At 43.5% G+C, this 280,261-nt stretch overlaps 3 protein-coding genes and 1 pseudogene across 7 annotated transcripts; 3 read left to right on the plus strand and 1 right to left on the minus strand.

Annotated features, from left to right (window-relative positions):
- The first annotated feature begins 62,062 nt into the window (after positions 1-62,062).
- LOC121539461 (sprouty-related, EVH1 domain-containing protein 1) lies at positions 62,063-142,056 on the plus strand. 2 transcript variants are annotated; one of them, XM_041847973.1, is made up of 6 exons: positions 62,063-62,732; positions 105,343-105,556; positions 124,679-124,847; positions 128,804-128,850; positions 137,272-137,436; positions 137,685-142,056. In XM_041847973.1, the coding sequence occupies exons 1-6, from the start codon at positions 62,701-62,703 to the stop codon at positions 138,384-138,386; spliced, it is 1,329 nt and encodes a 442-aa protein (XP_041703907.1). In that variant the 5' UTR covers positions 62,063-62,700; the 3' UTR covers positions 138,387-142,056. The 2 variants fall into 2 exon arrangements, with proteins under 2 accessions (XP_041703907.1, XP_041703908.1); XM_041847974.1 differs by having other exon boundaries at positions 137,688-142,056.
- A 7,324-nt stretch (positions 142,057-149,380) lies between these two features.
- On the plus strand, positions 149,381-157,976 carry LOC121538851 (protein FAM98B-like). The gene is made up of 8 exons (XM_041847023.1): positions 149,381-149,600; positions 149,858-150,006; positions 153,810-153,938; positions 154,108-154,274; positions 154,462-154,542; positions 154,663-154,779; positions 157,070-157,237; positions 157,396-157,976. The coding sequence occupies exons 1-8, from the start codon at positions 149,563-149,565 to the stop codon at positions 157,630-157,632; spliced, it is 1,086 nt and encodes a 361-aa protein (XP_041702957.1). The 5' UTR covers positions 149,381-149,562; the 3' UTR covers positions 157,633-157,976.
- Positions 157,977-177,195: 19,219 nt separating this feature from the next.
- On the plus strand, positions 177,196-195,083 carry LOC121538913 (annotated as a pseudogene).
- A 13,811-nt stretch (positions 195,084-208,894) lies between these two features.
- Positions 208,895-259,324, minus strand: LOC121539462 (tyrosine-protein phosphatase non-receptor type 21-like). 4 transcript variants are annotated; one of them, XM_041847976.2, is made up of 25 exons: positions 258,691-259,324; positions 257,788-257,859; positions 257,552-257,641; positions 257,406-257,461; positions 257,170-257,303; positions 256,599-256,976; positions 249,803-250,106; positions 240,571-240,740; positions 239,999-240,096; positions 238,598-238,665; positions 238,409-238,479; positions 232,688-232,775; positions 232,291-232,379; positions 231,672-231,759; positions 231,279-231,358; positions 231,099-231,194; positions 230,673-230,733; positions 228,747-228,828; positions 226,993-228,494; positions 226,162-226,296; positions 221,200-221,418; positions 218,521-218,649; positions 218,089-218,323; positions 213,944-214,104; positions 208,895-209,505 (listed from the first exon to the last, which is right to left on the minus strand). In XM_041847976.2, exons 7-25 carry the CDS (start codon positions 249,980-249,982, stop codon positions 209,377-209,379), a joined length of 3,681 nt encoding a protein of 1,226 aa, XP_041703910.1. In that variant the 5' UTR covers positions 249,983-250,106; positions 256,599-256,976; positions 257,170-257,303; positions 257,406-257,461; positions 257,552-257,641; positions 257,788-257,859; positions 258,691-259,324; the 3' UTR covers positions 208,895-209,376. The 4 variants fall into 4 exon arrangements, with proteins under 4 accessions (XP_041703910.1, XP_041703911.1, XP_041703909.1 ...); XM_041847977.2 differs by lacking the exons at positions 256,599-256,976; positions 257,170-257,303; positions 257,406-257,461; ... (1 more) ...; positions 257,788-257,859; positions 258,691-259,324 and adding an exon at positions 251,637-251,727; XM_041847975.2 differs by lacking the exons at positions 256,599-256,976; positions 257,170-257,303; positions 257,406-257,461; ... (1 more) ...; positions 257,788-257,859; positions 258,691-259,324 and adding an exon at positions 251,348-251,521.
- Positions 259,325-280,261: the final 20,937 nt, after the last annotated feature.

A 280,261-nucleotide genomic window follows, 5' to 3' on the forward strand; every position in this document is an offset into this window, starting at 1 on the left:
TATTTTTGATCAGTATATATTTCCCTTGACGGAGTGATGCCGAATGTAAAAAACGTTGATTTACCCAGCTCTCCCCTATTTAAAACAGGGCATCCTCTGTAGGTGTCAAATGCTGTATCTTCATTATTATACGACTGCCTGTTTGATATTTCTGGAACTGATGACAAATTGATGCTGTTTTGCTCCTCTAATCCTGTCTAATCTTGTAAAACTATATTTTTTAGCAGTGGATGAGCCTGGAGTGAGCCGGGAATGTTTCCCAGTGTAGAGGAAACAGTAGTCTTAATGAGAAGCCATGGCCTACTCTCACAGAAGCCCTCGTCTGTAGCACAGTACAGCACAGCACGCTCCTCACATGTGGTCTGTCTATATGGGATTGCAGGGGCTTCTTTGAAGTATGTAGTCGCGGCTGCTTCCTTTGTGTGTAACAACCCCGAAAAATCTAAACCCCAACCAAAACACCCATAAGAATACCTGAAAGGGAACAATATCAAGTGCCATATGTATATGCTGCTTTACACATTTCTCTCTCTTTTACATCCCCCCTTTTCTTCGATATTATGCATGTCTTCAGTGAAGCGTGGTGGCTTTGCATCTGGAGAGCTCTTTTAATGAAAACTGTGAGGGTACAGAAACAGTCAAAAGAGGCGTGCTGAAATCCTCTAATGCTCTCAAACGAACAACCTAGGGACAAAACACGAATTCCACTCGGTGTCTCTCCTTGTAGTGCCGTGCAGACAAGTACGCGTTTAGCGGGGCTGCTGCTCTCAGACTAAGGGTCCGGTGGGATGTGTAGATATGTGTTTATCAGAAGAGGAAGCTCCTCTTTTCATGTGGCACTCTTTCTTTTCCCTTCTCCTTCCTGCTGTTGAAGGTGAGATACTGAGTTCATAGAGCAGCATGAGCAGGCGGTATCTCAGAGTCACAGAGAAATAGCTTTTTCTGTTCTTTGTGGAAACTGGGGTTCATGTCCCTGTGTAGTTGCGGCACAGTTATTGAGGGAGGCTTAGGATGTCAGTTATACATGTATCTGCTCTCTTGTTGATAACTGTCCCATATAGGCCTACATGTATACTCATCTCTACTGTGTCACTCACAGGAATATGCAGCCCACTGATTTCACCTGGGTTATATTTTATTCGCTTTACCAGTGACAGAGAGCAGAACTGAGGTTTCATATAAAATCTTCCCTGAAGGTTAAAAGTTGTAAATTAGATACCGTTTGATACTGACAACCGATTTTACTGAATTTGTCTAGATCTTATGGATTCTGATACTTTTTCATCCCCATAGATTAGTGTTCATATACATCAGTTGAGAGAAGGGCTGTCCGAAAACATTCTCCATAAAACTTAATAGTGATGAATAGTATCAGCTTTATGGTGCAATTGGTACAACCCAAATAATCATTGTAATCCCCTGGCCTGTCCAATGGCAACCTCTAGTGGAGATTTGGCATTACCGCTTTAACCTAAAAGTTGGTTGTTCTGGAGGCACTGTATCAAATGAGACAAAGATACATTTTTGGATTTATATAAATAATTACACATTAGCTAGTAAGACATAATTGTACTGCATTATACTTTATGATACAATATCTGCTAGTAAGAAAATATAAATACTGTCATTAGAACACTAGAGAAGGGGATGAATGAAGAGGTGAGAAGAGATAAGTGAAGAAAAATAGTGAGAGATACAACAAATGCAAAATTAAAAGAGATAATGGAGAGAGAGACCTTATCCTTTTCACAGATGCAATGAGGGGAAAGCCCAGACGGTATGATACACCACCAGTAAAAGACAGGAGTTGTGGCATCCAAGAGAGCAACAACCTCAGTGTTTATCTGCTCTCTGCAGCAAACAAAGATAACTTTGATAGAGGACTGGGGCGTGGAAACAGAAGGACATTAGAACACTATGAGTCACACATCAAAGTCAAATCAGAGAAACACAGCCAGTACTTAACACTTCCAGCTGCACCTTCTCTATAAATAGGCCTTCTGCTTCGGTTCCTTCCTTTTTTTGTCTTCCTGCTGAATGGCAACGATTGTCTGCACCCTGCCTGCAAGTTGCTACAGGTCCTCCCAAATACAGAGAGAGAATATCAAGTTCACAGTATATATCAACCAGGTTCAGATCTGTTGAGCATTAATCAATCACCAAGGTTAACATGTTAACATACAGATATGTTATGCAGATGTTCAGTGTCATTATGGGTGACACCTACAGGTGTGTGTGAGTGTGTGCGTGTGTGTGTTTTATAACATGTCTTAGAACAGCGAGCTCAGCTCTCATTAGCACCAACATTATCAGGGGTGGTGTGTTAAATGACGATGACACACGTTCCTTATATCTATCCTAACAGGATGAAAAGAACAGAACGATCAAAGGAGAGATGGTGACAGGGAAACCTTGAGGAGACACATGAGTGAAGCAATAGCTTATGACTACTGTGAAGTTCATCACTGTACTACCAACAGCATGTTAGTGCAAGATAACAATCAATGGTATCCTCCTCACGCATTAGGTTATATCTGGCTCTGGCTCAAATCAGAAAGCAGTGCCAATCACGTGTCGACTGTCAAAATGTATCTAGGCCTACATGATGGAAGAGACATGGTTTTTGGAGCAGATTGACTTAACGTTGAGGTTAATGTTGGAATTAAAAAATCTGTCTCATTCCATTGCACCATGTTTAGCCTACCTGGTTGAACCAGAGTTTAAAGACGGGAGCTCCGTGCTCTAATAGAATAAGTCCCAACCTTATTATGGTCTGAATATTCTCAACTAAATTTTTCCAAACCTTGTGCCGACCATCTCATAATAGACATTCTGAAAAAGCATCATCAAAGCACCACCAGAGTTCAAAACAGCACATGACAACTATCCTACACAAAGAGAAGGCTTCAGTCATGCTTATGAAACAAATTGGCTTTAGCCTAGCTTCTGAGGCAGATTCTGCCACTTAGGGATGCTGAGGCGTAGCATTAGCCTACATATAGAACATTATCAGAGATTTGAGTGGCAGGCACAACATAACACAAATAAGGTAGAATGGCTGAATATACAGTTGAAGTCAGAAGTTTACATACACTTAGGTTGGAGTCATTAAAACTCGTTTTTCAACCACTCCACAAATTTCTTATTAACAAACTATAGTTTGGCAAGTTGGTTAGGACATCTACTTTGTGCATGACACAAGTCATTTTTCCAACAATTGTTTACAGACAAATTATTTCACTAATAATTCACTGTATCACAATTCCAGTGGTTCAGAAGTTTACATTCACTGACTGTTCCTTTAAACAGCTTGGACAATTCCAGAAAATGATGTCATGGCTTTAGAAGCTTCTGATAGGCTAATTGACATCATGTGAGTCAATTGGAGGTGTACCTGTGGATGTATTTCATGGCCTACCTTCAAACTCAGTGCCTCTTTGCTTGACATCATGGGAAAATCAAAAGAAATCAGCCAAGACCTCAGAAATAAAATTGTAGACCTCCGCAAGTCTGGTTCATCCTTGGGAGCAATTTCCAAATGCCTAAAGGTACCACATCCATCTGTACAAACAATAGTACACAAGTATAAACACCATGGGACCACGCAGCCGTCATACCACTCAGGAAGGAGACGCGTTCTGTCTCCTAGAGATGAACGTACTTTGGTGCGAAAAGTGCAAATCAATCCCAGAACAACAGCAAAGGACCTTGTGAAGATGCTGGAGGAAACAGGTACAAAAGTATCTATATCCACAGTAAAACAAGTCCTATATAAACATAACCTGAAAAGCCACTGCTCCAAAACCGCCATAAAAAAGCCTGACTACAGTTTGCAACTGCACATGGGTACAAAGATTGTACTTTTTGGAGAAATGTCCTCTGGTCTGATGAAACAAAAATAGAACTGTTTGACCATAATGACCATCGTTATGTTTGGAGGAAAAAGGGGGTCGCTTGCAAGCCGAAGAACACCATCCCAACCATGAAGCACGGGGGTGGCAGCATCATGCTGTGCTGCAGGATGGACTGGTGCACTTCACAAAATAGATGGCATCATGAGGGAGGAAAATTATGTGGATATATTGAAGCAACATCTCAAGACATCAGTCAGGAAGTTAAAGCTTGGTAATAATAATAATAATAATAATAATAAGCCATTTAGCAGACGCTTTTATCCAAAGCGACTTACAGTCATGCGTGCATACATTTTTTTGTGTATGGGTGGTCCCCATACACAACTTCTGACCCACTGGGAATGTGATGAAAGAAATAAAAGCTGAAATAAATAATTCCCTCTACTATTATTCTGACATTTCACAAATAAAGTGGTGATCCTAACTGACCTAAGACAGGGAATTTTTACTACGATTAAATGTCAGGAATTGTGAAAAACTGAGTTTAAATGTATTTGGCTAAGCTGTATGTAAACCTCCGACTTCAACTGTACATATGTAAGACATTCAGTAACATTCCTGGTTTTCTAAGGTCAACAAATGAGTAGGCCAATTCCTGCTCAATAATTTAGCTACAGTCCATGCTTTTAGCATCTGTGAGTGATTCTTCATGAAACTAGAACAAAACGAGACCAGTAATCCATAGAAGGGTCCTTTGGAAGAAGGATTGTTGAAATATGACATTTGTATCTTAAAGCATAATTGAAAAATAATTAACGTTGGAATATTTGTGACATTTTGTTGTTGACAAAAGTTAGCGTTACCACTTGCTCTGTAATATGAGTACAATTTTTTATTTCAATACCACATTTCTTACAAACATTTATGAATATTGAAAACTATAAAGATTAATATTGGAAATATTTATGGGGGAATTGGCACATTTTTCAATATATTGTTGAACATAATATACTCTAGGGGTATATCAAAGTTCCAGTGGGATCTCTGCTACTTTTAGAGTTATGATCCAATTTGTAAGCATTACCAACAGAGTGAATGTGGAAATGGATTCAAAATGGTCACCCTCTGCTGGTGATTTGCAGGATGTGCAAAGTAAAACGATGGCTGTGATTGGTTAAATTGCCTACTAGGGCAATTTCTCTGTATAAAATGGGCCATCATTTTAAACCTAGAAGAGCTCCCACTCTGGGACTTTGATATGCACTGCTGCTCATTCCGTTCACCAGTTCCGGAGGTCTACGTCAACGGCTTTCTGGACGTCACTGACATGGATCATTACCACCAACCCCGGACTGTCTTCTCATTATGCACACCTGGTTCCAATTCCCCCTGATTAGTATATATATATATATATTGTGATGTCACGAGAGGCTGTGTCCTGGAGGGACGTTACATCCCCCTGAGGTGGCTGCAAACCCAGACAGCTATGGCTCCATCTGCTGGTATGGTCGGGAACTCCACCCCTCTATGGCCAATCTTCCCACGCAGCTGAAACAAATGAGGAGCTGATGAGCTGAAGGTTTGGGAAGGGAAGAGACACAGTCTCCAACCTGGGCTCTCTGGAGGACAAGAGTGCTGCACGTCCACTTCCATGAGGAATATAAGGATTTGGAGATACTTACCTTTGGGAAATACTCACCTTTGGATATATGCACCTGTGGAAATACGTGAGAGACATTTGGAAGGACTTTTTGCTGGGTTGGCCACTAGCTGCAACGTGGACTACAGTAAGGCTGGGGAAAAGTTATCTGAGCGAGTGAGAATTATGATTTTGGATGTGGAAGAGACATCCCTGAACTGTTAACCCTTAAAGAGCCACAAGAGAACAGAATTTTGTTATATTTTCGTTAATTTCCCAAGACCTATAATAAAATCCTTGTTTTGTTTGAACCTTGTCTCCTTGCACTACTTGAGCAATCCCGCTGAAAGCTGTGTAGCCTCTCGTGACGTCACAGATGGTGGAGAATACGGGCACGCTCAAGCGTTAATAGTGCATGTCAGAGGAGGATACCGAAGGTTTGATCACCCAGTTTTCCAAGTTGGCCGTAGGCTCCCCGCCGACTGAAATGGAGGACATATTGAAAGCCCTTGTTGCTGGCCAGCAAGCCCAGATGCAAGCAAACGTGGCTCTCTTGGAGGAGCAAAAGAAAGCCAACCTTCTGAAGGCAGAGGAATTGCAGTTGCAGAGACAGAGGGTGGTCCAAAATACCCGCCCAATAAAGGCAAGTGACTTTATATCTAAGATGGGAGCTACCGATGACATTGAGGCATACCTGCATGCATTTGAGGCCACGGCCACTAGGGAAGCCTGGCCCAAGCAACAGTGGGTTGGTCTGTTAGCCCCCTTTCTAACCGGGGAATCGCTGAATGCTGTCCGGGACCTGGGCCCTGACCAGGTTACTGACTATGATGCCCTGAAGTCTGAGATCCTCAGCAGATATGGACTCAAAGTTTGGTATGGCCCAGCGCTTTCACAGCTGGACCTTCCAACCAGACCAACCTCCTCGGGCGCAGATGCATGAACTTGTCCGAATCGCAAGGAAATGGCTGGATCCGCAGAGGAATACAGCAGCGGCGGTGGTGGAGGCCGTTGTGGTGGATCGTTACCTACGCGCCCTGCCTTATGAGGCAAAACGGTTCATCAGTCAACAGGCCTTGACCACGGCTGATCTGACCGTGGAAGCTGTGGAAAAGTACCAGGCCACAGCGGAGATGCTGAATGCTTCCCGAAAAAGACCCCAGGAGTGCGGCCCCACCACAAATGGGAAGAACCCGTCCAAAGGACCCCAAGGTCTCGAACCCAGCCACGTCAGGACTTATCCCGGCTCCAGGGGGAGCCAGAAACCAGGCGGGTCCAAGAAGAGTACACCAGGAGGGGGAAACTTGACAGTGTTACCGGTGTGGGGAGATGGGACATATCTCCTGGCAGTGTGGGAAACCAGCCGATGAACCTATGCCCACTGCGGAGTCCTCCAGCTCAGCACCCACACACCATTTTGCCTCGCTCTTGGGAGTCGTAGATGGCGGCCCAGATCGACCCCCCCACCTGCCCGGTAACTGTGAATCACCATGATGTGGAGGCCTTACTGGATTCTGGTAGCCGGGCCACCCTGGTGCGTAAGGATTTGGTGGGCCCAACGTGTCTGACCCCGGGAAAGTCCTCCCAGTTTCCTGTGTCCATGGGGACACCAGAGAATACCCCATTACTGAACTTACAATGACCAGCACACGGGGAACCATACACACGACGGCGGGGGGTGGTTGATTCCCTCCCCGTCCCTGTCCTAATTGGACGAGACTGCCCAGCCTTTTACCCACTCTGGAGAGAGTCTCAGGAGAGGATAACCCGAGTACCTCGGAAACGGAGAGGCAAGACTCATCCTGGGAAGGCTCCGGTGCAATCCTCCGAGTTACTCACTCCCGCCCGGGCTCTGATAGGGATGGCAGGTGCCCAGACCGACACAGAGACGGAGCTACAGAATCTGGACAAAGAACTGTCTGGTCTGAAGGGGACCGCTGAGAGGTATCGTTTGTTAAAGCAACAGTTAGACATGAAGACAGAAGAGTTAGATATCCTCCAGGCTAAACTCCAACAGAGCTCCTTCCCTAAGCAACAGGAGGAGCTGGAGAGGCTGCGCAGGACCAGAGGAGTGTGAGGAGACCCTGCGCAGTAGTAAGGAGGTCCAGAAGAAGGCAGAGGAGAAGTACAAGGTGTTGGAGAACAAGATGAAGAATGCGGAGGCAGAGAGAGAGAAGGAACTGAAAGCTGCTCAACAGAAGCTAAACTCTGCTAAAACCAAGGCTGATGCGTTCAGTAAGAAACTCAAGGAGAGACAACAGGAGGCTGAGTCCCTGGTCCTAGAGTTGGAGGAGTTGAAGAGAGAGCAGTCTGGCAAGCACCACGGCAATGCGGACGCCCTCTCCCGGCGTGATGCCTTCTTCGCTGCCTTTACCCCGACGAGGACGTCGGTCCCGAGGAGGGGGATGTGTGATGTCACGAGAGGCTGTGTCCTGGAGGGACGTTACATCCCCCTGAGGTGGCTGCAAACCCAGACAGCTATGGCTCCATCTGCTGGTATGGTCGGGAACTCCACCCCTCTATGGCCAATCTTCCCACGCAGCTGAAACAAATGAGGAGCTGATGAGCTGAAGGTTTGGGAAGGGAAGAGACACAGTCTCCAACCTGGGCTCTCTGGAGGACAAGAGTGCTGCACGTCCACTTCCATGAGGAATATAAGGATTTGGAGATACTTACCTTTGGGAAATACTCACCTTTGGATATATGCACCTGTGGAAATACGTGAGAGACATTTGGAAGGACTTTTTGCTGGGTTGGCCACTAGCTGCAACGTGGACTACAGTAAGGCTGGGGAAAAGTTATCTGAGCGAGTGAGAATTATGATTTTGGATGTGGAAGAGACATCCCTGAACTGTTAACCCTTAAAGAGCCACAAGAGAACAGAATTTTGTTATATTTTCGTTAATTTCCCAAGACCTATAATAAAATCCTTGTTTTGTTTGAACCTTGTCTCCTTGCACTACTTGAGCAATCCCGCTGAAAGCTGTGTAGCCTCTCGTGACGTCACAATATATATATATATATATATACACACATACATACATACACACCCCCTCTGCTCCCCATTGTCCTTGTGGATTATTGTCCCATGTCCGTGAGTACCTTGTATTGTGCTCGTTGTTGTCCTGTGTATTGTGTAGAGGTTACACCTCACCCTTGTTTGGGTTACAGCCCTTTGGTATACATATACGTGTTTGTTTTGGGCTTCGTCCCCGTCGTTTTCCATGACGTACCTTCTGTTGGGTGGAGTAAATAAAAGCCCTAATATGTATTCCTGCGCCTGTATTCTAATCATTATACAACGTGACAGAATAATCAACCCATAAAAATGGAGACAGTGGGAAAGGCCGAGCTGACGACCATCGTAGACAGCATCACGAGAACTGTCTCTCCAGACTCGGCAGCGCCATGGACAGCGTGCTGGCCACCATACTGCGGTTGGAGGGGAAAGTGCAGTCCCTCCAGTACCGGTTCCGGCACCAGCCCCAACACGACAACTAATTGGAATAACCCTGTCCCTCCCGGAGTGCTTTGTTGGCGAGATACAAGGGATTCCTTCTGAAATGCGACCTGTACCTCACTCGCTACGCCGAGGCGGTCTCGTGGAGAGACAAGGTTGCCACAGTCAGACAATCTCAACACTGTTACAGGGAAGACATCCTCCTCCCTCATGTGGTACCCTTCCTGCAGGCTCATCCTGATATGACCCTCCAGCATGACAATGCCACCAGCCATACTGCTCGTTCTGTGCGTGATTTCCTGCAAGACAGGAATGTCAGTGTTCTGCCATGGCCAGCGAGGAGCCCGGATCTCAATCCCATTGAGCATGTCTGGGACCTGTTGGATCTGAGGGTGAGGGCTAGGGCCATTCCCCCCAGAAATGTCCGGGAACCTGCAGGTGCCTTGGTGGAAGAGTGGGGTAACATCTCACAGCAAGAACTGCCAAATCTAGTGCAGTCCATGAGGAGGAGATGCACTGCAGTACTTAATGCAGCTGGTGGCCACACCAGATACTGACTGTTACTTTTGATTTTGACCCCCCCTTTGTTCAGGGACACATTTTTCAATTTCTGTTAGTCACATGTCTGTGGAACTTGTTCAGTTTATGTCTCAGTTGTTGAATCTTATGTTCAAACAAATATGGCTCGCAGTCGGCGTTCCAAATTATCCTAAAGGTGTTCGATGGGGTTGAGGTCAGAGCTCTGTGCAGGCCAGTCAAGTTCTTCCACATGATCTCGACAAACCATTTATGTATGGAGCTCGCTTTGTGCACAGGGGCATTGTCCTGCTGAAACAGGAATGGCCCTTCCCCAAACTCTTGCCACATAGTTGGAAGCACAGAATCGTCTAGAATGTCATTGTATGCTGTAGCGTTACCCTTCACTGGAACTAAGGGGCCTAGACCAAACCATGAAAAACATCCCCAGACCATTATTCCTCCTTCACCAAACTTGAATCCGCCAAAACATCCGCCAAACCCAGATTCCGACGCTTGGCATTGCGTATGGTGATCTTAGGTTTGTGAGTGGCTGCTCGGCCATGGAACCCCATTTCATGACGCTCCCGACGAACAGTTATTTTGCTGATGTTGCTTCCAGAGGCAGTTTGGAACTCAGTAGTGAGTGTTGCAACCGAGGACAGATTATTTTTACGCACTACGTGCTTCACCACTCGCTGTTCCCATTCTGTGAGCTTGTGTCGCCTACCACTTCGTGGCTGAGCCGTTGTTGCTCCTAGACGTTTCCACTTCACAATAACAGCACTTACAGTTGACCGGGCAGCTCTAGCAGGGCATACATTTGACGAACTGACTTGTTGTAAAGTTTGCATCATGTGACGGTGCCATGTTGAAAGTCACTGAGCTCTTCAGTAAGGCCATTCTACTGCCAATGTTTGAGATTGCGTGGCTGTGTGCTCGATATTATACACCTGTCAGCAACGGGTGTGGCTGAAATAGCCAAATCCACTAATTTGAAGGGGTGTCCACATACTGTAGTATATATAGTGTAACTATAATTTCCTTAACAGAGGGAGATTCTCATTTGGGAAAAAGTCCATCCTCTCCTTGACTCCTCCGACCTCCGTGACCCAGAAATGGATAAGTGGTCGAGGAGCGTGTCAATTCATTAGTAGGCGAACGAAGGAGTCTGCTCCCCTCCTCCATTACCTACTTCGGCAGAGGAAGCACAAGAGTATCCTCGCAGTGGCAAGCGCAAAGTATTTTACTACCTGCCACCACTTTTGAATCAGCTGTTGTTTTCTCAAAGGAGAAAAGCATGCAAACATTTAAAATATATATGCTACTTATCCTTTTTGTTATATATTAAGGTTGTACCTTTTGTACCTCCTACTTACCGTAGTAGTAGGGGAGAAGCGTGAACGGAAGTTACACAGCCAGTTTCTCAGAACACACATGCCTAATGCAGAAGACTACCTCCCAACAAAAAATCATCATGCTGCGACAACATTTCAATGAGTTAATATAAAAGTTATTTTGAGAGAGGGAAAGTAAAAAAACAGATCCGGAAGTGTTTTTCGGTTGTAGAGTTTTTTTTTTTTAAGGTTCCAAACATGTTATTTTCTTAACGTGACTAAATGACAGCATAGGTTTGAAATATCTTGCTAGGTAGTCTTGGATTGACTGGCTACCCAAACTCCTTGCTTCGACCAAACGCTATGCCACGCCCTCCGCAATGAGTCTGGATCTGAGTACCTCTGACGATTTCTAGAACGTAAACGCATTCTATTTGTTCTGATTGGCCCAAGAAACCAATGGGTTGGGCCAGAACCAGAACACACGTGGGTAAAGCGACGTTTCGAAAATGTGTCATTTGCTTTTATACTCTGATTCGTTAGAGATGATCAAATCACTGAGGACTTTGTTTTGTACAACACTCCTCGTTTTTACATCACCACAAACGACTTCAATGATGGCAGTCTCAGACTGAAGTATGTAGCAAACATAAAGCAGCAGAATAATTTAGTTTAAGTCATCAGGCAAAGTCTTTGATGGTAACCAGGGGGAAGTAACAGGAGAGAGGGGTGGGGCAGAAGTAACATTGGTAGGGCTAAGCATGAATAGTCATTGAAAATTGTGAAAATAAATCTCTTATGAAAGTGAGATGAGGAAATTATGGTTAATATAGCTATTATGTGATCCATTTTAGTCTGATTAATATTGTAAGGCAAAATATTGTGGTTGCAACATTGTGATGTTGACGCATGGTTCATTTTCATAAATATCGAACCTATAGCCTTATTTATTGAATCGACACAAACATTAAATTATGGCTGATAGTACATTTGTTGAAAGTAACAAGCATTACAAACCAGAAACATGGAAATAAGACATATTGTGCACTTCTCGCCAGTTGTTACTTCTGTCCCAAGCCTGTGTTTTCGGCGCCACCTGCAGGTACAAAGGTAAAGTTGCAGTAGTTCCATTCTGTCTTTTTAATTTAAACTAATTTAACCTAATGGTAGGGCACATACATGTACAGTATATACTGTAAGTTGTTTGTCATAAAATATGGTAGCTCTGAATAAATAGGAAAAAAACAAAGGGCATAATCGGTAATGTGTATAAGATGCGCATGTTCTAGATAAATGATTGAACTGATTCCCGTCATCATTATTTAATTGTTACAAAGACGTGGTTATGAAACCCACGGGACATAAAAGATTGGCGACGAGTAAGTCTGAACCTACAGGAACTATTCTGTCCGGATGAAGTCAGTTTTTACAAGTTTAAAACTGTTATTTTCCATGGTACAGGCTAATGTTAGCACAGTGTATTGCTAGCAGAGGCAAGTGCATAGTCGAGCTAACCAGGAGAGAGTTAGCATCGTCATGGACAGCAGAAAAGGATTCGAGACGGACGTCAGAGCGGGAAAACAACGTGATTAAAAAGGGAGGAATAGGAGTAAAGGAAAGGACATTTATTCAACTGTGAACACGAACTTTGGAATTAAAATCTGATATATGAGCGAATTTGAGGATGAAACGTCAGTGAGTGAAGTGAATGAAGATCATGTGACTAAGGAAAATATTGCTGTCGCCAGGTCTACCCAAAATGTGTAGCCCAATTACCAAAAGTCTGAAAACTAGTTGCCACATTTATACAATAAACCCTTTTCCCATTACATTATCGAGCGAATTAAGAAGGAATATCTACGTAACTTGTAACGACGTACTGATAGAAATGTGGTTTTCCATCAAAATAATTATTATTGCGAGCTAACGTGAAGTAAAGGAATTTGAATATGTCGCCCTTATTAAACTCGCCAGTAATTTTCCATCAATAGATGTCGACTTAACTCTGACTGCTATGATTGTAAATAAATAATATGGATATGAACTGAATATGCTTGTCAACAACAGCCAGTGTTCTTTTTAAACCTGTAGCCTAGTCTGACTGAATGTTACTGTCAATCTAATGCTTTCTAACAGCTGGCAACTACGATAGAGCTGTGATCACTTCCAATTTAATTACCAAAAAAATTTCATTCATAATTGCATAATAACACAAGGCTACAACAACAAACTGAAGTTATAGGCTATTTATTACATCTGTTTACCAGCTCCATGTAGGCTACACAACTGGCACAAATTGATTTGCAATGACTCCAGTGATATCATCATTTCAACATATTTATTGTATCAAATGGTAGGCTAAGGCTACAGTAGCTTACAATGGCATATAAATTAATAGGCTAATTGATTGCCAACAGATGCAAATGTATTGTAGTGTCCGAGACAACGATGCTGATTATGCTGTGAGAACAAGGAATCCGCGGACACTGTGCTTTGATTATAAAGGTTTATTGTATCAAAAGAGTTCAGCGTCAATTTACAGACATCTGCAGATATCTGGAGAACAACAGCCCAATCTCTTAATATGTTGTTTCCCCCGTCCTTTGTTCAAACATGGTATTTATCCTATGTAACATAAGATGGGTGGTTTTAGATAGACCAATCCCTGGCCTCCACATATCTCCAAATGTCCTCTATTCCAAGAAGCCTATGTAGCAATGCTTTCCAGATGCTTCAGCAAAGCAGAGTAAAGTTAATCTATTACACCATTTGCAAATGTCAGCAAAATCATAGACCTTCAGACACTACAGTATCATTCACATTTAATGTCAGTTTCATTGTGGACTTTTCCCCATAATAGAAGCTTCCACCTGCGCAGCACTCGAGACCCAAGAACAGAGCATGCGTAAAGTCCACGTAAAACCCATCGCTTGATACGATTTTTCATAAGCTAAGTCGACATTAGAATGCAGTTTAAACCACCTCCGAGCAAATGTATCTAATGTGCTCTAGTGCTCCTAAAGTCATTTTCCAGTGCTTTGTCAAGTTAATATGTTTTATGGAAAAGGGGTTGGAAATAGGCTGGGCTGGTGCTGGCCATTCTTCTGCCCTAGGTGAGACAAAAAAAACTAGAATAGTCCCAGTAAGCAAAATGACTTGAAAAGATGTCTAAAATAGATACAGTGGGGAAAAAAAGTATTTAGTCAGCCACCAATTGTGCAAGTTCTCCCACTTAAAAAGATGAGAGGCCTGTAATTTTCATCATAGGTACACGTCAGCTATGACAGACAAATTGAGATTTTTTTTCTCCAGAAAATCACATTGTAGGATTTTTAATGAATTTATTTGCAAATTATGGTGGAAAATAAGTATTTGGTCACCTACAAACAAGCAAGATTTCTGGCTCTCACAGACCTGTAACTTGTTCTTTAAGAGGCTCCTCTGTCCTCCACTCGTTACCTGTATTAATGGCACCTGTTTGAACTTGTTATCAGTATAAAAGACACCTGTCCACAACCTCAAACAGTCACACTCCAAACTCCACTATGGCCAAGACCAAAGAGCTGTCAAAGGACACCAGAAACAAAATTGTATACCTGCATCAGGCTGGGAAGACTGAATCTGCAATAGGTAAGCAGCTTGGTTTGAAGAAATCAACTGTGGGAGCAATTATTAGGAAATGGAAGACATACAAGACCACTGATAATCTCCCTCGATCTGGGGCTCCACGCAAGATCTCACCCCGTGGGGTCAAAATGATCACAAGAACGGTGAGCAAAAATCCCAGAACCACACGGGGGGACCTAGTGAATGACCTGCAGAGAGCTGGGACCAAAGTAACAAAGCCTACCATCAGTTACTCACTACGCCGCCAGGGACTCAAATCCTGCAGTGCCAGACGTGTCCCCCTGCTTAAGCCAGTACATGTCCAGGCCCGTCTGAAGTTTGCTAGAGTGCATTTGGATGATCCAGAAGAGGATTGGGAGAATGTCATATGGTCAGATGAAACCAAAATATAACTTTTTGGTAAAAACTCAACTCGTCGTGTTTGGAGGACAAAGAATGCTGAGTTGCATCCAAAGAACACCATACCTACTGTGAAGCATGGGGGTGGAAACATCATGCTTTGGGGCTGTTTTTCTGCAAAGGGACCAGGACGACTGATCTGTGTAAAGGAAAGAATGAATGGGGCCATGTATTGTGAGATTTTGAGTGAAAACCTCCTTCCATCAGCAAGGGCATTGAAGATGAAACGTGGCTGGGTCTTTCAGCATGACAATGATCCCAAACACACCGCCCGGGCAACGAAGGAGTGGCTTCGTAAGAAGCATTAAGGTCCTGGAGTGGCCTAGCCAGTCTCCAGATCTCAACCCCATAGAAAATCTTTGGAGGGAGTTGAAAGTCTGTGTTGCCCAGCGACAGCCCCAAAACATCACTGCTCTAGAGGAGATCTGCATCGAGGAATGGGCCAAAATACCAGCAACAGTGTGTGAAAACCTTGTGAAGACTTACAGAAAATGTTTGACCTGTGTCATTGCCAACAAAGGGTATATAACAAAGTATTGAGAAACTTTTGTTATTGACCAAATACTTATTTTCCACCATAATTTGCAAATAAATTCATTAAAAATCCTACAATGTGATTTTCAGGATTTTCTTTTCTCATTTTGTCTGTCATAGTTGACGTGTACCTATGATGAAAATTACAGGCCTCTCATCTTTTTAAGTGGGAGAACTTGCACAATTGGTGGCTGACTAAATACTTTTTTCCCCCACTGTATTTCCAGACGTTGAAGTTAGGTTCTGAATGAATGTTGAAAATTAGACTTATTTTCCGGACGTTGAAATTAGGTTTATTTTTGGTTCTGAATGAAAGTTGAAAATACGTAATTTATAGACGTCTATGTTTGGGCCAAATAAAAGCTGGTAAAGACCGGACCAAATCTGAATAGAACATAGACATCTATGTTTGGTTCAGATTTGGTCCGGAAGGCACCAAAAACCAATGTCCATAGACGTGGAAATCCCCCCCAAAAAAGACGTCCAAAGGCGTTGGCCTGTGCTTACTGCGGTATAGCCTACAGCGTCGCCTGAAATTGAATTTGAGGAATGCCTATCCTCTGGTATGCCCACCGTTTATAAAACAAGCTGTTGCACTGGCTTTATTAGTCCTGATTCCTGTGATTTGGCTATTTAAGCTCTGAATATCAGCTACCCAACTTTATCAGGCGTAATCCTGAGCCTATTTGCAATGTGTTTACACAGCAGGAAATACAGAAATATTTAATTTTTTCGCTATGATCAGCTCGTCAAAAATGTACGGATAAAAACTTGAAACCACTGATCATGACAATTTTGCCCATGGGATTAATCTCCTGGACAGCAGTTGTGAGTAGCCTGATTGTCCATTCCATATTGTCCATTTTACTTTGACCTGTCCTGTTTTTAGGATATGTTGTTTGTTAATAATGTCAGCACATTTTTTATTTGATTGGGCACCATTTAGGTTAGGCTATTTGATCTGAGAAACCTCCATGATGTAAAATGTTTGTCTCATTACATTGTCATACATTTTATCTCCAGCCTGTAGGCTACAGAAAAGGCCACGTATTTTTTCTACCATGCTATATCTGCTACATGATTTATGTTAGATCATTTTTGGGAGGCAATGTTAGTGGAGCACCACAGCGATGAGTCTCTCCAACAGCCCCCTGGAGAGGCGTGCTGGGAATGGACAAGATAAATATTTTGCGTCCCTGCCTTTGACAAAGTGGGCACTGCTTATCAGTGCTCACCTAAAAAGCCCATATGCCACTGGTTGAGAGAAATTGTCATTGTTTTGGGGCAGAATTGTGTGAGGTTTTACGTGTTGTTGGAGGTGCGTCTTCGTCAGTTTAGCTCAGAAAATGCTGCCCTCGTCAATTTGTTGTCACAGGCAGCCGCCTAATCCTGCCAAATGAACGGGCCGGCCCTGGAAATAGGTTTTTCCATAATGACAATTTAAATAGCCTACCTACAACTGTTAAAAAGTTGTCATGACGTGCAGGCATGCTTCTCTGTCTCCTCTCACACACACGTGACTCAGCTGCCTGCTGCAGCGCTCTCTCAACACCACACCCCTCTGGACCTCTCCGGTCATGGCTAGAAGGCTTCGGCCCTCCCCACCACTCACTCACTCAGAAACAGCCTGCCTCACTGCCTCACTGCCTGAGCACTGCCTGAGCAGCAGCAGATCACATTGAAATAGATTTAAAAGTAGCCCAAAAACCTGCGACCAATACATTTTAACCCGCATCATAATTTACAAAGTAGCCCAAATTGGCAGGAAAACCACAGACATAGCAACCCTGCGTGGTACAGAAGAACATTGCTGTGGTTGAGGACAATATTGAAGTGAGTGACAATTAGGAGCCTATTGAGAAATTGAAAATGGCTGGAATTGTTGGAAACACTGGACAGTTTGATGAAAGTGCTGAGCAGTGGAGCTCATATACAGAAGGGGTTAAATATTTTGTTTTTGCAAATGACATTGATGAGGGCAAATTGTGCCTACATTTTTTTGGTGTAATAGTGCCAAAGACATTTAATTTACTAAGCAGCTTGCTACAGCCAGACAGGCCAGGTAATAAGAGGGATATTGTCGAAATACTGAAAGGAGACTTTTCGTAAAAACCACTAGTTATTGCTTAAAGGTTTAGGTTCCACAGAAGAAATCAGGAAGACGGAGAATTGGTTACAATGTTTGCTGCTGCATTAAAGAGATTAATTTTGTATACTTTTTAGCCAGTAGTTCTGAAAGTAGTGCTCACAAGCCAAAAGTGGTCCCCGAAAATTACGTACTACGTCACATATGTGCACTACTTCATTGCTCCCCCTCTGCTGTGTGTCCATCTTGCTAGCTGTCACTCAAATGACGAGGGGCTAAAGCACATTGGCTGGAACACGAATTGCTAGTGAGCTGGCCCACGTGGGGAAAATGGTGCCCACAGCTTCCAGTAAAGTCACTTTCAAACTAGGGATTTCGTGGCTAATTGAGGGAAGACAGTAATTCTGCTCATAGATTATGCATGTATGAACTACACATTGATACATCCAACCCAAAGCTGCAGGTTTAAAAAATACTTACTAGTCGCCAAAGTTCTGGAGCATGTCTTTAAAGAAACTATCAGAGCACTGTGTTTAATGATGTTCTAAATTACACCATTAGAGACAGACTAGTATGTGGGCTATGGAGTGAAGCTACACAAAAGAGACTGTTGATTTAAAGTAATCTGACCTTGGCAAAGGCTATTGAAGTCAGTGAGTCCATGGAACTAGCTGATAAAGAAGCTCAGCAGTTGAGTTCATCAGGAAGTGTGGCAACTGAAAATCCAAGTCAGAGAAATCAAGGCACATGCTTCAGCATCTAAATGCTAGTGTAAGGACATGGATTGCAGAGCCTGTGGTTAAAAGCGCCACATCGAACAAGCCTGCAGAAACAAAAAGAGCTCAGAGAAGATGTCAGACTGAAAACAAGAACGAGACATTCCAACGAAAGAAAAATAGATATGTTCAGGGTGTTGAGCAAGAGAACACAGATGTGAGTGACTCACCAGACGAGGAAGTCACACTGAAAAGACTGAATGTTGCTGTGGGGGCGCATGGCTACTATGTCTCTCCCTTGCTGTAGGGGCAGCCGGTGCATGTGGAGATTGACACGGGGTGACTTGGCTGGCTGGCCAACAAGTGACAAGACAGTGAAGTGACACAAGTGTCGACCAAAATGGACCTTTCTCCAGGGAAATTACCCATTCATTTTATTTAGGGAAAGAAACAACAAAATGCGCCACAGTGCTGGGTAACAATAAAACCAAACCAAAACTTAGCTCGCCTTTGAGCCTTTCTACACGGGTCTTCCAGACAGCGAAGCTACCAGACAGCGAAGCTGTTTACTGACATATCCAACAAAATAAAACAGAAATCCAACAGGCTTGTCCTTACTGGGGTCAGGTCTATGTCCAAGTAACGTCCGGTAGCTTCCTGTCCTAGTTGCGTTCGATATCCCTCCCAGCGTTGGAGGGCTCTGCATGTCAGCTCTTGCTGCTCCAGACCGAAAAAAAGATCTGGCCAAAGCCAGGCTAAAACAGCCACCACCCAACCTCCAAGCTAATTATATTCAGGTGTGTGTAATTAGGCTCTTACCCTTCCGGGCCACCCTCTCTCCTGGCCAGCAGATGTAGCCAACGAGCAGGAATATACCAGCCTTCACACACCCACCCTCTCAATCCATCACACACCCTCCTCCTCAGCTCCACAGAGCGTTGCGGCGGGACAAGGCGTCTGCATTTCCGTGTTTCGACCCGGACCTGTGGTCAACAGAGAAATTATACTGTTGGAGTGAGAGAAACCACCTGGTCACTCAATCGTTTTTTTTTTTGTTTGTTTGGGGGGGTAGTTCAGCTTTAGTATTGCAGATAGATTGTAACTTCCATCAATGTAATTGTCTGCATCACTTCCAATCCCCCATATGTTTTTTTTCCTCGCATATATATATGTATATATATATATATATATATATATATATACATACACTACCATTCAAAAGTTTGGGGTCACTTAGAAATGTCCTTGTTTTCGAAAGAAAAGCAATTTTTTTGTCCATTAAACTAACATCAAATTGATCAGAAATACAGTGTAGACATTGTTAATAATGTAAATGGCTATTGTTGCTGGAAACTGCTGATTTTTTATGGAATATCTACATAGGCGTACAGAGACCCATTATCAGCAAACATCAGTCCTGTGTTCCAATGGCACGTTGTGTTTGCTTATCCAAGTTTATCATTTTAAATGGCTAACTGGCAGCTTTATTGAATTCAATTACATTTCTGAAAATTGAAAATGAACATTTTTTGCTAAAAGTATTATTATATTATTGATCGATTGACTATGACTTTTCAGATTACCCAGTAGTGCTATCTGCAGGGTTAGCTCCAGGTAAATATTGCAATCCTTCAGCCATTCCTGGACCTGTGACCAAAAACAAGCTACAAATGGACAGTACCAAAACAAATGATCTAATGATTCTGTCTCTTCACAGCAAAATCTGCAGAGCTGGGAAGATTGTAAGATATAAATAACATTATATTGGTAGCAATACTTTTTTATAATAATTTAAATTGAAAAATTCTAAGTTTTGAATCCAGCGTCGTTTTGCGTATCAGTTCATAAACACTATGCCATGGAATCGGTACGTCAAAAATCTCTTCCCAACTATTTTGCAATCTATATGGGACGGCTGTCAATCCTTTGGTCCTTAAATGAAACTGGTATACTTTTTTATTTATCACAATTTTCTTTAACCAATTATGTTCTTTAATGCAGGGCCGACAGACAAGTTCCTTACTTTTTCCCCCTTCCACTTTCCTCTTCCATTTTTGCAGTAATGCTGCAATTATTTGTTTGTAATTTTGGGTAGAGCAGACATTTCCATATGTTTTTGTTAGCTGCATGTGAGACATAACTCCACCAGTCCTACCTATGATCTCATTTACGAAGATTATACCTTTTTTAAACATTTTTTCAAAAAATATTGTTTTTTTTATCAATTAATATATTTGAGTTTAACCACAATATTTGTTGCATTATTTGTTCTGTCATTTCTGGAGGATTAAATTGAAATTGCAACCAACTTTCTATGGCTTGTTTTAGAAATAGTGATATTTGGGAGATGATTTCCTTTTCAAATAACTGAAAGTGAGAGGTTGTAATCTGAATAAAGGGAAAAAGGCCATTCTTGAACATGGGGTGAGACAATCTTACTAATTTGCTAGAGAACCAGTTCGGATTTAAGTATAACTTTTGTATGACTGAAGCTTTTAGTGATAGGTCTAATGCTTTTTTTAGTGATAGGTCTAATGCATTAATATTTAATAATTTCTGTCCTCCGAATTCATATTCATTATATAAATAGGCCTGTTTAATTTTGTCTGGCTCGCCGTTCCAAATAAAATGTAATATTTTTTTCTCATATAATTTCAATAACTGTTCGCTAGGCATAGGCAAGACCATAAGAAAATAGGTAAACTGGGATAATACTAAAGAGTTAATCAGGGTGATTTTCCACAAATAGACAGGTATTTACCTTTCCATGGTAGCAAGATCTTATCTATTTTTGCTAACTTTCTATAAAAATTGATTGGAGTGAGATCATTTATTTCATTTGGGATATGTATTCAGAGTATATCCACATCACCATCAGACAATTTTATTGGTAAACTACATGGTAATGTAAAAATGGTATTTTTTAGTGATCCAATACGTAATATAGTACATGTATCATAATTTGGTTGTAATCCAGAGAGATTAGAAAATGTATCTAGATCCTCTATGTGGCTGTGGAGGGATTCAAGTTGTGTATTTAAAAGAAAACATGAATCATCAGCATAGAATGACACCTTTGTTTTTAAACCCTGGATTGCTAATCCCTTCATATTATTGTTGGATCTGATTTTAATAGCTACAGTGGGAGAAAAAAGTATTTAGTCAGCCACCAATTGTGCAAGTTCTCCCACTTAAAAAGACGAGAGAGGCCTGTAATTTTCATCATAGGTACACGTCAACTATGACAGACAAAATGAGAAAAAAAAATCCAGAAAATCACATTGTAGGATTTTTAATGAATTGATTTGCAAATTATGGTGGAAAATAAGTATTTGGTTAATAACAAAAGTTTTTCAATACTTTGTTATATACCCTTTGTTGGCAATGACACAGGTCAAACGTTTTCTGTAAGTCTTCACAAGGTTTTCACACACTGTTGCTGGTATTTTTGGCCCATTCCTCCATGCAGATCTCCTCTAGAGCAGTGATGTTTTGGGGCTGTCGCTGGGCAACACAGACTTTCAACTCCCTCCAAAGATTTTCTATGGGGTTGAGATCTGGAGACTGGCTAGGCCACTCCAGGACCTTGAAATGCTTCTTACGAAGCCACTCCTTCGTTGCCCGGGCGGTGTGTTTGGGATCATTGTCATGCTGAAAGACCCAGCCACGTTTCATCTTCAATGCCCTTGCTGATGGAAGGAGGTTTTCACTCAAAATCTCATGATATATGGCCCCATTCATTCTTTCCTTTACACGGATCAGTCGTCCTGGTCCCTTTGCAGAAAAACAGCCCCAAAGCATGATGTTTCCACCCCCATGCTTCACAGTAGGTATGGTGTACTTTGGATGCAACTCAGCATTCCTTGTCCTCCAAACACGACGAGTTGAGTTTTTACCAAAAAGTTCTATTTTGGTTTCATCTGACCATATGACATTCTCCCAATCCTCTTCTGGATCATCCAAATGCACTCTAGCAAACTTCAGACGGGCCTGGACATGTACTGGCTTAAGCAGGGGGACCCGTCTGGCAATGCAGGATTTGAGTCCCTGGCGGCGTAGTGTGTTACTGATGGTAGGCTTTGTTACTTTGGTCCCAGCTCTCTGCAGATCATTCACTAGGTCCCCCCGTGTGGTTCTGGGATTTTTGCTCACCGTTCTTGTGATCATTTTGACCCCACGGGGTGAGATCTTGCGTGGAGCCCCAGATCGAGGGAGATTATCAGTGGTCTTGTATGTCTTCCATTTCCTAATAATTGCTCCCACAGTTGATTTCTTCAAACCAAGCTGCTTACCTATTGCAGATTCAGTCTTCCCAGCCTGGTGCAGGTCTACAATTTTGTTTCTGGTGTCCTTTGACAGCTCTTTGGTCTTGGCCATAGTGGAGTTTGGAGTGTGACTGTTTGAGGTTGTGGACAGGTGTCTTTTATACTGATAACAAGTTCAAACAGGTGCCATTAATACAGGTAACGAGTGGAGGACAGAGGAGCCTCTTAAAGAAGAAGTTACAGGTCTGTGAGAGCCAGAAATCTTGCTTGTTTGTAGGTGACCAAATACTTATTTTCCACCATAATTTGCAAATAAATTCATAAAAAATCCTACAATGTGATTTTCTGGATTTTTTTTCAAATTTTGTCTGTCATAGTTAACGTGTACCTATGATGAAAATTACAGGCCTCTCTCATCTTTTTAAGTGGGAGAACTTGCACAATTGGTGGCTGACTAAATACTTTTTTTCCCCACTGTAACATTTCGATGGCCATAATAAATAGATATGCCGATAGTGGACAACCTTGTTTTACTCCTCTTGACAGTTTAAAACTTTCTGAGAAATAGCCATTATTTACTATTTTACACCATGGGTTACTATACATGATTTTAACCCATTTTATAAGAGATTCTCCAAAATTGAAATGATCCAGGCATTTACATATAAACTCCAGTCGTACTTTATCAAATGCCTTTTCGAAATCTGCTATGAATAGCAGGCCTGGTTTCACAGATTTTTCATAGTGTTCTATTGTTTCCAGTACTTGCCTTATATTATCTCCAATGTATTGTCCATGTAAAAAACCTGTCTGATTAGAATGAATAATGTCCGACAATACCTTTTTAATTCTATGCGCTATACATTTTTGCATCACAACACTGAAGTGTAAGGGGCCTCCAATTTTTTTAATGTACTGGATCTTTATATTTCCCACTTGTATCCTGTTTCAGTAATAGTGAAATCAGACCTTCTTCTTGAGTGTCTGATAATCTAGCATTTACATATGAGTGGTTAAAACATGCTAATAACTGTCCTCTGAGTATATCAACAAAGGTTTGGGTTACCTCGAAGTGGTATGCCATCCAACCCTGGAGTTTTCCCAGACTTAAAGTCTTTAGTTGCATCCAGAAGTTCCTCCTCTGTAATTTCACCTTCACATGAGTGTTTCTGTATGGCTGTTAATTTCACATTATCAATATAAATAAAATCCCTACAATTAGCTTCAGTTAGGGGAGATGGAGGTGACTGAAATGAAAACATATGCTTAAAGTACTTTGCTTCCTCCTTCAAAATATAATTTGGTTAATCATGGGTGACTCCGTCATTTGTAACCAGTTTCAGTAAATTATTTTTGGTAGCATTTCTATGTTGAAGATTAAAAAAGAATTTGTTGCATTTTTCCCCATATTCCATCCAGTTTGCTTTATTTTTATAATATATTACACGTGATCTTTCTCGAATAAGTTTCTCCATTTATTTTTGTTTTTCCTCTAATTCATTCTGAGCCTCTATGTTACAGTATTTATTGCTATCTATCTGTTCTGTTAGACTTTCTATTTCCTTTGTTAGTATGGACTCTTTTGACCTAAATTGCTTTTGTTTTCGAGATGAGTACTGAATTGCATGGCCTCTAAAGGCACATTTAAAGGTGTCCCATACAATAAGGGGATTTGCTGTACCTATGTTATGTCAGAATAAATCTGTTATAAATTCCTCTGTCCTAGTTAAAAACAAATTATCATCCAATAGGCTTTGATTACATTTCCAATATCCTCGCCCACGTGGAAATTCAGTAAGAGTAATGTATATGCCAATTATATGATGGTCGGACCGCATTCTGTCCCCTATCAACACTTTTTAAACTCTTGGTGCCAACGAGAATGACATAAGAAAGAAGTCAAGACAACTAGCTTGATTGAGTCTTCGCCGTGTATATCTCACTAGGTCAGGATATATAAGCCTCCATATACAGTGGGGAAAAAAGTATTTAGTCAGCCACCAATTGTGCAAGTTCTCCCACTTAAAAAGATGAGAGAGGCCTGTAATTTTCATCATAGGTACACGTCAACTATGACAGACAAAATGAGATTTTTTTTTCCAGAAAATCTTTTATGAATTTATTTGCAAATTATGGTGGAAAATAAGTATTTGGTCAATAACAAAAGTTTCTCAATACTTTGTTGTATACCCTTTGTTGGCAATGACACAGGTCAAACGTTTTCTGTAAGTCTTCACAAGGTTTTCACACACTGTTGCTGGTATTTTGGCCCATTCCTCCATGCAAATTTCCTCTAGAGCAGTGATGTTTTGGGGCTGTCGCTGGGCAACACGGACTTTCAACTCCCTCCAAAGATTTTCTATGGGGTTGAGATCTGGAGACTGGCTAGGCCACTCCGGGACCTTGAAATGCTTCTTACGAAGCCACTCCTTCGTTGCCCGGGCGGTGGAAGGAGGTTTTCACTCAAAATCTCACGATACATGGCCCCATTCATTCTTTCATTTACACGGATCAGTCGTCCTGGTCCCTTTGCAGAAAAACAGCCTCAAAGCATGATGTTTCCACCCCCATGCTTCACAGTAGGTATGGTGTTCTTTGGATGCAACTCAGCATTCTTTGTCCTCCAAACACGACGAGTTGAGTTTTTACCAAAAAGTTCTATTTTGGTTTCATCTGACCATATGACATTCTCCCAATCCTCTTCTGGATCATCCAAATGCACTCTAGCAAACTTCAGACGGGCCTGGACATGTATTGGCTTAAGCAGGGGGACACGTCTGGCACTGCAGGATTTGAGTCCCTGGCGGGGTAGTGTGTTACTGATGGTAGGCTTTGTTACTTTGGTCCCAGCTCTCTGCAGGTCATTCACTAGGTCCCCCCGTGTGGTTCTGGGATTTTTGCTCACCGTTCTTGTGATCATTTTGACCCCACGGGGTGAGATCTTGCGTGGAGCCCCAGATCAAGGGAGATTATCAGTGGTCTTCCATTTCCTAATAATTGCTCCCACAGTTGATTTCTTCAAACCAAGCTGATTACCTATTGCAGATTCAGTCTTCCCAGCCTGGTGCAGGTCTACAATTTTGTTTCTGGTGTCCTTTGACAGCTCTTTGGTCTTGGCCATAGTGGAGTTTGGAGTGTGACTGTTTGAGGTTGTGGACAGGTGTCTTTTATACTGATAACAAGTTCAAACAGGTGCCATTAATACAGGTAACAAGTGGAGGACAGAGGAGCCTCTTAAAGAAGAAGTTACAGGTCTGTGAGAGCCAGAAATCTTGCTTGTTTGTAGGTGACCAAATACTTATTTTCCACCATAATTTGCAAATAAATTCATTAAAAATCCTACAATGTGATTTTCTGGATTTTTTTTCTCAATTTGTCTGTCATAGTTGACGTGTACCTATGATGAAAATTACAGGCCTCTCTCATCTTTTTAAGTGGTAGAACTTGCACAATTGGTGGCTGACTAAATACTTTTTCCCCCACTGTATCTACTAGTTCTAATGTATCCATGACATTCATGATTTCCTTAAGAGCATGAGGGTGAGAGTTTGTAGTGTGATTTCCTTTACGGTCCATTGAGCTATTTAAAACAGTATTATAATCTCCCACCATAATAATAGAGTCTTGTTTGCAGGGTTGATCATTTATTATATATATTGTCAAAGAAGTGTGGATCATCATTATTTGGTCCGTAAAGGTTAATGAGCCATATCTGTTTATGGTCCAATAACATATTTAAAATCATCCATCTACCTTGCGGATCTGTTTGGACAATTTGCACATTCGGATCAAAATTACTGTTAATTAATGTCATCACCCCTTTTGAGTTTCTTTGCACATGGGAGAAGTATATTTCGCCCCCCCCCCCCAATATTTGCATTGATATTCCAATTGTTCTCCACTATTCCCCCCGCTAAAGCCCCTCCCCATCCCAAGTTGGGCTGTCATCCCAGTGATCGGCAAACACCCCCGTCCCCCCCGATCCCTAGGCCCACCGAGAGGCCAGGACCCATCCTTCGAAAACAGCACATAGTGCCACCCACAAAACAGAAGCAGGTCAACCGCCAAAAGCATTTCCAATGCTCTCAATATATACGCTGCTCAAAAAAATAAAGGGAACACTTAAACAACACAATGTAACTCCAAGTCAATCACACTTCTATGAAATCAAACTGTCCACTTAGGAAGCAACACTGATTGACAATACATTTCACATGCTGTTGTGCAAATGGAATAGACAACAGGTGGAAATTATAGACACCCCCAATAAAGAAGTGGTTCTGCAGGTGGTGACCACAGACCACTTCTCAGTTCCTATGCTTCCTGGCTGATGTTTTGGTCACTTTTGAATGCTGGCGGTGCTTTCACTCTAGTGGTAGCATGAGACAGAGTCTACAACCCACACAAGTGGCTCAGGTAGTGCAGCTCATCCAGGATGGCACATCAATGCGAGCTGTGGCAAGAAGGTTTGCTGTGTCTGTCAGCGTAGTGTCCAGAGCATGGAGGCGCTACCAGGAGACAGGCCAGTACATCAGGAGACGTGGAGGAGGCCGTAGGAGGGCAACAACCCAGCAGCAGGACCGCTACCTCCGCCTTTGTGCAAGGAGGAGCAGGAGGAGCACTGCCAGAGCCCTGCAAAATGACCTCCAGCAGGCCACAAATGTGCATGTGTCTGCTCAAACGGTCAGAAACAGACTCCATGAGGGTGGTATGAGGGCCCGACGTCCACAGGTGGGGGTTGTGCTTACAGCCCAACACCGTGCAGGACGTTTGGCATTTGCCAGAGAACACCAAGATTGGCAAATTTGCCAATGGTGCCCTGTGCTCTTCACAGATGAAAGCAGGTTCACACTGAGCACATGTGACAGACGTGACAGAGTCTGGAGACGCCGTGGAGAACGTTCTGCTGCCTGCAACATCCTCCAGCATGACCGGTTTGGCGGTGGGTCAGTCATGGTGTGGGGTGGCATTTCTTTGGGGGGCCGCACAGCCCTCCATGTGCTCGCCAGAGGTAGCCTGAATGCCATTAGGTACCGAGATGAGATCCTCAGACCCCTTGTGAGACCATATGCTGGTGCGGTTGGCCCTGGGTTCCTCCTAATGCAAGACAATGCTAGATCTCATGTGGCTGGAGTGTGTCAGCAGTTCCTGCAAGAGGAAGGCATTGATGCTATGGACTGGCCCGCCCGTTCCCCAGACCTGAAACCAATTGAGCACATCTGGGACATCATGTCTCGCTCCATCCACCAACGCCACGTTACACCACAGACTGTCCAGGAGTTGGCGGATGCTTTAGTCCAGGTCTGGGAGGAGATCCCTCAGGAGACCATCCGCCACCTCATCAGGAGCATGCCCAGGTGTTGTAGGGAGGTCATACAGGCACGTGGAGACCACACACACTACTGAGCCTCATTTTGACTTGTTTAAAGGACATTGCATCAAAGTTGGATCAGCTTGTAGTGTGGTTTTCCACTTATATTTTGAGGGTGACTCCAAATCCAGACCTCCATGGGTTGATACATTTGATTTCCATTGATAATTTTTGTGTGATTTTGTTTTCAGCACATTCAACTATGTAAAGAATAAAGTATTTAATACGATTATTTCATTCATTCAGATCTCGGATGTGTTGTTTAAGTGTTCCCTTTATTTTTTTGACCAGTGTATATATATATATATATATATATACTGTAGCTATTAAAAATATATATCTATTCAAATATCTTGTATATCTTCATTTCCATCATTATCAATTAATATGCGTAATAATGTTGGCAGTTCATGCAAAGGATTGTTACCTATAACCCGGATTGCCATTGTATTACATTACATTTTTGTCAAGCAATTATTATTTTAGCAAACAATTATTGTGGTTCATCCTATATTCTCCATAACATCCTTACCCCCTTGCAACAGATGTGGGATACACACACACACACACACACACGTACATACTGTCACACCCTGGCTCTGGGACTCTATATGTTGAGCCAGGGTGTGTGCATTCTATGTGTTAATTTTCTATGTTGGGTGTTCTAGGTTGTCTATGTCTATGTTTGCATGTGTGACTCCCAATCAGAGGCAACGAGTGTCAGCTGTCGGCTGGTTGTCTCTGATTGGGAGCCATATTTAAACTGTGTGTTTTCTCTTGGGTGTTGTGGGTTTTTGTTCCGTGTCGGTATGTTAACCGTTGGACTTCACGAGTCGTGTTTTGTTTGTATTTAGAAACTTTAATTAAATAAAGTCATGTTTCTTTCACACGCTGCGCCTTGGTCTACTTCGCCTTCACACGATCGTGACAGAAAAACCCACCGTACCAAGACCAAGCAGCGTGTCCAGGAGCAGGCAGACTGGACATGGGAGGAAGCGCTGGGAAAGGAGATGGAGAGGCTGGCGATGACCCAGGTGGGCAAAGTGTGGTCCTGGGAGGACATGCTCGGGGGCAAGGGACCTTGGGGTAGGATCAAGGCCCTGGCGAGAGAGGAGCAGCGGCGTCAGCAGTGCCATCGTCGGACGGACGAGAGGCACCCCCAATAATTTTTTAGGGGGGGTCACACGGCATGGGCGACTGGGCAGCAGGAGGCTGCCACAGGGCGAAATAGGAGAAGAGGAGAGAAGGCCACCGGGTTACGGGAGCCATTGGCGAGAGGAGGGAAGGAAGTCGTAGAGGCACGGCGAGAGGGACTGAGGTGTATTGCCAGTCCGGTCCGGCCCGTTCCTGATCCCCGTTTAAAGCCAGTGGTGTGTGTTCCCAGTACGGTCCGGCCTGTCCCTGCTCCACGCACCAAACCTACGGTGTGCGTCGCCAGCCCAGCCCGGCCTGTCCCTGCTCCACGCACCAAGCCTACGGTGTGCGTCGCCAGTCCAGCCCGGCCTGTCCCTGCTCCACGCACCAAACCTACGGTGTGCGTCGCCAGCCCAGCCCGGCCTGTCCCTGCTCCACTCACCAAGCCTACGGTGTGCGTCGCCAGCCCAGCCCGGCCTGTCCCTGCTCCACGCACCAAACCTACGGTGTGCGTCGCCAGCCCAGCCCGGCCTGTCCCTGCTCCACGCACCAAACCTACGGTGTGCGTCGACAGCCCAGCCCGGCCTGTCCCTGCTCCACGCACCAAACCTACGGTGTGCGTCGCCAGCCCAGCCCGGCCTGTCCCTGCTCCACGCACCAAACCTACGGTGTGCGTCGCCAGCCCAGCCCGGCCTGTCCCTGCTCCACGCACCAAGCCTACGGTGTGCGTCGACAGCCCTGCCCGGCCTGTTCCTGCTCCACGCACCAAACCTACGGTGTGCGTCGCCAGCCCAGCCCGGCCTGTCCCTGCTCCACGCACCAAACCTACGGTGTGCGTCGCCAGCCCAGCCCGGCCTGTCCCTGCTCCACGCACCAAACCTACGGTGTGCGTCGACAGCCCAGCCCGGCCTGTCCCTGCTCCACGCACCAAGCCTACGGTGTGCGTCGTCAGCCTGGTCCAGCCCGTTCCTGCCACTCGCACCAAGCCAGGGGTGCGAGTCGTCAGCCTGGTCCAGCCCATTCCTGCCACTCGCACCAAGCCAGGGGTGCGAGTCGTCAGCCTGGTTCAGCCCGTTCCTGCTACTCGCACCAAGCCCGGGGTGCGAGTCGTCAGCCTGGTAAGACCGGTCAGCTGCTCCACAACGGAGCGTAAGCAATCCGCTCCGTCAATGTCCAGTCCAGATCCAGCCAGCGGGGTCAGACCGGACCAGGGGCGCTACGGGGGTATTATGGAGGGGTGGTGGTCAAGGCCGGAGCCGGAGCCGCCTCCGAGGAGGAATGCCCACCCAGCCCTCCCCTGTTTGGGGTTTTGTTAAGACGCGGTCGCAGTCCGCGCCTTTAGGGGGGGGTACTGTCACACCCTGGCTCTGGGACTCTATATGTTGAGCCAGGGTGTGTGCATTCTATGTGTTAATTTTCTATGTTGGGTGTTCTAGGTTGTCTATGTCTATGTTTGCATGTGTGACTCCCAATCAGAGGCAACGAGTGTCAGCTGTCGGCTGGTTGTCTCTGATTGGGAGCCATATTTAAACTGTGTGTTTTCTCTTGGGTGTTGTGGGTTTTTGTTCCGTGTCGGTATGTTAACCGTTGGACTTCACGAGTCGTGTTTTGTTTGTATTTAGAAACTTTAATTAAATAAAGTCATGTTTCTTTCACACGCTGCGCCTTGGTCTACTTCGCCTTCCCACGATCGTGACACATACTCTAACACACTCAACCCCTTTCCTCCACAATCAACCATAAGCTCAGATGCTCAACGGTTGTTACATCCCAGAGCCCAACTCAAGAAAGGACCTGATTTACGAATGCATATAGTTACAGCTGTTTGAGAAAGCATGCAAGATTGAGCAAAAATTGACAAACATTTGAGATTTGATTAACCTATGTCAAGTCCTAGGTAATGGAGATCAGATCCACCCTCTTCCCCTGGGACACAAACACTCTGGTCCCCCGTTGTAACCATTTTTCCCAAGCATTTCCGTGCAGTCAGACCTTTGATTATTTTGTGCCACCAGGGCCACAATAATATGCCCCCTCTCTGATTGTCCGAGTGTGAGCCCCTCCCCCATGGGTTACTGCAGCCAGTGTTGCCAGCACTGCCACTACCTGGGTGGGGGTACCCCACCGGAATTCCCACTGGCTAGGTACAAGGTCATCAATGTTCTCATTAGCAGCTTTGAGAATTTCCTTGTATATTATGCTCTCCCATCAGGGGGCTCTGGCTTTGTAGGACCAACCCTGCCAGGCAGGCTCAGAATCTCGAGGGGGTGGTGCTGCTCTAGTAGGTCTCTGACCGCATTTATCTTTCTGTTTTGGCTGCATATACAGCAGGGCCATAAAACAGATGGGGACTTCTCTTTGGTGTATGGGTCGCTCAGGTGGGTGTCTAGGATATAGGGTTGGGGACCGTTCCATCATGATAGGACAATAAAAACATAGATTAGATGTATACTTTATTTTTAAATGTATATCCCTCATCTGCACAAAATTGAAAGCTCTCTCTCACAACCCCTGCTCACAGACACACGTTGGTTCTGGGATATGCAACCATTTCCTTCTCACTCACTTAACTCCACACTTTTCCAAACACAAAAACGCACACCACACCTTCACTCTGGTCACTCTATTGTTGGTCTCCTTGTTCCTGGACATCCAGACTAGAGGAGGATGGTCTGTAAGCAGAGTGAAGTGTCGTCCCAGGAGGTAGTACTTTAACTTCTTCAATGCCCACTGTCTAGGTACTCTTTCTCCACTGTTGAGTATTTGGTTTCTCGGCGCAACAGCTTCCGGCTGATATATAGGATGGGATGCTCCTCCCCTCGTATTTCTGGGGACAAGACCGCTCCCACACATGTGTCAGAGGCATCAGTCTGGACCACCATCTCTCTCTCAAAGTAGGCATCACCAAGACCGGTCCGGAGTACAGGGCCTCCTTCAGGTTCTGGAAGGCTTCTTCCGCTTTGTCAGTCCACCTGACCACATTGGGCTGGGTCTTTTTGGTCAGGTCTGTGAGAGGACAAGCTACAGTTGAATAGTTCGGAATGAACCTCTTTTTACCTGAGACTTGAACTTTCTTCTCTTGCAGTTTGACGTTGCCCCCCCCCCCCCCGATGGTAAAGTACTCTGCTTCCAGTATGCATTTTTTTGCATTCACGGTTAGACCTGCTCTGCAAAGAGCTTCCAAGACAGCGTTGAGTTGCTTCAGGCGAGATTCCCAGTTAGGGCTGTACACAATCACGTCATCCAAATATGCTGCCGTGTACTCACTGTGGGGTCTCAGGACCTTATCCATTAGCCTCTGAAAAGTAGGCAGAGCTCCATGCAGGCCGAAGGGTAGATCCGTGTAATGGTACATCCCTGTAGGCATGGCAAAGGCCATCTTCTCCCCCGCCTCTGGAGCCAGGCATTGCCCAGGCGGTCAATCAGCTCATCTACACGGGGCATAGGATAAGCATCAAATTTCAATATCTCATTCTACACAGGTTTTCGGAAGTCATTGCAAAACCTTATCGACCCGTCCGGCTTCGTCACTAAAACAATTGGGCTGCACCATTCACTCTGGGACAGCTCGATAATCCCAATCTTTAGCTTCTGGTCCTCCTCCTTTTTGATGGCCACCCATCTGACCACTGGGATCCTAGAAGGCCGTAATGTTACCTTCGTTTTGTGTGGATGTGGTAGTGCGTCAAGGTTGTGCGCCCTGGGAGGGGAGAGAAGACGTCCCTGCTCTGGTCCACTAGTTCCCCCATCTCTTGCCGCTGTAGTTTTGTAAGCCAGATATAGATGGCAACCTCCTCTCGAGCCGCTTTTGTGGGGACAGGGGACAGAGCAACACCAAGCAACGCCTCTCGGACGTGCCACTTTTTGAGAAGGTTAATGTGGTATATTTGCACCGGCTTCCAGCGCCCTGGCTGACAAACTTTGTAGTTCACTGGACTCACCTTCTCCAGGATCTTGTATGACCCGTTCCAGGAGCCAGGAACTTGTTGTGGGCACTAGTACCAGAACTCTCTCCCCATTCTGGAATTCTCTGGGTTGAGCTCCCTGATTGTAGACCCTCCTCTGCGCTTCTGGGGCTTGGGCCATATGCTCTCTTACCATTGGCTACAACTTCTGCATCCGATCACCCATTTCAGCGACATGGTCGATGAGACTGTGATGCGGGCTTAGCTCAGTCTCCCAGGTCTCCTTTTCAATGTCCAAGAGGCCCCCGGGGTTGTTGTCTATAGAGGAGCTCGAACGGGGAGAATCCAGTGGATGCCTGGAGTACCTCCCTTATGGAAAATAGCAAATATGGCAACTACCTTACGGAGCATGCTCTTTAAGGTTTTATTAAACCTTTCAACGAGCCTATCTGTCTGAGGGTGGTACACAGAAGTGTGGATTTGTTTTACCTTCAGGAGCTTGCACAAGTCCTGCATGATACGGGACATGAAGGGGGTCCCCTGGTCAGTGAGGATCTCTTTGGCTATTCTCACTCGGCTGAAGAACATCACCCGTTCCTTGGCAATACCTTTCAAGGTCATAGTTCTTAGGGGAATGGCCTCTGGGTAGCGGGTGGCATTGTCTAGAAGGGCCTCCGCATCTCTTCCATCTACTTTGGTTGATATTGTGGGGGCTGGTGTCTCCTTAGGGGCCCAACAAAAGGTCATTAAGTGACAGGGCTTCCCTCCAACTGGGTCCGTGGAGTGTGCAGTGGGCCTGGGTTCATCTCTACTGGGGCAATTCCAGGCCATGTGACCCACCTCGCCACACTCATAACACCTTCTTCAGTCAGGTTCTAGCCCGAACCAACGTCATCGGGGTGGCTCCACCTCTGGGAGTTTGGCAGACCTCTCGGGCGGCAGGAGTCTCTCTGGTTGTTTCCTTAGCTTACCCTCTGTCTTGTCCATCTTACCAGACTTCAGCAGATCCATTGTGGTCTGGTGGCTCTCCTCTAGGAGGACTAATTGGTCCACGGACTGTGGATTGCCCTGGCTGGCCACCTTCTTGGCATCATAGGGAAGTGCCCGTAGGAAGTGGTTCATTACCACTTTATCCACCACAATGGGCACTGCGGGGTCACTCCACAACCAGGCCTTTGCCAGCCGGATAAGGTCGTGCAACAAGTGATGAGAGTGTGAAGTAACACAAGCATAGACATTCTCCAGGGAAACGACCCAGGACTTTTATTCAGGGAAATAAACAACAGAATGCGCCACAGTGCTGGGTAACATTAAAACCAAATGAAAACCTAGCTTGTCTTTGAGCCTTTCTACACGGGTCTTCCGGTACCTCTCTTCTGCGTATCAAACAAAATAAAACAGAAATCCAACAGGCTTGTCCTTTCTGGGGTCAGGTCTATGTCCAAGTAACGTCCGGTAGCTTCCTGTCCTAGTTGCGTTCGATATCCCTCCCAGCGTTGGAGGGCTCTGCATGTCAGCTCTTGCTGCTCCAGACCAAAAAACAGATCTGGCCAAAGCCAGGTTAAAAACAGCCACCACCCAACCTCCAAGCTAATTATATTCAGGTGTGTGTATTTAGGCTCTTACCGTTCTGGGCCACTCTCTCTCCTGGCCAGCAGATGTAGCCAACGAGCAGGAATATACCGGCCTTTACATACCCACCCTCTCACTCGATCACAATAAGTACTGGGACATTTGTGGCTGGAGAAAATCACACTGGACTGGCCATTAGTGTGTACAATGACAGATAGAGACACAGGCCTACCCGCCATCTTAAACAAACACAGAGAAGTCTTTAATGGAGAGCTGGGTAGCATGAAATACATTACAGTGAAGCTTAGCATTAAGCCAGACAGCAAACCAAAGTTTCTGAAAGCACGACTCGTACCTTATGCTATCAGACCAAAGGCTAACTTGGACCCTCTAGTCAAGAACAAAGTACTGGAGCTGGTTAGCATGAGTGAATGGGCAACAGCCATTGTACCAGTCCTTAAGAAGGATGGTGGAATCAGGATATGTGGAGACTTTAAAGGCACAGTTAACCCTGTGTTTTCCGCTGAACAGTGTCCTCTACCACATGTCGACAACCTTTTCCGCAGACTTAGCTGGGGGGTCAAAAGTTCAGCAAGATCGACCTCTGCCAGGCCTACTTGCAGATGCATGTGGATGAAAAGGCAAAGGAGGTGCTGATCGTTGTGACACACAAGGGGCTCTTCAGGTACTGTCGTCTACCATTTGGAATCACAAGTGCGCCAGCGCTGTTCAAGAGGGCGATGGACCAGATCTTGAGTGGATTGCCAGGAGTACATTGCTAACTGGATGACATTCTCGTTACTGGGAAAGATGAAAAGGACCATCTCCAGAACATGGATGCGACCTTACAGTGATTGAAGGACTACGAACTGCGGGTTCATAAGGACAAATGTGCATTCTTCCAATTATTGGTTGAATACCTCGGACACGTCATTGACGCCACAAGGCTCCGTCCAAGGTCAAAGCTATCTTGGATGCTCCAGCTCCTCGTTCCTGGGATTACTGAATTACTGCGGACACTTTATTCTGAGTTTAGCAACGAAGCTAGGCCACTCCAGGACCTTAATGTGCTTTTTCTTGAGCCACTCCTTTGTTGCCTTGGACGTGTGTTTTGGGTCATTGTCATGCTGGAATACCCATCCATGACCCATTTTCAATGCCCTGGCTGAGGGAAGGAGGTTCTCACCCAAGATTTTACGGTACATGGCCTCGTCCATCATCCTTTTAATGCGGTGAAGTTGTCCTGTCCCAGAAAAGCAGAAAAACACCCCCAAAGCATAATGTTACCACCTCCATGTTTGACGGTGGGGATGGTGTTCTTGGGGTCATAGGCAGCATTCCTCCTCCTCCAAACACGGCGAGTTGAGTTGATGCCAAAGAGCTCCATTTTGGTCTCATCTGACCACAACACTTTCACCCAGTTCTCCTCCGAATCATTCAGATGTTCATTGGCAAACTTCAGACAGGCATGTATATGTGCTTTCTTGAGCAGGGGGACCTTGCGGGCGCTGCAGGATTTCAGTCCTTCACAGCGTAGTGTGTTACCAATTGTTTTCTTGGTGACTATGGTCCCAGCTGCCTTGAGATCATTGACAAGATCCTCCCGTGTAGTTCTGGGCTGATTCCTCACCGTTCTCATGATCATCCCTTTAAGAGTGTGCTCCTAATCTCAGCTTGTTACCTGTATAAAAGACACCTGGGAGCCAGAAATCTTTCTGATTGAGAGGGGGTCAAATACTTATTTCCCTAATTAAAATGCAAATCAATTTATAACATTTTTGACATGCGTTTTTCAGGATTTTTGTTGTTGTTATTCTGTCTCTCACTGTTCAAATAAACCTACCATTAAAATGATAGACTAATAATTTCTTTGTCAGAGGGCAAACATACAAAATCAGCAGGGGATCAAATACTTTTTTCCCTCACTGTATACCTGGGTATTTGGAAATAGCCACAGGATGGTTTTTCAATACCGTCAATACCATTGAAACTATTTGTTTGAAGTTTTTTAATACATTTGAATATTTGTAGCTACTTTATAAGTAAATACCTTCAGTCAATACGTTAGGAGATAAATCAAATATTGTTTTTCATTTCACCTGTAGTCCCCAGTCATGTGATGTTTGTTTACAAGCACACAACAAAGAGAGACCAGAGCCTTGTGAGTCACTCACTGTTGTGCAGCACGCGTCAAGTGATATAGTTACAGTATGGAATTTACAACTAAATGTTTGCCAGCTAGATATCTTATAACTACAAAGTAAACTTTCCAAAATGTGCTAAATGCTCTGCAGTTGTGCATTTGGTTTGCAGATTTAGTAGCTAGTTAGCTATCTAGCTAAGCGGTTAGCTTCTTCGAAAATCGAGCTTTGCTTGGTAACAGCAGAGAATCTCCTCCTGCATCAAGAGCCTTGCTGTCAGAAAACTATGAGTAGCATTTTTGAGTTACTTGTATAACATTATGAGCTGGGATTGTTGTTCTGCAAACAGTTAAGGTCGGAGACTACATAAAATGTTTGTAATGCGCTCTGTAGCATTTAGTTAGAATTCTCTATGGGATTTTACATGTACTTGTTAGCATTGCTAACCTTTGGATTAGGCTGTGGGGTTTGAAAATAGCGCCCCTTGTGTTCAGTGCCTGTATTACCGAATATCCCGGAATAGCACATGGTCAGTGTGATAATCTAGATACCGCCCAAGCCTAAAAGCCGCAGGAGATGCTCCGGAACTGAAACCTTACCTTTCGAGGAGAACTGGGCTGTCAGTACAGTCTGATTGTCTGCTGTAGCTGTGGGGGAGAGAGTTATCATTCCACCTTCGCTGAGGGAACCAGTGATGCACCAGTTACACTCAGGTCATTCTGGAATGATTTGCATGAAAGAAGTCGCACAAAGCTACTTCTGGCGGCCTGGATTGGATGGAAGCATTGAAGAGAAAACAAAAACAGTCCTCATGCCAGAAGGTTCACAACGTACCCCAACTTGCACCTCTTCATCCGTGGGATTGGCCGGAGGAGCCGTGGCAACACATACGCAACACATACACGTCAACTTCGCAGGTCGAGAAGTTGCCATCATGAGGTCTACTACTGCAGAGAAGGCCATTGAGAAGCGTGGGGAAGTGTTTAGTCGGATCGCCACTCCAACTCATTAGCCACAACGGACTGCAGCTAGTGTCCCAAGAAATGGCCACGTTCCTACAGGTGAATGGCGTACAGCACATCAGGTCCGCCCCGTATCATCCCTCTACCAAAGGGCTGGTGGAGAGGTTCGTACAGACCATGAAACATGCCTTAAAAGTGTCACAGGGTCAAGGGACACTGCACCAATGCTTGAACAGCTTCCTGCTATCCTACAGGAACACGGCACATGCAACCCCCAAAGCTTTGCCTGCATCGCTACTCATGAATAGAGAGCTATGCACATGCTTCGACCTATCAAACCTCCGACAGGAGAGCCAAGTCTAATGTCATGAACTGAGAGCAAAGGACAGAGTTTTCAATCCTGGAGAAACTGTCTTAGCTAGGAACTACCTCAAAAGGACCAAAGTGGGTTCCTGCTACAGTCATTGCTCAGACTGGTCCTACACTGTCCAGACTGCAGAGGACGTAATCTAGAACAGGCACACAGATCAGTTACTGTTGAGTAAAGCAACGCCGACAGAACCACCAATTGTGTGTTGTCCAGAACTGTTACTGGGTGACACCCTGACCCCACAGTCGTCACCTAGGGGCTCACCTTCTCAGGACACTGACTCAACCGCACCCACTCAAGTGTGTGACGAGACTGTGACGTAGGCAACTCACATTCTTACACCTGTGTCAACACCACAGCCTAGAGACGTTGTTGAGAGTCAGGTTGACCGCCGTTACCCTATGAGCAATAGGTGGACACCGAAACGCTTGGACTTGTGAGTAAACAGACTAACGCTTTCATCTGGGGCAGAATAATCCCCATGGGTTTAGTCCAGGTTTGAGACAGTCTACTCTCCTTCTCAAGGTTGAGTTATGGTTGAATGTAAAAAGAAAGAAAATTAATATTGTAAAGTTAAACATTACAATTTTGTTTATTTCATGTGGGTTATTGAAAATGTACAAGCTCTGAAAAGAACACAAAAAAAGTGTGTCCCCATTATGTCCTCCACTGTTGTTTCATGATGGGGACAATTCATGTAAGAGGGGAGGAGATGTTATATATTAAGGTTGCACCTTTTGTACCTCCTACTTACCGTAGTTGTATGCACAGGGTATCATGGGTAATGTTGTGTATAAGACGCCCACTTTCTAGATAAATGATTGAACTGATTCCTGTCTCCCGTCTTATCATTATTGAATTGTTATAAAGACATGGTAATGAAACCCACGAGACATAACACTTTTATCTATAAAATGTATTGCACAACAAGCTTTATTTTGGGATTCCAACCCTGTAAACGTCAATTGCCTGATGAATGGAGAAGTAGTCTCATTTCATAAAAGCGCATTTTCGTCCCTTTCTTCGCCGCCTCTTCTCGATTACCTTTGAACTTTTTCAAAAGGAGACCAGAGAGGATGGAGGAGAGAGGATGCAGGAGTTGAGCAAAACCAAATGAGATTCTCCCAGAGTTTTATTTTCACAATGGTTTGGGCCGATAGCAAAACAATTTCAGTATTTTAGGTAACGACGCAGCTAGCTAGCTAACTGTTGCTAGCAATGGCCGTCATTTCTGAGCCTTGGATGATTAGGTAGATTGCAAAACTCTGCGTTTCCGTGCTAATCTTGATCTAAAACATTGTCTATCAATAGTTCTAAATAAAAATATTGCATTTTACAGGACAGAAATGTTTAAAGCCAATCTTTCGTGTCTTGGTTGTTATTTCAGAGTTATCCTCGATGCTACTCAAAAGCTACTAATTTGCATATTTTTAGGTGTGGTGTGAGATGAAACCACATGAAACTCCGAATTATATTCTGATTTATAGGATCTCTGTGTGCTGAGGTCTGAGGAGCTATGTGTGAAATGTTGTAGTGTAAGTGTTGTGGTTTGGTGGTTTCAGTGTGAAGAGTCTTTGAGTCAACGCCCTCACACCTCATCCTCTGAGGCTGGAGGGGAAGGAAACCTGACTGACAGATCTACAAGACAGGAGGAAACACATGCCAGGTGTCTTTGTCTGTTGATTGTGGAACGCCTTGTGTATTGTTTGTGATGTAGCCTAACCTACCTAATTTTATAGGCTACATCTTTGAGAAGGATTATAGTGCCTGTATAATGCCAGGTCTCCCTTGTGAAATATGTATTTTGACTTGGTTAAATAAAGGTTCAAATAAAAGTATTGTGTCAAACGCAATTAATCACAAGCACATACAAACAGAAACACAAAGGCACACCTAACATGTGTGTGTGTGTGTGTGTGTGCACTGTGCACTTCAAATTAAAGTATTGTGGGTAACACTTTACTTGACACCAAGTGTCATAACACGTTATAACCATGTCATAATATGTCATAACAGCTGACTTGTAGAAAATATACTTTATGACACAGTCAAGAAACATGACCATCCTGTGTCACTTTAATTGGACTAAGAAAATACACTTTATGACACTATCAAGAAGCATTATGACCATCATAATCATATAAGCCAGATAGGCCCATCACATACATGTCCTTATGTCAGTCATCAGTCAAAAAGAGGGTGTCTTGTCCTGCTCCTTAAATATGCTCCTGCATTCATCCCAGTCATCAGCAACAGAGCATTGGGGTAGTTGCATGTCTGACATCAATGCGCGCGCAATTACAATCATAATTGAATATGGTAATTTGGTAACATTCTGTTGACACGTAGGCTATGGTGTAATGCGATGTTTTGCCTTGTGTGGTAGGTTTTGTGGGTTTTGACACTCTTATGTAGGTGTCATAACCAGCCATAAAATAACTACCGTAGTAGGTTTTGTGGGTTTTTATACTCTTATGTAGGTGTCATAACCAGCCATAAAATAACGTCACAACAGGTCTAAATATATGTCATGACAGTGTTATGACCATATTATAACAGGTTAGGACAATTATGTTAGCTGTTATGACATGGTTATGACCGTGTATGGCATTTGTGTGGAGATGCAGCGATGGTATGCCTGCCTCTCTTATTTCTGGTGAGATTCTTCCTAAATTGTGTGATATGATAAAAGGGTATCTTTAGCGCCGTCTTCATGGTTAGACTGTGTCAGGATCATATCTAGCTGCAGCAGGCTCTCTCTCTCTCTCATGACCTCCCTGTGATGTCTACAGGAATAGGGAAGTCAGGATGTCATGTGTAACCCTAACCTCAACCCCAACAGCACGTTGAGTGTGCCTGGAACGTCTGCTTGTCTGGAACATAAGCATGCCTGCTCCAGCTTGGTACCTCGCACCTAGTCCTTCACACCCAAGGCCCAAAGCAGTGAGCAGTAACCAGAATGTATGCATGCCCCGGACACACATACACACACTCTTGCATGCACGTGCATACATCTACACACTCACTTACTCACACACACAAGTCAAAAGGTCTGGGGCAGACCCACAGTGCCAAGACAGAGGTACCCCCTGTACTCTATGAAGAGGTATTCAGATTGATGATTAGTGTGCACAATGCTATGATAACCATTACATACAGTACATAGGATTCATACACAGAGCATGGTAGATCCCTATACACAGTCATGTGGTCAGGAAATACTCAGGGCCCTAAACATTGATAATAAAATATCAACTGGATACAAGATAAAAGGATGATAACTTAATAATCTGGTCAGTGGCTTCTAATGAAAAACGCTGAATGGTGCATTCCGATCAGGAAGTGTGTTTTAATGATCAGGGGATTAGAGTAAGGTTGCAAGAGCCAATGATGGGTTCTCTTTATCACTGTAACATGTCTGCTTCTGACTGGGTGAATTAACGACCTCTATTGGATAGTATATGCAGTGCAAGCCACTGCACCGTGACTCATCAAGGCCACGACTACTGCATGCATTTGGTACAGCTTACACATTCTACATAAAGCATTCAGTTTGATAATAAGCCTTTAGTATGGTCGTTGATGATATCTCTACCTACTTACACATTCAAACTGTTATGGCGATCCAGAGAACCCTCTTTAGGGACAATGTCCTCAGTATGTCACCCCTCTGCACAATAATTAAAAGCCATCTTCCCAAATTCTGAGGATATTTTAAAAAGCAAATGGACAAAAGGTCATAAGTAGCCTACATCATTTTTATTTTTAGACGTTCTAAAGTCAAGAACTTTGACGATACAAAACGGTATTGCATTTACATTCTCTGTACACTAGGTGACAGGAGAGACCACAAAACAGCCTAATACAACAAAGCAGTTCATATTTAACCTAGCAACAGTGCTGCTGGTTGTTCATCTACACACCTACCTAGTCACCGTATCGGCACACGTGATCCCTTTTCACATTTAAAAGCAATTCATCTAAAGCACATACAAACAAGCACACACAGGCACACCTAGCATGTGTGTAAATATCCCTGCCCACACACTCACACGCTCACTACATTTGACTGAAACATGTATTGAGAGAATGAGTCCCACCAGCCTCCAGCACTGGGAGAGCTGGGAGCTGTGCTGGGTCTGAGCTGGGTCTGTGTGACACCAAGCCTCTGTCAGCCAGCCCAGCGCTACTGTCAGCCCACATAAAGCCACTTTAAATGTGAAAGGAGATGCTTTGAGTTTGCTTTCTAGCCACGGTCAGAGTCAATGCAACAGGCCCAAGAATGGAGTTCCCCTCAGGTTGCCTTCCCCCCTCACCCCTTCCTCCCTCTTTCTCCATCCCAAATAATCAGACAGCCCCTGCTTATTTGTCCCGTTTGAGAAAACAAATCCTGAAATCCTGGTGCTGCGCAAGAGATCAAAAAGCGACGCAAAAATCAATTGGCTCTGGGAGTCTCAAGACTGCCATGCAGAAAATTGCCCCTGAAAGATGGCACTATACGAAGGCTTTCTTATTATAGCTCCTCTCTTCAAAAAATAAAACAAATATTTTAGGAGGGGAGAACAGAGTACAGAAGGTCTTTACTGAAATGCATTTGAATCATGTGGATGGAGGGACTCTTCATTGAAAGCAGAATACTGTCTTGTGCTATGTGTGCTATCTTACTTGCCACATCCAATATCCACATCCTAAAATGGCTAAAAAGGGTACATTTAGGTAGAATTTGCCCAAATACCACAGATCTAGGGTCAGATTACCCAACTCCCAAACATAACCTTAACCATTACAAGTCTGAAGAAGAATCAGATCCTTCATTTCTATATGTGCAACCATACTTATTCCCAGAGATTTGGTCCCTGGAATCCCATGAGTTCTTCCCAGCAGAGCTGAACTTTTTTGAGATAATAAAATTCGTCAGGACCCCGAAACTCACTCTCCGCCCCTCCTCTTGCCCACTCCTCCCCCCTCCGCACTGAAGGAAACAGACTAATTACTCCTAATCAATTAAGAGGCCTATTTTTTTTGTGCACGCTTGTGGGTGACAGGCACATAAACTAGAGAGGGACAACTTCCCCCGACGTTGATCCTGTTGCTGTGTTGTAAACCCGGATTGGAGGGGACTCACAGGGGTGTGTTCACGGTGCCTCCCACCCGCACACCAGAGGAACGAAGGGGAAACAATGACATCCTCAAAAGGTTTTCAAAAAAGATCTTCGGCAAGGGGACTAGCCTCACACCCCGAGTGCAGGGATGGGCAAAAAATACAAATGACAAAATACAGATACAAAATACCATAAATATCAATATATCAAAATAAACTATACTGGACAAAAATGTAAACGCAACATGTAGTGTTGGTCCCATTTTTCATGAGCTGAAATAAAAGATTATGTGTCTCAAATGTTGTGCACAAATTTGTTTTACATCCCTGTTAGTGAGCATTTCTCCTTTGCCAAGATAATCCATCCACCTGACAGGTGTGGCATATCAAGAAGCTGATTAAAAAGCATGATCATTACACAGGTGCACCTTGTGCTGGGGACAATAAAAGGCCACTCTAAAATGTGCAGTTTTGTCACACAACACAATACCACAGATGTCTCAAGTTTTGAGGGAGTGTGCAAATTGCATGCTGATTGCAAGAATGTCCACCAGAGGTGTTGCCAGATAATTGAATGTTCATTTCTCTACCATAAGCTGCCTCAAACATCGTTTTAGAAAATGTTGCAGTACATCCAACCGGCCTCACAACCGCAGACCACGTGTAACCATGCCAGCCAAGGACCTCCACATCCGGCTTCTTCACCTGCGGGATCGTCTGAGATCAGCCATCCGGACGGCTGATGAAACTGTGGGTTTGCATAACCTGAAAAATGTCTGCACAAACTGTCAGAAACCGTCTAAGGGAAGCTTATCTGCGTGCCCGTCTTGACTTGACTGCAGTTCCGCGTCGTGACCGACGTCAGTGGACAAATGATCACCTTCGATGTCCACTGGCACGCTGGTGATGTGTACTCTTCACGGATGAATCCCGGTTTCAACTGTACCAGGCAGATGGCAGACAGCGTGTATGGAGTCATGTGGATGAGCGGTTTGCTGATGTCAACATTGTGAACAGAATGCCCCTTGGTGGCGGTGGGGTTATGGTATGGGCAGGCATAAGCTACAGACAATGAACACAATTGCATTTTATCGTGGCAATTTGAATGCACAGAGATACTGTGATGAGATCCTGAGGCCCATTGTCGTGCCATTCATCTGCCGCCATCACCTCATGTTTCAGCATGATAATGCACGGCCCCATGTCGCAAGGATCTGTACACAATTCCTGGAAGCTGAAAATGTCACCGTTTTTCAATGGCCTGCATACTCACCAGACATGTCGCCTATTGAGCATGTTTGGGATGCTCTGGATCGACATGTACGACAGCATGTTCCAGGTCCCGGCAATATCCAGCAACTTCGCACAGCCATTGAAGAGCAGTGAGACAACATTCCACAGGCCACAATCAACAGCCTGATCAACTCTATGCGAAGGAGATGTGTCACGCTGCATGAGGCAAATGGTGGTCACACCAGATATTGGCTGGTTTTATGATCTACTGTACACCCCTACCTTTTCTTTAAGGTATCAGTGACCAACAGATGCATATCTGTATTCCCAGTCATGTGAAATCCATAGATTAGGGCCTAATGATTTTATTTCAATTGACTGATTTCCTTATATGAACTGTAACTCAGAATGTTTTTTTTAATTGTTCCATGTTGCGTTTGTATTTTTGTTCAGTGTATAAAATACTTGTATTGTCACGCCCTGACCTTGAGAGCCCGGTTTTCTCTAGTTGGTTTGGTCAGGGTGTGAATTCTATGTTATGTATTTCTAGGTTGGCCGGGTGTGGTTCCCAATCAGAGGCAGCTGTCGATCGTTGTCTATGATTGGGGATCATACTTAGGTAGCCATTTTGCCTACCTTTAGTTGTGGGATCTTGTTTCTGTGTGTTTGGCTTGTTTGATGTTTAGCCTTTAGAACTTCACGTTACGTTGCTTTTGTTGTTTTGTCGGTGTTTATATAATAAACGAACATGTACGCATACCACGCTGCACCTTGGTCCAATCCTGTACTCAACGAACGTGACAGAAGATTCCACCACCAACGGACCAAGCAGCGTGCCCAGGAGGAGCAAACACCCTGGACACAGGTGGGGAAGATGTGGTCTTGGGAGGAGATTTTCGCTGGTAAAGGACCCTGGGCGAAGGTAGAAGCCCAGGTAGGAGAGGATCAACGGCGAAGCCAACGGTGTCGACCGCTAATGAAGCCCGAGAGGCAACCCCAATAATATTTTTTGGGGGGGGCACACAGGGTGGTTGGCTAAGCAGCAGGAGGCTCGGAGAGACCTGCAGATTAGCACTCTGACAGAAGAGACAACCACCTTACGGAAGCTGATTGCGAAGATAGAGCAGGAGAGCTCCCTTCAAAAGGAGGCGCTGCAGGAGGCCCTTAGGGACAAGGAGTCAATGGTTGCACGGAGAGAGGAGCTTGCCAGGCAACAAGAGAAGCTGAGAGAGGAATGAACCCTCCAGCAGCAGAGAGCTCAGTCTTTAGAGCAGAGGTTAGCAGAGCCAACTCTCTGCACTCGCTTTGAGGAGCGTGTGACAATGCAGGCACCAGGCTATGCGCCGACTTTACGCACTGTGCGCCTTCACAGACCGGTAAAGCCCGTGCCTGCTCCCCGCACCAAACCAGTGGTGCGTGTCGCCAGCCCGGTACGCCCTGTACAATCCTTCTCTAATTGGGAATCACACCCGGCCAAACATAGACACACAACCTAGAACTGCAACATAGAAATAGACTAACTAGAACGTAAACATAGAATATATAACATAGAAACTCACGCCCTGACCCAACCAACTAAAGACAACAGGCCTCTCACAGCCAGGGCATGACACATACACACAGACACAGACGACACACACACACACACACACACACACACACACACAGACACACACACCGGGACCAGAAAGTAGAGGCTGAGGGTAAGTGGAGTGGGGGACCCCCCAAAGGTGCGTACTCCGGCCGCACCAACCTGACTCATTAGGGAAGGGTCCGGGTGGGCTTTCAGCCTCGGAGGCGGATCCGGCTCAGGGCGTGACGACCTCTTCCTCTCTGCCTCCCCGTTGCACTCCTGGTCTGGTCTGGACCTCGGCGCGATGCTTCCCCTCTCCTTCCTCCCACGATGCACCAAGCCCTGTCTGGACCCTGGTGTGGGAGACCCCGAACCTGGAGAGGGGCGGATGTCTGAGCCTGGATTGGCAATCCTCCCGCGATGCACCAAGCCCTGTCTGGACCCTGGTGTGGGAGACCCCGAACCTGGAGAGGGGCTGACGTCTGGGCCTGGATCGGCAATCCCCCCACGATGCACCAAGCCCTGTCTGGACCCTGTTGTGGGAGGCCCCGACCCTGGAGATGGGCTGACTTCTGGGTCTGGAGTGGAGCCGCTGACCGGAGCTGAACTGGACCCCGGTGGAGCGGACTGCTCTGGCTCCGGAGTGGAGCCGCTGACCGGAGCTGGACTGGACCCCGGTGGAGCGGACTGCTCTGGATCCGGAGTGGAGCCACTGACCGGAGCTGGACTGGGCACCAGTGGAGCGGACTGCTCTGGCTCCGGAGTGGAGCAGCTGACCGTTGCTGGACCAGGCACCGGTGGAACAGGCCGGGCCGGACTGGGGACACGCACCACTGGTCTGGTGCGAGGAGCAGGAACGGGCCAGGCCGGACTGGGGACACGCACCACAGGTCTGGTGCGAGGAGCACGAACGGGGCATACCAGGCTGGCGACACGCACCACTGGTTTGGTGCGAGGAGCAGGCACGGGCCGTACCGACCTGGACTGATCTGGCTCCAGAGTGGAGCAGCTGACCGGAGCTGGATCAGGCACCGGTGGAGCGGATTGCTCTGGCTCCGGAGTGGATCCGCTGACCGGAGCTGGACTGGACCCCGGTGGAGCGGAATGCTCTGACTCCGGAATGGAGCAGCTGACCGGAGCTGGATTGGGCACCGGTGGTGCAGCCTGCTCTGGCTCCGGAGTGGAGCAGCTGACCGGAGCTGGATCAGGCACCGGTGGAGTGGATTCCTCTGGCTCCGGAGTGGAGCAGTTGACGGGAGCTGGTTCTGGCACCGGTGGAGTGGACTGCTCTGGCTCCGGATTGGCGCTGCTGACCGGAGCTAAACTGGACTCCGGTGGAGCGGACTGCTCTGGCTCCGGAGTGGAGCAAACTTCCGGACCCGTATCCATCCCCATCTCTGTAGCAGGACTAAACGGCGTGCCCAACCTGGGCACCGAAGCAAAGGAAAATTCCAGCCCTGTAGTAGGACTGGTTGCCGGCCCCAGACTGGGCACCGATACGTTTAGGAGCTCCTGCTCCAAAACGGGGCTGTACGTCGTGCCCACCTTGGGCACCGACACAGAGGTGGTTTCCAACCCTGTAGTTGGGCTGATTGCCGGCCCCAGACTGGGCACCGACACGCTAAAGTGCTCCCTGCAGGGGACCGTCGTGGGAGGTCGGGTGAGTTGTGTGGTTGGAGGAGGTGTAGAAACGCCACCTCTCTCCCATCGCTCCAATCTACTCACCACGCGCTCCATTGCGCTGCCGAGAGCCTGGATCCTGCTCACCTGCTGTTGGATACGTTCCTCCAAAGATCCGGACGGACCGACTGTACCTGCTGACTCCATTTTAGGTGCATGTTCCTGTCCTGGAACGGGCTGTGCCGGACTGGGAACACGCACCACTGGCTTGGTGCAAGAAGCAGGCACGGGACGTACCGGGTTGGGAACTGGCGTTGGATATGTACGACTGTTCCAGTCCTTCTCTCTCCGCGCCCAATCCTCCAGTGAGGACTCCTCCGGGAGCCCCCACGAGTTAGGGAACAGAAACTCATCGTCGTCGTCATCCTCCGACTCCTCAGTGTAAAACTGTTCCCATTCCTGTTCCCATGGTCGTAGGGACTCCAACTGGAACCCCACTGGGTGCAGTGGTCGGGGTTCTTCTCTCTCGATCCGCAGGTCTTGGAGGACCTCTAAAATAGCGGCCTCCTCCTCTCTAGTCATCCCTTTCCCGGCCTCCTGCTGCCTCGTCGTCCACCCCGTGAGCCCCTCCTCAACATTTTCTTGGGGCTGCTTCTTGGGCTTCCTCTTCGGCTGGCATCGTTGATGTCGCCGTTGATCCTCTCCTACCCGTGCTTCCTCCTCCTTCATCAGTGATTTTCCCCCAACCGAGGAGGACATCTACCAACGTAGTACCAGGCGTTACCAACGTTGAGTACCAAGCGTTTGCTCCTTCTGGGCACGCTGCTTGGTCCTATTGTGGTGGGATCTTCTGTCACGATCGTTGAGAGACGGGTCAGACCAAGGTGCAGCGTGGTATGCGAACATGTTTATTCAACTCAATAAACATAAACAAAACAAGAAACAACGTAACGTGAAGTCCTCAGGCTATCACATACAAGCCTAAACACGGAACAAGATCCCACAACTAAGGTCGGCAAACAAGCTGTCTCTGATTGGGAATCACACCCGGCCAAACATAGACACACAACCTAGAACTGTAACATAGAAATAGACTAACTAGAACGTAAACATAGAATATATAACATAGAAACTCACGCCCTGACCCAACCAACTAAAGACAACAGGCCTCTCACAGCCAGGGCATGACACATACACACAGACACAGACGACACACACACACACACACACACAGACACACACACCGGGACCAGAAAGTAGAGGCTGAGGGTAAGTGGAGTGGGGGTTGAGGTCGAAGGACCAGGGGGAGAGAACTGGCAGTTTCTAAGAGAAACTGTAAGCTCACTTTGTTGGTTGGAATTTGCAGCACCATGGAACAACTTAATAACAATGCGTGAAGCAATAAAAATTACACAGCTTCTGCTCCGAAGGAAAAATTCATTGCTCTCAGGTTGCACTCCAGATACATTTGTTCATCCGATCAAACACACGCACAGGCAGGCACGCAGGCACATTCGATCAGACACACCCAGTTTCTCTCTCTCTCTCTCTCTCTCTCTCTCTCTCTCTCTCACACACACACACACACACACACACACACACACATACACACACACAGACACAAGTGCATGTGGAGCCCTTGGATGCAGGTTGGACTATGAGATTTGATAGAAGTGAGTGCAACTGTGTGTGTGTGTGTGTGGGTGTGGGTGTGTGTGTGGGTGGGTGTACCTGGATATCTGTTCAGTGTAGAGAAAGAGAGAGGGCCTGGGCCACATTCCAGCCTAGCCTCCCTGGGTGAGAGACAGGCCAGCAGCATTCCACCGCCTGCCTGTCAGGCCAGGTGCATTCCGCTCAGTGAGGAGGGGGCCAGAACACACACATGCACACACACAGAACGCCCCCCATACAAACACACATGTTCACATTCATGCTCAATCACACATAAAACATGCACATACAGTTGAAGTCGGAAGTTTACATACACCTTAGCCAAATACATTTAAACTCAGTTTTTCACAATTCCTGACATTTAATCCGAGTAAAAATTCCCTGTCTTAGGTCAGTTAGGATCACCACTTTATTTTAAGAATGTGAAATGTCAAAATAATAGTAGAGAGAATGATTTATTTCAGCTTTTATTTATTTCATCACATTCCCAGTGGGTCAGAAGTTTACATACACTCAATTAGTATTTGGTAGCATTGCCTTTAAATTGTTTAACTTGGGTCAAACGTTTTGGGTAGCCTTCCACAAGCTTCCCACAATAAGTTGGGTGAATTTTGGCCCATTCCTCCTGACAGAGCGGGTGTAACTGAGTCAGGTTTGTAGGCCTCCTTGCTCGCACACGCTTTTTCAGTTCTGCCCACAAATGTTCTATAGGATTGAGGTCAAGGCTTTATGATGGCCACTCCAATACCTTGACTTTGTAATCCTTAAGCCATTTTGCCACAACTTTGGAAGTATGCTTGGGGTCATTGTCCATTTGGAAGACCCATTTGCGACCAAGCTTTAACTTCCTGACTGATGTCTTGAGATGTTGCTTCAATATATCCACATAATTTTCCTTCCTCATGATGCCATCTATTTTGTGAAGTGCACCAGTCCCTCCTGCAGCAAAGCACCCCCACAGCATGATGCTGCCACCCCCGTGTTTCACGGTTGGGATGGTGTTCTTCGGCTTGCAAGCAACCCCCTTTTTCCTCCAAACATAACGATGGTCATTATGGCCAAACAGTTCTATTTTTGTTTCATCAGACCAGAGGAAATTTCTCCAAAAAGTAAGATCTTTGTCCCCATGTGCAGTTGCAAACCGTAGACTGGCTTTTTTATGGCGGTTTTGGAGCAGTGGCTTCTTCCTTGCTGAGCGGCCTTTCAGGTTATGTCGATATAGGACTCGTTTTACTGTGGATATAGATACTTTTGTACCTGTTTCCTTCAGGATCTTCACAAGGTCCTTTGCTGTTGTTCTGGGATTGATTTGCACTTTTCGCACCAACGTACGTTCATCTCTAGGAGACAGAACGCGTCTCCTTCCTGAGCTGTATGACGGCTGCATGGTCCCATGGTGTTTATACTTGTGTACTATTGTTTGTACAGATGGATGTGGTACCTTCAGGCGTTTGGAAATTGCTCCCAAGGATGAACCAGACTTGTGGAGGTCTACAATCTTTTTTCTGAGGTCTTGGCTGATTTCTTTTGCTTTTCCCATGATGTCAAGCAAAGAGGCACTGAGTTTGAAGGTAGGCCTTGAAATACATCCATAGGTACACCTCCAATTGACTCAAATGATGTCAATTAGCCTATCAGAAGCTTCTTAAGCCATGACATAATTTTCTGGAATTTTCCAAGCTGTTTAAAGGCACAGTCAACTTAGTGTATGTAAACTTCTGACCCACTGGAATTGTGATACAGTGAATTATAAGTTAAATAATCTGTCTGTAAACAATTGTTGGAAAAATTACTTGTGTCATGCACAAAGTAGATGTCCTAACCGACTTGCCAAAACTATAGTTTGTTAACAATACATTTGTGGAGTGGTTGGAAAACGAGTTTTAATGAATCCAACCTAAGTGTATGTAAACTTCCGACTTCAACTGTACATACAAGTTTACATACAGTCTGACTCATTCCCATGAATGCGTCATACACATATGGTATGTAGGCAAGGGAGAGACAAACTGCCATTGTCTGCACAGCGCTCCTTTGAGAGCTGCATGAAAAAGTATATTTAATTAATGTATGGTTCAGTCATTTCGAATGCATGGATTTTTCTGTTCAGAGGAGGCAGGGCTATTTAGAGCAGGGCTTGAATACACGGTGAATGTACTGCCAGCCTCACGTTCTCATGGTGCTGCTGCCGATGTGCTGTGAGTCACACGCGGACAGTGCGAATGGGGGTGGAGTGTGTGTGTGTGTATGTGTGTGTGTGTGTGTGTGGCACCATCATCCGGGTCCTTTTCTCATTTGCTCTCTCGTCATCAGGTTTGCTCCCTCCATCTCTGAGCTCAACGGGAATCAAAAGGCAAAGGCCTGATATGTACTTCCTCTCCTCTCCTCCATATTTTCACAAATCCCTCGTCCTTTCCTCACTGGACAAACACTGCCGCACTCTGAAGAGCCCACTGACACTAACCTCTTCTCAAGGGTGAGGGGGACAGGTAGAAAGGGTGAAGGGGAGAGAGGGGGGATGGAGGGAGGGTGTAGGAAGAGAGCATGTTTTAATGCTCCTCTCATGCAAAGACAGTTGTATCTGCAGTCTCGGTTGAATGTAAAAAGCCGCAACGACCCCAGAACAAAAGCGCCATTCAGCGTTAGCGAGCTGCTTCCCCTTTACACTACTCAACCATCACACACACACACAGAGAAAAAAATGCTGCTGGTTACATGCTATTTGACCGGCACGGGACTCCATGCTTGAAAAGCCCTGAATCACACCCATTATTCCCTAGCATGGTGGACTATACCTTCCCCTTCATGGATCCGCCTGCTTCCCCCTATTCCTGCATTTCCCCCACCCCTTCCCTTCTTCTTCCACCCCTCCCCTCCTTCCATCCCTCCATCCCTGTTCACGTCTGCTGGTAGAGCGTGCCAACTCCCACCTCATCCCCACCCCTCACCCCTCACCCCTGCCCACTACTCATCCATTTCCATACGGCTAGTTTTCATCCCTGAAGTGCCGCCCCACCCAGCATCAAGCCTTTCTGAATGGATGTTGAAGGGAACAGCCAGGGAGGCTTCCTTCCTTCGCTCTCCCCATGCCACCCCTTCGGCTGCCTCGGCACTTGGTACGTTCCGAGCGAAGGGACTAGAAGAAGTTGTGTGAGAGCACATTGTGTGTAATCTCTCATCGCAGGGGTCACTTCCTGAGTCGTGTGTCTGCTCCCCTAGCCCGCTGCCGATCCCCCTGTGTCTCTCCATCCACCCCCACCATCCCCCGGGGGCTAAGCAGCCCCGGAGAGGCTTTTCTGGACAGGCCCCTGTTCTTCCTCTTTTGTGTAGGAAAAGCTCTGACATCTGAAAACAATCAAATAATCTGGGCACAATGCGCCTCTTTATGGAGGGGGCACTGGTGGTTCCCAGATGAAGCGGGAAGGATTAAGGGGAGGATGGGGAGGATGGGGAGGAAGGGGGGGTCACACAGCTGAAGTCGGGAGGGAGGGGGGACCATATTGTCACTGGTTGTGTGGATGGGTGTCTGGGTGAGTGTTGGGGGATGCTCAACGCGAGAAAATGTGTTCAAATATTCTTGCAAAGAGTAAGATGGGGAGCTTTCCATCAGTGATTCCTCCTCTGGGTTTGAGGGAGACTGGAAAAGTCTCCGGGCCAGGTTGGGCAATGGGGGACTGAAATTTAAAACAGTTTTCACAGAAACAGAAGGAGGAAAATACCCACTGTTGGGTAATCACACCACATTCATAACTAATTTCAGATTAATCTCTGCATTGTTTGTCAATTAATTTGTCATATTGGCTGTCTGACTGTGTGAAAACCACATACACAGTGAGAGTTGTGAGACGACAATGGGTCAATCCACTGAGTACATTGTAGGAGTATATACACTGAATATACACGAAGATAATCAATAAGGGGGGCTTTATCAATACAATGAAGGTAACCTTTAAACCTCTAAGTGCCTCTCTGTCTCTCTGTCTCTCTTTCTCTCTCTCTCTCTCTCCCCTTCTCTCCTTCTCGCTATCTGTTCTCCGTAACATCCCCATGAGAATAGTAAACAGTCATCTGTAACTTCCTTTCCAACGTGTTCATTAATCCCTTTTATCCTTTGGGGTCGGATGATTACAGGGAAGCCAATTCAACTGACGCTGCCCAAATCCCCCCACAAGCAACAAAGGCCTGTCCACTTCACCCAAAACACAGTTCCCCGCTTTAACAGGTTCAGGTTTCAATAACGCTATCATACAACCACAGAAACTAGTCTGAAACGACTAGGAAAGGCCCATTGTAGGTTAAAACGAAAACAAATAGTCCAAGTATCAATTTTACATAAGCCCACAGTGCAGTATGTTATTGAACTAAACAGGAGCTATTTCAATCTGGTCAAGCACATCCCTCAACTCTCTAAGCATGACACACTTTACCCATCCATCTAACTGGCCAATTTCCTGGATAAGCACACTCCCCTTAGGGGGGTCAACAACAGGTCCAACACATGGACTCATAGTCACATGTCGCTACCTCAAAAGTACCTCAATATTACCATGCAGTGTTGTCTATGTCTACTCTAAACCAGTTTTAGTCACGTTCTGGTAAAAAAGTCCCACAGGCAGTCATAGGTTTACATACATATGCAGTAGTCAAATATGCCTGAAGGCCCTAACACTTCCTCTCCATGGAGCAGCTCCACCTTTTCCGCTCGACACCCAGCAATTAGTGTGCCTGACAGCCACAAGCTTCGGAAGCCGGACCCGCACTAATCATAGGTATGCATTGTTGTGTTCAGCTGGCAGCCATTTCAAAGCCCCACCTCTGTTGAGTTGGGCCCCAGCCCGTAGACTAGGCTAGTACATTGTCTGGTTAGATGACAAACTGAAGTCAACAGGAACATAAAGGGAACCCAACCTGTTGTGGTTTAAACCAAATAAACAAGAGAGAGAGGGACACAATGTACACTACCGGACAAGGGTTTTTCTTTATTTTTACTATTTTCTACATTGTAGAATAATAGTGAAGACATCAAAACTATGAAATAACACATATAGTGAAGACATCAACAAATGAAAATATATTTAAGATTTGAGATTCTTCAAATAGCCACCCTTTGCCTTGATGACAGCTTTGCACACGCTTCGCATTCTCTCAACCAGCTTCACCTGGAATGCTTTTCCAACAGTCTTGAAGGAGTTCTCACATTTGCTGAGCACTTGTTGGCTGCTTTTCCTTCACTCTGCGGTCCGACTCATCCCAAACCATCTCAATTTGGTTGAGGTCGGGGGATTGTGGAGGCCAGGTCATCTGATGCAGCACTCCATCACTCTCCTTCTTGGTCAAATAACCCTTACACAGCCTGGAGGTGTGTTGGGTCATTGTCCTGTTGAAAAACAAATGATAGTCCCACTAAGCCCAAACCAGATGGGATGGTGTATCGCTGCAGAATTCTGTAACACCTCCTCCTCCATGCTTTACGGTGGGAAATACACATGCGGAGATCATCCGTTCACCCACACCGCGTCTCACAAAGACACGCCGGCTGGAACCAAAAGTCTCCAATTTGGACTCCAGACCAAAGGACAAATTTCCACCAGTCTAATGTCCATTGCGCGTGTTTCTTGGCCCAAGCAAGTCTCTTCTTATTATTGGTGTCCTTTAGTAGTGGTTTATTTGCAGCAATTCAACCATGAAGGCCTGATTCACACAGTCTCCTCTGAACAGTTGATGTTGAGATGTGTCTGTTAATTGAACTCTGTGAAGCATTTATTTGGGCTGCAATTTCTGAGGCTGGTAACTCTAATTAACTTATCCTCTGCAGCAGAGGTAACTCTGGGTCTTCCATTCCTGTGGCGGTCCTCATGAGAGCCAGTTTCATCATAGCGCTTGATGGTTTTTGCGACTGCACTTGAATAAACTTTGTATTGACTGACCTTCATGTCTGATGGACTGTCGTATTGACTGACCCCCCCCCGTCACAACACAACTGATTGGCTGAAACGCATTAAGAAGGAAAGAAATTCCACAAATTAACTTTTAAGAAGGCACACCTGTTAATTGAAATGCATTCTAGGTGACTACCTCATGAAGCTGGTTGAGAGAATGCCAAGAGTGTGCAAAGCTGTCATCAAGGCAAAGGGTGGCTATTTGAAGAATCTCAAATCTCAAATATATTTTCATTTGTTGATGTCTTCACTATATGTGTTATTTCATAGTTTTGATGTCTTCACTATTATTCTACAATGTAGAAAATAGTAAAAATAAAGAAAAACCCTTGTCCGGTAGTGTACATTTGTCACGTTTGTCTAATGACGCGTCAGACCAAGGCGCAGCGTGATATACGTACATGTTTATTTACACTGAATAAACACACGACAAAACAACAAACAAACGAAATGTGCCGTGACGTCCTAAGGTTGTACATACAACGAACCTTACCCAGAACAAGATCCCACAACTCAATAGTGCCAATAGGCTGCCTAAGTATGGTCCCCAATCAGAGACAACGAGCGACAGCTGCCTCTGATTGGGAACCACACCGGCCAACATAGAACTAAACATACTAGATCCCACATAGAAAATACTACATAACAAAGAATATACACACCCTGACTCAACATATACGAGTCCCCTGAGTCAGCGCGTGACAACATTGTGTCCCTCTCTCTCTTGTTTATTTGGTTTAAACCACAACAGGTTGGGTTCCCTTTATGTTCCTGTTGACTTCAGTTTGTCATCTAACCAGACAATGTACTAGCCTAGTCTACGGGCTGGGGCCCAACTCAACAGAGGTGGGGCTTTGAACAAGAGGTACTGTTTAAATGGCTGCCAGCTAAACACAACAATGCATACCTACTTAATGATTCCATGATTATTTCATAGTGTTGATGTCTTCACTATTATTCTACAATGTAGAAAATAGTAAAAATAAAGAAAAACCCTTGAATGAGTTGGTGTTCTAAACTTTTGACCGGTAGTGTATATAAAAAAGACACAGGATCCTTAGATGAGTGTCTTTAAGAGTTGTCGTTCATCATCTACTGTCTACGGGCTCCAGGAGGTCTCCACAGACTGAGAGTCTGAGGATGTACACACATCCAGTTTTCTCCATAATGTTCATACAAAGAGGGGCCTTCAATTCCATTCACTTGTGACCAGAGGTTGTCTGTCTACTCTGCTGCTTATTCTAGTGATCACCTGACTTTGAGGTCATCACCTAATTGTGGTCATACGTGAGAGCTAGAAACTGGTGCTGCTACTGCTTTGAATAGAATGCAGCTTTGGACATGTTTCGCCTTGAGCAGGTTCATCTTCCTTCAGTAGCCACGTTGTGTCCCTAGACTGTGTTTTAATAACTCACTTTCCTTGGAATGTTGAATTTTGGTGGGCATTCTTGCAGTATGTGAGTGAGTTATTGCAACTATAAAAAATGTGTTGTTACGTCTATGAAATGCATTGCCATGAGTTGTTACTCCCTTAACCCTATCAGTCCCGAGACCCCAGCAAAAATCGGCTTTTCATTTATCTGACTTTCATTTTCTGCATGTCCAGCCCTTATATTTAGCCTCACAATTAAGTGTTTTACCATTTTCTTTTCAGGACAACCAGGGCTACAAGTAGAACACAAAACAATTTGACATAAACAGTTGCATTCATGAGTTTTATTGACAGATGTCAATAAGAAAAATAAGGTCCGCCAAAGCAAAAACCCGATAAAAATGAATTATATGAATGCTGTACAGAAATTGTTTGCTCACTGGGAATTGAATATCTAACTAGTCAGTGACAACTGTGTGGAGTTTGTGACATCAACTACGTGAGCTTATTACAGTATTAGACACTATGTCCTGGGATTTCCTATGATCTATGTAGAAGAACACCTTACCTTCTAATGACTCGTGTGTAGCTTGTGAGTGTGAGAGTCTCAGCTTTTCATAAATAGCTTTCAATAGTTTGTAGCTCAAACCATTCAGAATCTACAGACGTTTTTTGTAAAAAGACCCGCCCCCCGGGCACCTTCGGGATCCACCTGTCACGCTCTGGCTCCGGGACTTTGTATGTTGAGCCAGGGTGTGTTCGTTTCGTTGTGTTCTGTTTGGTTGGGTTGTCTATGTGGTTGTTTCCTTGTTTGGTCGTGTGACTCCCAATCAGTGGTAACGAGTGTCAGCTGTCGGCTCGTTATCTCTGATTGGGAGCCATATTTAAACTGTGTGTTTTCACCTTGTGGGTGTGGGTTTTTGTTCCTTGTCAGTCATTGTAACTGAGGACTTCACGAATCGTCTATTGTTTTGGTTTTGGCACTTTAATTAAATAAAGTCATGTTCGCTCAACGCGCTGCGCTTTGGTCTACTCCTTTGGAAGACGATCGTGACAGAAAAACCCACCGTAAAAGGACCAAGCAGCGTGTCCAGGAGCAAGGAGGCTGGACATGGGAGGAAGCGCCGGGTAAGGAGATCGAGAGGCTGGCGATGGCCCAGGTGGGCAAATCGTGGTCCTGGGAGGACATGCTCGGGGGCAAGGGACCTTGGGGTAGGATCAAGGCCCTGGCGAGAGAGGAGCAACGGCGTCAGCAGGGCCATCGTCGGACGGACGAGAGGCAACCCCAAAAAATTTTTTTTGGGGGGGCACATGGCTTGGGCGGCTGGGCAGCAGGAGGCTGCCACAGGGCAATTTGGAGAGGAGGCCACCGGGTTTTGGGGGCCAGAAGGCAGGTTGGCGAGGCCGGGATGGAGAGCGGAACCAACTTCCCGTACTCAGGCATGGCAGCATGGGACGGGGCAGGTTCCGCGGTATGCGGAGCAGCGTACGGTGCCACGAGTGGTCCGGCACAGTCCTGTACGTCCTGTGCGAGCACCCCGCACGTGTCGTGCGAAGGGGGGTATGCAGCCAGGACGGAGTGTGCCGGCTCAACGCTCGTGGTCTCCTATGCCTCTCCGCGGTCCCGGATATCCTGCTCCAGTATCACGTGCTGTCATGTCGGTACGGGTACACAGCCCCTGTACGTCCTGTGCGGATGCCTCACACAGAGTGTGTGAAGGTAGGCATTCAGCCGGGACGGGTTGTGGCCGCTCTTCATTCCAGGTCTCCTATCCGTCTCCACAGTCCGGTGAGGCCTGTCCCTGCTCCACGCACTAAGTTAATGGTGCGCGTTGCCAGCCCAGCCCGGCCTGTCCCTGCTCTACGCACAAAGCCTACGGTGTGCGTCGCCAGCCCAGCCCGGCCTGTTCCTGCTCTACGCACAAAGCCTACGGTGTGCGTCGCCAGCCCAGCCCGGCCTGTTCCTGCTCTACGCACAAAGCCTACGGGGTGCGTCGCCAGCCCAGCCCAGCCGGTCCCTGCTCCACGCACCAGGCCCACGGTGTGCGTCGTCAGCCCAGCCCAGCCGGTCCCTGCTCAACGCACCAGGCACACGGTGTGCGTCGTCAGCCCAGCCCAGCCGGTCCCTGCTCAACGCACCAGGCCCACGGTGTGCGTCGTCAGCCCAGCCCAGCCGGTCCCTGCTCAACGCACCAGGCCCACGGTGTGCGTCGTCAGCCCAGCTCGGCCTGTCCCTGCTCCACGCACCAGGCCCACGGTGTGCGTCGTCAGCCCAGCCCAGCCGGTCCCTGCTCCACGCACCAGGTCCACGGTGTGCGTCGCCAGCCCAGCCCGGCCCGTTCCTGCTACTCGCACCAAGCCAAGGGTGCGAGTCGTCAGCCTGGTCCAGCCCGTTCCTGCTACTCGCACCAAGCCAGGGGTACGAGTCGTCGGCCTGGTCCAGCCCGTTCCTGCTACTCGCACCAAGCCAAGGGTGCGAGTCGTCAGCCTGGTTCAGCTCGTCCCTGCTACTCGCACCAAGCCAAGGGTGCGAGCCGCCAGTCTGATCCAGCCCACTCCTGCTACTCGCACCAAGCCAGGGATGCGAGTCGTCAGCCTGGTGAGGCCCGTTCGGCCCACGCATCAAGCCTAGGGTGCGTATCATCAGCCAGGTCCGGTCCGTTCCTGCCTCACGCGCCAAGCCAGGGGTGCGCGTCGTCAGTCCAGATCCTACCAGCTGGGTCAGATCGGACCGGGGGCGCTACGGGGGGATTGAAGAAGGGTGGTGGTCAAGCCCGGAGCCGGAGCCGCCTCCGAGGAGTAATGCCCACCCAGCCCTCCCCTGTTTGGGGTTTTTGAGGCGCGGTCGCAGTCCGCGCCTTTAGGGGGGGGGGTACTGTCACGCTCTGGCTCCGGGACTTTGTATGTTGAGCCAGGGTGTGTTCGTTTCGTTGTGTTCTGTTTGGTTGGGTTGTCTATGTGGTTGTTTCCTTGTTTGGTCGTGTGACTCCCAATCAGTGGTAACGAGTGTCAGCTGTCGGCTCGTTATCTCTGATTGGGAGCCATATTTAAACTGTGTGTTTTCACCTTGTGGGTGTGGGTTTTTGTTCCTTGTCAGTCATTGTAACTGAGGACTTCACGAATCGTCTATTGTTTTGGTTTTGGCACTTTAATTAAATAAAGTCATGTTCGCTCAACGCGCTGCGCTTTGGTCTACTCCTTTGGAAGACGATCGTGACACCACCCTTGTCTCACAAACACCAATCTAGCTCAACCCCTGTTAATCACACAGACTAATGGTATCTATGGATGTAGAAGAAATAGACAAATCCAATGGTACAACCCAGAAGACTTTAGCTCAAACACACAATGTTTAGAAAGGCATTTCACTGTAATTGTGCATGTGACATTAAAACTTGAAACTTATTTAAAAGGGGTTAGAATCCTAAAACGCACCACTGTTACGGTGGGACTCATTGGGTTAAGACTTGAGTAGCTAACCCTGTTCTATATCTAATCTTCACGTAAGTAGGTCACCATTGAACATCTTATTGATTTATTATGTTATATATCTCCTTAAACGGGTGACCCTGATTGCTCATTGTGAGGGAAGTAGTGCAGTGAGGCTTCTCTCTGTGAGCTAAACATAATGTTGCCCTTTTGCTTGGTACACTGTGTTGTGTGAACAACACAGGAAATGCAATATAGGCAATTCATATTTGTGAGGTGAGAAAAGAAACTGACTTCCTGAACTCTGAACACTCCAAATGATAGAAGCATGCTAGTGGGAAAATGTAAAGATAGGTCATTGTTTTTCTTCTCAAATGACACTTTATTTGGGCATGTGGACGTAAGCCTAACCATGAGGATGCTTGTTTCTATTAAAGAACGGAGGGGTGAAAAGTGCACTACCGTAGCCTACTTTAAAAAATGAGTTCATTTTATGAACTCATTGTCACCAACGTCTATTTGATAACAACATGCGTATAAGACTGTAAATAATATGGCCATTAAGACTGCACCATATTGTTGGAAAATTAACCTGAACAAAAAACGAAACCTTTGTTCTAAGAATATCAGCAGCTACCCACCAAATCAGACCATTGTGTCACACTAATAAGCTCCACCCCCCATTGCCATGACAGATAGGAAATATTTTCAAACACCTGAGAGCAGTTCAATATGCGTTAACTATGCATCTCATTAGATATAGCAATGTACTGTATCTAGTCATAGGGGCTGTTTTATACAGCTGCTACATAGGCTGTGGCACAAGCTGTATGGGAGCCAGTGAAATACAAAGAAACTTCTCACACAACATACTATCACTATGACAACCGGGTAGAATCATTTAGCCTGATCTCTTGCCATTCCACACAGCACAGAAATCCAATAGCATTAAAGACTTATATAGCCACCCCATTGATTGCATATGACAAATCTTCCACTAGTCTAGGGAATAAGATTAATGTACATCATAAGGATTTGCATTTAACTTGTCAATTGGTATTGCGTTTGTTTTCTGGCTGTCTTTCTCTCACAAAATACATGAATGAAATCCAACAAGGAGAGCTCAGAGATATTTCCCAATTTCCAATGGTTGTTCGCAGAATGCCAATGTAATAGCACATTATACTACCTTCACATTATCTTTTGGAGAAACATGTAGCTAGAACAATACAATAATTATAATAAAGTTAAAGATCTGTAAACATGCTGAGTGGAGTAGGTTTTTTCAAAGGCATACACTTGCTGGTTAATGTAATTTCATTCAAGAATCTATTATTTTCTAAAGCTGGCTGTGAAGAGCTTAAATACCTGGCTAACATTATTACCTATCTTCAAATATAATTTAGATAAAAACATTATATTGTTGTGGATTATTATCACCTTTTACATCCAAGAAAAAAGGTAGCCGTTTTGAGAAACGGATATTCTGGTCCCAGTAAATATACTCAGGATCATTTTCCTGGCCTGGTCAAGAGGTCACTGCAGATACAATGTTATTTGTGATGTCAACATGATACAATAATTGTTTAGAATTCAAAGTCAAAGAAATTACATGAATCACCATTCACATATCGGGCCTCAGACCTAAACTTGAGATCAAACCTACAGCCAATAAATGAGAAGCCGATTGAAGAATACAACTATAGCCTTCCTTCTCTGCTATTTGAAATCATGAAGGGGAATCTGATGTAATTCCACGTGCTGCACCATGTATCCGGCTCATACTGTATGTCTAGACTATCTCCTCCATTTTATAGCACTAGTCTTCCAGTATGAACGTGGATGTTTCTGTGATACTAAATGCGCGAAATGCAACCCAAATGAACAGAATCTACACTTGATATTGGCGGTGGTATCACACTGTCACACACACACACACAATCCTTCCTACAGATTATTTTCTATTTTGCGTGCTATCACACAGACGCTTCCCTTTTCTGTGTATCAATGCGTGATTGAAAGGAAACTTCGTTGGGAAGTGCAGGGACTACTTTAGGTCAACTTTGGATATAAATAATAAATGTATATGCCAAATGACACAGGCACCTTTTAACATGAAAACTATTCAAATATGGTTCGAGTAGATGTAAGCAATTGTATTGATAGTTGATATTCCTTTGAAATATATGTTTTTTTCGGCCACGCGGAAGGATTTCATTCTAGAGCTGGGGCGACGCTTCCGCCCAGTTTTTCGATGTTCATTGCCCGAGTTGAAAATGGAATTCGATTAAAGCAGATGTACAACAACTTCTTCGAGAACATTTTACTCACCGTTTTTGCCTAATGTATTTCAATTTAATAATGAAAATTCGTTTGTAGGCCTGTCTTCCCCCCCCCCCAGTTGTGGAGGTTATAATTCAACGTACACCGACACATTGACGGAGCAACGCTGCAGCACTTTTCAAGTGTTGTCCTGGACCTGAAGTTGGCGAGGGAATGCTCGATAGCTAACCACGAATAACGTGCCAAATGTCGGGTTTATTTTGTACCATTTTTAGCATCTGAGCGCATTGGATTTCGTGTTGCGGAAGAGGATGACGAAACTGTGTATTTTATTGTGGTTGGATTTTACTTCCAGGGAAGATAAAATGAATCATCGGTTGTCATTCCTCCTGGCAATTTAGTTACAGCTAGCTAGGCTACTTGGTTTTCCGAAATAAAGCTTAGTTATGCATGCACCATTGTAAGACCATTTACTTTTATCCAATATCTGGGTGGTTTATGCGAAAGAAAATGGTGATATTTGTGGTTTATTTCCCCGCCGTCACTGCGTCCTTGATGCTATTGCCAGGATTTGCATCCCCTTGAGGAAAGATGAGCGAAGATTCGACAAATCCAAACAACGAGTGAGTACATTTACCCCACATTCTAGAATTCAATGATGTCCTTCATGTATCTAATCTTCACTGCAATGATTTGCAGGATTCTAAATGACTACTCTGTTCCACTAGGATCCTTGCTTCTACACATTGCATTGGTTCTACACACTTTCATATTTAAATGAGATTACTATTGAAGTAATACAAAATACATACACATCTATTTATTTTGTTTGGTTTATTTTCCATTATCACGACAATGTGTTTTGGGACTGGATTTAATAGAAATAGAGGCCTCTCATTATATTACGGCAACGAGAGATGCTAAATGTAATTATGACAACTGTACAGAAAATGGATTACAGTCCACTGTATAACAATAGCCTCATAATTAATGCAAAATATGATAGTTGTTACATCAATATTGTCTTTGAAAAATACCTTTTATGATTTGACTTCAATTGGATAATATCTATTGATATTTCAGGTTGTAATAAATTACACGATTTAGTCACACATACAATCACTGTGGCTAGATTTGTTTGTTTGTACATGGGATTTAAGAAGACTGCTTATCAGCTCTAAAATGATATTGTCATAAGATTCAATATTATATAGTGTTTTTTTGACATTTGATAACAGGTTACTCTCTTAGTTCATGTAGAGGAGTTATCATAAAATGGTAATGTGGTTTTAAAAAATATTCCCTCAATATCATAATTCTTCAATGGAAATGTGGCTGTAAACTGGTTGCTGCAGTGTCAGACTCCAAAAGCAGAAGACGCCATATTTTTTTCTCAATCACACTCATTTGCATATTACAATCTCATTCATATATTTTTTTTTTATGGACTTATGCGTTCCAAATGCACTGGCCTGAACCCGTAAAGCAGCATTTATGTGATTGTGAACTTGAAATAAGGCCCTTTGTGTACATTTAAATGATTTGTCGTGTAAATCCGTATTGTTTAATGGACTGATCGCTTGCGTGCGCTTGTTGACGGTCAGTGAGAAATATCTGCTCGGGAGGTGCAGCGGTCACGTGACCACTTCCATTCATAAAGTACCTGGGTGCCCATTCACAGTTCGATGTGCAGTACAGTGTCTTGCAACGCACTGGCGATCACACAAATATTTTATCTGCATTTGGGATTAGCTTAATCCAGATGTAGACATGACAGACAGCCATTAATTTAAAAACAAATAGATCATGCAAGGATGCTTCGCTCTTATTACAGTCTTCCAATGCTCTCAAAAGAATGGCGTCCAGGCGGTTGAAATGCGTTCATACGCTGACATTTCCACAGTTTTGTGCCCCAAGACGCCCATGTTCTCCATTCAATCTATATCCCTCGCACACATCGGGTTGATTGATTTAATGTGGGGACCCTTTGTCCTTGAACCTGGCATGTTGTTTCATATTCAATATATTACATAAGCCAGGACCATGATGTATGTGGTTCTGTGTGTTTGTTCTTCCTAGTGACAGCAGCTGCAAAGCACAGCACATAAGATGGCCAACATATGATCAATTAATAATTACCAAATACATTGGAAGGTAAAGGAAGATGATGGGAACGGAACAGTAATTTCGGATGCAATTGCACCGTGTAAAGGAATTGCGCTTCACGACCCTGTGTTTTTGTATCAGGATGGGTGGGTGGATTTTAGGTTATAAGCATGCATACCTTACTGTTTCTCCTCACAATAGCATTATAGTAAACCATGTCAATGAGTAGGACAGGGATCATCAACTAGATTCAGCCTCGGGACGATTATTTTTCTTTTTTTCTTTAACAGATGGTCAGGGGGCCGGAACATAATTATAAATATTTTGAATACTGCAAATTGACCGCAAGAAGCCCAAACAGAGAACATTTGACTAAAACATATACTAATTTCAAACATTGCTTACATTTGTATATGATCACATATCTCTATTATGTGTGGGAATACTTTGAAATAAAGATTTACAAAATGTAAATCACTTGGAGCTGATTTGCTGGTGTATTTAGTCTTTTATGTCCAACAATAAAAGACAAGAAATACATGTTTATTTTTTTGCTCCAAAAACTTGGTGGGCCAAATAAAATCACCCGCGGGCCAAATTTGGCCCACGAGCTGCCAGTTGGGGAACCCTGGAGTAGGACAATCATTAAACCACAGATGTATTGTTGTGAGTCGTATCTGTATGAATAAAATGGGACGCTCAATAGGTTACATTGTCGTCTTGTTGGAAGTTTCTGGACGCTTCTCTGTTAGCATCATGGGTCAAGTGTGATGAATATGCTTTTATTTTCGCATAGCAAATGTATAAAGTTTCACAGCTTTTTTCCTTCATCAAAATAGCACAAAGCTGTGTGATGAATAATGTGGTTGAATATGAATATGTGCGCTGCTCACTGACACCTGCAAAGACTCACTCGTACAGATTATGAATCCCTAAAAGTCTAAGCCGTTGGGGGGAGGGTTTATGATGGTCATACCATGGCTCATTTAGCTATTTTATTTGTATTTTTAGCACCCCTGTAGGTATATATATTTTTAAATATAAAAACAATATTTGATAAAATATTGAATTTGGCCTTTACCCATAGCCCATAGAAACGCATTGAATAACTCATTCAGAAATGGCAGAACAGACAGTCAAAAAATGTATCATAAGTAATAAGGTTTTGAAGTGTCTGTCGTATATTTAGAAGATAGAAGAACACTCAGGAAATATATATATATATATATATATATATATATATATACTAAACAAAAATATAAACGCAACATGCAACAATTTCAAAGATTTTGCTGAGTTACAGTTCATAAAAGGAAATAAGTCAATTGAAATAAATTCATTAGGGTTATCAATGGATTTCATATGACTGGGCAGGGGCGCAGCCACAGGTGGGCTTGGGAGTGCATAATCAGAATGAGTTTTTCCCCACAAAAGGGCTTTATTACAGAGAAATACTCTCAGCACCCCCCCTCCCCCCTCAGACGATCCCTCAGGTGAAGTAGCCGGATGTTGCGGTCCTTGGCTGGCGTGGTTACACGTGATCTGGTTGTGAGGCCAGTTGGACGTACTGCCAAATTCTCTAAAACAACGCTTATGGTAGACAAATTAAAATTGAATTCTCTGGCAACCGCTCTGGTGGACATTCCTGCAGTCGTCATTACAATTGCACGCTCCCTCAAAACTTGAGACTTCTGTGGCATTGTGTTGTGACACAACTGCACATTTTAGAATGGCCTTTTATTGATCCCAGCACAAGGTGCACCTGTGTAATGATCATGCTGTTTAATCAGGTTCTTGATATGTCACATCTGTCAGGTGGATTATCTTGACAAAGGAGAAATGCTCACTAACAGGGAGGTAAACTAATTTGTGCACAAAATTAGAGCGAAATAAGCTTTTTGTGCATATGGAATATTTCTGGGATCTTTTATTTCAGCTCATGAAACATTAAACACTTTACATGTTAAGTTTTATATTTTTGTTCAGTGTATATATGTTTTTGACATATATTTAACCCCTTTTTTATGGTGCAAAACTACTTCCATACTTCTATAAAAAAAAAAAAAAGGTACTGGGCTACCTTTAGTCCCGTGGTGCTTGTGGGGGTTGTAGAGCAAAACGGAGAACACCATCGTGTTCGTGAGAGTCTCATCTTTTAGTTTCTAGGCCAAACCGTTCAGATGCTTTTCGTGAGAAGACCGATTTTATGGGGGATGTCTCCTGGTCTGACAAACAGCGCTATAGCTCTGCCACCTTCCATGTAAATTATATATTTTTTACATTCTGTAGTGTCCCATAGACTCCCTTTCTAAGTTTCTATGGGGTAATAGTTGGTCTCGCAGCCCATACAAAAAAACTGAAATCTCTAGCTTAAACGGAAAGATTTTGATGGGGATTTTTTCAATGTTAATTAGATTGACCCAGGGGTGCATCAATCGACTCTTAAGGATTAATAGCTTTTTTTCTGAGAACGTGAAATACATACCACCATGTTAAATATCCGGTCTGCATGTTACACTGAAAAGAGAAAGGCCTAACGTGTGTGTGTGTGTGTGTGTGTGTGTGTGTGTGTGTGTGTGTGTGTGTGTGTGTGTGTGTGTGTGTGGTCGTCGAAGGTAGCCTAGTCCTCCAGACAAGCTAAATTAATCACACAAAGAGAAGGAACATGAATCAGGGTGTGTCTGTCTTGGACTTGATTATATTTATTTGATTTTATTAGGATCCCATTAGCCGATGCAATGGCGAGACAGCTAGTCTTACTGGGGTCCGACAAAAAAAAAAAAAGACGTTACAGACAAAATACTTTACAATTTACATAAATGTAAAAACATTAACATGCAGTTTGTGTCTATTAGTTGCACATACTTGTCAGTACATACAGTGGCTTGCGAAAGTATTCACCCCCCTTGGCATTTTTCCTATTTGGTTGCCTTACAACCTAGAATAACATTTTTTTTTTTTTTGGGGGGTTGTATTATTGGATTTACACAACATGCCTACCACTTTGAAGATGCAAAATATTTTTTTGTGTGAAACAAACAAGAAATAAGACAAGAAAACAGAACTATTCACCCCCCCCAAAGTCAATAGAGCCACCTTTTGCAGCAATTACAGCTGCAAGTCTCTTGGGGTATGTCTCTATAAGCTTGGCACATCTAGCCACCTGGATTTTTGCCCATTCTTCAAGGCAAAACTGCTCCAGCTCCTTCAAGTTGGATGGGTTCCGCTGGTGTACTGCAATCTTTAAGTCATACCACAGATTCTCAATTGGATTGAGATCTGGGCTTTGATTAGGCCATTTCAAGACATTTAAATGTTTCCCCTTAAACCACTCAAGTGTTGCTTTAGCAGTATGCTTAGGGTCATTATCCTGCTGGAAGGTGAACCTCTGTTCCAGTCTCAAATCTCTGGAAGACTGAAACAGGTTTCCCTGTATTTAGCACCATCCATCATTCTTTCAATTCTGACCAGTTTCCCAGTCCCTTCCGATGGAAAAACATCCCCACAGGATGGTGTTCTCGGGGTGATGAGGTGTTGCGTTTGCGCCAGACATAGTGTTTTCCTTGATTGCCAAAAAGCTCAATTTTATTCTCATCTGACCAGAGTACCTTCTTCCTTATGTTTGGGGAGTCTCCCACATGCCTTTTAGCGAACACCACACGTGTTTGCTTATTTTTTTCTTTAAGCAATGGCTTTTTTCTAGCCACTCTTCCGTAAAGCCCAGCTCTGTGGAGTGTACGGCTTAAAGTGGTCCTATGGACAGATACTCCAATCTCCACTGTGGAGCTTTGCAGCTCCTTCAAGGTTATCTTTGGTCTCTTTGTTGCCTCTCTGATTAATGCCTGGTCCGTGAGTGTTGGTGGGCGGTCCTTTCTTGGCAGGTTTGTTGTGGTGCCATATTCTTCCATTTTTTTATGGATTTAATGGTGCTCCGTGGGATGTTCAAAGTTTCTGATATTTTTTTTATAACCCAACCCTGATCTGTACTTCTCCACAACTTTGTCCCTGACCTGTTTGGAGAGCTCCTTGGTCTTCATGGAGACTCTGTGGCCTTTCAGAACAGGTGTGTATATATACCGATATCATGTGACAGATCATGTGACACTTAGATTGCACACAGGTGGACTTTATTTAACTAATTATGTGACTTCTGAAGGTAATTGGTTGCACCAGATCTTATTTAGGAGCTTCATAGCAAAGGGGGTGAATACATATGCATGCACCACTTTTCCATTATTTATTTTTTAGAATTGTTTGAGACAAGTTATTTTTTTCACTTCACCAATTTGGACTATTTTGTGTATGTCCATTACATGAAATCCAAATAAAAATCAATTTAAATTACAGGTTGTAATGCCAAGGGGGATGAATACTTTTGCAAGGCACTGTACACACAAAAAGTAGGTCACATGAATGCCGTTGTGTGTCCTGTAGAAGTAGACACAACAGCATTCATCCATATTCTTATGAGGGAGCATAGAGGTCTGTGTACTACTGTGCTGAACATTAATTCACTAAGTTCTTTTCCCTTTTTAACAATTGTAACTCAACAAATAGGCCTATAGGCTATAGACCTACAAACTGTAGATTTGACTGTTAGTCAGTTAAAGCTTTTGGCTAAGTTTAGCTATTTGATGCTTGGTAAAGTCATTGAATGATTAGGTTAGCCTAATGGTTTTAGATTGTTGCTCTTTCCTCTGTTTAGCCTAGTTGTTTGCCAGTCAAGTGATTCCTCAGTCTTCTCTTCTTTCTATCTGGGTGATTTATTTGACAGCTCAGCATTTGTCTGTCAATGTGGGTTGTTGTGATCTTATCACCTGGGGGTCTGTTCTGCCCCTCACTCCATTCCTTTTACAGGCTTTCCAAAACACATTCCACCCAAACAACCACTGATTGAATGTGAGCATCCTGCCTTGACGACAGCGCGTTAGCGACTTCAACTGTTTGGCAAATAGTTTATGGTTGTGTTAATTGCTCTGTGAAACTGTGAAATAATGCTAATCTCTTTAGGCTAGTATTTAGGGTGATGCAGTCTAGGGCTGGGAATTGCCAGGGACCTCACAATACGATATTACGAGACTTAGGTGCCAATACAATATGTATTGCAATTCTCACGATTCGATATGTATTGCGATTCGATACTGCGATTGTATTGCTATTTGATGTTGCAAACATATTGCTCACTATATGTCTGCTGCAGAGAGACGAGAGAGCATGAGAAAACGAGTTTTGATCAGTCAGGGAAATAAAAGTGCTGAAATATGTTTTCTCACTATTTAAAAAGAACACGGAGAACAAGCTATAGGATGAAAAATACAGAGGTTTTGGCGCAGGTACAGCCGACTAGTGCCAGCTAACGCTACCTACAGTAGCAAAAATAACAAAAAATAAACCTTTTATTTTCTTATTTTCTATCGATACTTGGAGTCAGATATCGATATAATATCGTCCCAAAATAATATTGCGATATGTAACTATACATTTTTGGGATAGCTTACATAACACCACCTTTAGCTCTACAGCCTTGGTGTAGCTAGGCCTAATACCCATTGGTATGTTGTGGTCAGGCTCAGTAGAGGTTCTCAGAGTTGTCTGTAGTTTTGCTTCTGTAATCTTTTAGGGAAGTAGCCTTTAGAATGCTTTTGGTCACTGCCCTGTATTGACTGAATTGGAACTTGTTATCTGTGCAAACAAAATGTAGAAAGGAAATTTTGGATTCAGTCAGAGCTCATTGTTCTTTTGTAGCTATCAGCTGGCTGGCCTAGTAGGTTGTCAAACGATCACTGATACTATCTAGGGCTGCACAATATGGGCAAAAAAATTGCTTTTTGTACCAAATATTGCGATTGCGATTTATAGATCAGAACACTTGGGTAAACTGTTGGATCATAAAATTAAAATGATCATTATATTTCTATGGTTGGAATACAGTGGGCACTTGAATGCAGTTTTGTTTTGCATGACAACGAATGAAAAGTAAGGGAGGAGATGGTTGTGACAGAGTATGAACCAAAGTGTTGGTCAGTGTTTCCCATGGGACCCTAATTAGATTTAAATAAATTATTTAAATAAATGTAAATAGTGCATTCATATTTTCCTCTCTGATTTAAGAACAAGCTGTTGCACAAACAGTGCTGATGTATTAAAGCAAAGGTTTGCTAGCAAGATTTGCCCTAGCTCAGTGGATTTAGATGGCTTGTTAGCTAGCGATTAGCATTAGGGGCTAACACAAATTTTTTTAGGTACATTTGGAGCTTGTTAAGAGCAACTAACTAGCATTTTGCAGAGAGCAAGTTACACAAATGAATAGTATAATATAGAAAACGTGGATTTGTATTAAGAAGCAAAGTAGAAAGCTGCGTCGTTCTTGTTTGGAAAAATCTGTTGACTGCATGCTGTTTGGTCCATGCATGCAGAGAGAATGTCGAGCACTAGGAACTGCCTGCTTGAGTGACGGGGTGGGGGTTGGTGTGTGTGTGGGACTGGGAAGCGGACAAAAAGAAGAGGGACTAAGAGAGAACTGTCAACTCGAGCAATAAATAAAACAATATTTTAAACGGGCTTTACAGATGGCTAAGTGGCGTTTCAAAATGTCACTGCCTCTTGCGATATGGATATTGCGCATGTCAATATCGCAATTTAGATTACAATTTCATTATCCGTGCAGCCCTAATACTAGCTCACACTTATCTCAAGATCTCTTTTGTCAAATGTTCGAACATTTGGTCAGTCTTTCCTGCCACAATATCATCCTTTCTCCATCGTTCTTTACCAATTCTTAACATACAGTTGAAGTCGGAAGTTTACATACACCTTAGCCAAATACATTTAAACTCAGTTTTTCACAATTCCTGACCTTTAATCCTAGTAAAAATTCCCTGTTTTAGGTCAGTTAGGATCACCACTTTATTTTAAGAATGTGAAATGTCAGAATAATAGTAGAGAGAATTATTTATTTCAGCTTTTATTTCTTTCATCACATTCCAAGTGGGTCAGAAGTTTACATACACTCAATTAGTATTTGGTAGCATTGCCTTTTAAATTGTTTAACTTGGGTCAAACGTTTCGGGTAGCCTTCCACAAGCTTCCCACAATAAGTTGGGTGAATTTTGGCCCATTCCTCCTGACAGAGCTGGTGTAACGGAGTCAGGCTTGTAGGCCTTCTTGCTCGCACACGCTTTTTCTGTTCTGCCCACAAATGTGTTCTATAGGATTGAGGTCAGGGCTTTGTGATGGCCACTCCAATACCTTGACTTTGTTGTCCTTAAGCCATTTTGCCACAACTTTGGAAGTATGCTTGGGGTCATTGTCCATTTGGAATACCCATTTGCGACCAAGCTTTAACTTCCTGACTGACGTCTTGAGATGTTGCTTCAATATATCCACATAATTTTCCTTCCTCATGATGCAATCTATTTTGTGAAGTGCACCAGTCCCTCCTGCAGCAAAGCACCTCCACAGCATGATGCTGCCACCACCGTGCTTCACGGTTGGGATGGTGTTCTTCGTCTTGCAAGCAACCCCCTTTTTCCTCCAAACATAACGATGGTCATTATGGCCAAACAGTTCTATTTTTGTTTCATCAGACCAGAGGACATTTCTCCAAAAAGTAAGATCTTTGTCCCCATGTGCAGTTGCAAACCGTAGTCTGGCTTTTTTATGGCAGTTTTGGAGCAGTGGCTTCTTCCTTGCTGAGCGGCCTTTCAGGTTATGTCGATATAGGACTCGTTTTACTGTGGATATAGATACTTTTGTACCTGTTTCCTCCAGCATCTTCACAAGGTCCTTTGCTGTTGTTCTGGGATTGATTTGCACTTTTCGCACCAAAGTACGTTCATCTCTAGGAGACAGAACGCGTCTCCTTCCTGAGCGGTATGACGGCTGCGTGGTCCCATGGTGTTTATACTTGCGTACTATTGTTTGTATAGATGAACGTGGTACCTTCAGGCATTTGGAAATTGCTCCCAAGGATGAACCAGACTTGTGGAGGTCTACAATATCTTTTCTGAGGTCTTGGCTGATTTCTTTTGATTTTCCCATGATGTCAAGCAAAGAGGCACTGAGTTTGAAGGTAGGCCTTGAAATACATCCACAGGTACACCTCCAATTGACTCAAATTATGTCAATTAGCCTATCAGAAGCTTCTAAAGCAATAACATCATTTTCTGGAATTTTCCAAGCTGTTTAAAGGCACAGTCAACTTAGTGTATGTAAACTTCTGACCCACTGGAATTGTGATACAGTGAATTATAAGTGAAATATTCTGTCTGTAAACAGTTGTTGGAAAAATGACTTGTGTCATGCACAAAGTAGATGTCCTAACCGACTTACCAAAACCATATTTTGTTAACAAGAAATTTGTGGAGTGGTTGAAAAACTAGTTTTAATGACTCCAACCTAAGTGTACAGTGAGGGGAAAAAAGTATTTGATCACCTGCTGATTTTGTACGTTTGCCCACTGACAAAGAAATTAACAGTTTAATGGTAGGTTTATTTGAACAGTGAGAGACAGAATAACAAACAAACCTTGTGGAGTTGCAATGATCATGAGAACGGTGAGGAATCAGCCCAGAACTACACGGGAGGATCTTGTCAATGATGTCAAGGCAGCTGGGACCATAGTCACCAAGAAAACAATTGGTAACACACTACGCCGTGAAGGACTGAAATCCTGCAGCGCCTTATATACGCTCATATACAGGCCCGTCTGAAGTTTGCCAATGAACATCTGAATGATTCAGGGGAGAACTGGGTGAAAGTGTTGTGGTCAGATGAGACCAAAATGGAGCTCTTTGGCATCAACTCAACTCGCCGTGTTTGGAGGAGGAGGAATGCTGCCTATGACCCCAAGAACACCATCCCCACCGTCAAACATGGAGGTTGAAACATTATGCTTTGGGGGTGTTTTTCTGCTAAGGGGACAGGACAACTTCACTGCATCAAAGTGACGATGGACGGGGCCATGTACCGTCAAATCTTGGGTGAGAACCTCCTTCCCTCAGCCAGGGCATTGAAAATGGGTCGTGGATGGGTATTCCAGCATGACAATGACCCAAAACACACGGCCAAGGTAACAAAGTAGTGGCTCAAGACGAAGCACATTAAGGTCCTGGAGTGGCCTAGCCAGTCTCCAGACCTTAATCCCATAGAAAATCTGTGGAGGGAGCTGAAGGTTCGAGTTGCCAAACGTCAGGCTCGAAACCTTAATGACTTGGAGAAGATCTGCAAAGAGGAGTGGGACAAAATCCCTCCTGAGATGTGTGCAAACCTGGTGGCCAACTACAAGAAACGTCTGACCTCTGTGATTGCCAACAAGGGTTTGCCACCAAGTACTAAGTCATGTTTTGCAGAGCGGTCAAATTCTTATTTCCCTCATTAAAATGCAAATCAATAATAACATTTTTGACATGCATTTTTCTGGATTTCTTTGTTGTTATTCTGTCTCTCACTGTTCAAATAAACCTACCATTAAAATTATAGAATGATCATGTCTTTGTCAGTGGGAAAACTTACAAAATCAGCAGGGGATCAAATACTTTTTTCCCTCACTGTATGTAAACTTCCGACTTCAACTGTATGATAATTAGTTATGGAGGATGAGCAGTTGCATAATCTGTGAAATTAACCCATGTACAGGCTATTTATGGTCTAGTCTGTTTGTTCTGTTAGAGGGTGTTGTATTGTTTGCATGATTTATGACAATAATCCTCTAACTCTATCTGGCAAATGGGATGGTTTGTTACTGACCGTGTGTTACTGTGTAACTGAGCCGGCCCTGAACAGTATAAATGTAGTCTGGTCTGGCTGTTCTCTTCCCATGGCCAGAGTTATATTTCGGTATATTTTAAACCCGAGCCACTTCCCTCTTGTAATTCTCATTTCCTCTTAAAAGTATTTTAGTAGCAGACCTAGGCCTAAGCTTGTAAATGTCATCAGTGTATTTGGAGGATTTTTCTTTTCTTAAAAAAGCACAGTAAAAAGGTTATTTATTTATTTATTGGTGCAGTGAAATGTGTTTTAGCCTATTTAGTTGAAGGTCACAACATTGAAGATACAATTATAGATAACACATATGAAATGCCCATTTTGCCTTTGAAAACGCTACTGATTAGGCTATGCTGTGTGGTATTAGTCCTCAATTTGATTTTAGTTGAGCCTAGTTCAGGGCTATTCAACTGGCGGCCTGTGGGCCAGATCTGACCCGTTTATTAATTTAGACTGGCCCTTTGATCAATTCTGAACATTAATGAAAGATCTGGAGAAAAAAATCCGCAAAAATCAGATGTTCAGTGCCAAAATGACAAGCACTATGGTGGTTGTCTATAAAAAATGTTGCGGTTTCTAGCGTCTATGTGGCATGTTGATAAAACAATTTCTTCATATGAATTTGTCTCTAGCCTTTGAACGGTTTAAGCTACAAAATTATTATTACCCTATTCCTAAAAGCTACGACTCTCAGGAAGACATCCGTGCCTTGTGTTTCCCTCTCTGATGCTCACAAGTACTCGTTAGAAGTGAGTGTGACAAAAAACACTTATTGACTGATTGAAATGAATTCAAACATACTTTCCTGGAATTTGGCATTAGATGATTTGACATATCATTGTGTTAATATTGAGACGCTTTATTGGTGTGTGTGCGTTGCAATTTTATACAGTTATTCCAAAGAATAATCACATGTGGAAAATGTCTGTCCCCCCTGCAATTAACCTTTTTATTTTTACACCTGGCCCCGTAAGAATATCCCTGGCCTACGGTGTTATGTCTTTTTTCAAGGAGCTCCTCTCTCTGATGTGCCCTGGCCATATCTCGGTGCTTCTAAGAATTGCTTTGAGCAGTATACCGTCTCTGAATTGTATATATTGTTTTCAGTTGTGCTGCAGCATGCAGGAGCATGAAGGCTAGGCCTTGTTGGGCGCTGCTGCAGCTGGGTTAAGACGGTTCTTTCCTGCGAGGCCACAGACCTAAATCCTTGTCTTTGAGTTTCCAAACTCTTTGAAACAGGAAGGGGTTGGGGCCTGTGTGCTCAACTATGTATGTGTGTATGTATGTGTACACGCTTGGTAAGTGTGTGTTTGTGTCTATAAAAGATAAGTAGGTATAGGCTAGATGAGGGGATTTATGCAAACGCAACTTCATCTTCTAAAAGGAATATTTTATGAACCAAACTCTTGACAGGGTATGTAGCCTGTTAAAGGAAATGTTGACCCAAAATTCAGAAACTCCCAAATTATTCCGTACGTTGAAACTAGTTCAGTGGCGTTTGCCCTCTCACCCTCTCTCCCTGTAGAGCTGTACTGAAACAGCTGCAAAAACTGGTCACGTGACTGATGACGTTGCTGGATGCAGGCCTTGCTCTGCTCCGTTGCCAGTGAATCCATGATTCAGAAATGTGCGAAGTGTGGACATTCGTTTTTATTGAAAGCGTACGGCCGAATTAGCTATTTTGATCAATTTTGAGTCAGCAAATGTGTACTCTTCCACCTAAAACATTTGCAATTATTTTATATCTTTATTTTATGTAGCCAACTGCCACAGCAGCGAAGATGGGTAACAACTGTGCATGTGCACTCTTGGGGGAATCGCTGCTACGTAGAAACTGCACGTTATGCCCTTATTCATAGATGCTAGTTATCTTCGGCGAAGTGAAGACAACTTTACACATTATTTTACAGTAAACAACAACCTACAAATACAGTGGGGAGAACAAGTATTTGATACACTGCCGATTTTGCAGGTTTTCCTACTTACAAAACATGTAGAGGTCTGTAATTTTTATCGTAGGTACACTTCAACTGTGAGAGACGGAATCTAAAACAAAAATCCTTAAAATCACATTTGTATGATTTTTAAGTAATTAATTTGCATTTTATTGCATGACATAAGTATTTGATCACCTACCAACCAGTAAGAATTCCGGCTCTCACAGACCTGTTGGTTTTCTTTAAGAAGCCCTCCTGTTCTCCACTCATTACCTGTATTAACTGCACCTGCTTGAACTCGTTACCTGTATAAAAGACACCTGTCCACACACTCAATCAAACAGACTCCAACCTCTCCACAATGGCCAAGACCAGAGAGCTGTGTAAGGACATCAGGGATAAAATTGTAGACCTGCACAAAGCTGGGATGGGCTACAGGCCAATAGGCAAGCAGCTTGGTGAGAAGGCAACAACTGTTGGCGCAATTATTAGAAAATGGAAGAAGTTCAAGATGACGGTCAATCACCCTCGGTCTGGGGCTCCATGCAAGATCTCACCTCGTGGGGCATCAATGATCATGAGGAAGGTGAGGGATCAGCCCAGAACTACACGGCAGGACCTGGTCAATGACCTGAAGAGAGCTGGGACCACCGTCTCAAAGAAAACCATTAGTAACACACTACGCCGTCATGGATTACAATCCTGCAGTGCACGCAAGGTCCCCCTGCTCAAGCCAGCGCATGTCCAGGCCCGTCTGAAGTTTGCCAATGACCATCTGGATGATCCAGAGGAGGAATGGGAGAAGGTCATGTGGTCTGATGAGACAAAAATAGAGCTTTTTGGTCTAAACTCCACTCGCCGTGTTTGGAGGAAGAAGAAGGATGAGTACAACCCCAAGAACACCATCCCAACCGTGAAGCATGGAGGTGGAAACATCATTCTTTGGGGATGCTTTTCTGCAAAGGGGACAGGACGAATGCACCGTATTGAGGGGAGGATGGATGGGGCCATGTATCGCGAGATCTTGGCCAACAACCTCCTTCCCTCAATAAGAGCATTGAAGATGGGTCGTGGCTGGGTCTTCCAGCATGACAATGACCCGAAACACACAGCCAGGGCAACTAAGGAGTGGCTCCGTAAGAAGCATCTCAAGGTCCTGGAGTGGCCTAGCCAGTCTCCAGACCTGAACCCAATAGAACATCTTTCGTATTGCCCAGCGACAGCCCCGAAACCTGAAGGATTTGGAGAAGGTCTGTATGGAGGAGTGGGCCAAAATCCCTGCTGCAGTGTGTGCAAACCTGGTCAAGACCTACAGGAAACGTATGATCTCTGTAATTGCAAACAAAGGTTTCTGTACCAAATTTTAAGTTCTGCTTTTCTGATGTATCAAATACTTATGTCATGCAATAAAATGCAAATTAATTACTTAAAAATCATACAATGTGGTTTTCTGGATTTTTGTTTTAGATTCCGTCTCTCACAGTTGAAGTGTACCTATGATAAAAATGACAGACCTCTACATGCTTTGTAAGTAGGACAACCTGCAAAATCGGCAGTGTATCAAATACTTGTTCTCCCCACTATATATATATATATTTATTTTACATATATTTATTTATTTATTTATTTATTTATTTATTTTTTATAGAGACCCGTTCTGAACAGATCCGAGGACAACTAGACCCAATCCGAGTGAGGGAAGCAGCAGAAAAGGCCATTTTTAATCTACATTATTAACCGGAGCTGATAAAGGGAGAGGTAGAGAGAAGTCCCGGATTGGGTCTAGGGTATTTTGGTAAAGGTGGATCCGTGAAGACCTTTTAATAGCCGGACCTCAGGTCTAAAGAAACATTTATGATATGAAGAAATGTATTTCCGAAGAACAGAATATGAGTTGGCCTACTGTATGCCATAGGCTGTAGGCTTGTTAGTTTAGCTGACAAGATATGCTTAGAAGTCCCATGACCTTATTTTATATTATATGATTTTATAGTAAGAAGAATATAATTGAATTTAGCTGAATAAAATAGAAAGAGAGTGCGCATATGAAGTGGCTATTTTGAGCATAAAAGTGATAATTTGAAACAGGTCCTATAAGCTACAATGAGGGGAAAAAAGTATTTGATCCCCTGCTGATTTTGTACGTTTGCCCACTGACAAAGAAATGATCAGTCTATAATTTTAATGGTAGGCTTATTAGAACAGTGAGAGACAGAATAACAACAACACAATCCAGAAAGACGCATGTCAAAAATGTTATAAATTGATTTGCATTTTAATGAGGGAAATAAGTATTTGACCCCCTCTCAATCAGAAAGATTTCTGGCTCTCGTGTCTTTTATACAGGTAACGAGCTGAGATTAGGAGCACACTCTTAAAGGGAGTGCTCCTAATCTCAGTTTGTTACCTGTATAAAAGACACCTGTCCACAGAAGGTGCACGATCTCACCTCGTGGAGTTGCAATGATCATGAGAACGGTGAGGAATCAGCCCAGAACTACACAGGAGGATATTGTCAATGATCTCAAGGCAGCTGGGACCATAGTCACCAAGAAAACAATTGGTAACACACTATGCCGTGAAAGACTGAAATCCTGCAGCGCCCACAAGGTCCCCCTGCTCAAGAAAGCACATATACAGGGCCGTCTCAAGTTCCTCTGCATACACATCAATGACAATCTGAAATGGTCCACCTACACAGACAGTGTGGTGAAGAAGGCGCAACAGCGCCTCTTCAACCTCAGGAAGCTGAAAAATTGTGGCTTCGCCCCTGAGACCCTCACAAACTTTTACAGATGCACCTTTGAGAGAATCCTGTCGGGCTGTATCACCGCTTGGTACGGAAACTGCACCACCCACAACCGCAGGGCTCTCCAGAGGGTGGTGCGGTCTGCCCAACGCATCACCGGGGGCACACTGCCTGCCCTCCAGGACACCTACAGCACCCGATGTCACAGGAAGTCCAAAAAGGACATCAACCACCCGTGCCACGGTCTGTTCACCATGTTATCATCCAGAAGGCGTGGTCAGTACAGGTGCATCAATGCTGGGACCGAGAGACTGAAAAACAGCTTATATCTCAAGGCCATCAGACTGTTAAATAGCCATCACTAGCCAGCCTCCACTCAGACCCTTTACTCAGTACTTTGTTGAAGCACCTTTGGCAGCGATTACAGCCTTGAGTCTTCTTGGGTATGACGCTACAAGCTTGGCACATCCTGTATTTGGGGCCTCCCGAGTGGCGCAGTGGTCTGCTGCATTGCAGTGCTAGCTGTGCCACTAGAGATCCTGGTTCGAATCCAGGCTCTGTCGTAGCCGGCCGCGACCGGGAGACCCATGGGGCGGAGCACAATTGGCCCAGCGTCGTCCAGGGTAGGGGAGGGAATGGCCGGCAGGGATGTAGCTCAGTTGGTAGAGCATGGCGTTTGCAATGCCAGGGTTGTGGGTTCGATTCCCAAGGGGCTATGAAAAAAAATAATGTATGCACTCACTAACTGTAAGTCGCTCTGGATAAGAGCGTCTGCTAAATGACTAAAATGTAAATGTAAAATGTATTTGGGGAGTTTCTCCCATTCTTCTCTGCAGATCCTCTCAAGCTCTGTCAGGTTGGATGAAGAGCATCGCTGCACAGCTATTTTCAGGTCTCTCGAGATGTTCATGTCCGTGCTCTGACTGGGCCACTCAAGGACATTCAGAGACTTGTCCCGAAGCCACTCCTGCATTGTCTTGGCTGTGTGCTTATGGTCGTTGTCCTGTTGGAAGGTGAACCTTCGCCCCAGTCTGAGGTCCTGAGCGCTCTGGAGCAGGTTTTCATCAAGGATCTCTCTGTACTTTGCTCCATTCATCTTTCCCTCGATCCTGACTAGTCTCCCAGTTCCTGCCGCTGAAAAACATCCCCACAGCATGATGCTGCCACCACCATGCTTCACCGTAGGGTTGGTGCCAGCTTTCCTCCAGACGTGACGCTTGGCATTTAGGCCAAAGAGTTCAATCTTGGTTTCATCAGACCAGAGACTCTTGTTTCTCATGGTCTGAGAGCTCTTTAGGTGCCTTTTGGCAAACTCCAAGTGGGCTGTCTTGTACCTTTTGCTGAGGAGTGGCTTCCGTCTGGCCACTCTACCATAAAGACCTGATTGGTGGAGTGCTGCAGAGATGGTTGACCTTCTGGAAGTTTCTCCCATCTCCACAGAGGAACTCTAGAGCTCTGTCAGAGTGACCATCGGGTTCTTGGTCACCTCCCTGACCAAGGCCCTTCTCCCCCGATTGCTCAGTTTGGCCGGGCGGCCAGCTCTAGGAAGAGTCTTTGTGGTTCCAAACTTATTCCATTTAAGAATGATAGAGGCCACTGTGTTCTTGGGGACCTTCAATGCTGCAGACATTTTTTGGTACCCCTACGGTGAAGCATGTTGGTGGCAGCATCATGCTGTGGGGATGTTTTTCAGTGGCAGGGACTGGGAGACTAGTCAGGATCGAGGGAAAGATTAACGGAAAAAATAACAGAGATCCTTGATGAAAACCTGCTCCAGAGCACTCAGGACCTCAGACTGAGCTGAAGGTTCACCTTCCAACAGGACAACGACCCTAAGCACACAGCCAAGACAACGCAGGAGTGGCTTCTGGACAAGTCTCAATGTCCTTGAGTGGCACGGACTTGAACCCGATCGAACATTTCTGGAAAGACCTGAAAATAGCTGTGCATAGAGGCTCCTCATCCAACTGGATCAGAGCTTGAGAGGATCTGCAGAGAAGAATGGGAGAAACTCCCCAAATACAGGTGTGCCAAGCTTGTGGCGTCATACCCAAGAATACTTGAGGCTGTAATCGCTGCCAAGGTGTTTCAACAAAGTACTGAGTAAAGGGTCTGAATACTTATGTAAGTGTGATATTTCCGTTTTTGTATTTTTAATAAATTAGAAACAATTTCTAAACACCTGTTTTTGCTTCGTCATTATGGGGTATTGTGTGTAGCTTGAGGAGGGAAAAAAAACAATTTTTTTATCCATTTTAGAATAAGGCTTTAACGTAACAAAATGTGGAAAAAGTAAACGGGTCTGAATATTTTACGAATGAACTGTACTTGCATACATGCATGCATGCATACATACATACATACATACTGTACAGTCGTGGTCAAAAGTGTTGAGAATGACACAAGTATTGGTCTTCACAAAGTTTGCTGTTTCAGTGTTTTTAGATATTTTTGTCAGATGTTACTATGGTATACTGAAGTATAATTACAAGCATTCCATAAGTGTCAAAGGCTTTTATTGACAATTACATTAAGTTTATGCAAAGAGTCAATATTTGCAGTGTTGACCCTTCTTTTTCAAGACCTCTGCAATCCACCCTGGCATGCTGTCATTTAACTTATGGGCCACATCCAGACTGATGGCAGCCATTCTTGCATAATTAATGCTTGGAGTTTGTCAGAATTTGTGGGTTTTTGTTTGTCCACCCGCCTCTTGAGGATCGACCACAAGTTCTCAACGGGATTAAGGTCTGGGAAGTTTCCTGGCCATGGACCCAAAATGTCGATGTTTTGTTCCCCAAGCCACTTAGTTATCACTTTTGCCTTATGGCAAGGTGCTCCATCATGCTGGAAAAGTCGTTGTTCGTCACCAAACTGTTCTTGGATGGTTGGGAGAATTTGCTCTCTGAGGATGTGTTGGTACCATTCTTTATTCATGGCTGTGTTCTTAGGCAAAATTGTGAGTGAGCCCACTCCCTTGGCTGAGAAGCAACCCCACACATGATGGATGCTTTACTGTTGGCATGACACAGGACTGATGGTAGCGCTCACCTTGTCTTCTCCGGACAAGCTCTTTTCCGGATGCCCCAATCAATCGGAAAGGGGATTCATCAGAGAAAATGACTTTACCCCAGTCCTCAGCAGTCCAATCCCTGTACCTTTTGCAGAATATCAGTCTGTCCCTGATGTTTTTCCTGGAGAGAAGTGGCTTCTTTGCTGCCCTTCTTGACACCAGGCCATCCTCCAAAAGACTTCGCCTCACTGTGCGTGCAGATGCACTCACAGCTGCCTGCTGCCATTCCTGAGCAAGCTCTGCACTGGTGGTGCCCCGATTCCGCAGCTGAATCAACTTTAGGAGACGGTCTTGGTGCTTGCTGGACTTTCTTGGGCGCCCTGAAGCCTTCTTCACAACAATTGACCCTCTCTCCTTGAAGTTCTTGATGATCCGATAAATGGTTGATTTAGGTGCAATCTTACTAGCAGCAATATCCTTGCCTGTGAAGCCCTTTTTGTGCAAAGCAATGATGACGGCACGTGTTTCCTTGCAGGTAACCATGGTTAACAGAGGAAGAACAATGATTTCAAGCACACCCTCCTCCTAAAGCTTCCAGTCTGTTATTCTAACTCAATCAGCATGACAGAGTGATCTCTAGCCTTGTCTTCGTCAACACTCTTACCTGTGTTAACGAGAGAATCACTGACATGATGTCAGCTGGTCCTTTTGTGGCAGGGCTGAAATGCAGTGGAAATGTGTTTTTGGGGAATAAGTTCATTTTCATGGCAAAGAGGGACTTTGCAATTAATTGCAATTCATCTGATCACTTTTCATAACATTCTGGAGTATATGCAAATTGCCATCATAAAAACTGAGGCAGCGGACTTTGTGAAAATTAATATTTGTGTCATTCTCAAAACTTTTGACCACGACTGTACATATACTCCAGACATCGACATTGCTCGTCCTAATATTTATATATTTCCAAATTCCATTTTTTTACTTTTAGATTTGTGTGTAATGTTGTGAATTGTTAGATATTATTGCGCTGTTGGAGCTAGGAACACAAGCATTTCGCTACACCAGCAATAATATCTGCTAAATATGTATATGCAACCAATAAAATTGAAAAAAAAAAAACTCATTCGGCCATAAGTTTTCAATAAAACAACGAATTTGTCTCCACTTAGCAGATTTCTGAATCATGAATTTACTGCCAACGGTCTTTACAGCGTGTTAGATTGTAAGAGGCAGTACAGAAGGCTAGTTTATGATGGTTTCTTTATGTCTCGCCACAATGTGATGATGCCTTTACAGTATGCTGAGGTAGTGATGGCTTCAACAACAGTCTGGATTACAGCGATAGTTTTCAACATAGATAGTTTAAATGCTCAATTTCTGTGATTTTACAGCCATGGTGGATGGCTTCTTTACAGCATGGTGGATTCCATGTAATGATGGCTTCTTCTCAACCTTGTCCTGGTACTCTTTCCCAGCAGTCCCCAGTCTTGAGTCAGAGTTTCTGCAGTAACTATGACGATTAGAAGCAGGGTCTCCAGAGACTACTTTCACATCAAAGCCGCCCCGGAGACGCCGCAGCAGTCCAGATTTGCGGTTCCTCTTTTTTTTTGTAATGGTGAGCGCAAGGTTTTAATTTTCCAAATGCTTGCTGTTCGAATTAAGATCATCTCAATATGTGGGGCTTTGATTGATGTTTGACATAGTTGTGGGGCTTTTGATACACATATGGGAGTATTTTTGATTTATTACGGTACCCCGGCGCTGGGGTACCCAGAACATTGTTGTTGGGGTTACTGTCCCAATCCTGCAATGAAAGGTTGGTTAACGTCGGCGCAAGGCAGAAAATCAATGTTACAAAAAACGTTGGCTGAGTAGCTTGGCATGACGCTCTAGTTTCTTTTTTAATTCTTTAGCTGTTTTTCTGTGATTAGGGCTAAACAAAGGTTGTCCCTCAACCAGTCTCTCTTTCCTTGTTACACTTCTAGCCTATTTATAGTCATCTTGATGGGTAGATTTGCTCTTTTGCGGAAGGCATGTTGCATTTTTCTGCATCTGCTAAGCTGAGTGTTGTAGTGATGGAGATGAGTCACCACTAGCACCAGGCTGAGGTAGCTAGCTACCATGTTAAGAGAAGATGTGGATAGAAGGACACATTTCTCTTTCATTACCCTTTTTTAGGATAGCTAGACTAATTGCTAACTAACCTGATACTTGCTGTACATAGATGGGGGTAGGCCTATTTGATATTAATGCTACATAGAACCCTTTAGAAGGTCATGGTGGAGTTCTGTCATAATCTGTCCAGCATCCAAAGGGTTGTGTTGGTGTTTTGTTTTGGGTCTGCATGCCTGTTATGTAGCCTATTTGTAAACAAAATGTCAACATCAGGCTATGTTTGTCTTTTGGAAGCATAAAGATGTGTGTGATTATATATTTGTCCTTAATAACAGTTGCTCAGCTTGCATGGAAGAAGGTATCCAGACATTTCAGTCACTGTTAGTGAAAAGCATTTTATTTTTCAAAAAAAAATATCCTGCTAGCGGTTCTTTTCCCACTCTGCGGAAGGATAATCTATAGAATCCGATTGGGATAAGTAGCTTGTGTTTATTTAGCAAATTATTATTTCATTGTTTTTATTTTAAAAAATTACCCAAAGTGGACTGCTGGGGCTTGACGGCCTTCCTCCGGTTTGGGCACAAGGGAGGTAGAAAAGGGGGAGCTTTGGGGAGGGACGTCTCTCCCCTTTTCTGATGCTAATGAAAAGAGGAACGGTTTTCAGCCTTTAGCTTGCAGAGTGTGTCTCTCCTGCAGCATGCTCCACTGCCTGGACATTGTGAGAGTACAAAACTTCAGGCCCGGGATCCAATAACGTGAAATTTCAGCAGAGAAGCGGCCATTGTGTAGAGAGAGGCAGCCGGGGAGGGTGATGGATAGAGGTGGGAGGGGAGGGTGACTTGGCGAGCACCCAGGGCTCAGGCCACATCGTCCCTCTCCTGCTCCCCCACTCTTCCTCCACTCCCCCTCTCCTTTCTTTCTTTCACCCCCCCCTTCCCCTCCTCTCCCCTCAGGGGCTGGGAAGCCCGAGGGCTGAGGCAGAAGCAAAGCATGATGGCATGCTGGAGCTCTGTGAGCCACGGGCCGGGGCCACAGACAAACGGACACTTTGTCAGGCCAGGAAATTGCTGTTCCAGGATCCCCCTTCTCCACCACACACTGAAGCAGCCAGGCCCTCTGGGCACAGGCCTGGCCAGCACGTGCTTGCTCTCAAGTACAGCCCTAGCCTACAGACCTTCATGTTGCTGGTGCTGCTGTGTGCTGGCTGTGTGTTTGGATGGCTTGTACTGGGATGGTATATGTATAGCCTAGTTTGGGGAAGTTGAGGTGTAGGTATGAAATCACAGGCAAACAGTTGTGGTATAAAACTGTATGTGATTGAAAGTCTTTCTTTCATTCTGTTTATTTCACCAAAGCTTATTAGGTAATTTAGACAGTTCTATAGTTGAGGTATTTAGAAGTATTTTGCTGTTGCTTCTCCAGTAATACTGTATGTTGTCTACTTGCTCAGTTAGACACAGTCCTTAATTCAGTTTTTAGCCAAAGGGTAGTCCCACCACTTTACTATAAAGATGAGAGATCCTTGATGCAAGAAACCACTTTACAAAATGAAATTCATTATTATTCCCATACCATTATTCAGTCCCTCCAGGATTCTGCGATCGCAATTTGTTTAGCAAAATCAACAATTCCCTGCATGTTATGTGAGGGCTTTCAAATTTCACCAATCACTTCACTATTTCCACATAAAACAGGCAAATCAAAGCAACATATCACATAAAATGGACCCATCACCGCAGTACAAAAAGAGGGCTCGCAATTTCTACAAATCACTGAACATTTACCACATATGGTTAAATCAAGCCACATGTTAAAAGAAAAATCCCTCGTCAGCGCATTTTCCCAACAAATTTGACAATCATTGCATATTGCCATGCAAAATGTCAGAATTGCTGGAGCAAAATCAAGCATTTTTGGCCTCAAATATCTCAAAAAATCCCAGCCAAATCCTGGAGGGACTGATTATAACAAAGAATCAGACAAAACTGTATGTTACCCTCTGCCTATTGGCTTTTTACTTTATTCAAGCTCGTCTCAAAATACAACACTGCCTTTAAGACATAAAAAAGCTCTTTACCTGACTCGCTTTTCAAAGATGGCTAGAAATGTACACGTTTTGTGCTCTTGTAGGAGGCAATCACTCCCCCGTTGCTGACCAGAAATGAGCTATAACTGGGCTAATGACTCATTAACTAGCAAAGAATATGAACAAATGTGTGCACACGCGGCTACATGTGGCTTTTGCGCTTCGATCTCACCGCTGCTAAATTGTGGCCGCCACTGATTTTTTTTTAAAAATAAAAAGACTTAAAATGTTTTCAGTGTAAACTTAAATGACTAAAACCAAATATAAAGTATGTAGAAAATATAATGGAACAATGTATATATATTTTTTATAAAAACATCTTTGAGAACTAACTATCACCAAAATAAAAACTAGACAGTCAGGGCGAATCTAAAATTCCCAAAATGTCATGCCATTGATTTTATGTTTGAGTCACAAATCTGCAAATATTCTCTCAGCTCCATGGCAAAATGTGTAGAATTGCAGGAAATTAGCTTTAAAACAAATCTAAAACCGTGCTATTGGCTACCACCCCCCTGCGCTAACTTTGCCACCACTGCAAAAAAAAATCCTAGTGGAAACACTCCCGACCGCTTGTGCCTGTCAATGCAATAAGATAGAGGGAACATTGGCTGAGAGACTCAAATGTAACCACTCAAGTTCATAAATTGACCTATGGATGTAAGGCCTTGCTTACAGTACATGAGATCAACATATTTTGAAGTTATGCATTTTTTGTTGACATGCATAGTTTCCAAACAATGGAGTATTGAGTATTGTATTGAGAGGGGTGTTTGAGGGAACGTTCTCAATGACCTCGCTCCACAAACCTGTTTGGCTAGCCTATATTGAGGAAGATTATATAATCCTGAAATGCACGTGTATGCCCTCACATAAAAGGAGGAGACCCATGTCCTAGTTTGGTGATGAACTTGAGGGGTTTTAAATCCGGAAGAGAGCTATCGACTCTCTCCCTATCCACACCCTCGTTCTACCCCACACTCACTCCCTCTGTTTTGTTCTTCTCCTTTTTGTCGGAAATGAAGTCAGTCATCCAGCAGAAAATTTGGAATGGGGGGCTCCTCTCTCTTTTTCTCTCTCTCACTCTCCTTGCGGGCCTGAGCCAGCTGAGCTGCTTCCGCTCTCATTGTATGTCCAGTGGACTGTGTGCACCCAGCGAGGAGCACGGAGCCCAACCTTTGTCTCCACAGACCGTCCCGCTCTGAGAGAGAGGGAGAGGGAGAGAGGACATTGGAGCAGTTGGTGTCTAGGCTTAGGACACTCTTTTCAGCAGATTGTGGGTTTCTCTTTTAAAGGAGGGGTGGAGGAGTTGTTGCATGAGAGGATAAATATGAATTGAATTGGAATGAAAGGAAGTGAATGTCTTGGATGGGGATATCAGCTGTTTTAAATTATACTATCAATCTTCCATAGGAAACCTATCGAAGTCATATAAATATATATAATAGAATAGACATTCCCCTTTTTAAGTTGACTTTCGACGGTAGGTGGACCGGCGGCCATCTTTGTGGTAGTAATTGGAAGTACATTTCAATGATGTACCAGCTAAATTGCAGTGGTCTGAAGTAGGGTTGGGCGGTATCCAGATTTTCATATCGTAATACCTTCCTTCTCTCAAAACAAAAAAGCCCATTGGCGTCTATTACCAGAATGCTAACAAAATTAGCACAAGTAATAGCACATTTCCATGGAGGCCGCTAGCTAAATATGCTAACGAGCGCAAACGAAAATAAACAAATTGCAAAGACAGGCAAACCAGCGCATAAAGTTATACATATCTAGGTAGGAGCTACGAATGTCATAGTATGGACATTTTACAAGCGATTGTGAATGAGAGACATTGTGCAAATAAACAAAGTTTTGCCCCATGCTCGTCTGAAGGAAGAACAGTACTGGCTCTGAAGCAGCATGTGTACATGCTGTGTCTGTGTGGAGTCTGGAGTCGCTAGGGCAATGGGCCTGCCTGCTCTGCTCGGAGAAGAGGGGGAGGAGCAGACAGGCCGAGAAGGAGGAGGAGAAAAACGCAAGAAAATCAAGCAGTGACAGCTGTACAGATAACTCATCCAAAGGTCTTGGCCTTCTCAAACACGGCAGAAAGCGAACACTACATGATTCCCCATCACCTTATTAACCTTTTAACGCCTGAGTTCCAAATATCTCTAACGGTCGCCCCAGCGTGAGTTTTTTAATGCGCGTGATGTCAGAATGCACTCGCTATTCCAAAATGGGATTGTTACGCAACAGAAAAGTTAACCCGCGCTGCCCTCAAACCAAGACACGCTACCTGCTAATTATCTATAGGCTATGTTTCAACTTGTCAATTTCAAATGATTCTCTAACAAGTTTTATTTTCTAACAACAGTTTGAATTGAGGTGTGTTCCGCCTCATTCATTCACATAGATGTAGCCCATTTCAATGTTGTGGACAATATTATGTTTGAGGCTTTACTGAGCTGGACAAACTTCTCTCTTCATTGAGAGCCCAAGCACTTCCCCAGTGTTTCCCCAGATCAAGTATGCAGACATTTGCGCAGTTTTGCACATTTTCTGGCTGGCACTCTATTGCCTTCATTGTTGTTTTCCTTACAAATAATAACTTTTGACATGTGCATTCCTATCAAAGCTATTTGCCAGCTACAGTGGGGAAAAAAAGTATTTAGTCAGCCACCAATTGTGCAAGTTCTCCCACTTAAAAAGATGAGAGAGGCCTGTAATTTTCATCATAGGTACACGTCAACTATGACAGACAAAATGAGAAAAAAAAATCCTGAAAATCACATTGTAGGATTTTTAATGAATTTATTTGCAAATGATGGTGGAAAATAAGTATTTGGTCACCTACAAACAAGCAAGATTTCTGGCTCTCACAGACCTGTAACTTCTTCTTTAAGAGGCTCCTCTGTCCTAAACTCGTTACCTGTATTAATGACACCTGTTTGAACTTGTTATCAGTATAAAAGACACCAGTCCACAACCTCAAACAGTCACACTCCAAACTCCACTATGGCCAAGACCAAAGAGCTGTCAAAGGACACCAGAAACAAAATTGTAGACCTGCACCAGGCTGGGAAGACTGAATCTGCAATAGGTAAGCAGCTTGGTTTGAAGAAATCAACTGTGGGAGCAATTATTAGGAAATGGAAGACATACAAGACCACTGATAATCTCCCTCGATCTGGGGCTCCACGCAAGATCTCACCCCGTGGGGTCAAAATGATCACAAGAACGGTGAGCAAAAATCCCAGAACCACACGGGGGGACCTAGTGAATGACCTGCAGAGAGCTGGGACCAAAGTAACAAAGCCTACCATCAGTAACACACTACGCCGCCAGGCCTCAAATCCTGCAGTGCCAGACGTGTCCCCCCTGCTTAAGCCAGTACATGTCCAGGCCCGTCTGAAGTTTGCTAGAGTGCATTTGGATGATCCAGAAGAGGATTGCGAGAATGTCATATGGTCAGATGAAACCAAAATATTACTTTTTGGTAAAAACTCAACTCGTCGTGTTTAAAGGAAAAAGAATGCTGAGTTGCATCCAAAGAACACCATACCTACTGTGAAGCATGGGGGTGGAAACATCATGCTTTGGGGCTGTTTTTCTGCAAAGGGACCAGGACGACTGATCCGTGTAAAGGAAAGAATGAATGGGGCCGTGTATCGTGAGATTTTGAGTGAATACCTCCTTCCATCAGCAAGGGCATTGAAGATGAAACGTGGCTGGGTCTTTCAGCATGACAATGATCCCAAACACAACGCCCGGGCAATGAAGGAGTGGCTTCGTAAGAACCATTTCAAGGTCCTGGAGTGGCCTAGCCAGTCTCCAGATCTCAACCCCATAGAAAATCTTTGGAGGGAGTTGAAAGTCTGTGTTGCCCAGCGACACCCCCAAAACATCACTGCTCTAGAGGAGATCAGCATGGAGGAATGGGCCAAAATACCAGCAACAGTGTGTGAAAACCTTGTGAAGACTTACAGAAAACGTTTGACCCGTGTCATTGCCAACAAAGGGTATATAACAAAGTATTGAGAAACTTTTGTTATTGACCAAATACTTATTTTCCACCATAATTTGCAAATAAATTCATTAAAAATCCTACAATGTGATTTTCTGGATTTTTTTTCCTAATTTTGTCTGTCATAGTTGACGTGTACCTATGATGAAAATTACAGGCCTCTCTCATCTTTTTAAGTGGGAGAACTTGCACAATTGGTGGCTGACTAAATACTTTTTTTCCCCACTGTATGTGTGGTGCCATGTTTGTTGACATTATACAATGCATTCTGGGTGTCACGTAAACGTCTGTCAGACCAATGATGTTATAACAAAATGAGGTGAAGGGATTGCTCACTCATCTTTCGAGTAAACTTCTAGAGGTGAATGAAGGGAAGTGAATGATGATAAATGACACACCCCCTTCAACATGCATACTACAAACAGACCAAACTCATGTTGTCTCCTTATCTTTTGTTGACGCGAAAAACAAACATAGCGGCGCGCACAAACTACCCATCGTTGGATTACTTTCGATTTTTTGAAAGTGTTTTACTCAATTATTTCGATCAATGGTGAGCTCACCCGTGATGTGATGAATTGTAAAAAGTAATTGCTATTAGCTAATTCATATTATGGTTTCTGTCAGCCGAGAGTTAGCTAAATATGACCGCTTGTGTTACATCAATATTTCCTCAGTTAGCGCTAGGACTAATGTAGCCTACATTTTCCAGTTTGGATGATTGTGTTATGCTGTCGCTACTTCTGTGAATGTCTGAACATTGCATCCAAAAAGAAACTGGTCACATTCAGGACATAGCGTTGTAAGGACTGTGTTTGTGCAAAATGTTTCTGTGAAAAAACAGGGTGACCAGCTCAAATGCTGACTGTTGCGGCAATCGGAACTGGAAGTTCTAAATAAGCATTCTAATCACACTGGTTTGAGCGTACACTGCAGGAACCACTGTAGAATGACCACAACCATTTGTTGGTACATGTCAAAGGGTTAATTCAGCCACTTGCCTAGATGCAGTGCGTTCGGAAAGTATTCAGACCCCTTGACTTTTTCCACAGTTTGTTACATTACAGCCTTGTTCTAAAATTGATTAAATATATTATTTTCCCTCATCAATCTGCACACAATACATTACATTTTACATTTTTGTCATTTAGCAGACGCTCTTATCCAGAGCGACTTACAGTTAGTGAATACATTTTTTTTTTTATACTGGCCCCCCGTGGGAATCGAACCCACAACCCTGGCGTTGCAAACGCCATGCTCTATCAACTGAGCTACATCCCTGCCGGCCATTCCCTCCCCTACCCTGGACGACGCTGGGCCAATTGTGCGCCGCCCATGAGTCTCCCGGTCGCGGCCGGCGGCGACAGAGCCTGGATTCGAACCAGGATCTCTAGTGGCACAGTTAGCACTGCGATGCAGTGCCTTAGACCACTGTGCCACACTGACAAAGCAAAAACAGGTTTTTATAAATTTTTGCTAATGTGTGTATATATAGAAAAATTCTTAAATATCACATTTACATAAGTATTCAGACCCTTTACGCCGTACTTTGTTGAAGCACCTTTGGCAGTGATTACAGCCTTGAGTCTTATTGGGTGTGATGCTACAAGCTTGGCACACCTGTATTTGGGGAGTTTCTCCCATTCTTCTCTGCAGATCCTCTCAATCTCTGTCAGGTTGGGTGGGGAGTGTTTTTCAGGTCTCTGGCTGGGCCACTCAAGGACATTCAGAGACTTGTCCCAAAGCCACTCCTGTGTTGTCTTGGCTGTGTGCTTAGGGTTGTTGTCCTATTGGAAGGTAAACCGTCGCCCCAGTCCGAGGTCCTGAGCGCTCTGGAGCAGATTTTCATCAAGGATCTCTCTGTACTATGCTCCGTTCATCTTTCCCTCGATCCTGACTAGTTTCCCAGTCCCTTCCGCTGAAAAACATCCCCACAGCATGATGCTGCCACCACCATGCTTCACCGTAGGGATGGTGTCAGGTTTCCTCCAGACGTGACGCTTGGCATTCAGGCCAAAGAGTTCAATCTTGGTTTCATCAGACCAGATAATCTTGTTTCTCATATAGTCAGTGTCCTTTAGGTGCCTTTTTGCAAACTCCAAGAGTGCTGTCATGTGCCTTTTACTGAGGCTTCCGTCTGGCCCCTCCACCATAAAGACCTGATTGGTGGAGTGCTGCAGAGATGGTTGTCCTTCTGGAAGGTTCTCCCATCTCCACAGAGGAACTCTGGAGCTCTGTCAGAGTGACCATCGGGTTCTTGGTCACCTCCCTGAGCAAGGCCCTTGTCTCCCGATTTCTGAGTTTGGCCGGGTGGCCAGCTCTGACATGCACTGTCAACTGTGGGACCTTTATATAGACAGATGTGTGCCTTTCCAAATCATGTCCAATCAATTGAATTTACCCCAGGTGGACTCCAATCAAGTTGTAGAAACATCTCAAGGATGATCAATGGAAACAGGATGCACCTGAGCTCAATTTTGAGTCTCATAGCAAAGTGTCTGAAAACTTATGTAAATAAGGTATTTCTGGTTTTTATTTTTAATGCATTTGCAAAGATTTCAAAAAAACTGTTTTTGCTTTGTCATTATGGGGTATTGTGTGTAGATTGATGAGGAAAAATGTATTTAAACCATTTTAGAATATGGCTGTAACGTAACAACGTGGAAAAATTTAGGGGTCTGAATACTTTCCGAATGCACTGTATGTCCATTGTATTTAAATGATTGAAATGACCCACCCTGCATTCAAGAGTATGTTGTGTCTCAACTGATGGCAGGCACAACACAAACACCTCAGATGTCAAATAGGGTCTAACTTACAACATGTTGAAAACAAGTTTTTAGAGAATTGACGTTAAAGGTTAAAAAACAAAATTTTTTCAAGGAATTGTTAAATAGTTTGACAACCCTGTTTGTAAGCTTTTAAATTATATCATTTTCAACCGTTTATCTTTTCTAGTGATGAAGACATGGATGTCTCATGGTAGGGTGGGGTATGAAGTACGGAGTCAGGTGTTGTACATTATCTTAGGGCTGGGCGGTGTAACGTATTAGACTATATACCGGTATTGATGCACATACCGGTTTGGGTTTTTACTTGAAATTCTGTAACAGTATTTGAATGTTTGGTTTATTAAATGTGATATGCCATGTGTATCGTACATTTTTATAATAATTCCTCTCCGCACTCTCTCTCTCTACATGCTGCTTTCCACACAGACCTAGCCCCGCTCCCTGTCACTCAAGGTGTGCATTTGTTCTTGCTTGACTACGAGACATTTGCGTTCTGTCTGCATGGTCAATGCAGCACATGCAACAATTTTGATGACAATGATGCTGTTTCCACTTTGCTTCTTAATATAATTACACTATTAGTTTGTGTTTCTTACATCTGCAAGCAGCTAGTTTTTGTCTTTTCTTAGCAAGTTTTAGCTAAATCGTGTTAGCCGCTAATGCTAATGGGTAGTTAGTTGGCTAGCTAGCTAATAAATATACTGAGTCAAAACAAACGTAGCTAGCTAATACAGCCTGATACCAGTGATGGTGGTGGCCTAAATAAGCATGTTGTTTGTGCAACAGTATCTTCTAAATCAAATAGGAATAGGCGAAGCATGAATATGTTGGCTACATGAAGAAACATTAAATGTAGCCAAAGATTATAGGGTCCCCTAGGAAACGCTGACCAACACTTTGGTTCCTAACCTGTCACAATAACTCCTCCCTGGCATTTTCATTCGTTGTCATGTCAAAGAACACTATATTCAAAGTGACCACTATTATTTATATTCTAACTATTCATGGGTTGCATGTTTTGTCACAATATTGTTTTGAACGTTCGTTTTGTTCTGATGCCCAACTGAGCATTCTACTCAATGCATTGTCAATGAGCGCTGAAGATTTAATGGAAGTGCATTACAGTGGCTTGGAAATACAATGCCATTCAAAAGGAGGCAAATCATTTGTAGGAAAACCGTTTTGTCATTTTGATGTCGCCAGATTGACTTTAGCTGCAGTATAACGTTAGCTAAGATTGAGGGGTGGTTACCTGATTTTAGCTGGCTAACGTTAGCATTGCTAGCTATTTTTGACTAACTTTGCTAGCTAATGACAACATTGCCATCTGTCTAAAGTAAATTTGACATCATGATAATGCTGGCAAAGTTGTTTACTACTAACATTTGACTACTTTAACAATGTTATCGTATTTCCAGGCACTATAGTGTAATTTACAATAAACAGTCATTAGCCTCCATCCAGAATGACTGGGCTTTTCACGACTTTAGGGCACCGCTATTGCGCCGCCGGTAGAGGGCGGCTTGAGAACGTTCATAACAATGGCATGACGCGGCCGAGTGACGGAGGTGCAACCTATGAATAGAATTAGAATAAACATTCTATTTCCATTATTCCAACAGTTCACCAAACTGTTTTGATCTAATTGGCAAGTCAACATTTGGTTAAAAATAAGGCCTAGATTATTTGCCCATATCATGAAGCCCTACGTGGCAGTGTGTAAATGATCTCAAATGAGTGCAGAAATTGATGAAAATGCAGGAAATTATTTTGGGTTAAAGTTGAATTGAACAGTATAAAACAATCAGACTGGAGAAAGACCCATTGAAATCACTTTGTTGCCACCCTAGGCTCACGCACTACTCATAAAGCACATTTTGAACTTATATTATTCAAAAACATAAAGTATTGTCATACCGTCAAAAATTTGAAAAATATTGTGATATGATATTTTGGAAACTCTATCTCCTAAAATGTTTTGGCATTAAGGTCCAAAAAGTAACTTTCTGACTACTTCTACCATGGGCAAATATGTATGGCAAGTTTCATTCAAATCAAAAGGGGTGCGGTCAAAAAGTGATTGAAATCAAATGGAACGACCCTTTGGTAAGCTGTTGAAGGGCAGAGCGAGTGTAAGTGTAGCACCTGAATGTGATACTTCCACAGAAATATGGAAGTTCTTCTGTTTATGAAACCGTCTGCCTTATTCAATGAAATCGAGTTACCAGATTTCTGGCGTAACTCAAAAGGTATTTCTTTGTGAGCTGCAAAAATGTGACTGACCACCCCGATTCGTCTTATTGTGTTTTTTACATTGGATAAAAGTAGACTCAGAGCTACAAAATGGTATATCATAAACTGCAGTTGAGGAACAATGGGAAAGTAATTCTGCTTTGATAGTTGATTAACTTGTAACCCCACTTTTGAGAAAATGGAACACCTACTAGAGAGCTCTGTCTACACCCATTCAGCATCATTCACACCGTCTTAAGCCTTAGCCCCACCCATCTCTTTAAGGATTCACATGTGAAGTCATGTGCTAAACAGAGTGAAAAGTGTAGTAAACAACCGAAGATTTCAAGACTGAAAGTGGTAAAAGTAGCCTACAAAAAGGAAAAACTCCAGGTAAAAATACACTGTTTCTAGTCCTTGGCCTATATCCTAATACAACTTTGGTGCAGGTCATATTGTTCTTCACATTACCGTCTCTGGTAAACACACACTATATCAAATATAATCAACGTTTATTTGTCACATGCACAGGATACAGAAAGTGTAAACGGTACAGTGGAATGGTTACTTGCATATTTGCATAGTAGCAATATCAAAAACAGAAAGTGTCCAGATACAAATATTTTATAGATATTCGATTACACTTACCCAGACACACTTGAATTGATGGGTCATGTGAAATAAATGCTATAACCCCCAGCCACATCTTGCTAAGTGGATGGGTCTCTACAGAAGGTGTAAACGGTACAGTGAAATGGTTACTAGCAATATCAAAAATAGGAAGTGTCAATATAAATAATACAAGTATCAATGTCAGTAAAGAAAGAACAAAATAATATACAGTATGTACAAGAACAATATCAATAACGATATCAGTGATACTGGTGATGAGGTAGTTACTATATATGCATACAATAAGGGGTAAAGTGGCTGAGCAGCAGGATAAAAAAAAAAATTGTAGCAGCAACGCATGACGTGTGTGTTAGGAGAGAGTCATGTGAATGTGCATAGAGGCACTGCAGATAGTCCGGATGACTGGGAACTCGCCCCCAGTGATGAACCCGTCTGTCTGCACCACACATGAACAAGGGAATCTATATTCGGAGAGCCTCTTTCTGTCCTGCCCTTGACTTTGGTGCAGGGCATGTGATGTCCATTGCCTCTTCGTCGCAAAACTCCCTGATCTTCTCAAAAATATACACTTGTCTAGTTGTGTCTAGTCCAGGTGGTGCTTGTACATACAGACCATCTATGGGAGGAAGGACATCAGCGTTGCGCAGCAGCTGAATCCTGGTCCCCACTGAGTGCAAACGCTCCTTGGCGACAACAACACCAGGCTCCAGAGCGTCGAAGCTGTAAAACAGGAAAATATACAAAAAATATAGAAGACATTACAACCTTGCATAACATCAATTGACCTCCCTAGTTTAGATAATAAGAATAACCTCATACAATGCAATGAAAATGATATTCAGGTGAAGTGCTGGTACTGCTTGTTCTGTGGCAACGGCCTGAAGTACGGAGTCAGGTGTTGTTGCCAGCCATAGCTTTCCACCAGCACCATACCATCCTCCAGTCCAACCAGCTGTGGGATGTTGACCCCTGTCACAGTGCTGTCCGTCACCACACCAGCAATCTCTTCACAGATTCCTGAAGGAAGACAGCGTGACTACACATACCTCTGAAAAATACACAAATAATTTGAGATCAATAAAAGTAGTGCCGATCATGTTGGAGGTAAAATAATAGTCAAAAGATGTGTTTATGCTTTACATACCAAGTGTTGTCATCGATCCCTTGTGGAGACGCCACACCGCTGCTTTTGTCACATGAGATAGTAGCAGCTTTCCACCAAAGTGTATGTGTCCTGGGTGGTGTCCTGGTAATACTATTGCATTATCCTCTGCATAGTTGTTGATGAAGTTCACAACTCTCTGCAAGTCCTCATGCTTCAGGTGTAACCTGTGCTTGCTTGGGCCGGCTCTCTTGATGGGAGGCATTAGACCATTCTCCTTGTATGACTGGTGGAGGAGAGTCAGGCGTGTTCTACTGATGCTGAAAGACAAATTCCAGTTACAAATATATAATAATAATATAAAATGCCATTTAGCAGACGCTTTTATCCAAAGCGACTTACAGTCATGCGTGCATACATTTTTGTGTATGGGTGGTCCCGGGCATCAATATAGCATTATTATACAATCAATGGCCGTAATCACCACCAGACACACCTGGCTAACTTGATGGGTTATGTAATCATCTGGCGAAGTGGAGTCTTTTGTTTAGACATGTAGATATCTAGCTAGCTAAACAATTAACCATAATCCCAACCCATAGAGTACTAGCAATACAAACCGATTGTCATAGCTAGCTAAAACTACCCAACTAGGTTGAATGTTAGTTAGCTAGCTAACATTAGGCTATAACTAGCAATGCAAATGGATTTCTGAGATACGAATAATGTTACTACATTTTACATTTTAGTCATTTAGCAGACGCTCTTATCCAGAGCGACTTACAGTTAGTGAGTGCATACATTTTTCTTACTACACAGATCATACACGTAACATTAGCTAGTAAGCCAGCCAGCTAACATTAGCTAGCTAGCTAACAGTACACTTTAAATTGGAGTCTTTTGTTCAGACAATGAACCATAATCCCAATCCATGGAGAACTAGCAACACACACCGATTGTCAAAATTAGAAATGTATAATATCTGAAAATGTAGCTAGACTCTTACCCGTATACATGGATGAATGCTTCACGGCAGACTGCAACCCCTTTCGTTAAATAAGACGTCCTGTGTCGTTTCCGTTTTGTTTGTACAGCTTGCTTGGCCCATTGTGTCAAGTCAGTCTCGTTCACACTGACCGTGTGCAATGCCAATGTCATCCGATCTTTCTCCCTCTCTGTCACGGATGCCATAGTTGCGTTTAGTTTGAAGATGTAATCCGGAGAAACACTTTTGCAGTTCTGCATGATATCGATCAAAAAGGCTGCTGTAGAAAGGATTATCTACACGTACAGAGCAGATCATGTTATAAACAGAAGGTGCTATGAAAAAAATGTATGCACTCACTAACTGTAAGTCGCTCTGGATAAAAGCGTCTGCTAAATGACTAAAATGTAAAAATGTGCTACATGGCAGACCAATCCGAACTCATCTCTCTGCCCATTCATTATCTCAGCCAATCATGGCTAGCGGGAAGGTTCCTGTCTCTTTCTGTGGCTAAACCAACTAGGATCTTAATTTAACATTTTTATTCATTTTTACAGATGGCATATAAGTTTATTAAGGCACATGAAAGTTCACATGTTCCAGAAGGCATTTCTGCAAAAAATAAATGTTGATTAAAAAGACATTTAAAAAACGTTCAAGTATTGCTCATGTAAAGTAGTTACGTGTGACATACACCTAGTTTCCTGAAACAAGTCACAAATGCATGTTAGCCTAGGTTTGGTTTCATGTCCTCAATAAAACAACTTTTACGATGTGAAACAAAGGAAAACTAATCTGCATTACAATTTAACCATGCTTTTTGGCTGGAAGAATGCGGTATGACTTATTCAGCAATCCTGGTCAGTGGTTTGAACAGGGTTTTGAGTTCAAATAGTGTTGTAAAGGCTACATTACTTGTTTGATCAGACACACACACACATACTTCCTCTCTGTCAGTGAGAGAGAGGGACAGGATGAGACTGGGGACAGGATGAGGGAGAGACTGGGGACAGGATGAGGGAGAGACTGGGGACAGGATGAGGGAGAGACTGGGGACAGGATGAGGGAGAGACTGGGGACAGGATGAGGGAGAGACTGGGGACAGGATGAGGGAGAGGCTGGGGACAGGATGCGAGAGAGAGACTGGGGACAGGATGCAAGAGAGAGAGAGAGAGAGACTGGTGACAGGATGTGAGAGAGAGAGAGACTAGGGACAGGATGCGAGAGAGAGCGAGACTGGGGACAGGATGCGAGAGAGAGCGAGACTGGGGACAGGATGAGAGTGAGACTGGGGACAGGATGCGAGAGAGAGCGAGACTGGGGACAGGATGCGAGAGAGAGCGAGACTGGGGACAGGATGCGAGAGAGAGCGAGACTGGGGACAGGATGCGAGAGAGAGCGAGACTGGGGACAGGATGCGAGAGAGAGAGACGGGACAGGATGACAGAGACTGGGGACAGGATGCGAGAGCGAGAGCTGCCAAATGCAAATCATCGTAAACACCCTGTCTGCCTGCACTGTCAGGAGGTCAACACAGCCCACTGTTATGAGATGGATCTAGCTTCAAATCTCTCTCTCAAGCCACCTCTGTAGGTAGTGTGGGACACTTCTACACTACATACTAGAGCTCGGACGATAAAAAATTTACCGGATCCATATGCATTGCTTGCACAACCCGATTAGGGCAGCCACCCGCGGTGCTCAGAATGCCAGAAATCAAATTTAGTTTATGGTAATTAATCTTAGCAGAACATGCAACGGCGTGCGTCATTATTACCGAATTACGATGAGCAATTTGAAGATGTTAGAATACATAGGCGACGTGTCCATAAGGCTAGGGGAAGCTTTCCCTAAAGTAAATTGAATTAAATTGCCAAAATTATATAGACTAAATAGCTTACTCCCGTCTATACTGAAATAAATTAAAAACAATTAAAAAATAGGCTACTACACCAGAAAGCATGATTTGGCCACAGAGGATCATTAGATGTGGATTGTTTTTTAAATTTCATAGCCTACAGTTGGACGGGCCCGCAATTTGGGCAGAGCGCTCGGCAAATACCAAACAGATTATTGTTGAGTTGCGACTGTCAGTGAAAAGCAGACACCCAGCCAGGCATATCGCAAATTTAAAAAATACAATCACTGATAAACAGTTTGGAGAACGAAATGGCAATTGCTGAAAAAAAAATAATGAAAAGACTCATCTGTCTTTTTGTTATCAAAATTGTCAACTTAATTGAGCGAAAAGTAGCTTATTTGCGGAGAACATCGGCCGTATCCCTGGTGAGTGTGCATATTCACTGTCTTTATCGTTGGGTCAGTCTCACATTTGTTTCTTTTTGGACAATAATTCCCTTCTCCAGGTTAGATGGATGTCATATTGTATTTGTCTCCCCATTTTCGTAGGCCTAAAATATGGATCAGACAATGTCGTTTTTATTGATCTGTTTGTCAGTGTCAGCGGAGTAGGCTACCCTGTAATTTGTCATATAAAAAAATATTCTGCTGATGTCTCCAGTCATATAAAGTGTAGTAGAATTGCATGAAATGTGTTTATGGAAGGCCAACATTTTCCTGTGCAAAGACAAAATGTAGGCTATCTAATATAGGCAATAGGCTACTCTATGCCACTACGCGCTTCATTGAACAGTATTTTTTTGCGAACAGTGATTGAGTTATGTTATTAGCCTAAATTATGACTATTCAATCTAATCATCACATTAGAAATAGTAGGCTATCTTAGATAAGTCTGCAAATGCGAGGATGCATGGAATGCTTCATTATAAAGGTGCATTTTTATGGTGAAAATTAGCATCCCCTAAACTTGAACCCATGGGCCACCTATGTTAGAATAACCGTCCACATTTACTTATCCTCAGCCAACAAGACGAGTAACAAACAGCAAAATCACTAGCCTATTTCAATCTACTGTCCCCCATAGTAGAAAAGTCTACCTATTCTATTGGTCAGCTTGTCGTTCTGTGCGATAAATAAATAAGCTATTCCAAACAGACTCTGGGACAGTTGTGGGACGATAGATCCCAAATTCATACAACCAGTAGGCCTAGGCTAAGTCCCCACATGTTTAAAAAGCAATGACGCTCATGCAACTTAACATTTTAACTTAAAATGTTGATAAACTATTATTTCTTCACATTATAAGCACAGCAATGTGCACAAGGCAGTAAGCTACGTGCGAATGTTCGTTCGATAATGCAATTAGTGGGAAAACACTATTGTGAGCAGTTTCATGTAACCAGAGATGAAAATATCCGTTAGAAATGTTGGAATAGGGGATATCTAGGCAACAACTAGCATGGGTTGCTAATATGACTAGGATTGTGCGTTGGCTACTGGACATTGGGAAGAAAAAGTAGATTTTAAAACCAATAGAATGAGAGAAAAAGGCTACTTGTTTCAATATCTTTAGAAAACAATTGCCTGCACGTTTGGTTAGATTTTGGCTTGGCTACTTTGAAGCAAGGTACATAAAATGTAGTAAAACGTTCAGGTTTCAAACAATTAAGTATATGTTTTCAAAATGCATACTGCCTCCAGCTCATTGCAAAGTGTTGTGTGACACGCTGAAGCCTGCCTAGTTGCCTATGCACTTGAATGGCGAATGGGAAGCGAGCTTCAATTACCAGTTGAAAAATAAAAATAGTACCTCCTTTTAATCGTGGCCATTTTTATTTTATTTTATTTTATTTTTACACAATTGCTTTAGAATAGCTTTGCTCAATGATTGGGCTTATTAAAGCACTTTTTATTCCAGCAGAACAAACAGCTGTTTGAGCTGTATCAGCAGCTCTCGCGCTACATCGACATGTATTTAAATCAATGAATAGGCTAAAGTGCATTATATCGTGTTTTTTCTCCCGGAAAATTGGCTGTGTGCAATTGTATTACCAGCTAATGGAAACACTGGTATGCACATATTACTGTATTATAAAGATGCAAATCTTGATTTATATCTCATGTCACGTACACCACCTCCGTAGGAAGTGTACGACACTACCCCTAGATTTGCCCCCCTCCGAGCAGTAGAATGTAAAGAGAATTATCTCTTCAAGCCAAATGCTCCTACAGGAAAAATCTTAGATCAAATCTCTCCTGTTTGTGTTTCAATCCCTAATGTTTGTATGAATCCATCTTCCTAGGAAGGAAGGCTACTTTTGATTAGCATTACCAGGAGTGTGTTATGACATTATGTGCACAATGGGTGTAATGCCAGTAGGCCTCCCCCCCACCCCTCACCCCTTATCCCTCCTCCCACCCCTCACCCCTCATCCCTCCTTCCACCCCCACGAGACCAGAATTGACTGGCTTTAAGGCTGCTTAAACCAACTTTCCTGTGCTTAAACCAACTTTCCTGTGCTTAAACCAACTTTCCTGTTTTGTTGGAGTTGGAGTTATTACATTTGGTCATCGATCCTGGAAGGAACTTTGGTCAACTATTACCAGGGCTGACTAGCATTTGTATGTAGGCCTGCGTAAGTTTGGATGCGAGAAAAAAATATGTTTAAGCTCGATGGCTGAAATGGATTAGTTGATAACTAATAACCTTGGCATAAAGGTTTGCCAAGAGCGTGGATGCAGAGCAAAGGGCACCTGTTTTGAGTTGTTGCTGCAGTGGAGAGACTTTACACTGGTATGACTGGAGAAAACGGAACTCTGACAGGAACTGTCTTGTGACGGAAACCATCAGCCTATTTGACATCACTTGAATAGGCAATCTCTTTGTAGACATTTGTAAATGTTCAGTCATCAAGCGTCATTTGGCATTTCCTGTCTCATCCCTAGCTCACTGACTACTACAATTGATCCCAATAAACAGGAGGGTGTAAATACACGTTGGCAACTGAACCCAGTGGTGCTGGCCTATGGATGATCAAACCTGCCATAATTTGAAATAAAAGCTTGCTGATGATCCCGGCAAACAGTTTTTGTGCTGAAGTTGCTTCAAGAGGCAGTTTGGAACTCGGTAGTGAGTGTTGCAACTGAGAATAGACCATTTTTACGTGCTTCAACACTTGTTGATCCCGTTCTGTGAGCTTGTGTGGACTACCACTTCGCGGCTGAGCCGTTGTTGCTCCTAGACGTTTCCTCTTCACAATAACAGCACTTACAGTTGACCGGGGAAGCTCTAGCAGGGCAGACATTTTACAAACTGACTTGGTACCGGAGTGCCAAGTCTAGGTCCAAAAGACTTCTCAACAGCTTCTACCCCCAAGCCATAAGACTCCTGAACAGCTAATCATGGCTACCTGGACTATTTGCACTGCCCCCCCACCCCATCTTTTTACGCTGCTGCTACTCTGTTAATTATTTATGCATAGTCACTTTAACTCTACCCACATGTACATATTACTTCAACTACCTCAACTAGCTGGTGCCCCCGCACATTGACTCTGCACCGGTACCCCCCTTTATATATAGCCTCCCTACTGTTATTTTATTTTACTTCTGCTCTTTTTTTGTTTTATTCTACTTTTTTATTAAAAATAAATGCACTGTTGGTTAAGGGCTGTAGTAAGCATTTCACTGTAATGTCTGCACCTGTTGTATTCGGTGCATGTGGCCAATAAAAAGTGATTTGATTTGTTGGAAAGGTGGCATCATATGACGGTGCCACGTTGAAAGTCACTGAGCTCTTCAGTAAGGCCATTCTACTGCCAATGTTTGTCTCTAGAGATCGCATGGCTGTGTGCTTACTTTTATACACCTGTCAGCAACGGGTGTGGCTGAAATAGCCGAATCTACTGATTTGAAGGGGTGTCCACATACTTTTGTATATATATTGTATGTGGGTTTTATCAAACACACCATTGTTGCTCGATTGCATTTGCCTGGGTTGTGTTCAGTACGACAGAACAGGGTTAAATGTTTAATTAAACTGAAACGGTACTCTACTGAACGACCAGTTGAAAAACGGTGTGATTATGGTGGCCCAAAGGCCGATTTGTCTATGGTCATCTGCTCATGCCAGGACTCTCTGTTATCACCTGAAGTCATTGGGCAACTTCCTCCAAATTGTTAAGAACTAACGGGTTCACATCTGTGTCTGTTGTAGCAGCTAGCTGACCCACATTTTCTGGAGAGGCAACGTTTTCAGCAGCGTTAGCCAGCACCGCCAAGTCTCTGGCTACCGCTTGTCTGATTGCAGCCATACTACATGCCAGAAGAACTGGGCTCCTGTAGCTATCTACTGGTTGGTCTCTCAAGTATATGTAGTTTTACTTTTTGGACCATCAGAGCCATGCAAAAGCAGTCGAGCAACAAGCCGTGACAACCAATGGTGTGTTAGATACCACCCACAGACATTTTACACCCCCTCATCATATTGGAGGAGGAAATACAGAAATGAATAAATGAACAAATATATAAATGAAAAGTGTAAATAATTAGATAAATAATTGAATACATACAGATATGTAGAGAGAAATTAATTAATTTTGGTCAGTATTTTTGTATTTCGTTGCTCTATTTATGTGTGCATTTTAATTATTTATTTGTTTATTTCTAATTATGGCAGGTTTGGTCCTCCATACTGGCCGCGTCATCAATCGGTTAATAAACTCAAACCCCTGTGAGGGTGCGACGTGCCACAGAGAAAGACGTCTCGCGGTCAAACTCCCTCCTTTCTCTCTTCCTCCCAGCCTTTAATATGTTACTAGTAGGATCTGTAAAGTGCTACCCTCAGCACACTTTGACCTTTGTCGTTTCCGGTGGCCCAGTGGAATGTTCTTATCTAATCAGAGAGCCATCAGACTGCAGCCAGTGCAGAGCACAGGGAGAGGGCTGGATACATTTACTACACTACAGTAACGTACAGTCCCTAGCTACCTGCCTGGCCTGCTGTAGGGGAAAGGTGAGGCCACAGCCTGAGCCTGAGCCTGAGCCTGGTACTGTAGCCTGGCCACGTGGTCACTCACCCATTGTTTAACCTGAAAGAGGCGGGACACATCATATGTACCGACTGACCCACCCCCACACACACATACATACCACACACAAAAGACTGACTTTCTGCCTCTCATATGTGTTGGCCTTTTTAGTGTGGTGCTAGTTAGTTATAGCCATGGTGCGTTTTAGTTTATGGTAACCTGGGATTGAGTTTTCAGTTGGTATCTTTATAGACTCTCTACCAGCTTTGTATGTAATGCTTCTGTCCAGGCTATTGATTGTGGTTGGGTATCCTTGGCTATTATCATTGTTCAACTCTAACCAGTAGGATAAGTCCTGTCTAAATCATCAGTCAGTGAAGCCCATGGGATACAGAGGTTGTAAATGGTTATTCAAGGGTTTAATATCCTGTTGTTTTTGGGGTGTGTTGTGTTCTCAGGTGCTCCTGCCGTTGTCTTTTATGACCTGTCTACTCTAATGATTTTGTCTATCTCTGACACCTCCAACTCTCTTTCTGTCTTCCTCTCTCTGGTTCTCTCTCTTTCTCTCCCTCTCTCACTTACTGACAGTTGTGAGAGAGTCACATTACGGTCGGTTATAAAGTGTGTGTTCTATCCTTTTCGTGACAAGTTATGCATGTGTTCAAGCAGTGGTCGTGTAATGGGTTGCAGTCATTATGCCTAACCATGTTCTGTCTGTGTGCAATGGTAGCCCTGTACTCGTGAGGCAACATGGTTGTGTTGTTAAATTATCGGTTTTGCAGTCCCACCCTAACTATGTCTCTCTCTCTGCAGTGACAGTTATGCGCGTGTGAGAGCAGTGGTCATGACTCGGGATGACTCCAGCGGTGGGTGGCTGCCTCTGGGGGGCGGGGGCCTCAGCTGCGTTACCGTCTACAAAGTCAGCCAGATGCCGGACAGCAACAGCAGCACCACAGACCCAAACACCACATCCACCAACCCCACAGCAGACTTCCTCATCAAGGGGGAGCGGCTCAAAGACAAATCGGTAAGGGTCTAACTGCCTTTCTACACACACATCAAGCACAATTCTCCCTATTAAGCTATATGACATAGCTTACGAATCTTATAATACTATACAAACCTTCCACTCAAGGAGTCACACACTCTTTATACAAGCCTTACACACCTCACACTCCTCGCCTTGCAACTCTCACTCGCTCTGAGGACCTCACACACTCATCGCTCACAATGGAGTGCAAGTATGTTCGTTATGTACTATGCACCAACTCAGCCTGTGACGCAACAACCACTGAGGGGGTCGGGGGATGAGATCACCATCAGCACACACACACACACAGAGAGAGGAAGCGGTTGTTTGGCTTTCCTCCTGTTGCGCAAGGCAGGTATCTGTAAATAGGAGTGGGGCTGAGTGAGTGTGTGATGCATGCTGACATCATCAGAGAGAAGAGAATGAGGGATGTAGGATGTGAAACTAAAAATGATATCGGAGGGAAAAGGAAGGGAATGAAGGAAAGAAATGAATGGATAGTCGTAGCACTGCTTCTATTCATATATATTCCTATGCTCTTGTCCTAAAACTATGATACCCTTCTTGTCTCTTTTTTCATGTTAAACAAACATATTTCCCTTGACAAGAATTAAGAGATGACTGTATTCATTCAGTGTTGTGGATAAGTGGCTCCCTTTTAGTGTAACTGTCTATTCTGAGCCTGGGCCACTGTGCTACATGGAGCATGATTCTGGTGATGTCACCCATCCCAGTGGCTTGTTAAAGCGGGAGGTCCAAACCGCCGTTTTACTAGAGACAATCCTTCCGCCTCAGACTGACACTCATAGTTCCCACACCGTGTGTTTACGCAGTGGGACAGGGCGTGCTCTCGGAGTGTTGTACAGTCAGACCTACAGCACGTCTTCAGTTCAGATGTGTGGGTGGCTCATGTAGTAAAACATGGCTTCCCCAGCAACCACAACAAACACCCCACCATATGTAGGCTGTTTGGGGGATGCCACCCAGTGCCAGGGTGTCAGCTGGCATTACCCACTTTGCCACCAGCAGATTGAGGACACCAGAGAGAGAGAGGCACCAGAGAGGGGCACAGAGAAACACATAGAGGGAAGGAAGAGTGTGAAAAATGGGAACATGGGAAGAGTTGGAGACAGAGCCAGGGAACAAGAGAAAGAAGGGAGCAGTGAAAGAGATGGAGAGGAGGAAAAAGAGAAGGATGAGAGAGCGAAATGGCCAGTCAAATTACAAGAGATAGAGTGCGACTAAAAATTAGATGGAAAGAGAGAGTGAGTGAGAGAGAGGGAAAGAGGGAGAAGAGGTGGTGACTGCAATGTTGGAGGGGGATCTGGCTATCAGCGCAATGATGCGGCACAGAGTGTACTGATGAGTCAGCTGGCTCCTGATATAGCCACCAATGGGCCTCCTCTCTCTGATCTCTCTCTCTCTCTCTCTCTCTCTCTCTCTCTCTCTGTGTCTGTCTGTCTGTCTGTGTGTCTGGTTAAAGAGCACAGTTTTAATTGGTTGCTGAATTACCAGCTCTCAGATTATAACAGCTCTCTCTCTTTAACTCTTTACATTCGTACCCATATACGGGTTGAAAATGGCAGATTTGGGTGCTAATACGTGCCTAAATTAGAACATATTGGCTGTACAGTAACATGATATGCTTCTCAGTGCTGTATGGGTTTTGACTGACAGCCGTACTGAACATGAGCACCACGCACGACAAGAAGTTGTCACTTTTCCTCCCTGTAATTGGGCAACTTTTGCAATTTTTTTGTCTGAGTAAGGGAAATACTGTAAATTAAGAGGACTCTATGTATTTTGAAAGATGAGACTTATTGTTGAGGATTATAATAAATACCGCTTTGATGTCATATGAGCAAGCCAAACACCCACGAGTCCAAATGTGCACTTCACATTTCCAAGATTTTAAAACTCATGTCATATACAGTGTCAATGATGTACAGTTACAAGATGACGTGTTGTCAAACCCTGGGTTGTTCTGAACAGAATGAGCCTATGTTTGTTTATTGTGAAGAAAATGTTGCGCGGCACACGCACCTGAATGCACTCATGACCCCTTTCTATGCGCACCAAAATTATGATCTGTTTCTCTGAATTGCCTTGTGAAAGCCTAACACTGTCAGATCGTATTTTATAACTTAGCTAGTCATGTTGGCAATAGAACAAGCTTTCAAATCATGCCCACCTGACCCAGATTGCGATTTATACTGGACTCTGTTTGGATTGCGTAAACAACAACAGTAATTGTGTGATGGCGGGGATGCAGGGATGTGTTCCAAATGAAACAATTACAAGTGTGCTTGCTCTAGTTCCTCAACAGCACAGCTAGGAGAGCTCAAAAAAGTACCTTTATAGTTGAAGTCTTCTTTAGAGTCATAAAAGTGCATTGAAATTGCATAGGAACTGTGCACGTTTTGGAGAGATGTGAGCCACTTGGAGACACCAGTTAGTCCTCCCACTCAAACCTTTGTAAATGTTATGTTATGTTGCACCTACCCCATATTTTGCATGAATAGTCTTATCATGTTACTGAATGTATTTCAGATTTTGTTATCAACAAATATGGCAAGAAGTACAATAAATGAAATCTAAAGAAGACTTCAACTATAAAGGTAATGTTTTGATTCAGGTGAACTGTTGTGTACTCACCTTTGGTCTAATAATTTTCCCATTATCTCCAAATTGTTCCCTTTCAATTGCTACAATGGTTATGCATATGCTTTTCATATTTCTTCTGGATGAAACATTTCAATTTAGCCCTATCCATATAGGCCAATTCCCACGAATGTAAAGGGTTAAGCTTTTTGACTCTCTTAATACAGCATTTCTTTCTCCACTGCTAGATTTAACCTAAATTCATATGTCTGTCTACTATTTGTGTAGCCTGCCTAATAGGCTACTTTTGTATTTGAGTGATTTAAGAATGACTTTTTATCTTTCTTCCTGAACCAACATATTTCCTTCAGGGCTGTTCTTCTTAAAGCTAGAATACTTACTTAATACTTAGACTTATGAATTAATTATATATATATATATATACAGTGAGGGGAAAAAAGTATTTGATCTGATCCCCTGCTGATTTTGTACGTTTGCCCACTGACAAAGACATGATAAGTCTATAATTTTAATGGTAGGTTTATTTGAACAGTGAGAGACAGAATAACAACAAAAAAATCCAGAAAAATGCATGTCAAAAATGTTATCAATTTATTTGCATTTTAACGAGGGAAATAAGTATTTGACCCCCTCTCAATCAGAAAGATTTCTGTTTCCCAGGTGTCTTTTTTATACAGGTAACGAGCTGAGATTAGGAGCACACTCTTAAAGGGAGTGCTCCTAATCTCAGCTTGTTATCTGTATAAAAGACACCTGTCCACAGAAGCAATCAATCAATCTGATTCCAAACTCTCCACCATGGCTAAGACCAAAGAGCTCTCCAAGGATGTCAGGGACAAGATTGTAGACCTACACAAGGCTGGAATGGGCTACAAGACCATCGCCAAGCAGCTTGGTGAGAAGGTGACAACAGTTGGTGCGATTATTCACAAATGTAAGAAACACAAAATAACTGTCAATCTCCCTCGGCCTGGGGCTCCATGCAAGATCTCACCTCGTGGAGTTGCAATGATCATGAGAACGGTGAGGAATCAGCCCAGAACTACACGGGAGGATCTTGTCAATGATCTCAAGGCAGCTGGGACCATAGTCACCAAGAAAACAATTGGTAACACACTACGCCGTGAAGGACTGAAATCCTGCAGCGCCCGCAAGGTCCCCCTGCTCAAGAAAGCACATATACTGGCCCGTCTGAAGTTTGCCAATGAACATCTGAATGATTCAGAGGAGAACTGGGTGAAAGTGTTGTGGTCAGATGAGACCAAAATCGAGCTCTTTGGCATCAACTCAACTCGCCGTGTTTGGAGTAGGAGGAATGCTGCCTATGACCCCAAGAACACCATCCCCACTGTCAAACATGGAGGTGGAAACATTATGCTTTGGGGGGGCGGGGGGGGGGGTTTCTGCTAAGGGGACAGGACAACTTCACCGCATCAAAGGGACGATGGACGGGGCCATGTACCGTCAAATCTTGGGTGAGAACCTCCTTCCCTCAGCCAGGGCATTGAAAATGGGTCGTGGATGGGTATTCCAGCATGACAATTATCCTAAATACACGGCCAAGGCAACAAAGGAGTGGCTCAAGAAGAAGCACATTAAGGTCCTGGAGTGGCCTAGCCAGTCTCCAGACCTTAATCCTGTAGAAAATCTGTGGAGGGAGCTGAAGGTTCGAGTTGCCAAACGTCAGGCTCGAAACCTTAATAACTTGGAGAAGATCTGCAAAGAGGAGTGGGACAAAATCCCTCCTGAGATGTGTGCAAACCTGGTGGCCAACTACAAGAAACGTCTGACCTCTGTGATTGCCAACAAGGGTTTTGCCACCAAGTACTAAGTCATGTTTTGCAGAGGGGTCAAATACTTATTTCCCTCATTAAAATGCAAATCAATTTATAACATTTTTGACATGCGTTTTTCTGGATTTTTTTTTTGTTATTCGGTCTCTCACTGTTAAAATAAAACGACCATAAAAATTATAGACTGATCATGTCTTTGTCAGTGGGCAAACGTACAAAATCAGCAGGGGATCAAATACTTTTTTCCCTCACTGTATATACACATACGTACATACATACAGTGGGGAGAACAAGTATTTGATACACTGCCGATTTTGCAGGTTTTCCTACTTACAAAGCATGTAGAGGTCTGTAATTTTTATCATAGGTACACTTCAACTGTGAGAGACGGAATCTAAAACAAAAATCCAGAAAATCACATTGTATGATTTTTAAGTAATTAATTTGCATTTTATTGCATGACATAAGTATTTGATCACCTACCAACCAGTAAGAATTTCGGCTCTAACAGACCTGTTAGTTTTTCTTTAAGAAGCCCTCCAGTTCTCCACTCATTACCTGTATTAACTGCACCTGTTTGAACTCGTTACCTGTATAAAAGACACCTGTCCACACACTCAAACAGACTCCAACCTCTCCACAATGGCCAAGACCAGAGAGCTGTGTAAGGACATCAGGGATAAAATTGTAGACCTGCACAAGGCTGGGATGGGCTACAGGACAATAGGCAAGCAGCTTGGTGAGAAGGCAACAACTGTTGGCGCAATTATTAGAAAATGGAAGAAGTTCAAGATGACGGTCAATCACCCCTCGGTCTGGGGCTCCATGCAAGATCTCACCTTGTGGGGCATCAATGATCATGAGGAAGGTGAGGGATCAGCCCAGAACTACACGGCAGGACCTGGTCAATGACCTGAAGAGAGCTGGGACCACAGTCTCAAAGAAAACCATTAGTAACACACTACGCCGTCATGGATTAAAATCCTGCAGCGCACGCAAGGTCCCCCTGCTCAAGCCTGCGCATGTCCAGGCCCGTCTGAAGTTTGCCAATGACCATCTGGATGATCCAGAGGAGGAATGGGAGAAGGTCATGTGGTCTGATGAGACAAAAATAGAGCTTTTTGGTCTAAACTCCACTCGCCGTGTTTGGAGGAATAATAATATGCCATTTAGCAGACGCTTTTATCCAAAGCGACTTACAGTCCTGTGCGCATACATTTTTACGTATGGGTGGTCCCGGGGATCGAACCCACTACCCTGGCGTTACAAGCGCCATGCTCTACCAATTGAGCTACAGAGGATGAGTACAACCCCAAGAACACCATCCCAACTGTGAAGCATGGAGGTGGAAACATCATTCTTTAGGGATGCTTTTCTGCAAAGGGGACAGGACGACTGCACCGTATTAAGGGGAGGATGGATGGGGCCATGTATCGCGAGATCTTGGCCAACAACCTCCTTCCCTCAGTAAGAGCATTGAAGATGGGTCGTGGCTGGGTCTTCCAGCATGACAACGACCCGAAACACACAGCCAGAGCAACTAAGGAGTGGCTCCGTAAGAAGAATCTCAAGGTCCTGGAGTGGCCTAGCCAGTCTCCAGACCTGAACACAATAGAAAATCTTTGGAGGGAGCTGAAAGTCCGTATTGCCCAGCGAGAGCCCCGAAACCTGAAGGATCTGGAGAAGGTCTGTATAGAGGAGCCATAATCCCTGCTGCAGTGTGTGCAAACCTGGTCAAGACCTACAGGAAACGAATGATCTCTGTAATTGCAAACAAAAGTTTCTGTACCAAATATTAAGTTCTGCTTTTCTGATGTATCAAATACTTATGTCATGCAATAAATTGCAAATTATTACTTAAAAAATCATACAATGTGATTTTCTGGATTTTTTTTTTCTCAATTTGTCTCTCACAGTTGACGTGTACCCATGATAAAAATTACAGGCCTCTCTCATGCTTTTTAAGTGGGAGAACCTGCAAAATCGGCAGCTGTATCAAATACTTTTTCTCCCCACTGTACATACATACATACATACATACATACATACATACATACATACATACATACATACATACATACATACAGCACCAGTCAAAAGTTTGGACACACTTACTCATTCAAGGGTTTTTCTTTATTTGTACTATTTTCTGCATTTTAGAATAATAGTGAAGACATCAAAACTATGAAATAACACATATGGAATCATGTAGTAACCAAAAAAGTGTTAAACAAATATATATATATATTTTTTATTTTTGAGATTCTTCAAAGTAGCCACCCTTTGCCTTGATGACAGCTTTGCACACTCTTTGCATTCTCTCAACCAGCTTCATGAGGTAGCCACCTGGAATGCATTTCAATTAACAGGTATACCTTGTTAAAAGTTAATTTGTGGAATTTATTTCCTTCTTAATGTGTTTGAGCCAATCAGTTGTGTTGTGACAATGTAGCGGTGGTATACAGAAGATAGCCCTATTTGGTCCATATTATGGCAAGAATAGCTCAAATAAGCAAAGAGAAACAACAGTCCATCATTACTTTAAGACATGAAGGTCAGTCAATACGGAACATTTCAAGAACTTTGAAGGTTTTTTCAAGTGCAGTCGCAAAAACCATCAAGCGCTATGATGAAACTGGCTCTCATGAGGACCGCTACAGGAATGGAAGACCCAGAGTTACCTCTGCTGCAGAGGATAAGTTCATTAGAGTTAACTGCACCCCTCATTGCGGCCCAAATAAATGCTTCACAGAGTTCAAGTAACAGACACATCTCAACATCAACTGTTCAGAGGAGACTGTGTGAATAAGGCCTTCATGGTCAAATTGCTGCAAAGAAACCACTACTAAAGGACACCAATAAAAGGAAGAGACTTGCTTGGGCCAAGAAACACGAGCAATGGACATTAGACCAGTGGAAATCTGTCCTTTTGGTCTGATGAGTCCAAATGTGAGATTTTTGGTTTCAACTGCCGTGTCTTTGTGAGACGCAGATTTCTGCATGTATGGTTCCCACCGTGAAGCATGGAGGAGGAGGTGTGATTGTGTGGGGGTGCTTTGCTGGTGACACTGTCAGTGATTTATTTAGAATTCAAGGCACACTTAACCAGCATGGCTACCACAGCATTCTGCAGCGATACGCCATCCCATCTGGTTTGCGCTTAGTAGGACTATCATTTGTTTTTCAACAGGACAATGACCCAAAACACACCTCCAGGCTGTGTAAGGGCTATTTGACCAAGAAGGAGAGTGATGGTGCTCCAGCAGATGACCTGGCCTCCACAATCACCCGACCTCAATCCAATTGAGATGGTTTGGTATGAGTTGGACTGCAGAGTGAAGGAAAAGCAGCCAACGAGTGCTCAGCATATGTGGGAACTCCTTCCAGACTGTTGGAAAAGCATTCCTCATGAAGCTGGTTGAGAGAATGCCAAGAGTGTGCAAAGCTGTCATCAAGGCAAAGGGTGGCTATTTGAAGAATCTAAAATTGAAATAACACTTTTTTGGTTACTACATGATTCCATATGTTTTATTTCATAGTTTTGACGTCTTCGCTATTATTCTACAATGTAGAAAATAGTAAAAATAAAAACCCTTGGATGAGTAGCTGTGTCCAAACTTTTGACTGGTACTGTATATACCCCAACACAACCCAAAATATAAGCTTGTTTTCCTCCAATGTTTTAAACAATGTAAATGTAAACAAACTCTATATAGCCTCAAAACATGGTAGAAACTAGGGCTGAGAATTGCCAGGGACCTCACGATACGATATGTAATTTGATTTTCACGATTCTATATGTAGTCTATTACGATTCGATACTGCAATTTTATTGCGATTTGATGTTCCAAAAATATTGCTCAATTTATGTCCGCTTCAGAGAGACGAGCACATGAGATAATGAGTTTTGTTCAGTCAGTGAAATAAAAGTGCTGAAAACATGTTGGCTCATAGAACAAGCTATAGGATGAAAAATATCAGCGTTTTGGCATAGGAACAGCCGTCTAACGCTAGTTAACGCAAACTACAGCGCTAGCTAATGCTTTTTTTTTTTACAAATCAATACTTGGAGTCAAATATCAATATATTGTCAAAACATTATATTGCGATGTAATTATCGAGGTGTGGTGTGTCTCTACTGTTTGGTGTCTGTTTGTCCTCTGCTCTCACACAGAGAAACAGTCCTGTCCTTTTGATAACATCCCAGAGTGGAATCAGACCCACTCCCCCAATCTGTATAGACTATCTGAATTCCATTAATCTTCTCTCTCTCCTTACCTATCTCACTGTCTTTCCTAATCCCGCTCTCTCTCGCTTTAGCTCTGTCTCCTTTTTTTTTTCTCTCTTTCTCCACCTCTCTTCTTCTCTCTCTACCTCCCTGTGTAGAATGCGTTGTCGTCCTTCCTCCTAACGGAGATACTTCCTCCTCCTCCCGGGCCCACCACTCACCTTACCTGCTCTGGCTCCGCTCAGTCTCGCCTCCCACAATCGGCCCCAGAGGCAGACACCCCTGCCCCCCTCTTCTCTCTCTCCCTCCCTCTTACCCTCAGCAGGCTCTGTGTAAACACAACCCTTACTCCTGTCTTTCTTACTCCTCTCTTTCTCTGGGAGTGAGACACACTCCTGTCTAGTACACACCTGCTAGGCCTATTGTGAATGTGTTCATCCACTAATATCATACTCCCTCACTCGCATAAACTCACCAAATATGTTTCCTAGCCTACTCATGTGACCACAGTCACACACCAGATATATCACATATCCACACATTTTACATTTACATTTTAGTCATTTAGCAGACGCTCTTATCCAGAGCGACTTACAGGAGCAATTAGGGTTAAGTGCCTTGCTCAAGGGCACATTAACGTCATTTAGCAGACGCTCTTAGCCAGAGCGACTCACAAATTGGTGCGTTCACCCTATAGCCAGTGGGATAACCACTTTACAATTGGGGGGGGTAGAAGGATTCCTTTATCCTATCCCAGGTATTCCTTAAAGAGGTGGGGTTTCAAATGTCTCCGGAAGGTGGTGAGTGACTCCGCTGTCCTGGCGTCGTGAGGGAGCTTGTTCCACCATTGGGGTGCCAGAGCAGCGAACAGTTTTGACTGGGCTGAGCGGGAACTATGCTTCCGCAGAGGAAGGGAGCCAGCAGGCCAGAGGTGGATGAGCGCAATGCCCTCGTTTGGGTGTAGGGACTGATCAGAGCCTGAAGGTACAGAGGTGCCGTTCCCCTCACTGCTCCATAGGCAAGCACCATGGTCTTGTAGCGGATGCGGCTTCAACTGGAAGCCAGTGGAGTGTGCGGAGGAGGGGGGTGACGTGAGAGAACTTGGGAAGGTTGAACACCAGACGGGCTGCGGCATTCTGGATGAGTTGTAGGGGTTTAATGGCACAGGCAGGGAGGCCAGCCAACAGCGAGTTGCAGTAGTCCAGACGGGAGATGACAAGTGCCTGGATTAGGACCTGTGCCGCTTCCTGTGTAAGGCAGGGTCGTACTCTCCGAACGTTGTAGAGCATGAACCTGCAGGAGCGGGTCACCGCCTTGATGTTGGCGGAGAACGACAGGGTGTTGTCCAGGGTCACGCCTAGGCTCTTCGCACTCTGGGAGGAGGACACAGCGGAGTTGTCAACCGTGATGGCGAGATCATGGAACGGGCAGTCCCTTCCCGGGAGGAAGAGCAGCTCCGTCTTGCCAGGGTTCAGCTTGAGGTGGTGATCCGTCATCCATACTGATATGTCTGCCAGACATGCAGAGATGCGATTCGCCACCTGGTTATCAGAAGGGGGAAAGGAGAAGATTAGTTGTGTATCGTCAGCGTAGCAATGATAGGAGAGACCATGTGAGGATATGACAGAGCCAAGTGACTTGGTGTATAGGGAGAAAAGGAGAGGGCCTAGAACTGAGCCTTGGGGGACACCAGTGGTGAGAGCACGTGGTGCGGAGACAGCTTCTCGCCACGCCACTTGGTAGGAGCGACCGGTCAGGTAGGACGCAATCCAGGAGTGAGCCGCGCCGGAGATGCCCAGCTCGGAGAGGGTGGAGAGGAGGATCTGATGGTTCACAGTATCAAAGGCAGCAGACAGGTCTAGAAGGACAAGAGCAGAGGAGAGAGAGTTAGCTTTAGCAGATGCGGAGAGTCTCCGTGACACAGAGAAGAGCAGTCTCAGTTGAATGACCAGTCCTGAAACCTGATTGGTTTGGATCAAGAAGGTCATTCTGAGAGAGATAGCAAGAGAGTTGGCTAAAGACGGCACGCTCAATAGTTTTGGAAAGAAAAGAAAGAAGGGATACTGGTCTGTAGTTGTTGACATCAGTGGGGTCGAGTGTTGGTTTTTTTGAGAAGGGGAGCAACTCTCGCTCTCTTGAAGACGGAAGGGACATGGCCAGCGGTCAAGGATGAGTTGATCAGCGAGGTGAGGTAGGGGAGAAGGTCACCGGAGATGGTCTGGAGAAGGGAGGAGGGGATGGGGTCAAGCGGGCAGGTTGTTGGGCGGCCTGCAGTCACAAGTCGCAGGATTTTATCTGGAGAGAGAGGGAGAAAGAAGTCAAAGCATAGGGTAGGGCAGTGTGAGCAGGACCAGCAGTGTCATTAGACTTAACAAACGAGGATCGGATGTCGTCAACCTTCTTTTCAAAGTGGTTGACAAAGTCATCCACAGAGAGAGAGAGGAGGGGGATTCAGGAGGGGAGGAAAATGTGGCAAAGAGCTTCCCTAGGGTTAGAGGCAGATGCTTGGAATTTAGAGTGGTAGAAGGTGGCCTTAGCAGCAGAAACAGATGAAGAAAATGTAGAGAGGAGGGAGTGAAAAGATGCCAGGTCGGCAGGGAGTTTAGTTTTCTTCCATTTCGCTCCGCTGCCCGGAGCTCTGTTCTGTGAGCTCGCAGTGAGTCATCAAGCCACGGAGCTGGAGGGGGAGGACCCGAGCCGGCCGGGAGGATAGGGGGACACAGAGAGTCAAAGGATGCAGAAAGGAGGAGAGGAGGTTGAGGAGGCAGAATCAGGAGATTGGAGGAGAAGGATTGAGCAGAGGGAAGAGATGATAGGATGGAAGAGGAGAGAGTAGTGGGAGAGAGAGAGCGAAGGTTGCGGCGGCGCATTACCATCTGTGTAGGGGCAGAGTGAGTAGTGTGGGAGGAGAGCGAGAGAGAAAAGGAAACAAAGTAGTGGTCGGAGACATGGAGGGGAGTTGCAGTGAGATTAGTAGAGGAGCAGCATCTAGTGAAGATGAGGTCAAGCGTATTGCCTGCCTTGTGAGTAGGGGGGGACGGTGAGAGGGTGAGGTCAAAAGAGGAGAGGAGTGGAAAGAAGGAGGCAGAGAGAAATGAGTCAAACGCCCTCACATACAGCTGCCACGTATGCACTCTTATCAAACATAGACAAAGGTGCACATGTTAAGTGATTTAGAGAGCAACCATCATGTTGCCATTGGGACTTGACTTTCTTTGAATGTTGATTTGTTTTAGGGGTTTCTTGTAATGTTTTTGCATTGGTAAAAACATATAATTTTACTTATTTGTTTTATTGATTTAATCTAATTTATTAATACTGTCAGCACAGATTACCATGTTATAGAAAGCCCCCAAATAAGGGATTCAAACATGCACATCAAACGGAATGCACAAGTTACCACACAAGTGTCATCCCTCCCTGATCCAACCCCAGGTGCACGCGCCCCTCTCATTCACTCAGCCCTCGTCGTCATGCATGCTCACACAAAACCTCAAAGACTAATGGCCGTCTCTCATTTCATTTAATCTGCCTAGAGCAGTGGTCACCAACCTTTTCTGAGTCAAGATCACTTTCCCAGCAAGCCGAGATCTACCGCTCAGATTTTTTTTGGAACAATACATAAATGTAACATTAACCTAATAAAAACAGTTCTGTAGGAAGGAGGTTTTGTGCAGTAGGCCATATACAATATCACAGCATATTGGCTACATGCTTGGCCTGCCAATATTGTTCTTCTCAGACCATATTATATTTCAAAACTCGAGCTTTGATAACAAAATAGATCAGTTGGTGTAGCACTTGCGAGGCACTGCTGAGCATAAATTTGAATAATTAGCTTTCTTATTTTATTGGGCTGATGGTACCTGCATCTGATGCTCATATTGTGTTTCAAGACAACTGGGAACATGGGTGGGGGACTAGGTCAAATCATAACGTCAATGATCTTCAGGTCAGAAAGTTGTATGACTGTTCAAAACGATTTTTCCCGGTCGGATCTTGTTTTTATTTTTACGAGTTCCCAGTTGTCTTAAACGCAGCATAGTCGGAAGTCGGAGTTCCCAGTTGTTTTGAACACTGCATTAGTCTCAACGCAGGGAGGGAGAGCATAGCAGGGTCCGTCTCTCACGGTCCCTGCCCTCTCCTTCCTTTCCACTGGTGAGACTGACCAGAGATAAGGGACACAGTCTTCCACCTGATGGCGAATCTCGAGTTGCACTGCATCTGCCTCATGCACAAATTCATGTTGTTCCTATGACCAGAGAAAGTGAAATATTCCTTGATATTAAAATAGACACAACGAGCTGCTAATAATAATAATAACGCAGGACTATCTACACTTGGCTACTCGTTTTATGTTTTGAAACAGTGCTGAATAAATAACTTAAACTAACTTATAAAAACAGCAGCTCTCTTCTGTATTCTTTGTCAGTCTCTCTCTGATCATGGTTTTAAGTCATTCAATCTTACATAGGCTAGTATCAAACGGTGATTTGAGCTATCCGATTGGCCAGCGCAGTAGGCACTCTCGATTTAGCCACACATATCATTTTGAAATGGTTCAAAATGGGAACACTTTTCTTACCCGGTGGGCAGGGATTCTGAATCAAGTGCACCTACCACCAATAGCGGAGGGGAAAAAAGGAGCGCAAGCCTTTATCGTTCGCGTTTCTACAGAAATGTTTGGTGATCGACTGTCCAGCACTCTCGATTTAATAATGGGCTTTTGGAAGCACCCGACTCTCTGCCACACACTTACAGTGCCTTCAGAAAGTATTCATACCCCTTGACCACATTTTGTTATGTTACAGCCTAAATTCTAAATGGATAAAAAAATATATATCTCACCCATCTACACACAATACCCCATAATGAGAGTGAAAACGCGTTTAGAAATGTTTTATTGAAAATGAAATACAGAAATATCTCATTTACACAAGTATTCACACCGCTGAGTCAATACATGTTAGAATCACCTTTGGCAGCGATTACAGCTGTGAGTTTTTCTGGGTAAGTCTCTAAGAGCTTTGCACGCCTGGATTGTACAATATTGTACACATTATTATTTAAAAAATTCTACAAGCTCTGTCAAGTTGGTTGTTGACCATTGCTAGACAGCCATTTTCAAGTCTTGCCATAGAATTTCAAGCTGATTTAAGTCATAACTGTTACTACTGTAGGCCACTCAGGAACATTCAATGTTGTCTTGGTACGCAACTCCAGTATATATTTGGCCTTGTGTTTTAGGTTATTGTCAGTGTTGTGTTCGAGACCACCTAAAGCGAGACCGATTCAAGACCAAGACCGGAGCAAATCGAGTCAGTCAAGACCAAGACCGGAGGCGGGGCAAGACCGAGTCAAGACCGAGACCGGGAGGGGGACAAGGGGTCCGAGACAGAGTCAAGACCGAGACCAGAAAAATGCGAGTCCAATTCAAGACCATGATTGTAATTTTGTCAAATCTCCACCATAATAAGAGTTCAGAATGTCCAGTATATCTGTGTTCCTATTTCAGAACAACATATGGGTTCTTTAGACATTCAAAATAGTGAAAGAATGCGGGGAAAATAGAGCCACTCTACAAATTATTACTAACCCAAACAGTGGGGAACAATGGGCCTTCTACGCCTTCAGAGAATGGCTAAGGATTTATAAAATAATAATAATAATATAATAATGATAATTGTATTATTTTCAATGATGTTCTGATTTAATCTCTTTAGTTTTTGTTGGAAATGAAATGGTTAACACTGAAGAGAGAAAAATATGCTTTGCTGGTCTCTGGGGAGATAAATCTAGCTAGCAAAGTCAGCCATTGGAAGCTAGATAAAGGTATCTGCCGTTCAACTGTATTAGGGCAACATTTTGGAGTGACAGTTGAATCAACCAATCACATTTTGACTTAATGGCGGGACCGTTTTTACAAAAACGTATGGAAACTTATGCCGTCTTGAAGGCCAACCGGTCACTGCGCAAATATGAGCAGTAGATTTGGATTTCTGAAAATATGTAAAAATTAGCTTATGGCCTTATACAGCTCGTTAAGTGAGGTCTTAGTGCCAGCATCGGTGGCTACGAATAATATAGATGAGAACTCTCTTGGTAGACAGTGTGATCTACAGCTTATCATGAGGTATTCAACCTCAGGCGAGCAATACCTCAAGACTTCTTTAATATTAGACATCGCGCACCAGCAGTTATTGACAAATAGACACCGGTCATATTCCATATTCAGCGGGTGTTGCGTGTTCGTAAATTAATCAGTTGTTCTACGCTGTGGCACACTCAGACGAGAGTGCTCTGCAATCGAAGTAGATAGCCAGAGTGTATTTGTGAACGCAAGAGATATGCTAAATGGATAACAGCCGTTTAAGTTCTTGCTAGCTAACCAAATGACACCTGCATCTCTAGCTGTGTATTGCCACCGAAAAACGATATGAGGGGGAAAAGTAACTCCCCCACTCCAATGGTATGACATCCTCCTAGCAGCTAGCTATCTAGCTAACGTTAGGCTTTGTGTTTTTAGCTTGCTAAATAAATAGATACGCTAGCCTATTAGCCACGTTATGACTGACTTGTGATCATTGCCCTTGCTAGTTTGATTTTATTGACATTCCCAGCCTTAGTTATATTCGTCCGTTTTTGTCCAGAATATTGAGTCACTAAAACAGTGTATCGCATCGCGAATGGAGGCAGCAAACAATGCCAGCTGTGATTTACAACCTGATAGCAATATTTTTTGGACTACCAAGAAATGTATTGGTGAATTATATTAATCATGAATTGAACTGGATCCGTCTATTCTGCCAACAATGCCTTAGTGTACGTCATGGAACGTTGAGTCAAATATAACCTATTTTTAAAACCTCTTTTATAAAGTTGGTTTTGTAGCATAAACTGGGAATTTGATATTTTTTACTGATATTATGATTGTCTGTTTGTTTCATATCTGCAAAGTAGTTAAAACGCTGTCAGTTCCACTATAAACTTTACATCACTGGTTACTTTGTGTGCTATACGTGAAATGTTTTCCGATTAGGAAATGCTTAATGGTTGTGTTTTTGTATTCTTATGATTGGCTTATTATGTCCGAGTTTATGGACTGCTTATCCTTTAACGTCATGCTGTGTGTGACTGCTGTCTTTCCATCAGCCTTATGCAGTGGTGTAGTGGTGCCTGGAAAAGTGGGTATACTCAAATTTTGCCAAACAGCCAGCCCAGTGAAGGAAAGGCACCCTGTGTGAAAAATACAAATGTTCCTATGTTTTTTTTAAATGAGGTTTCCTATAGATGTTTCAGATTTTCACTCTCAAAATCACAATTTTTATAGAAAAAAATACAAAAATGTGATGGTCTTAAGTCCACAACAATGCTTAAACCACATACATCTGATTGGGTGGGCCTCTGTCCACCCAGACCCGTCCATGTCTACGCCCCTGACGCAAACAGCGCATGATGACAATTGCACATCACAAATAGCCTACTAACCAACACTTCGGATAAACTTTTGCATACCTATTATTGCTTTAGTTACCATTTACTGGTAGATAAGTTGAAACGTCTTTCCTACTGTACCGGCTACCGATGTCATTCTTCTGTGAGCTGCTCCATGCCAAAACCAGTTGAGAGCTACACACTTTTGCTACCTGTGAAAATATGCTTTGGGATTGTGTAGGCTACTTTGTGCATGATTTCTCTATTGTACTACATAATTGATAAGTCGTATACCTCCACTACACTACTTTGCTATGCATCAGTAGGGATTAAGAAGTGAGTATACGCAATGCCCACTGAAAAGAAAAGTGGGTATATGGTTTATAGCCTCCACTACACAACTGGCCCTTTTGTGTTTTACAAAAGGTGTATTCTCCTACATGACTGCACTGGTATTACGGTTGCTGTCCTTTCAGAATCACGAACCTGTCACACATTGAAGGTCTATAGGTTCGCCACTGCGCAATCATGTCTATTATAGATATAAAGGCTGTTAAGTCAAATCAAATCAAATCAAATCAAATCAAATTTTATTGGTCACATGCGCCGAATACAACAAGTGCAGACATTACAGTGAAATGCTTACTTACAGCCCTTAACCAACAGTGCGTTTATTTTAAACAAAAAAAGTAAGAATAAAACAACAACAAAAAAAAAAAAAAAAAAAAGTGTTGAGAAAAACAAAGAGCAGAAGTAAAATAAAGTGACAGTAGGGGAGGCTATATATACAGGGGGGTAACGGTGCAGAGTCAATGTGCGGGGCACCGACTAGTTGAGGTAGTTGAGGTAATATGTACATGTGGGTAGAGTTAAAGTGACTATGCATAAATACTTAACAGAGTAGCAGCAGCGTAAAAAGGATGGGGTGGGGGGGCAGTGCAAATAGTCCGGGTAGCCATGATTAGCTGTTCAGGAGTCTTATGGCTTGTGGGTAGAAGCTGTTGAGAAGTCTTTTGGACCTAGACTTGGCACTCCGGTACCGCTTGCCGTGCGGTAACAGAGAGAACAGTCTATGACTAGGGTGGCTGGAGTCTTTGACAATTTTGAGGGCCTTCCTCTGAGAATACTGTATTCATGTCATGGAAGCTGATAATAATTAGTTTTTTACTCCTCTGGTCTCGGGAAGAAATTACGAGTCCTCGCTGTCTGAGACCGAGTACAAATGTATCCGACACCGAGACACTGTGGGGGTTAAGAAGTAATGTACTACAACACTGGTTATTGTCCTGCTGAAAGGTGAATTTGTCTCCCAGTGTCTGTTGGAAAGCAGACTGAACCAGGTTTTCCTCTAGGATTGTGCCTGTGCTTAGCTCTATTCCGTTTATTTTATTATTATTTTTAACTCCCTAGTCCTTGCGGATGACAAGCATACCATACTGCAGCCACCACCATGCTTGAAAATATGAAGAGTGGTACTTAGTGATGTTGTGTTGGATTTGCCCCAAACATAACGCTTTGTATTCAGGACATAAAGTTAATTCCTTGGCCACATTTTTGTACTTTAGTGACTTATTGCAAACAGGATGCATGTTTTAGAATACTTTTTATTCTATACAGGCTTCTTTTCGCTCTGTCATTTAGGTAAGTATTGTGGAGTAATTACAATATTGTTTTCTACTATCACAGCCATTCAACTCTAACTGTTTTAAAGTCACCATTTGCCTCATGGTGAAATCCCTGAGCGGTTTCCTTCCTCTCTGGCAACTGAGTTAGGAAGGATGCCTGTATCTTTGTAGTGACTGGGTGTATTGATACGCCATCCAAAGTGTAATTAGTAACTTCACCATGCTCAAAGGGATATTCAATGTCTGCTTTCTTTTTGAGGCATTGGAAAACCTCCCTGACCTTTGTGGTTGAATCTGTGTTTGAAATTCACTGCTCGACTGAGGGACCTTACAGATAATTGTATGTGTGGGGTACAGAGATGAGGTAGTTATTCAAAAATAAGGTTAAACACTATCATTGCACACAAAGTGAGTCCATGCAACTTATGTGACTTGTTAAGCAAATGTTTACTCCTGAACTTATTTAGGCTTGACATAACAAAGGGGCTGAATACTTATTGACTCAAGACATTTCAACTTTTAATTTTGAATTAATTTGAAAGAAATTCTAAAAACATAACTCCACTGGCTGTAACACAACTACATTTGGAAAAAGTCAAGAGGTGTGAATACTTTCTGAAGGCACTGTAGTTTCTTTAGCTGCCTCCAAAACTTACCCCCCACTCCAGCTTTATCATAATTTGTAATAAAACCGCACTATGTTATGTGTTTTACAAATTTATGAGGAGGGGGGAAGAAATAGCTGAAATTATTGTGTTGGACTTGGATTGTTTCTATTTTTCTGAAGTTTCTTGTCATATCCAGTGTCGGGACATGGTTGGGGCTTTTCTTTTTTCTCCACGCGCTTCGTTTTTCTGTGTTGTATTTGAACGTGACACAATTAAACAGCTTACAGTGAGGAGTAAGATGGAGGTTAGATGTCTGTTCCTCAAAGGCTCCCTCGGACAGGGGTAAATAACATAGTTTCCACTTATTGATTTTACACTCTCATATCAAGATGGATTTCTACTTAAAGGGGTACTGCAAGATTTTGGCAATTCAGGCATTTTTCTACTTACCCAGTGTCAGGTGAACTTGTGGATACTGTTTTTTTTGCCTATGATGGTAGTTAGAGAGTTTTGTGAGCCAATGCTAATTAGCGTTAGCGCAATGACTGGAAGTCTACAGGTACCTGTACAGTAACATAAAACCGTAGAATCTCGCAGTATCCCTTTAACCATAAATGGCTTTGCTTATTGGGTGAATAAATTATTTTTGGGGTTTCTTGCAGCTTCTGGAGGGAGCTAGACTAGATTGTGAGCTGTGTGTTTTTGTATCATATTATTTTGCATTAAAGTAGTTGGACCAACGTTTTACCATCTGGGAACTTCAAGTCACTAACAGATATGTTTGTCTCTCTCTGTGTCTGTGTGGTCAGGTTGTTCTGGAGTGTATTCTAAAGAAGGACCTGGTCTACAACAAGGTCAACCCCATATTCCACCATTGGAGGATCAACGACAAAAAGTTTGGCCTGACCTTCCAGAGTCCTGCCGATGCCAGGGCCTTTGATAGAGGGATCCGCAGGGCCATCGAGGACATCAACCAAGGTGGGTTAGGAAGAACCCCTGAGCTTTAGTCCACCTCAGTTCAGTACAGTCTCACCTCACGGAACTCATGCTTTTGTAGACTCCTTTCCTCTGACATGTGTGTGTTTGTATGAATTAGTGTGTGTGAGAGTCTGTGTGTGCAAGCGTACATATCTGCGTGTGATTGTGTGTTGGTCTATGTCTGTGGCATGTAATGGTTGACCTGTTCTCCTGGTGGTTGATGCGTAGCATTGATTAGCTGTGATGACTTCCCCTGCTCCCTGCTCACTCACCCATGATTGGCCCTCCTATCTTATCTTTGCCAGCTGTGGTGGAGATAAGGGCACCACTTCCTGTACAGACTGGCAGCGTAGACAGTTGAGTTAGCGGATGGGGCACAGGGACGCATTTATGTCAATATAGGGGCAGTCTGTGTCTCATGGAATTTTGAGTTTAGGCTTTAAGGTAGAATAGGCTAGGTGGCGTTTGGGCTAGCGGAGTCCCTACTTCTGGAAGTTAGGTTGAAAATGCTGTATCCCTAAAAACCAGAAACATCCACTTTCTGCCGACTCCACAGAGAGTGAGGCTTGCCTTGTTAGAGATGGGCTGAGGATAAGCTAGGTTAACCTGGTTGTTGATGTGCTGAACCTGGGCTAGGCTAGGTTAACCTGGTTGTTGAGGGGCAGAAGCTGGGCTAGGCTAACCTGGTTGTTGATGGGCAGAAGCTAGGCTAACCTGGTTACAGATGGGCTGAGGCTAGTGTAGGCTGGGCTAAGTGTTTGGAGATGGGCTGAGCTTGATACAGCAGCTTGGGGCTATGATAAGCGTTTCCAGCAGAGGTAATGCCATAGGTAGCAAATGCGTCCAATTAGCAGGAGAGCTGCCAGCTCAGCAATCTGCCATCCAGCCTCCTGGCCTGTGTTACTCAAGACTAAAACCTGGCTTGGGCTCTATGGATATCTCCTTCACTCCCTGGTCCTGTAGACCTGGGGAGGAAACTGATGGTGTCTAACAACAACATGAAGAAGCGCTCTATACCTAAATGACCGTATAACTCTAGCTCTGAATGTCTTAGGTACTGATAAACCAGTAGAGGTAACAGTCAATACTAGCATATTAGCAGAATTATCATTGCTGTAAATTAGCACACATGCCTTTGGTCTTGTCAGGAATGGCTGTATAATAAGAGTGCTGCCTGGCTCCCAGTGCCTGTTCTACTCTGCTCCTCTCCTCTCTGTAGCCTCTGTTCTGTTCTGGCTTCCTCTGTATTCCTCCAGTGTTGTGTAATGCCTCTCCTCCACACAGGCAGGTTCCTCTGTATTCCTGTTGCATAGCTCTGCTCCCGGACTGCAGTGTGTGTGCTTCGAAGTCTGTGTGTGTACGAGTGTGTGCTTCTTAGTGTGTGTGTGTGTGTGTCAACCTTGCAATCCTCTGTTGCCATGGCAACGGTGGGCACATGGTTCAGGCAGCTCCATGGTCCAGCACTGGCAGAGTCGTGCTGCAGAAAGTCTGTCTCAACGTGCTACAGACAGACGTTTGGCCAAGCCATCATTGTAAATAAGAATTTGTTCTTAATTGACTCGCCTGGAAAAATAAAGGTGAAATAAATACAAATATTTTTTTAACGCAGAGACTGACACAGAAATATAGATACACGCACACTGTTGAATGCTCCCACAGTTTTTTATTGTGCAACGTTTCGACCCGACAGTCTTCTTCTCTAAACTAGAGACGGAGAGACACACAGACAGGGACAGACAGAGGCCTGGTTTCTCCTGCTGCTTGCCTGGCTTGTTTTAAATGAGGTCTTGGTGATCCTAATTAAGTGAATTGGGAGTCTTAAAAGAGTCTCTTGATGCCGTAGGTACAAACCGTTTCCTCTTCGTCCGTCCCAGTGGAAAGAAGCTAATCTCTGTTTTCTACACTACTGCCAACATTTAACTATGGACAAATTTTCTTTCCCCCAACATTTCAATAAAAGCTTGTTTTTAGACATGATGTTGTTAAGAGTCAGGTACAAGTTCAACAGTACGATTACTTACACTGAACAAAAATATAAACGCAACATGTAAAGTGTTGGTTTCATGAGCTAAAATAAAAGATCCCAGAAATGTTCCATACACACGAAAAGCTTATTTCCCTCATGCTGTGCACAAATTTGTTTACATCCCTGTTAGTGACCATTTCTCTTTTGCCAAGATAATCGATCCACCTGACAGGTGTGGCATATCAAGAAGCTGATTAAACAGCATGATCATTGCACAGGTGCACGTTGTGCTGGGGACCAAAAAAGGACACTCTAAAATGTGCAGTTTAATCACAACACAAAGCCACAGATATCTCAAGTTTTGAGTGAGCGTGCAATTGGCATGCTGACTGCAGGTATGTCCACCAGAGCTGTTGCCAGATAATTGAATGTTCATTTCTCTACCATAAGCCGCCTCCAACGTCGCTTTAGAGAATTTGGCAGTACGTCTAACCGGCCTCACAACCACAGACCACGTATAACCATGCCAGCCCAGGACCTCCACATCCGGCTTCTTCACCTGCGAGATCGTCTGAGACCAGCCAACCTGACAGCTGATGAAACTGTGGGCTTGCACAACTGAAGAATTTCTGCACAAACTGTCAAAAGGAAGCTCATCTGCGTGCTTGGTGTCCTCACCAGGGTCTTGACCTGACTGCAGTTCGGCGTCGTAACCGACTTCAGTGGGCAAATTCTCACCTTCGATGACCACTGGCACGCTGTAGAAGTGTGCTCTTCACGGTTGAATCCCAGTTTCAACTGTTCCGGGCAGATTGCAGACCACTTGTATGGCATTGTGTGGGCGAGCGGTTTTCTGATGTCAACGTTGTGAACAGAGTGCACCATGGTGGGGTTATGGTATGGGCAGGCATAAGCTACGGACAACAAACACAATTGCATCTTATCGATGGTAATTTGAATGCACAGAGATACTGTGATGAGATCCTGAGGTCCATTGTCGTGCCATTCCGCCGCCGCCATCACCTCATGTTTCAGCATGATAATGCACGGCCCCATGTCGCAAGGATCTGTACACAATTCCTGGAAGCTGAAAATGTCCCAGTTCTTCCATGGCCTGCATACTCACCAGACATGTCACCAATTGAGCATGTTTGGGATGCTCTGAATCTACGTGTACGACAGCGTGTTCCAGTTTCCGCTAATATCCAGCAACTTCGCACAGCCATTGAAGAGTGGGACAACATTCCACAGGCCACAATCAACAGCTTTATCAACTCTATGCGAAGGAGATGTGTTGCGCTGCATGAGGCAAATACTGACTTGTTTTCTGCTCTACGCCCCTACCTTTGTTTGAAAGTATCTGTGACCAACAGATGCATATCTGTATTTCCAGTCATGTGAAATCCATAGATTATGAATGAATTTATTTCAATTGAAATTGTTGCATTTTGTATTTTTGTTTAATGTAGTATTCTTATCATAAGTCTACTTTCTTGAAACTCGGCCTCAGTGAATGTGAAATCTTTGGACCGAGTCATGGCTTTTTATCCTCAACCCGAGTTGCACTTATACAAGCAAAGAGTAGATTTCATTAGGCCATGTGTCTTACTAACACAGAGTAGCTTTCATTTCCCCATTTAGCTGTGATGGCGGATGTAAGTCTGGGCCTACCATACCTCCCTCAATGGCTTCCCTCTTCCCTCTATCACCAGTGGCATGCTTGTGGGGATGTGTGACGTCTGGGGACATTTTAGGGACTTTTGATATAATGGGACTTGGTGATGTGGGGATATACAGTAATGTTATGTGAACTCTCTTTCTTTCTTTCTCTCTCTCTCTCTCTCTCTCTCTCTCTCTCTCTCTCTCTCTCTCTCTCTCTCTCTCTCTCTCTCTCTCTCTCTCTCTCTCTCTCTCGCTCATCTGTATCTGTGTAGCTACATGCTGGAAGTCTTATTGAATTTCAGATTTTATTCAATCTTCTCTTTTCCAGGCTGTCCTGCGTTTGGTGACTCGGACTCCCTTGAAGATGGATTACAGGTGAGTCCAGGAACTAGGGTCCTCGTATATTCTCCATGTACATGTCTTTATTTGGTAGCGCTACGGTTTTCTGTAGGACTAACCTGACTTCTCACCAGTCTAGTAAAATTCAGTTCTATTGCCTGTGCTTGAATCAAGGACGCAGGACCGAGGTAAATCTGAGCAGTGGCTCAACACGACACTCTATCCCAGTACTGCTTCAGGCCCTTTGTCTTTTCCTCTGACAGTTGTCTTTAGGATATGGGTCTGTTTTAACAGCCAGGGCCTTGCCTTACCTTTCATTGCTGGGGAGTTGTCGAGTGTGGCCACAGCTTAGGTGTGCATATCTGTCACCCGGGCAAAACTGATACCTGGGAACCTAGTTGCGTATAAAAAGTCAACATGGTACATTTCTCCAATTTGTCTTTGTGGGTTATCTGAAACCACTCGTATTTCCTCATCTATTGATAGATTGAGCTGTGCTCAGGCGTAGTTTGTTGGTAAGATGGTAAAGGAGTTAGTTCTCTTTGTCCTCCTTAGTATGAGCTTTCACAAGCTACTGGTACTGTTTCGGCAGTGTAGTTAGCAAAGTTTTCTCAATCTCATCAACAGGGAGTACAGGTATAGGCCTACACACCCAAGCTGATTTTGCTTTAGAAATGGAGTGTGTTGTAGAAACACAACACTGCTCCTTGCTCTAGTTTATGCTTATGAAACACCACAAGTAGACAAATCTATCATCAGATTTGTGACACGAATGGCCAATGCATGGTATTTGTGAAAGTATACATGGCAAACTGAACCTGTTTACAAAAGGCATTGTTTCAGATGACCTGCTAAGCTAATGATTTAGTATCCTCTGCTGCTCTTTAATTACCAGTATCTGTGGGTTTTGTGTCCACCAGTGATCTGGTGGCTGGGCTGCAATCACCTTTGACCCAACAGTAGCTGACCTCATTCACAGAGTGGAGTAGAGAAGGTCAGAGGGCGTGAGAGGAAGGAGAGGATATGTTCCTGTTCCTGTGGAGAGCAGCTTCCGCTTTAAGAAATCAGCCATACAGGAAGTCCAATGACCGCTGTTGCTAGGCAGCAAAGGAGCCGGCGGGCGGCCAGTGGGTGGGAGGAGCAGGGGGGTTCAGTAAGTGAGCAACCGAGGGTGTCGCATTGGTAATTTGGCATCAGAGTGTTGTGGTCTGAGACCTGGGAGTGGGCTACACGGGCGAGAAACTGTGAGGCTAGTCACACTCTCGCACCAAGCCACGCAGCCAAAGAGATGGAGCTAACTAACGCTCGACTCAAATGCCACCACACACTAGACAAGTTTCCATTGACCGAGGTTTATTCAACAAAATGCAATGTATTTTGCGATATGTGTAATGGAAACGGCAGATACAGGATACATTTTCTAAAGATAGACAACATTTTTATCCGTTCTTTTGTCAAACTGTCTTTATTGTGACAAATGATGATGGAAATTGTGTTTTTCGAATAAAGTATGATTGCCAAATCATTTTGAAGGTACGCGAGGCAAGTGATGTCACCGCGTAACTATAAAGCTCCACTCCACATTTAAATCTGTCTACTGCTTGCAAAAAAAAAATTATACTATAAATATAATGTTTCTTTGCAGGACAAGGATTGTCCTGACTTTCAAGAATGCCTAAATTGCTTCACCTTGCTTTTCTGGTTGGCTGGCAAGTTTCGCCATCCAGTTATTTCAGATCTACAGGAGTGCAAGTTTCACCATAGCACAGACTGTGGTGATAGGTTGGCACATGAGAATTATTAGAATATGGCAAATATTAGTCAATTATTGCATTCTATCCATGCTGGCTTTCGCGGGCTACCTGAGACATGAAGCTGATAGGTGGGAGGGCATATACTGTGGCTTGCGAAAGTATTCACCCCCCTTGGCATTTTTCCTATTTTGTTGCCTTACAACCTGGAATTAAAAATGGATTTTTGGGGGGTTTGTATCATTTGATTTACACAACATCCCTACCACTTTGAAGATGCAAAATATTTTTTCTTGTGAAACAAACAATAAATAAGACAAAAAAACAGAACTTGAGTGTGCATAACTATTCACCCCCAAACCACCCCCCCCAAAGTCAATACTTTGTAGAGCCACCTTATGCAGCAATTACAGCTGCAATTCTCTTGGGGTATGTCTCCATAAGCTTGGCACATCTAGCCACTGGGATTTTTGCCCATTCTTCAAGGCAAAACTGCTCCAGCTCTCTTTAAGTCATACCACAGATTCTCAATTGGATTGAGGTCTGGACTTTAGAATTCCAAGACATTAAAATGTCTCCCCTTAAACCACTCAAGTGTTGCTTTAGCAGTATGCTTCGGGTCATTGTCCTGCTGGAAGGTGAACCTCCGTCCCAGTCTCAAATCTCTGGAAGACTGAAACAGGTTTCCCTCAAGAATTTCCCTGTATTTAGCGCCATCCATCATTCCTTCAATTCTGACCAGTTTCCCATCCCTGCCGATGAAAAACATCCCCACAGCATGATGCTGCCACCACCATGCTTCGCTGTGGGGATGGTGTTCTCGGGGTGATGAGAGGTGTTGGGTTTGTGCCAGACATAGCGTTTTCCTTGATGGACAAAAAGCTCAATTTTAGACTCATCTGACCAGAGTACCTTCTTCCATATGTTTGGGGAGTCTCCCACATGCCTTTTGGCCACTCTTCCGTAAAGCCCAGCTCTGTGGAGTGTACGGCTTAAAGTGGTCCTATGGACAGATACTCCAATCTCTGCTGTGGAGCTTTGCAGCTCCTTCAGGGTTATCTTTGGTCTCTTTGTTGCCTCTCTGATTAATGCCCTCCTTGCCTTGTCCGTGAGTTTTGGTGGGAGGCCCTCTCTTGGCAGGTTTGTTGTGGTGCCATATTCTTTCAATTTTTTTATAATGGATTTAATGGTGCTCCGTGGGATGTTCAAAGTTTCTGATATTTTTTTATAAACCAACCCTGATCTGTACTTCTCCACAACTTTGTCCCTGACCTGTTTGTAGAGCTCCTTGGTCTTCATGGTGCCGCTTGCTTGGTGGTGCCCCTTGCTTAGTGGTGTTGCAGACTCTGGGACCTTTCAGAACAGATGTGTATATATACTGAGATCATGTGACAGATCATGTGACACTTAGATTGCACACAGGTGGACTTTATATAACTAATTATGTGACTTCTGAAGGTAATTGGTTGCACCAGATCTTATTTAGGGGCTTCATATCAAAGGGGGTGAATACATATGCACGCACCACTTTTCCATTATTTATTTTTTTGAATTTTTTGAAACAAGTTATTTTTTTCACTTCACCAATTTGGACTATTTTGTGTATGTCCATTACATGAAATCCAAATAAAAAGCCATTTAAATTACAGGTTGTAATGCAACAAAATAGGAAAAACGCTAAGGGTGATGAATACTTTTGCAAGGCACTGTAGGTTGTTGCCAATTTTTTCATGCGCAATTTGCCTAAATAGGTAATGGAAGCACTTCAACCACTACATTTTTATTTCACACAAGTTTTTTGCAGATGTTTTTTGTTTCTTTGGTGTGATGTCATTACGTCCAGCTGTTTTCATCGACACAAGATAGTTAAATGAAAATGCACCCTAGCAGGCAACTGTCTCATCTATTTTCTATGCAAACATTTTAAAAGTTTGAAAATAAATCACTGGACAAGTTAATGAAAACATAGCTACTGTGTGATATTAGCCTGCACCTCTTCATGACTGGACACGTTCCGGCCATCGCTATGTGCTGTGCTCCATCCCAGAATTTAACTCGGACGACGAGAACTGTGTGTGCAGACTAAAAAGGCCATAGAAATAAGTTTGGTTTTGTTCACTTTCATTTCTTCATCGAAGGTCTGACATTTAATTGATTTAGCTGAAAGTGACCTTGTGCTGTAGCCCAGCCAAGAGCCATGAGACGAGTCACTATGACATGGGAGGTAGGGTCACTTTGGAGGCTCGTTTGGCCTTTTATTGGATTTAGCCTAGTCATTCTCTGTATGAGCTTGACTGGACTAGTAACATGTCTGCCATGTAGAATGTTTTGGGATGTCTGGTTTTCCCCTTATACTCTGAAGCTCTGAGCACATGCAGACATCAATGGCCAGCCAGGTCTCTTGGTATCTGGAACCTCTTAACCCCCAGTCCAGATGTGTGTGTGTGTGTGTTATGCGTGGCTCTGTATCTTGTGTGAGCCTGTATGTGGTGTAGGGCCCTCTCATCAGCCCACATCCTGCCCTCCCTCACCCTGACACCTCACACCCACCGCCAGTCTCACACACACGCACACGCGCATATACACACAGTCGACACATGCATACACACTCAGTCAAAGGCTGACATACTGCACAAATGGCACCCCCCACACACTCTCATAGCCATTCACACACTTAATTGACAAGATGCTGCTGTCCTTGACTTAGCCTGTGCAGAACCTTGTTTAGATGCAACATTTGACAGGTTTATGAGAATGAAAAACCACATCTACTGCACGACCTCAGCTGAGGGGGATGGATGTGTCTTTCCTTATCTCAAATGGATGTAGAAGATAGGACTTGTGGGAAATGTAGTTTGTGTTTGCAGAGATTTTGATGCAGCCAAGTATTTGAGAGGAGGTGGGGTGGTATAGTTCAGGAGAGATTAAAGAAGCAAACCCAAGTAGTGGGTCAAACAGTGCAAGTTTTAGTCAAGTAAGGTAGTTTGGTTGAGGAGAAAGCGTACTGAAGAGAAGCACTTGTAGAATCAGTGTATAGCGGGGCTGAGCAGCGTTACGAGGATTCATACTAGGAATGAGTCATCGTCTGTAAAACTGAAGAACTCGTCATACACAATCCCACTCTCTCCCCCTCTGCTTCTCTCTCTAACACACATCTGAATGCTTTTTGCTTGAGATGTTTCACAATGAAATACTGAACAGAGGACCCAGATATTTTAGAGGTCATCATGCAGATGCTTGGACCTGTGAGTCCTTATGAGTCGCTGATACAACATATGCACACGCATAACATAGACTACACACACATACAGTACACACACAGAGACACACACCTGTGCCCTATGGGGTTTCCAGAATGCGGAGCAGTCCAGCCCCTGTGTGTGCCTGGGAGGGTGGAAGCGCGTGAAGCTCTGAAGTTGGTCCTGCGCCAGGTTGCTCCCCACCATCTCCCCCTCAACATCTCTGGGGTCAGATCAGATCCAGATTGGCCCCCACGCATGCCTTTGAATGGTGGGGCTCAGCCCAGTGCTTTAAAAGGAAGCCCAAATCTGGTTTCCATTTCATCCCCCTAACTCACTCACACACACACACACACAGCTGTCATCTGGCTTTTTAAGTTCTGAGCCGCATTTCTCCAGCTGGAGCTGGTTTATGACATTCTCTCGGCAGACTCGTTGGCTGTGCTCTCTCACACACACATGCATACACACTCACATATACATATGCTCTCGTATACACACTTATTTGATCCTGTTCTTTCTGTTCTTTCCACTCCTCTTCTTATTCTGTCATTCCTGCTCAGACGGCTAACCTACCGGGTGTGTGTGAGACACAGTATTGTAGCATTCCGAGAAGCAGAGGAGAGAAGACACACACTGTGTTAGCAGAGAGAGAGAGCGAGAGGCATCTCTTAGCAACCACAGGACAGTAATTACTGTAATAGCAGCTGGGCACAAACCAGATTTCCGCTGTGCGTTAAAACACTGGCGTGGGCTACTTTACACACTGCACTGACTAACCAGCAGCCTCCTCCACACGCAGAGAGGACGAGGGAGGGAGCGATGGACAAGCCTGGATGGAGCCAGGGAGTGTATGCTTGTGTGTGAAAGACAGAAAGTACAGTGGGGGAAAAAAGTATTTAGTCAGCCACCAATTGTGCAAGTTCTCCCACTTAAAAAGATGAGAGAGGCCTGTCATTTTCATCATAGGTACACATCAACTATGACAGACAAAATGAGGAAAAAAAATCCAGAAAATCACATTGTAGGATTTTTAATGAATTTATTTGCAAATTATGGTGGAAAATAAGTGTTTGGTCAATAACAAAAGTTTCTCAATACTTTGTTATATACCCTTTGTTGGCAATGACACAGGTCAAACGTTTTCTGTAAGTCTTCACAAGGTTTTCACACATTGTTGCTGGTATTTTGGCCCATTCCTCCATGCAGATCTCCTCTAGAGCAGTGATGTTTTGGGGCTGTCGCTGGGCAACACGGACTTTCAACTCCCCTCCAAAGATTTTCTATGGGGTTGAGATCTGGAGACTGGCTAGGCCACTCCAGGACCTTGAAATGCTTCTTACGAAGCCACTCCTTCGTTGCCCGGCGGTGTGTTTGGGATCATTGTCATGCTGAAAGACCCAGCCACGTTTCATATTCAATGCCCTTGCTGATGGAAGGAGGTTTTCACTCAAAATCTCACGATACATGGCCCCATTCATTCTTTCCTTTACACGGATCAGTCGTCCTGGTCCCTTTGCAGAAAAACAGCCCCAAAGCATGATGTTTCCACCCCCATGCTTCACAGTAGGTATGGTGTTCTTTGGATGCAACTCAGCATTCTTTGTCCTCCAAACACGACGAGTTGAGTTTTTACCAAAAAGTTATATTTTGGTTTCATCTGACCATATGACATTCTCCCAATCCTCTTCTGGATCATCCAAATGCACTCTAGCAAACTTCAGACGGGCCTGGACATGTACTGGCTTAAGCAGGGGGACACGTCTGGCACTGCAGGATTTGAGTCCCTGGCGGCGTAGTGTGTTACTGATGGTAGGCTTTGTTACTTTGGTCCCAGCTCTCTGCAGGTCATTCACTAGGTCCCCCTGTGTGGTTCTGGGATTTTTGCTCACCGTTCTTGTGATAATTTTGACCCCACGGGGTGGGATCTTGCGTGGAGCCCCAGATCGAGGGAGATTATCAGTGGTCTTGTATGTCTTCCATTTCCTAATAGTTGCTCCCACAGTTGATTTCTTCAAACCAAGCTGCTTACCTATTGCAGATTCAGTCTTACCAGCCTGGTGCAGGTCTACAATTTTGTTTCTGGTGTCCTTTGACAGCTCTTTGGTCTTGGCCATAGTGGAGTTTGGAGTGTGACTGTTTGAGGTTGTGGACAGGTGTCTTTTATACTGACAACAAGTTCAAACAGGTGCCATTAATACAGGTAACGAGTGGAGGACAGAGGAGCCTCTTAACGAAGAAGTTACAGGTCTGTGAGCCAGAAATCTTGCTTGTTTGTAGGTGACCAAATACTTATTTTCCACCATAATTTGCAAATAAATTCATTAAAAATCCTACAATGTGATTTTCTGGATTTTTTTTCTCAATTTGTCTGTCATAGTTGACGTGTACCTATGATGAAAATTACAGGCCTCTCTCATCTTTTTAAGTGGGAGAACTTGCACAATTGGTGGCTGACTAAATACTTTTTTCCCCCACTGTATATGCTTATGCGTTTGAGAGTATATATCTTTGTGTGACTGCGTGTACGGTTGCGTACCATATGTGTGAGTATTTGTGTGCCAGTGCAGGTCTGTAAGAATGTTTGTGTGTACTCTGGCATGTGCACAGATGGGAGCACCATGCTTGTGTGAGTGCCGAAATGTGCTGGCCTCTCTCTGTCATGGCTGCCTATCTCCGTCTCCTCTCCTCCATACCTTTCTTCCTCTCCTGCTGGGCTTGGGCTCATAGTCCATTGTCACCTAACGTGTGTGTGTGTCTGAACATGAATGTATTTGGTCTGTCTGTGTGTTACATAGTTCTTAACAGTATTTGTCCTTTGCAGTTGACTAGGAGCTATTTACTCACATTTGTTTTGTGTGTGGATGCTGCTGGAATGTCTTCTGAGCCCCTAAATATAAATACTCTCCTTAGAGGACACATTTAGCCTTCAAGAGGAGGGAATGTTTTACAATTTAGTAATTTAGCAGACGCCCTTATACAGAGTGACTTACAGTAGTGAGTGCATACATTTTCGTACTGGTCCCCCATGAAACCCACAACCCTGGTGTTGCAAGCGCCACGCTCTACCAACTGAGCCACACGGGACTACGAAACCGGCGACTGGGTTAGAAGTGGCTATGTGTTTATCAGGCCCATGTTTGTAGATCTCACACCAATAAACATGCCTGTGGGAACACATGGGAGGCTGATAGGAACTCTGAGTTCTCAACAGAAGGGGCTTGAGTCATCTCACAGGCAGAAGCACAGGGAGAAATGTAGGCTCTGGCCACCACCTGGTGGACAAATGGGAAATTCATATAGTTAGGATATCAGTGCCGTCTGTAGCTACAGGAATCAGTGTTATGCTTCTAATTTGAAAGTATAATAAAGACGCCTTGTATAAGTTGGAATGTATGATGTGTTGAATATAGAAGTTGATAGATGTAGTCAATGTCTGACTGACTGGTTGTGTGTGGTTGTTGCAGCCCCTGTGTGAGGAGCCGCCCTCCATCTGTACGCCCATGAAGGAGCCCTTCTCCCCCCTGAGTGTCCACAGTGTGGTGTCCACTGAGCCCTACCGAGGCTGCTACGTCCGCGCTCAGCCTTTTGACGAGTTCCCCTCCAACAACCGCCGCTACCTGCCTCCTCAGGTCAGTACCAAACATCTCTAGACCCACTCTATATTACCGTATATCATAAGCCCTTTATCGCTATTGGAGATTAAACCTAGTTAAGTATACTAATTCTGAAGAATGTCTTATTACATGTCATGGAAGGACAGTAAAGATCAGTCAAGATGCATGCTAAAATAAGTTAAATATATGCTGACACCCTGCTAAAATGTCTGTTGTGCTCCCTCTGAACTGAATAAACAATAATATAATAACTATGTCTCCAGCAGGTGTCCTTCAAGTCGACGCGCCACGTCAGCTTTCACATGGACGAGGAGGAGATCGTAAGGATCAACCCTCGTAAGGACCTTCTGATCCGCGGTTACGAGGACTACCGCCACCCCGTCATGTGGAAGCAGGATGTCGAGCGAGAGGACCCTGACTTCCCCGCCCCCTTCCACAAACTGGACAAGAAGTGTGAGTACCTCTTCCCAGAGGGGCCGGGAATGGAGTCCCACTCGGGCCCTGGGAGTATGGGTATGAGCACAGGACTGGGGCTAGGGCTGGGTAAAGACTCCTCCATCAAGACCCAGCCTTCGCCGCTGCTCAAGTCCAAAAAAGGACGGCGGCGGCGGGAGGATGGTGAGCGTTCACGCTGTATCTACTGCCGGGAAATGTTCAACCATGAGGACAACCGGCGGGGCCAGTGCCAGGACGCTCCAGACCCCATCAAGCAGTGCATCTATAAAGTCAGCTGCATGCTGTGTGCCGAGAGCATGCTCTACCACTGCATGTCCGACTCTGAGGGAGACTTCTCGGACCCGTGCTCGTGTGACACGGCTGACGAGCAGTTCTGCCTGCGCTGGCTGGCCCTGGTGGCGCTGTCCTTCATCGCTCCCTGTATGTGCTGCTACCTGCCGCTGAGAGCCTGCCACCACTGTGGGGAGGCCTGCCGATGCTGCGGGGGCAAGCACAAGGCCGCCGGGTGACCTGACTGAACTCTGACCCCCTCACCCGGGACGACCTACCCACAACACAGCTAGCTAACACAAGCGGAAGCTTGTTTTTCATTCACCTCTCAGAGGGGGTGACATGTTGTTGTAGACCCCTGGCTCTGGAGGTCTTTTGGAGATGTTTGAGTGTGTGTCCTCTGACGCAGAGAGCAACGAAGACGAACCTCGTGCTTTACGGGCTCTGAGCGTGAAGTTCAGGAGCTTAACGCGAGGAGAAGGCGTTGAGATTAACAGACATGGTGATATTACTAAACACACACTCACACTCGTACATAATACACACAACCAGGCCACCATGTCAGACTCTCTCTGTAAGTAATGTGTAACTTTATGAAGGAATAACAAACAACGAAAACAAAACAATTGTGCGTACAGAAAACATACTTAGTGTTCGAGTATGCTAAAAGGGATATGTTCTTGCTTTTTTGTGAATTTGCGTTTGGGTAACAGTGGCCTTTCCTTTGACTCGAGCATTCGCTGACAGTGTAATTATTAGACAGAGAAAGTGCACTAGAAATGTTTTATTCCCCCCCAAAAGGTAACCTTCAAACAATTCTAATGGTACATTAACCATAAGACCATTCTTATATAGTAATTTAACAGTTCGGAGATGTTGCTGTGGTGGATGTGTACGCGTTTCCTTATTTTTCCTATTCATCGAAGGTTGAACAAAAAAATTACAGAACACCTTTATCTTTTGACAGGTACAGTATGACATAGCTTTTGACATTCACCCTAGATAATGTTAGAATTATTTCCTTGTTTTGGTAAGGCGATTTGGACCACTTAATTGCATTCCAACATAAAGGGATTGATTCCATGAGCAGAAGGGAAAACATGGTAATGTATTTTGCCATCCTTCATCCCCCCAAAACCTTTTTTTCCAAGTCAAGAATGAATGTTAACGCTTCTTGAATAACCTTACACGAATGAGACCAATACTTCACAATTCCATGTACTTGTTCAATTTTGATGGTGAAACTGGTGTTTGTCATTTTTTCTTGCTCATTTTATGTTTTGAATTTATAAAGCTGAAATTTTGCTCAACCAGCAAGTTTTTCGATTTAATTTTGGTGAGTAAGTGGTATTGAGTGCCCCTTTGTGGAACAAGGCACTTACATTAGGCTAGTTTAGGGAAAAATTAAATGTTTTTAGTTAGTTGGCAACAAGAAATCACCAATTAAAACTCAAATTTAGTGTGAGAGAAACCCACCTTGAAAGCACTGGTCTCCAAGCTTTGGTTACAGCACCATCTCCAAATTTCAAAGTACTGTATGTCTGTCCCTTTGTGATTGAAGTATTTGTAAGAATGAGTCAAATGTACTGCTGTTATTAGGTCATTTTGCAGCTTGTCCACTGTAACTCCTAGAATACATAATTTAACATTTGCCCAGTCGTGAACGAATGGGTGCATCGTTTTAAATGTCACAGAAAGTACATTTGGCTATAGGTTATTATAGCATATGAGTATGATTGTTGCACACTGTATACTGTATGTGCATAGGTCTTCATATGCAAAGGCAGTGAGATGTCAAGCACGGTGATCATATAAACTGATATCTGTTTTGAGTAGTTGTAACAAACCTGACTTTGTAGAAGCCTGACTGGTAGATATGACGGTCCTTGTTCAAATCCATATTTCAAACAGAAGAACATAGCCACGATAACAACCAATGAATGACTGTAGACAGACCCCCAGTTGTATTAATTTGATATTGCATCTCAAAAAGACAGTATGTTATTGCTAATTCCACACAACAGCATCAACTGTTGATTTTAGAAACTTGTCTGCCTGTGTACCTAAATAATGTTTGAGAACAAAGAGGCTTCTTTGATAAGTTAGACAAAATCATTATCAAACTGATAGAAAATCGCCCTTCCCAATTTGAAAAGCTTGTCATTACAGCCCTGTACTTTAGCCAATAGATATTAACACCATCCCCCGGCCCGCCACTCCTCGAGAAAGGGAAGTGGCAACTCGGTCTTGTCTCCAGACTGGACGGAGGCAGTCATCTTCTTCCAAATCCCACCCTTATGCCCCATGCAGGGCACTCTTTACTTTCTATGCAAACTCTTGACCATGGGAAACACATAGACCTCTCTCCACACTGAGTCCGTGACAGGACACTTTAATAACGCTATTTACACGTTACCCAGGTACCAAACTCCAAACACCTGTAAATAAGTAACACTATATTTAAATACCTGATAATAATCCCATTTTGTTTTTTGGAAATTAAAAGATAGAGCTGTATTTATAACTGCTGTCAGCATATACTGTAGCTTCAATTGACAGCCTTATGTACATAGGTCACCTTTTAGTATTATTTCACATTGAAAAGTAGAGGGCGTTGATGATGGAAATGACTATTGCGCTTTGAATAGAGTTTCTTTCTAGTTTTGTACAGAGGAAGGAAGCCTAGAGTGCTAACAAGGCAAAGTAGTGGCAGTCCACTTATTTTTAAAAAGTTTGATATATATAAAGCTGCTAGATACAATCACTAATTTTATTGTGTTGGGAGGGAGAGAAAAATCCGCTATGAAAGACTGTTAAAACAATATCTAGTTCTCTGACAGCATATAACCATGACGACGAGTGTGTGTTTGTTAGGTGTATGTATGTGTGTGCCTGTGTTCAGCCGTTTGGTTTGTTTGTCCATTTCCTTTTTTTCTCCTCCCATATTGTAATTTGGATTGCCCTGCACATTGCAAGCTGAACCAAGGTTTGATGAACCTGATTTAAAAACTTGCTGGCTGAGAAGCAAAATGTAGGACATACATTAGCTGAGAGATACTGAAATAGCCGGTTTCATTCTGCATTAACCAGCACAGTGCAACTCGCTGTCATGTACTGTATTATATATGCAACATGTCTGTCTGCTTTAATATATTTTTTTACCTGTCAGTTAACTTTGCATATGTAAGACTTCAGTTTTTAACCACTGCTGCTAGTCTTTTGTTATTCTTTCAATCTTAAAGTGTGCATATCTTTGGAATGCATAAAAATGTACATTCTTGACTTTGTCTAGGTTAAAATGAAATGCCTATATAAACTTGTTTCTTCAGTGTATTGTTTGAAAAGGTTACTTTTCACAGCAGTTGTGGTTACATTTAAATTCTCCAATGCTTTGGTGCACTGATGTATGTAGGCTTTCTTCTTCTTACAGCGCTTGATGACGTAACATTTATGTGATTAGTTCTAAATAGTGGAAAACATTTGTTTTGAAAATTGCAGTAAAAATGGTACTCTAATTCTTCTGTAAACATTGTCTGTTTCCCTTCTTTCTCATGCACCTTTTCTTTCAGTTCCTTAGTGCCGTTGGTTCACACCATGACAACCTCGAAAAAGTGCCTCACGTCCATCATAGTTTCCATCTAAAACTTAACAGCTCTTGTTCTGGTTATATTGGTTTATATACGTCTAGGTATTTCTATCATGGTTTGAAAATTCCAAGTATATGATGTAAAATGTATAGTTCAATAACTCATGTCATAGTTGTATTTTCTTCATACAGATGTAGCTTGTTACTTTTCATAAATATATGTAAATATGCATACATATGTTTGTAACTGTTTTTATGTTACATCATACACTTGTAATTTGACATATCAAATAACATTATCATAATAAAATGGCGAGTTTTAATCTTGTCGTCTTGTGGGATTCTTTTGAAGGCTTCTATCATTGTCTTACCACTGCAGGTTTCCTTGGGGGAGTCCATAGAATTCTAGTTCTATAGTGTAGACACCACTTTGCATATCTACAACCAAATGATACATAACGTTGCAAAAATGTTTTTCACGTATTATCTCTAGCTAGTGGTATCTAGTGCTCATGTTATTTTTCATTGAGCAAATATCAAGACACTCATGAGCAGGATGATTTTATTATTGTACCTTCCTTCCATTTGAGCGTTTCCAGGACCAAGTGAAATGCATCCCAGAATGTTTTCCCCATGTGAATGTCACATATACTATAATAGTATTCTGTTGAATCACCTGACAGATAATTATGGTTCGACTATATAGAAGATAACATTATTTTCCATAGGTCATGGCATAACACAAATTACACAGTCATTTTCATGCACAAACATGAATGGTAAAGAATAACATTTCAGAATGGAATGTCATGAAACTCTGTTCAAAGAGTGCTTTTTGATGATTTTATTATACTTTTTCAGTCCACGGAAGATATGAAGATAACCCGGGAGGCAGTGGAGGCTCCTGAGGGGAGGACGGCTCATAATATGGCTGGAACAGAGCAAATGGAATGGCATCGAACACCTGGAAACCATTTGTTTGATGTATTTAAAACCATTCCACAATTCCACTCCAGCCATTACCACGAGCCCGTCCTCCCCAATTAAGGTGCCACCAACCTCCTGTGCCGGGAGGTTATTAGCGGGAACCATAGACATCTCATCATTATATGTGTTCCATTACGGCGACTAAGAACATGGCCAGCACCATTGAGGCCGTCTCCATTTTGAAGAAGACAATTTTCTTCTTCTACAATTAGTTGAAAGGGTGCATACTGCCTCCTGTAGTGTGCATTGTTAATTTCGTCAACAATAACGATGATAAAATATTCATCAACAACCTGTTTTTCCTGACAAAAACTATGACGATAACGAGACGAGATGCCCTGGGAAAAAACTATAACTATTACAATTTACTTTTCAGTTTAGTCCATGAAAATGTGAGATGAGAATTTCACGAGACTAATGGACATTAAATTTGACATGAAGCTCCTTTTCATGTTTTTTTCCAATCATAAGAATGCATGCATGCAGAACATTTCATGCATTCCTCTCATTGGCAGAATTGACATCTTTCAGTTGCAAGGTCTGATTGAACCATAGAGAATGATAGAGGCCTCTAGTGGCCGAAAGGCGGTTTTAGCATTGGCAGCGCCATTGAGGGTTTCCACCATGTAGTCAACTGGGTGGGGATTCCTATGGGTTGTAGCCTCAATGGCGCTGCCCATGCTGTCACAGATGCTATAATGGCACAGATATAAAGATGAGTCCTCTATCTATCTCTATGGATTGATCTGCCTGGCTCTCCCACACATCTCCCAGATGGTCACTTCAGTCACTTCACAATCGTTTGAACTGATGCTAAGCCAGGCCACTTCACGTGTAGGCCTAAGTAACCTCAACTAGAAATAATACTCTTTCTCTTACTTTCATGTATAGGCTATTTTTGCTTTGATCACATCAGAAGCTCTATTTTCCATATGCGCTGTGTTGCCGCTCTCGCACTGCAGTCTGCAAATGCGTGTTGCAGTTGCTTTTTTCCTATGTGAAAAACAAATGCTATTTGTTGCATATTAGGAGTAAAGTAATACTTCTGGCATTTTTTGGAAAGCTCAAATTCTCCCCTTTTCAAAGAAACCACTTATTTACACCCATTGACGGTTATGATCGGGAGGAAATCAGAGCTGTAAATTGTTTAACCTGTAGCCAAGGCTTTATAGTCTATATGGTTAATTATGGCTTGCATTGGTTACAACCTGCCTCAATATCAATGTTGCCAGCTAAAGTATAGGAGGAGATAGTAGGCCTAGCTGGACAAGGCTATCTGAATGTGCACATGATGGAAGTTAGAGGTAGCCTAAATATTCATTATTTAATAGAAAAGAATGCACTGACTATTATGTCACTAAAATGTCTGGGACTAAAAATTGTCCAGAGTTTTAGTGGACTGATAATTAAAACTAACTATGGATGAAATGACTCAAATGTGACTAAGACTAAATTATATTTTAAGACTAAAACTAGGACTAAAACTAAATCTAAAATAACTGCCAAAATTAACAATGGTAGTGTTATTTGAATAGGTATAAAGCCAAGGTTGGCAATTTACTGCCACCTGCAGTTATGGAATGTTTGCTCACCAGTATAATTAATCTGCTAATCCTTCTTGATAACCCGGATGGAATCATGTGATTCTTCCTTAGGGAGAGATCGAAATGTACACAACTGTAACCCGGAGATCAAATGGGGGAGGGTCATGCTTTTTCAATTTCAGTCATGGGGATGGTTTAGTATTTTTTTAACATTTAGTACATGGGAGGGGCATGTAATTTGTAATAGATTAAATGTCATATTCCTCAGGGTTTAAGAATGAGTTGCTTATTATAGTATCTCATGTGTGACCGATGATGCCCCTCATCCCCGATTCTCTGCTGGGCGAGCAATATCAAGTGCACCTAGTGTGTTCTCAATAAAATGATCCATAGCCTATACTATAGGCTATAGGCCTAGGCTATATGAAGAGCATGCTCGGAGAAGCACAGGGCAAATTTATATTTCTAAGAAAATGTACTTCCTTCCCGAGTTTTTGCGCTGGTGGGATGGTGTATATAAAACTAGGCTAAACTGCATTACACACTGCAATGGATATGCGTTCCCAATCATGAGCCCCGCCCTGCCCCACTCTTGCTGATGTAAATAAACCCTTTTGTAAAATCAAATCAAATCAAATTATATTGGTCACATACACATATTTAGCAGATGTTATTGTGGGTGTAGTGAAATGCTTGTGCTTGTGCTGCCTAACCAATGACTGTGCTGTGTACGGTGGCACTTGTCAAGGCGAGTCGATTTGTCCAAAAAATGCTATATCTGTGCGGGTGGACTAGGCCTACTGATTTCCTGTTCAGTTTGAGAGGGAAAGCGTGAAGATGAGGAGGACCAGAGGTATTTTTGGGGGGTATTTTATTCCGGATCCCCATTAGTTCTTACTGGGGTCCAAAGCTTGCTACTGCTATAATTGATTTTAATAAAAACAATATGTTTCATTGCCCATAATGAAGCTATTTGTCAGAGTTATTGACCTCACAATAAGCCATATTCAAGTAATTTACATAACGTACATTACTATGACACGGCAACCATGGAGATGGACAGCAAATGGGTGCTGAAAGTAGGCTAATTCCAGAAGGCCTAATTCATTTAAACATTCTTCATTTTAATTTGACTTTAGGCTACTAACAACAAGTGTTGGAGCCTATTTCTTCCTATTCAAGAAATAAGAGGTAGGCCTAGTCTACTATTCATTGATTTTGTCAGCCAATTCCTTCAGTCATCATGCACTCATTAAAAATCTCAGTGTCAGTGAAGAGCTTGGTGTTAAGTTAAAACCAGGGCTCGAATTGAGGGGGTATTGTGACTTTTGTTAAAGAAATTGTCTAAAAGCATAGGCCTACCCCTTGTTAACTTAAGATTTTGGAAATAATTAAATGGACCTGATTATATAAAGCGATCTATAACAACGCTTTAGTCCGCAATGCTAGAAACAAGCTGTAAAATGCCGGGAAAAGACTCCGATGCATATGGGATGTATTTGGTTTGTCTCTATGACATTCGGAGGCTGCGCTACAACCTTCTATAGCTGAGGAGCAGTGGTGTAGTGCTATCTTTTTGGTCTTCTCAATCAAAGTGTGTACTGACAGATTGAATATCATTATAGAATAGGTGCATAAAATGCATCCTCCAATTGCAACGTCTGCCTATATGCCAACATATCTTGAAGAAAAATAAATAATACCCTCAAACACCAAGTTAGGCCTACCTAATTTCAAAATAGGCCATTATCACTGTCAATCCTAATTCTTCATGTTTTACTGGTGAAATGTCCAAACTGCATGCCAGTCATTTGATCTCAATCAATTTCATGGGAATATGCATTTAGATCGTCTTCAATAACTATTTTGCTAGCGAATTAAAGGAGATGGTGTTAAACTATTAGCATTTCTTGTAGGCCTATTTTGTTTCAATCAAAGCATAATCTGTGGTTCACGCTCTGTTGAGCAAATAGGCCTACCTGATGATATGTGGCTGCTGTGTTAAACAATGAATTGCTTTTTTTTCAATTCATTGATGATCAGATATTTCAGTTGTAACTGGTTCTGTTGCCAACAATTTTACAGTTGATAGACAACTTTAGCACTGTTCCAAACTTACACTATCCTCTTTTTTAACAATAGCCTGTATAGAAATCAAAAAGTCTCTGGTGCTGCAGCATGCGCTCATTCCTTGTCATGCTCTGTTGTGGTATTAAAAAAAGATGATGCTTGTCTCCAGTCATGTAAAATGATGTTGCATGAAATGCATTTATAAAAGGCCATTTTTTCCTCGGACACCAAATAAGATAGATTCATGCAGATATCCTTTCACCCTTGACCTACGTGGTCTGCGAATCCACAAACCTCTGGCTACTTTTCCATGTAATGCTTAAAAAACTAACAGCAGTTTCTAAAACTGCATACCTAAGGCTCTGGTCTGTCCTAGGAGTGAGGGTAAATGTAGGCATGTTCTCTGCTATCCACGTTATGTTTTAATTATTATTTTGGGTATAGGGGAGGGTCACTTGTTTGTTTTTTTCAAGTGTTCAGGGTCGGGTAAAAATAGATTTTACTGAAAGGAGGGCCATCCATTTTCATTTCAGAGAGATCCGATTTTCTCCAGGTATCCCTCATTATAAATAATGTACAGTCCCTTAAAGACTACTAAGGATTTTTAAACCTCCCGCTTTGGGCTTGATGTGCCAATGTGTAGTTCATACATGCATAATCTATGAGCAGAATTACTGTCTTACCTCAATTAGCCACGAAATCCCAAGTTTGAAAGCAACAGTTTTTCTGAAAGCTGTGGAGCACCATTTTCCCTACCCTAGTTCTAACCAATGAGCTTCAGCCCCTCGGCATTTGAGTGACAGCTAGCAAGATGCACACACAGCAGAGCGAGAGAGAGAGAGCAATGACATGGTGCACATATCTGCACATATGTGACGTAGTATGCAATTTTCAGGGACCACTTTTGGTTCATCAGGCTACTTTCAGAACTACTGGCTAAAAAGTATACAAAAGTATCAGAGAATCTCTTTAACCCATAGGCAGTTCCACCCAGATGAACATGTGTTTTGAACAACATTAACATGAGCAACAATAGTGGAATCGGCGGTTCGCCTTCCAAATAAAAGTCCCCCATTAAAACTGATGCAAACTGATAAAAATAGTGAAAACATGCCACAATTGGATTAGATCATGCTAAACAAGGTTGGAATGTTGCTATATAAATTAAACAAAATACAATTGGGCCTATTAGGGACAGATCGAGGGTAGTGTGCTTTTTCCCTGGTTAACATTTGCTCTTCTGCTCAAATTTCACCTATAAACAATGGCTGGACTTACTTTTGATATTACCCTAATAAAGTTTAGAAACGTTTTAAAGGTTTGGTCTGGTGTGGCTATTATTCAGCTTTAGCTAATGCAGGCCTATGATATGTTGAACTGACAGTTGAACTTGAGGTGAGGAAGTCTGTTTCAGGCCTACCAGAGTTACTCCTATAATCTAACATTGTAATGCTTATCTTTATATAAAATATTTTGATCAAGAATTTACGAATTAGCCTCCTTCTGTATGTCTATATCTGTATAGCATACGCAGTAACCATCTGACATAAATAAATGCATGTCTTATAGTAGCATGCCACAGGCATATCTCTATCTCTGTCTATCTCTATACATTTAGTGCTCAAATCTCTGACAGCTGAACCATGAGGTGGACAATTATTATTTTAGGAAAGTAGCCTAAAAAACAAACAAAAAAAGCCTATAAAGTTTTGCACATGCTACACATCGAAACACAAGGAACAGTGTTTTTGTAATTTGTTATAGCTATTTTGAAGGACATGTAATTGTGCCTCATTTGGCCAACATCCCTCATTTATTGATGGCGCTGGCTGCGCCAGGTCAGATCTGAATGCATATGGATGTCCATAACATTTCTCAAATGTCCAGTAAATTAAAATCTTCCCTGTCATGTTGTCTGGCGATTTTAGAATATTTGCATGAAAATCTGTCGCCAATTGGATGGAAACCTAGCTATAGACACCCTAAAGACTCTGGCAAGTGCGCTAGTCCAGTGTCACTGATTATGCCTGCACATCATGGTTCACCAGCAGCCCCAAACATCTAAAGAATTAGCTACCAGCCAAACAAGCTTGTAAGAATTGTACTTAAACTCCCCCCTCCCCCCCTTTTTTTGTCTCTGTCTATGTAATGTGTCTGTATCTATGTAATGTGTCTGTATCTCTGTAATGTGTCTGTATCTATGTAATTGTATATGTATTTATGTAAAAAATAAGGACCACAATGGAAAAAAGTCCTCGACTTTATTGTGCGATCCCGGTCACTTAAAAACCTTGGTGTATATATGTATTTTTTTTTACTGACAAATAAAATAAATCACTCCAAACTGTGCAGCGGCCAATTGATGAATGTACAAAACACCAAAAAGTTTAATGACATTAGGAGATTGTCATGCCAAGCCTTCGACTTTGGGCACTTCAATATCATGGTTTGCGTTTTCAACACCACAATAAATAGACTATGTCAATCTCAACAAACAGTGTATTGGTACCAATGGTGTACCAATAGACTGACTGGGATGGTGATTTCCCACAGTCAAAGTCCTGCAATAAGATCTATGATGCTAATATTTGTGTAAACTCTACATAGTTGTGTTCTGTGGGTGTCACTGAGTAGGCTGATACCACATTTCATGGGTGCACAATCCATAGGTTACGCTGTACAGTGCATACAAGTAAGCCCCCAATTCTGAAGCCTAATACATCCAGTGCGATTTCAACAGATTTTTCTTTGGTCAGATTAACTAATAATTGTATTTTCTTGAATTTATATAACAACATTCCAATCTTGTTTAGCATTATCTAGTCCAATTAGTCCAATTGTGGCATGTTTCCATTATTTGTATCAGTTTGCGTCAGTTTCAATGGGGGACTTTTATTTTAAAGGCGAACCGCCGATTCCACTATTGTTGCTCACGCTAATGCTGTTCTCAACACACTGGTCCCAGTTGACTACTTCAAAACGCTGCCCATGCTAAAGTAGGCTTTATCTATCTCTATGGCAGGAACAAAAGTAACCAACATGCATGTTTCACTACGGATTTCATTTCCGTTACTCCTGACTCTCGGGATGTTTTTCCCAAAACATTTTAGCTAGCCGATGAATTAACCTAATAATGTATGTTTGTATCTCACAATGTCAACACACTCACGTTTATATCGGTTACATCTATAACGTTGAAGGAATCTGCTGATATTGTTGTCTGCCATAATGGAACGTGATATTTTAGATGCGCTGGAACAAGTTGGGTAAGCGAGCCACTCTCCGGCACCATCAGATGCTGGCATCACGGATTACGCTGTAGTCGTTCTAGGCAGCGGTATTCAAAGTATATGCTCATTCCGTCGCAAATGCATCCATTCAAAATCCAAGTGCTATCATATGATTCGACGCTAGCTAGCTTGCCCATGCATGTTCGGTATGCTAATACTAGCCTTACGACGTAAATTACGTATGTATGCCGCCCTGGGTTCTCGAGCTAAATTTGTTGTCTTTTGATGCGCAGGTATGAAGGACCTCTGCAGGATGTGGAGACGCTTGTCAAAGCATGTGAAGGTGGACTGTCATCACCAGAGTATGTCAACCTATGCATGTGGTTTGCATCCCGTCTGAAACCGTTATGTGACCTGGAAGAGAGCAGTACATCAGGTTCTGGTGAGCCAAAATACCATCAGACATCATCACCTCTCACTGTCCCATTTGGTTGACATTTGTTTTGTTAAATCACATACTACCTAGCTAATGCAGCCAAGGGGCCAGGGTTCCGGTTTAGAAGCATGGTTTCGACTGCACCTACAGTCTTGCTCAGTACTGCAGTTTAACTGAAGTTCGGCCCAGAAAGACAATTTCTGTAGATGAACACATAGAGAAGTCCGATTAGAAAATTCCAAATAAGACACTTTAGTCATTACCTTTGTGCACTAAACATCCGTAGAATTATTCAAGTAATTGTCGCTGAGGCCACATTTTTCTTTCTTTTTCTCATCATTCACAGCCAAAGATATAAAATGTTTATATTCATCCAATGTCTGCCATATTTTTGGATGACATGATGCACTGAGTCCTAGTGCGCTTGTGAAGTTGGGCGGTGTAAACCGGATGCAACCCAGATATAGATGGTCCATGAATCGACTTATGCAAACATGAGTAGATTAGGTTGAAAACAACCCAAGTCTCCAGTTGTTTTATACTTTAGTGATTGCGATGTTAAAGGAACCCTTCCAGAGGAAGTTGCCACCACTATTTAGACGTAATTTCTTGTCCTAGAGAGGAAATGCACGTTTAGGTTCCACCTCCGAAGAATGACGAAGACTACTTATACATTGGTTCACGAATTGGGTGTGGGAATTTCCGGGTGGAGTTGATAAACATCAACAAATAGGGCACTGAGCTGTCAGTGTAGCTAGCTAGTATGCTAACCTTATCTAGCTAGCTAATATTATCTGTTGTTGCTGGGTTTTTTTTAACTACACCATATTCAAAAGATTAGCCAGCTGGCTCTATAGCTGGTTCTGCAGTTGGATTTGTCATAGGCATTGATTTAGGGAAAACATCACTACAGATGGAAACCACTGGCATGTCTTTGACTTCGCCATCTATTGTTATCTCCAAAGTTTTGGCATCTTCCATAAATTGCTGCCGCGAATCCGTTATAGAAATATTTAGAAAGATGAGATGAAGCTCTAGTAATATGGTTAACTATTGAAAGATAGCTGGTATGCATTTTTATACACGGTAATGGACACGGTGGAACCTTTGGTATGTAGGCTGCTGGCAGGCGGGTGCAACTCAATATTAGAAAGGTGTTCCTAATGTTTGGTATACTCTGTGTATACCATTTATAAAATGGTAATATAAATACAGTGCATTCGGAAAGTATTCAGACCCCTTCCCTTTCTCCACATTGTGTTACGTTACAGCCTTATTCTAAAATTGATAAGGATTTTATTTTATTTATCTACACACAATACCCCATAATGACAAAGCAAATTTGGTGTTTATAAATTTTGGTGCAAATTTATTAAAAATAAAACAGAAATATCTTATTTACATAAGTATTCAGACCCTTTTCTATGAGACTTGAAATTGAGCTCAGGTGCATCCTTTTTCCATTGATCATCCTTGAGAAGTTTCTTTAACTTGATTGGAGTCCACCTGGGGTAAATGCAATTGATTGGACATGATTTGGAAAGGCACACACCAGTTGGCAGTGCACGTCAGAGCAAAAACAAGCCATGGGGTCGAAGGAATTGTCCATGGCGCTCCGAGAAAGGATTGTGTCGAGGCATAGATCTGGGGAAGGGTACCAAAAAATGTCTGCAGCATTGAAGGTCCCCAAGAACACAGTGGCCTCCATCATTCTTAAATGGAAGAAGTTTGGAACCACCAAGACTGAGCAATCGGGGGAGAAGGGCCTTGGTCAGGGAGGTGACCAAGAACCCGATGGTCACTCTGACAGAGCTCCAGATGGGAGAACCTTCCAGAAGGACAACCATCTCTGCAGCACTCCACCAATCAGGCCTTTATGGTAGAGTGGCCAGACGGAAGCCACTCCTCAGTTAAAGGCACATGACAGCCCGCTTGGAGTTTGCAAAAAGGCACCTAAAGGACTCTCAGACCACGAAAACAAGATTCTCTGGTCTGATGAAACCAAGATTGAACTCTTTGGCCTGAATGCCAAGCGTCATGTCTGGAGGAAACCTGGCACCATACCTACGGTGAAGCATGGTGGTGACAGCATCTTGCTGTGGGGATATCTTTCAGTGGCAGGGACTGGGAGACTAGTCTGGATCGAGGGAAAGATGAACGGAGCAAAGTACAGAGAGATCCTTGATGAAAACCTGCTCCAGAGTGCTCAGGACCTCAGACTGGGGTGAAGGTTCACCTTCCAACAGGACAACGACCCTAACTACACAGCCAAGACAACGGAGGAGTGGCTTCGGGACAATTCTCTGAATGTCCTTGAGTGTCCCAGCCAGAGCCCGGTTTTGAACCTGATCGAACATCTCTGGAAAGACCTGAAAGTAGCTGTGTAGCGGCGCTCCCCATCCAACCTGACAGAGCTTGAGAGGATCTGCAGAGAAGAATGGGAGAAACTCCCTAAATACAGGTGTGCCAAGTTTGTAGCGTCATACCCAAGAAGACTCAAAGCTGTAATCACTGCCAAAGGTTCTTCAACAAAGTACTGAGTACTTATGTAAATGTGATATTTCAGTTTTTCATAAATGTGATAACATTTCTAAAAACCTGTTTTTGCTTTGTCATTATGGGGTATTGTGTGTAGATTGATGAGTGGGAAGAAAAAAAAACTTTTATCAATTTTAGAATAAGGCTGTAACATAACAAAATGTGGAAAAAGTAAAGGGGTCTGAATATTTTCTGAATGCACTGTACATATACATACACATAGACAGACCTATTTTACAAATACTTTTAGGGTAAAAAAAGGCCTAGGGGTTAGAACGTTGGGCCAGTAACCGAAAGGTCGCTGGTGGTGTTGCACGGGATACCGAAACGTTGGTACTTTTTTGATACTAGAACATGAAAAACGGTTCTGTAAAATAATTTGTTACTTTCGGTACTTATGTCAAATGTGTCTCACTAATCAACTCTTATCAGCACAGCCGATGTCCCCCTTATAGAGAGAGCACTGTGCCTGATCCACGTAGCCTGCACTGGGAGTCTGGGCTGCATCATGTTAGCTCCCCGCTCATGCTGCACAGAAGTTAACACACTTGAATAATGCGACACGTTATGTAGAAAGGTTGAAACTTTGCAAAACAATGTCCATACAGGATAGAACACACTACAATGCAAGAATATACAGTTAGCTTCCAGCTTTGTTGGCTAACTTTTCTTGTTAGCTTACAGCTGACGTGATCATCAATTCACTACCCTGGTACTTTGTGCAAACCATAACGCAAAATATGCTGATTTCAAAGCTGATTGCCACCAAAACTTTATTCATTCACTTAATCGGTCTCTCTCTGACGTCTCTCCCAAAGATGATCTATTGCCTCAGCGAACTGACTATGTAAATGTTGTTGATCAGTTCAATAAAATAAGTCCCAAATGGAAGGGAAACAGATTGTCATCTGCTGTTTGGCTCATGTCAGTCGCGAAGAGGAATAACTTTGCAGCTGTTTCTGATTATTAAATAATGCCATGCTGGTGGGTGGTAACATTAAAATAAAACCCAGCCCTGAAACGAAACGTAGGCTGAAAATAATTAGTGTGTCATATCATAGGAAAAGACACCGCATTCACACAGATCTGAATGAAGTGAGCAGATCGGATTTGTCACTTCAAGCCCAAATATATCATACTTTGACTAAAACTCTGACTTATTGACTTAAATCGTTGTGCACCATCATGGGTAAGCTCTGGCTTTCGTCTTTCAGCTCGAAAAAGTGGATTTCTACTAGTGTGGGCATTTCATTCTGAAACGTTGTGTTTAGGTGACACTGATGGCCTTCGGTTTGAGATGAGTGGCATGCTGAAGGAGTTGCAGTGCCCCTATCAAGGCCTTGTCTCCGGGATTCTACAGGGAGGGCTGCAGAATAATAAGGACTATCTAAAGCTAGCATGTAAGTACTGAAATGACCATTTGTTCAGAAAACTGGTCTGAGTACCATCATGTTATGATACCCTTTTGGTGTGTTGCGGCTCTGTCATGGTTCTGACATATTTATTTGTCTGAGTTTCCATTTTACATTAATGCGATTTTTACCTGTGGCTCATATCTTTATTCTGCAGTGTTTTTAATCTCAGAGGTACAAGCTGCACAGATAGTGAAGAGCCGACATGTTGAGGACAAAGAACCCAAAGACCGAAACGATCTCCAGGCAATCTGTGAAACACTGAAGCTCCCAGAGCCAAGAGAGCAGGAAGTAGCAGAGCTGTTCTCTGGGATAGAACAAAAGGTGTGTCAAAGTTAGTCTTGCGCACCTGACACTTCCTCTCTAAGCTCAGGTCTGGTATACCAAAGGTATACCAAAAATGGCCTTCATTAACCCAATAAAAAGTCTGTGAGAAAGTCCCGAATGCATAGCCATTGATTGTATCTTTGTCTTTGTATTCAACAGATGTATTGTATATATGTATTTCCAGATAAACGCAGTGCTTCAAGAGCTTCCAAAGGATCACATTGGAAAGTCAGTACTGAAGAACTCTCTCGACAGTGAACAGTGGGTAAGCAGACTGCATTCAAACTTTCACCCATTTTTGTGGAGGCAAAGTTCATAATTCCTGCTAAGGCATGAAGGGATGTCAAGTGTGTCTATTGACTCTGGGCCTTGTCTGTATCCACAGGAAAGGCTGGAGCAGATCAACACGGTCCTGTCCTCACAGTATGAGTGTCGACGGAGGCTGCTGATCAAACGTCTAGACGTCACTGTGCAGTCTTTCGGCTGGTCAGACAGAGCCAAGGCAGGTGGAGTCTTTGGGTGCATCTCAATAGTCTAAAGCAGGGATGGGCAACTTTGATAGGGGTGGGGGCCACAAAAAATCTGAAGTCATCATGAGAGGCCGCAGTGGCTCGCGGGTCTGCATACCCACATCCATACCCACACATGCAGTCAGAGAAAAATTAAAGTTTTACACTTAATTTCCTGTAATTTTACACATTTTGCCATGGAGCGTAGAGAAAAGATTTTGCAATTTTATAACTAATTTCCTGCAATTATTCCTGCAGTTTTTAATATATCTGAGTGACAGTGACTAACAAAATCAATGGGGGCCCCCCCGGTCGGTAATACGACCATGATTAGATAGCTGGCAGCTAGACCAACTTATCAATCTACAAAATGTTAGCTGAAATGGGCTAATTAATTAATGGGCTAATTGAGTGACTGACATAACAAGAGAAAAACTGCTGATGCACAACCAAATTTAGAATTGCACCCCGTACAGTGCATTCGGAAAGTATTCAGACCCCTTTACTTTTTCCACATTTTGTTACGTTACAGCCTTATTCTAAAATTGATTAAATACTTTTTTTCCCTCAATCTACACACAACACCCCATAATGACAAAGTGAAAACAGGTTTTTAGAAATGTTTGCAAATGTATTAAAAATAAAAAGTACATAAATATTCAGACCCTTTGCTATGAGACTCTAAATTTTGCTCAGGTGCATCCTGTTTCCATTGATCATCCTTGAGATGTTTCTAGAACTTGATTGGAATCCACCTGGGGTAAATTCAATTGATTGGACATGATTTGGAAAGGCACACACCTGTCTATATAAGGTCCCACAGTTGACAGTGCATTTCAGAGCAAAAACCAAGCCATGATGTTGAAGGAATTGTCCGTAGAGCCTCAGAGATAGGATTGTGTCGAGGCACAGATCTGGGGAAGGGTACCAAAAAATGTCTGCAGCATTGAAGGTCCCCAAGAGCACAGTGGCCTCCATCATTCTTAAATGGAAGAAGTTTGGAACCACCAAGACTCTTCCTAGAGCTGGCCGCCTGGACAAACTGAGCAATCGTCATGAAGGGCCTTGGTCAGGGAGGTGACCAAGAACCCGATGGTCACTCTGATAGAGCTCCAGAGTTCCTCTGTGGAGATGGGAGAACCTTCCAGAAGGACAACCATCTCTGCAGCACTCCACCAATCAGGCCAGACGGAACCCACTCCTCAGCTGAAGGCACATGACAGCCCGCTTGGAGTTTGCCAAAAGGCACCTAAAGACTCTCAGACCATGAGAAACAAGATTCTCTGGTCTGATGAAACCAAGATTGAACTCTTTGGCCTGAATGCCAAGCGTCACGTCTGGAGGAAACCTGGCACCATCCCTACGGTGAAGCATGGTGGTGGCAGCATCTTGCTGTGGGGATATTTTTCAGCGGCAGGGACTGGGAGACTAGTCAGGATCAAGGGAAAGATGAACGGAGCAAAGTACAGAGAGATCTTTGATGAAAATCTGCTACAGAGCGCTCAGGACCTCAGACTGGGGTGAAGGTTCACCTTCCAACAGGACAACGACCCTAACTACACAGCCAAGACAACGGAGGAGTGGCTTTGGGACAATTCTCTGAATGTCCTTGAGTGGCCCAGCCAGAGCCCGGACTTGAACCTGATTGAACATCTCTGGAAAGACCTGAAAATAGCTGTGCAGCGGCGCTCCCCATCCAACCTGACAGAGCTTGAGAGGATCTGCAGAGAAGAATGGGAGAAACACCCCAAATACAGGTGTGCCAAGCTTGTATCGTCATACCCAAGAAGACTCGAGGCTGTAATCGCTGCCAAAGGTGCTTCAACAAAGTACTGACCAAAGGGTCTGAATACTTATGTAAATGTGATATTTCAGTTTTTCATTTTTCAGAAATGTGCTAACATTTCTAAAAACCTGTTTTTGCTTTGTCAATATGCTGTATTGTGTGTAGATTTGATGAGGAAAAACAATAAAATATAATAATCAATTTTAGAATAAGGCTTGTAACGTAACAAAATGTGGAAGAAGTCAAGGGGTCTGAATACTTTCCAAATGCACTGTATATTCTACTATTCTCACTCCGACTGAGTTCCTAAAAAAAAAAGGTTATTTCTTTATTTGGGGGCAAGTTGCACATCCCTGGTCTAAAGTGACACCCTTTCCTCACAGTGCTACTAGTGATACTGTCCTTAATCGGCAGGCTACACCCTTTCTACTCTCTATGAAGAATGTAATTGTGCATGTCCTATGCTCAACAAACTGCCTGTCTGTATTTTCTGTTAGGAGAGAGTTGACAGCATGGCCAGGGCCTACCAGCCTAAGAGAGACTCCCTGGCCCAGAGGTCGTCTGTGGGCATGGCTCACCTGCTGGCAGCCAGGGAGGACATCTGCAACGTGGTGAAGACCAGCAGTGGCTCCAGCAGAGAGAATACTGCCTGTGCCATCAATAAGGTACTGTGGAATGTGACCCAAGGTTCATTGTGTGCAATTGTCTGAGTGTACAGAAGTGTTGAGTCTTTATACCAAAGCAGTATAACTGACCAAATGAGTGTCCATGGTCCCCAGCCATTGTTCTATCATTGACCTACCATTGTATTTCACTTCTATAGATCCTGATGGGGAGGGTACCAGATCGTGGTGGTCGGCCCTCTGAGATAGATGCCCCCCTCCCTGAGATGCCAGCCTGGCACAAGAGACAAGACAGCGGAGGCAGTCGTGGTGGTCGGGGAGGTGGTGGTGGTAGTTGGGGAGTGGGAGGGGTTAAGGGTGGCTGGCAAGGAGGGGGTGGAGTAGGAGGTGGCGGTGGTTGGGGTCATGGAGGAAAAAGAGGACGTTATCAATACTAACGACAATTATTTATTTTTTACTGAAAAGCCAAACAGTATTACAACTGAAACCTGCTCATGGGTATCTGCTTCGCTAAGGGCAACACTAAGGCATTGTTTATTTGGAGTGATGATGTGTACTTGACTGAGATGTACAGAATGCTACTGTAGGAACTCTCCTAAATATTTGTCACCCATTTTTGTGTTCATTTTCAATGCTTTTATGAACTGTGCTGCTGAGGAGAGTTGTAGAAGCAATACTGACCGTTTTTTGGTAGATTCTTAATTATTTTTGGTAACACTTTACTTGACACCCAGTGTCATAACACTATGACATGGTCATAACCATGTCGTATGTCATAACAGCTGACATAACTTGTCATAATATGGTCATAACACTTTCATGACCCATATATTTACACCGGTTATTGCTGGTTATGACACCTACATAAGTGTCAAAACCCACATTTATTCAAATTAGTTTTTTCCCTGCCCAAGAAATGTCCTTTCATTTGAAAGTTTGTCTCTTAAATCTTTTGTTTTTGTTTAGTCGTTTTTTTCCATAAATTTTTTAATAACTTGTAGAAAATACACTTTGGCACTGTCATGAGGCATTATGACCATCCTGTTTCACTTTACTTGGACTAAGAAAATACACTTTATGACACTGTCAAGAAGCATGCAAGCCAGATAGGCCTATCACGTACATGCCCTTATATCAGTCAAAAAGAGGGTGTCTTGACCTGCTCCTGATATTTACATTTTAGTCATTTAGCAGACACTCTTATCCAGAGCGACTAACAGTTAGTGAGTGCATACATTTTTTTCATTCTGGTCCCCCGTGAGAAACCAACCCACAACCCTGACGTTGCAAGTGCCATGCTCTACCAACTGAGCTACACGGGACTACATATATCTGCTCCTGCATTCATCCCAGGCATCAGCAACAGCGCATTGAGGTAGGTGCATGTCTGACATCAATGTGTGTGCAATTACAATGATAATTGAACATGTTAAATAAAAAAATTAAATATAATGTGTGTATATATATATACACACACATCATAAACATACTGTTACGTACACGCACAGTGGCTTGCGAAAGTATTTACCCCCCTGGGCATTTTTCCTATTTTGAGACACCTTTTGCAGCAATTACAGCTGCAAGTCTCTTAGGGTATGTCTCCATAAGCTTGGCACATCTAGCCACTGGGATTTTTGCCCATTCTTCAAGTCAAAACTGCTCCAGCTCCTTCAAGTTGGATGGGTTCCGCTGGTGTGCTGCAATCTTTAAGTCATACCACAGATTCTCAATTTGATTGAGGTCTGGGCTTTGACCAGGCCATTCCAAGACATTTAAATGTTTCCCCTTAAACCACTTGAGTGTTGCTCCCGAGTGGCGCAGCGGTCTAAGGCACTGCATCTCAGTGCTTGAGGTGTCACTACAGACTCCCTGGTTCGATTCCAGGCTGTATCACAACCGGCCATGATTGGGAGTCCCATAGGGCGGCGCACAATTGGCCCAGCATTGTCCGGGTTTGGCTGGTGTAGGCCGTCATTGTAAATAAGAATTTGTTCTTAACTGACTTGCCTAGTTAAATGAAGGTAAAATAAAATTTAGCAGTATGCTTAGGGTCATTGTCCTGATGGAAGGTGAACCTCCGTCCCAGTCTCAAATCTCTGGAAGACTGAAACAGGTTTCCCCTCAAGAATCTCCCTGTATTTAGTGCCAGCCATCATTCCTTCAATTCTGACCAGTTTCCCAGTCCCTGCCGATGAAAAACATCCCCACAGCATAATGCTGCCACCACCATAGTGTTGTCAGGGTGAAGAGAGGTGTTGGGTTTGCGCCAGACATAGCGTTTTCCTTGATGGCCAAAAAGCTCAGTTTTAGTCTCATCTGACCAGAGTACCTTCCATATGTTTGGGGAGTCTCCCACATGCCTTTTGGTGAACACCAAATGTGTCTGCTTATTTTTTTCTTTAAGCAATGGCTTTTTTCTGGCCACTCTTCTGTAAAGCCCAGCTCTGTGGAGTGTACTGCTTAAAGTGTTCCTATGGACAGATACTCCAATCTCCACTGTGACGCTTTGCAGCTTCTTCAGGGTTATCTTTGGTCTCTTTGTTGCATCTCTGATTAATGCCTTCCTTGCCTGGTCTGTGAGTTTTGGTGGGCGGCCCTCTCTTGGCAGGTTTGTTGTGGTGCCATATTCTTTCCATTTTTTATTAATGGTTTTAATGGTGGCATGTTCAAAGTTTCGGATATTTTTTTATAACCCAACCCTGATCTGTATTTCTCCACAACTTTGTCCCTGACCTGTTTGGAGAGCTCCTTGGTCTTCATGGTGCCGCTTGCTTGGTGGTGCCCCTTGCTTAGTGGTGTTGGAGACTCTGGGGCCTTTCAGAACATATGTATATATACTGAGATCATGTGACAGATCATGTGACACTTAGATTGCACACAGGTGGACTTTATTTAACTAATTATGTGACTTCTGAAGGTAATTGGTTGCACCAGATCTTATTTAGGGACTTCATAGCAAAGGGGGTGAATTCATATGCACGTACCACTTTTCCGTTATTTATCTTTTAGAATTTCTTGAAATAAGTTATTTTCTTCATTTCACTTCACCAATTTGGACTATTTTGTGTATGTCCATTACATGAAATCCAAATAAAAATCCATTTAAATTACAGGTTGTAATCCAACAAAATAGGACAAATGCCAAGGGGGGTTAATACTTTCACAAGGCACTGTAGGCTATGGTGTAATGGAATGTTTTGCCTTGTGTGGTTAGTTTTGTGGATTTTGACACTCTTATGTAGGTGTCATAACCAGCCATAAAATAACTACTGTGGTAGGTTTTGTGGGTTTTTACACTCTTATGTAGGTGTCATAACCAGCCATAAGATAATGCAATATATGTCACAACAGGTCTAAATATGTAATGACAGTGTTATGACCATACTATAACAGGTTATGACAAGTTATGTCAGCTGTTATGACATGGTTATGACGCTGGGTGTCATGTAAAGTGTATTGTCTATACCAGGGCTGCCCAACCCTCTTCCTGGAGATCTACCGTCCTGTGGGTTTTCAGTCCAACCCTAATTTAACACACCTGATTCTACTTATTAGTTGCTCAACAAGACCTTAACTAGCTGAATCAGATATGCTAAATGAGGGTTGGACTGAAAACCTACAGGACAGTAGATCTCCAGGAAGAGGGTTGGGCAGCCCTGGTCTGTGCTGATGGTATGTTGGCAGTTTCAGCTAATTTAAATCATTGGAAATTTGAATCATGGTTCGATTCAATCCATATCGCGGAAGTTCAGCGCTATAGTGTCATTGAAATTGAAAGATAATTTCAGATTGAGCCGACATAGGCCTATGCAGCGTTTACCGTGAATGCAGTCTTCACGAACGTGGGAACATTGCCTTTAACTTTTAATCGTGCTATAGCACTGAACTTCTGCAATACGGATTGAATCTAGCCCTTAATCTGATTGACTTGAACATTTAAATGTTTTCATCAGATTGAAATGTCTATGTTCCCTGTGTATATGTTGAAACTTGGGTGAATGTTGCGTCTTGCCATAGAGATCCGGCATTTACAAAATTACACTGATTGGCCCAAGGGCGTGCTATAGTAATCAACTGAAATTCCAAACACTGAACAAGCATATATCCTGTCCTGTTTGAGCTACAGTCATGACATTTTGTACATATTTGCATCTCCTCAGGAGCAATAAGTTTCCCATAAGGACTTATAAGCTGCTCATTAGACTTTCCGTAAATTAGAGTTTTTGTACCCCACGATTGCCCCCAGAATTGCTGCTTGCAGCTATATTTTTTGAAAATGGGATTCAGATTTAGACCAAAAGAGTAAAAAATAACACAATTTCGCAACAGCTCTGATGACATATCTGCCTGTTAAATAAATACATTTCCCCACATGCCACTAAGTTTGTTTTCTTAGCTTTTCTCCTGTAATGCAGCTCCCTATCAACCAGTGGAATCTGTTCTCTGACATCCCGTCCATTGTGAGCTATCAAGTTTTGAATTCCAGTGAGGGAAAAAATACTTAATTGTTTGTTTTTCTCTCTCTCATTAATCCATGCAACATAAATTTGAGTAATTGTCACTCATTGGCCCAAGGGGGGGCACTGCATCCCTTGAGGGATGACATGTTTAAGGTTACCTTGTTTACTTTGAACCAGAGAAAGTACAGTATGAATAATGATATACTGTACTGACTGTTCTCTAGCTCGATAGAGAGGGTTCACCATCAATTGAGCTGAGTTGCCGAAATCCCCAAGACCAAGTGGGCTAAAGGCGCCTGCAGACTAGGTTCTTACTGCTCCTAATAGAACTCGAATAGGCGAAAGCGAACGTCTGTGCTGGCATACTCCCTTAAAATACCTTTGCTTGAAAAGCTAGAAAAAAGCTGTTTGTCCCTCAGAAAGAAACCATAGCAACAATATAGCCAGAACACTACTTCAAAATAGTCAGAATTATTCTAATAAAAAAAATGTAATTTTGACATTTTTGCCAAGGAGGTCTTAGTCGTACAATTTTACATCTAAGATATTTCGTGCAGTATTTCTCAAGTGAAATAATGTGCATGAAAACAAGTCCTCTCTCATTGAATGACAACAATACTATGGACGGGATGCTTAAATGAAGTCACTTCATTGAATAATCCTGTCCACAGTTCCCACTCTTACTAGAAGTAGTACTGTTGACCAATCACCGACGAAGGGACTTAGACTTCTGCTACCGAACTTCGACATGCCCATAAAAAATTTAGTGTGCAAGAACAGCTGAAAATAAACCTGCCAAAGACCGAAACGAGAAAAAACGTAATATAGTCCTATGCACAAACTGTTTCGACTGGGAAGCATACAGTAAGCTTTAGGGAGTTTCGTAGTGAGCCAAGAAAGCCAGAGTGGTATAGTACAAAGCAGGAACAATGAGTTAACCGGCTAACTTTGATAAACAACCAGAAATAACAGTTGCTTTTCTGGTTCCTTAAGAAAGATAAACATAGATATGTGTGTTTGATTGCTAAGTCAATTAGACCATGCCCATTTCAAGCTTATATTTCTAAAAACTAAAAAGTGATTTCAGAATATTCAGGCAAGTTAGCTGGCTAACCTTGATCTTCCCCTCCCTGGGAAACCAAACACATGAAGCCCCCGGGGTTGAACTGTGTGAGAGCGGCAGGACACGATGAGCAAAGGGAAATGTTAGGGACAGATTGAAATTTACTGGGGGGTGGGCTCTAGCCAACAAACTACCAATAGTTTTGTCACAAAAACTGTTGCATTAAATAGCAAATGTGCCTAGTATGGTCTTGGCACGTGCACTCTAGCCAACAGCTCGCGGGTACAATGGGTAGGCTGTGCTGGTGCAACACAATCTCACACTCAATTCGTGCAAATATGTACAAAAAGTATTTCAGCAGATTTAGTGTGCCTTAATTCGTAGGAAAAGACACAAAAAAAACTTCAGAACAATCTTTTGAAAGTTATTGGAGCAATGCATTTTGGGCAATGGTGTTCTACACTGCCTTTTTTTGTGTCCCACATTTATTTATATCAAATAACAAACGTGTTAACATCCCAAAATTGTTAATCAAACAGAAGTTAGCAAAGTTATAACATTTATGCAACTATTTGAGGGATCATCGTTGTAATCATCTGTGAAGTGAATGGCACGCAAATCCCTCAAATTGTCTAATCCATCTCTCCATTGTTACAGCCTGGATCAACTGAGATCACTGATAACTCAGGGTAAAGCCATGATCTGCACTGGTCTGCTGTACTGTATAAACTGGTGTTAATGCAATGTCACAGTTCTTTTCCATCTGGTTTCCATCATGTCATAACGGCACTCCAGCACTGTTGGCGTGAAATAGCCAGACAGTCCTGTCCTTTGGGCATCTGTGTATAGTGGGGGGGTTTTCAGCATTGGACTGACACCCATGACAATTGGATGTATAGTGGAATAAGTATTATAACTGTGTATTGCAACAGTGAGTTGTGAACAAGAAAAACTGCCATATTGAATGAGAAATTAACTTTTTTTATGTCTAAAGGACGTCATGCTGCTTGCTAAGTGAGTACCACTTTCCCCCAATCCGGCATATACCTGGCATATGCCTAGCAAACACACGTGACCTGAAGCATTCCAACCCATCGCACCACCGGAAAATGATTTATGATGAGATGTTTGTCAACACACATATTCCATTATGTAGAGCACTCAAAGCATGTCTGTTGCCCAACTCAGTTTCCTTGTTTCTGTAATGATGCCAGGGTGAGTTTGCACTTTCAGGGTGCATGTAAAACACTTCATTGTAAGGCTAAATATAAGGGCTGGACATGCAGATAAATGATAATAGTCAGATAATAAAAAGTAGATTTTTGCTGGGGTCTCTGGACTGATATGGTTAACCGTTTGGCCCTGGCCAAAAGGCCATGGTAATGTAGTGCTAGGGGTTAAACGGTGAAGGTGAATTATGGTTAATAAATCGTGTTTGGTGATAAGGTGTGGAGTGTCCACTATACATGAATATGTCAAATATTAGAGCTGCACTTACTTGATTATGAATTTCCGCAGTACTCAACTTTCAAGTATTTGACCCATGTCTGGTGTGCATATGGCACAATGAACACTTTTAGGGTTAGTGCTGTGATTGCTGGAGGCTGTAAGATCCAAGTTGATGCAAACAGCCAAGGGTAGACAATGAAGTTAACGTTTGTTTTATGTTTTGTGCCTTGAAGGTGACCACCTGCTCTCTTTCCTCAGGGCTCAGTACCCATCAATAACCACCATGATGCTTCACTCCTCTTTTTAGGTCAACAGAAAGACTTTAGGTCACAGTTTCCATAAAGTTGACTGTGTTTTCACAACAACGACATACAGATGTCATCTCAGAGAATGTCATGGCATTCAACTTCTGTCTTCTGTGACAGGGCCAGAAAGGCCCCTATTAACTTTGTGTACCTTAGTTGTTGGTGGTGGTGGAACCACCTACTAGCATATTTCAAGGTGATTCATGGTCATTCTTTAACTGATCTAGCTGGCGACTGTATATTTGTTTTTAGTTTGAACTGGAGCAGAGGAAATTAGGGGTTGGACTGTAAATACTGGCGTGTGTCACGCCCTGACTCTGGGGACTCTTATTTGTTGAGTCAGGGTGTGTATTTTCTATGTGGTGATTGTCTATGTTGTATATTCTAGGATTTGTACACGGATCTTGTTCCGTGTGAGGTATGTTGTTTGTGTACCGTGGACTTCACGTTTCGTTTAGTTTGTTGTTTTGTCGCTTGTTTATTAGTTCCAAATAAACATGTATGCATATCACGCTGCGCCTTGGTCTGACCCGTCGATAAACAAGCGTGACAGAAGATCCCACCAAACGAGGACCAAGCAGCGTGCCCAGGAAGAGCGAGTAGCGATGTCACAGGCGGGCAAATTGTGGTCATGGGAAGGGGCCATGGGCGAAGGTAAATTCCCAGGCAGGAGAGGAGAAACGGCGCCAACCGTGCTGACGACGGAGACCCGAGAGGCAACCCCAATACATTTTTTGGGGGGGGCTAAAGGGGTGGTCGGGGAGCGAGAGAGAAGAGCCCCGACCACTGCACCTGGTTGGTTTTCAGATTGGGTCCCTACGACCTTGGGAAGAGGAGTGGGAACAGTATTACACGGAGGATGACGACGACGACGAGTTTCTGTTCCCTAACTCGTGGGGGCTTCCGGAGGAGTCCTCACGGGAAGAAGAGTGCCGACGACGGAGACCCGAGAGGCAACCCCAAGAACATTTTGGGGGGGGGGCACACGGTGTGGACGACGAGGCAGCAGGAGGCCACCATGTTACGGGGGCTATTGGTTCAGAGGGAGCAGGAGTTATTCGGTCAGAGGGAGGCGCTACAGGAGGCTAGAAGGGAGAAGGAAAGTGTAGAGGCACGGCGAGAGGAGCTGGTTAGGCAGCAGAAGGAGCGGGGGTTAATAAAGGAACCCAGTCCGCTCCTCGCACCAAGCAAGTGGTGCGTGTCGCCAGTCCGGTCCGGCCCGTTGCTGCTCCCCGCACTAAGCCAGTGGTGCGTGTTCCCAGTACGGCCCGACCCGTTCCTGCTCCCCGCACTAAGCCAGTGGTGCGTGTTCCCAGTACGGCCCGACCCGTTCCTGCTCCCCGCACTAAGCCAGTGGTGCGTGTTCCCAGTACGGCCCGGCCTGTTCCTGCCCCTCGCACCAAGCCAGTGGTGCGCGTCACCAGCCCGGCCCGGTCTGTTCCTGTCCCTCGCACCAAGCCAGTGGTGCGCGTCACCAGCCCGACCCGGCCTGTTCGTGTCCCTCGCACCAAGCCAGTAGTGCGCGTCACCAGCCCGGCCTGGCCTGTTCCTGTCCCTCGCACCAAGCCAGTGGTGCGCGTCGCCAGCCCGGTCCGGCCTGTTCCTGCCCCTCGCACCAAGCTAGTGGTGCGTGTCGCCAGCCCGGTCCGGCCTGTTCCTGCCCCTCGCCCCAAGCCAGTGGTGCGCGTCGCCAGCCCGGCCCGGCCTGTTCCTGTCCCTCGCCCCAAGCCAGTGGTGCGCGTCGCCAGCCCGGCCCGGCCTGTTCCTTCCCCTCGCCCCAAGCCAGTGGTGCGCGTTGCCAGGCCGGCCCGGCCTCTTCCTGCCCCTCGCACCAAGCCAGTGGTGCGCGTCGCCAGCCCGGCCCGGCCTGGCCTGTTCCTGCCCATCGCACCAAGCCAGTGGTGCGCGTCGCCAGCCCGGTCCGGCCTGTTCCTGCCCCTTGCACCAAGCTAGTGGTGAGCGTCGCCAGCCCGGCCCGGCTGTTCCTGCCCCTCGCACCAAGCCAGTGGTGCGCGTCGCCAGCCCGGTCCGGCATGTTCCTGTCCCTCGCACCAAGCCAGTGGTGCGCGTCGCCAGCCCGGTCCGGCCTGTTCCTGCTCTTCGCACCAAGCCAGTGGTGCGTGTGTCCAGTCCGGCACGGCCCGTGCCTGTTCCACCGGTGCCTGGTTCGGCACCGGTCAGCTGCTTTACTCCGGAGCCAGAGCAGTCCACTCCACCGGTGCCCAGTTCAGCTCCGGTCAGCTGCTCCACTCCGGAGCCAGAGCAATTCGCTCCACCGGTGCCTGATCCAGCTCCGGTCAGCGGCTCCACTCCGGAGCCATAGCAGTCCGCTCCACCGGGGTCTAGTCCAGATCCGGTCAGCGGCTCCAGTCCGGAGCCTGAGCAGTCCGCTCCACCGGGGTCGAGTCCAGCTCCGGTCAGCGGATCCACTCCGGAGCCAGAGCAGTCCACTCCACCGGTGCCCAGTTCAGCTCCGGTCAGCTGCTCCACTCCGGAGCCAGAGCAATCCGCTCCACCGGGGTCCAGTCCAGCTCCGGTCAGCGGCTCCACTCCGGAGCCAGAGCAGTCCGCTCCACCGGTGCCTGATCCAGCTCTTGTCAGCGGCTCCGCTCCGGAGCCAGAGCAGTTCGCTCCACCAATACCCGGTCCAGCTCCGGTCAGCGGCTCCAGTCCAGACCCAGACGTCAGCCCCTCTCCAGGTTCGGGGTCTCCCACAGGGGTCCAGACAGGGCTTGGAGTATAGTGGGAGGAAGGAGAGGTGAAGCAACGCGCCAAGGTCTAGACCAGACCAGGGGCGCAACAGGGAGGCGAAGAGTGAGAGGTCGTCACGCCCTGAGCCGGATCCGCCTCCGAGGCAGAATGCCCACCCAGCCCCTACCCTGTTATGTTTATGTTGTGCGGTCGGAGTCCGCACCTTTGGGGGGGGGGTACTGTCACACCCTGACTCTGGGGACTCTTATTTGTTGAGTCAGGGTGTGTATTTTCTATGTGGTGATTGTCTATGTTGTATATTCTAGGATTTGTATTTCTATGTTGGCCGGTGTGGTTCCCAATCAGAGGCAGCTGTCACTCGTTGTCTCTGATTGGGGACCATACTTAGGCAGCCTATTGGCACTAGTGGGTTGTGGGATCTTGTTCCGTGTGAGGTATGTTGTTTGTGTACCGTGGACTTCACGTTTCGTTTAGTTTGTCGTTTTGTCGCTTGTTTATTAGTTCCAAATAAACATGTACAGTGGGGAAAAAAAGTATTTAGTCAGCCACCAATTGTGCAAGTTCTCCCACTTAAAAAGATGAGAGAGGCCTGTAATTTTCATCATAGGTACATGTCAACTATTACAGACAAAATGAGAAAAAGAATCCAGAAAATCACATTGTAGGATTTTTAATGAATTTATTTGCAAATTATGGTGGAAAATAAGTATTTGGTCAATAACAAAAGTTCCTCAATACTTTGTTATATACCCTTTGTTGGCAATGACACAGATCAAATGTTTTCTGTAAGTCTTCACAAGGTTTTCACACACTGTTGCTGGTATTTTGGCCCATTCCTCCATGCAGATCTCCTCTAGAGCAGTGATGTTTTGGGGCTGTCACTGGGCAACACGGACTTTCAACTCTCTCCAAAGATTGTCTATGGGGTTGAGATCTGGAGACTGGCAAGGCCACTCCAGGACCTTGAAATGCTTCTTACGAAGCCACTCCTTCATTGCCCGGGCGGTGTGCTTGGGATCATTGTCATGCTGAAAGACCCAGCCACGTTTCATCTTCAATGCCCTTGCTGATGGAAGGAGGTTTTCACTCAAAATCTCACGATACATGGCCCCATTCATTCTTTCCTTTACAGGATCAGTCGTCCTGGTCCCTTTGCAGAAAAACAGCCCCAAAGCATGATGTTTCCACCCCCATGCTTCACAGTAGGTATGGTGTTCTTTGGATGCAACTCAGCATTCTTTGTCCTCCAAACACGACGAGTTGAGTTTTTACCAAAAGTTATATTTTGGTTTCATCTGACCATATGACATTCTCCCAATCCTCTTCTGGATCATCCAAATGCACTCTAGCAAACTTCAGACGGGCCTGGACATGTACTGGCTTAAGCAGGGGGACACGTCTGGCACTGCAGGATTTGAGTCCCTGGCGGCGTAGTGTGTTACTGATGGTAGGCTTTGTTACTTTGGTCCCAGCTCTCTGCAGGTCATTCACTAGGTCCCCCCCGTGTGGTTCTGGGATTTTGCTCACCGTTCTTGTGATCATTTTGACCCCACGGGGTGAGATCTTGCGTGGAGCCCCAGATCGAGGGAGATTATCAGTGATCTTGTATGTCTTCCATTTCCTAATAATTGCTCCCACAGTTGATTTCTTCAAACCAAGCTGCTTACCTATTGCAGATTCAGTCTTCCCAGCCTGGTGCAGGTCTACAATTTTGTTTCTGGTGTCCTCTGACAGCTCTTTGGTCTTGGCCATAGTGGAGTTTGGAGTGTGACTGTTTGAGGTTGTGGACAGGTGTCTTTTATACTGATAACAAGTTAAAACAGGTGCCATTAATACAGGTAACGAGTGGAGGACAGAGGAGCCTCTTAAAGAAGTTACAGGTCTGTGAGAGCCAGAAATCTTGCTTGTTTGTAGGTGACCAAATACTTATTTTCCACCATCATTTGCAAATATATTCATTAAAAATCCTACAATGTGATTTTCTGGAATTTTTTTCTCAATTTGTCTGTCATAGTTGACATGTACCTATGATGAAAATTACAGGCCTCTTTCATCTTTTTAAGTGGGAGAACTTGCACAATTGGTGGCTGACTAAATACTTTTTTTCCCCACTGTATGCATATCACGCTGCGCCTTGGTCTGACCCGTTGATGAACGAGCGTGACAGCGTGACAGAGGAATATGGAAAAAATAAAGAAGGGCCTTCGAAAAGGTCTCAGACTGAAATATTGATAGTAAATGTGCAGAAGTAAAAGTGCGCGTACGGGAGTTATCTTAAATTTTTCTACAATCTCAATTCCAGTTCTGTAACTCCCTGCAGCACAAGAAAGGAAAGCATGGTAGTGTGTGTGTTAACGCTTCACTTCTGGAGATGAATAGTGGACTTGAAGATGTTCAGTAGTGGCTCACTGCAAATGTGTTGATCTGTATACCTTCCTCATTGACTTTGCTGATGTGTTCAGGGAAAAGGGATGGGTGATACAGAAACACATTCAGGTTGACTGGATTTGTGTGAAACATTGAGGCGCATCGCAATTCAATTTACTCACCTGATTACGTATGTCAAGGCCAGTCTAGACCGGACCAAATCTGAACCAAACACGGACGTTTATGATTGGTTCAGATTTGGTTCGGACCGGACCAAAAATCTATGTCCGTGGACGTTGAAATCAAGGCCGGTCCAGACCGCACCAAATCTGAACCATTTTGATTTAGGACAGCGTTTTCGTGCTATTTTGAGACAAGCGTGGGGGACTCTTCTAGATAAATCAATGTCATATTTTTGTTTTCACTGAATCTCCGTTTGGATATATGGTAACAATTAGGCTGGGGAAATGTTAGCTAAATTGAGGTGAGTGCTAATGATCATCTTTATTCTAGAACATTTTGCTGCATGATATACAAGTGGATTTTGCTCTTCACTCGCGTAGGAGTAGCCTCTCCTACTCCCGACCAAAAGCCTGTGACTTGTCTGATAATCAATGAATGTGATTTTATTTAACTGAATCTCTGTCTGTATATTTGGTTAATTGATCTCTGGCTGGACAAGTGGAAGTGGTAGCTAATTTATTCGTTTGCTCATCTATCACTGATCAGAAACATTTAGCATCCAATAATTTAGCCTAAATCAAGTGCATTATTTATTGACTCACGTTGTTGCCTTATATAGCCTTATATAGACCAAATCAAGTCCAGACCGGACCAAATCTGAACCAAACATAGACGTCTATGTTTGGGCCAAATAATGGCTGGTCCAGACTGGACCAAAAACCAACGTCTGTGGACGTGGAAATCAAGGGTGGTCTGGACTGCAACAAAAAAAGACTGCTAGTCCGGACAGGACCAAAAAAAGTGTCCAAAAGACGTTGGCGTCGGTCCATGTGTAGCCTTCCATGTCAGCCTGCAATGGAATTTTATGAATGCCCATCCATGTGGTAGGCCCACCGTTGGTAAAACAGGCTGTTGCATTGGCTTTATTAGTTAGTCCTGATTCCAGTGACTAATCAATTTGGCTATTTAAGCTCTGAATATCAGCTACCCAACTTTATCAGGAGTTATTCTGAGCCTATTTACAATGTGTTTACACAGCGGGAAATACATCAGTATTTTATTTTTCGCTATGATCAGCTCGTCAAAAATGTATGGATACAAACTTGAAACCACTGATCATGACAATTTAGGCCACGGGGTGAAACTCCTGGACAGCAGTTATGAGTAGCCTGATTATGCATTCCATATTGTCCATTTTACTTTGACCTCTCCTGTTTTTAGGATATGTTTGTTAGGTTAGGCTATTTGATCTGAGAAATCTGCATGATGTACAAAGTGTCTGTCTCATTACATTGTCATTTATTTTATCGCCAGCCTGTAGGCTAGAGAAAAGGCCACATACTCTTTCTACCATATACTACACTACATGCTTGTCGAACATCTCATTCCAAAATCAATGGCATTAATATGGAGTTGGTTCCCCCCTTTGCTTTAGGAAGGCTTTCCACTAGATGTTGCAACATTGCTGCGGGGACTTGCTTCACCGATCTATAGATAGATAGACAGGAAACATGATCACAGATTACAGCAATGGAAAACCAATGGTCTTGCCCTTGTGACAACCAATACATTTCTCTACGGTTTAGTCCCGTGTAGCTCAGTTGGTAGAGCATGGTGCTTGCAACGCCAGGGTTGTGGGTTCGATTCCCACGGGGGACCAGTATGAAAAAAAACAATGTAAGTCGCTCTGGATAAGAGCGTCTGCTAAATGACTAAAATGTAAAATGTTTGACTTGGAAAGAAGGAGGAGAGAGAACAGGTCTATCAGGGTCGGGGGGTGTCTCTGACAAGGTGCCTGTTTAAGTGCATGAGGGGATTTGATTATCTGGCCCGGGTTGCCCCAGTGGAAGGAGTTTGCACTGGGTGAAAAGTGATTGCATTCGTTTTGGAACCGGGCTGCCTCCATGGCGTGAGCCAGGTGCCCCACTCATGGCCGACGGCGAAGTCGGCTCAAAACAAAGTGACTTAGGTTAAGTACATGGAGTAATAAGTAGGATTCTGTTTTCACATGCGAAAAGTGATTGCTTTTGAAAAACGCTTTATCTGCCTTCCCGATGAAAACTAGTTTGGAAATTCGAACATATATGTTATGGAAAAGAGATGTTGCATGTTTCTGAACGATGCATCATGCTGCCTTGTTGACAACATTACAGAGTGCCACAGATTACTGTTTGATTTGAGAAGGGCGCCTGTCCCTCGCCACTTTTGCGTCACGGGCCATAGGTTAATCAAACTTCCTCAATGAGTGAGATTATATACAGTACCAGTCAAAAGTTTGGACATCACCTACTCATTCAAGGGTTAACACATATGGAATCATGAAGTAACCAAAAAAGTGTTAAACAAATCAAAATATATGCAGTGTGATCATGGTTCATGACTTCTAATAACTTTCCTCCTGAATGGAGGGTTCTATTTATTAGTGGCATGTGTGTTAACCATCAGAAGAGTGTTTTGGGAGATTCCCTTCCACGTGTTGCAATCTGAGTGACTACTAACTCCTCTGTCGCTGTTGCCAAGGGCAATTCGACTTGTTAGGTCTCTAACCTTCTTACTGAGTGTGGCTGGACTGACTGTTGCTGGCATTGGTACTGGTACTCAAGGGGACCAGCTATCCTACCGATGTATTCTGAAATGTTTTCCTACCGGAATAAATGACTAGAGCATTTTACTCGTTGCATTGCAGTTGAAACTACACATGGCAAGGAATGATTATTGTTGCTATTTGTTTTGGAGGTGGGAAGTCCATTGGACTACTTTTATGACCAGTGTGGTACACATCAGTGATATCTCAGATGTGTTCTAAGGTTATCCCTGTCGAGGGGCTTGTCCTCTCCTCTCTGTTCTCATGGGGAAGTTTACAACTAGATTTGTTTCCTGCTCTGGTGGTCTCGTACAGTGTTGCACGTAGTCTCGACCCCCCCCCACCGGCCTCGACGAGGCTCATCATCGGTCTGGGCTAGTATTCCCCCCCTTTGTGTCTTGTGACCCCCCCACCAGCGGTGGGTGTTGGTGTCCAAGGCACAAACGAAAAGGTTGGACCCTTTGTACGAGTTGTCAGCAGCCCGTAGTTAGTAGATTGGCTGTAACCGTTCAACCAAATCTCCTGGTGTTTGTGCTTGAAAACGCTCAGTGGCTGTCGTGGCCTGTCAGACACCACAGCGTCCGCATGTGGCGACCGTTCCAGTACCTGTGAAATGAGACGAGGATATCTTTCTGCGATATGGCACAGTGTTTCACCAGTGGGAACCATCGGGTCAGTTGCGAGACTGACGCCGTTAGATTCATTGTAAGGGGTTTCAGTCCCCTTCAAAGCGGAAAATGTAACATCGGAAGCAGAGTACACACGTTGATGCTTTTATTCCTGAGACGGCCGCAGTGCTTGCGTAAGTCTCAGAAGGACAAGATAAGTTAATCTCAGCTACAGTATCGCATGACTCCAAGGAGGAGGGAAGTTTCTTACTCACAGAGACTGCTGGCTCGAAATCATGAAAATAATGGTCAATTGAATGTGACGAGATATCGTAATATCTCCTTGGGTCCCAGGTGTCAACTTCTGTTTACCAAGGGGTTATTTTAGGTACCCCTCGTGGATGACTGTGTTGCAGTTAATGTTCGGAGAAGACAGTGCGGTCAGTGGAGACGGCACGGTTAGCTGTGACCATACTTGGTTGGTTTTCCAATCCATCAGTGGGATCAAACGATCCATCAAGTCTGCTCCGAGTTGCAGGGGTTCACTTTCGAGGCTGGTAACATACACAGGGTGAACAAGCGATACGTCTTGGAAGTGTAGTTTCAGCATGAGTCTGAAATGTGAGAGGCGAGGTAGTCTGAGTGAAACCTCGAAGTTTAGTATCGCATCGTTCCGTTTTTAACCAACGTTTAGCTGGGTTCAAAGCCCTTTTGAGATCATTGAACAACGTTTGAGAGATGAGCGGTATTGTCAAGCCTGAATCTATTTGTGCAGGACAGGATAGCAGTCCCCCAGGTTTCCACAAAGTGGAGTGGTTGTTCGCAATGACGTGATGTGTCATTAGTGTTCATGGTGAAAACAGATCGACTTATCGGGTCTTGAGTGGAATTGGCTATTGCAATGTTTTTGACCTTTTGCTTCGCAACATTTGTATCAGAGTCTATAGACAAAGCCTGTGGGCTTGTTTCTAGATCGAGCGGCCCTGGATAGGGTCTCGAGTGAGAGCGGGAGTAAGTTGATCGTTTACATCCTCGCAAATGGTGTTAATTTTGGCGGACCGGTTGTCCGGCAAATCCACATCTAGTCATAGTGACTTATCTTTTTCCCTTTTCTCACATTTTTCTAGCTTTAGTACTTCTCTTAGTAGAATTTCTAGAGATGTTTTGATAGACATTGAACCCTTTGTTACCCTTGTGCTCTGACACGTTGTGTGGGCTGGGTGCAGGAACGTAACGATCAGGTTGATTGTAGCGGTAGTCATTTCTCTGGCGACGTACTTTACAGTTATTTTGACCGCGGTGGGTATTGGTACCGTGGTAGAAACCGTTGTTGTGCGTCATCACTCAACGCTTCAATACCTGATAACGCTCCCTCTAACAGGAGTGGGTGCTCCTGTTCAATCTTCAAACCCAAGATTACAGGGCTCTTAGCATTGCACACTTTTGATGCCTCAAAAGCTGTGCTCGCAAGCTCTCTGAGTTCTGAGATTGGCAAACCAACGTGGGCTGTAGGGCCCAAGTAGGTAATGAAGTTGGAATGTTCGACAGAAACTTTTTTTGAATGGTAATAGCTCTTCCATTCCTGTTTCAGTGAGTAGGCTGAACGAAGCCTATGATAGTAATCTTGTAGGTGTTCATTCCGAGCTTGTTTGAGAGTGTTAGCCAGCGAGCTGTCGTGTTTACGAGTCGCAGAACCACTGAATTCTATTTTCAAAGCCGTGGCAAGTTTGCGTAGTCGTTTTGCACGTGTTGCTGTTGTAGACGAATGAACCTTGTCACGTGTCTATTCGACGTTCGCTTCAACAGGTAAAGCCTGTCAGAATCCGTAGCATTCGGGTAGCCATCCAAAGCATCCTCTATGTTTGCTAGGAACGTCTCAGTGTCGTTTGGCTTACCTGGAACGGGGTCAAAGGTGCAGACGTTTTTGACTAGTTTTTCAAGGCGATCCGTGCCAAGTGCGCGGAAAGGGTTGGCTTCATCCTGTGGGGAATTGTGGGCCGAAAGGTCAAGAGGAGAAACCAAGCTTTGGCTTTGTTGGCGAGGAGACGCCATTTTACTCTGTGCCGAATGGCCAAGAGGAGAAGACTGAGGGACACCTGAGAGAGGCAACGTCTGAAACCTTCTGTCTTCTTCTCTCCTTTGTGTACCGGTCTCCGGTTGGGAGCTTGGTTGCTTGACTGGGTAGTCACGCTGTAGCGCGTGACTGTTCTGGAATTCCTCTAGATGGTACCTAAGGGTGGTATTCTGCTGCATAGCAGAGTCCACTTGAGCACTTAGAGTACTTATTTTAGACACATGAGTGTCGCACTTGCTCCATTCGGCCTCAAACTTATCTGTCATGGTTTGCAATTTGATGTAGTATTTATTCTATAGTTTGCGTGACACCAGTAATGTATGCGAATAGTTGGTGAATTCTAGAATGATAATGTATTTTCGTTACGTGAACCAGGGGATGCAAGGAGCTTTGGCTATTATGCTGAGGGAATAGCGCCAATTTATAGTGGGTTCTAGATTTGTTGAATAAACAAACTTATATTTTAAACTAAAGTAATGCAATAGGCTACAATTATAACATTATCAGAAAAAGGCACTATACGCTCATCTGTGGTCCTCTGTAGCTCAGTTGGTAGAGCACGGTGCTTGCAACGCCAGGGTTGTGTGTTCGATTCCCAAGGGGGGCTTGTATAAAAATGTATGAGCTCACTAATTGTGGGTCGCTTGGGATAAGAGCATCAGCTAAATGACTAACATATACATATGTTAATGGATATGGAGAGAAGAGTGCGTGGTAGTAATTTTTTAGTCATTGAATAAAGTTTTGCTAGATTAATCAAGTGACAATGGTGGAATATGTCTATAAATAAATTGGATTGTGATAAATGGATGATTTCAATATATGATGGTAAACTACAGCAAGTGTTTGGTGTTACTTGTAGCTTACTTAGAAAGGATATTTCATTCATTCTGATAATGGCGGAGTGATGGTTTAATTGCGTGGCTATGATTTTAGTTGATTACAAGAGAAATAGGATATAGTTTACGACGCAGGGAGAAGTGAATGTCTTATATGGTAATAGATAAACTGAACCTAACATGACGTTACTACGGCAATTTAGGATGGTTAATGTTGTTACGTTCGTTTTTAAACCCTATGATAGAGGTAAATGCAGAACGCTGTTTGAAAGTGTGTTTTATTAGTAAGTCTGCTAGTAAAAATGGAAGAATTTCCATTTTTGTCTGCGGGTGTTAACCATTGGGGCTTGCTGAAACGTGAGAGTGCTATAAGGGACACTCTAAGTCGCTTTGGATAAAAGCGTCTGCTAAATGGCATATTATTATTATTATTATTATATTATTACAAGGATCACGTTTTTGTAGGAAGTCGTAGGAGGTTGAATATTATCGGCAGGAAATTGCTAGCTAGTTAGCGGTGAGAGCTAGTGCGGTTTTCGTTGGGTGACGTCACTTACTCTATGAACTGGAAGTAGTTGCTTTGCAGGGGCCGTGGCTTTTGTGGAGCGACGGGTAACGGTGCTTCGATGGTGAATGTTGTCGATGTGTGCAGAGGGTCGCTGGTTCAAATCCAGTAAGGGACAGAAAGCTAATCTTTTACATTGATGCTATTGACGTGAATTACTGGTTTCATTGATAACATTATAGGAAAGATGTTGTCCTACCAATCCATGTCGGATAGGATAACATAGTAATTAAAATTGCATATCGGTGAATTGGATGTTTTATTGGTTTTTACTATAAAAGTAAAATAATTTGTCATCTGTTGAGGTACCGTTATGAGGAAAATTAGCGGTAGAGTATGATAGATATTGTAGAGGGTTTAAAAAAAAATGAAAGTAAGTTAATTGGGTGATGAGACAGGTTGACTTGATGTTGAATGGGATTGTTTAATAGAAGTCATTATTTCTATTTAGGAGAATGAGAATATGTTATTAGGTAGTATTGCTTTGTGGAGACGATTTACAAATGAAGAACATGTCTCGATAGTTGAATAAGGAACGATATTTGATAATTGATCATTTTATTATGTGGTCCTCTGTAGCTCAGCTGGTAGAGCACGGCGCTTGTAACGCCAAGGTAGTGGGTTCGATCCCCGGGACCACCCATACACAAAAATGTATGCACGCATGACTGTAAGTCGCTTTGGATAAAAGCGTCTGCTAAATGGCATATTATTATTATTATTATGACATTATATAGTTTGGTTAAACAGCGGTGAGTTATGACGATAATTTGTTTATAGTACGTTGAACGATGGGAGTAGTTCTGAGGAGTGAGATTGATACGAATGATTGTTGATGAGATAGGACTGGGTATATATGTATGATGTTTTGTGTGTAATTACTATCGTTGGATTGTTGATTATATGTTAACGACATGTATACTTTCTCTTCCAGGAACATGGGGATTTCTTTATATCTCATTGGGATGTTAAAAAAGTATGTAGGCTAGTGTGGAACTAGTTAGTAAAATTAAGTAGTTTTATTTTTAGGTTGTCATAGGGAGCTACCAAAATAAATAAGGCCTGGCCATTTTTTGTTTGTTTGTTTTACTATATGGTGTTCGAATAACCACAAACAAACTACTTAGTATGAAATGTTATTCTGTATAGGATTTTTATTTCTATTTTGGTTTTTTTGACGGGATGGAAGTGAAATACCTTAAAGGGGCATACACATGTAATTTGGGGTTTTATTTACTGAGGGATAAGTAAATATGTGTGATTTATTTTGAAAAGAGCTGTACTAAGGACTTACTGTACACTCGGGATACAACATTTATTAAATGTCTTGATGGTTGTTAAGAGTAGTATACTATTGGATGAAACAATTCATTGAATGATTTCAATGACCTCTGAAATCTGTCCTGGCTTTATAGTGTGACCTGATCACCCGCACTATAAATTCTAGAGGCATGCTGTATTAGGGGGTTAGATATAATAAGGATAATTGTGAAGAAGTTTATAATTTGGAAAAAATCCTATATATAAATGAGTCCAAACAGGAAAGGATGAAGTGAGAGAGTTAGTCCTGAAGGAGAGGTATTCCTTGAATAGTGTTATGGGATACAGTTAAGTAAAGATATGCTCAAGGGTTGTCATTTTAAGGTTAGTTATTATTTTCGGTTTGATAGGCAATATTGTTGTTGTTTTGTTTTTTGAACACATGAATCACGATGTGATGCATGTGTCCAAGGGGGGAAGTTGGGCTTACAGAGGTTTTTAATGTTTTATAATGGTTTTGTGGGGAAATATGCAAGGTGTATTAAGGATATGAGCAGTAGTAATAATGTGTTATGGGTTAGGTTAAATCTTTTTTGTTTTTGTGATAGGAGGCATGGTGTAGAGGGGGTCTGTCTATGAGATAAGTGGACTACAACAAGCTGGAAGCAGGTGTGCTTCATAATCTCAAGGCTTCTCTTGACAGATGAGAGGACATGAGTAGCATACTGTGTCTCACCTAACCTAACAATGCTCTTAAGATGTTCTTTTCATGGGTGAAGATAACTCTGCCCAACTAAGTAGGAGAGTCTGAGCATTCTCTGCACCCTGGAGACTATGTGATGGCAAAAGACTACAGAAGAAAGAGCTGAAAAGACCCTATGTGGAGGGGCCTGTACCAGGTGTTGTTGGCTATCTTAATGATGGTAAAATTGGTGGAGACAGATACTTAGATCCATGTTTCCCACTATAGGAGTGTTCCAACCTCAGCCATTGGGTAGCATTGTTGTATTTTGTGTGTGTCTGTGCTTGTGTCTTTGCAGCAGTAACTCTGAGCTTCCCTATGGGTAGGCTGATTGAAGGACACTCTTCGCAGACCGATGTCGATAGATTGAGAGGGACTCTGGCTGATCCGGAGACCCTAGTGATGGAAGAAGGTTAACAGCTAAAGTGATCATACATCGTCGTCCAGGTTACACCAACAGCGGTACGGATAGAGGGGAGCGCGAACGGGTATCATCTAAACCAGGGGTGTCAAAGTCAAATGGACGGAGGGCCAAATAAAAAATTTAGCTACAAGCCGAGGGCCGGACTGTTCGAATGTTCATTGAAAAATTTTTAAATGACGCATATAGTCTAGTGAACCTAATTGAACCTACTGAAAACCTAACAAATATATTCCAATATGATCAGATAAATAAAGCAATATTTTCTTATGGCTCTGTCAGTAATCTTTAATTTTCAACAGACACAAAAGACAAATTTCCTTTATATAAAAATCCCCATAACATGAACATTAAATGAAAGAAACCGGTATTCAAGGCACCATCAGTAGCCTATATTTTCTATTTTAGCAAAAGTGGGCTAAATTTACTTCAAAGAAAAAAACAATAATAGCAATTTTCTATCATCCACTCAACTGAAATATTTTTAAAATATAATTGGATTGAAATACAATAAAATAAAGTGCAAAAATCTATTAATCAAAAACAACACTTTGTTTAAGGAGAAGTAACATGCAGTGAAAACAAATATTAAACTTTAACTTTTAAACTTGAACTGAGTAAAAACTCTAAATATGTGATTGCACAGTAATGTTCACTTGTTTGAGGTTGAGGGTGATACTTGGTGGTGTCCCATCTTTTCCACAAGTTCATCAATGTTCGGGGTAAGGCTCTGAGCTGAGGAAATCCTCAGAATTGAGTGGAGGTGTTCAGCAGTAAGTCGACTTCTGTGTGATGTTTTGTTCAGGTTCATCAAAGAAAACAGTTGTTCACACAGGTATGTGCTGCCAAACATAGACAACGTTTGAGCAGCCTGGATGCGCAGCTGGGGCATTGTGTCGGTGAGGAAACGTTTTTGATGAAATCCCCCTCCGTAAATGGCCGGGCTGATTTAGCGATCTCTTCTGCCAAAATAAAACTGGCCTTGACAGCAGCCTGGCCTTGTGATTTGGCTTTTTTGAACAGAGCCTGTCGAGATTTGAGGCCTCGTTTTAATTCCTCTGCCTTTTGTAGCCTTTGTTCCATGTCCATATTCTTGTTTTTGTCCGCGTGTTTCGTTTCATAATGTCGTCTCAGATTATACTCTTTCAGTACCGCCACACTTTCTCCACACAGAAGACACACAGGTTTTCCAGCTACCTCCGTGAACATATACTCCGACTCCCACCTTGTTTGAAACCCCGGTTCTCAGTGTCCACCTTCCGTTTTGCCATTTTTGATGGGTATCTGAAAGTTAATTTTACTGTGATGCTGACGACTGCTGTGCCAATAAATATTGAAATGAAGCAGCCTACTGCTCGGTGCGTCACCGTTGCATTGTGGGAAATGTAGTATTGGTGCGTGTAAAAGATCTGCGGGCTGCCGGCTTGCTGCGGTCTGCGGGCCGGTTCTAATAATAAATCAAGATCATCCCAGGGGCCGTAAAAAACCTTCTCGCGGGCCGGATGTGGCCCGCGGGCCTTGACTCTGACATATGTGATCTAAACCGTTGTACCAGAGTGAGGGAACTGATGACTAACAGACCACCGAGACTTTCAAGACCTCCAAGACGCACCAGAAATCCTCATCATTGATTTCTCTGTACTTGACTAGTTCCCTGAGAATAAGGGGAATGGAGTACTGATAATAGTAGAGAGCAGAAGAACAAGACATAGAAGAGATATAGACAGGATTAGAATGTATATTCTTGCACAGGCAGGAACCATAACTAAAATGCAGGAAGGGATCACTATTAAAATACAAGGGTTACAATATTATTGGTGTGTGAGGAACCAGCACAAAGAGTATGGGGAAGTCACATGGGGTAGTGTGACCTTAAGATAATGAAAGAAATAGACAGGTGAATCATAGACATAAGGAGAACAGTCCAATACTTAGATAAACAATTTGATGTAGTATTTAGTGTTAGATTTCCTGGGGGAAGTGTTATTGGAGTAGTTATTCCTTGGGAAAGTGCACTGAACCCTGTACGTTAGAGCCATACCAAATACAGAAGAAAGGGAATTGAAGGAGCCGTTAAACAATGATTGGTATAGATGAGTACAATATATTGCATTAAAAGTAAATAAAAGAAAATAGTCTAATATGCACCACATCTCCGTTTTAAATAGTTAACAGTAGTTCAACATCTTCACAGTTACTAGGACTGTGTGCTAGGATTCAATCATAACTTTTGTAATATTTAGGAAATTCTAACTATAAACAATTTTATGATCAACCAGGATGAGGAGAGAAGTGTAAGCAATTGTTAATATAGGAACAAGGAAAAGGGAAACACTAGAGTAATGTCAAATAGATTATGAGCAAAAATATGGGAATGTTAAAGTAAAACAATTGGGTTATATAGTTTGGGAGAATTCAAGGGAGAATGTGAAAATAGTGGGTGTTTAAACAGATAGCCTTTGGTATACAGGGACCCCTCAAAGAAAAATCTATCAGGCATTAGATAGAAATGGGTATTAAGAATGAGTGATGAAACATAATGATTTGTCATGTAGACAATGTTAATAGGGATGTTTTGGATTGGAAATTAACTCAACTAAACTGATATGATCTGTCTTTCCTGAGGTTACTACAGATGGTGTCGTAATGCATAGCAGAAATAATTCGGTCCAGAGCGGTGTAAACCTCAATAAAAACCAAAAACCCTCTACCCGGCTGAAGAGGAACAACAAAGGCGTTGAAGAAGTTCCTGTCCGACCACCTCTGCCAGGAGACCTGAATCCAGCATCAAATCAAAGCAATCAATTGCCTTCTCTTTTGTGCCTTTTCTCTCAAGAATGTGACAGGAGTCCACGTGGAGTGAGCAGGAGGAGAGAGGTCTATGCAAATGCAACGTTCTTCGTAGTTTGGGTATGCTGGTTTGCAAATGGACAAAACAGAATGATGGTGGAGGTGGGGCGGTTCAGGTGTGACATTGGAATTGGGACATTGCCATGGGTAATCCAAGATGAACTATGAAGCTATCTGAAGAACATAATGAAGACTCCAGAAGATTGAGTGCCGGTAGAGGAAGGGACTGTTAGTTGAGGTAGTATGTTGATTAAGGAGGTATTATACACTACTAAATTTATAGTAATTTGGACTAGGAATGCATTGAGATACTGATCTGTTGTAATTCTCATTATGAGGAAGTTAATGCTAGAATTATTATAATATAAATATACATTCCGCCAGTGTCAATATGTGCCAAGGTGAGAGTTTTAACTTTGAATGATGGAACAAAGGTGACTAACTACGAATTGTCATTCCAAAGTTGTTTTGGGTAATTAATTTGATTATGATTATAAATTATAAGTGGACTGATTGATCTGAATAACTTATTAATATTAATGCTTAGTGATGTTGACATTGCAATTAATGGATTAGATATTGATTATTTTGATTGTTATAATACTTGTGATATGGGTGAAAAAGGTTATGTAAGCTAAAGATATTGACACCATTCTTAACATGTCCTAGATATTATTGTTAAGACAAAGTTGCATATGTTGATGTGATAGGATACTAACATATATGGGAAATGCTATAACTAAAAAGTGGGGAGCAATGTTTATAAAGAAATACACCCAGTTCAGGGAGCTCCAGGACCGTAGGTAAATGAATATGGGAAATTTTGGGAATTTGGGAATCCTGAATGTTTGTATGAAGTTGTTCCTGGGGGTGGATGGGCCTGCCATGGTTACAAAGCCTAATAGAAAAACTTTGAGGTTAATTTAGAGGAAAACCTTCCAAACTTGTATCCAATACCTGACTGGGCTCTGGGTCCTCATCAGGATGGGTCAAGTAATAAGAAGATATATTGGTTTAAATATATGCGTGTAAAATGAAACCACATATGGCAAGGCTAAGAATAAGTAAATGCGCTTGCTTACATTCATTTTAAAATTAATTTTTGTATTATTTGGGACATTGTTGGAATGTCCCAAAGGGGGGATTATATGGTAATATTTTATGTATCATTAAGGAAAATGTTGGGAAATGTCAAAGATAAAATATAGTAAACATGATTGACATTTTATAAATCCAGATGCATGTCTAAATAAGGAATATAGTCAATACAATGTGTAAACATGCTTTAATGGATAAGAGGAAGAGGCCATATGGAAAAGCGCCCATGGTCTTTTGGAGTAAACAACATGTGACATCTGGACGTTGAAAGATAAGGGTAGAGTGGCACTAAAAGATGTTAATCATTTATCTTAAGGGGAGTAGCTTTGTATGCTATGTAAACATGACTGTGCATTTGTGTGTGTATATAAGAGATCTCTAAGCCAAAGAGAGACAGCCGTTCCATGGAGTGGCTCGGCTTTGTTACGCAATAATAACGTCTAATTTCTGGATTCACAAGCTCCAACCTCTTGAGAGATATTTTTGAGTTGACTATTTTTTTAGTCAAATATTTCTACGACAAAACCAAACTCTGCATTCCACAGTAAGAACATCATACCATAGGTCAAGCATGGTGGTGGTGGTGTGATGGTTTGGGGATGCTTTGCTGCCTCAGGACCTGGACGACTTACCTTCATAGAAGGAACCATGAATTTTGCTCTGTATCAGAGAATTCTACAGGAGAATGTCAGACCATCCGTCTGAGCTGAAGCTGAAGCACAGCTGGGTCATGCAGCAAGACAATGATCCAAAAACATACAATCAAGTCTACATGAACATTTCTAAAAAGCAACAAATTGGAAGTTTTGGAATGGCCTAGTCCAGACCTAATCCCAATTGAGATGTTGTGGCAGGACTTGAAACGAGCAGTTCATGCTTGAAAAACCACATGTCACTGAGTTAAAGCAGTTCTGCATGGAAGAGTGGGCCAAAATTCCTCCACAGCGACGTGAGAGACTGATCAACAACTACAGGAAGCATTTGGTTGGAGTCATTGCAGCTAAAGGTGGCACAACCAGTTATTGAGTGTATTACTTTTTCACACAGGGGAATTAGGCGTTGCATAACTTTGTTTATGAAATAAATATGTAATTGTTGTGTTATTTGTCCACTTATGTTCCATTTATCTAATATTAGGTTTTGGTTGAAGATCTGAAAACATTTAGTATCACAAATATGCAAAAGTAGAGAAAATTAGAAAGGGGGCAAATACTTTTTCATAGCACTGTATATATATATATATATATATATATATATATATATATATATATATATATATATATATATAATTAACAGTCACTTATTAAATCATTACCTCATCAGTCTCATTCTGAATGTTACATAATCCTTGAACCTGTAAGAACCTTAACCGTATTGATTAATCAGCAATACACAAATTGGCTTAATTATTTATTTACTAACTAACTAAATAATAACACAGAATACATACACACACACACACACACACAGTATAGGTTATTGATTACTAATGTAATACAATGAAAACAGGGCCCTAGTGGACTGGCCTAACAATAGCATGACTGCTTGGTTAGGGTAAGGAGGGGTCAGTAGAAAGAGAGTGAAAGGGAGAGACAGAGATTAAAACTATCGTTGTTACATTTGGAAACTACGCTCACAGTAATCATAATACTTAGCACCCTAACCACCGCTCATTCGGATGAGAAATGCAATGTATATATTTACGCGTAGCTGTCCTTGATCGTCATCTATCTGTTGAACCACTTTCTCAAAAAGGTTTTGAGTGTCCTATCCAATTTCTGTGAGACTCGGCTTGTCTTCGAATGGCGTATTCGTTAGAATAGTTACTTCAGATGTACCAACGGTTGTCTGATATGGGATTGTCCTTCCCAACTTCTGTCTTTAGTGAAAGTTCTCGACTCTTTTCATGTACAGCTGCAGACTGATATGATAAGGTCTAGTGCGTGGTCTTCTCGTGTAGAGATTGAGAGTTTCAGAGTTTCACCATCTTAAATGTATGGACTACCGTCTCACGTTTTCTGGTCTGTAGAGTGTCAACCATTTGTAACGTTCAGCTCCCGCTGCACTTCGGCTGGTCTGTAGAGGTTCAACCATTTGTAACGTGAGCTCGTGCATCACGTCGGCTGGTCTTTCTCATTCAAAGTTCTAACCATTCTAAACGTGCAGTCGACACTCTACAGACCAGAAAACGTGAGAGTGGCGACTGCACCTTTAGAATGGTTAGAACTTTGAATGAGAAAGACCCGCTGACGTGAAGCGCAAGCTCACGTTACAAATGGTTGAACCTCTACAGACCAGCCGACGTGCAGCGGGAGTCTCCAGACCTTAATCCCATAGAAAATCTGTGGAGGGAGCTGAAGGTTCGAGTTGCCAAATGTCAGCCTCAAAACCTTAATGACTTGGAGAAGATCTGCAAAGAGGAGTGGAACAAAATCCCTCCTGAGATGTGTGCAAACCTGGTGGCCAACTACAAGAAACGTCTGACCTCTGTGATTGCCAACAAGGGTTTTGCCACCAAGTACTGTTATGTTTTGCAGAGGGGTCAAATACTTATTTCCCTCATTAAAATGCAAATCAATTTATAACATTTTTGACATGCGTTTTCTGGATTTTTTTGTTGTTATTCTGTCTCTCACTGTTCAAATAAACCTACCATTACAATTATAGACTGATCATGTCTTTGTCAGTGGGCAAACGTACAAAATCAGCAGGGGATCAAATACTTTTTTCCCTCACTGTAGTTAGTTAGTAAATGAATTATTAAGACAATTTGTGTATTGCTGATTCATCAATAAGGTTAGGGTTCTTGCAGGTTCAAGGATTATGCAACGTTCAAAATGAGACGGATGAGGTAATGATTTAATAAGTGACTGTTATCAATATATAACATATATATCTTCTAAGAGTTTAATTCGGGAGATGTTAACTCGTTAAACAACTTCTTCCGTGGTGCCCCAAATTCCTAATGAGTTAATTGTTACATGATTAATTTAATCGAGTGACAATTAAACATAGTTAGTTGATTCGTTAAATAACAGTCATCACATTAATGCAAGTCACGTCACGACACAGCATACAGAGTTCGCTCACATGGAAACTATGTAGCGACACTAAATACACTAACTGACTGGCTGGCTGGCTGGCTGTGCTCTAAGACTGTATGTTGCTACCATAGAGATCCTATGAAATTATTCTAATTCCTAATTATGTGGTTGCTACTGTAAAACAAGTAGGGTGCAAAGAGTTATAAGTTACATGTTTGCCAACAGTGTGCCAAAACCAAACTGTTTTAACGTTTTTTTCCTCCCCTGTTTTTAGGGTTTCACTCTCAGTTGGATGGTAAGTACTTTCCTCATTGAATGACATTACCATGCACCTATTCACTAACTAGTGCGCTTTCAATCTCTTCACTTCCTTTGTGTGCTCCATTTCGTAAAGCCTCATCCATCTGTCTCTGTTAGTGTGCGGAACCCCTCCTCTCAACACTAGGATAGTGGGGGGTCAGGATGCTCCTGCTGGGAGTTGGCCATGGCAGGCCAGTCTGCACAGATTTGGCAGCCATTTTTGTGGGGGATCCCTCATCAATAAAGAGTGGGTGCTGACTGCTGCTCACTGCTTCTCCAGGTGAGGAATTGCAGGATTGATAGAATCTTAACATTTAACTCTTACACCAAACCTAATCATAACTCAATTGAGCCTCCTTTTACAGTAATACCGTTATCTTTATATATATATATTTCCTCAGCACCAGTACATCACATTTGGTGGTCTACATTAGTCGTCAGAGCCAGAAGGTCGGTAACCCCAACGAGGTGAACCAGGCGGTCACTCAGATCATGTCCCACCCCAACTACACCAGTAGTACCAGTGACAACGACATGTGTCTTCTCAAGCTCTCCTCCCCTGTGACTTTTACCAACTACATCCGGCCAGTCTGCCTAGCTGCACCAGGCAGCTCCTTTCATACTGGCACTACTAGCTGGGTCACCGGCTGGGGAACCATCCGCAGTGGAGGTGAGATTAAATCTAATGCATGGGCAATAGTCAATATGTTAAATTTATCCGTAATATAATAGTAGTGATCAATTGTGACAAAATACATTTTCCTCAAATAAACCTTCAAAATTAATAGATCAAGTAATACATTTCAAATCATGTAGTACCAACTTTACTTGTCTGAGTGTGTCTCCCACCTCCTCAGTGTCCCTGCCCTCACCAAAGACCCTACAGGAGGTGGATGTGCCAGTAGTGGGAAACAGGCAGTGTAACTAACTATGGAGAAGGTTCAATCACAGACAACATGATCTGTGCTGGTCTAGCAGCAGGAGGAAAGGATTCCTGTCAGGTAAAATCTCTTGGTTATCCTTTTTGTTTATTACAGTGTGGGTCAATTACATATTGGTCAGATTCTCCGGACACAGGTTATACCTAATCCTAGACGAAAAAGCATTTTCAGTAGAGATTCCACATTGAAAATGCTTCTTCATCTGAGACTGTGCTTCATCTGGGAAACCGACCCATTATGTTTCATATTCCTGTGAAAATGCAATCTCAGTGACACTGTAAATCTGTCAATGCATAGGGGGATTCTGGAGGTCCGATGTTAAACAAACAGGGTACTCACTGGATACCAGACCTGGATCAACAGCCAGATCAGCAGTGACCAGCCAGGCTTCGTCACCTTCTCCTCCAGTGGGACTGACTCTGACCTTAGTGTCTTCTGCACTGGTCTTTCAGCCCCTACAACCACAACCGCATGCACGTACCTATAGTCTAACTTGTGCTTATGGCTACACCTTAATGTGAATCTTTACTTCTGTAACAAATCTGACTACTAGATTTCTCCCTTTTATTTGTCTCTCAAATGTTTATCTGTCTCTCCCTCCCTCTGCAGCTGTGGTGTGTGGCAGCGCCAGCACCTCTTTGAACTCCCGTGTTGGTGGTGGAAGCTCGTTGGTGACAGCAGGTTTGTGGCCCTGGATAGCCAGCCTACAGACAAACGGAGCGCACGTCTGCGGGGGCACGTTAGTGGCGGTAGACTCTGTCATGAGTGATGCTAGCTGCTTTTCTAGGTAAGTTAACTCTACCTGTATGTCAAAGGGGAGAGCAAGTAGCTGGTTGAAATGTCACTCCTTACATGATTCTAAGGAAATATAGTCATAGAACCTACATTTTGATTGGATTTAGATTTTTTACAGTGCACAACCGGTGCTGCAGAAAGCATGGTAATGGTGTCATCATCATGTCAACCAGTGTCTGGGTGTGACTCCATGGGACCAATAAGCACTTACTGTAGTAGTTACTATAGAGTACCAGAGGGGGGAGCCACCAGCCAACATCTCTCCCAAACTACTGTACAATTCTTGGTTTTACCATCCTGATCAGCTGGACAGTTTTAAGTTTTGATAACTTCATAAGGACTTCATAACAGGTACATAACCCATGCATATCACATTCATAAGCAGCATATATGAATTTAGCGGCCCATTCAGACTTAGAAAATCTATGCCTTTTTTACTTTTTTATTTATTTAAGAACTTACATTTACATTTTACATTTTAGTCATTTAGCAGACGCTCTTATCCAGAGTGACTTACAGTTAGTGAGTGCATACATTTTCATACTGGCTCCCCGTGGGAATCGAACCCACAAACCTGGTGTTGCAAGCGCCATGCTCTACCAACTGAGCTACACGGGACACCTTCTCAGTAGTTGGTATTCAGACTTACACTAAATGGCCAAAAGTATGTGGATTCAGCTATTTCAGCCACACCCGTTGCTGACAGGTGTATAGAATCGAGCACACAGCCATGCAATCTCCATAGACAAACACTGGCAGTAGAATGTCCCATACTGAAGAGCTCAGTGACTTTCAACGTGGCACCGTCATAGGATGCCACCTTTCCAACAAGTCAGTTCGTCAAATTTCTACCCTGCTAGAGCTGCCCCGGTCAACTGTAAGTGCTGCTATTGTGAAGTGTAAACGTCTTGGAGCAACCACGGCTCAGCCGCGAAGTGGTAGGCCATACAAGCTCACAGAACGGGACCGCCGAATGCTGAAGCACCCGGTCCTCGGTTGCAACACACTACCGAGTTTCAAACTGCCTCTGGAAGCTACGTCAGCCCAAGAACTGTTCGTCAGGAGCTTCATGAAATGGGTTTCCATGGCCGAGCAGCCGCACATAAGCCTAAGATCACCATGCGCAATGCCAATTGTCGGCTGTAGTGGTGTGAAGCTCGCCACCATTGGAATCTGGAGCAGTGGAAACACATTCTCTGCAGTGATGAATCACACTTCAGCATCTGGCAGTCCGACGGACTAATCTGGATTTGGAGGATTGCAGGAGAATGCTACCTGCCCCAATGCATAGTGCCAACTATAAAGTTTGGTGGAGGAGGAATAATGGTCTGGGGCTATTTTTCATGGTTCGGGCTAGGCTCCTTAGTTCCAGTGAAGGGACATCTTAACGCTACAGCATACAATGACATTCTATACAATTCTGTGCTTCCAACTTTGTGCAACAGTTTGGGGAAGGCCCTTTCCTGTTTTAGCATGACAATGCCCCCATGCACAAAGCGAGGTCCATACAAAATGGTTTGTCAAGATTGGTGTGGAAGAACTTGACTGGCCTGACCAGAGCCCTGACCTCAACCCCATTGAACATCTTTGGGATGAATTGGAAATCAGTGACCGACATCACTAATGGTCTTGTGGCTGAATGGAAGAAAGTCCCCGCAGCTATGTTCCAACATCTACTGGAAAGCCTTCCCAGAAGAGTGAAGGCTGTTATAGCAGCAAAGGCGGGACCAACTCCATATTAATGCCCATGATTTTGGAAGATGTTCGACGAGCAGGTTCCACATACTTTTGTAGGTACGTAACGAGCTCTGTGGGTGTGGCTCCCTTGTTCGCACTCAATAATTGAACAAAAGTTTTCGTTCAATTAGTTTTTCTGTTTATGTATTCCTTTAAATATTGTGTACCTTTTACTTTTAATTTGATCAGAACAAGACTATCTCAGGTCTGAATTTCCCCTTAAGGAATACTTATGTCAACAACTTCAAGACAAAGAAAATATCAACCTGCTACAATAATTAATAGTATGCAAAATGATGAAAACATGAATAAAGAGTTGAGTATGAAGGGTGCCTACCTAGGGCATAACACATTCATAACCCATACATATCACATTCATAAGCAGTACATAAACATTTCATAAGACAATAAATCGGAATGAGTTTAGTATACCTCACTAAGTAAAGTAGCCTTACACGAACCTTGGCTTGTGCAAACCAGAACGACTAATTGGAGCAGGAGCCTATCTCCTGTTTCTGTATGGAGAGGCAGCTTGATGTACACCCCTTGGACACGACGCTAGTCTATCACAGGACCTCACTAAACAGAGATGCAACTCATTCCATCTCTCCAGCCAGCCCAATGCCTCTGAGTGGACCGTGATTCTGGGTCGTCTGAAGCAGAGCGGCTCCAATCCAAACGAGGTAACCCTGAACGTCATCAACATCACCATGAGCAACGTGACGGGCAAAAACGTGGCCATCCTGCGACTGGCCAGCCAACCCTTATTGTCTGACTACATCCAGCCTATCTGTGTGGACAAGGGAACCAGAACCTTCAGCACAGGGACTCTGTGCTGGGTAGCTGGCTGGGCAACAGGTCAGGGCAGGGGTGAGTGGAAGGACAACTGTCTTTGTGTGTTTGTGAGAAATGTGCCCTGTTCAGAAACAAACCCTATAGCGCCTAGGCACTTGGGTAGATCTGAAAGAATTGGGTAAGCAATGGTGGTAGGTCCACCTGTCTCCTGATAGGATAGGTGGGATTTTCACCATATTGCTTACAACCTATCCAGAACTCTCAGATCTACACAAATGACTGTCATTTCAACAGTAAAACACTGTAGAATACACAGTCATTATGGTGCATTGTGGGAAAATGTTGTGGGCAGGGAAAGTGTCTTTGGCTCATTAATATATTTGAAGGCTTGCCTTATTAGAGGCTATATTTGTTGTACCTGTGAGTGAGAATGATGTACCCCCACAGAATACAGTAATATACTGCATTTTAGGAAATCTACAAACCTTGTCCTGAAAATCTACAGTAATTTACTGTAATTCAGAATACAGTACCATACCGCATTTTTGGAGCGCCAAAAACCTTTTGAACACTAGTGGGTGCATGGTATTGTTGTTTATGACTAACATATTTTTAGGTGTGTCTTGTAAGAGGCTATATTTGTTGCACCCGTTAGTTAGAATGCTGTATGAATTTAACTGATATTTGGTAGTGGTTCCCTAACAATTTAATTTGTATAGGGGACAAATCAGAGTGGCATCAAGTCTCAAACCTTTAATGGTTGAATGGCTAGGCATGTCCTTTTGATCTGTTTTGCCCTGTAGACACTGTCAGCTTAGAAGCCTTTCTTAAGGCTTAATGTGTAAGTGATATAATACACAAATTATACAATGTGGACAGTTTATTAGGTACACATCTAGTACCGGGTCAGACCAACCTTTGCCTACAGAACAGCCTGAATTCTTTGGGGAAAGGATTCAAACGTGGCATTCAAACGTTGCTCAATTGGCATCAAGGAACCTAACATGTGCCAGGAAAACATTCCCCACACCAGAGCCACCAGCCTGTAATGTTGACACCAGGCAGGATGGGGCCATGGACTCATGGTGCTTATGCCAAATCCTGACTCTCCCATCAGCATGACGCAACAGGAACCGGGATTTGTCGGACTAGCCAATGTTTTTTCACTCCTCAATTGTCCAGTGTTGGTGATTGCGTGTCCACTGGAGCCGCTTCTTCTTGTTTTTAGCTGATAACAGTGGAACCCGGTATGGTCGTCTGCTGCAATAGCCCGTCCGTGACAAGGACAGACGCGTTGCGCGTTCCGAGATGCCGTTCTGCACATTACTGTTGTACTGCGCCATTATTTGCCTGTTTGTGGCCCACATGTTAGCTTACACGATTCTTGCCATTCTCCTTCGACCTCTCTCATCCACGAGCTGATTGCCCACAGTACTGCCGCTGACTAGATGTTTTTTGTTTGTCGCACAATTCTTGATAAACCATAGACACTGTCGTGCATGAAAAGCCCAGGAGGCCGGCCATTTCTGAGATATTGGAACCGGCGCGCCTGGCACCGATGATCATACCACGCTCAAAGTTGCTTAGGTCACTCCTTTTGCCCATTCTAACGTTAAATCGAACAGTAGCAATGCCTTGATGCCTGTCTGCCTGCTTTATATAGCAAGCCACGGCCACGTGACTCACTGTCTGAGCGGGGTACCTAATAAACTGGCCACTGAGTGTATAGTAAGCTGGTATGCTGTAATATATAATTACATATTCACTATTAGCAATTCCTGAATAATTTTTAAATACAATTCAACAATAAAGTACTGTATTGCTGTATATTTAATGCAGCATACTGTAAATTATGGTGCATTGGTAGGAGTGTTGGGCCAGTAATCGAAAGGTTGCTGGATCGAATCCCCGAGCTGACAAGGTCAAAATCTGTCGTTCTGCCCCTGAGCAAGGCAGTTACCCACTGTTCCCCGGGCACCGAAGACGTGGATGTCGATTAAGGCAGCCCCGCACCTCTCTGATTCAGAGGGTTGGGTTAAATGCGGAAGAAACATTTCAGTTGAACGCATTCAGTTGTACAACTGACTAGGTATCCCCCTTTCCTTTCCTTTCCTTTCATCCAGGTCTTGGACCCACCACGTCACCTGCGGTGTCCCACAAGGATCTAATCTTGGACCCATCCTACTCGTCCTGTACATGCTTCCCCTCGGTCGTGTCATGAGCCGGCATGGAATCTCATTCCACTGCTATGCTGATGACACCCAGCTGTATGTAAAAACTACCCCAAGTCCCTCTGATGCATGTGCCCGTCTGAACACCTGCCTTGAGGGGATAAGGGCATGGATGAAGCAAAACTTCTTTCAACTGAACAGCAGCAAACCGAGGCCCTACTTGTTGGCACCCCCCACCAGGTCCAGCATTCACCAATAACACACCTCCCTCTCGCCCCCGCAGTTTCCAATCTGGGTGTAAAGCTTGATTCCTCCCTGACCTTAAGCAGCTACATCAAATAACTGTGTGAAGTGTCATTCTATCACTTCAAGAACATTGACAAACTCCGTCCCACCCTCACTCAGTCTGATGCAGAGAACCTTGTCCATGCCTTTATCTCCTCAAGCCTGGACTACTGCAACACACTCTTCGTCGGGATCCCTGGCAGGAGTCTCCAGAAGTGCCAATACATCCAGAACAGCACTGTCAGGATCCTGATGAGAGTGCAGAAACATCTTCCCCATCCTGGCATCTTTGCACTGGCTCCCTGTCTCATTCCGGATTTAATAAAAAACCCTCCTGCTGACTTTCCAGTGTAGTCATGGAAATGCCCCTCCTTATCTCAAATACCATAACCCCACCCGCACTCTCGGGTCAAGCAATGGCCTGCTCCTCCACGCCCCAAAGACCAAGCTCCGCTCCTTGGGGGGGCTTTCAGCTCGACCACCCCGAGCCTCTAGAATGCCCTCCTGGACCACCTGAAGGCACCACAGACTCTGAGCTCCTTTGAAAGGGGCCTAAAGACTGTTCTCTTTATGAAGGCTTTCTGTTGATAGCTGTACTCCTTCGTGACCTTGTCCCTTGTAGCGTCAGCTGTGTTCTTTGTGTCAGTTGCCCTGTCTATTTGGTTTTAATTGTAAATTTGAGATTATTCTGTATAATGAAAAGCGCTTTACAAATGTAATAAATTATTGTTCATTGTGGGAGGGGAATTAATCGCTGTCTCGTTAACATATTTTAAGGCGTGCCTTGTAAGTGGCTATAATTGTTGCACCCAGTAGTGAGAGTCCTGTACCAATTTAAGTGATATGTGATAGTAGTTCCCTAACAATTTTAATGTATTTAGGGGACGGATCAGAGTGGCAGCAGGTCTTAAACCTTTAATGGTTGAATATTTAACCATGTCCATTTGATCTGTTTTGCCCTGTAATCACAGCCAGTTTGGAAGCCTTTGTTTAGGCCTCTAGGCCTCATTAATATGCTGTAATATACAAATCCCTAGCAGCCAACCTGCTTGCTCTAATCCCTTGTAATTACAGTGAAATACTGTAGAAAAGTACTTTCTTACAGTTTATTTACAGTCCCTTACAGTATTGTACTGTGTTTCATTGCTTTGAAGTTATAGTAATTTACAGGAAGCTGGCAAGTTACCGTGAATATCTCAGTAATGTATTGGCACTATCCAGAGATAGTCAGAGATATATCATCATAAGATATCTTGTTGTAATTACAATTATTTTAAAGACCAGTATTTCCTTAACTACAACAACATTTTCAGTAATGGTTATAGAAACATTTACATGCTATGACTTTTATCAACCTTGGTTGACTGCACCGACTGTAAGTTGATAAGGACAAGAGCGCCACTAAATGACCAAAATGTAAAAATGAAAACTTGCAAAGAACACTGGGTAATATGTCACTGGGTAATTGCAGTAATTGTAATTGGTACTTGTAAATTAGATTAAAGTAAACATTTTGGTACTGTAAAATGGAGTACAGTAGCTGTACTGTAAAATAAATTACAGTAACTTACTGGCCAATTGCTGCCAGTAAGTTGCTGTACATTTTAGAGGAAATATTTTACAGTGTAGGTATTGTTTCCGGACGGGATCGACCTTAGGTGTGTGTGTGTGTGTTGGTATGATAAGTAATAAACCCATCTCTATTTGTCCTCAGCTGAGGAAGTTCTGCAGGAGTTCCAGACCTCTGTGGTGGAATGTGTGAATGTTTCATTTACGGACAACATTTGCACTGGAGCTGTGACACTACTGCAGGTATAGTACAGATCTGTCCATCTTACTATTTAGCTTGCAACATGTTGTTATACGCACATAACAATATAACCATATTAACCCTAGTTTACTTCTTCCCACAGGGTAATGCGGGTGGTCCTTTGATGTGTAAGCAAGGCAACTCATGGTTCCAGACTGCTGTGTTGACTGTTGACAGCAGCAGCAACACCACTAGCAATAACAGCACCAACAAAGCATGTTGGAGCAGGAGTTCCCGCACCTCCCTGATCCAAGTCTTCACCAAAACCTCCCGCTTCCAAAACTTCCTGGCTGCCAATTTGGGAACCTTCCTATCCCCCACCACCACAACCACCTCAGCTGGTGACAGCAGTGGAGAATCCCTGGCCCACTCCTCTCTCCTCCTCTTCTCCCTCTCCTCTGTCCTACTGTTGGGTTGGTGTTGGCACTAGGCAACTCCACGGCTACCATTGACAAGCCCTCTCTGTAACCTCCAACCAATCAAAAGTAGATTTTTCGAGCCATTCATACATTTTTGTCAGTGACTGGCAGTGTGTCAAAGCCAGGATTACAATTTTTAACTCAGGGAGCCTAAATATCCAGTCATTTGAATGATGAATGTTTCCAACTTCCTTTGTCTTAAAGCTGAGAAACAGCCCCTTAAAATTATATGACATACAATAGCATCCCATCAAACAAATTGTATTAAGTCAGGAAATAACCTTATTTATTATAAGGTTTGAACAATAAAAATACCTTTTACTGTGAACAAGTTACAACTGGTTTAGTGACTGCTGGTATTTTTCTAAAATTCTATGGAATGTTCCTTGATCAGACACTTTCTTATCTGGATAGTATATTTAAAATACCTGCATCAAAACAAATTACAAATAGCATTTAGTCTTACATATGATAAGGAAAGAAATAAGCAATAACTTTATTGAAATAATAAGGTTATAGGGAATACATAGTCTCATTCAAACCTGTCAAAACGTGAAAGTTGTCACTATCATAGCCATAACATACATATACAGTGGGGAGAACAAGTATTTGATACACTGCCGATTTTGCAGGTTTTCCTACTTACAAAGCATGTTGAGGTCTGTAATTCTTATCATAGGTACACTTCAACTGTGAGAGACGGAATCTAAAACAAAAATCCAGAAAATCACATTGTATGATTTTTAAGTAATTAATTTGCATTTTATTGCATGACATAAGTATTTGATCACCTACCAACCAGTAAGAATTCCGGCTCTCACAGACCTGTTCGTTTTTCTTTAAGAAGCCCTCCTGTTCTCCACTCATTACCTGTATTAACTGCACCTGTTTGAACTCGTTACCTGTATAAAAGACACCTGTCCACACACTCAATCAAACAGACTCCAACCTCTCCACAATGGCCAAGACCAGAGAGCTGTGTAAGGACATCAGGGATAAAATTGTAGACTGAGTTGATGCCAAAGAGCTCCATTTTGGTCTCATCTGACCACAACACTTTCACCCAGTTCTCCTCTGAATCATTCAGATGTTCATTGACAAACTTCAGACGGGCATGTATATGTGCTTTCTTGAGTAGGGGGACCTTGCGGGCGCTGCAGGATTTCAGTCCTTCACGGCGTAGTGTGTTACCAATTGTTTTCTTGGTGACTATGGTCCCAGCTGCCTTGAGATCATTAACAAGTTCCTCCCGTGTAGTTCTGGGCTATTCCTCACCGTTCTCATGATCCTTGCAACTCCACGAGGTGAGATCTTGCATGGAGCCCCAGGCCGAGGGAGATTGACAGTTCTTTTGTGTTTCTTCCATTTGCGAATAATCGCACCAACTGTTGTCACCTTATTTATTTATTTATTTATTTTTTGTGATTTAGCAGACGCTCTTATCCAGAGCAACTTACAGGAGCAATTAGGGTTAAGTGCCTTGCTCAAGGGCACATCGACAGATTTTTCACCTAGTCGGCTCGGGAATTAGAACCAGCGACCTTTCGGTTACTGGCACAACGCTCTTACCCACTAAGCTACCTGCCGCCCAAGCTGCTTGGCGATGGTCTTGTAGCCCATTCCAGCCTACTACAATCTTGTCCCTGACATCCTTGGAGAGCTCTTTGGTCTTGGCCATAGTGGAGAGTTTGGAATCTGATTGATTGATTGCTTCTGTGGACAGGTGTCTTCTATACAGGTAACAAGCTAAGATTAGGAGCACTCCCTTTAAGAGTGTGCAACCTAATCTTAGCTCGTTACCTGTATAAAAGACACCTGGGAGCCAGAAATCTTTCTGATTGAGTGTGCAAACCTGGTGGCCAACTACAAGAAACGTCTGACCTCTGTGATTGCCAACAAGGGTTTTGCCACCAAGTACTAAGTCATGTTTTGCAGAAGGGTCAAATACTTATTTCCCTCATTAAAATGCAAATCAATTTATAAAATTTTTGACATGCGTTTTTCTGGATTTTGTTGTTGTTATTCTGTCTCTCACTGTTCAAATAAACCTACCATTAAAATTATAGACTGATCATGTCTTTGTCAGTGGGCAAACGTACAAAATCAGCAGGGGATTAAATACTTTTTTCCCCTCACTGTATATAACATTAACCTCAGTGATTTTGTCATCAAAATTGATCTGGAATTACAGTGCCTATTGAAAGTCTACACCCCCTTGAATTTCTTTTCACATTTTGTTGTGTCAGTGCCAGAGTTTTATCTACATACCATACTCCACACTTAAGGGATTTTTTGTGTGTGAAAAAAACCCCAAGTATACATTAAAAATACAAAACTGAAATATCATAACTGGATAACTCTCCATCCCCCTGATTTAATAGTTGGTGGAAGCACCTTTGGCAGAATTTTCAGCTGTGAGTGTTGGGATAGGTCTCTACCAACTTTGCACACCTAGATTTGGCAATATTTGGCCATTCTTCTTTACGAAACTGTTCAAGCTATGTGAAGTTCCTTGGGGAGTGTTGATGGACAGCAATCTTCAAGTAATGCTACACATTTTCAATTGGATTTAGGCCGGGGCTCTGACTGGGCCACTCAAGGACATTTAGCTTTTTATTCCTTAGCCACTCCACTGTAGCTTTGGCTGTGTGCTTCATTGTCATGCTTAAAGGTGAACTTCCGTCCCAGTTTCAGCTTTCTTGCAGAGGGCAGCAGGTTTTCCTCAAGGACATTGCTCCATTCATTTTCTCTTCTATCCTGATAAGTGAGAAACAATGAGAAACATCCCCATAACATGATGCTGCCACCACCATGGTGTTCTTCGGTTGATGTGCCGTGTTGGGTTTGCACCAAACGTGACACTTTGCATTTAGGCCAAAAAGTTCAATTTAGTTTCGGCAGACCACAAAACTTTTTGCCACATGGCTACAGAATCTCCTGAGTGTTTTTTTCTTCATATTTTAAACATAATTCAAGGTGGGCTTTCTTGAGTAATGGCTTCCTTCTTGCCACCCTGCCATACATGCCAGATTTGTGGAGTGCTTGGGATATTGTTGTCACACGCACACTTAGACCAGTCTTGGCCATAAAAGCCTGTAGCTCTTTCAAAGTTGCCATTGGACTCTTGGTAGCCTCTCTGATTAGTCGCCTACTTGATCGGTCATCCAGTTTGCAGGGACGGCCTGATCGAGGCAGGGTCTTGGTGGTGCCATATACCTTTCACTTATTTATAATCGTCTTGACTGTGCTCCAATATTCAAAGCCTTTGAAATATTTTTATACGCATGCCCTGATCTTTGACTTGCCACAATTTTGTCCCAGAGTTCTTTTCAAAGCTCCTTGGTGCCCATGGTTGCTTTACAATTCACTAGAGGGAACCTGCAGGAACTGCTGAATTGATCCTGAAATCATGTGACTCACTACAATTTCACACAGGTGGGGGCCAATTAACTTGGTGTGTGATTTTGAAGGTGATTGGTTACACCTGCACTAATTTAGGATCGCTATTACAAGGGGGGTGGACACTTATCCAACCAAGCTATTTCAGTTTTAATTTTTTATAGATTTTGTTAAAAAAAAAATAGAAATCACTTGGATGTTGTTGGGTAGGATGTAAAAAACTATTTTATTTCCAGGCTATAAGGTAACAAAACGTGAACATTTTGAAAGGGGGTGTAGACTTTCTATAGGCACTGTACATAATATGATAAGAATAAGGCATATGATAACAATAATTGGCTTTTACAACTTCAAATTCTTCTGTACATCCATTCCACTAGGCCTATAGCCTATTACACGAAGAGTCAGAATGGGAACAATTTAAAGACCTGGGGGGGACAGGCATCAGTTGGCATGGCTTCAAGCATACTGTGTTTCTATAACCTCCCTATACCAGTGTTGAAACCAGTGTGAGCACAGTGGCCAATCTGGTTTCACAAGGGTATTATTTATATTCAACATCCATATGGAGTTTAATCTTTAATATTTGCATCATGTGTTTGTACATACTGACCCATCTGTCTGTGGGATGCCTTCCTCAGGATCTCAGTCTGTTTGACAGCAAGACCTCTCACATTACCAAGCACCTCTGTCCGCTCAGTGTAGGCCAATGCCAGGTTTATCCTGCACAGGAGGAACAACAGTTTATCATCTTTCAATGCTAGGTCTGCATTCCAAATTGCACCCTATTCCCTAGACGGGGCGTCAGTGTAGACATCTTTGATAGTTACCTTTAATAGTGCTTATGTCTGCAATGATTCACACTAACTGGAGTGCCAAAACCTTTCATTTTTGGTAATGTTCTAGGAACGTTCTCCAACTGTTTTTTGTTTTTTTTGTCATTTAGCAGGCACTCTTATCCAGAGCGACTTACAGGATGTTCACCTAGTCGGCTCGGGGATTAGAACCAGCGACCTTTCAGTTACTGGCACAACGCTCTTAACCACTAAGCTACCTGCCGGTTTGACATTGGGAATGTTCTCAAATAGTTCAGAGAACGTTAAGAAACAATGTTCTTCTGTGGGAATTTCAGAACTTCAGCGTAATGTTTCCTCATGGTTCTATTTAAAGTCATGTTCTCAAATTGTTCAGAGAACATTAAGAAAACTTTAGTAACATTCAGATAACGTTCTAAGATTGTTATTTAAAAAATATACATTCTGTTCTAAGCATCAAAACTCTCTATCCTTTATCTTGTTAAGTGTGTTCAGGTGTGCTGGCTGTGCCCACTAATTGGCCACACCTGATCTTAATAAGTGATTATTTCCTTTGAAATGGGGTCTGTTTGAATAGACTAAAATGAACAGCTTTGTATGAGTAAAAAAAAATTAAAAAAAATAAAAGACATGCAAGCTCCAGTGGACTAATTGGTGCAGTGGACTAATTCCATGGATAGAGGACAGAAGATCATAGGTTTCAATCTCACTGATGCCGTGCCACAATAAAAAATTAATGTATTTGCATAATTCATTCCAAAGCAAATTAACCTCCATAGGAGGTCCCGTACCGGGAAGAAAATGACTTCTACTTTCACCCCTGCATAAAAATGACTGTATATATGAATTGACAAAGCCATTGATCAAGTGACACCATTGATTCCTACGTGAAGACTCATTAGAGCATTGAAGACAAACTAAGTCGATTAAGATGGAGTCTCGTGGAGACATAACATGCACAGTTTGAGCTATGCTACATGACCAAAAGTATGTGGACACCTGCTCGTCGAACATCTCATTCCAAAATCATAGGCATTAATATGGAGTTGGTCCCCCCTTTGCTGCTATAACAGCCTCCACTGTTCTGGGAAGGCTTTCCACTAGATGTTGGAACATTGCTCCGGGGACTTGCTTTCATTCAGCCACAAGAGCATTAGTGAGGTCGGGCACTGATGTTGGGCGATTAGGACTGGCTCGCAGTCGGCGTTCCAATTCATCCCAAAGGTGTTCGATGGGGTTGAGGTCAGGGATCTGTGCAGGCCAGTCAAGTTCTTCCACACCGATCTCGACAAACCATTTCTGTATGGACCTCGCTTTGTGCATGGGGGCATTGTCATGCTGAAACAGGAAAGGGCCTTCCCCAAACTGTTACCACAAAGTTGGAAGCACAGAATTGTCTAGAATGTCATTGTATGCTGTAGCGTTAAGATTTCCCTTCACTGGAACTAAGGGGCCTAGCCCGAACCATGAAAAACAGCCCCAGACCATTATTCCTCCTCCACCAAACTTTACAGTTGGCACTATGCATTCGGGCAGGTAGCGTTCTCCTGGCATCCGCCAAACCCAGATTTGTCCGTCGGACTGCCAGATGGTGAAGCGGGATTAATCACTCCAGAGAACGCGTTTCCACTGCTCCAGAGTCCAATGGCAGCAAGCTTTACACCACTCCAGCCGACGCTTGGCATTGCGCATGGTAATCTTAGGGTTGTGTGCAGCTGCTCGGCCATGAAAACCCATTTCATGAAGCTCCAGAGGAACAGTTATTGTGCTTATGTTGCTTCCAGAGGCATTCTCGAACTCTGTAGTGAGTGTTGCAACCGAGGACAGATGATTTTTACAGCAGTCGGCGGTTCCATTCTGTGAGCTTGTGTGGCCTATCACTGCGTTGTTGCTCCTAGAAGTTTCCACTTCACAATAACATTACTTACAGTTGATCGGGGCAGCTCTAGCAGGGCAGAAATTTGACAAACTGACTCATTGGAAAGGTGGCATCCTATGACGGTGCCACGTTAAAAGCCAATGAGCTCTTCAGTAAGGCCATTCTACTGCCAATGTTTGTCTATGGAGATTGCATGCTCGATTTTATACACCAGTCAGCAACGGGTATGGCTGAAATAGCCGAATCCACTCATTTGAATGGGTGTCCATATACTTTTGTATATATAGTGTACTCCAGGAAGGGACGTTGCAGCCTAGCTCAGTGCTGCCCTCTCTCATTGAGTAACTCTAATTGAAGGCCGTCTGGAGTACTGAAGGCAGCCATTACCAATTACATTATCCTTATAACTTCTATGTGCAATTACTGGTACCATGATTGTGTTAAGAAAATATATATTTACACGAAGATTCACAACGATTGCCATTTTTCCATTCACTATAATGCCCAGAGCCATATATAGAGAGAGTTCGACAGGTTTTAGAACGGTTGCCAGGTTAGCGCCTTTTTTCTAGAAAATGTTGGTGATGAAACAGTAGGAGAGCGCCTCCACCAATTCCCTATGAAATGACCAGCTGTAAACAAGCAAAACAGAGCAGCGAATTTGAGTATTTCCTTGTCCTGCTGAGTTTATCATAATCGCCACAGTGTGCCTGCCTCTTATTTTTTTATACAACGTATTTTACGCACCCAGCTCTGATAGTATACCTTTACACACGTCCTTTGTATAGCCTTCATTCCCGTGCCTTATTTTTCATGTTGCCTTTATTTCTTATTTTATAATTTTCATGTTGCCTCTACACTGACGTGATGTACATTGATTTTGTATATAGCCTAGTTATTTAGGCCTACCTGTCATGTGACATTTACTTGTCCGGTTGTCCCCACCTCTATTTCTAGAGACATGTCAGCTTCCGTCCACAAAGCTGCCTGAGAAAAAATACTAGTAGTTGAAACGCGTTGCAGTTATGCCTCCTGATCAGTGGCGGTCAGTGCCGTTTAAAATGAGGGAGGACGATTTTTTTTTCATGAGCATGGCCTTATTTCTATTACAGCATATTGGATGACTGTCATGCATATTCCATTCACCCAGTTCAATGTAACAGCGATAGGTTTAGGCTACTACATGATACTAACATTTTCCCAATACCCATCATGAGGTTGCTACAAACTAGCCTATGAATGCCTATGAATGCCTATGAACGTTTACAAGGTAGGTGCACACAGGCCGAGAAACCAATTTGAGTTGACAGACACATGGACTGACGGTGACATTCAATATTGGACAAATTCAGGTATTTTATCCCCGTTTTGTTCCGTTTACTTCCGTTTAAGAAACGTCTTTCAACAGAATCAGAGGAATGAATACACCCCTGATCACGCGTAAACATAGTTCACTTTCATAGCAGCCACGTTGTATTCCTTCTATTGGCTCTCCTCCTCTCACCTCTTCCCTTCGCGAAAAAACCTTTCCAAGCCAAACCGCTACACACAGCCTACATCGTTGTCACCATATTTGCTAAAGTAACGTCATAGTCAGCATAGCTAATAGAACTAACACGTTAGTAAACCCGCAACAATCATGCAGTAACCTTACAGTGTAAAGTCAGTAAGCAGTTACACTGGTGGCCCAGTGGCAATAAATTAGTCAAACTAAAAGCTTACCTTGACTTGGAGGAGTTCCAGTGTTGTGTTGGGATAGTCATAGCCAGCTAGCTAACATAGCATCCCTCTGTTTGAGCAGGGTGTTTCAGTAGGCTGAACTAGCTAGCTGCATTTGCTAGCTAAGTAAGTGAAACTGAAAGTGAACAAAAAGCAGACTAAATCACTCTCTCTCTCTTTCTATTTCTCTCTTGCTTCTCCTTCATTTTGGAAGAAATGAATTTGTTGAAAACTGTTCAACTATTGTCTTTCTCTCTCTTTGAGTCAACTACTTACCACATTTTATGCACTGCAGTGCTAGCTGTAGTTTATGCTTTCAGTTCTACATTAATTCTCTGATCCTTTGATTGGGTGGACAACATGTCAGTTCATGCTGCAAGAGCTCTGATTGGTTGGAGGACATCCTCCAGAAGTTGTCATAATTACTGTGTAAGTCTATGGAAGGGGGTGAGAACCATGAGCCTCCTAGGTTTTGTATTGAAGTCAATGTACACAGAGGAGGACGGAAGCTAGCTGTCCTCCGGCTACACCATGGTGCTACCCGACAGAGTGCTGTGGAGGCTAATGTAGACCTTTGCAAAATAGTGTTTTAATAAATTATTTGGTGACGTGATTATATTTAGTATAGTTTTATCTGAAAAGGTTAACTTTTTGAAATGTTTAAAAATATTTATTTTATTAAATTCATTGAGGATAGTCCTCCCTTTCCTCCTCTGAGGAGCCTCCACTGGTCCTGATGTACTATGCTGACTGCTTCTATATGTATTATTTTGTAAATATATTCTGTTAATAGTTCACTAAAGTTAATTGCAACGTACTGGACGCTTACTCGTCTGAGTGCCAGAGGGTGGCTGCGTGCCAAACTATTGTCAAAAGTCTGATAAGGTGCACTTAATGGTTTCAGATGGCACTCTATCCCCGCTCTTTCAAAGAGAAAGTGAAATTTTTTAAAATTCGGTGCGGCGATAGTGCGGTATTTGAACTAGGGCAAACTCTAGTCAATCTATAAAGCTGAAGTGTTACAGATTCTGCGATAGAAATTGAAGGTCATTTCTGATTGAGCTGACATATGCAGCTTTTACCGTGAATGCAGTCTCCATTCAGTTCACTAGGCCTATCCCTCCCTCTCTCCCTAAATGTTCAATAAATAGGTATTGTTTTAATCTAAGAAAAATTGGATTTATTTACTTAGGCTATTCATAGCATTTGGAATAACAAAGTAGCTACATTTCCATGCATTGTATATGGCATAAAAGTGATATGGTGTGTAGCGTAACTGACGGTACAGTCTTCCATCTGGTGCTGATGTGACCCTGATGATGCGAAATGCACTTTCCTATATGTCCAGCCGGTGGCAGGATGTACATGGTCTGTTTCAGAGAACACAAAAACAAAATATCGTAGGCCTACAGTGAGGGAAAACAAGTATTTGATCCCCTGCTGATTTTGTATGTTTGCCCACTGACAAAGAAATTATCAGTCTATAATTTTAATGGTAGGTTTATTTGAACAGTGAGACAGAATAACAACCAAAAAATCCAGAAAAACGCATGTCAAAAATGTTATAAATTGATTTGCATTTTAATGAGGGAAATAAGTATTTGACCCCCTCTCAATCAGAAAGATTTCTGGCTCCCAGGTGTCTTTTATACAGGTAATGAGCTGAGATTAGGAGCACACTCTTAAAGGGAGTGCTCCTAATCTCAGCTTGTTACCTGTATAAAAGACACCTGTCCACAGAAGCAATCAATCAATCAGATTCCAAACTCTCCACCATGGCCAAGACCAAAGAGCTCTCCAAGGATGTCAGGGACAAGATTGTAGACCTACACAAGGCTGGAATGGGCTACAAGACCATCGCCAAGCAGCTTGGTGAGAAGGTGACAACAGTTGGTGTGATTATTCGCAAATGGAAGAAACACAAAATAACTGTCAATCTCCCTCGGCCTGGGGCTCCATGCAAGATCTCACCTCGTGGAGTTGCAATGATCATGAGAACGGTGAGGAATCAGCCCAGAACTACACGGGAGGATCTTGTCAATGATCTCAAGGCAGCTGGGACCATAGTCACCAAGAAAACAATTGGTGACACACTACGCTGTGAAGGACTGAAATCCTGCAGCGCCCGCAAGGTCCCCCTGCTCAAGAAAGCACATATACATGCCCGTCTGAAGTTTGCCAATGAACATCTGAATGATTCAGAGGAGAACTGGGTGAAAGTGTTGTGGTCAGATGAGACCAAAATGGAGCGCTTTGGCATCAACTCAACTCGCCGTGTTTGGAGGAGGAGGAGGAATGCTGCCTATGACCCCAAGAACACCATCCCCACCGTCAAACATGGAGGTGGAAACATTATGCTTTGGGGGTGTTTTTCTGCTAAGGGGACAGGACAACTTCACAGCATCAAAGGGACGATGGACGGGGCCATGTACCATCAAATCTTGGGTGAGAACGGCCAAGGCAACAAAGGAGTGGCTCAAGAAGAAGCACATTAAGGTCCTGGAGTGGCCTAGCCAGTCTCCAGACCTTAATCCCATAGAAAATCTGTGGAGGGAGCTGAAGGTTCGAGTTGCTAAACGTCAGCCTCGAAACCTTAATGACTTGGAGAAGATCTGCAAAGAGGAGTGGGACAAAATCCCTCCTGAGATGTGTGCAAACCTGGTGGCCAACTACAAGAAACGTCTGACCTCTGTGATTGCCAACAAGGGTTTTGCCACCAAGTACTAAATCATGTTTTGCAGAAGGGTCAAATACTTATTTCCCTCATTAAAATTCAAATCAATTTATAACATATCTGACATGCGTTTTTCTGGATTTTTTGGTTATTCTGTCTCTCACTGTTCAAATAAACCTACCATTAAAATTATAGACTGATAATTTCTTTGTCAGTGGGCAAACGTACAAAATCAGCAGGGGTTCAAATACTTTTTTCCCCTCACTGTACATGTATGTGACAGTGATTCCATTCAGCTTTTGTTTACAAAAAGACTCAATATCATCATACTTTCAAATACTTAATCTTAACAGAAATCAATCCTTTAAATAAAAATGTTTTAAAACAATGGAATAACTCATTTTGTTCATTTATACAGGTAATAGGCCTAAATAGTTTATAAGTAACAACATAGTGCTTTAAAGCTGAGGATTTTACAATGTGTACAGCATAAAAATCCACAATACAACATAACATTCTTAGAGATCAGATATGGGCAAAACTGTAGCCTCAGTCACAAATGAGTTCTATTTTGTAACCACTTCCACACTGTAATAAGACTCAAATCAATAATAATAATCAGCATGATCTTAAAACATTTTTAAAAAACACAAAAACTTGAAGCAGCATGTACAAGGGCCTTCCAAATCCAGTTCTGTTCTAAGCCAACCAATGTCCACTCAGTTTTTTCCAGTTCTAATAAATATGGTCAAAGTTTAAACATTTTCACACCTAAACAAGCAAATTAAATTCTCATTCTAAAGCAAGCCTTATCAAACCCACCTTTCTGGAAGAGAATAGTACTCTTTTGTCAAAATCTTCTGGTTGCGATGTTGGAACCTGCTTTAGGAATCATCATTCCTGATAGACTGCTTTGACCAGATAGTCCTCATAAGGATATAAATGACAGTCAATTTACTTTCTGAAATTCTGAATGCAATTCATTTCAATTGCACCTTCAAAAAACCACCCCCTTACTGTTACTATACAGGTACTGTGGCTACAGGCTAGAAAATAGTTCACAGTCCAAAAATGGCACCCTATGTCCCTATTCCCTAGTGCACTACTTTTGAAAAGAGCCCCTATGCGCCCTTGTCAATAGTAGTAAATGGAATAGTAGGGAATAGGGTGCCATTTGGGAACCAATTTGACCTGGGTAGTGTCTTAACTCTGGTCCAGCATGTATTGGTTGTCACTGTGGTTAGAAGGCCTGTTTTAACTACAGGATGTGTCTCTCTCTGTAGCAGAGGAGGGACAAATGTCTCACTGGGGTGAAAACAAGCCCTGTGCCCAGGATAACTGCTGCCAGTGATGCTCTGAACCAATCAGAGTCCACTAACCCCCTCTGTAATACAGCCCTGACACATACCTCCTCACACTAATGAGCATGGTACTTAGCTCAACACACCAAGCACTACTAGTGAACAAGATGACAAAATCTGATTAGTGCTTTCCAATGAATGTGTAGGTCTGAATTCTCATCAAATAATTGCTTTTCCTTGCCTCTTTTCGATCATGGCCGTCAACATAGGGTTAGATCTTTTTAACGTCACCTATCAAGTTCTTTAAATATCAGCACTCATGAAGGAAAGGAGACAAGGAAAGGAAGCTATTTGTTACTATTGGGACGTTGCCTTAGAGAAGAGGGCCATAGAACACGTCACAGATGTTTCTCCATTAGATTAGTAGAACACAGACTACTTCACGGTACTATGATGTCAAAAGAAAGAAACTGATACGAACAATGCAAGAAAAAAAACATGGCAATTTAAAAAGATTGTCATTCACAACACAAATTCCATCAGTGTTGTTTCCTTCATATATGCAATACATAAAGCCTTCCCAATGCAGATTTATACACTTAAAAAATATGTAGGCATTTTTTTTCCGGATATAAAGAAAGCTCGCTGTAAAGGGGTATTTCCTCAACAATACTTATGGCACTCATTTTAAACATCATTCTGTGTGTTTAAATTAGTTAGTATGGATCAGCAGCGTTCAGTCTTAGAAAATAGCTGAACGGCTAAATATGTAAATCATCATCCACTACAAACCAAACCTTTCCGCCTCATTTCTCAATCCTTTTTCCATCTCATACACATGAATCTGACTGAGCAATCATTGGCCCTGTCTCAATACCTGCCTCCTTACAAACACAACTGCTTTCTGACCTATGTCCTTGCTCAATCGAAACTGTCTTATCCCAGAGTCCCTCAGCCATTTAGGCACACATCAGCTAGAATGGAATGCACTTAAAGGGGCAATATGCAGTTGCTACATCATTTTTAAAAACTTAAATTAATATGTGCCCAATGATTCTTGAAGAATATAAAACTTATAAATGCATCATGAGCTTAGTTCAACTGTCGTATCCCATCAGAACTTAAAATATAAGCTTGTTTTACTCCAATGTTTGTAAACAAAGTAAATGTAAAAGCCAATGTAAACAAACACTGTATAGCCTCAAAACATGGTTCAAACTATAATTTTGATATCATGGATGGTCAGTCCTTGCATCCATAGCTCTGTCTATGAATTTGAGAGTGGTTACATTTCTCCAGCCCCATTCCTCAGCTTTTTAACGCAACAGTGGCAGAGAAAACGCTTTGTTATTATTTCAACTGCGGATTGCACATTGTGTGAGCCACGTCTGGTATAGTACTATATGGGAGAGATAGATGGGGGGGGGGAAGTATTAATAATTTGCAGTTTGTGACAAAAACAATTTCAATATGTTGAAGGGACCGTTCCTTTTAAGGATATATTTTTTTTAAAGCCGAATGTTCAGTATAACATCTTGGATAAGCATTGGTAGGTGGACAATTCCATCAATTCCAGGTATGTCCAAACACCTCAATGGGTGTGTGTGTATTCTTTCACATGATTTATCTTAGTTAGATATTCTAGCCTCACTAATAACTCAAGAAGTTGTATGTATTTAACAGTAAAGATTCTTTGGTAGACACCTGTCTAACACAACATGATGTGTGTAGCTATTGAATGACTTTAGCTCTTTGGATACAAATACCCAGGTTTCCCCAAAGTGGGGTTTGTGGAACAATGTGGGTAAAATAAAATTAACTCCCTTTTAAATCGAAACATGGTCTTAGTGTCAGGCCTATTGCTCGGTCAAATAGAAGAGCAAAGGAGAAATCCTAAACCACCACAGTAGGGACATGGTAACACTTCTACACTCCTTAGATGCAAGTGCAGTGCCACAAAGATGCCCTTCATTAAAAAAAGTGACCATTCTCATCTTCCACGGTCAAGCAGATAAACAGTATTCTCAATCAAAACATTAGTCAAGTCCTTCTTTATAAAGACCATCATCATCTAGCACACACATCGTAAAAACTCAAAAATCTGTGATAAAAATAGATCTGTAATTAATGATATTGATATACAATAATCAGATATAGATTTTAACTGCAGCTTCAACATGGTTTTGCTATATAGAGCAAGGTACTGTACTGTAAAAGTGCTGGGTTTCATGTCAGTAATCATATAGTGTAGAAACCTTACAGTGAAATCTCAATAATACTGTTCAAGAGGGAAACACACACACACACAAAGTCATGCGATCCTTTCATTGTCAGGTTTCATTGCAGTCTCGCCTCCATTAACACTTTGAAAAAGGGCCATCTGCCAGCACTGCCATTTTGGAGCTAAAGGCCACAGTTGCTCCAACGCACTGCAGTTTGCAAGAGCGTTGAGGAAACTGGATAATCTCGGCTCCTCGTGTCCGACACAAACGTTTGGGGGGGTGCTGAGGTTTGCACTTAGATGAGCCTGGAGTTGCGGAGGAACTGGATAAGGACTTTGTAAATGAAGGTGTATTGTGAGATGGTCTGCACCATCATCATACGCTGCTGCCGGAGCATGTTCAGAACGGTCGGGACGTCCAGCATCTGGAGGAAAGAGGGGGAAACAGGACACAGACACGTTAAAAAAGTAGTACGTTATTGGATTGGTTCAGGGGCCTATTGATCTAAACCAGGGATGGGCAACTTTGATGGGGGTGGGAACCACCAAAAATCTGAACTCATCATGAGGGGCCGCAGTTGCCCACCCCCCCATTGCGAGCAAAACATTTTAGTGGCCCGCCTCTTGACAGGGGAGAGAATTTCGAATGAATGTGTAGGTCTAATTTCGTACAATTCTACACATTGTGCCATGGGGTGTAGAAAAATGTAGCAGTTTTAAGGCAAGTTTGCTGCAATTCTATACATTTTGCCATGGGGTGTAGAGAAAATGTAGCAGTTTTAAGGCAAGTTTGCTGCAATTCTATACATTTTGCCATGGGGCGGAGAGGAAAATTTGCTGTTTTACAGCTAATTTCCTGTAATTCTACACATTTTGCCATAGGGTGTAGAGAAATGTTTTTAGTTTTTAATATATCTAAGTGAGACTAACAAAATCAGTGGGGGCCCCCCGGCCGGTAATTCGACCAAGATAACAAGTTTAGATTGCTGGCCGCTAAACTAATTTAGCAATCTAAAAATCGTTAGCCGACATGGGCTAATTGACTGACTATCAGTGACTGCTGACATAAGAGATAAACTGCTGATGCAAAACCACATTTTGAAATTGCACTTTGTGTATTTTACTAGTCTAACTCGCAACAGTAAGTTGAAACCCCGACAGAGTTCCTAAAAAAAGTATTAGTAGTAGTTGTTTGGGGGGGAAATTGATCCGAGGGCCTTCAAAAGGGGGGCCCGCGGACCGCCAGTTGCCCATCCCTGATCTAAACTGCGGTGCGGTGTGATAAATGCCTGCATTACTGATGGAATAGACTAGGATTCAATCATGGCGACATGATTCACGCTGTCCTAACATAAAACAAAGAGATGCATGAACCTTTACAGAATCATGTTTTTAGGCGTTCTACAGTGCATTCGAAAGTATTCAGACCCCTTGACTTTTTCCACATTTTGTTACGTTACAGCATTATTCTAAAATTGATTAAATCGTTTTTTCCCCTCCTCAATACCCAATAACGACAAAGCAAAAATAAGTTTTTAGAAATGTTAGCAAATGTATTTAAAATAAAACGGAAATATTAAATTTACATAACTATTCAGACCCTTTACTCAGTACTTTGTTGAAGCGCCTTTGGCAGCGATTACAGCCTCGAGTCTTCTTGGGTATGATACTACAAGCTTGGCACACCTGTATTTGGGGAGTTTCTCCCATTCTTCTCTGTAGATCTTCTCAAGTTCTGTCTGGTTGGATGTGGAGCGTCGCTGCACAGCTATTTTCAGGTCTCTCAAGAGATGTTCGATCGGGTTAAAGTCTGGGTTCTGGCTGGGCCACTCAAGGACATTCAGATACTTGTTGCGTGTGCTTAGGGTCGTTGTCCTGTTGGAAGGTGAACCTTCGCCCCAGTCTGAGTTCCTGAGCACCCTGGAGCAGGTTTTCATCAAGGATCTCTCTGTACTTTGCTCCGTTCATCTTTCCCTCGATCCTGACTAGTTTCCCAGTCCCTGCCGCTGAAAAACATCCCCCCAGCATGATGCTGCCACCACCATGCTTCACTGTAGGGATGGTGCCAGGTTTCCTCCAGACGTGACGCTTGGCATTCAGGCCAAAGAGTTCAATCTTGGTTTCATCAGACCAGAGAATCTTGTTTTCATGGTCTGAGAGTCCTTAAGGTGCCTTTTGGCAAACTCCAAGCGGGCTGTCATGTGCCTTTAACTGAGGAGTGGCTTCCGTCTGGCCACTCTACCATAAAGGCCTGATTGTTGGAGTGCTGCAGAGATGGTTGTCCTTCTGGAAGGTTCTCCCATCTGGAGCTCTGTCAGAGTGACCATCGGGTTCTTGGTCACCTCCCTTACATTTACATTTTACATTTTAGTCATTTAGCAGACACTCTTATCCAGAGCGACTTACAGTTAGTGAGTGCATACATTATTTTTTTATTTTTCATACTGGTCCCCCGTGGGAATCGAACCCACAACCCTGGCATTGCAAATGCCATGCTCTACCAACTGAGCTACATCCCTGCCGGCCATTCCCTCCCCTACCCTGGACGACGCTGGGCCAATTGTGCGCCGCCCCATGGGTCTCCCGGTCGCGGCCGGCTACGACAGAGCCTGGATTCGAACCAGGATCTCTAGTGGCACAGCTAGCACTGCGATGCAGTGCCTTAGACCACTGCGCCACTCGGGAGTAACCTTGTTTCTCATGGTCTGAATCCTTTAGGTGCCTTTTGGCAAACTCCAAGCGGGCAGTCATGTGCCTTTTACTGAGGAGTGGCTTCCGTCTGGCCACTCTACCATAAAGGCCTGATTGGCGGAGTACTGCAGAGATGGTTGTCCTTCTCCACAGAGGAACTCTGGAGCTCTGTCAGAGTGACCATCGGGTTCTTGGTCACCTCCCTGACCAAGGCCCTTCTCCCCTGATTGCTCAGTTTTGCCGGACAGCAAGCTCTACGAAGAGTCTTGGTGGTTCCAAACTTCTTCCATTTAAGAATGATGGAGGCCACTGTGTTCTTCAATGCTGCACACATTTTTTGGTACCCTTCCCCAGATCTGTGCCTTAACTGTGGGACCTTATATAGACAGGTGTGTGCCTTTCCAAATGATGTCCAATCAATTTAATTCATCACAGTTGGACTCCAATCAAGTAGTAGAAACATTTCAAGGACGATCTATGGAAACAGGATGCACCTGAGCTCAATTTCGAGTCTCATAGCAAAGGGTGTGAATACTTATGTACAGTGGGGGAAAAAAGTATTTAGTCAGCCACCAATTGTGCAAGTTCTCCCACTTAAAAAGATGAGAGAGGCCTGTAATTTTCATCATAGGTACACGTCAACTATGACAGACAAAATGAGACAAAAAAATCCTGAAAATCACATTGTAGGATTTTTAATGAATTTATTTGCAAATTATGGCGGAAAATAAGTATTTGGTCAATAACAAAAGTTTCTCAATACTTTGTTATATACCCTTTGTTGGCAATTTACACAGGTCAAACGTTTTCTGTAAGTCTTCACAAGGTTTTCACACACTGTTGCTGGTATTTTGGCCCATTCCTCCATGCAGATCTCCTCTAGAGCAGTGATGTTTTGGGGCTGTCACTGGGCAACACGGACTTTCAACTCCCTCCAAAGATTTTCTATGGGGTTGAGATCTGGAGACTGGCTAGGCCACTCCAGGACCTTGAAATGCTTCTTACGAAGCCACTCCTTCGTTGCCCGGGCGGTGTGTTTGGGATCATTGTCATGCTGAAAGACCCAGCCATGTTTCATCTTCAATGCCCTTGCTGATGGAAGGAGGTTTTCACTCAAAATCTCACGATACATGGCCCCATTCATTCTTTCCTTTACACGGATCAGTCGTCCTGGTCCCTTTGCAGAAAAACAGCCCCAAAGCATGATGTTTCCACCCCCATGCTTCACAGTAGGTATGGTGTTCTTTGGATGCAACTCAGCATTCTTTGTCCTCCAAACACGACGAGTTGAGTTTTTACCAAAAAGTTCTATTTTGGTTTCATCTGACCATTTGACATTCTCCCAATCCTCTTCTGGATCATCCAAATGCACTCTAGCAAACTTCAGACGGGCCTGGACATGTACTGGCTTAAGCAGGGGGACACGTCTGGCACTGCAGGATTTGAGTCCCTGGCGGCGTAGTGTGTTACTGATGGTAGGCTTTGTTACTTTGGTCCCAGCTCTCTGCAGGTCATTCACTAGGTCCCCCCGTGTGGTTCTGGGATTTTTGCTCACCGTTCCTGTGATCATTTTGACCCCCACGGGGTGAGATCTTGCGTGGAGCCCCAGATCGAGGGAGATTATCAGTGGTCTTGTATGTCTTCCATTTCCTAATAATTGCTCCCACAGTTGATTTCTTCAAACCAAGCTGCTTACCTATTGCAGATTCAGTCTTCCCAGCCTGGTGCAGGTCTACAATTTTGTTTCTGGTGTCCATTGACAGCTCTTTGGTCTTGGCCATAGTGGAGTTTGGAGTGTGACTGTTTGAGGTTGTGGACAGGTGTCTTTTATACTGATAACAAGTTCAAACAGGTGCCATTAATACAGGTAACGAGTGGACAGAGGAGCCTCTTAAAGAAGTTGTTACAGGTCTGTGAGAGCCAGAAATCTTGCTTGTTTGTAGGTGACCAAATACTTATTTTCCACCATAATTTGCAAATGAATTCATAAAAAATCCTACAATGTGATTTTCTGGATTTTCCCCCCGCAATTTGTCTGTCATAGTTGACGTGTACCTATGATGAAAATTACAGGCCTCTCTCATCTTTTTAAGTGGGAGAACTTGCACAATTGGTGGCTGACTAAATACTTTTTTTCCCCACTGTACATGTAGACATTAGTTCGTTTTTTACCTCGTTGTGTTCCAGACAGGCGATCATAATCTCAGTGAGTATGACCACCCCGGTGCGGCCCACTCCAGCGCTACAGTGGACCAGCACAGGTAGGTTGGTATTCTTTGGGTCGCTGGTGCTGTTGGTGTGTCTCCTCACTGACTGGATCTCCTCCAGGTATGCTGGAAAATAATAAATATATATATATAAATAAAATGATGATTTATTATATGAACCAAACTTTTATTTATTTTTAAATTTTAGGGGGTAGATCAGCTTTAATATTGCAGATAGATTGTAATTGTCTGCATCCCTTCCAATCCCCCATATGTTTTTGTTTCTTGCATACATACACATACATATACACACACACACACATATATATATATACAGGTAAAAGTCAGTAAATTAGAATATTTTGAAAAACTTGATTTATTTCAGTAATTGCATTCAAAAGGTGTAACTTGTACATTATATTTATTCATTGCACACAGACTGATGCATTCAAATGTTTATTTCATTTAATTTTGATGATTTGAAGTGGCAACAAATGAAAATCCAAAATTCCGTGTGTCACAAAATTAGAATATTGTGTAAGGGTTACATTTTGAAGACACCTGGTGCCACAAACTAATCAGCTGATTAACTCAAAACACCTGCAAAGGGCTTTAAATGGTCTCTCAGTCCAGTTCTGAAGCCTACACAAACATGGGGAAGACTTCAGATTTGACAGCTGTCCAAAAGGCGACCATCGACACATTGCACAAGGAGGGAAAGACACAAAAGGTTATTGCAGAAGAGGCTGGCTGTTCTCAGAGCTCTGTGTCCAAACACATTAATAGAGAGGCAAAGGGAAGGAAAAACTGTGGTCAGAAAAAGTGTACAAGCGATAGGGATCACCGCGCCCTAGTCAAGATTGTGAAAAAAACCCATTCAAAAATGTGGGGGAGATTCACAAGGAGTGGACAGCTGCTGGAGTCAGGGCTTCAAGATCCACCACCAAGAGACGCTTGAAAGACATGGGTTTCAACTGCCGCATACCTCGTGTCAAGCCACTGTTGACCAAGAAACAGCGCGAAAAGCGTCTCACCTGGGCTAAGGAAAAAAAGAGCTGGACTGCTGCTGAGTGGTCTAAAGTCATGTTTTCTGACGAAAGCAAATTTTGCATTTCCTTTGGAAATCGAGGTCCCAGAGTCTGGAGGAAGACAGGAGAGGCACAGGATCCACGTTGCCTGAAGTCTAGTGTAAAGTTTCCACCATCAGTGATGGTTTGGGGTGCCATGTCATCTGCTGGTGTCGGTCCACTCTGTTTCCTGAGATCCAGGGTCAACGCAGCCGTCTACCAGCAAGTTTTAGAGCACTTCATGCTTCCTGCTGCTGACCTGCTCTATGGAGATGGAGATTTCAGGTTCCAACAGGACTTGGCGCCTGCACACAGCGCAAAATCTACCCGTGCCTGGTTTACGGACCATGGTATTTCTGTTCTAAATTGGCCAGCCAACTCCCCTGACCTTAGCCCCATAGAAAATCTGTGGGGTATTGTGAAAAGGAAGATGCAGAATGCCAGACCCAACAACGCAGAAGAGTTGAAGGCCACTATCAGAGCAACCTGGGCTCTCATAACACCTGAGCAGTGCCAGAAACTCATCGACTCCATGCCACGCCGCATTAATGCAGTAATTGAGGCAAAAGGAGCTCCAACCAAGTATTGAGTATTGTACATGCTCATATTTTTCATTTTCATACTTTTCAGTTGGCCAACATTTCTAAAAAATCCCTTTTTTGTATTAGCCTTAAGTAATATTCTAATTTTGTGACACACGGAATTTTGGATTTTCATTTGTTGCCACTTCAAATCATCAAAATTAAATGAAATAAACATTTGAATGCATCAGTCTGTGTGCAATGAATAAATATAATGTACAAGTTACACCTTTTGAATGCAATTACTGAAATAAATCAAGTTTTTCAAAATATTCTAATTTACTGACTTTTACCTGTATATATATATATATATATATATATATAGCTAGCTCTGGAAAAAATTAAGAGACCACTGCAAAATTATCAGTTTCTCTGGTTTTACTATTTATAGGTATGTGTTTGGGTAAAATCGTTTTTCTTGTTTTATTCTATAAACTATTGACAACATTTCTCCCAAATTCCAGATAAAAATATTGTAAAGAGCATTTATTTGCAGAAAATGACAACTGGTCAAAATAATAAAAAATATGCAGTGTTGTCAGACCCCGAATAATGCAAAGAAAATAAGTTCATGTTCATTTTTAAACAACACTAGAGTTCAGAAATCAATATTTGGTGGAATAACCCTGATCTTCAATCACAGCTTTCATGCGTCTTGGCATGCTCTCCACCAGTCTTTCACATTGATGTTGGGTGACTTTATGCCACTCCTGGCGCAAACATTCAAGCAGCTCGGCTTTGTTTGATGGCTTGTAACCATCCATCTTCCTCTTGATCACATTCCAGAAGTTTTCAATGGACTTCACGTCTGGAGATTGGGCTGGCCATGACAGGGTCTTGATCTGGTGGTCCTCCATCCACACCTTGATTGACCTGGCTGTGTGGCATGGCACATTGTCCTGCTGGAAAAACCAATCCTCAGAGTTGGGAAACAATGTCAGAGCAAAAAGAAGCACGTTTTCTTCCAGGACAACCTTGTACATGGCTTGATTCATGCAAAGACAAATCTGCCAGATTCCAGCCTTGCTGAAGCACCCCCAGATCATCACCGATCCTCCACCAAATTTCACAGTGGATGCGAGACACTGTGGCTTGTAGGCCTCTCCAGGTCTCCGTCTAACCATTAGACGACCAGGTGTTGGGCAAAGCTGAAAATTGGACTCATCAGAGAAGACCTTACTCCAGTTCTCTACGGTCCAATCCTTATGGTCTTTTGCAAACCTCAGCCTGGCTCTTCTTTGCTTCTCATTGATGAAGGGCTTTTTTCTAGCTTTGCACGACTTCAGCCCTGCCCCTAGGAGCCTGTTTCGAACCGTCCTCGCCGTGCACTTCAACCCCGTGCACTTCAACCCAGCTGCCGTTTGCCATTCTTTTTGTAGGTCACTTGATGTCATCCTACGGTTGTTGAGTGACATTCGAATGAGTTGGCGGTCATCCCGGTCAGTAGAGAGTCATTTTCGCCCTCTGCCGGTCTGTAGCTTTGTTGTCCCCAATGTCTGCTGCTTGACCTTGTTCTTATGAACCGCCGTCTTTTAAGTTTTAAGGATGGAAGCAACCTGACGCTCAATGTATCCCTCTGCCAGTAAAGCCAGAATTGAACCCTTCTTTTCCTCACTCAAAACTTTCCTTTTCAACTCTTTTGGCATGGTCAATAGTTATTTTTTGATTAATATTACTTTTGAGGTACTTTTAGCACAGTTTTTGCCATCCAGCTGGTCCTATTGCAAGAGGATAGTGATGACCACAGCACTGGTGTTTATACTTTTCCTCATTAAATAAGATTTGGTTCAGGTGATCACCTAATCAGTTCCTAATTCAGTAGAATGAGGTGTGCCTGTGTTGGAATTCAACAGACACTGGAATGGAATGGCTGTCATACATGTAGAGATGCTGATTTAAGAAAATATATATTTTAAAAAAGGATTTTATATATATACATACACACACACACACACACACACACACACACACACACACACACACACACACACACACATATCCTTTAAAAAATATATATTTCCCTTTATTACTTTCCAACCCCACCACCCCTTCCCTAATTGGAGTATACTAGTGAACAACAATGCTTAGGCCTCTACTTCCAGCTTATACATACTATATACATTTTTTGGACACAGTCAATTTTACAATAATTATATTTTGTTTGTTTTTACTCCTGAACTTTCTCTACCCTCAACCTCTCCGATCATTTTCATGATGTCCATCCGGTTTGCTTCTATATGCCATATCTTTCTAACTGTGCTCTTTCACAAAAGCTCTCAACCTATATTAACCAAACTCTTAATGAAAAGAGGATTTTACAACACAAAATGCCAAGTTATCACCCCTTTAAATTAGACTGGAACTGCCTTCTTGACCTCTCCCTTGGAATAGAGATTTACAATCTTAAAGGGCCTTCCTGGTTTGATTACACGTTACATCTAAATTCCAACCGATCCACTCACAGAGGAAGCCCTTGAAGTCCTCGGGGCAGCCGTGGTCAGGCCAGTCTGTGTACTGCAGGTGCCATACGGTGCGCTCCTGGCCCGTCAGCAGGTGTTTGATCTTCAGGCCTGTGGTGGCATAGCAGCCTGAGTCCGTCCTGAAGCGCGTGGTGATCTTAAAGCGTCCGTATGTCACCGTGTTGTGGCGAGAGCCCAGCCGTGGCCAGTAGCGGAAACTCTTCTCTCTGCCACCCTCCTGCAAAGGGGGTTGGATGACAAAGGTTAAAGGTTAGCCAGAGGGATAGAGCTGAGAAACCTGCTACAGATTGGTAATCAAAGGGTCATGTTAATACTAACAAGTCATTGTGTACGTCTAGATCTGAGGACATTCAATAAAAATGTCAACTTACACTACTGACATAATAAAGATCAGTTTAATAAACACACACACACCTCTTCAGCTGTAACCATGGCAATGATGGCCACACCCTGCTCCCACACCATTTGCCAGAAGTCCAGACAGGTGTTGGAAAGAGGGCCCTGGGAGGCGATGTAGCTCCACTCGTCTCCGCCCACCGTAATCTAGGAAAAGCCAGAGGAGAGATACGGTTATTGACCTCATTAAGTAATAAAGGCACTATCTGTGTTCTCCATCTAAAGCCACAGCAGGTATGTATGCATGGCATGCCGATCATTACCCTACCCAGCCCTGGGGAAGGAATGATTATCAAGGAGACAATGACTGCACAGATGCCAGAGCCATCAACAGTCATCTGGAATGAAGAGCATTTCTAGGAAGCTGAAAATAACACAATAGTTGTTTTTTTAGGACATGACAGTCAACAGTTGGAGGTAGTGAATTAATATCCAGCAATTATTACTGTGCTGAGGAGTATTTCTGTCTGTAATAAAGCCCTTTTGTGTGGAAAAATTAATTCTGATTGGCTGGGCCTGGCTCCCCAGTGGGTGGGTCTGGCTGCCAAGTGGGTGGGCATATGCCCTCCCAGGCCCACCCATGGCTGCACCCCTGCCCAGTCATGTAAAATCCATAGATTAGGGCCTCATGAATTTATTTAAATTGACTGATTTCCTTATATGAACTGTAACTCAGTAAACTCTTTGAAATTGTTGCATGTTCAGTATATTTTTGGCCCCTGATGCGTCAACCCTACACCACATAACCTCCTTTCTGTTCCCATGCACCGTCAGTAAGTTAACATACAAGACCCTGAAAAGACCTTACATTCTCACTAAGTATACTTGATAATAGCTGAAAATATGGACTTAAATTACTGGGTGCAGTAATGCTATTCAATGTAATGCTCTTCTACATGGTGTTTTGTGTTGCTGTAACAGAGTAGAAAAACTAGGGCAAAGGGATAAAATATACTTTTCTTTAAATATCAATGTTTTGGTTACAAGGTCCTTTTCAAATGAAGTTCCAATGGTATAATGCATTGTTGAAAACACTTGATTAAGGGGCTATATCCTTTGGTTGGACTCATAAGTCAGCATGAAATAAAGTAATGAATAGAAGTGATATTCCGTTTTTGTTGTCCAACTGTTTCTAAAACTGCAGGGTGAGAGATGCAACATGGCCTTGAGAACAGCACGGAAGTATGTTGGTGATCTTTCTCATCTCTTGCAGGTAGCCTGTTGTCTCATTCTTAGCTTTGCAGTAGCCCTTATTGAATAACAACAAGTAACTTGTTGTTATTCAACCTATTCTACAGACATTAATAAAACTGTATAAAATAAAGATAAGATTACTCCGAAGCTTCTTCTGGTCTGGTGTATTCAGTGACATCGTCTGTTAAACTTCTTGGTCATTTTAGTAGTCATCTTTCACACCTCACTGAGTGACGCTTATCTTTGGTTGTCATTCACACTCAGCAACTACTAAAATGTGTGGACAAAAAATCCTACTGTCAGTATGAGCCAATAGGTCTTACAATACTACATTCAATGTTGTTATAATCTGTGTGTGTTGCAGTGATATACAAGGTCAGAGCGACTGGAGTGTGACACCCATGCATATGTGCCTTGAAGGACTCAACAGTGGACCGGTCTTGCACTTACACATGTCCCAGTGGTCTTAAGGTCACCAGAGTATTCTGGTTTAATGGATTGGAGCGTTTGAGCAATCCTGTAGATCTGAGCAAGGACCCAGCATATGCAGGTCGCGTGGAGAACTGTAGGGATAACAAGAGTGACTGCATCCTGATAATCACAGAGCTGAGAGAAAGCGACGCTCATGAGTTCAGACTAATAACAGATCAACCAAGAGAGAAATATTCAGGTGCCCCTGGAATCAGTGTGTCCGTCACAGACCTGCAGGTGAAGGTGACTCCTGCCACAGAGGGAGGGAAGGTGACACTGACATGTAGCAGCACCTGCACTCTGACTGACATTACCAACGCCACCTACACCTGGTACAAGAACAGACAACCTCTAGATCAGGCCCCACTCCACAGACAGTTACTCCTCTGCTATAAAATGCCACAGAGATCTCCACTCTCCTGAAGTGGCTGCAATATGTTTTCTGTGTCAGAGCGGTTTTCATTCAGTTCTGCTGGGGAACGGAGCTCCTGCCAAAGTGAACAAGGATCAGATAGTGACACTGACCTGTAGCACCACCTGCACTCTGACTGACATTACCAACGCCACCTACACCTGGTACAAGAACGGATGATAAGAAGATAATTACCCCAGAGCCTGAAGGGCTACGGCACCAAACCAAACGTAGGCCTTACACCTCTACTTCCATATTGACCTATGTGGGATGTTTTCCACACATTCTACTTTAGCCTAAGTTCATTAATATGACTGGGTAATGTACTCTATATGGAAAATATTGACAACATTAAAAAGCTATTTTTGCTTTTCAACCAAGTTGCTCTTGATTTAAATGGCTTATGTTTGTGCGTTCAGTCATACATTTGCATGCACATTAATATGAATGTCTTGTTCAGTCTCATGACATTCACACTTGTTTTTATGAGACACATTAAATGTAGTTTGGTTCAGTTTATATTACATTATGTTGTGATTAAGGTCAAAATTCTGTTTGAAATAAACATTGTAGAGAATATATTTAAGCGTATGGTGTATTTAGTCTGTGTCTAACATTACCCTGATGTGCGAGGCGTTGATGTAGCCTGTGTTGTTCTCCTTGGTGGGCACCAGCTCCACACGCGTGTCGTCGTAGGGCAGCACATCCTGGAAGCGGTTCCTCTCGCCGCTCTCCGGCAGCTGGGCGATGCTGCAGTCGCCTGCCGGACGCCGCTTGGCCACCTGCTCGTACTCCGTGAACACCATGCCCTGCTCCATAAGCTGCTCAAGTACCTTACACTGAAAGACAGAATAAGACACACTGGATTGATCAGCTTCTAGATATGAAACGGGTATGGAGTTGAAAAGCTACAGTTTTGTAAGTATGCAAGAAGTACATTTTCCTGATGTTAGAAACATGTAGTAGCAGTATCTGTTGTGCATGAGAAACACATATCAGCCATTGGTCAAATATGATTGAGACTTAAAAAGCCCTACAGTACATCTTCTTTTAGATAGCCACTGATACACTAACACATGCAAGAGTTTCTACTAAAACAGATAAAGTAGGACAAGATCAAGATTTACCTGGTAGACCTGCTCTCCTACGCATTTACAGTATTTGGTACACTGCCGATTTTGCAGGTTTTCCTACTTACAAAGCATGTAGATGTATGTAATTTTTATCATAGGTACACTTCAACTGTGAGAGACGGAATCTAAAACAAAAATCCAGAAAATCACATTGTATGATTTTTAAGTAATTAATTTGCATTTTATTGCATGACATAAGTATTTGATCACCTACCAACCAGTAAGAATTCCAGCTCTCACAGACCTGTTAGTTCTTCTTTAAGAAGCCCTCCTGTTCTCCACTCATTACCTGTATTAACTGCACCTGTTTGAACTCGTTACCTGTATAAAAGACACCTGTCCACACACTCAATCAAACAGACGCCAACCTCTCCACAATGGCCAAGACCAGAGAGCTGTGTAAGGACATCAGGGATAAAATTGTAGACCTGCACAAGGCTGGGATGGGCTACAGGACAATCGGCAAACAGCTTGGTGAGAAGGCAACAACTGTTGGCGCAATAATTAGAAAATGGAAGAAGTTCAAGATGACGGTCAATCACCCCCGGTCTGGGGCTCCATGCAAGATCTCACCTCGTGGGGCATCAATGATCATTAGGAAGGTGAGGGATCAGCCCAGAACTACACGGCAGGACCTGGTCAATGACCTGAAGAGAGCTGGGACCACAGTCTCAAAGAAAACCATTAGTAACACACTACGCCGTCATGGATTAAAATCCTGCAGCGCACGCAAGGTCCCCCTGCTCAAGCCAGCGCATGTCCAGGCCCGTCTGAAGTTTGCCAATGACCATCTGGATGATCCAGAGGAGGAATGGGAGAAGGTCATGTGGTCTGATGAGACAAAAATAGAGCTTTTTGGTCTAAACTCCACTCGCCGTGTTTGGCGGAAGAAGAAGGATGAGTACAACCCCAAGAACACCATCCCAACCGTGAAGCATGGAGCTGGAAACATCATTCTTTGGGGATGCTTTTCTGCAAAGGAGACAGGACGACTGCACTGTATTGAGGGGAGGATGGATGGGGCCATGTATCGCGAGATCTTGGCCAACAACCTCCTTCCCTCAGTAAGAGCATTGAAGATGGGTCGTGGCTGGGTCTTCCAGCATGACAACGACCCGAAACACACAGCCAGGGCAACTAAGGAGTGGCTCCGTAAGAAGCATCTCATGGTCCTATAGTGGCCTAGCCAGTCTCCAGACCTGAACCCAATAGAAAATCTTTGGAGGGAGCTGAAAGTCCGTTTTGCCCAGCGACAGCCCCGAAACCTGAAGGATCTGGAGAAGGTCTGTATGGAGTGGGCCAAAATCCCTGCTGCAGTGTGTGCAAACCTGGTCAAGACCTACAGGAAACGTATGATCTCTGTAATTGCAAACAAAGGTTTCTGTACCAAATATTAAGTTCTGCTTTTCTGATGTATCAAATACTTATGTCATGCAATAAAATGCAAATTAATAACTTACAAATCATACAATGTGATTTTCTGGATTTTTGTTTTAGATTCCGTCTCTCACAGTTGAAGTGTACCTATGATAAAAATTACAGACCTCTACATGCTTTGTAAGTAGGAAAACCTGCAAAATCGGCAGTGTATCAAATACTTGTTCTCCCCACTGTACGTCACCAGTATCATTCAACACCTTTGTTCTGTTTAAACTACTGTACTCTTTGGATCTCCATAAACAAAGTCTTATATAATGCATGATGTAAAACACACCCCTTTGAATACAGGTGACCTGGATGTACAATAGATGTTAGAAAACACCCAACAGAAATTATTTTAGACAACATTTACTCTGCCTGCTTGATAATCTGGTAATCAAAACCCCTTACACATCCTAACTAAACTATGCAAATGTGGAGCAGTGAGGAGCCATGTCTGTTTCTTTTCAGGGCTGGGTTTTATTTGAACGTTACCACCCATAAGCATGGCATTGTTTATTAATCAGAAACACCTACAAAGTTCAGAGTCGCGACTGAGCCAAACAGCTTTTCACCTTAGCCTACACTTGGCCGCCTGAGCCATGGAGCAAAATAGGGGGTGAAAATGTGTCATTTTCACTTATTTCTGAGCTAGTCTGTATTAACAATATATATAGACACAGTGTACAAAACATTAGGAACACCAGCTTTTTCATGACAGACTGACCAGGTGAAAGCTATGATCCCTTATTGATGTCACCTGTTAAATGCACTTCAAATCAGTGTAGATGAAGGGGAGGAGTATGGTTAAAGAAGGATTTTAAAGCCTTGAAACAATTAAGATATGGATTGTGTATGTGTGCTATTCAGCGTGTTAATGGGCAAGACAAAATATTTAAGTGCCTTTGAACGGGGTATGGTAGTAGGTGTCAAGAACTGCAATGCTTTTGACACCTTGTTGATTCCATGCCCAGACAAATTAAGGCTGTTCTGAGGGCAAAAGGGGGTGCAACGCAATATGAGGAAGGTGTTCCTAATGTTTTGTACACATTACTATTTTATAAATGGTATGATAATTGCTTGATATGATTGCATTTTGCAACCCTGTTCCCCCCGTCGCCCCAAGCTGAATGGCTTTGACCACTAAAGTCTTGCTTCACTACACGCTTCACTGCTTTAAATTGGTGCAGCTAAACCACAAGTGTCTATCCTTTAATGAAAAGGCACCCGCAAAAGAAAATTCAAGGAACTTATCTATTTTGTTGTACTGATGTTATATTTGTCTGATGCGCTCAGGGTGTTACATATCATTTGCAATGTGCATCATGAGCAAAGTCATTGTAGCCCAGTGGTCACCAACCTTTTCTGAGTCAAGATCACTTTGTGTGTCAAAATGTAAGCCGAGATCTACCGCTCAGAAGATTTCTTTTTAACATGACTTAAAAAACGTAAGCCTATGCAACATTAACCTATTAAAACAGTACTGTAGCAATGTGGTTTGTGCAGTAGGCTATAGGCCCAATACATTATCACTGCATATTGGCTATGCTTGAATTGCCCTGCCAATGCACTGTTGTTCAGACCATTTAAAACAATTATATTTCAAAAAATTGGAGGTAGGCTATATGATCACACTGGTAATATATCAGTTTTTGTATTACTTGAGGCACAGCTGAGTGAGCAAAAATTTAAATAATTAGCTTTTTATTGTACTGGTCTGATGGTGCCTGCATCTGATGGTCAGTCTCAGTGGAGGGAGAGAGCAGCAGACTGGGGGTCCGCCTCTCAACATCCCTCTGCTCTCCCTTTCCTCCACTGACACTGACCAAAAAGGGACACCGTCTTCCAGCTGATAGTGAAACGAGTCGCACCGCATTATTTCTGCCTCATGCACAAATTCATGTTTTACTCCTATGAACAGAGAACGTTAAATATTTCTAGATATAAAAAAATACATAAGCCGCTTATAATAATGGAAGTCTATCGATCCACTTTACTACTCATTCATTACAGCTGCAGTGCTGGTTGTAGCGCCAGTGGTAGAAGGAGGAACACACATTTTATGGCTTATAAAACTGTTGAATAAAAAGTGTTGACAGTGCTGAGAAGAACTTAAATGTGAACTCACTCATAAAAACAGCAGCTCTTTGCTGTATTCGTTGTCAGTTTCTCTCTAGTCAACTATGCTTTAGCTTTCTTTTACACCTGCTATGCTACTGCAGACACTGTAATCTGAGCCATCTGATTGGCCAGCGGTAGACGTATAGTACACTTGATTTGCTCTCCAGGCCCGCCGGGAAGGCAGAGTTTGTACCTTCAGACACATGAAATGGGAAGACTTCGCCTACACGGCGCGCAGGGCAGCTGAATCGGGTGCACCTACCGCCAACAGCGCAAGACAAATAAATAAAAACAAGAACGCAAAGCTAATGGTTCAGTTTTTTACAGAGATGTTTGCCGATTGACTAGGAATGCCTTGGAGATCGACCGGTTGGTGACCACTGTTGTAGCCTATCATTCCACTTCTGTGAGCACCATGAGCACGGGCTGACTTGGCTTTGCAGTACCGCAGCCGAAGCCTGCCAGCAGCCTACCTACCAAAGGTTGCACCGTGTCCATTACAATGTAGAAAAATGCATGGCTCTTATTGTAGATAACAATAGATGGCAAAGTCAAAAATATTGGTTTCCATCTGTAGCTAAGTTTTCCCTAAATGCTTATGACAAATCCAGCTCCAGAACCAGCCTAGCCAGCTGGCTAATCTTTTGAATATGGTATAGCAAAAAATAAATGGCAACAACAAATAACATTAGCTAGCTAAATAAGGTTAGCAAGATAGCTAGTCAAGGTTAGCATACTAGCTAGCTACACTGACAGCTGTCAGCTCCCTATCTGTTGATGTTTCTCCACTCAACGTGGAAATCACCACAATGTTTCCGCCCCCCACGGAATTACGCCGAAATTGTCCTCTGGTGGGCGCCTTTAAAGGGACAACACCAGTCTACAACATTGCCCACTGCAAGTTCCTACCCTCTCGTCGTTGGAGGCCTTCTCAGGTTCGTCCTTGCCCCCCTCGTGCAGGGGCAGCCTAGACAGGGTCAGGCCATTGAGGGCCGCCACCTTCAAAGGACCCATCTTCTTCAGCTCAGCCCGCTTCTTCATGCCCTGTTGTGACGGAGGACAGAGAGAGAGGTAGAAGGGAGAGAAAAAGTGTGAGTGTGGCTGAAGTTGATGGAATGTCTGAGGAAGTTCGGGGAGGGACAGTTACGGCACAGCCTGGTTGGGTGACGTGTTTTCCTATGGAATGCCGCCGAACTAGCTACTGAGGTCGCCTTGCAACATTCCTTTCAGCTACAGGTGGACAAGGTGTCATTGTGAATTGGTCTCCCAACTACCATGAAACTACCCAGAATACCCCTGCATTGGTGGGTCAGTGAGTTTAGGAGTGATTGTGATGTCACAGGTTTAGTCACCTGACCAACATATAGAGTTTGTTATTGGTTGAAATGAACATTGGCCACTTCTGGCCTTCGGGATATTCCACTATTGTGTTGTGTGACACTTCGTGATGTGAATGATATATTCATTCAAATGTCAGACATCTTAGCTAAGAGGAAAAGCTTATCTTAACTGACAGAGAAATTAAAAATAATCTCCAAGACATTAAGATTGGGCAACAGCTGTTCCTTGAACAATGAAAGAGACACTGACACCTCTAGTCAAACTTAGTAGTCAAATGTACTTTTTTTAAAATGATGCTAAAAACACAGACATGTTTGGGCAGCGAGTAAGGCAGTGGAGACTGGGGCTACTATGGTGGGACATAGGCTACTATGGCGGAGGAGAGGTTGTAAGACTCACGGCAGGAGGCAGGCCATCAATGGGTTTCTTCCCAGCAGGAACGTCTGACACAGGCCTCTTCTTGATGAAATCCTTCTTGGCCTTCTGTTTGTTCTGCCCACTGATGTCACTGTCCGACATCGAGGGCACAATCCTGCCAGTCTGCCCACCCTCAAACAGGTACAGCGACTCCGCCTCCTGGATCAGTGGGTGCACCTGATAGGCTTGAAGGTCAGACAAGGCAGGGTCAAGGGAGGAGCCAATGGGATATGCGGGCGGGGGCTCCAGGGGAATCTGGCCCAGATTGGTTAGAAGCTGCTGCGAGTCAGGCCCGGACAATAGTGCATCGTCGGATTGGGGGGTGTGGCGTCCGCTCTCGTCCTCAAACTCCTCTTCCTCGCTGCTGTGCACCAGCATGGTGGCGTCTGACAGGGACTTCTTGTGGCCGTAGCGAACGTCCTCCTTCCCCTCCCCCCCGTCCTCTGACTTGGTCCGCTCCAGGAACACGTTGAGCTGGGAGCCTGAGGGGGGACCATGCGGGGCGTCTGTGGCTGAGGCAGATACAGTCCTTTCCTTGACCCTCATACCCTCCAGGCTGTAGGCCAGGCCTGCAATCTCGATGGAGTTGCGTTTGTGTGCGTTGTGCTGGTGAGGGTGGTGTTGTGGGGGTCCAGCCAGGAACAGGGGCTCGGATACCTCCTGCAGGGAGTGGGCTACAGGCAAACTGTCCTCCTGGAAGGTCTGGACTGAGTGGTGCACGCGCCGTGTGATGATCAGGTCCGGGTTGCTGCTGCTCACGTACAGGTGGCGAGAAAGGTCTGGCGTGCTGTTGGCGGGACGTGGGTGGGCCCCGTATGGGTAGGGGGGTGGAGGGCGGTACACTTGGGTCCTCATGATATTGGCCGCAGGGTACTCCTGCGCCTGCTGCAGCTGGACGTTTGTCAGCTCGGGCACACTGACCGCCCCCACCACCGGCCTCCTCTCCGTGGGGTAGGGGTACGGGGAGGGGCTGTGGAAGCTAGAGTTGAGATGGAAGGGGTAGTGGTGGTGCGCTCCTCCTCCACCATGCTCTCCTCTGATCTCTGGCTGGCTGTAGACCAGGGGGTCCGGCCTGCTGTAGGCGTACGAGTTCCCAATGTTCAGGTTCCTCATGGAGTGGCTCTGGCGGTGCTCGTAGGCATGCACCATCCCCCCTCCACCTCCCCGGTTCTTCTGCCTCATGACCGTCTCGTAGTCCGGGGTGGCGCGGTAGGAGGGGGGGATGAGGGCACTGTGGCGGTGCGAGGGCACATAGTCGGGCCGGGTGATGTCACTTCCTGTGATGGAGGGGTTGGAGGACATGGGCGAGGGCTGCATGTAGTGCTGGGGGTTGGTGAGGGAGCTGGTGCTGTGGGCACTGTACACGCTGCCGTTACGCAGCCGCCCGTTCCCACCGCCGCTGTTGCCGTACTCGAGTGGTGAGCGGTCCAGGCTGGTCTGGGAGTGGTAGTAGTAGCCATTCTGACTGTTCATGTACAGGTTGTCTGAGAGATAGAACAAAGATAAGACAAAGGTCTTGTTAGAACTACAGTCATAGGAAGGACATACCCATTAAAATAACCCTTTAATCTAAGCATTGTTGCATGACTAAGCATGATTAAACAGTGAGCGGACATTCACCTTCATCTCTTTGTTCATTAACAGGGCTCAGATAGATACATGGTGCATGATGGTGGTTAAAAATAGAGATGAAACACCAGTGATCATGGTAAGGTCAGGCCTAACTTTATAAGTACCTTGTGAAGATGTGTAAGGCTCAGTGAAGTGGCCATTGTAGTGCATCTGTGGCGGGGGCAACATGTAGGGCGGGGACTTTGGCTGCACAGAGAGAGATCAACCAACAACACGATTTAGTTAAGGCACACATGATCTTCACGCAGCCCAACAGCATGGAATTACAGTGGCTTGCGAAAGTATTCACCCCCTTGGCATTTTTCCTATTTTGTTGCCTTACACCCTGGAATTAAAATTGATTTTTGGGGGTTTGTATAATTTGATTCACACAACATGCATACCAATTTGAAGATGCAAATGATTTGTTATTGTGAAACAAACAAGAAATAAGACAAAAAAACTGAACTTGAGCTTGCATAACTATTCACCCCCCCAAAGTCAATACTTTGGAGAGCCACATTTTTGCAGCAATTACAGCTGCAAGTCTCTTGGGGTATGTCTCTATAAGCTTGGCACATCTAGCCACTGGGATTTTTGCCCATTCTTCAACGCAAAACTGCTCCAGCTCCTTCAAGTTGGATTGGTTCCGCTGGTGTACAGCAATCTTTAAGTCATACCACAGATTCTCAATTGGAATGAGGTCTGGGCTTTGACTAGGCCATTCCAAGACATTTAAATGTCTCCCCTTAAACCACTCGAGTGTTGCTTTAGGAGAATGCTTAGGGTCATTGTCCTGCTGGAAGGTGAACCTCCGTCCCAGTCTCAAATCTCTGGAAGACTGAAACAGGTTTCCCTCAAGAATTTCCCTGTATTTAGCGCCATCCATCATTCCTTCAATTCTGACCAGTTTCCCAGTCCCTGCCGATGAAAAACATCCCACAGCATGATGCTGCCACCACCTGCTTCACTGTGGGGATGGTGTTCTCGGGTGATGAGAGGTGTTGGGTTTTCTTGATGGCCAAAAAGCTCAATTTTAGTCTCATCTGACCAGAGTACCTTCTTCCATATGTTTGGGGAGTCTCCCACATGCCTTTTGGCGAACACCAAACGTGTTTCCTTATTTTTTTCTTTAAGCAATGGCTTTTTTCTGGCCACTCTTTCATAAAGCCCAGCTCTGTGGAGTGTATGGCTTAAAGTGGTCCTATGGACAGATACTCCAATCTCCGCTGTGGAGCTTTGCAGCTCCTTCAGGGTTATCTTTGGTCTCTTTGTTGCCTCTCTGATTAATGCCCTCCTTGCCTGGTCCTTGAGTTTTGGTGGGCGGCCCACTCTTGGCAGGTTTGTTGTGGTGCCATATTCTTTCCATTTTTTAATAATGGATTTAATGGTGCTCCGTGGGATGTTCAAAGTTTCGGATATTTTTTTATAACCCAACCCTGATCTGTACTTCTCCACAACTTTGTCCCTGACCTGTTTGGAGAGCTCCTTGGTCTTCATGGTGCCGCTTGCTTGGTGGTGCCCCTTGCTTAGTGGTGTTGCAGACTCTGGGGCCTTTCAGAACAGGTGTATAAATACTGAGATCATGTGACAGATCATGTGACACTTAGATTGCACACAGGTGGACTTTATTTAACTAATTATGTGACTTCTGAAGGTAATTGGTTGAACCAGATCTTATTTAGGGGCTTCATAGTGAATACATATGCACGCACCACTTTTCCGTTATTTATTTTTTTGAAACAAGTCATTTTTTTCCTTTCACTTCACCAATTTGGACTATTTTGTGTATGTCCAGTACATGAAATCCAAATAAAATCCATTTAAATTACAGGTTGTAACGCAACAAAATAGGAAAAAACGCCAAGGGGGATGAATACTTTTGCAAGGCACTGTCCACACAAATGTAATAGTGTGCTGAAGCACTGGCCAGGGTCTGTGACGTTTGTCATGTGCTGCATTCCACAGGCCATAGCTTAGAGGGAAACTGTGTGTGTTTGAGACAGAAATCGTGTTTTTTTTGTGTGTGTGTGTGTTCACTGGCAGCGTACCAGAGACATCCTGGTGGAGGATCGCCGTCTCACTGGGTTCACAGCGGTAGGCTGGGTTTGGCTGAGAACAGGAACATAAAAACGAAACAAACAGGTAGTAAAAACAAAAAGGCTTTCTTTCAAGTTGAAAGGGACTCAGGGAAGTGGTTTTAGGGAGGCTCTTCTCTGTTAAATTAAATATCCCTTTATCGCAGTGAAAGATGAGAGCAATATCCAGGAGAGAACTCCTTTTAGTAAGATTTTTTTTGTATACATCATCTTTCTTCGCCCAAACACCCAAAACATAAAAAGGTGGTGACGAGGGGATTGGTGTCATTTAAATGTAGCTAGGGTGTTTTGTAGGGCTCTGGTTGGTTTTAGGGGAGGGTGTTGGCTCTCTGAGGAGACCTGTACTGTAGGCGGGTGGCTGCGGACAGCGTTGCTCACCCCTTGTTAGAAGGCAGAAAAGGAAAGCGAGGAAAGGAAAGAGTGAGAATGGACTTCTGGGAGCCCTCAGAAGGCGAAGGGGGGTCAGACTCCTCTCTGGAGAGAGGAGAAGAGGGGACAGCAGTGAGGAGAGCAGACGCACACAGGAACAGGGCTAGAATCGTTAAGAGAGACACTTACAGGCTGCTCTTGTTAATCTTATAAAACTTGTGCCTGGCCAGACACATCCGGCACACATATTTGGAGGTTTCCAAGTCTTCCTGTAGAAGGCAAAGAAAACATTCACAGCGTTAGACATTCAATACACTGGACTGGTGGTGGTGGTGTTCTACTCATTCACCAACCCAAATACAACTGCATGGGGCTTTAGCCAGCGGTTGTTGACCCTATACGCATGTGGCTTAGTTACCGCCATACAGCACACATACACAAGAACACGTTTATCTAGAAAGGTCAATACACATTCACACAGCATGCACTGTGTGAGCATAGTACTCCAGTGTATGTGTGGGACAATGTGTATAATGGGAAGAGGATAATTGCGGTGTGTGGTGATGGTGGTTTGAGACTCACGGTCTGGAACTGCACGCTCTCCTCTTTGTTGGTCAGCTCCAGGGCAAAGAAGGACTTATTGTGAGTCATGTTGTTAATTTCATTCCACCTACACAGAACATTAAAACATAGGGGGGCGAGAGCATGAGGCAGAGGCAGTGTCAGTGGTCACAAAACCTCAATTTCTGCAGCCTGCTGTGGGAGGCGAGTGACGTTAACAGAAACCATATCTGAGTCAATAGTTAGAGAAGTGTCTACATTCAACACTCTTAGTAGCATTTAGACAGTGATATTCTACACAATTTAGTAAATTGAAGGAGACCTGATATGAGGCCTAGAGTTTCTCCTTGCCAGGTCACATGGTCAGGAAAAACTACTGTCCGCAACTATATAAACATCCCATCAGATCCAAAATAGACAGACGACCATGCCATCTTAGAATAGTAGCTAGCTGTGGACTGAACCAGACTCAATATGCTGAGTCATTGGATATAACACAATTACTGTTTCAGGTACACAAATAGCAGACAGGCTTTTATTCAGACAGCTCATATTTAGAAGCAGAACATATTGCAGGCCTGGGTTATTACTGTAAAAAATTTATATTCAAAAAATAAAAATACATTATTTCCAGTCTTACTTGAATACGAGGGGTGGCCTGCCGTTTTTGTGCTTGACAAAGATGCCGTCCAGACAGGCCCCAAGGAGGATATCAGTGCCTTGGCTGTCCTGTGGGGATGGGAAGAGAGAACAGGATTAAAAGGAAGAACTATAGCTAATTTGTTTTTTTGTTCTGTGTGTGATGGGCAGCCTACATTTATCCTTCTATGAATATATTCTGGGAGATCAGCACCTGCATCTGCTGCATTTTGAACTAAAAAACCATCTGTCCCTTAATTAATGCCTTCACACATACATAATATTGACAAATAGAGGTATTGACAGAAAGTCAATAGGACTGGATAGCAATGTAGTAGTGCAGTGTGCAGTAAGGCTTTGGTGGAGCAGGTACTGTAGGTTGGTGTAGCTGTGTTCACCTTGGCTGGGGTACTCTCCTGGCCATAGCCCTCCATCTTCTCCACCTCCTGCATGTACAACATCTCTGCCTCTGGGGCAGGCAACCCCCTGAGAGAAACACACACATATATATGGCAATGTGAGTTAACATAAACAATACACATGTCCAAAGCAGACAAACAGACACATGGAGACACCAACATCCATTAACCAGCATAGATAGAGAGTACACAGACACACCCACACATACTTTGGTCACATTCCGAAACAGGATTCAGACGCTTTTATCCAAAGCTACTTACAGTCAAGTGTGCATACATTTTTACGTATGGGTGGTCCCGGGGTTCGAACCCACTACCCTGGCGTTACAAGCGCCATGCTCTACCAATTGAGCTACAGAGGACCATCATCTTATAAAGTCATTCAAAGTGCTTCATTAAAAAGGTGTACTAGACTACTGTCTGAGATCATGAGATGGTATTCAAGAAATAAGTTGTTTCATCTAACATGTCTATGCAGGAATAATGCATTGTCATGAATGTTGGGCTGATAATTAGGTTATCGTTATATTTTACTGTTAAAATAGGGCACCAGAATTTGTAAGGGTTCAGCAGCAAAGCTGGTGAAACCCTATTGTATTTGTTGCCGTTGATTATAATTTTCCCTTCATCTGCCGATTTGTGAAAAAAATGCAAATTTCCGTGAGATGGTAAAGCCTAGGAGGTTGCAACTTTGCATGATGGTAAAGGAGCAAGGGCCACATCCTATCATGCAATGCAATGCCATGCCAAATGGCCACATGGTCGCGCTATAACAAGCGATTGAATATGCACACTTTTAAATCTCACAGCCCTCACCCCGTTTGAGCTAGAGCCCTGAAATTCGGTATATAGGTCCCTCTCCTCACAAGGAACAAATGTGCCTCAAGGACCCATGATGTCCGTCATGATGGCTTTTCCACCATTTAGATTTTTGTGAAAAACACTTACTTAAAACACTACTTCTCTGGCACAAAACATGGCATCTATGGAGCAAGCGCTCACAAATTAGGTTTTCCCAGGATAGCATCTCAAACAACATGGCCGCTACTGACCAATAAACAATAATGTGGGCGTGGTCTGGCACAAATGCATTTAACTCCGACACAGATATTTGCATTGTAACAAACACTGTCAAGACTCAAGATATCTAAGCACATTCAGCTCGACCACACAGTAGCGCTATAATGGGCACATGTTTATACTGTTGATCGGTTTGACTCCGAGTGATGAAATTTGGCACACATACTCAGGGATATGACTATAGTTAACCTGTTAAGTATGGTTCAGTTTAGCCGCATGGTGGTGCTGTTGGACAGGAACAATCATTCATGCAAGATCATTGGCTAATAGCGAGCATAATGTTTGAGCGAGAGTCTTGAAAAATATTGAGTTTGAAGATGTGCATCTATAGATACTATATATCAAATTTGGTGCCGATCAGTCCAGCGGTGCTGTAGAAGAATACTTTTTAAAGTAGTACACATAATTGAAAATGGTACAAAATACATCAAAAGCATATTTTAACGCATGATCAGTTTGATTTTGAGATCTGATATTTGGCAAGTGTGGTAAACAGTGCAGAAGTAACTCGTCTTAGGGCAATGTGTCCAATGTTTCATGATGGTGGCACAGTGGGCCCATAGCTTAACCCTGTCTTTTAGCTAGACCTCTAACTCTAAACATAATACCCACTGCTGGTAGCCATGTATTAAAAACAACGTTGTTGTGGTAGCCTACTACTCAATGGAGTCCCATGCACTTGCAATGGCTGATGCACATTTCTCGTGTGCCATATCCCAAAGCCATATCAAATATCTTGCGATAGAGCAACATTTTGAGATAAACAAATATATACACTACTGGTCGAAAGTTTTAGGACACCTACTCATTCAAGGGTTTTTCTTTATTTTTTACTATTTTCTACATTGTAGAATAATAGTGAAGACATCAAAACTATGAAATAACACATATGGAATCATGTAGTAACCAAAAAAGTGTTAAACAAATCCAAATATATTTTATATTTGAGATTCTTCAAATAGCCACCCTTTGCCTTGATGACAGCTTTGCACACTCTTGGCATTCTCTCAACCAGCTTCACCAGGAATGCTTTTCCAACTGTCTTGAAGGAGTTCCCACATATGCTGAGCACTTGTTGGCTGCTTTTCCTTCACTCTGTGGTCCAACTCATCCCAAACCATCTCAATTGGGTTGAGGTCGGGTGATTGTGGAGGCCAGGTCATCTGATGCAGGACTCCATCACTCTCCTTCTTGGTCAAACAGCCCTTACACAGCCTGGAGGTGTGTTTTGGGTCATTGTTCTGTTGAAAAACAAATGATAGTCCCACAAAGCGCCAACCAGATGGGATGGCGTATCGCTGCAGAATGCTGTGGTAGCCATGCTGGTTAAGTGTGCCTTGAATTCAAAATAAATCACTGACAGTGTCACCAGCAAAGCACCCCCACACCACCTCCTCCATGTTCCACGGTGGGATCCACACATGCGGAGATCATCCGTTCACCTACTCAGCGTCTCACAAAGACACGGCAGTTGGAACCAAAAATCTCACATTTGGACTCATCAGACCAAAGGACAGATTTCCACCGGTCTAATGTCCATTGCTTGTGTTTCTTGGCCCAAGCAAGTCTCTTCTTATTATTGGTGTCCTTTAGTAGTGGTTTCTTTGCAGCAATTCGACCATGAAGGCCTGATTCACGCAGTCTCCTCTGAACAGTTGATGTTGAGATGTCTGTTACTTGAACTCTGTTAAGCATTTATTTGGGCTGCAATCTGAGGTGCAGGTATTCTAATGAACTTATCCTCTGCAGCAGATGTAACTCTGGGTTTTCCTTTCCTGTGGTGGTCCTCATGAGAGCCAGTTTCATCATAGTGCTTGATAGTTTTTGCGACTGCATTTGAATAAACTTTCAAAGTTCTTGACATTTTCCGGACTGACTGACCTTCATGTCTTAAAGTAATGATGGACTGTCGTTTCTCTGCTTATTTGAGCTATTCTTGCCATAATATGGACTTGGTTTTTCACCAAATAGGGCTGTCTTCTGTATACCACCCCTACCTTGTCACAATACAACTGATTGGCTCAAACGCATTAAGGAAAGAAATTAAACAAATTAACTTTTAACAAGGCACACCTGTTAATTGAAATGCATTCCAGGTGACTACCTCATGAAGCTGGTAGAGAGAATGCCAAGTGTGTGCAAAGCTGTCATCAAGGCAAAGGGTGGCTACTTTGAAGAATCTCAAATATAAAATATATTTTGATTTAACACTTCTTTGGTTACTACATGATTCAATGTGTTATTTCATAGTTTTGATGTCTTCACTATTATTCTACAATGTAGAAAATAGTACAAATAAAGAAAAACCCTTGAATGAGTAGATGTGTCCAAACTTTTGACTGGTACTGTATATGGATGATTTATAAAGCCAGGCACATTTAACAGTTAGGCTATTGATTATAGACCTAATTAAGTTGGGGTTTCCTCTCTCCTCACTTTTCTTAGACAATTAAGGTAAGGGCTGTTATCTTTTCTCCTAACTCCACTGCATTGTTCTCAACACCAATATGCTGGTTAACTTTGTTATTATGCACATAGCAACATGGTCTAGGAAAAGGTGCCAATTCAACAGCGCACTAATGTGTTTCAAAACCGCGGACAACGACCACTATCCAACACGGGAGAAAGTGCATTTGTTATAAAATAATATTATTTTTATTTGTGTTGCACCATTGTTCTTACATAATATAACCTTATACAATTTCAGTGGCACGTCTTAGACTGATGGACTGTGCCATCCCCACAGCCTCCACAATGGATCAGTCCACTCAGACAGCCTCCTGAAAAAGTAGGAAGTTCGGAGTGAGATTATCAATAAATTAATCCTAAATATTTCAAAAACTAAACGCATTGTATTTGGGACAAATTATTCACTAAACCTTAAACCTCAACTAAATATTGTAATGAATAATGTGGAAATTGAGCAAGTTGAGGACTGTCATTGTCAAAACATATTGATGCAACAGTAGCTAAAATGGGGAGAGGTTTGTCCATAATAAAGCACTGTTCTTCCTTCTTAACAACTCTATCAACAAGGCAGGTCCTACAAGCCCTAGTTTTGTCACACCTCGACTACTGTCCAGTCTTATGATCAGGAGCCACAAAGATGGACTTAAGAAAATGACAATTGGCCCAGAACAGGGCAGCACGTCTGGCACTTAAATATACACGGAGAGCTAACATGTCAATCTCTCCTGGCTCAAAGTAAAGGAGAGATCGACTTCATCACTACTTGTACTTATGAGAAGTATTGACGTTGATTGCATCGAGCTGTCTGTTTAAACTACTAGCACATAGCTCGGACACCCATGCAAAAACAGATAAAAAGACACCTTATGGAACAGCGGGGACTGTGAAGAGACACCCACACAGACAGACGCATGCATACACACACGATAACATACGCACTATACACACATGTACACATTGATTTTGTGTTGTAGATACTGGGGGCGGCAGTAGCTTAGTGGGTAAGAGCGTTGTGCCAGTAACCGAAAGGTCGCTGGTTCTAATCCCCAAGCTGACTAGGTGAAAAATCTGTCGAAGTGCCCTTAAGCGAGGCACTTAACCCTAATTGCTCCTGTAAGTCGCTCTGGATAAGAGCGTCTGCTAAATGACTAAAATGTAAATGTCTGTATGTGGTAGTAGAGTAGTGGCCCGAGGGCACACACTTAATGTGTTGTGAAATGTATTTTAATATTTTAAAAATTGCATAACTGCCTTAATTTTGCTGGACCCCAGGAAGAGAAGCTGCTGCCTTGGCAGGAAATAATGGGGATGCATAATAAATCCAAATACTAATGTAGAATGTGCAGCTCACACCCATGCGACCAATTAAAACATTTACTCGCACAGCCAAGTCAAAGGGAAGCAAAATGCAACTAAATGGTCGCAGTCTGGAGCCCTGACAACCCTTATCTCAACAAACTGAAATAGTGTCAGTCTAGTTCAACCACCAACATGATTAGCTGCTGCTATGTGCTATCCCCCATCACCTCCATCTTCTGTTCATCTGTGTCACTGCACTTCGTTTGACACACACAAAGCAGTGAAACCATTTCATACACACCAACATCGAGGCAAGCATCAAGTCCTCACCTCACCTACAGAACCCACCCCAACCTGACACCTCCCTCCCCTGTAGCTGGGGCCCAAAGTATGACAACTATTCCCAGGGATGTTATCTGGGCTTTATCTTAACAACTCTTTCCAGCTATCTATCTATCCAGATCATATCAGGGATGAGCAGAAGGCTGGAAACCTGCAGGTTGGGATGGACGGATGGGGGGGATGAAAACCAGCTGGCCTTGGACTGGAGGAGTGAGGAGGCTTGGTGCCAGGCCGGCCCCGGCTCTGGGTTTTTCATCCAGCTGCCCGACTGTAAATTACAGCTGAGGACCCCTGGTCAGATGGGTTTATTTTCGGCCTGCTAACTGAGGCCAGATGAGATAGAAGCACCATGGACTGGCCCACTGCATGGATCGAACCTGGACTCAATTAAAAGGCACTGAGTATGTCAGCCTCAGGAGATGTGAAGGGGGGTTCCTGTGGAGAATGAAAGGCATGTCTTCTTTTCCACAGATGGAAAATCTGATGGAGGAACATCTGAAGATTTCTCACCTGTAGTTCTGGTAAAGCAGAGCCACTTTCTGAGTGGCCTCTTCCAGTACTCGCTCATCCTGGATCCAGCCCTATGAAGAGATGGGGAAACCTATATTACATTGTGCACATTCATGAACAGATGACTATAGGATGTAAAACAAGAACTTTGAGATGCAAAGTCATTGAGAAAAGAAAGAAACTGCTTACGATAGGAAAGAGCACAAACTTCTGAAGAAACTCCTGCGAATCGTAACGATTGAAGTCTCCAAAGTCAGCTGAAACACAGAAAATAATCAAATACAATCTTAATTTTTGTACACAGGATGAATATATGTAAATAACAGTACAGTAATATTTTTCCTAGCAGTGAATACAAGTGAAAACCTGACTTAAAAAACGTTTATTTCAATAGTTAAAGTCTGTAATGTGGCTATTTCTGCAGTTAGTGTGAGGCAGACTGAAAGCATCCATGGATTTTCAGAATGGCGTGATGCTTATTTTAGAAAAGCAGGGGACCCGTGTGTTATGGCACAGGATTGCTTTAACGTCTGAAATCATAGTGGTCCAACGTTAACAGCAATCTCTGTCTGCACGCCAGCTATGTTCACAGCTATGTTCAGTATCCCAGGCATTATCCATGCTAGCTACGGCCCTACAGGCCAAGCCCCCACAAGCCCTAACCTCAGCAGCTAGGTAAAAATAGACAATGTCCAACATCTTCCAAGCAAAAACCAAAAGCAAACTTAGAAGGGCTTTTTTTAAGTCAGCAAATACTTGAGGTTTCTTAAAGCTTTCAGTATTACTGAGATGCTATTTTGTTCTAGCTTGCTATGCAGATTGAGAAGTAAGAGTTTGGACCTGGGTTGCACCAGTAAGTGATCTCAGTTGCTGTGCTATGTTAACACCTAGGCCAGTAACTTGCACTGCCTGATATAACTTTGCCAGTAGTGTTTGAGATTCTTCTGGCTGGGCAAAATTGGGAGTCCAGAAATGTCAAGCTGGAGACTCATGCAAAGGGAGTTTACACTCCCTGGGCCTGGCCAGTTTATAGGTTGGTTTGGGCATGATGGTGCTTGTTAAGTGTCCTACATTAACAGACTTGTGAAAAGCTCAATAAACCCTAAATAAAAGTGCTTGACTCAGCTTTTATACAAACAAGGTTACTTAGGATAGTAGAAAAAGGCCTTAAATTGTACAATACAACAACAATGTTCTCTTGAATACCAACTAAAATTATTCACGTTTAAAGTTCACATTTCCCTAGCTATGCTTTGAAATCATGAGACTTCCGACGAGTCCCGAGTTGAAATTCAGTAATGATCCTTGAGACCATACTCTAACGACTTCACTCCTTTTGCATTGGTGGACCATCAACAGCTTTAGGTTCAATAAAGCATGAGCTGTGGAATTTACAACAACAGGTCATGACAGCATGACAGTTTGTGAGTGTGGTGCAAAACACTTGCTGTGGCCACGCATGGCAGGACCTGACCTGTCACCACAGTTTGAACAGGTGGCGATCCTCAGTTACCCTATCAGTAGATTAGTGTGTACTGAGTTTAATTTCCCTTTATCACATTCAGAGCCGGTGTTCAGTATTCACATTACCTTGCACTGCCAAGCCTGCCAGGCGGATGGCCTGTTCTATGGAGCAAGGGATTCTGCCTTCGAGAACATCCTTCTTCAACTGGAGATAATACTGATATCTGTAGGGAGGTAGAGGAAAGTTGGTTACTCTCAAGGTGTGGACAGAAGACAAACATGACTTAGTTTGACCCCTCCATTCAATCGGTCAGTGAGAGATGTGATGTCATACTGTAGTGGGTGACAACACAGAAAAATCCATAGTGGTTACTGGACTGAGTTGCTCAATGTTCAGTAAGTGTTACTAAGATGATACTAAGGAGTTACTTAGGCAATAGAGGAATTATCTGATAAGGTAGTACCGAGTATGGCAAATCCTCTGTCATGTAGGACACACATGCATTACATTCCAAACTCCCTTCTCCCCTCACTCACTACTTTTGACTGATCCAATAGGAATGGATAGATTAAATCAATATGGTGGGAACTATGTGGCTTAGAGTTAACCAAGAAATTCATGAATGAGACAACATTTTGGCCTGAGAAGCAACCTGAATGAGTGTCTAGTGTCCCTCTGTGTTAAGCGTATATCTGACCTGGTGATCTCCTGCTGCAGCTGGCCCACGGTGGGCACGTAGAAGACCACTCCGAAGTAGACGGTGGGCTCCAGGCCGTACTTGTCTAGCTGCTTCTTCAGGGGCTTCTCCAGGTCGATCCATCGCTGCTGGTTCTGCTTGTTGAAGTACCATAGGCTGAAGTACGTTATCTGGTGGGGGGAGGAAAGGAAATGTGGGCCGTTAATGGAGGAAACAGGAAGCAGAGACTCTTTTGAAAGATGAGGTGATTGTGAAATCGTTACTTGTTATTGAAATGAAAGTAATATGGTATATGGTATATTTTGGTTTACAATGACAATAGCTTGTTGCATTTCCTACGCTAAATTCTAGAAGACTTAACATGTTTGTGCTTCCTTCTTCATCATAACATAGCTTGTTTTCATCTGAAACATGAATCTTGACCCACAAGCCCAAAGTAAAGTTACAAGCTGCTGTGCTGCTGCCACTCCCTGTTCAGTCTTGTGACTGTCTGCTGGGGTGGAGCAGTGTGCATCACACAATGAACAGTGGTTCTGGATTTGACCTGTATTGTTTATGATGAAGGGAGTCTGGCCACAAGGCTCACAGTGTGATTGCTCTGACTACAATTATACCATTACTAACCTATTTACAACATATGAATTATGTCTATTTGGAGTGTTGGAATATATATCCGAAATCACTGCTAGGCCATTTAAACCATCCCCTGTTACAAACAGTTCACACAAAGTTCATGGTAAACATCATCAACGTCTGTGAGAGAAACAACCTGACATTCCAACAAAGAGCCTATTCTAGAGATTCTCTGATGGCAAAATAGTCAGGCCAAAACATAGGCTACTAGCCTACAGATTATGAAAGGATTTCTATTTAAAATAGCCATATCTTCCTATATATTGCATGGTAACAGATCCTTCAACCATAGATTTATTTCAGTGTCCTGCCACTTTCCTATATAGAGCCCTATAAAACCTGTTTTATTGATTCAGTTTTTCCCCAAAATTCAGTTCTCTCTGTTTTGTCTTTCCAGGTTTTCGTTTTTTATTTAGATTTTTGGGTGTAGTTACCCAGAGATGTTACTGTTGCACTCATGTGATTGCAGAGTTTACTATACAAACGTAGGGCTGTCCCCGACAAAAAAAAAGAATCTTGGTCGACCGAAAGTCATCTGTTCTTTCAATCAATCAATCGGTCAAATGTATTTTACGTGTATTTTCCATATATAGACACACCCTATGTGTTTTAATAAAATCAACTATATGCACTGAGCGATGCTTTAAGGGCACTGTTTGATGAAATAATTAAGACACAAATGACTCACGAGGGAGCCAGAGATCAAGATAACCAGAAGAAAAAAACTGTACCCAAATCGACCATCCTCCTCCCGCTCCTACTGGCCTTCGCAGATTCTGCCATTATGCTCCGGAAATTGCCGGTAGGCTTCACCAGGGGTCAGCAACCTGTTTCATGTCGAGTGCCAATTTATCTTACCATTTCTACCGATCAAATCAAATGTTATTTGTCACATGCGCCGAATACAACAGGTGTAGACCTTACAGTGAAATGCTTACTTACAAGCCCTTAAACAACAGTTTTAAGAAAGAATACCAACAAACAAAAAATTACACAAAATAATACAATATAAAATAATACGAAATAAAAGTCAAAAATAATAAAGAGCAGCAGTAAAAATATCAATAGCGAGGCTATATACAGAGGGTACCGATACCGAGTCAATGTGCGGGGGCACCAGTTAGTCAAGGTAAATGAGGTAATATGTATATGTAGGTAGAGTTAGCTTCCTGCCATCCAGGACCTCTATACCAGGCGGTGTCAGAGGAAGGCCCTCAAAATTGTCAAAGACTCCAGCCACCCTAGTCATAGACTGTTCTCTCTGCTACCGCACGGCAAGCGGTACCGGAGTGCCAAGTCTAGGTCCAAAAGACTTCTCAACAGCTTCTACCCCCAAGCCATAAGACACCTAATCAGCTAATCATGGCTACCCGGGCTATTTGCATGAAAATGTTATAAATCTAAAAGTAACTTCTATTGCCATCGCCAACTATGTAAAAATATCCTAAATAAAGCCAATAAAATAAAAACATTGCAGCCTGCAGGTAGAAAATATCCTATAAATCACATTGGCTACGCAAGGCCTGTCTGCAAGGAACTTGAAACATTGCATCAACTATCAACTTGGTCCGGGTGCTAGCAAACTAGCAACATTGTATAAAATATTCTGGGCCCTCAGAGTTTCCTGTGAACAGACACAGCTGTAGGCTACTTGAGAAAGGAATAAGTAGTAATCAGTTAGGCCTATTTTATGAAGTTTCCACTGGATCAGAGAATTATTATTATTTTATTTTTTGCAGAGTGGTTATTGAGTTGTAAAGATTTTTCAAATAGGCTACATTGAGGAACTATTGTCAATGGATGTAAAACCAGACTGTTTACTTTGAGATGCTCCACAGCTCAATAGTTGTGGTGAGTTAAGACAATCAGAAATACTATCAGATCCCCAAATGGGCACATGTATAGGCCTACATTTGCATGCAGGCCAATTAGTCTAGGTCTACTTCTATGCGTAATCAGGTGCGCGTCCTTACTCAATATTGACAGGAGCGCTCCAAACAAAAGACAATGAATAAATTGACAGAACTCGTAAATGGAATGCAATAAACCAAAACCTTATTTCTCACAAGTGTAGCATAAGTTGTGCGCTCTGCATACAATGTGTCCATTCCGACAATGAGAATGGTAAACAACAGTAATAATAATAATAATAAATTGAATGCATTAACAGAAACCATAACCAAGTTAACATTTAATTGAGCAAGGTTTTTGGGAAAGCCTTTCCATCATTACCAGATGATGGTTATCATTAGCATCATCGCTAACGGCTACACAAAGTTTAGACATACGCAAGCATCACACACGCACACACAGGGGCATTCCTGTGCCGTTTCAGAAAGCTGCAGGAAAATACGAATCACTCATGCATTTTGTTCATGTCTTATGATTAACTTGGGCAAATTAATGCATTTTCTAATAAGTTCAATACATTTACTTGATTTCCTACTAAGTTCAATACATTTTGGAATATTGTTGAATTCCATTTTAATGTCTGGATTCCGTGATTAGGCCCTACCTATAGCCTTTCTGTCTTTACCCTAAGGCCTCCATACCAGGGAGTTAGGGACAAGCAAGGTTATCCTCTAGGCTTTACAGTTTGCAAAAAAAATACCAAATGAATGAAGAAGCCATTAACCACGTTTCAATTCACAGTTTTTACGCAAGTAAAGTCCTTCCGCATAAAAATAACTGCTGGAATGGAAACAGGAAGGTTCAATACAATTGTATAAATGCCGACAGATCATTTATTCGTTCGACATGGTAGGGTCTTTTTGTGTCTGTAAAATTAATTTGGCAATAAATGATGGTGGAAGCACCTTTATGCACAAATATTAATTAAATAACCATCATATCGACGTAAACTTGGGAGTCACGCGATGATATGGTGTGTGGTCCTCCCACTACGACTTGGGAGAGCACACAGTTTATTAGGCTACAGATTAAATAAGTTATGATGAACCGCACAGGATTGTGAAAGTGTACGGTGATCTTGATGCTCCTTTCCAATTAAAATCGAGGGTCTTATTTTGGTGACATGATGATCGATGCTTCAAATCAAATGTATTGGTCACATACACATGGTTAACAGATGTTATTGCGAGTGTAGTGAAATGCTTGTGCTTCTAGTTCTGACAGTGCAGCAATGTCTAGCAAGTAATATCTAACAGTTACGCAACAAAAATCTAATACACACAAATCTAATAAGTAAAGGAATGGAATAAGAATATATAAATATATGAGCAATGTCATTATCCTTATCAGTGCCAGACTAAGATGCAATAGATAGTATAGAATACAGTATATAAACTCAGCATAAAAAGAAATGTCCTCTCACTGCCAACTGCGTTTATTTTCAGCAAACGTAACATGTGTAAATATTTGTATGCCCATAACAAGATTCAACAACTGAGACAAACTGAACAAGTTCCACAGACATGTGACTAACATAAATTGAATAATGTGTCCCTGAACAAAGGGGGGGGTCAAAATGTAACAGTCAGTATCTGGTGTGACCACCAGCTGCATTAAGTACTGCAGTGCATCTCCTCATCATGGACTGCACCTGATTTGCCAGTTCTTGCTGTGAGATGTTACCCCACTCTTCCACCAAGGCACCTGCAAATTCCCAGACATTTCTGGGGGGAATGGCCCTAGCCCTCACCCTCCGATCCAACAGGTCCCAGACGTGCTCAATGGGATTGATATCCGGGCTCTTCGCTGGCCATGGCAGAACACTGACATTCCTGTCTTGCAGGAAATCACACACAGAACGAGCAGTATGACTGGTGGAATTGTCATGCTGGAGGGTCATGTCAGGATGAGCCTGCAGGAAGGGTATCACATGAGGGAGGAGGATGTCTTCCCTGTAACGCACAGCGTTGAGATTGCCTGCAATGACAACAAGCTCAGTCCGATGAGGCTGTGACACACCGCCCCAGACCATGACGGACCCTCCACCTCCAAATCGATCCCGCTCCAGAGTACAGGCATCGGTGTAACGCTCATTCCTTCAACGATAAACGCGAATCTGACCATCACCCCTGGTGAGACAAAACTGCGACTCGTCAGGGAAGAGCACGTTATGCCCGGTCCAGTGACGGTGGGTTTGTGCCAATAGGCGACGTTGTTGCCGGTGATGTCTGGTGAGGACCTGCCTTACAACAGGCCTACAAGCCCTCAGTCCAGCCCCTCTCAGCCTATTGCGGACAGTCTGAGCACTGATGGAGGGATTGTGCATTCCTGGTGCAACTCGGGAAGTTGTTGTTGCCATCCTGTACCTGTCCCGCAGGTGTGATGTTCGGATGTACCGATCCTGTGCAGGTGTTGTTACATGTGGTCTGCAACTGCGAGGACGATCAGCTGTCCGTCCTGTCTCCCTGTAGCGCTGTCTTAGGCGTCTCACAGTACGGACATTGCAATTTATTGCCCTGGCCACATCTGCAGTCCTCATGCCTCCTTGCAGCATGCCTAAGGCTCGTTCACGCAGATGAGCAGGGACCCTGGGACTTTTTCAGAGTCAGTAGAAAGGCCTCTTTAGTGTCCTACGTTTTCATAACTGTGACCTTAATTGCCTACCGTCTGTAAGCTGTTAGTGTCTTAACGACCGTTCCACAGGTGCATGTTCATTAACTGTTTATGTTTCATTGAACAAGCATGGGAAACAGTGTTTAAACAATTTTTTGATTATTTGGATTATCTTTGAAAGACAGGGTCCTGAAAAGGGGACGTTTCTTTTTTTTTGCTTAGTTTACATATGAGATGGGTAATGCAAGATATGTAAACATTAAAGTGGCATTATTAAAGTGACTTGTGTTCCATTGATTAAAGTGGCCAGTGATTTTCTAGTCTATATGTAGGCCGCAGCCTCTCTGTGCTAGTGATGGCTGTTTAACAGTCTGATAGCCTTGAGATAGAAGCTGTTTTTCAGTCTCTCTGTCCCATCTTTGATGCACCTGTACTGTCCTCGCCTTCTGGATGATAGCGGAGTGACAGGCAGTGGTTCGGGTGGTAGTTGTCCTTGATTATCTTTTTGGCCTTCCTGTGACATCGGGTGCTGTAGGTCACCTGGAGGGCAGGTAGTTTGCCCCCGGTGATGCATTGTGCAGACCGCACCACCCTCTGGAGAGCCCTGCGGTTGTGGGCGGTGCAGTTGCCGTACCAGGCGGTGATACAGCCCGACAGGATGCTCTCAATTGTGCATCTGTAAAAGTTTGTGAGGGTTTTAGGTGACAGGCCAAATTTCTTCAGCCTCCTAAGGTTGAAGAGATGCTGTTGCGCCTTCTTCACCACACTGTCTGTGTGGGTGGACCATTTCAGTTTGTCAGTGATATGTACGCTGAGGAACTTAAAACTTTCCACATTCTCCACTGCTGTCCCGTTGATGTGGATATGGGGGTACTCCCTCTGCTGTTTCCTGAAATCCACGATCATCTCCTTTGTTTTTTTGACGTTGAGTGAGAGGTTATTTTCCTGACACCACACTCCAAGAGCCCTCACCTCCTCCCTGTAGGCTGTCATGGTTGTTGGTAATCAAGCCTACTACTGTTGTGTCGTCTGCATACTTGATGATTGAGTTGGAGGCGTGCATTGCTACGCAGTCATGCGTGAACAGGGAGTACAGGAGGGGGCTGAGCACACACCCTTGTAGGGCCCCAGTGTTGAGGATCAGCGAAGTGGAGATGTTGTTTCCTACCTTCACCACCTGTGGGCGGCCCGTCAGGAAGCCCAGGACCCAATTGCACAGGGCGGGGTTGAGACCCACGGCCTCAAGCTTGATGATGAGCTTGGAGGGTACTATGGTGTTGAATGCTGAGCTAGTCAATGAACAGCTTTCTTACATAGGTATTCCTCTTGTCCAGATGGGATAGGGCAGTGTGCAGTGTGATTGCATCGTCTGTGGACCTATTGGGGCAGTATGCAAATTGAAGTGGGTCTAGGGTGACAGGTAAGGTGGAGGTGATATGATCCTTGACTAGTCTCTCAAAGCACTTCATGATGACAGAAGTGAGTGCTACGGGGCGATAGTCATTTAGTTCAATTACCTTTGCATTCTTGGGTACAGGAACAATGGTTGCCATCTTGAAGCATGTGGGGTCAGCAGACTGAGATAGGGAGAGATTGAATATGTCCGTAAACACACCAGCCAGCTGGTCTGCGCATGCTCTGAGGACGGGGCTAGGAATGCCGTCTGGGCCGGCAGCCTTGCGAGGGTTAACACGTTTAAATGTCTTACTCACGTCCGCCGTGGAGAAGGAGAGCCCACAGTCATTGGTAGCTGGCCGCGTCGGTGGCACGCTGTTATCCTCAATGCGTGCAAAGAACTTGTCTTGCCGCCAGACAAGCTAAACGTTGGTGTCCGCGACGGAGCTGGTTTTCCTATTGTAGTCCGTGATTGTCTGTAAACCCTGCCACATATGTCTTGTTTCTGAGCCGTTGAATTGCGACTCCACTTTGTCTCGATATTGACGTTTTGCCTGTTTGATTGCCATGCGGAGGGAACGACCACTCTGTTTGTATTCTGCTATATTCCCCGTCACCTTGCCATGGTTAAATGCGGTGGTTCGTGCTTTCAGTTTTTCGCAAATGCTGGCATCTATCCACGGTTTCTGATTAGGGTAGGTTTTAATAGTCATAACAGGTACGACATCTCCTATACACTTCCTTATAAACCCACTCACCAAATCAGCGTATACGTCTATATTATTCTCAGAGGCTACCTGGAACATATCCCAGTCTGCATGATCAAAACAATCTTGTAGTGTGGATTCCGATTGGTCAGACCAGCGTTGAATAGTCCTAAGCACGGGTGCTTCCTGTTTGAGTTTCTGCCTTTAGGAAGAGAGGAACAAAATGTAGTCGTGGTCAGATTTGCCTAAAGGAGGGCAGGGGAGGGCCATGTATGCATAGCGGAAATGAGTGTAACAATGGTCCAGCGTTTTTCCAGCGCGAGTGCTACAGTCAATATGCTGATAGAATTTAGGTAGCCCTTTTCTCAAATTTGCTTTGTTAAAATCCCCAGCTACAAAAAATGCAGCCTCAGGATATATGGTTTCCAGTTTGCATAAAGTCCAGTGGAGTTCCTTGAGAACCGTCGTGGTATCAGCTTGAGGGGGGATAAACACGGCTGTAACAATAACCAAACAGAATTCTCTTGGGAGACAATACGGTCTGCATTTGATTGTGAGGAATTCTAGGTCAGGTGAACAAAATGACTTGAGTTCCTGTATGTTGTTACAATTACACCATTAGTCTTTAGTCATGAAACATACCTCCCCACCCCTCTTCTTCCCGAAGAGATGTTTATTCCTGTCGGCGCGATGTACTGAGAACCCAGATGGCTGTATGGACGGGGACAGTATATCCCGAGAGAGCCATGTTTCCATGAAACAGAGTATGTTACAATCCCTGATGTCTCTCTGGAAAGCAACCCTTGCCCTGATCTCGTCCACTTTGTTGTCTAGGGACTGGACATTAGCGAGTAATATACTTGGAAGCGATGGGTGGAGTGCGCGCCTCCTAAGTCTGACTAGGAGACCGCTCCGGCTCCCTCTCCTCCGGCGGCGTTGTTTTGGGTCGGCCTCTCGAATCAGTTCAAATGCCCTGGGTGGTGCGAACAAAGGATCCGCTTCAGGAAAGTCGTATTCCTGGTCGTAGTGCTGGTAAGTTGACGCCGCTCTGATATCCAATAGTTCTCCCCGCCTGTATGTAATTACACTTAAGATTTTCTGGGCTAACAATGTAAGAAATAATACATAAAAAAACAAAATACTGCAAAGTTTCCTAAGGACTAGAAGCGAGGCAGCCCTCTCTGTCGACACAATCATACGGTCCTAACTAGAGATGTAGCCGTTTACAAAGAAAAATATTCATAATATCCTTATCCATAATAATCTCATCATGTAGACTAGCCTGTCCGCACTATATCTGCAAGCTGTTGGCTAGAGTGCATGTGTGAAGACCATAGTAGTCACATTTGCTATTTAATGCAAAAGTTTGTGACAAAACTATCAGTAGAGTTGAAAATGCGATGGAAATACACTGAATTATTGATTTTATTCGGTACATGAAAACTTAAGCGAAGAAGTACATTTTGTGTGCACTAAATCATCAGGCACTGTTTTTTCTCCGCAACAAGTCCATTTGGTGGAAACACACCACTGGTGGGAAAATTTACATATTTTCTTTATGCGGATTCTAGAATATTCACATGAAAATCTGTTGCCAATTGGATGGAAACCTAGCTACCAAGTCTGATTCAGATGCATACCGAATCACAGCACAGGTGTCCACTGTGTGGTGTTCATTGCAGAGGTGGGTCCACTTGAGCGGTGCATGTTTGGCCTAAGTGATTGAAGAATGACTAGGTCAATGTGGAATGCCTTTGGCTGAAACTAATTATTCTTTCCATACCCTCAAGACAATAGGATACGTTCTAGGTTTCTGATAGTCCTGTCATTATAAAACAATCAGGTAGGCTGTTGGAGAACAGATCATAGACCATGATAACTTTAGCCTAAATGGCCACCTATTTGAGAAGAGTAATCACAAACACAAAACGACAACCATAAGTGTTTCAGTCGTTTTGCGTGAGCATACATACCTCTCGTAACTCGAGTCTCTGTGCAACTGCCTCCAAACATTCCTGGCCGGTGCTCTCCACAGAAAGCGTAAACTCAACAAATTCACCATTGAGCAGCTGAATGCGTGTGACCAGACAGCTCTTGCTTGAGACAGTATACCTTCGAGTTCTTTTGAGTTTTAAGCCGAATGGCAAGGGCATGTTTCAAAGTCCTTTGGCAAGGAGTCCTTCCTTGATCCAGAAAAATGTGTCCCGTTGTCTCTAAACTTTGCCCATCAAAAATGTAGTGGACAAGAGGCAATCCATGAGTTGGATACATGTATCCCTGCGAAAACAGAAAGAGACAAAATATGAGAGAATACAAATTATTTGATGAAGTCACACACATTTTCCAGATAACATTTCCAGACAAACAACATAGCAAACAGTATTATACGATATAACATGTTATTTGGAATCACCAACTTTGGTTCTGGAGTACAACAGGGTGTGCAGGCTTTTGTTCCAACCCAACACTAATACACACCTGATTTTAGAGTTCAACATTGATAAGTTGATTCAGTTATGTAGTGTGCGTGGCTGGAACAAAAGCCTGCAATCCCTGACCACCAGTGACCACTGGCAGAGGCAACCAATCTCAGAACATAAAACAGATGCCCGTTATGAAACAACACATCTTATTGGTAATCCATTTAGCTAGCTAGACAGGGAGCATCTGATTTCTTGGTGCAAATCAGAGTCAGTCAGTCGAGTGATTATTGAATGAGCTGCGAATAACTCTGTACCAGGAAATTGCTAATGGTGGTCCATCCCAAAGTTATCTGTAGGACACTTCCATTACACTGGATTAACAGAGATCAAAATTGATTGTTGATAGACAGTGCAGTGAGCTCCAGTCCAGATTTAACTAGTAAACTAAAGTTGTTTGTTACAAAGACATCAACGACTTTTACTTGCTAATAGCCAACATACTATATTACAATGTTCAATACAGGTTATATTGTAGAGACGGACAGTCTCCATCAGAAATTAGCATATTTTTTGACGTTAGTTAACTAGCTCAGTTAGCAGGTTAGCTGGCTAACTAGCCTTGCTAATTTAGTTAGCTAACGTTAGCCCACTAACGCCATCAAGTTGAAGCAACAAGTTACTTCGGGTTACATGAAAAATAAACAAACACTATTTTAGACAAAGCTAGCTATACGGTTATAAAACAGAGAAGCTCCCCCCAAAAAATAGAACCAAAGACAGTACAGTATGTTTAAGGACTCTGATAGAACTATCCAGTACACCAGGGTTTCCCAAACTCAGTCCTCCCCCAGTGCACGTTTTGGTTTTTGCCCTAGCACTACACAGCTGATTCAATTACCCTTCTAATCATCAAACGTCGATTATTTCAATCAACTGTGTAGTGCAGTGGGGGCCCAGGACAAAGTGTGTGAAAGCCTGCAGTACAATAACTTTCGCTAACTAGCTTGCAGGATAGCATAGCTAACGTCGTCAGCGTCAAAATGGGCTCTCCATCACAACAAAATCCCTGCAAATAGCTGACATTAGCACCTTTACCTTATTGATGTATGTCAAAAGCAAATTAGTCCATTTGTAAATTGTGCATATCCAAATCTGCCGCCAGTCATAATAGGTGATAGTTATGTCAAATATCGAAAAGGTTTAGTTTGGAAGCTGCATGCCGAAATCCAACTAAGCTAACGACGTGCTTCACTTCCTGCCGAAAGCGCAACAAGTGTGTATGAATCTCTACATCCGCGGATCTACATTCTACTCTTTTTAACACAACCGTTTTCCTATTATTTTGATTTACATAGACAAGCAAAACTATGAACATTTACATTACATATATTTTCTTCAGGTCCAGTATGGGTTTCAACGGCTGTATTTCTTTATAAAATGTTGAGTAGTTCTTCAACAGCGGCGTGATACACGGCAGATTTTGAGGCAATGACATCAGACAGCTGGAATGCCAGGCAGGGAATATTCCAAGAATGAGACAGCTGCCTCCCTGTTTACGACTACGTTATTCAGCACCGTACACTGAAAACCTATATTTCTGCTCATATTATACTTATGTGTGAACTGTCCGTTTAATTTACTCATGCCAGCTGAGGTTACTGTAAAATATTGTGTGATACTGCTGTATGAAAATAGACAAACACCCCCCCCCCTCCCCTCCCCTCCCCTCCCCTCCCCTCCCACTAGGACAGAGCTGAGACAAGTTGACTTTTGTGCACAGTGCATGATGAAAGAGGCGGCGGTTCATAACAAAACATTTTCCTGTAAACATGAAAAACACTGTCAGGCAGTCACAGCAAAGGTCACAGTTAACTAAGCTACATGTTGCAGAGAGCACAGTGCCTCTTATTAAAGGCTTTTCCTATATTATTCACTGATAGTCTGTTATTGGAAACCAATAGGCTACATAGTGAGCAATACACTGATAAATATATCAAAATACATTTCTGGTCTAGTTCATTCTCATCATTGTGTAACAATAATCCAAATACATATTGGTCAAAACTTTGTACAGTAAATCTCTACAATACAGTGCCCAGAACAGGAATGGGCATTTACAAAAAGTTTGAAATATACACCTTCCATTTATAAAACACATTTGAGATGCAAAAACCTCAATATCAAATTGCTCGTAGCGAAAATAGTCTCCTTAAACTCATCCCTAAAATACAAATAAAATCAGAACTCATCATTACACTTTACATTTTAGTAATTTAGCAGACGCTCTTATCCAGAGCGACTTACAGTTAGTGAGTGCATACATTTTTCCTACTGGCCCCCCTGTGGGAAACAAACCCACAACCCTGGCGTTGCAAGCGCCATGCTCTACCAATTGAGCTACAGGAGGAGCTGAAAGAGCCTAGTGTGTTTATATTCTCAGTGACTCCTGGCCCTGGGAAATCAGATGCATTGGACACATGCAAAGACTCAGCCTGCTCTTTGGACAGTCCACCATGATTGTCTTCTAGGTTGATTGTGATCCTCCTCAAGGGTCAGAGGGGTATTTTCACCAACTGAAAGAGGACAGCCATATTCCCTGTCATGATCCTGCTCATCAAGGCCCTCTGTACCTTCATCAGCATCAGATGAACCAACAGACAGACCGACAGAGTCAGGCCTCTCAGGAGGGCTACCATGTAACGGTGTGGACACTGACAATTGATCGACATTATCCAGCCCACCACTGTCCTTGTTACTAAACAATGCATAGCAAAAAAGGTAATTGTCCTCTTTGGTTTCTGATGGTGATCCTCCGTCCAGAGACTCCATACACTGCAGATGACTAGGAAGAAGGTCAATCTCTGTCTCTTCACCACTCTGAGGCTCTGCACTACAGGTAGCTGTGTTCGCTGGATTTTGCAAGTCATTGCACAGAGTCTCCAGAAGATGGCGCATTTGGTCCTTGAAAAGAACCAAACCAAACTTATTGACCCTAAGTAATTCTCTGACAGATCTCTAATTTCATGTACAGAACATATCAGCTTGTTTGATTTTCTTTTTGCCATTTTGTATGTAGCATGAGTGTAAAAAACAACACATTAATGCAGCCAGTGCAGATGCCCATGTAAAGTTGACACTCAACTCATCTTATCCATGTTTATTATTGTCCACATGACGTTCAAACACCCGCTCTAAGACACTTTGGAACGAGAAGAAATTAGTATCAATACCTACACGTGGTAACAACACATTCAGATTCACACGGACACAGAGACAAGTTAATCAACATCATCATGCCCCTGTTTAAAGAACTATTACAGGTTTCATGAGGTGGGATTACTACGAGGATCATCACCTGTGATTTATAGCCAAGCATTAATACTAGATGAGGTGCTGGCTACAAGGTCTCATGTCCTGAGAAAAACAGTTAAAATATTCAGACCCCTTCCCTTTTTCCACATTTTATTACGTTACCGCCTTTTTCTAAAATGGATTAAATCAATCAAAATTCCTCATCAATCTACACCCAATACCCCATAATGACAACGAGAAAAAACAGAAATACCTTATTTACATAAGTATTCAGACCCTTTACTATGAGACTTGAAATTGAGCTCGGGTGCATCCTGTTTCCATTGATCATCCTTGAGATGTTTCTACAACTTCATTTGAGTCCACCTGCGGTAAATTCAATTGATTGGACATGATTTTGAAAAGGCACACACCTGTCTATATAAAGGTCTCACAGTTGACAGCGCATTTCAGAGCAAAAACCAAGCCATGAGGTCGAAGGAATTGTCCGTAGAGCTCAGAGACAGGATTGTGTCGAGGATCAGATCTAGGGAAGGGTACAACATTTCTGCAGCTTTGAAGGTCCCCAAGAAAACAGTGGCCTCCGTCATTCTTAAATGGAAGAAGTTTGGAACCACCAAGACTCTTCCTAGAGCTGACCGCCCGGCCAAACTGAGCTTTCGGTGGAGAAGGGCCTTGGTCAGGGAGGTGACCAAGAACCCGATGGTCACTCTGACAGAGCTCCTCTGTGGAGATGGGAGAACCTTCCAGAAGGACAACCATCTCTGCAGTACTCCACCAATCAGGCCTTTATGGTAGAGTGGCCAGACGGAAGCCACTCCTCAGTAAAAGGCACATGACAGCCCACTTTGAGTTTGCCAAAAGGCACCTAAAGGACTCTCAGACCATGAGAAACAAGATTCTCTGGTATGATGAAACCTAGATTGAACTCTTTGGCCTGAATGCCAAGCGTCACATCTGGAGGAAACCTGGCACCATCCCTACGGTGAAGCATGGTGGCGGCAGCATCATGCTGTGGGGATGTTTTTCAGCGGCAGGGACTGGTCAGGATCGAGGGAAACATGAGCGGAGCAAAGTACAGAGAGATCCTTGATGAAAACCTGCTCCAGAGCGCTCAGGACCTCAGACTGTGGCGAAGGTTCACCTTCCAACAGGACAACGACCCTAAGCACACAGCCAAGACAATGCAGGAGTGGCTTTGGGACAAGTCTCTGAATGTCCTTGAGTGGCCCAGCCAGAGCCTGGACTTGAACCCGATCGAACACATCTGGAGAGACCTGAAAATAGCTGTGCAGCGACCCTCCCCACCCAACCTGACAGAGCTTGAGAGGATCTGCTGAGAAGAACGGGAGAAACTCCCCAAATACAGGTGTGCCAAGCTGGTAGCGTCATACCCAAGAAGGCTCGAGGCTGTAATCGCTGCCAATGGTGCTTCAACAAAGTACTGAGTAAAGGGTCTGAATAGTTATGTAAATGTCATATTTCAGTTGTTTTATTTTTGTATAAATTGGGCAAACATTTCTAAAAACCTGTTTTTGGTTTGTCATTATGGGGTATTGTATGTAGATTGATGAGGGGGGAAAAAACAATTGAATCCATTTTAGAATAAGGCTGTAATATAACAAAATACGGAAAAAGTCAAGGGGTCTGAATACTTTCCGAATGCACTGTATATACAAGAGTATGTGGACATCCCTTCAAATTAGTGGATTCGGCTATTTCAGTCACACCCGTTGCTGACAGGTGTATAAAATCGAGCACACAGCCATGCAATCTCCATAGACAAACATTGGCAGTAGAATGGCCTTACTGAAGAGTTCAGTGACTTTCAACATGGCACCGTCACTGGATGCCACCTTTCCAACAAGTCAGTTCATCAGATTTCTGCCCTGCTAAAGCTGCCCCGGTCAACTGCAAGTGCTGTTATTGTGAAGTGGAAACGTCTAGGAGCAACAACGGCTCAGCCACGAAGCGGTAGGCCACAAAAGCTCACAGAACGGGACTGCCGAGTGCTGAAGCGAGCAATGCGTACAAATCTAAAGCTCTCCGCCATTGGACTCTGGAGCAGTGGAAACACCTTCTCTGGAGTGATGAACCACGCTTCACCATCTGGCAGTCCAACGGACAAATCTGGGTTTGGCGGATGCCAGGAGAACAGTACCTGCCCCAATGCATAGTGCCAACTGTAAAGTTTGGTGGAGGAGGAATAATGGTTTGGGGCTGTTTTTCATGGTTGGGCTAGGCTCCTTAGTTCCAGTGAAGGGAAATCGTAATGCTACAGCATACAATGACATTCTAGACGATTCTGTGCTTCCAACTTTGTGGCAACAGTTTGGGGAAGGCCCTTTCCTGTTTCAGCATGACAATGCCCCCATGCACAAAGCAAGGTCCATACAGAAATGGTTTGACGAGATCGGTGTTGAAGAACTTGACTGGCCTGCACAGAGCCCTGACCTCAAACCCATCGAACACCTTTGGGATGAATTGGAACGCCGACTGTGAGCCAGGCCTAATCGCCCAACATTAGTGCCCGACCTCACTAATGCTCGTGGCTGAATGGAAGTCCCTGCAGCAATGTTACAACATCTAGTGGAAAGTCCAGAAGAGTGGAGGCTGTTATAGCAGCAAGGGGGGGACCAACTCCATATTAATGCCCACGATATTGGAATGAGATTTCTTCGACGAGCAGGTGTCCACATACATTTGGTCTTGTAGTGTCCCTGTTAGAGTACAGACCCCTGGACAATATCTAATTTGTTACATTAGCAATACATTCAAGTTACATTAATTATTTCTCACTGTAGAGAAAATAATGGTAAGCCGGAATGGTTACTTTACAGGGAAACTATGTAGGTGAGACTGCTAGGAGCTGCTAGGGTTCTGCAGTGATCATGAATGTATTATATTTAGCTGCCTATTTCACACTTTACCATCTTCTCCTATATTTATAGAAGCTTTTAAATCAGTAATTAAACCTTTCTCTCACCTCATTCAATAAGACCCCTGTGCTATGAAAGATTAGGCAACACGTTACCTTCCATGATAGGTCTCCTGCCGTGGTAGGCTGCTCCTCTCCTGTCTGACTTCATGGTCCTGGGAGTGAAGGGTTTGTCCAGGGTAAAGCTGTGGGCATGTTTCTGATTCAGGTCGCCACTGTAGGTCTTCTGGACAGGGTTCTGGAGGGCCCTGTAGCCACTCTGGGTACCTGTGGTGGCGCAGGAGTGGGCTGACTGCTGCCTCTGGAAGTTTGGGCTCCTGTAGCTGTACTCTGATGCAGAGTGGAGGAAGTGTGGGGGGGCTCCCAGACTCACCGAATGTTTGGGACGGTAAACTATTTGCTTGGCGTGAAAGGAGGTTTGAGTCTTGGGAGTGGAAATCATGGAGCTTCCCAGGTAGAGCTTCTTCACCTGCTCTGGAAGGCAAGAGAGACAAATCCTTAAAAATCAACACAATCATCTTTACCATCTATTTCTATGTAGCATTGCACCCTTTTATAATGACGTGTGACTGCCAGTGTACACTTCAAGAATTATTTAAAATTAGGTGAATAAGATAACTACATGACAAACAGTAATAGGGCAGAAAACACTGCAGTGCCTTCTTACACTGGCATTTTGTGATGGGCAGGAGGCCCTGGTGTTGGTTCTGCTGCTCCTCTGTGAATGTGAGCGGGCTGATTGAGGACTTCTCTCAGAGCTGGCATCTTTCCTCAACTGTTCCCACCTTAACTGGTCATTGTCTGTGAATGTACACAACGATAAATAACTAAATCAGGTCATATAGCCCATGTGCGATTTTTTCAGATTTTTGATCAATTTCAGATGGTAAAAAATTAACTTACATTTTGCACTGCTTAGCATACTTTTGCGTACTGATGCATCAATGGCAACTGTAATACTGTACATTGGAAGACAATTATGATATTAATAACCAAAGTCAGCTTATGGTTCAAATTGAAAGGGACCCACATGAGTTAGGCTATTTTACCATTAGCTGAATACACCTTTTTGTAGTGGGAAACCATATGATCTTGAATAATGTACTGAGTCAGTCTGCTGGACAACCTAGGGCAGAATGCTGAAAACACAAAATATTTGTTATTGAGGGGAATGTTTTTCCTGTGGAGATTGAATAAACAATAAACACATACCCCCCTTTGTGGTGTGGAGTTGTATGTTGAGGTTTAAATTACACAGTATACATTGTTATAGCCTAATACTTACGGCTGCTTCTTAAACTAATTTGTCTTCTGGGTGGTCCTGTCAGACCTTGCCCTGGGCCAGGCGATGCATTACCTAAAATTGATAAAGTGAATAAGTTTATTAGCCAGTGATGTTAGAAATAACTATTGTAAGATAGCTAAATAAAAAAGCTAGCTAGATAGCTAATCTAACAGAGTGGAGGAGCTTTTTCTTCTTTGGGTTTTATGGCGAACTACACGCAAAAAGGTCATTGTCGCCACCAACTGTGCGGGATGAAAATAAAAGATCCCAAAAGACTAAATTGATGTGGATAAAAATACTCATACTGACTAGCCAAAAAATCACTCATCAACATGCTCCTTGCTTCATCAATAATCCATGTCTGATCCCTACACAGGCTCAGGAGCCTGGGAGGGCGGAACATCTTTCATCACCAATAACCCTTGTAAATCTTCCGCTGTGAATTCCTGAAGCCCCATATACTTTCCTGCCACAGCTACAATGATGTCCAATTTCTTTGATTTCCTTTCCACTTGAGCTGTGCATTTATGATAGTTGCAATGAACACCACAAGATTCACTTTCTTTACATACAGCATGTCCGGTTCTCTTGGTTGACAAATAGGCCTATTCACTATGGGCATTGATGCACATTACCATTTCTTCAACTTCACTTGCTCTCTCAATTATTTTGATTGCCTCCACATTGGGCGGTCAATCGGATCTCCTAACTTTTGCCACCTCAACCTCCTTCACTCTTACAGGGCACTCCACGAACTCTGGGTCATGATCCCCACCACAATTGCTTTCTTCACTCTGATCTTCTGTATAGTCCTCCAACCGTCTGCACACACATGAAACATGGCCAAATCCTTTAAAATGTTAACAATGTAATGGTTTGGGGACGAAAGCTCTTACTGCGTACCTCATATACCCCAGCTTTACATGCGTTGGGAGGTGCTCAATATCAAAAAACAATAAAACCGACAAACTTTCTTCCATCCACCATGCGGGTCAAGCGAACAGCACTAACAACACCTGGGATTCCTGTCGCAAGGTTATCGACACCCCGGATATTACTCTTTAACAGGTGCCCTACTCCGGAGTTCGAAGTACGATACTTCGTGTGACTAAATTCTTGTGAGGCCCGCTGCCCTCTTCCTCCGTTCCTCAGACACACAATTAATCAGGACACAGGGCACTCATCGGATGTGGCAGGGCTTGCGAACTATCACGGATTACAAAGGGAAACCCAGCCACAAGCTGCCCAGTGACGCGAGCCTACCAGACGAGGTAAATGCCTTCTATGCTCGCTTCGAGGCAAGCAACATGCGTGTTGGCGGGCATGCAGTAGCCAAGAATGCCACGCAGCTTCCCCGGACTGCCGTTAGCCACTTTCAATGCAACAAACCGAAACAAAACAAACTATGCAAGAGATTTTGTTGTAGACATAACGCATTGGAGTAGGATTCTATTGCGCACGACTAAGACAGCTGAACTCTACACAGACATACTGGTGCGGCATAACCAATCAGAGCTGCAATAGGCCTATATGCAAATAGACCATTGCCATATATGGATCTGTGCCATTTACTTTGAACTGGACTTTGTTGGCAGCTGTGGTCGTGAGTAGATATGCTTGTTTTGAGATCAAAGCAAGAGCTGCATGTAGCCACGTGTGCACATTTTGTTTATATCCTTTGCTAGTTAGTGAATTATCAGCCCAGTTATAGATCATTGGTAGTCAGCAATAGGGAAGTGATTACTTCCTACAAGAGCACAAAACATGTACTTTTCTGGACATCTTTGAAAAACAAGTCAGGTAAAGTGCTTTTTTTTTGTCTTAAAGAGGCAGTGTTGTATTTTGAGACATGCTTGAATAAACTAAGTAGCCAATAGGCAGAGGGTAGCATAATTTGACTGATTCTCTGTAATAATGGTTTGGGAATAATAATGCATTTTATTTTGTGAAGTGGTTTCATGCATCAAACAACAGAACAACATTTTCAGTCACCTCCTTGTCTGAAGGACAGGTTAATGTCAAGCCCTGCATGTATTTTTTTTTTTTTTAAGACTCATGGAATGTAGGCCTACATTGAACACCACACATTGGCTGCTACTGTTGGCTGAATGGTAGAACAGCTATTTCCATGTTAAAATGTTATGGGATGCATTTGCTCCATTGTTTTTGATGGTAGGCCACTGGTAGGCCTACATTTTGATAAAATAGCCACAGTTTCCTATTTGGCCACTGTTAAAACTGTAACTTAAAGCGGGTACAGCCTCAATGTTCACAGTAAACCCGCGCTGGAAGTTGCACAGAATTTTCACAACGTTCAAGTTTGCGCTCAGCAGACCTGAAATTTGCTCAGTGCCAAACAAAATTAAAGGGAACATTGCCCAGTACATCTCTGGGGCCGAGCTCCTTGCCATCCAGAGGAAGGCCCTAAAAATTGTATGTATTGACGTAATGCTTGTAGTGATGTAATGCTAGTGGGTGTGGCATGTAGTGACGTAATGCTAATGAGCATTGTACTGTTACAAGTACCCTCAATGGCAGTGGGCGCGGCATGTAGTGGGTGCGGCGTATAGTTACTGCAGTCCGCAGATATATATTTTTGATAGGAGGGGCTGCAACAGGATACGTGTGCTAGCGGTTGTTAAAGTAAAAGCCGTGTGACTCTAGCTAACGTTACCTGACCATCGCTCCAGTTAGCTAGCCTTCGAGAGGTTAGTAATAAGGGCCACCAACAAGAAATGTTATTAAGTTAGCTACACAGTGTACGTACAGACAGACAGATGCACGCACACCTGTTTGATATGATAGCTAGATCGCTTCAGCCTTTGGCTCAATGCTTTTAATATAAGCTTTCTGTCTTGCCTGTCCTACCGCCTCCTAACTAGCTAGCTGATTTCCTACAATGCTTGGTGCCTTTACTGACAGACAAGACAGAGAGCTTATATTAAAAGCATTGAGCTAAAGGCTAAAGCTAATTTAGATAGAAACTAGCTATCATACCAAACAGGTGCGTGTGCATCTGTCTGTACTTACACTGTCCAACGATAGATCAAGACTCCGCAAACACAGCTTGACATATCTACCAAGTTTTGACCATTACTCTACCTCTGCCATCAGGTGAGTAGGAAGTTATTATCAGCACTATATGGTGTAGGTAGCTATATCTGGTCCTTCCCTCCACCTAATAATGGCATAAATGAAAAGAGAAGGGCACAGTATGGCATCTGAGCAGATCATCATGAACTTTATGTAGTTACATCAGCCAATGCATTAAGTTAAAACACACACACACAGGACCATTCACACAGTTCAGTCACTCAGCCCTATCCAGTGTGGACATGATGCTCTCAAGGACCTGCACTACCGCCTCCTACAACACCCTGATGAGGGTGAATGGTTTGACATCAGCTGACACCCTCCTCTCCTTCCCTGTCCTTCAAGGAAAGCCCCTTCTTCACTCTTCCTGTTAGGCATGATGCTCTCAAGGTGTGTCTCTCCAGCTCTCTCATGTCGTGTGGTGTTACCTATAGATGACCCCTAGACACTTTCAAATTGTTTTCCTGTGAATGGTTGTCCACATCAGGCTATTTACTTGTTACCTGTGTGTTTAAATACTGCATCCCTCACAGAATTTGAATGATCCCTCAACTGCTCCATGCTTTCGCTCTCTCTTTCTCTCCAGGATACATTAGGGGAAATGGTTTTGCTGTTGGCACCAATCCCATGCTGCCAACTAAGACCGTCAACTTTCTGGACCCCAGGAACAGTAACTGCTGTCTTGGCAGCAACTAATAGGGATCCTAATAAATACAAATGCAAACTACTTTATCCCCCTCATCCTAAACTCACTCATGTTCAACTGATCTTTGATTAAATTGGTTTAATTCAATGTTTAAATTGGCTTAAAGTGTGTTTTTTACTGAAAGTTGACAATGGCACTTGTATGGAAGGATGTAGGCGTGGGGGGAGAGAGTGGATAGATGGGTCTAGATGGGTTTGGTTGACGGAACTCCCTTTCCTCCTACCTCCTTTCCTTCTCTTGATCAGTAATAAAGTTAATGTAATTCCTGCATTTTACCTGTGATCCAAAATTAAATAAAGTTTATTATTTTATAAGTTAAAAGCTAAGACAAAATGAGATTTCATGACATGTATTTTGTCTTTACACATCTATTCACTACTGGTCAAATGCAGTCACCAACCACTTCAGCTAGCATTACCTGTTTTTAGGCCTGTTTTTAAAAATTTAAGGGAAAGCACTTTCGATTAACTGTCATAATGGTGAGCCAGCAGCAGTTGAGGATCGAGTTCTCGAATTGAACCAATGGAAGATGCTGAGGGGAGGACGACTCATAATAATGTCTGGAACGGTACAAATGGAATGGCAACAAACCAAGTGTTTGATGTATTTGATACCATTCCACCTATTCCGCTCCAGCCATTACCACAAACACCTCCCCAATTAAGGTGCCACCAATCTCCTGTGAATTGAACGGTTTATTAACCAGAACTCACATAGGCTACTGTTTGACCATAGCCTACGCCAAATAAATCTGTATTCAAACAACAGGTCTCCAACTCTCTGTTTGGATGTGAAAGAGGCAGAAAAAACAGAGGAGAGATACCCAGTGTACTTCTAGTCCTGACAGTGAGAGAGGAACAGAGGGGGAAGCATGTAGACAGGGGTGATTATACACAGTTAAGAGTGGGACAAATCTTTGTGACTGACAAGGACGGTTGTGGGTTTCAGGGGTTGATAAACTACCGTACCTGGAGTTGATTTCAGCGCCAGCATTTAGGAGGATGCTGATGCAGCCCCCTGAGGCAGCCAGGCTGAGAGGAGTGTAGTCTGAAATGTTACAGTGCTCCTTGTTGGCCCCACACAGCAGCAACAGCTTTACCACCTGGAAGGAATGGACCACAGGTTAGTCAATCCACAAAACACCTTTGGGGAATTTCCCTAGTGTTAAAAAGTTTAAAAGTCACCGATGTGGTGTTCAGGAAAGAAAATCTGGTTTAGTGAAGAGCAGCACCTCTTGTCTTCCAACAGAGCAGGCCAGGGAGAGAGGTGTGTTTTTGGTTCTCTCAGTCTGGGTTCTCTCAGACTGGGCTTCGATGTCCCCTCCTTTATCCAGCAGGATCTCCACCACGCCAACATGACCCACTGTGGCAGCCAGGCTTAAAGGAGTGAAACCTGGGGGCAACCGTTAGATTACTCTCCAACACCAACATACACAGATACAGACTCCCACTTTTACACAAAATGTATCAAGTTCCCAGAAAAATTGACATAAATATAAAAATATAGCTACGTGGTGTGACGTATGTGCATCGATGTCCACAGAGGGGTAGAGGGGGGCCATGGAGGGTGGGGACACTGCGTTAATCATTACCTATAACGCTTTGATGCCTTGTGCAGACAACTGGTGTCTAGTTGTCTTTTTGGTCAGGGAATTAACAAAGTTAGACTTATATTTACTGTTGGACTGATCTTTTGTGATGACAGGTGGAGGTGTTGTGATGTTGGAGGGTACTCTGTTGGCTCTTTGGGAGGAACCACCATGGCCAGGGCTTGGAAAGGAACTCTTCGTGCTTGTTTGGATTAGGTAAGATGTATGGAGATATTACAAAAGTATATTTAGTATCAATATTTGTTATCAACTTGGTGTCAATACAACTCCATCCAGACAAATAAACAAACATGTTTGTAGAAGTACAGCAGTTGTTTGTCTGTTAGTAAACCAGTGGTCCCTACCTGAGAGGTATCATGGGAGGGGTGTGTGAGCTGAGATAGGTCTGGTGCGTGGACCGACAGGATATTGTTGGGGTAGTTGAGCGGGTAGGACACCACGATGGTCTGATCACCCTTAGCACCTCCTTGTCCTCTTCACTCTCCTTTCCTTCTGTGTCATCCTCGTTGCAGCTGGAGCATTCTAAGATCTCACTCATCTTCTAACTGTCAGAGACCACCTTGAGATTGAGGAAATGCACAGCCCCATCCAACCCTGGGAGTAGCCAGAGCAAGTCAAGAGTTACAGATACATTTAATCTCAATTCAGTTGAGTAAGACATTTGATTTCTCAATAAGAATGCCCATTTAGTTCCTGAACTAGGTGGATTTGTGAGTGTAGAGCTCCCTTGGTGAGCCACTCTTACCTTTACTCGATGACAACTCAGGCTTAGAGATGCTGTACATGTTCACTTAATGGATCTCCTTTCTTGCCACAGTGTGACTGGAAAAACAACGCAAAAACATCTAAAAGCATGCGAAATCAGCTAAAAATTTAACCAATTATGAGAAGACCGTATAAGCTAAAAGACATGCCTATTTACATTGCCCTTGGCTAGAACATGTATGACAGGGCAAAAATCAAACTATAATATTTGTAAACTGACCAGAATTTCCTTATCCAGCACAAAAGTCGGATGCAAATTATCACTAAACATTGGTCCTTCTTGACTTTCATTAGAGGGGTTCTGTCTCCCTCTGATTCATGTTCCTGCAAGACAAACAGAAAGACAGGAGTGAGTAAAACGGACACATGGAAACACCCAGGCTGCTTCCAAAATGGCACCCTATTCGATATAAAGTGCAATACCTTTGTCCAGAGACCTATGGGACATTTTTAAAAGTAGTGCACTATAAAGGGAATATGGTGCCATTCGGGAAGCACACCCACACTTATGCAAACGTGTGAACAATTCATGCAAAAAGGCTGTGTATTGACATGAACTGTGTTTCCCCAGAGATGAGGCCAGGCCAGAGGGTGAGGTATCACCAGGTCAGCCCCCTGTCTGCAGCAGCACGTCAGCCACTTGTGTCTGTTCTTACAGGCCTACGTCAGCGTCGTGTCTCCAGTGGCCGTGGTGGTGTGGACATTGGCTCCTGAGGACCAGTGGTGTGTATTCATGGATGCCAAGGGAAGCCAGGCTTCCCCCCCAGAAAATGACAAAAAACATTAATTAATAAATCAAATAATGAATCTTTCGTCTCTCTGTGTTTCATAATTTTCTTTCAATTCGCAAGAGGCTGAATGGATCTCACAGGAGAAAGCATCCGAGTGAGCGAAACAGCGCCCCTCTGTCTCTCTACGTGTAGGCCATCTATCTGATGCTGTCTGTTCCAAAACGAGTATGACATTGTTGCCGCCCTTAGCATTGAAGGCAAAGGAAGCAAGCGAGCATCTGGCCTCCCATGACAAAAAAAGTATAAAAAATTAGCCAATCAGCGTTGAGCTAAACGGAGCAAGCTCAACTGTGAATGGTCTTGGCACACCCCAAAAAAGTGTCAAGGGAAGCCAGCTTGGATTTGGTGTCACTCCTATCAAATCCCATTGAGAGCATAGGTCATTGACAGAAAAACTTGAATTGTTGCATCTCGTTGTTTTGCTGTCCTCCGGTGGCTAGGTATCCAGCTAGCTAAAATTGGTCCTTAATTAGCCATGGATGGAGATAGGGATTTCGACTTGTGGTTTTACTTAATTCTCCGTACTGGCCAATGATTATAATAGCGATTCTGATCCAACCATTAATTCATACATTATTGTGCCCCTGACCTGAGAGGATGGAAGTTCAATAGCTAGATGCAGAAGGCTGATGTTAACTAGCTAACATAGCCCATGAATGGAAGTTAGGCTAGTGAGCAAGCATTTTAGCCAGGTACCCTAGGACAACAAAAAATAAAAGCGTGCACTATATGACAGAGTGATAGGCCATTTCATCAACATGAAAGATGGCATTGGCGTTTCGTTACAAGTAGGGTGACGTAAATGTAAATGTAAATGTGAGTCAACATGTTTTTCTACTTGCACGAACGCGCACGCACACAGAAATCAGAACCATGGACAGCCACATCATATTTAGCTTACGTTGATTGGACTAAATTGTTTTGTCACTGTATTAGACTTAGCAGAGGTGATTGGATGAAGTTGAAATGGTCCTGGAATAGTGGAGGCAGCTACTGTTTTCTTTGCAACTTGCGGTAACTCTCTGTGGTTCTAAAGCAATAGTTGTTTAGTGGTCCGAAAATGTCGGAAACATTAACTCGCTTGACCATGCTGTAGGTCATGTAACTGTCTGTTACTGTACATGCAATATGTTTTGTGGACTCCACTGGACAGAGGTTGCTATCCAGTTTTGTGATAAAACAAATATGTGGTTGAATATATTCTGCCACTGTCTTCTTATTGTCTCGGCCTTTAGGCCTATTTACTGTATCACGGTCGCAAGGCATATTAATTAACAGGTTATAGAGCAAAAAACGCAATTATCAAAACACATAGGTTGAAATATGTATTTTTTGGCTTCCCCAGTCATTTTACCCACGCACCACTACTGCTGAGGACAAGAACACAGGTGTCAAAATACATACTGAGGTTTGTGTGTATGATCAAGATAACAAACTTGAGGAAATGTTGGTTTTGGTGATAGCCAAGTGAATTTCGATAATGTATGAATTGAGGATGAGAATCTCAAATAGAGGTTGGTAAAGTTTGGTTTGAGAGCCAAACAGAGAGGCTGTCCAGTTAGGAGAGGTTCTGCTCACCTGCAGCCAGCAGGTATTCAGCTCAGGGTGTTGAGCAGCCCAGCTCGATGTTGGCCCTAGCAGGGCCGTCTCCTCTGTCTGAGCATTGATGTTGGCACCTGCAGAAAACAGAGACAACAGAGGGAGGATTCAAGATAGCTTTGCTGGGAACACATTTTTTAAGGAGTACTAATCTATTCCCGCTGTTGGTTATTGACCTCAGAAAAATGACTTGTTTTGCATCAATTCAATAAGATCACAAGCTTAAAAATGTATCAGAATATAATCATATCACTTCATCATTTTTCCAAAAGAGAGGTTTTGCATTTTGCCTCAACACTGAGCTTGGACAGTTAATACGGTAGGTAAAATCTCTGAACGGAAGCACTGGTTTAATTAAGAGCGAGAGAGAGCAAGACTATGAATGGAGTGTATCCCTCATCGTTGACCTCCTCCAGCAGGGCAGCCAGCTCTGTGTCCCCCACAGGCCGTTAGCGTCAGCGGAGACACAAATGAGTCAGCAGGCATGTTGATCTGTGTCCCACTGTCCAATAGCAGCCTCGCCACCTCCACAGGCTCGTTCTGAAGAGGGGCAGAGGGGCAGGCACGACAGGGGTCACCATCACAGCCATACTGCACCTTGTTCAATTTAATAGTGATGCACTACATTTGTTTGTGTGTGTGTGTACTCATCGAGTAAGGGTAAGGGGGGCTCACCTAGGGACAATTTGAAAGGTATTGTCCCTAGATGCTGGATGTAACTATGAACTGGATGCTGGATGTATTCCTTAAGATTGTCATATTATTATTCATTCATGCTGAGGAGGGCAATTTCATTCATAATTAAATGGAGAGGAGATGTAATTCTCAGTGGTGGTCCTTCACTCACAAGTCAAGAATTGTACAGAACCAAACTGCTTTTAATATTATGCCAATCGTTTGTACACACTTAGTGTTGGACAGAACTATATTTGGATCAACAAAGCATTCCATAGAACAAACTAGTGATTAATGAACTAGACTTCATAGCAAATTAATATTTTTGTCTCCTCTCCCCTTTGTCATGGTTTCCAATTTCCCCCCACTGCCAGTCATGTATATTCATATACAGTGCCTTCAAAAAGTATTCGCACCACTTGACTTTTTCCACATTTTGTTGTGTTACTGCCAAAATTTTAAATTGATTAAATTGAGATGTTTTTGTTACTGGCCTACACACGATACCCCATAATGTCAAAGTGGAATTATGTTTTTCGATTCTTTTTTCAGATTAATTAAAAATGTACAGCTGAAGTGTCTTGAGCCAATAAGTATTCAACCCCATTGTTATGGCAAGCCTACATAAACTCAGGAGTAAGAATTTGCTTAACAAGTCACATTTGTATGGACTCACTCAGTGTGCAATAATAGTGTTTAACACGATTTTTTAATGACTACCTCATTTCTGTACCCACACATACACTTATCTATAAGGTCCCTCAGTTGAGCAGTGAATTTCAAACACAGATTCAACCACAAAGACCAGGGAGGTTTTGCCTCGCAAAGAAGGGCACCTATTGGTAGATGTGTAAAAATAAAAAAAGCAAACATTGAATATACCTTTGAGCATGGTGAACACTTTGGATGGTGTATCAATACACCCAGCCACTACAAAGATACAATTGTCCTCCCTAACTCAGTTGCCGAGAGGAAGAAAACCGCTCAGGGATTTCACCATGAGGCCAATGGTGACTTTAAAACAGCTACAGAGTTGAATGGCTGTGTAGTTACTCCACAATACTAACCCAATTGACAGAGGGAAAAGAAGGAAGCCTGTACATAATTTTAAAAAATGCCAAAACATGCATCCTGTTTGCAACAAGGCACAAAAAAAAAAAAAATGTATGCACGCATGACTGTAAGTCGCTTTGGATAAAAGCGTCTGCTAAATGGCATATTATTATTATTATAAAGTAATACTGCAAAATATGTGGCAAAGCAATTCACTTTTTGTCCTGAATACAAAGTGTTGTGTTGTATTGGATTTACCCCAAACATATTACTGAGTACCACTCTCCATATTTTCAAGCATAGTGGTGGCTGCATCATGTTATGGGTATGCTGTAATCACTAAGGACTGGTGAGTTTTTCAGGATAAAAAATAAACGGAATGGAGCTAATGTAACAGCTGTCCAGCGAAGACAAGTACACTGGTCTCGGCACCAGTGTAACAGATGTAATCGTACTTCGTAACTTCTTGCGTTGTGTTTTTAAAGAAATGACTGTCCAGCAAGCGATCCCAGTTGATTGGAGTTTATTCTGACGATAGACACAAGGAAAGACATTAGATGTGCAGTACAACAGTATGTTTATGGCTGTAGATTCGGGATTTGTCTGTTAGCATGGAAATAACTGAATTAGCAGGGAGCTAATGTGGCCATAACAATTAGATCATGCTAGCTAACTCGCTCTTACAGCAATAACATACAAAAGCACATCCCAGGATGCCTCCAATATCTAACAGGTAACATACACATATATAGACACATTGGGATATGTACATAGTGAACTCATACACATTGTAAATATGAAAATAGAATACAGTATTTCAGTATGTGACCTACCGCTTGCATGTCAATATCAGACTGGGAAGAATTACGTTCACGATCTCCCCCTATCTACAAGCATGACCAATGGCATAACACCTTATTGACATCTGACTTGAATCAACCAATTAGAATACATAAACATAAAATACATATTTCTGCAGTGTCAAGCGGAAACATAACCAACCCTGTTACACTAAGCACAGGCAAAATCGAAGAGGAAAACCTGGTTCAGTCTGCTTTCCAACAGACACTGGGAGATGAATTCATCTTTCAGCAGGAAAATAACCTAAAACACAAGGCCAAATCTACACTGGAGTTGCTTGCATAGAAGACAGTGAATGTTCCGGAGTGGCCAAGTTAGTTTTGACTTAAATCTACTTGGAAATCTATGGCAAGACCTGAAAATGGTTGTCAAGCAATGATCAACAACCAATTTGACAGAGCTTGAAGAGTTTTGAAAAGTGTTGCACAATCCAAGTGTGGAATGCTCTTAGAGACTTACCTAGAAAGACTCACAGCTGTAATCGCTGCCAAAGGTGTTTCCACAAAGTATTGACTCAGGGGTGTGAATACTTATGTAAATTAGATATTTCTCTATTTAATTTTCAATAAATTAGCAAACATTTCAAAAACATGTTTTCACTTTGTCATTATGGGGTATTTTAAATTCAGGCTGTAACAACAACATGTGGAATAATTCAAGGGGTATGAATACATTCTGAAGACACTGTAAGTGCATGTTGATTTCAGAAAGCAATTATTCCATAGCATTAACAGCATATGCCTATACGTCAGTAGTCAATAGATGGGGTCATGCCAGACATGACATCACACACTTACAGTAAATGGTCTCTCTCAACAGCAATGGCCAATCAGAGATGAGGAGATAAACACCCCTTTTCCAAACACAAAGAAAAAAAGAAAATCAGATGAATACTATTTTGAGTACTCTTTGGTCAAAGGAACATGCTGTCAACAGCATATTGCTATTGCTGCAATGTTCCTTGTTTTGTTTAAGGGACCTTTTGACCCAGTACCGCCCATTATGAGCAAAGTATTATTATTTATTTTACAGCTGTGTTGTGAAGTACACAAGTGGGACAGATATCTCTCCCTCAAGGCTGGAGTGTTGGCAGTGTTGGGCAGCCCACTTACATCATAAACCAATATTCTCTGTAAGGGTTTGTGTGAGGTGTGACCCAGGTGCGGTGCAGGATAGACAGTAGGCAGTAGGCAGAGATAGTGAAACAAGGATCTTTACTGGTGGTCCCAAAGCCAGGATACAAAATAACGGACTTGTCACGATAAAATAAAGGAGGAGCAAATTAGTCTCCAAAAACAGGGTGACCGCATAAATACGAAATACTAACTACGACTGAAACAACAATGAAACAGGGAGAACACTTCTCAAGTACCTGTACATACGTCTCACGACATATGGTAGGCTACATGCAGGCAGAAACTCTCCTGTTAACCTCTTAAATACAGATGTGTCAATATGAGTAATGTCCTCTGACATGCGCTAGTAGTTGTTCACCTCTAATTTTGCCATGGGGTTTTGTACTGTGTTTTTAAATACTGTATTCTTTGACATATATGCAGTGGGGAAAAAAAGTATTTAGTCAGCCACCAATTGTGCAAGTTCTCCCACTTAAAAATATGAGAGAGGCCTGTAATCTTCATCATAGGTACACGTCAACTATGACAGACAAAATGAGGAAAGAAAATCCAGAAAATCACATTGTAGGATTTTTTATGAATTTATTTGCAAATTATGGTGGAAAATAAGTATTTGGTCAATAACAAAAGTTTCTCAATACTTTGTTATATACCCTTTGTTGGCAATGACACAGGTCAAACGTTTTCTGTAAGTCTTCACAAGGTTTTCACACACTGTTGCTGGTATTTTGGCCCATTCCTCCATGCAGATCTCCTCTAGAGCAGTGATGTTTTGGGGCTGTCGCTGGGCAACACGGACTTTCAACTCCCTCCAAAGATTTTCTATGGGGTTGAGATCTGGAGACTGGCTAGGCTACTCCAGGACCTTGAAATGCTTCTTACGAAGCCACTCCTTCGTTGGCCGGGCGGTGTGTTTGGGATCATTGTCATGCTGAAAGACCCAGCCACGTTTCATCTTCAATGCCCTTGCTGATGGAAGGAGGTTTTCACTCAAAATCTCACGATACATGGCCCCATTCATTCTTTCCTTTACACGGATCGGTCCCTTTGCAGAAAAACAGCCCCAAAGCATGATGTTTCCACCCCCATGCTTCACAGTAGGTATGGTGTTCTTTGGATGCAACTCAGCATTCTTTGTCCTCCAAACACGACGAGTTGAGTTTTTACCAAAAAGTTCTGTTTTGGTTTCATCTGACCATATGACATTCTCCCAATCCTCTTCTGGATCATCCAAATGCACTCTAGCAAACTTCAGACGGGCCTGGACATGTACTGGCTTAAGCAGGGGGACACGTCTGGCACTGCAGGATTTGAGTCCCTGGCAGCGTAGTGTGTTACTGATGGTAGGCTTTGTTACTTTGGTCCCAGCTCTCTGCAGGTCATTCACTAGGTCCCCCCGTGTGGTTCTGGGATTTTTGCTCACCATTCTTGTGATCATTTTGACCCCACGGGGTGAGATCTTGCGTGGAGCCCCAGATCGAGGGAGATTATCAGTGGTCTTGTATGTCTTCCATTTCCTAATAATTGCTCCCACAGTTGATTTCTTCAAACCAAGCTGCTTACCTATTGCAGATTCAGTCTTCCCAGCCTGGTGCAGGTCTACAATTTTGTTTCTGGTGTCCTTTGACAGCTCTTTGGTCTTGGCCATAGTGGAGTTTGGAGTGTGACTGTTTGAGGTTGTGGACAGGTGTCTTTTATACTGATAACAAGTTCAAACAGGTGCCATTAATACAGGTAACGAGTGGAGGACAGAGGAGCCTCTTAAAGAAGAAGTTACAGGTCTGTGAGAGCCAGAAATCTTGCTTGTTTGTAGGTGACCAAATACTTATTTTCCACCATAATTTGCAAATAAATTCATAAAAAATCCTACAATGTGATTTTCTGGATTTTTTTCTCAATTTGTCTGTCATAGTTGACGTGTACCTATGATGACAATTACAGGCCTCTCTCATCTTTTTAAGTGGGAGAACTTGCACAATTGGTGGCTGACTAAATACTTTTTTCCCCCACTGTATATGTATATATATATACACTGCTCAAAAAAATTAAGGGAACACTTAAACAACACAATGTAACTCCAAGTCAATCACTCTTCTGTGAAATCAAACTGTCCAATTAGGAAGCAACACTGATTGACAATACATTTCACATGCTGTTGTGCAAATGGAATAGACAACAGGTGGAAATTATAGGCAATTAGCAAGACACCCCCAATAAAGGACTGGTTTTGCAGGTGGTGACCACAGATCACTTCTCAGTTCCTATGCTTCCTGGCTGATGTTTTGGTCACTTTTGAATGCTGGCGGTGCTTTCACTCTAGTGGTAGCATGAGACAGAGTCTACAACCCACACAAGTGGCTCAGGTAGTGCAGCTCATCCAGGATGGCACATCAATGCGAGCTGTGGCAAGAAGGTTTGCTGTGTCTGTCAGCGTAGTGTCCAGAGCATGGAGGCGCTACCAGGAGACAGGCCAGTACATCAGGAGATGTGGAGGAGGCCGTAGGAGGGCAACAACCCAGCAGCAGGACTGCTACCTCCGCCTTTGTGCAAGGAGGAGCAGGAGGAGCACTGCCAGAGCCCTGCAAAATGACCTCCAGCAGGCCACAAATGTGCATGTGTCTGCTCAAACGGTCAGAAACAGACTCCATGAGGGTGGTATGAGGGCCCGACATCCACAGGTGGGGGTTGTGCTTACAGCCCAACACCGTGCAGGACGTTTGGCATTTGCCAGAGATTGGCAAATTCGCCACTGGCGCCCTGTGCTCTTCACAGATGAAAGCAGGTTCACACTGAGCACATGTGACAGACGTGACAGAGTCTGGAGACGCCGTGGAGAACGTTCTGCTGCCTGCAACATCCTCCAGCATGACCGGTTTGGCGGTGGGTCAGTCATGGTGTGGGGTGGCATTTCTTTGGGGGGCCGCACAGCCCTCCATGTGCTCGCCAGAGGTAGCCTGACTGCCATTAGGTACCGAGATGAGATCCTCAGAACCCTTGTGAGACCATATGCTGGTGCGGTTGGCCCTGGGTTCCTCCTAATGCAAGACAATGCTAGACCTCATGTGGCTGGAGTGTGTCAGCAGTTCCTGCAAGAGGAAGGCATTGATGCTATGGACTGGCCCGCCCGTTCCCCAGACCTGAATCCAATTGAGCACATCTGGGACATCATGTCTCGCTCCATCCACCAATGCCACGTTGCACCACAGACTGTCCAGGAGTTGGCGGATGCTTTAGTCCAGGTCTGGGAGGAGATCCCTCAGGAGACCATCCGCCACCTCATCAGGAGCATGCCCAGGCGTTGTAGGGAGGTCATACAGGCACGTGGAGGCCACACACACTACTGAGCCTCATTTTGACTTGTTTTAAGGACATTACATCAAAGTTGGATCAGCCTGTAGTGTGGTTTTCCACTTTAATTTTGAGGGTGACTCCAAATCCAGACCTCCATGGGTTGATACATTTGATTTCCATTGATAATTTTTGTGTGATTTTGTTGTCAGCACATTCAACTATGTAAAGAAAAAAGTATTTAATAAGATTATTTCATTCATTCAGATCTAGGATGTGTTATTTTAGTGTTCCCTTTATTTTTTTGAGCAGTATATGTATATATATATATATGTATATATATGTCCCTGACCGAGTCTGTCCCTGACCGAGTCTGTAATATGTCCCTGACCGAGTCTGTAATACCAACATGTTTCAAGCAGACCACCATAGTCCCCGTGCCCAAGAACTCTAAGATAACCTGCCTAAATGACTACCGACCCGTGGCACTGACGTCTGTAGCCATGAAGTGCTTTGAAAGACTGGTCATGGCTCACATCAACAGCATAATCCCAGAAACCCTAGACCCACTCCAATTTGCATACCGCCCCAACAGATCCACAGATGATGCAATCTCTATCGCACTCCACACTGCCCTTTCCCACCTGGACAAGAGGAACACCTACGTGAGAATGCTATTCATTGACTACAGCTCAGCATTCAACACCATAGTGCCCTCTAAGCTCATCACTAAGCTAAGGATCCTGGGACTAAACACCTCCCTCTGCAACTGGATCCTGGACTTCCTGACGGGCCGCCCCCAGGTGGTAAGGGTAGGTAACAACACATCTGCCACACTGATCCTCAACACGGGGGCCCCTCAGGGGTGCGTGCTCAGTCCCCTCCTGTACTCTCTGTTCACCCATGACTGCATGGCCAGGCACGACTCCAACACCATCATTAAGTTTGCCGACGACACAACAGTGGTAGGCCTGATCACCGACAACGATGAGACAGCCTATAGGGAGGAGGTCAGAGATCTGGCCGTGTGGTGCCAGGACAACAACCTCTCCCTCAACGTGACCAAGACAAAGGAGATGATTGTGGACTACAGGAAAAAAAAGAGGACTGAGCACGCCCCCATTCTCATCGACGGGGCTGTAGTGGAACAGGTTGAGAGCTTCAAGTTCCTTGGTGTCCACATCACCAACGAACTATCATGGTCCAAGCACACCAAGACAGTCGTGAAGAGGGCACGACAAAGCCTATTCCCCCTCAGGAGACTAAAAAGATTTGGCATGGGTCCTCAGATCCTCAAAAAAATTCTACAGCTGCACCATCGAGAGCATCCTGACTGGTTGCATCACCGCCTGGTATGGCAACTGCTTGGCCTCTGACCGCAAGGCACTACAGAGGGTAGTGCGTACGGCCCAGTACATCACTGGGGCAAAGCTCCCTGCCATCCAAGACCTCTATACCAGGCGGTGTCAGAGGAAGGCCCTCAAAATTGTCAAAGACTCCAGCCACCCTAGTCATAGACTGTTCTCTCTGCTACCGCACGGCAAGCGGTACCGGAGTGCCAAGTCTAGGTCCAAAAGACTTCTCAACAGCTTCTACCCACAAGCCATAAGACTCCTGAACAGCTAATCATGGCTACCCGGACTATTTGCACTGCCCCCCCACCCCATCCTTTTTACGCTGCTGCTACTCTGTTAAGTATTTATGCATAGTCACTTTAACTCTACCCACATGTACATATTACCTCAACTACCTCAACTAGCCGGTGCCCCCGCACATTGACTCTGCACCGTTACCCCCCTGTATATATAGCCTCCCTACTGTCACTTTATTTTACTTCTGCTCTTTGTTTTTCTCAACACTTTTTTTTGTTGTTGTTTTATTCTTACTTTTTTTGTTTAAAATAAACGCACTGTTGGTTAAGGGCTGTAAGTAAGCATTTCACTGTAATGTCTGCACTTGTTGTATTCGGCGCATGTGACCAATAAAATTTGATTTGATATACATACATACAGTGAGGGAAAAAAGTATTTGATCCCCTGCTGATTTTGTACGTTTTCCCACTGACAAAGACATGATCAGTCTATAATTGTAATGGTAGGTTTATTTGAAGAGTGAGAGACAGAATAACAACAACAAAATCCAGAAAAACGCATGTCAAAAATTGTATGATTTGATTTGCATTTTAATGAGGGAAATAAGTATTTGACCCCTCTGCAAAACATGACTTACTACTTGGTGGCAAAACCCTTGTTGGCAATCACAGAGGTCAGACGTTTCTTGTAGTTGGCCACCAGGTTTGCACACATCTCAGGAGGGATTTTGTCCCACTCCTCTTTGCAGATCTTCTCCAAGTCATTAAGGTTTCGTGGCTGACGTTTGGCAACTCGAACCTTCAGCTCCCTCCACAGATTTTCTATGGGATTAAGGTCTGGAGACTGGCTAGGCCACTCCAGGACCTTAATGTGCTTCTTCTTGAGCCACTCCTTTGTTGCCTTGGCCGTGTGTTTTGGGTCATTGTCATGCTGGAATACCCATCCACGACCCATTCTCAATGCTCTGGCTGAGGGAAGGAGGTTCTCACCCAAGATGTGATGGTACATGGCCCCGTCCATCGTCCCTTTGATGCGGTGAAGTTGTCCTGTCCCCTTAGCAGAAAAACACCCCCAAAGCATAATGTTTCCACCTCTATGTTTGACGGTGGGGATGGTGTTCTTGGGGTCATAGGCAGCATTCCTCCTCCTCCAAACACGGCAAGTTGAGTTGATGCCAAAGAGCTTGATTTTGGTCTCAACTGACCACAACACTTTCACCCAGTTCTCCTCTGAATCATTCAGATGTTCATTGGCAAACTTCAGACGGGCCTGTACAGTGATTCTTCCTACATCTTGTGTAAATTAATCCAGTCTACATACGTATAGATTTCATTTTGGACTACTGTTACAGTGCTGTTTGGGTTGTTAATTGAATTCGTTCTGACATTTCTTGATTTAGTTTTATGTAAATATATATATATATATATATATATATATATATATATATATATATATATATACACTACCGTTCAAAAGTTTGGGGTCACTTAGAAATGTCATTGTTTTCGAAAGAAAAGCAATTTTTTTATCCATTAAAATAACATCAAATTTATCAGAAATACAGTGTAGACATTGTTCATGTTGTAAATGGCTACTGTAGCTGGAAACGGCTGATTTTTAATGGAATATCTACATAGGCGTACAGAGGCCCATTATCAGCAACCATCAGTCCGGTGTTCATTTCTCAGAACAAGAAGACTGACGAGTTTCAGAAGAAAGTTATTTGTTTCTGGCCATTTTGGTTGCTGATGCTCCAGATCAAATCAAATCAAATTTTATTGGCCACATGCGCCGAATACAACATGTGCAGACATTACAGTGAAATGCTTACTTACAGCCCTTAACCAACAGTGCATTTATTTTAAATAAAAAAGTAAAATAAAACAACAACAAAAAAGTGTTGAGAAAAAAAAGAGCAGAAGTAAAATAAAATAACAGTAGGGAGGCTATATATACAGGGGGGTACCGGTGCAGAGTCAATGTGCGGGGGCACCGGCTAGTTGAGGTAGTTGAAGTAATATGTACATGTGGGTAGAGTTAAAGTGACTATGCATAAATAATTAACAGAGTAGCAGAAGCGTAAAAAGGTGGGGTGGGGGGGCAGTGCAAATAGTCCGGGTAGCCATGATTAGCTGTTCAGGAGTCTTATGGCTTGGGGGTAGAAGCTGTTGAGAAGTCTTTTGGACCTAGACTTGGCACTCCGGTACCGCTTGCCGTGCGGTAGCAGAGAGAACAGTCTATGACTAGGGTGGCTGGAGTCTTTGACAATTTTGAGGGCCTTCCTCTGACACCGCCTGGTATAGAGGTCCTGGATGGCAGGAAGCTTGGCCCCAGTGATGTACTGGGCCGTACGCACTACCTTCTGTAGTGCCTTGCGGTCGGATGCCAAGCAGTTGCCATACCAGGCGGTGAGGCAACCAGTCAGGATGCTCTCGATGGTGCAGCTGTAGAATTTTTTGAGGATCTGAGGACCCATGCCGAATCTTTTCAGTCTCCTGAGGGGGAATAGGCTTTGTCGTGCCCTCTTCACGACTGTCTTGGTGTGTTTGGACCATGATAGTTCGTTGGTGATGTGGACACGAAGGAACTTGAAGCTCTCAACCTGTTCCACTACAGCCCCGTCGATGAGAATGGGGGCGTGCTCAGTCCTCTTTTTTTTCCTGTAGTCCACAATCATCTCCTTTGTCTTGGTCACGTTGAGGGAGAGGTTGTTATCCTGGCACCACACGGCCAGGTCTCTGACCTCCTCCCTATAGGCTGTCTCATCGTTGTCGGTGATCAGGCCTACCACTGTTGTTTCGCCTGCAAACTTAATGATGGTGTTGGAGTCGTGCCTGGCCATGCAGTCATGGGTGAACAGGGAGTACAGAAGGGGACTGAGCACGCACCCCTGAGGGGCCCCCGTGTTGAGGATCAGTGTGGCCGATGTGTTGTTACCTACCCTTACCACCTGGGGGCGGCCCGTCAGGAAGTCCAGGATCCAGTTGCAGAGGGAGGTGTTTAGTCCCAGGATCCTTAGCTTAGTGATGAGCTTTGAGGGCACTATGGTGTTGAATGTTGAGCTGTAGTCAATGAATAGCATTCTCACGTAGGTGTTCCTCTTGTCCAGGTGGGAAAGGGCAGTGTGGAGTGCAATAAAGGTTGCATCATCTGTGGATCTGTTGGAGCGGTATGCAAATTGGAGTGGGTCTAGGGTTTCTGGGATAATGGTGTTGATGTGAGCCATGACCAGCCTTTCAAAGCACTTCATGGCTACAGACTTCAGTGCTACGGGTTGGTAGTCATTTAGGCAGGTTATCGTCGGGGGGTCGTCGTGTAAGCTTGGCGTCAGGTAAGCTTGGCTTTATACATAGCTTGGGCTTTGTCGAGTAAGGCTTAAACTATGTATTTAGATTGTAGTTAGGTATTGTAGGTAGGTATCGTGGGTTGTTGTATGTAATTATTGTAGGTTAGTATTGTATTCGGCTGTGCCGGGTGTAGCACGAAGCTAGCTAGCTAGCTAACTCACCACCTGGACTAGCTGGCGAGTAGCTATTAGCAACGGTATAGTTGTTTCACGCCTGAGAGTGCCTGTAATTACGCCAGCTGGCTGCCTACAATAATTACATACAATAATTGCCTACCATTCAGCTGTTTTCTAACCTCATTGTCTGAACCGTTAACGTTAGGTAGCAAGTGGCTACTGTGCTTGAAATTTAGCTAGCTTGTTGCTACCTGGATAGCTACTAGTAAACAATAGCTGGAACGACCGAGCGAACAGACGCGAACTGGCTGAGTCAATTCAGTGGCTAGTTTTGCACTTGGCTAGCTAACAGTAGCTGCTAGGGGTAAGTCATAACATACATTTGTGTTTTGTTTTTTACATATTGATAGCCCGAGTCGTTCAAGGAATTCGGAACATGGGTGACTAGTTAACGTTAGTTTGGCTCTCTCTGTGTGTTCGTGCCGTGAAAGGAGGGGTTCTTCTTTGTCTGAAAGCAATGGCTAGCTAGTTTGCTAACTATTCTAGCTCTTCAAGAGAGCGAGAGTTGCACCCCTTCTCAAAAAACCAACACTCGATCCCTCTGATGTCAACAACTACAGACCAGTATCCCTTCTTTCTTTTCTCTCCAAAACTATTGAGCGTGCCATCTTTAGCCAACTCTCTTGCTATCTCTCTCAGAATGACCTTCTTGATCCAAACCAGTCAGGTTTCAAGACTGGTCATTCAACTGAGACTGCTCTTCTCTGTGTCACGGAGGCTCTCCGCACTGCTAAAGCTAACACTCTCTCCTCTGCTCTTTTCCTTCTAGACCTGTCTGTTGCCTTTGATACTGTGAACCATCAGATCCTCCTCTCCACCCTCTCCGAGCTGGGCATCTCCGGCGCGGCTCACTCTTGGATTGCGTCCTACCTGACCGGTCGCTCCTACCAAGTGGCGTGGCGAGAAGCTGTCTCCGCACCACGTGCTCTCACCACTGGTGTCCCCCAGGGCTCAGTTCTAGGCCCTCTCCTATTCTCCCTATACACCAAGTCACTTGGCTCTGTCATATCCTCACATGGCCTCTCCTATCATTGCTACGCTGACGACACACAACTAATCTTCTCCTTTCCCCCTTCTGATAACCAGCTACAATAACCATTTACAACATGAACAATGTCTATACTGTATGTCTGATAAATTTGATGTTATTTTAATGGACCAAAACATTTTGCTTTTCTTTCGAAAACAAGGACATTTCTAAGTGACCCCAAACTTTTGAACGGTAGTGTATATATTATTTGTGCGCTTGTTTGACATTTTACTGCTTTGTTGGGAGCTAGTAACATAAGCATTTCGCTGCACCCGCTATAACATCTTCTAACTGTGTAAGCGACAAATAAACATTGATTTGATTTATTCACAAATCTATGCCCACAATAGGCTAACTATGATAGTATATCACCGACCAATGGCTTGCTTTCCTTGCAGACAGATTTTACACTTTGTATGCCAATTCTATTTCAGCTTAATGTCAGACAGCTGTCTATCATAAGGACTGGTTGAAGGTTCTTGGGGAAAGCATAGTCCATAGCAGCTACAGCCCAGTGTTTCTGGAGGTGCACTTTTGTCAGTGTGGAATACCATTGTAATGGTTTCTCTGGATAATTATACATTTGATAACAAATTAACTGTAGCTCAGTTGGTAGAGCATGGCGCTTGCAACGCCAGGGTTGTGGGTTCGATTCCCACGGGGGGACAGTATGAAAAATGTATGCACTCACTAACTGTAAGTAGCTCTGGATAAGAGCGTCTGCTAAATGATTAAAATGTTCAATGCATTTTA

The sequence above is a fragment of the Coregonus clupeaformis genome, chromosome 25, assembly GCF_020615455.1.
Source record: "Coregonus clupeaformis isolate EN_2021a chromosome 25, ASM2061545v1, whole genome shotgun sequence".
Classification (NCBI taxonomy): domain Eukaryota; kingdom Metazoa; phylum Chordata; class Actinopteri; order Salmoniformes; family Salmonidae; genus Coregonus; species Coregonus clupeaformis.

What these genes read in the sequence shown, in the direction of transcription:
- LOC121539461 (XM_041847973.1), top strand. Translation starts at nt 62,701, where the DNA reads ATGAGCGAAGATTCGACAAATCCAAACAACGA. An exon ending in AGCGGCTCAAAGACAAATCG is followed by an intron (nt 105,557 to 124,678) that starts GTAAGGGTCTAA and finishes CTGTGTGGTCAG; the next exon opens with GTTGTTCTGGAGTGTATTCT. An exon ending in CATCGAGGACATCAACCAAG is followed by an intron (nt 124,848 to 128,803) that starts GTGGGTTAGGAA and finishes TCTCTTTTCCAG; the next exon opens with GCTGTCCTGCGTTTGGTGAC.
- LOC121538851 (XM_041847023.1), top strand. Translation starts at nt 149,563, where the DNA reads ATGGAACGTGATATTTTAGATGCGCTGGAACAAGTTGG. An exon ending in GATGCGCTGGAACAAGTTGG is followed by an intron (nt 149,601 to 149,857) that starts GTAAGCGAGCCA and finishes TTTGATGCGCAG; the next exon opens with GTATGAAGGACCTCTGCAGG. An exon ending in GCTGGTCAGACAGAGCCAAG is followed by an intron (nt 154,780 to 157,069) that starts GCAGGTGGAGTC and finishes ATTTTCTGTTAG; the next exon opens with GAGAGAGTTGACAGCATGGC.
- LOC121539462 (XM_041847976.2), bottom strand. Translation starts at nt 249,982, where the DNA reads ATGCCCTTGCCATTCGGCTTAAAACTCAAAAGAACTCGAAGGTATACT. An exon ending in AGGAGAGTACCCCAGCCAAG is followed by an intron (nt 232,380 to 232,687) that starts GTGAACACAGCT and finishes CCATCCCCACAG; the next exon opens with GACAGCCAAGGCACTGATAT. An exon ending in TCAACGCCTCGCACATCAGG is followed by an intron (nt 218,650 to 221,199) that starts GTAATGTTAGAC and finishes GGCTTTTCCTAG; the next exon opens with ATTACGGTGGGCGGAGACGA.